Here is a 288358-nt window from a genome sequence, read left to right on the forward strand (position 1 = left end):
TCAACCGGGGTAGTAACCAGCACAGGTATGTAAACATTAACCCATACAGACGTAAGAGTGATTGTGGGCTACCAGCACTGATAATGTTTGTCACACAGGACCAACCATCATGGCCCTGTTTATAGTTACTGACTGTGATCCTGTTATATCGGTTTAACAAATCATGTTTTATTCTCACTGTGTGCTCAATGTTTTCTTACCTGTTGACCATTTTTTACAGTCTGATTATCCATTGAAAAAAAAAAAAGAAATCAGTTGCTGAGAAACATCCCTGTTTTATATTGTGATTTCAGAAAAGCACAAAGCTTCTGTGCTTTTATACGTCTCTGCTTTGGGTGATACAGTCAAAAAAGTTGAGTATCTCAGATAGGAATTATCTGTAAAGTGGGTAAGATGCATCTTTCCCTCCTCCCTTATGACCAACTCACAGGTGTGCCTCTGAGCTTTGAGTAATATTTACATTTAAAAGCAGCATCCTTTTTGTGAACTTATCTAAAATAAATAAGTATACTTATTTATCTATAGATTAAATAAATAAACCCACAGATTTATGCCAATACGCAGTCTAGACCACTAAACACACCGCATATATGTTTGGATGTGTTATATATTTGACACAGGTGCTTGAAATTATGTTCACTAAGAGTGTTTTAATTTGACAGTTGGGGAGGGAAATTTGAACTTTTTGAGTTTAAATACTAACACAAATATCTTATTTTTATTACTTTGTGGGCTCCAACATGCCCATTTAATATCAAACAGGAAATCAAATTCCCCTGCATCTCATTAAAAGTTATTGAAACATCAGATATAAACAGTTCTTTAAAGTAATAATACATTTTTTTTCTTTTTAGTTGTAGTTAACACATATGAATTCTGTATGACTCCAGGCATGAGTTTTTGTTTTCTCTTACTTTGAACTTAAAATTTTTGATTAATTGGTTACATGTGGAAATGTTTGCTGGCTATAAACAGATTGTCACTTAAGGTAATTACATGAGAGAAAAAAAAAGAGTCCTAAATTAGTGCACAAATAACCCTAATTTTTCGAACGGAAGTTTCATTGCAACTTCCGGTATAAACTATTTAAAATAAAAGCCCAAATCCTCAAACATTTTCATCCCGCACTAGTCTTGTACAAACTATATGCATGCATATAAACAAATGTTTCGGCTGAAAATTATGGAAACGGAGGAAAAATGTCTTGTATCGATACAAGTAGGGACTCATGTGCAAAACGAGATTTGTATTCGTGTTAATACAATTAAAAATTGAAGAACCTACTAAAACCATTTTACGGTTTAACTGTCACCTGCAGGTCACGCTGTTCTATGTAACTTCCTGATATTCTGCAGTTTTGACAGATTTCAACAGTCACCCGCCCCATCCGGGAAGAGAAACACATAAAGCAACCAATAGAAGCACAAGTATTTGTTAACAGGCCCCGCCTTTGCCTGACAGACACCCATTTTAGCCTATCAGCGTACTTGCTGCTGCTCCTCCCACCCGGAGACGGATTTCCGACCCAAGTGTAGCAAAATAGCCTGTACTTTGTTTACGTCCCGCTGGTTAGCTGACAGCTGTCGTAGCGCTTTGCCCACACAAACACACGCGTGTGCATTCCTCTAGTGGTTACTTGCAGCTTTACAAACTTTAAACAGAGGTTCCTGGATGTCGTGGATGGGATGTTTCGCTGAATGAGGGAGACCCGCTAGATGCCAACAGGAGGATGAACTCCATCACCGGTCGGGTCCTTTCCATCCCCGCCGCCTCTGTCACCAATTCTGGAGCTTCTTCCTCCCGAGCCCTGCATGTGGAGCTCACATCCCAGCAGGTAAATCCAAGGTCCTACAGCGTGTGTTAAGAAACTGCTGTCAGTGAACTCAGGGAAACGCATACTCAGTCGCTCCGAAGTGTCAAGAACTAGTTTAGAGCGGTAGCTCAACACGACAGGCCCGTCAGTTAGGCTAGTTGGCTAACAGCTGCTAGCTTACCTTTAGCTAGCTTACTGGGAATCGAAGGAGCTGAACTGGAACCCGTCAACTAATCAAGCTGGAGTAAGGCGTATTTGGGTGCAGTCTGCTAGTTTGCTGCCTTTTCTCTGTATAAGTACATCTGAATGTTTGTGTGTGAAGCTACTGTGCTAATGCTAAGTGGCAACTTTGCGATGTTGGTGAGCATGACAGTTCAGCTGAGTGTAAACGGTAGCATAGTGATAAATGTTGAGACGTATTTTCATCTTAACTGTTATTTGGACATAGTCTACAAAGTAGACGATTTTAAGTTATGCCCAGCTAAGTGACACCGAGGCTTTAAAATACAAAGTCCATTAGTTCATTCATTCATTCAGAAAGACAATGTTGCAGTTGCAGCTCATTCATTGGGGAAACCAATACCAATATGTAGTTTTGTTTCAGTCCAAGTTCATTCAAACAACAGGCATGTTTTTTAGTGAGAAGCAGGCTGCCCATGCTCCCAATTCGTTTGATATTTTTACAAGACTGACAGTCATATTATGATTCTATTTCATCCAATCTGCAAATAGCATCCAGACTCGTTCCTCTCTTACAACTCCTTTAAAATAAGTTTCTACTGTAGAGAACCTGTACGGTTTGTTGCTCCACAAATAAAGCATAGGTGTGGCAACATATTAGCTTAAGAAAACTGTCAAACTGTAGGTGCACCTCACCCAGAGCTGCATGAATGAATTGCAATTTCTTCACCAGCACAAAGTTTTTGTGCAATGGGCACATCACCAAGACCACCTTAACTGCAGTGCATGGAAGAAAACATTTTATGTACATATACCAATCAGATGGAGTTCTGATAACATGGGTCAGGCGTTCATACCAGGTCTGAACAGCCTGAGAAATATGTGATGTCTTACAGCACATTAGCTCTTAGTCACAGTTCCTATGTCTGTCAGTGGGTCTTTGTGTTCAACACATCACATGTGTTTGCAACATGTTTCTCCTGCATCCAAAGCTAATCCCTCAAAGATGTTTTGTTTCCACCACTGAATTGAGGGTTGCTAATAGCTAGCTTAGCACCATATGACCACAGCAAAATGGTGTGAAAGCATGGTCTTCATATCTAGGCCTCTATCCATTAGGTAGAGTATTCTTACGCTGAGGGGGAAACATTCCTCTTTCACTGAAGCTCATATTTCTTTTTAATGCTTCTACATTCAGGCCAAAGACATGTTTATTGTAAAAGCACATATAGTACCGTTATGATAAAAGGCAAGCAACTGTGCAGCTATAAGTCACACCATTAAACCTATAAACTAGCAGTAAAAGAGGACCTCAGGGTGAAAACAAACAGCACTTCTGCTATTTGATGGTATTTTTAGTTCAGAATGACAACTTTACAAGTGCAGTTAGTATTCAAAAACACCAAACAACAGAAGCAGAGAGTATTAAGGAAATAATGCTTTCATATGCACATTATGGTATTTGTTTTGTGCCGGATTTCATTATGCTCAAAAGAGTTATCTGTGTTGTAATTTTTTTCACACCATGCTTGTCTGATCTCTTGCACAAGCAGCAACATCCTTTCACAAAGCTTTCATGCTGAGTCTTGCGGACTCGTTGGCGTTCACAGTGAGGGTGTCACTGACATAGCGTTAAGTTCAGACTTCATCATCTCTTTAGCCTTTTCAGTCAGACTAAGCATTGTGCATGTGAATAGAGTACGAAACAGCTCCCATTGTTGGTCCTGTACTTTCATTTGTCCTCACACTCTGCTATACAGCGTTTACTTGTTGATCCAATGTGATTAGGGCTGCAGCTATCGAATATTTTAGAATTCGAGTACTCTACTGGAAATCCCATCGATTAATCGAGTAATCAGATAAAATACATTTTTGTTTAGTTAAAGAGCAGTTATTTTTTAAATGAAAATTTTCCTCTTTAAGAAATAGAATTTTCTGAAACAGCATGTCAATAAGAGCACTTGCTTTGGTCGCTCCTAAATTTGTAAACACACTTTGACACATTTTTTGTGCCTTGTACATCTCATCAAATGTTGCAGACCCAAATGGCACCTGTTTCGTAGACTGGCCCATTTGTCTCCAAACTCCAGAAAAGAAGCTAGATTTGTTGCTAGTTGCTATTTTATATAAGTGGTAGCTTGAGGGGTCTGAAAACTCTCTTAATATGGCCTCAGCTCTATTTGAAATACCACTCTTTGATCTTTTTAAAAATCAAACGATTCCTCGAGGCGGAGAAAATTACTTGAGTATTTTTTGTAATCGAGTACCTCGAATCATTCGAGGAATCGTTTCAGCTCTAAATGTTATCCAACCTGGCACACTGTATGAGCATGGTCAGAAGCTTGTAGCACTGAACAAGCATGGTATCTAGGGTCCTAAAGTATCAGTAGACCAAAATTAAAAACACCTGAGGCATCATTTCATTGAAATGTTTTCAGTTCGGTGTGTCTGGGTTTAAAATATCTTCTTCTGATCCTCTACAGAACAGTACGCTCTGTACTGAGGACAAAGCACTGCACCTCTTAGCAGGCCGCTCATCAATGAGTGGTCACTATATTAACAGACATTTTAAAAAGAAATGGAAAAACAAGGTTCCAAATTCATTCATTGCAGGTGGAGAAACTCTTCTGCTGATTAAACTCTGAGAGCAGATGCGGGGATGCAGATTATGTCTCAGCCTCAGGTGCTTGGTTCTATGCTTACCTGCCAGAACGAAAACTATTTTTGTAGCCCTAGTTTGACGCAGATTTACCGTGTCACCTGACATGTGCCTCCTCCCAAACGTAACCACGCGTCTAAACACTTGTCCTGCTAAGTATGGTCGTATTACGTGTCGAGAATCACCGTAAGTTGCATCTCCTGTGACGTCTCCTCTCTATCCTTTCTGATTGTTGCTGTATGATAAATTGTATCAGCATTGAGAACACAAACCCTTAAAATTGCTGGGGAAAAAAAGCACACAAAGAAATGCAGCAGGACCTTAAACGGATAATCTGATAATCATACGGACGATACTGTTTTGGAGAAGCAATGCAGAGTTGACCATGGAGAAGACTGCCTGTAGCATGTAAAGTATGATGGCTGAGCTGAAACTGGCTGGGCCTAGAATTAAGGGATATTGGCCAAAATTGTCAGATGTTCTGTAACCAAGTCAACAAGTCACATGTGTTCAGTAAGAGTCTGAGTACCTTTGCTTTGCTTATCAGTATAAAGTTGGTGTGTGATACAAAAAAGGGATATATTGATATCTCATTTGAGAAAGCAACTATATGGGAAGTGAGTGAATTTTCCTCTCTAAAGTCAGTGTCTATACTTGTACTTCTACTCTAGATTTTTTGTATCTGCCTCAAAATTTTGTTGTCTAATGCTGGTCAATGTGTATTCAACTCCTGCCTTGATATAACAGCTCCTGTGGCGTCTTTTGGGTTAATGTATTACCAAGAAGCACATGTAGAGTAAAGAACTGTGTGAGAGTGTGTTTATCTAAGACAGCCATGACATTGTGACACCCATGGTTTGGGAGAGTTCATATAAAAACTGTTCTATTTGCTTGACTACGATACTTTTTTTTAAAAAACTCCTTTTGCTCAACACTTTCAACAATCAAAACTCTTTTTAAAAGTGCTGATTGTACCCATATATTTTGTCATAACTTCATATTAACCTCAACTGCCTGTTTGTTTCATTCAGTCCTCTGAAGAAATATGTATCAATAAAGATGGATTACATGTTATAGTTAGTGAGCAAGAGACCAGAAAAATCACATTCATAATTTTCAGCTTTGTTTGACTTTTTTTTAAAAGTTTCTTAAGATGTGTGATGTTAAAATTTCAAACTGGAGCAGAAGGCTTGTGACTAGTTAATCACTCAGCCACATGAGACTTTGGTTCACGTTATGACGGTCAGCTATTAGTGGTCCTAACTTTGGTCTTTGGCTGAGCTTCTGCTCTCTGATAGTGTCTAATGTTGACCTAGTTTTACACAGGAGAACTCGACCTATACTACAGCAGCTTTCACATCACAAGTGTCCTTAAACCCGTTTCTCTTCGCCTGTGGTCCACGTTGGCTCCGGACAGAACGGGCATGTTAAAGGGAGAGGGATTAGGAGTCCCTTACAGAACAATCAGCATTTTTGTTTGAGGCCCTTAATCTTATAGGGCATCCCATGACTTAGATTTAACTGCAGTATGGCTGCGGGACAGAAGCCAGGCCTGCTGCTCAAGAAAGAAGCTGTGTTCTGAAGTGTTGGCCTGAAAAGAGAAACTCTCCACCCAGCCCAGGGTTTCAAAACACACGCTACTTCTCAAAGCAGGTTCAAATTAATGCTCGGGCCATGAAGATAAAAACTTTCACTTGATTGTTTTTGAATTCACTGTGAAACATATAGGTTAAGGGTGAGCAGCACAGCAAAAATATTCTATTGTAAATTTTTTTATGGCAGGATCATGATCTAAATATTTCAGCAACTGATTTTTGTGTTTTTCTTTAGACAATTTTGCAAGTTAATTGCCAAACTAGCCAAACTAAAATCCCCTGAGATATGAATAATTTAGGCCACAGTAAGGGTAAGGAAAATCCAAATTAGGTTGTGTATCAGTTAAATATTGCCAACAGTGTAAAGACAAGATTTGTTCTAACAAAAAAGCTTAATTTTTCAAGAGCAAAGATGTGGTCATTTTATATTCAGTGATAGCAGTGTGTTTCAAAAGGTGTGTTTGCAAAATAGTTGTAAATGTTTGGGAATTGAGGAAACCAGTTTCTGGGTTTTAAAAGCGAAATTTTGCTCCAGTCTTGCCTAGTTTAAGTTTTAACCCATTAAAAAAATGTAGTGTCCTTTGGCATTTTTTTTAACTTCACAGTGTATTAAACATGTTTGGGATGGCAGGTTGGACCTGTAAGCACTCTTGTTGAAGCACTAGGACTCTTCTACTCCAAAACCTTGCTATAGTAGTATGTCAGTGTTGTTTAAAAGGCTTTATCTAGATGGTAGCATCTGTTGCTCTAAACTTGTCCCTACTGTTCAACTTTACCTTCCTAGATTTGCAAGCTACACATACCATGAGCATTCATGATTCCTCACACCATCAGGTCATCCTGAAGTTGCTCAGGCTCATAGAAGCTGCTGGCATTTTCATTTCATTTGCTCAAACATTAGGCAGTTAAAACCTGTTTTTCAGGATGAAGAGATGAATTGTGATGGCATTAGAAGCTCTTTTGTGGCCATGTGGTGATTTCCACTACAGAGTCACATCTGTTTTAAATATATTGAGTACAGTGCAGCCTGTGGACCTGAAGTTCACAGAAATCCAGTATTGTTTTTTTAGCCTTGTCCTCTTTGAACAGAGATTTCTACAGATTCTCTGAATCTTTTGAAGTTGGTATATACTGTGAATGATGACAACTCTAAATTATTTGCAATTTTAAGCTGAGGCACATTAGTCTGACACTGTTTATTTTCTCACAGTTTCTCTCAGTGGTAAACCTCTTTTCATCTTTACTTCAAAGGGACCGAGCCTTGTGAAGTATCTTTTTTATGTATGATTGTAACATGTACCTAACCCCTTACTAATTAACCTAATTAGGAAGATGTTCCACCTGATGTTTTTTTTTTAAGTATAGCACAAATTCTCAGCATTTTGTCATCATATCATATTCTCATCAGTTTTCAATCATGTTGCTGGCATTGAATTAGAAATGAGCAAAATTTTTCTTAACAGAAAATGAAGATTCAACACCCTTTGTCTTGTCTTTAGTTTTTACTTAAATCAAACAGAATCTTTCAAAGGATAGACTGAAACAATAGATGGTTGTCCCACTTTATGTGCAGCTGGATGATGCAGTAGATTCATTGGATGTGGCAGTTTGTTTCGCCCAAGGTCTGCATATGAGCTTTGGGTCTGTATTCAGATTGATGTTAACATGTTCCTGTGTGGGAGCTTGGGACTAAAACAGTTAGAATGTGCTGAAGATCTCTGGAATGTCAGATTGTAGATATGCTATGTTATGTTACGATATGTTTTGTAATGTTATGTTATTTATTTATTTATTTATCAATCATTTTAATATAGTAAACAAGCTATAGCTGAGTCACTTATTTAGGCCTGTCACGATAACAAATTTTGCTAGACGATAGTTTTCCAAAATATTACTGCCGATAAACGATATTATTGTCAATATTATTTTGGGTTTTTTTTCCATTTTTTTCATTGATGTAATTATGATAAATGGGATAATAAAGTGAGTACACCATATCAAAAGCAAGAAACTTTAATTTCTTAAGAGTATTTAACTGTAATTAAAAGGTCAGAATCTTTTAAATAAAAAAATAAATAAATAAAAAATCTAATAAATTTAACAAACAAGAAAGAGAAAAAAAATACAAAGAAGAAGAAATGGACTCTTTTTTTAGAAAAAAAAAAAGACATGTCAATGAAATAATTAATACTAATCAAAAACAACAAAACATAGACCCTGTCTCTAAAAAAAACGAAACTCCAAAAAACCCCCACTATTTTCAAACAAATGCGACATATCAGCTCGTTGGTGTTCATGAGCTCACACTTCGTTCATTCTGATAAAAAAACTAAATATTCCCACACTGGGACTGTGGCAGGCGGCTTAAGAACCGTATCTTTGGTGCCATCACTCATATTAGCATGTGTTTCCTCCATACCCCTCAGGACGCTCGCTTCAGCTCTCTCCGTGTGCGCGCGCGAGCAGCCCTGTCGCAAAAGATGCCAAAGATCGCATTTTTGACAGATGCTCACTCCGCTATAAATCCGCTAAATCCGTTATAGAACCTGTGCACCCCGATGTTAGGAAAGATAGACGTAGTGAGCCATCTTCTCATTCAGCCTCTTTGGTCGAAAGAGAGGAGGAAAACAAACATGTATGCACGTGTCAGTTTATCGAGGCTGGCAAACTTACAGAGGACGTTTTTATTTATCGTTCGGTGAATTGACTTATTGATTATCATGACAGGCCTACACTTATTACATAAATAACCAAGCATAATGAGCACACATCATGACCTAAATTTTTTTGAGACTTGTGGTTTGGTTAAGCCTGTTGTCTCAGTTGGGAAGTTGGAGGTTTGATCTCAGGTGCTGTTGTCCACATTCTGCCGTGTGCTTGGACATGACACCTCGAGCAGTGTGTGAACAGGATTAGATAATACTGAAGGCCTCTTTCCTGACCAGCCTCTGCCATCAGTGTATGACTGTTGTGTGAATGAGTAGGTGAATGTGACGCCTAACTTAGTCATCAAATATAGACACTCAATATCTTAATACTGTCTAGTTACCAATGAAACAACAAAATGATGATCGGCAGTGGGCTTTGCTTTGGTTCTGAGGTGTTTCCACAGCAGAGTAAGCATAAAGCTGTAAACAATGCTAATGGTATCATTTATTTAATTCTAACCCATTAGGTAGATGTGTATCTGACATTTGATTCCCTTGTAATAGATTTTGTATTGACCAGTACACACGCTCAGAAAAGGTGATCAATGCCAAAAAAGATAAAAATATTTTAAGGCATCTGCTTTAAATTATGACATTATTTTACTCCAATTTGTAAAAATAATTGATTAAGTAAGAGCTTAAAATATCTTAGAAGTATTACTGAGGAAATCAAGTGTATTGATATTTTCCTCAGTCCTTTCTACCAACTCCTTCTGTGGCTGCTGAGTCACATGTCGATAACGGTGTCGTTTCTATAATTAGCTCGTTGAGATTTCTAGACTGTGTTGAAAATCATTTTCAAGCTTAAAATTTCTCATGTGACTGTCATGACTGAGCATGCCTGGAGAGTTAGCTGGCTGCTTATTTCCACCATGAAGATGTCACGCCTTTATTCATTTGAGCTGCTGGCTTGTAGACTTCCACAGCTGGTTTTCTTTCTCTGCCCTTAAAACAACACTTTAAGGCTGTTTATACATCAGATGAATGATTCAATACTATGCTGTTCTCTGTAGTAATCTCTACACATGTCCTGGGACTCTGTTGTGATTCTTCAGAATGACCTATTATGTGTATTTGCCAGCAGCCATCACATGTTCACAATGAAACCCAATACAGCAGCTCTGATGTCAGTTATTTGTTCTCACCCTCTCCTCTCTTTCTCTCTGTCTTTTTCTGTTCTCCCCTCTGACAAATAGAGACGGTTGCGTCATCTCCGGAGCATCGCAGCCAGAAACATTGTCAACAAGAATGGTTCTCCACTGCTGGACACTTACTTCACCCTCCACCTCTGTGTAGGTGACCGGATATCTAGAGGTCAGTGTTGATGCCCTCTCTGCACACATCCTCAGCCATGTCACTCCTCTGGAGCTGATGCTGTGTGACAGCACTTGGTCTGATTGAAAGAAAAGGAAACAGTCCAAATTCACAGAGAAACAACAACAGAGAGAAACAGGAACATCGTCCTGCTTTTAAACCGTCAACAGTGTGATGACAGTTCATCTTTCTCAAAGAAACAGCCTTTTGGTGACATCATGAAGACTTTGTTTACGTTCCCACGCATTTGTGTTTTGGCCCTCTCAGTCTTAACTATTAACATTGCTTATGACAGTAAACATCCTGCTAATATTTCTGTTAACACGCAGTCAAACAAACTTCAATTAACTCCAACCCTGCACACTATTAAACTAGTAAATATTTTCATCATACAGAGCTGACAGCAAACAGGCTTGAGGCCATGTGTCTCAAACTGCAGTAAAGCTCAGAGACTTGTTTTCTAAATGTTGTACACACGTACAAAGAGTGCTCCGTGAATCTGAATTACATTACAGGCCTCAATAAGATCTGCAACATTTTCAAAGGAAGCCCAGGGGTTCACAGACAGAACATTCTGTTCACAAGATCTGCTCCATCACACTGCACATTGTGCTGTGTTTTCTGTAATTATGTGTGCTGCACTCCCTAAACCTGTGGTTCTAAACTGGAGTGTTGTGACACAAAAGTAGGTTACGGACCCCTCGTCAGAGGTAGGGCTGCATGATATGGCCTAAAATCAATATCTCAATATTTCTAAGTTATATCTTGATACATAATGTACACTCACCGGCCACTTTATTGGGTCCACCTTGATAGTACCAGGTTAGACCCCTTTTTTCCTTCAGAACTGCCTTAATCCTTCGTGGCATAGTTTCAACAAGGTACTGGAAACATTCCTCAGAGAGTTTAGTCCATATTGACATGATAGCATCACACAGTTGCTGCAGATTTGTCGGCTGAACATCCATGATGAGAATCTCCTGTTCCACCACATCCCAAAGGTGCTCTATTGGATTGAGATCTGGGGACTGTGGAGGACATTTGAGGACAGTGAACTCATTGTCATGTTGAAGAAACCAGTCTGATATGATTCCAGCTTTATGACATGGAGCGTTATCCTGCTGGAAGTAGCATCAGAAGATGGGTACACTGTGCTCATAAAGGGATGGACATGGTCAGCAACAATACTCAGGTAGGCTGTGGACTTTAAACCATGCTCAGTTGGTACTAAGGGGCCCAAAGTGAGCCAAGAAAATATCCCCCACACCATTACACCACCAGCAGCAGCCTGAACCGTTGATACAAGGCAGGATGGATCCATGCTTTCATGTTGTTGTCACCAAATTCTGACCCTACCATCTGAATGTGGAGCAGAAATCCAGACTCATCAGACCAGGCAACGTTTTTCCAATCTCCTATTGTCCAGTTTTGGTGTTGCTGTGTGAATTGTAGCCTCAGTTTCCTGTTCTTAGCTGACAGGAGGGTCACCCGGTGTGGTCTTCTGCCGCTGTAGCCCATCTGCCTCAAGGATGGACGTGTTGTGTGATCAGAGATGCTCTTCTGCAGACATCAGTTGTAACCAGTGGTTATTTGAGTTACTGTTGCCTTTCTATCAGCTCCAATCAGTCTGTCCATTCTCCTCTGACCTCTGGCATCAACAAGACATTTTGTCCCACAGAACTGCCGCTCAGTGGATATTTTCTCTTTTTGGGACCATTCTCTGTAAACCCTAGAGATGGTTGTGGGTTAAAATCCCAGTAGATCAGCGGTTTCTGAAATACTCAGACCAGCCTGTCTGGCACCAACAACCATGCCACGTTCAAAGTCACTTAAACCACCTTTCTTCCCCAATCTTATGCTCGATTTGAACTGCAGCAGATCGTCTTGACCGTATCTACATGCCTCAATGCATCGAGTTGCTGCCATGTGATTGGCTGACAAAAAAATGTGCGTTGATGAGCAGTTGGGCAGGTGTGCCTAATAAAGTAGCCGGTTAGTGTACGTCTCGATATTCTAATTTCTACTCTAAATCGCTACTACTTATGTCAAGTTCAACCCTTTGATGCATAAAATGACATTAGTACAAAGATTTAAGTAGACCCTATAGTTGGATTTTTGAAATTTGCACTTACAAACTCCAAAACCTGTGACTGATGAGACATGCAAGCAACTTCCCTCCTGTCCTAATACAAAAAAAAAAAAACACACATATCTGCAGGAGAGTTTTCTGAGTGCGCTGCTTGCTGTGACAGGAGCACCAGCAGAAAGTGAAGGAAGTGAAACCGGAAGGAGAATTACAAACCAACGACTTAAAACATTTACTTGACAATTTGTACTCGATGGTCACAATGTAGTCATTTCATACATCTCACATGCAACAGCTTGCAAAATGTTGAGAATATTTGATAGGGTTGCCTGGGCCAAAAAAAGCCTGTGCTTTTATTTTGAAGGTTTTTTTTAATGCAGTGGAGCGCTATCTGTAATAATGCCCTGAAATGCTGATTAAGACCTACAAAGTGTTATTTCTTTCTTTCAATGAGTGTCTTTGGGATTAACCATGAAACTAATGTATGTAAATTAAGGCTGAAACGATTCCTCGAATGATTCGAGGTACTCAATTACAAAAAATACTCGAGTAATTTTCACTGCCTCAAGGAATCGTTTAATTTTAAAAAAGATCAAAGAGTGGTATTTCAAATAGAGCTGAGGCCATATTAAGAGAGTTTTCAGACCCCATCAAGCTACCTCTTATACAAAGTAGCAACTATCAACAAATCTAGCTTCTTTTCTGGAGTTTGGAGACTAATGGGTCATTCTATGAAACGGGTGCCATTTGGGTCAGCAACATTTGATGAGATGTACAAGGCACAAAAAATGTGTCAAAGTGTGTTTACAAATTTTGGAGCTACCAAAGCAAGTGCTCTTATTGACATGCTGTAATCAGAAAAATCTATTTCTTAAAGAGAAAAATTTTCATTTGAAAAATAACTGCTCTTTAACTAAACAAAAATGTATTTTATCTGACTACTCGATCAATCGACGGGATTTTCAGTAGAATACTCGAATACTAAAATATTCGATTGCTGCAGCCCTAATGTAAATATAAGACACCGCTGCAGAGCAACTTCACTGAAAATAAAATTGTCATTTTTTTTTAAATATTGCAAAACCTGTTTCATTAACAACCAACTGCTAAGGTTTTGTGTATTTTGGGTGGCAGAAATTTGGTTAAACTAACAAATTAAAGATGAACATAATTTCTGTGAATTCTATCTCTTGGTAGAAGCAACCCAGCTCCTGTGCTGTGTCTTTATCCCTCATCTAATCAACCTCCTCTTCTTCTTTTTTTTTCTTTTTCAGACTTTTACAAGAGTGAAGTCATACGGGATTCACTGGTGAGTAAACCTTATTAAATCTTCCCTCCCTCTGCCTTTTGGGAAGTGTTGAGGATGTTATCATTGTCACCACTCTGCTGATGCTGTGTCAGTACACATGTCACTGTGGGTTGTGCGTTGTGAAATGAAGGAACACAAGCTTCCTCCATTTTGAAGCTGAAGTCTGCAACACTTATACTTACAGAATGTCTGCCACTCACACACTGACCCCCACCTGTGCTCGTTGTTGTTGCGCTGTAATCTTTCTTTAACTGGTTTTCAGCATTAAATGTACGTTAAAGTCTGCATCAGTCAATGAAAACCAGCATGTGTAAAATGTGATCACCATGCTCTTGTTACCCAGCCATCTCTTGCTTTGTCAGCATCACTTAGTGATGAGAGTGACTCCGCTGAATGAATACCGCCAGTTGACTCTTAGGCTGCCGTTTCTCTTATTAGCGTGGCTGATGCAGCTCAGCACAAAGCTACAGAAGCAGCCAAGGATAGCAAGCCATTACTGTCTGGCTTTGTGCCAAGTCATGAGCTGACATAAGCTGCTTTCCAGGCACATTGTTCAGAACCCCGGGCAGACAGTCTCTGTAATGCTCCGCAGGAGTCATGACTCCTGTCATTTCTCAGCTTGACTTTCTTCTGTTGAATTTTACATCCTATTGCTGACTTAAGCTCTTTAGTTTCTGTCTTCTTCCTGTCATCATTTGTCCAGGAAAACGTTTCCTGTCGCTCTTCCTGTTTTTGTATGATTGTAGCTCTTTGCTTCCGCTACCGAGTCCTTCTGGAGCGCACTTCTGCTTTTGACATTCCCTCCCTGCGTGTCCTTGGATGTGACCCACAGAGCATGAGATTTTCCCTCTGATGGGGGGAAATGGTACATAATTGAATGATGCAAATGGCTGCAGTGCTTTGCAGATCCAGTCCTCTGCGCTGACAGTCTTGGAGTTAAAGGACAGAGAATAAACCAGAACAAGGATCAGGTTTTGAGGTTGATGTAAACCAGGATGATTCAATTATGATACAGTGGATAGAGATCATGTTATGACATTAAGTTTGACTGACTTTCATTGAAATTGTGCATGCAGAGAAAAAAAAAAAACATTTGACATGTCTGTCATCAACAGCCCTTCAGCTCCCTTTTGCTATGTTTAATCATCACATTAAACAAGTTGATCTCTCAGCTATGAATTCCTCTTTATACATTCTGTTTTGGCTAATCCTAATGTGTGTGTATGTGTTTTAGAATCCAACCTGGCGGAGTCTGGACTTTGGCATGCTGCCGGACCTTCTGGATACCTCAGTGTCTTGCTTCGTGGTGAGGATCTGGGGAGGACAGGAGGAACAGTACCAGCTCCTCATAGAATGGAAGGTCAATCTGGATGGCCTCAGATACACAGGACAGCAGGTCAGTAACTGCACACAGAGAAATAATGATTATCTACTTGGTCTGTATGACATAAAGACTATAAAAAAAGATGAAGCAACCTGAGGGAAATCTCTCTGAGGCGTCAGATTTGGTGTTTTTTTGGTGAGAGGTGACATAAAAACTGGTGTCACTTAAAACCTTTTTTAAAATCAATTAATACTATTAATACTAATAACATGTTTTTTCTATGTAGAATAATGAGTCCATAACTGACCACAATTAATTTTTGTAACAATAAAATTCAACCTTCAACATACTGAATAATCAGTGCTAACTATTCACTAAGAGCTGGGTCTGAGACCTTCTGACTCATTCTACCCCTGAGGACAAAGAGAAGGGTCAGATTAAGGGCCTCAGTGTTTCCTGATCAGATGAGTCTTCAGACATCACATTAAAGTGATACTCTGGGATGGAACAAGTTGGGTCCTATCGCAAGGTTTCGGGCAGAAATTACCCCTACAGCAGTGATTTTGTGCAGCAGAAGCCCAGGACGCTCGCACCAAACACCCCCTCCCTGCTCCTCTGCCGGTTTCCTCTGCATTCAGACGGGGCCATATTTTACTTGACCAAAAACACAAATAAATGGACTCCCACCAAAAAAATCTGATATGGGTCTGCATTCACGCTTTATTTAGAGAATTTTCAGCGCGTTACTTTCACACAAAAAACACTGCTAAATAAGGCTGTAGTTCTCATCATGTTGTAAAATGGTGCTACCTCTGCTGCAGAGCCACAGCTGGCTACGAGGCGCTCGCCGTTTAGTGTATCAGTCCGCACGCGCGGCGTGTCAGATATAAACAAACGCAGGTAGTCTGCCAGGACGAAGAGACACGATGAGAACTAGAGCCTTATTTAGCGGTGTTTTTGTGTGAAAGTAACGTGCTGAAAATTCTCTAGATAAAGCATGAATGCAGATTTTTTCAGTGGGGGTCCGTTTATTTGTGTTTTTGGTCAAGTAAAATATGGCCCCGTCTGAGTGCAGAGGAAACCGGCAGAGGAGCAGGGAGGGGGTGTTTGGTGCGAGCGCTCTGGGCTTCTGCTGCACAAAAACACTGCTGTAGGGGTAATTTCTGCCCTAAACCTTGTGATAGGACCCAACTTGTTCCATCCTGGAGCATCACTTTCAAGTAGAAAGGGACTCTGTAAATCGTATAGAGTTGGGTTATTCATGCCACCATTTGGGAACAACAGAGGAGAAGAGTCTGGCTTGTGATTTGGAGCTGCACTGGGCTGGGAGCACCACACATGTTAAAGGCACTTTCTCAGCTTCTGTGGCTTCACTTTTGAAAACAAAATACTTTTTCCTCAGCACATATCATCTCTTTTTAACATCTTATAATGTGTGTGTTTTTTGTGTCCTACATGTTTTACACAGATGTTTTGAAGTAATTTCAAGCAACACTTTTTTGATTTCAATACAACTTGACACAAAGATACAAAATCTGGTGATCTCAGTTTTAAAAAACATCCGCCTGTCGCTGGCTTTAGTGATAAATCATCCTGTAAGTCCATTAGAGCAGCAGTTACACATATTGTGAGTCATAGCTGTGGTTAATGATAAAATTTGCTCAATTACACAAGACTGTCAGTTACTTAATGTGGTCAGAAGAGGCCTGTCATTATGTCTTTAATGAATTACAGAAAACAAGATAAAAAACTTCTGATTATGTTTCATGTTGCTGTTGAAGTGTTGTTTTCAGTGCCTGTTGAGGTGATAGTATGTTGATTTGAGTTGTTCTTACATATATTTACACATTTGTTCTGTTACCCTGCTGTTGGCCAGGAAAACAACATTTCCCCTTTTCCATTTATGTAGAAACATCTGGACACTAACAGAATCTTTAGCTTTGGCATCTTAAACAAATGAATATGTTGTGCAGCAGATGTTCTTTTAACCAGATCCATGCTTCATTCAGCTTGCTTTATTAGTGAAATGGGATGCATTCCATTTCTAGACTTCCCTCCTCGCTAAATGTGTGATCCTAAAAGGGTACAGAGTGGCTGAATGTGACTTCATTTCACATCAGTTTGTAATTTGTTTCATGTGTCAAGTCTCTCCATTTTGAAATTGTTCTAAATCTAATCATAAAAAACACAAGAGCTACAGTAACTATTAAATACTTAAACTTTTATAGGTTCTGCTCTCCTTTTTAGTGGTCGGCATAACAGATTAGCTTTAGGAGCAATGTCCAACACATTGCAAGATTTGACTAAAGGATGTCCTGGAGCAACACATTTCTTGGAATTCACTTTGCTAAAATCATACTCTGATTGATTGCCTTTTCTAAAGGAGAAAAAACACTCAGAAAAAGTCACATTTGAGTGTATTTATTCAACACAGGAGCACTAATGTAAACACGTCTGCAGATAAATGACAACCTTTGGTTCTAGCTGAAGGTTAATGTTCACATCCCTGTGCTGTTGATGCAGTGTTCCTGTTGAGTGGCTTTATGCCAGTTTAACCAGACATTACCTACATACAACTTAAATTCCTCTTTCTGGGTCAAAATACTGACACCATGTAGCGCAGGTGACATCTGTGGTCTGTGCCTGTTTAGATTCGGGTTGTAAAGCAATATAGCATGGCTATATTCATTTTTACCCAATGCTACAATGCAAATACTGAAATCTTTGCAAGCCTTTGTTTTTTTTTTTCAATAAATAAGGTCTTATAAGACTATGAGTAGGGATGGGTACCTTTCACATTTGAAACAATACGGTACCCATACCCGGTACTTGGCAATTGATACCGGTACTCAACGGCCCCAATTTTTGGTACTTTTTTGTGTTTCTGTGGTAAAAAATATCAATTTGTTTCGATGACAAAATATTTTTTTTCAACCTAAAAATTATTTGTCAATATTTAATCTTGCAAAGCTGTGTTTATGTCCAGCATAGGGAGTGGAAAACTGTCTACTTTTCCACTCCTTCCCAGTCACAAGGATGCATTTAGGTACCTAAACATGGTACCTTTTGATTTTAAATGAATCGGTATTCAATACTTTTGACAGAATTCAGTCGGTACCTATAAAAAAACCTAATTCAGTACCCATCCCTGACTATGAGTCTAGTCTTCTAGTCTCCATCTCAAGCCTACCTTCATAAAAACTTATTTTACAGATACTAGTTCTGACTAGTGAGGCTAACAAAGTGAAATCATTTAGTGGAGTTAATATGCACATTCTCAGCTTTGATGGAGAAAAGAGTCAAGATTTCGTAATCTGGTCTTTGTTTACATTTTAGATTTATGTCAGCGTAGGTAATGTGGAGTTATTGCCTGTTATATTGTGAAGCTATTAACGGGGTTAATGATTTTGAAATAAGAACAAATGATCTGAAGCACATGCTGCGTCATTTCAGTGTTCTGACCAATTAATACACAGCTTTGAAACCGTGCTTATATGAGACGTCTGCAGCGTGAGGAATGAGCATGTGGTTCTGACTGTGAATTAGTCCCGTATGTTCAGCATTTAGTGTTTGAAGAATTAATGAACTCTTCTAAGCTCTGTGTTTTGCACATTGACTCCCTGTTCTGAGAAACAGACCAATGAAAATTTGAAATGTAGTAAAAGACTGAGGGTTACTGCCATTCCTTCACTGTGAGGCAATTTTTCAAAGCTCTTAAACAGATAGAAGTGTCTCATGCACATCCAGACTCCTGCTGTCCTTTGTTCTCTGTCTCTGCAATGATTCTCTGCTGCATGCTGCTCTGTCCACAGATTCGATCCAGAAACCCAAATGAGATCATCTTTGGTTTGAATGATGGCTACTATGCAGCTGACTTTGATCATAAGGTATGGCCGACAGCCCGTTTTTCTGAGCATCTGCATCATAACTGAACATCCACTCCTAATCTCATTAGCTTTATTTTCAACACTGTTTGGCTTCTGCTCTCAAACTCTGACATGTGGCTGTTTCAGGATCAGTCGGAGCGGAAGAAAAACAGTCTGCTTCAGGTCGACCAGAGTTCAGTCAGGAACTCCTACAGTGTTTTCTCCTTGCTCAGGTAAGGTTCATTCCATTTCACTGTATTACAACCATTTGTTACAGCATTAGGTCCCAACTTTCAGCGAAATCCAAATTATATTTGTAACCTTTTTTTTTTTTAAATCAGAATCAGAATCAGAATTGCTTTTATTTGCCAAGTATCTCAAAAAAACAAGGAAGTTTACCCCAGTTAACCACACTCTCTCTGTACAATTATTATAAATACACAAAAAATGTTACAAAAATAGAAAAAAATAGAGCTTAAGTAGTAAGAAAAAATAATAAGTCAAGTCAAAGTTTATTTATAGAGCACGTTTAAAAACAACCTCGGTTGACCAAAGTGCTTTACAGGGGTACAAAACAATCTCTCATACACTTTATATTAAGGAGCCAAATATGCATAAAAACAGACATAAAATAAGATAAGGATAAAAACAATAAAAGAAGAGTAAAAGATAGGAAAGGGAATAAAATGTAAGGGATAAAAGATACAAAGATAAAAAAAATAAAAAGAGATAAAAAAACAAGATTACTCATTTAGTTGGGATTGAGCGCCAAAGAATAGAGATGGGTTTTCAGTCGTGTTTTAAAGTGCTCAGTTGACTGCAGCTCTAACCTGGATAGGTAGGCTGTTCCACAGCTTTGGTGCCACCACTGCAATAAAATAAAATAAAATAATATAATATAATATAATATAATATAATATAATATAATATAATATAATATAATATAATATAATATAATATAATATAATATAATATAATATAATATAATATAATATAATATAATAATAATAATAATAATAATAATAATAATAAGGACCTTTATACAGATGAAAATAAGAAATAAACATAGGTTGAAACAAAATGAAAAACTGAAATAGTGCACTGAAAAAAGAAGTCAAAGAACTGTGCAATATGCAAAAAAAAAAAAAAAGAAAAAAATATATTTAGAGTTTTGACAAACTTTAACCCCCTAACTAGTCTTTGTTTTAGTAGATATTTTGCTACATAAGTACATCACTGTCGTTTGCTGGTTTTGTTTCAAGTATTTGTGTACCAGCAGATGGCGCCACAGGAAAGGTAACATTTTGACCTCTTGTCAGAAAAGCTCTACTAGCCTTCAGCTTTATATAATCACACAGGCTTTAAACTTACATAATTTCTAAGCCTCAGAGGTAAAAGTATATGTAACATTTTCAGCTGCCTATCCCAAAAAGACAGACTTGAGTGAATTAATTTTCCTTTTTGTGATCAGGATGAAAGTAGTGATAATGTTGCCTTTGAAAATGATATCTGCAGTTCAGTTTCCCACCACAGGAAGGAGACAGAGATTTGCTAGGTGAGATGTTGGTCAGAAGGGGACCCTGGTACAGTAATCAGGAGCTTGAGATGACACATTGCAGGTCTGGCATCTGTTTACAAACACAGGCTTACTGTAAAACATTTAAATTTAAATGTGGTCAAATGCAAACACTGCTTTCAGAATAATCAGGGCTTCCCCCGAGGGAAACCCACTGTAAACTGGAGCCCCGTTCCAAAACACCGTGCCGGTAATTGCACCCAGTTTGCGCTAAATACATGTACATCTGGAAGGCTGAAGTTAGACACTTCCAAAATAAGATAAGAATCCTGTTATTACCATGGCTTCCACTTACATTTTCCGACTGTGAGACTCAAATGGGGGAGCAGAAATGCGTCACAGGGCTTTGCAGTGTCAAGGAAAAGGACGCGTGCCAAAGCTCAACTTAAGCAGTGCTCCCTCATTTAGATGTGGTCACCGTTTACGTTGATATTAGGGGATACCGTTTCCTCCCGCTGGCTTGAAGGGATAAAATCCCAGTTTGGATCATAACTTTTATGACCACTGCTCTTACTTCTTCTATTATAGAAGCTTTTCCTCCACATCCTCTCCGTCTATCCACAGGCAGTGGGACTCTGCAGAGTTTAACACAGTTACATTGATCCCCCTTCTTCACACACGCTTCTCACCCCCGAGTCTTTCCTTGGCTCGGTAGACCCATATGCACATGGTTTATGATTATGTACTGCAGAATGATTCATCAGATACTGTACACTCCAACAGGGATTATCCTCCAGCCCCCCACTCCGCCTCTGACCCGCTGAGCTTTGCTTTTTTCAAAGTGCATTAGGTTTTGGAAGTGTTCAGGTAGAGAGACTCTTTTATAGTCGGCCCACTCAAGTAGATGCATAAAGTTTTACATTACAGATCACAAACCTTGTTTATAAGCTGCTGATGCGCAATACTGTGACTTTTTAATTCTGCAGTTGAGAGATCAAAAGTGTCGTCTTTTTGTTTTTTAATGTCATCAGAGCCTCCCTTCCAGAGATTTCAGTCTGAGTGTCAATTACAAGTGAAAAATGTCCAGAGCTGACACCAGAGAGTATCATAAATTCTCACCCAACTTTCTCCCACTCTGTCTTGGCTCAGTGCAAAGCGTCTCTCTTCTTGCTTTAATGGAAATGGATGAGCACCGCTTCACAAAGAACGCGCTGCTCTTCTTGATAAATGACGGTAATTTGTCAGCAGATTCACAGCCTGCTTTTTTCAGCCGGCTGACAACAAGCTAACGTGTGAGGAACATGGTGATGTGTCCTTGCAAACACTCCACCTCTCAGATGGAGAGATGAAGAGGGGGGAGCACACATCATCAATCAGCGGTCTTGAGTCTTCTCGGCTTAGAGAGAGGCTGAGCCACTTCTCGAGTGGAGTGGAGCGGAGCTGGGCCTCCTGTCTGCTCTGAAAGACGACAGTGAAGAAGATGAACCAGCTGTCCTCAGCTGTTTTTATTTCTTTGTGTACACTAATACAGTTTCAGATGTTCCTCAGCCTCATCACTGGGGTCCTTTGTCCTGCCAGGAAAAAGTTTGATGAGCTGTGGGCCATGTTGGTCTGTAGGATATTAACAGAAAGAGGAGACTGGTTCACTGTGTCCAATGGTTGAAAGACACTTTTTTTTCTCCTAATGCGTCACATTGAAGTGGTGTTTGAGAGGAAGTACTTGAGCTGCCCCCTGGCTGTCACTCAACTCTCTGTAAGCAGATAGCTACAGCGCTTTGCTGTAGATGTAAGACAGTGATTCTACATGTTGTGGGATTGAAATCTGTTGTTCCTAAACAACCTTTTCTGTGGTTGGGAACAAAACAAAAACAGCCTGCTGACTTCTCTCCTCATTCCGTGTGGACTTGCGTTATCTCCTAAGCAAAGTTATGAAATGCTACGTGCTAGTGCTTTCCATCAGAGCATCCACACAGTCGACGTTTGGCACTGTGGTACGGATCAGGGGTTCTCCAACATTTCAGCACGCAATCCACAGAATAGCAGTAGTTCAGTCAAAAACAGACCAAAACAAACATTGCAAAGCCTAACATACGAGAAAATTAGGCCTCCCACATGCACACATTGCTGTGTTTCCTAAATTAATCTGCTGCCACTGATACCACTGTTATCCTGGTTTACATTTTTAACGTTATGGATAAGATATGCATTTCGTAAATAGTTTTTGATTTTGGAAGGCTTTATGTGACCCCCCCCGTCAGTCTTTCTTTGGAAACCACTGGTCTAGATAACCTATCCACTAGGGCTAGGACGATATCCTATTCTCGTGATTTGATTCTATTACGATTTTTGAGGGGCCAATCAATATGAATTGCGATTTTTTGATATTTACAATTGTTTTGATTTTTTTCTTTTTTTTCTTTTTTAACATCAGACCATGTGAAAAAGTTAAATGATAATAATAATGTTTACAGACTATGACAGGAGCCACATTTTCCCATAAAATGCACATCATGTGAGTCAGAGATAACATTTCACCCTCTTCTGGAGAAAAGTGGTAACTTTTTTCCAATCCAGTTTTTGAACAAAGACTGAAATGAAGAATATGAATTTGGGGGAAAAAAAAAGACAAAGAATCCAGATTTTGATATTGTTAAACAAAAAATCCAGACATATTGATTTTCTAATATTTTTCCTACCCCTTCTATCCACATGGTGATGTGTCACCTCTAGACTCAGTTTACACAGTTGTCATGTATATCATATATCCAAGTACATCTTAAACATTAAGATGTACCTTCTTTCAGTAGATTTTGCAGTCACTCACTATGCTTTGACTGTACTGAGGACATTATCCTAAGATCTGTTTTTTTTTTTAGCTCATTATGTGCAAAGCAGATGTTACAAGGCATGAATTAGTTTTCTTCTTGCAATTTCTTGCAGACTCATTGTTTCATATCAAATCCATCTAAATTTCCTCTGTTATTCCCATCGCTATTTAATATGCATGCCTGAAGATGCATTAATATCAATGATAACAAAATAGCAGCGACTTTATCTCAGTCCATAGAGAGCTTGTTTGGAGTGCAAGGGACCCGGGTTCGATACCCACTCTCGACAAAGAGTTTCTGTCATTTGGGGGCTGCACGGTGGTGCAACAGTTAGTGCTGCAGCCTCACAGCAAGAAGGTCAACGGCTCGACTCCCAGCTTGTCCGTGTGGAGTCTGCATCTCTCCCTGTGCATTAATTTAACACTTTAAATTGTCTATAGGTGTGAGTGTGTGTGTGCGTGAATAGTTGTCTATCTCAGTGTCAGCCCTGTGATTGACTGGTGACCAGTCCAGGATGTACCTCGCCTCTCACTCACTGGCAGCTGGAATAGGCTCCACACACCCACAACCCTGATTAGGATAAGCGGTTAGGAAAATGAATCAATGAATAAATGATTACAAGATAGGTGTGTAAAAAATGAAGACTGCAACTCTGTGACAAAAATGACGGACTGACTTTTACAACTTTTCAAAAATGTTTGGTTTATATTCACACTAAAGATCTGCAAAAATGATGACTTTTTTATTTTTTATTTTTTTAATTTTTTCTTCTCAAATACAGCCTAAAGCAAGCATGGTCAAAAAAAGACAGTAAATTGAAATCTAGCTTCATTTGTAAACCAAATACTTTGTTCCAACATCTCAACAAAATGTAAAATCTTGCTGCTGGAATTCAAACAAGATCCTTCAAAATAAAAGTCTTCAACGCACTCATATCTCTCCAAATGCACAAAACGCTGTTTAAAGTACTGAGCTACAACCTCACACTGCTGTAGTGACAATAAAACCCTGAGAGCTGGAGTTTCTAATGTAATGTAACAGTGGCTCATGTGACACATGGTACACATCATTCTTGGGGCGCAGCATTCACAGTTCAGCTCTGTGACACGCTGATTAAATCAGCCTCCTAAAGCCCAAAGGGGAAACTATTTTTCCCCGTCTTTGATCAGAGCCATATGTTGCCTCCATTTCCTGATTTGCTTTTATATGTTCCTGTGTGGAGTATTCCTGTATGAACAGTAGATGTAAACAGAAGCAGTGTGCAGAGATGGGGGAGCTCAGTGGGGGGTCCCTCATGCCCCAGAGACTGCCCCAGAGGTGATAATGCTTTCCTGTAGGAAGCTCTGCTCACCTGCTGGTGGACGACCAGAGAGCTGACACTCTTTCTTTGGACAGGTTGTGAAACAGTAAGTTATGAGATCTCATCCAGCAGCACAGGAACCAAATGCACTCTAGATACTAAGCCTTAGACTCTGTTATATCAGAGTATTTAATCCTTTTTTTTTTCAAAAATTGGAAAAAAAAAGGATTAGTACAAGGTTTTTGTACTGCTTCTTCCTACCTAATACTTGAGCAAGCCTATCATCCTTTGGCTTACTGCACAATAAAAATAAAGTAACTAAGACAATACAACATGATCCTGGAGCAAGCAGAGTTTGTGAACTCTTTTGAGGCTAAAAATGTCTCCTCTGAACATCCCTTTGGCTTCTCTGCATCCCTGTTGTAATTTTAAAGCCAACTCAGCTTATAGAAACTCAGTCGGACCTCACAAAACGAAAACATCATCCCAGAGCAGGAGAGGTGTTCACGCTGGCTTACTAAAGAAACTCCAGCAGTCTTATCTCTAATTCCACGGAGATGGAGACAATGGTGAAGTGAGGTGAAAGGAGAGTGGTTGAATGTTTTGACATTCTTTGGCAGTGAGATACAGACAGAATGCAGCCGTGCTGCTTGTTGTGATTTTCCTCCTGTTCTTCTGTCTGTTTTGTCCCCAGCAGAGTTGTGATAGTGGGACATTATCCCCACTTTTTTTGTCACAAAACTTCCTAGAGTTTTGTTTTGAAAGGCCTAATTGGCTGCCCTGTTCACCCTTTAGTGTTTGAAAAATGGTTGAAGGAAATGAATTCAGTAAAGTCATTAGTCCTTGAGCTCACTTCCTCTGACCTAGGTTTGTTTGACAAGTGCTTTGGGTCCACTTGCACGTTATGAGCAGCTGGGTGACGGCACGGCGACAGAATGTTCAATAGATTTACAATACAGCTTTGGGAAGGGGAAGCAGCTATTGTGTATGACTGCTGAGTTTGAACGAGGCCACTAATTTACCAGATTTAAATGAGTACGTCGAAAATGAGGGCACCGTCTGAGCATTTCATTTTATCTGGCATCTCTTTCCATTGTTCACTGTCACACAAACAGAGGGTTTGTAGTTGAGGTTCTGTCAGAAACAGAAGTCTTCACAGCAAACAACAAAGACCGATTGTTTCCCCTGTTGTTGCTGACCCCATGAGGTCCTGCATGTGGCATACTTGAGGTTTCACTCCCAGGCTTCGTTGATAACTGATGTTTACACACATCATTGATCTGGTTAGAAGTTTGCAACTTTGAGCCAGAGGTGTCCAAACTTTTTTCAGTTGATTTTATGAAAATGACCAAGATCAAGCAGGTCTTACTGGCATTTTAATCAAATGGAAAGTAACATATATGAATGTTCTGTATGTCCGCAATTTCTTTAAGTAGTTTTTGTCAAAATCAGTCATTAAGTGTGGCCAGACTAACATGTGTCATCATAACAGACTTTTGAAATCAAACCCCGCATGCCCCTGAATTTTCTCTTTGTACCAGATGATCAGTGATCAGTTTTCTGCATTGTTACATGCTACGTAAACATCAGCTGACTCTGCTTCTTCTCAAGGAAACTTTTCTCCATTAGGGGGCAACATGGGAAAATTTGACAGGATTTTTTAAGACAGGATCAGAATTTGAATTTTATCAGAATTGTTTTTCATGATATTTAAAAAAAAACAAACAAACCCATATATTTCTATATCTTTCACGCTGAACTATTTTCTGCACCATTTCATAACTTTAAATTAGTCTTGTGTCCTCAAATGTGTTTTTTGAGCTCTGGATGCTCATGAAGCACATGTCATGTTATGACACTATTACATCTGCTGTAATAGTTCTTGAGTTTCTGCAGAATCTACAGAGCTTTAGCTTTATAAAAGTAGCCTATGCACAGTCCAAATGTAGTTTAGTGAGACTTCAGCAGATATACTTTGATTTGGTTTGTGCACTTGGTTTAGTCAACTTTTTTAATAAGGCCTTTACTGGGCTCCAGAAGTCTGTTTTGGTAAATGTGAACAGTTTCAAACTGCTGGATCAGCTTTGTCAGCTTTGTTTGGGATCTATGCGATGCCATCTATAAGGTGTGCTGCTTTTTGATTTGGTGTTCAATATTTTTATTGAAGTTTGGATAATATACAAAAAGATACAACAGGATTGGAGGGAAAAGGAAAACCCCCCAACCCCTCCCGGAACCAAACTCCCCCTTCTCACTGTCACAGAAAGAAACAAAAGTCTATAGGACACAAATACACATAAGTATTATTATAAGTATTATTATAGGTATTATTATTGTAGGAATCTGCGAGAAAATTAAAATAAAGAGGAAAAAAAAACATTCATTCTGGTACCTTTGTTGATGGTTTCTTTAAGAAAGTCAAGAAAGGGGCCCACACCTGATGAAACTTTCTTTCAGAGCCACTTATTACATATCTGATTTTTTCAAGCTGAAGGTTATTCAGCACTTCTTCAACCCAGTGTGATTTTGGACCTTAGTGGCTAGCTAACAAAGTTAAGAAGGCAATGAGTTTCCGACCTCCAGCAGGTAATCTTGGTTCCTCAGCAGCAATCCCAAAAAGTATTAAAGGTCCAATATTCTGCTCCTTTTCTGCAGTTTAATATGGATCATTGATGTCTTCATGAAATGGTAGTAACATGTTTTGGTCCAAAAAGCCAATAAATCAAGCACAGCAGTATTGTTTCCAGGCTCTCATAGCCCCTCTGTTCAGAACGCTCTGATTTAGTGGGCGTGACCTTCATATGTAAATGAGCCACCGCTGATACCGCCCCGCTCTTCTGCGTCACTGAGAGCGGCACCTCGAGCCCCGAGTGCATAATGTTTAGAAAACGGCGAAGCTCGTTTACCACAACATTACAGGCTAAAACAACAGGCTGACCGCAGCTAAAGTTAGCATCCTGAAGCTTCGGCATTCTCCTCTCCTCTCCTCGGGGGAGAAGGTTCGGGGTATCTGCTCCGGTGGACCAATCAGGTCAGACTAGCTCCTGATTGGTCAAAAAAGGGAATCGCTGACGTCGGCAAATCCCCAAAATTCCAACAGCTGGTTTTAGGTCAGAATTTTACATTTACAAGCACTACTAAGTACAGGTTTTGTCATTAAATATCACATTTTGTGGGCTGGGAGGAAAGCCAAAGACCCACAAATTTCACTAGAAGACTAAATAAAGTGATTTTTGCATAACATGGGACCTTTAAGATCGGATTCAAGGTTATTGTGACACCAAGCATATCCGAAAGCGCTTCACAAATATCTTCCCAATAGTGCTGTATTTAGGGGCAGAGCCAGAACACGTGTATCAGAGTGGCCTCTGCCCATTTACATCAGTCGCACATTGGGTCAATATGAGAAAAGATTCTAGCCAACTTTGATTTGGGGAGATAAGTACAGTGAATTACTTTTAACTGAATCAGAGAGTGCCTTGCACACATTGAAGATGTATGAATTTTCCTCAATACCCCAGCCCAGCCCAGTCCTCCTCACTGATATTAATTTAAAGATTGTGCTCATTAGTTACATTGTTGATTTTGTATTCTTGTAATTTGTGTTGAATTTTAACAGAATTATGAACAATAGGGTTATTAAGTTTTGAGTTTTGACATAGTGGAAGTGATGCGTGCTGCTTATTAATTTAGTCAAAAGTCTGACATATACAGGCAAAAACAGTGGTAGGTGGGGCAGGACACACCTCTGTGTTTGGCCCAAACACCATACGTGTTGATGATGTGTTTTGGGCCACATTAAGATTTTTTCTTTTTCTCAAATTTATGAACATTAAATTGAGTGACTGATCACTTGCCTGTGACTCAGGCTCCCCTTAATACTTCTCAGCTATTTCCAAGTGTTTATTCATCTACGGTTGGGCAGATTTTGTGTCTTCCCAAGCGTGTGAAAACTTCCTCATGTGCACAAACAGTACAAAAGCATCCTGGACTGACTCAGTGAGACAGTCTTTTTATTTTCTAATACAGGAGGATCAGTCAGGGGTAACTGGTGAGAACTAAGGCATTTAGAGCTGTCCCCTCATGACTGGATCACCCAGGATGTGTGTTAATTTTGGGTGTAAACAGGGCACAAATGTCTCTCAGAAGAAAAGCAGAATTCTCCCTCGTGTTTTCTTTCTATCCCAGATCTTTCTGGCTTATCTTTATGAGCCAAATGAGAAATCTGCATCTGTAGATTCCTTCTCAGCCCTGTCTGCATGATTGCAGATGCTGGATCACAACCCACCATGTAAACTTTGGCAAATATTTATTCCGAGATAATCAGTAAATGTAAATGAACAGAAAACAGGAGAACAGTGTCTGCCATGTCTATAGGCTGCTATGTTTGAAGCCTTCAGAGAGCACTAACTGTTATGTTGTTTCAAGGCTGGGAAGTCTTCACTTTACCTGTTTGTTTTTACCGGATTGTAAATTTAACATCTCAGCCTTAGTGTTTTTTTTTCTATACCTTTAAGCCCTCATTTAAGATTTCCTACAAGATGCCTTTTGTTTATCAAACAGTCTGGAAGTTTCATCTGACACCCCTGCAGGATCCAGTGCCACAGTCAAAAGAGCAAGCGTTTTTGTTTTCCTGATGTTTATCTGCATGAAGGGTTGAGTGCACATGCTCAGTCATAACTTCCTGTGAAGCCCCTGTGGCAGAGTTGTCAGTTACCGCTCATGCCTCTGAAAAGGAAAGCTGCCACGGCTCGTGAGAAGCTTTCTGGACAGTTGCCCAGGGATTAAAGCTGCTGCCTCAATGAGGGTGCACGGTGAGCACCCCTATGCCCTCTGCCGGCCTATAAGTCGTGATAGATACTGATGGGCAGGCGTTAGGCCAAGAGTCAGGCAATGATAAGAGGCAGACATGCGTGAAAAGAAGAGAGGAGATAACTCTTCTCACCTTGGGGGGAACTGCCATATCAGATTCTGCCATCACAATCACCTAAACAGATGAAGCTGTCAAAACACATCTGCCCTGATGTCCTTAAAGTCGATCTCCCACTGCTATCGCCGTCACCTCAGACAGATTAAATAATGTGGGCAGAAGATATGAAGTGATTTTCTGGCAGGACTCCTCCCTCCAGCTCCTCTCACGCTGTCATAGATACATTTTTTCTCCCAGGTCGGTTTCCAGAAAGAGGCAATAACATGCGGAGGGGTCTGTGTGAGTTTCATAACAAAAACGGCCCTGTAGGATTTGTAAAATGACCCCACCAAGCTGGGAGCCTGTTAGAAAGAGCCTCTTACGCTAAACCCACTTAAGAGGCAATTTCACGAAGGCTGACAGAAAGCACATACCTCAGGGAAACCCTATTCACATCACCTTGATGACCTAAACCACAGGGTTACACCGTGTCTGGACCACATGAGTATCAGACAGGTTTTTTCTCTCTTGTGTCTCAAACAGCAGACACACTCTCTTTTACATATCTGTCGCTCTCTGCACCAGTCTGGATCAGGGGCCAGTCTGGGCTGAGTCCTCCACAGCATCCTGAATCATTTATCAACGCTGTAGCAGGTTTTGTAGAAAAAGAGGAAAAGTTAGAAACGATCAAGCATTTGCACTTACATCATAGTTTATACTCACCAAAAAAGCAATCAGAGGTGGTTGACGATTTACCCCCTCTGAACTACAGCTGGCTGGTATGTCGCCCAAAGCGTTCTGGTCACAAGAGCTGAGCTTTTTCACAGTTTTCTCTTTCATCATGCCAAAATCACCCACACAAGCTAAACAATGATAAACTGGTGTGAGGAAAAAACTGTGATAGATTTTTACAAAGAGGCCTACAGCATCATTTTTCTACTTTGGGGTCAACCATAATAACAGATCAGGGGGAAACTGCCCTGAAAGTTGAGCTGCTCCTTTGCTGCTGAAGACTTTAATGCTCATTTAAAAGACTTAAAGCCTGTGTGGACAGGTGCCTCAATAGTGTTCCCTCTAGGTTTGTAGCCTTGAGGGGCAAGGGTAGCAGCAGGGGTTTAAAAAGATGGGCATTGTGGTGGTGTGCTCTGGAACCACTGAAAAGAGTTTTTTTTAAACATTTCTTGTAGTTGTTGCGGCATTATTTCTCCCAACTCTCTGTCTGTTATACAAAGTTGTTAATGTGTAAGCGCACACATGTTTGTGTGTCTGTGCATCAGGGTGGAACTTTGCAGTGTAAGGTACAGAGAACAGACAAGTGAACCTGAACATGCAACAATGTGGAGAGCGAAATGACACCCCCTTATGTCAATAAGGTAAATAATAGGGATGGTAATTGAAAACCGGTTCCTGTTGAGAATCAATAAGAACTGTTCCAATCCATCGATATCATTAGTCTTTGTGCTTAACAATTCCCTTATCAATTCTTTACATTGTGCCGGGGCCGCCGGGCCTTACGTCGACTAGTCTGCTGGAGCTATCTTAGCTTAGCAGTTAGATAACGTTTCCCAAGAAAACTCTGATTCAGGATTTTCAGCTTGAAGTTTTACTGAAGAACTGACTTCATACAGAAATGTACATTACTCCCAGGAGATTCATATTCAGTACATTTGAAACAGTATAAATCACCTTATTTAACAAAATAAAACCGCGCAAGTTTTATGCTAAAATATATGGGAAACTGCATTGATGTGCTAGCAGTTAGCATACATCAGTATAACTTCAGCTTCAGAATCAAATTCCAACTTTCATCACAGAAACATATCACATCAACTCTTTGTAAAAAATACTGAGAATTTCAAATGTCAAAAGCTAACAGGCAATTGAAAGGCTCATGGCTGACTTCATAACTACGGAAAGCTTCCAAACAACTAAAACCATTGCTGTAACCACTTTGAGACACTAGATGGCATACTTGAATTATTAATATATTATAACACAGTACTTCAATGTCACATTGTCTGCAATTTTTTTACCTGTTTCTGTATAGTTATGCCCAGAAATATCCAGACTCAGGGACCAATTACATTTCATTCACTTACAGTATAAACTCAATTAAATGTTGTTGACACAGAAAACCTGTAAAGCTACTTTTTGTACCAAGAAAATTCACAACAGGAATTGATAAGGGAATCAATTAAGAATCAGATCGATAAGCAGAATTAATAAGGGCATTGGTATTGACAAAATCTTATCAATTCCCATCCCTAGTAAATAACATAGGGCTATTCAGTCTGTTGGGTATGGGCCTGTGTGCATGTTCAGTCATTAAACTAATGCGACCGTGTGTCGTAACGTTCTGGTATGGAACGTCTGGCTGCAGCGTTTGCCACATACACGTCTGCAAATAAAAGTCCAGTTATCTAAATACACCATGAAAGCAACACAGGTGCTTCAGGGGAACCTCCTGGAAAACTCCATCAAAAAATTCAAACTGCGCATATCTACCACTCATAAATCGCAATAAACCTGAGTAAATCAGGTAAACAAAGAGAAAGAGAAAGTTTGGCAATCAGTAAATGTGTGTGGTGTTTCTGACACACATCTTAGAAGGACCCAGACGTATAAAAGCAAAGAGTGAATCAAACTTTGAAAACTGAAGGCATCGGTTTGAGACAGACTAATGTCATGTGTGGTGGACTTTAGTGAGAAGTGTATAATTTCAACACCAGCTTGACACCAGCCTGTTGTCTGGAGTCCACCTTCTGTAACTTATTATCACCATGTGAGGTTATTGTTTGTTGATGAGGTTTTGGAGCCTCTCAGAGTGTGTTTAGGGGATTTTTCTTTTTTAACTGCTGCACTGAAGAAACTCTCTGATTAATGGTCTAAATTACAGGCTGTCACAGACTTTGTGTAATGATGGTGTTGAGCCTTATTTCAGTGGTGACAGTGAATTTGTGTTTGGTTTATGGCCTTCATGCTTGTGGTTGTCATGAATTAGTCTGCTCTCTGTTGGTCATTTTTATTTTCTGGAAGTGATGCCTCCAGGTCTGTCTCAGGACTCCTGATCCAGAACTCTGGGCTGTTTATTAGAAAATTATGGTGATTGGCCATATTTAGCCATATTTCATGGTTTGTGGAGGACTTGCCTATTTGTCTCTAATAAACAAAAGAGTTACTATTAAGGATCTTCTCAGTATTGTTTTAGCCCTTTTGTTTAGTGTTAAAACTCTTTGTGACCTGTCATTTAGAGGGCCCAGCTGTTGGAAAAATGAACATCAGAAAAATGAGACGGGGAGGGATAACAAACACACTACACAATGACTGTGCCTCATGGGAAAATAATGATCAGTCCCTGTAAACATCCAAGTTTAAATCAAATCAATAACTGCTGCAGTCATAACACAGTCAATTTAGTGGTCTCTGGGCAGCACCGTTTCGAAATATGGTTGCTCCTGTGGTTAAAGACAATAATCGGGTTGTGTGACTCTGTTTTCCTTCTCCTGCAGGCTTCACACTGCGCAGAGGGCAATCAAGCAGACACAAGTGACGGTGCAGAAGATTGGGAAGGAGATCGAGGAGAAGCTGAGGACGACGGCGACCTGCACGGAGCGGGTGAGCTGATGTGCACGCTAGCAGTGTTTACACACTTAGTCAGACTGCGTGGGTGTGACCTAATTCAGGGCAATTATTTGTTCAAATCAAGTATGTGGTCTCAATATTATAAAATGTGGTGTCAATAGAATTATTTTACTGTGTTTGACTGGGTCAAAACCTCCTCCAATTTAGATCATAAGCATCCCTGTGTCATTCGTTCAACTGTTATTCAATTGTGAATAAAAAAAAAAAAACATTGAAAATCGGTTTGTTTTTCCTTTTTTTCGTTTTCTAAATGAAAACAAACAAATAAAAATCTGTTCGTTTTTCAAAAGTCCGTTCAATTAAGGAAAGTTGAATTATGGGCCATGGGCTGATTCAGATTTTCTTATATAATTTCCTCTATTATCGTGACCCTGAAGTTGTAGCTTCTCCGTCAAGAGAGCGTAGATGAAGCCGGTTTAATGGTTGTTGTGATGGACAGCTACGTTTTATTCAAAGACGCCAAACGAGTGACTCTTAAAGATGATGACACGACAACGGAAAAAATCGGCAGGATCTTCAAGTACATTCATTTTCTTCTTGAATACTCCTCACATTTCTCGTTAAGTTGTGGAACATGTACTTTTTGTGTACTTTGTGTACTATAGATGTAAATGAACATATCCATAGCCCAATGTAGGGATGTCCCAATATTACATTTTCACTTCCAATATGATACCGATACTGCAGCATTGAGTATTGGCCAATACCGATATTAATCCGATATGATATCACCATTGAAACATACTTTTATTACTTATTTTGTAGTATGTCATGTTAGAAGAGGCTTGATTCAGTGATTTCATTCAAACAAAGAACAGTAGTCAGCAACAGTAGGTATGAGGAAAAACTGACCCATTTATTATTAACCAATGGGTAACAGGAATTTTAACATTAAAAATAAAAAATACTACTTATTGAATAAAATAAAGAATAAATTAGAAGACCCAGAAAATAACCTAAATACATCAAATAAAAACAGCAAGAGCGGAGTCTGGAATGGACTGCTTATATCTGAGATTGTAGATGCTTTCCGATACAATACCGATATTTGTGTTTTTGCTGATATCGGACCGATATCCGATATTAATATCAGACTGGAACACCTCTAGCCCAATGTACTGAGGGTGCTGCAGCACCCCCTGGTCCTACAACTTAGTGAGAAACATACAGGGTATTTCAGAAGAAAATGAACGTACTTAAAAGATCCTAATGGTTTTTACGGTTGTCATGTCATCCTCTTTTAAGAATCCCTTGTTTGGCTCCTTGGAATAAAACATAGTTGTCCATCATCACACGCACAACTACCATCAAACTGGCTTTATTTACGCTCTCTTGGCAGAGAAGCTACAACATCCAGGTTACTGTAATAGGATGAAGGAAATTAAATAACAAAATCAGAATCAGCCCATGACCTGTAGTTCAACTTCTCTTCATTTGATCAAAATTTTCCAACAGATTTTCATTTGTGTGTTTTCATTTTGAAAAGAAAAAAAGAAAAAACAGTTTTTCAATGTTTTGTTTTTTGATTGATAATTGAATATCGATTGAACGACTGATACACAGATTCATAAGCATCAAATATGTTTGATATTATGTATACAAACATCACTTTTAATGCAATGAAAACAGGATTTACATGTGCATTTTTTGGCTCCTGATGTATTCTGTAGAATAAAATTGGCACCCCAGAAATCGTAAAAAGATCGAATCAGAAGAAAAGCACATCATCTGGGTCTACTGTGGATATTTGACACTTGATATTTTACCTGTTTAAAAAAAGCTTTGTAAAGTAGCTCTTTTTATTTTTTATTTATAATTCTGCTTTTCTTTTGGAGCATTTCTCCACTCTGTGCTTTCTTCTCATTTTTGAATGTGACCCCTCTCAGTATGTACACACTATTTACAGTAGCAGACAGTTGTTGTGTCAGCAAATGTTATCCCAGGATTATCCAAAAATTAGCTGAATTTCAGGCTTTGTGGAAATAAATAAATGTGAGGAGCTTTTCATTAACACCACAGAGCAGTAACTGCAGCGCTGAGCAACAACAGACCCGTAAGTTTCCACGTTCATTAAAAACATCAATATACTGTAGTGTAAGGGAAACTTAGCAGGGTTTACAGGAGTGTTTCACCAAAATCCTCCATGTAATGGTAATGTAAAGTAATGTGAGATGTAATTATACCCTTTGGGCAGCTATTTAAGCTCTATCTTTCTGTTTTGATGGCTCAACTGAGAAGTGGAGAAGGAGCAGTATCCCTTATAGATAACACTGACAGAAAAGCCTCTGTTTATGTTTCCACCTCCTGTCATATCCTCGGCTCGGATCCACAGGGAAGCAAGAAAGCATATTTAACATTTTTGGAATTGGCAGCCACACAGCTGTGAAAACTGAGCGCTGATCCCAGGTTTGTGGTGTTTATTGTAAACACTCACTTCAAACGCATCCTGTCTCCTGCTTTGTTACAAAAGCAAGGCAGTGACACTTCACTGTTTTCATCCTGCAGGTAGAAGAGCCTCAGGGAAAGCTACTTCTGGTCACAGGATTACATACCATACGTGCTGGGATAGATTTTAAGCAGCTGGGATATTTTACCTTTTCATGGTGTTTCAAATCAAGCAAATGCACAGGCTTATGTGCAGATACTAAATTTAAAGCTCAGAATTTATCTCTGGGCAGCTGTTACAGCTGTTGCTCTCCATCCTGCTCTCCAGCCGCTTTTGATGCAGCTTATTTTTTTGTTCCTTTCCCCCAAACCTTCTCCTGACCTATTAGAGCAGCTCACTGCTTCAGCCTTCCCACAAAAACATCCAGGCTCCATTCTTCACCACAAAGGATCTCTTTCAAAAACTCGTCTGTGATATTTCCCCCTCACTGAAACATTCTTTAAAAGCCTTTTCAGAACCCCCATCAGCCAATAAATCACATAATCCTCGTCCTCTACCTTTCTGTAAAAGCCGGCGGTGGGAGTGAGTGCAGCTTTGTGTGGCTCTTCTAAGGGTTTCCCTCTCTGGAGAGCTCTGTTTTCTCCTTCTGTTGTCGTCATCCTGAGCCTGGATCAAAGAGGGGACAGAGTGGAGGCCACCAACCTCATTGCAGGGGCCCTTTCACCCTCTCACCCACACTCCACCATTAATCTGTGCTCTTATAACAGCCCCCACCCCTCCACCACCACCACCACCACCACGCCTGCTGCTTATTTACTCAGCTGACCCCTGTGTTTGATGTTCACAAGGAGGCAGACGGGCCCTGCTGTTGTGTTACAGTCGCACACACACTGACACGGCTGTGACCCACTTGTGGACTGTGCCGCTCAGTGAAAGTGTAGGAGTCTGGCTGTTCGTGCCAAAGCCTGTGGTGGTTAACATGAAGGCATCAGGGTGCGACACATCGGAGGGATGGAGGCTCTATCAGCGCGACTGATACCCCGCTCTGTTTTCTCCGCTGAATCCTCTGAAGTCTTCAACAAGGAGCATATCTGTGTTTCCTCTGATCCAGGCCTGATCACTATCAAAGAGTGTGTGTGTGTGTGTGTGTGTGTGTGAGTGTGTGAGATGCCACAGCCTCTCTGTTTGCAAACTACAGGATAAAAAACAGGGATGAGTCTTTGTTATTCTGCCAACGAGCTTGCCTCAGGGCTTTAACACATGAGAAAGAAGTCGTATCATGTGGGTTTGTGCAAAATGTTGGAAATATCAACACGTTTAACGAAAGCAACAGTGCAGCTGGTTTTTAGAAAAGCTTCAGTACAGTTACATCAATTCACCTTTGTTTTATTTTACTGACTCAAAGTTATTTGATTTAATTTAACTCTGCTCACATGTCCTGCCATTGGTGACCTTTAAAACAGTAGCCACGTTTACATGGACCCAAATATTCCACTTGCATTCAGTTTATTTGCTCAAATGGAAAGAATTTAACCTTTGTATAGACCTCATTCTGAAAGAAAAGTGCCAATCCAAATGGACATTTAATCGGTTTCACAGGGGTGGACTATTCCTTTCTCCAAACCGATTGAAGTATCATGTATCCACTCAAATGGAAAGTTGTCAGGGTGCGTTCTTTCAGCGCATGTTCAGATATGACGTACAACTAGAGACGTCCCTCAACTTTAAAAATTGCGGCGAGCCGTCAGCACTGGAGGAAAGTTTGCTTTTGATCCAAACGTTGAAGAATCGAACATAATTTCAAGACTGGACGGACACTCGCACTACGGAGTATTGCAACACTGTGATAAAAAAAAAACTGTTGTCCTCTGTCTTTGATAAATCACGTGATGTTTACGTTTTTCTGCGCATGCTCCATTGACTATTCTGTTTGATTATAGCGGCACATGTAGACCAGAGATTGGAATATTCCTTTCCATGTATACTATTGTTTTCAGAAAGGTCATTCAGAAAGATTTCATTCGGAAAGACGAAAAACTCCTCATGCAAACGTGGCTAGTGTCAGCATCTTGAGTTAAGTGACATTTTTCCCCTTCACAATCTTTAATCCTGTTTATTGACAGTAAGGGGTCATACACTTGATACAAGAATAAACACATTTTGACTTCAACTACAATAAAATGATATGAGAAAAAATATATATTTAGGCTCTAAAAATTCCTTCTTTATATGATTTAAAACTAAAAAAATATATATTTTTCTCACACTGGTGTTAGAGTAAACCTTCATTTCAACCTCTCTGAAATGCTTCATTTTAGCTGCTGTCTCTTTAAGGCTCCCCACTCCACAAACCCCTTTTCCTCTGATTGGCCAGCCATCTAGAGGTCTGCCAGGGGCAGAGCTTTGTGCAATTTTTTACAATTTTGAAGTAAAATTGAGGTTTAATTGCCCTTTTTTAAACATTTTTTGAGGTGCCAATTCAATTTAAATTGTGGTTCTTCAATATTTCAGAATTTTGCAATTTTGAGTTCACATTTTTAACATCAGACCATGTATAAAAGTCAAATGAGGATGATGATGTTCACAGACTATAAGTTTTCCTATAGAAAGCACATCACATTTCGCCCTCTGCTGAAGAAAAGCAGTAATTTTTTCCCAACACATCTAATTGACAAAGACTAAAATAAAGGATTTAAATTTGATCAAAGAAAAAAAACCAACATTTTTTTTTTACAAAGAATCACAATATAAAAATTGTATAACAAAAAATTCTATGATTTATTTAAATCATTTATCATATTTTAAATTGTATCATAAAATACTTATGTTTATCGTTTTTTTCTCCCATGTCTACAAAGTGGACACTAGCTGCATTTCCATTACACTTAGAATTTTGCAAATGTAAATATTGCATTAAAGATTGGTATTGGAAACACCAAAATTAAAAAAAAAACCGAAACTATCAAATTTTGATAGTTTTCATGCTCTCAAGAGGTGGTTTTTCATATCTTTTGATATTGAAGTTTATCACAAAAGTGTAATGGAAACACTTTTTTCACAGCGGTTTCGCGGTTTCTGCAGCCTGCCTCTAGAGGACCCTTAAGGAACTGCAGTTAACAGCTCTTCAGCATGAGCTTCATAGTTGAAGCCTGGGTGTTATGTCTTCCGTCAGCCCAGCATGAACATCAGGGTTGAATTTTTGGTTTCTTGGACCGAAGCTCACCCTGTCATATTTCTCTGTTATCTGCTTTTTCTCCCTGTTTTATCTTTTTTAACCAACTCATATTATACTTATCTCTTTCAGTCTGGTCCCTGAATGTCGCCTCCTAAGTCTCTCTCTGCATGTTTGGGGTCATTGATCTGTTCATCACAGCCTGTCATTTTTCATTCTGTACTTCTGTTATCCTCCGATCTCTCCCTTCATCTTCTGTAACCGACATCCACATCCATCAGTGCATGAAGGCCTGGAGCTGTTCCTCATTAGACTGTTAGCCCTCTGCACACTCCCCACTCTTACAAATAGAGACATGAGGCCTGATGAAGGGATGCCCCGCAGAGAGGGCAACATGTTGACGAATGGCCTGTGCTCTGATGCTGCTGCTGCTGGTCAGAAAACATGACAGAGATGGAGAGGAGGATTGTGGGTACAGAGACAGCCACTTGGAATGAGTGGGATTCATTGTAGTCCCAAACTTGGCTCTGTGCATGTGGATACGTGCAAACCCATATGCGTGCCCGGGTCACAGCCTTTTTTGGATTATTTTACCACTTGTGTTAAAACACACTCAGATATACAGATTGTCTTCAGGAGACAACCCTGATTTTACCAGAGTGTATAAAACCTATGTGTTATACACTTCATTGTTAAGAGCGTTTGATTCTATGATTGACACTTAAACTCGAAAAGCACTCAGAGAGCGCAGACCCCCACCAAGCATATTGTGATTGTCACCAACACTCTAGTCCTACTTTAATATTATACTCCCTTTCAGCAGACTGTCTGCTACAATTTGGTGTTAGTTGCAGGTTTGTATGATAATTTGTTTTCTGACAGTGTTGAAAATTATGATGACCCAGTACATGTTTCATATTCCGGATCTTAGTATCCAGAATATTGCCAGGATCTGGATCGTACTTTTACATCTGTCAGAAATGATGGTGATCTTGTTTTGTATTGTTTTGCAAACCAATCCGACCATTTATCATGGAGTTATATACACATATGGTGAAAACGGCCCTATCTCACAATGATAAAGAATCCTTTAAAAAAAGTCCTGGATCCAGACAGTGATCCAGATCACCTCCAAATTTAATCACTTCTTCCTAGGGATAGGTACCTTTCACATTTAAAACGATATGGTACCGATACCCAGTAACTGGTAATCGGTACCAGTACTTAACAGTACCAACTTTTGGTACTTTTTTATGTTTATGTGGTAAAACATACCAGTTTGTTTAATAATAAGGTGTAAAGTTTTTTCAATTTAACATATTTATTCTTCATTATACAACCTTGCAATGCTGTGTTCATGTCCAGTATGGAAAATCGCCTACTTTTCCACTCCCTCATAGTCACAAGGATGCGTTTCGGTACCTTAAAATGGTACTTTTTGATTTTACATGAATTGGTACTTGATACTTTTGACGGAATTCTGTCGGTACCTATAAAAGTACCTAATTCGGTACCCATCCCTGCGTCTTCCTTATCCCATTTTGAAAATTACCTGAAATTTTCATCAAGATCTGTTTGTTACTTTTTGAGTAGTGTTGTTCACAGACAAACAGACAAACTCTCCCAAAAACATAACCTCCTTGGCAGAGGTAATAATTTTGTAGTTTGCAACATAAGATGCACCCAGCTGACACATTTCAAGACAGATTTGAACCATGGCCGATCATCTCAGTCATCTAAGCATTGTGGCTTAGGGTGTGTATATTTTGTCTTTACATTGAAGGGCAACTCCGGTTTTTTGACATGCGGTTTTTTGGATCGTGCAGCTCGGAGTCCTTCAGAAGTTATTTAGATCCAACCGATTTTAGCCGCACTTAGCGGGGGCCACGGCAAGGGAGCTCCAGAGCGGGACATGATCTCTGCAAACTGGCTGATTTGGGCTATATTTTTTCATCCATTTCATACAAAATCTTGTACGAAGACATTATTCTAGTCTCAAGGAAATTTTCAAGCAATTTTTTCTTGTTCCATTGGCAGATTTTTTTACTGGTTACAAGCGATTCAAACCTCATTTTTGTACTTTGATAACTTGAAACAAGACATTTTTCTGGATTGATTAGTTGAAAGTGGCTCATATCGAGTATAATAAGACAATTTTTACTTAAAAAAAGACAAAAACACTTGATAAGATTTCAGTTTTTTGCAGTGTACAGGTTGTTTCACTCCAATAGTTGGCACATAAATAATTTGAAAATTTTACAAAATGAGCCCCTTTTTTAAGAAATTTAAGGGCTTTCCATTACATGAAAATAAAACTATTTTCTTTGACATTCAGGGATAAAGTCATGACGAGAACTTCATCTCTAAAACTTCTCATCTCTTCATCTGATTTCTTGTGTTTTTCAGGCTTCAAACTTTAGACAGCTGCCGTGGCTCACAGTCTAGCCCACAAAGCTGGATGAGGAAGTTTGTCTTTGGACTAGATGTTCAAAGTTTTGTTTATTTATGTGAGAATAGAAGAATAACATTTCTGATACCAGAGTAGAGCTGCCTGGCCCTCTGAAATACCAAACTGTTGAAGCTCAGTCTGCACCCGGCGTCGGGCCCTCCGCCTCATCTCCCTCATCTTATCAGAGCTTGCATGCTAACAGCCATAACTTTATACCAGTTAAGTCCCTGCTAGCCATTCCCATGACTCAGGGTCATTACTAAACCTTTTCACCTGTAAGGCTGATCTCAGGGCTCAGTGGGATGTTTTGAGAAGCCAAATCATTCTCTGTCTTCCTTGTCATTAGTTGTTGATAGTGGAGTAGAGATACATTAAATCAGTGCGACATGGGATCAGCCCAGACAACGCAGCTTGTTTTTCAGGGAGTTGGTTGGATTTTAAGGGTCTTTATAAAGAGAAATAAACAGGGAAAAATTGCTGTGACCACATATTAAATGTTTTTTCTTCACTTTCCTTCTGTTTTCTCTGTATACCATTCTCCCCTGTTTGCTTGGAGCAGAAAAAAGAGCGAGAGTGCATGCAGCTGCGTATAGCCGTGCTGAGGAGCGAGCTGCAGAGGCAGAGGAAGGCGCTCGGCAGGGAGATTGACCTACGGCAGAAGGAGCAGGCTCAGCTGCAGAAGAAAGGTAACAGAAATGAGTGCATGAACTGTACCTGAACAATCCAGACTGTTCAGACTGCCACACATGATGAAGAGGATACACAGAGTAGAGCTGTGTGTCGCTGCTGTAACACCACACGACATATAACTGATACAGCCCCAGTTTCCAAAGTTGTTTTAGAGCCTCATTAAAACCTTCAGAGTCTGTCTCAGGAGACCGTCTCTACAGGTAATCCAAGTAAGCCACCACACCCATGTTAAAGTATTTCTGAATGTTTTCTTCTGTGTTTCTGTTTCACTGGATCAGGGAACGCAAAGACAGCTTCATTAGAGAACAGTTTACACAGATTAGGTTATAACTGACAGTAATTTGTCATCAAATTTAAAAGATTTACTATGACAGGTAAAAAAAGAAGTGTTGTCAATTAGATGACAACTCGAGGTAAACTTACTAGAGCGCTACATACGTTTTTTTACGTCCCTCTGGCTCCCGTGTTTCTGCCTTACATGATTTCAAACAAAAAAGCAGCAATTTCTAAAAAAACCTTAATTCTTCCTCTGTATGAAGCACTTCTTTTTAGTTGCTGTCTCTCTAAAGGTCTTTGCGCACTAGAGGTGTCCCAGTCCGATATTGATATTGGATATCGGTCCGATATCAGTAAAAAAACAAATATCAGTATCGTATCGGAATGCATCTCTAATCTCCGATATAAGCAGTCCATTCCAGACTCCGCTCCTGCTGTTTTTATTTGATTTAGCCAGGTTTTTTTCTGGGTCTTCTGATTTATTCTTTATTTTATTCAATTACTAGTATATTCTTATGTTTAATGTTAAAATTTCAGTTACCCATTGGTTAATAATAAATGGGTCAGTTTTTCCTCATACCTACTGTTGCTGACTACTGTTCTTTGTTTGAATAATATCACTTAATCAAGCCTTTTCTAACATGACAGACATACTACAAAATAAGTAATAAAAGTATGCATGTTTAATGCTGATATTGTATCGGATTAATATCGGTATCGGCCAATACTCAATGCTGCAGTATGGGTATCGTATCGGAGGTGAAAATGTAATATCGGGACATCCCTATTGCACACTGAGTTTTTTTTTTGGATGGATTTTTTTGGATCTGTAATCTGAAAAAAGAAAAAAACAAGCCACACGCAGACACCTTGCACATTGAATCCGATGTGTTCATTTTGTATACAGTGGGAAAATAAGAAAAAAATGGAATCATCGAGCAGTGATCAAGCGATTGATCCTGAGCAGCAGCTGTCAGTATGTTTGAGGTATGCGCGCCACAGGCTGACATTTTTTCAGCAATCCCATGGAACACAGAATTCCTGTGGAGTTTCCTCGGTTTAGGAGTCAACTTTACTATTAAACACAGGATTGGGACGGTACAGGATTAAAAGTTAGCGGGAGCAGATGAGAGCAAGAGCAGACGGGAGCGGGAACCAATGAGGAAGGTGAAATCTAATTTGTGACATGCGCTGTCGTTTTGTAGCTTATTTCCAATAGGCCTACACTGTAATGCATGTGAAAAGAACTTCACTTCCCAGAAGCCAACAATAAACTTGTAAAGAAATGGGAGACAAAACAAATCAAATCCATTGTGTTGCCTAAAAATTAAAAGAATAGGAAAAAATGAATTGGGACGAGACAGGATTTTTTTCTGTGGGAGTGGGATGGGACCACTCCCGTGTCACTCTCTAATGCGCTGGCTTACACACACAGGCACAGGCACACAGACACCGTCACACACATATACACAAGTGTTTATTCATCATCTAAACATCAGCTACAATCTGTAGAGAATATATGTCAGAAAATGTGAGAATGTGATGTTGCGAGTGACCTACAGCGTCTCTAAATAGTCAAAATACCCTGGAAATGAGAAGGGCAGAAGTGAAAAAAACGCAAAAAAAATCCGAAAAAAAAATAACAATGGATGAAAGTTTTAGAGTAAGTGTGCAAATATGATTGACATAACATGGGATGAAATTCATTTTTTAATGTGCCTAAGTTACAGATGAAAAAAACGGACTCAGTGTGCAAAGGGCTCTGTCCCCTCTCTACAAAACCCCCTTTACTCTGATCCGCCAGCCCTCCAAGAATTCATAAACCAGATCTTGTGCTATTTTCAAAGGCACTCTTCAACTGTTTAAAATATGGGAAAGCATAAAACCCACTTCTTAAAGGAAGGTTGAATGGATTGTCTGTTTGATTTTGAGCAGTATCATAGGAGTATGTCTTTTCAGAATGGGGGCCAAATAAGGTTTATCAGTTTGTTGTTGCACTCCTTTTGTCTCAGTGTGGAAGACAAAATGTTGCCTCACCAGTGTCTCTACACTGCAAAAACTGAAGTCTTATCAAATGTTTTTCTCTTATTTTAAGTAAGAATTGTCTTGTTATACTTGATATAGGGCTGAACGATTTTGGAAAATAATCTAATTGCGATTTTTTTAGACCAATATTGCGACTGCCGTTTAGCATATGATTTTTTGGGGGGGACATTTATCTTCTGCATTGTTCACTTAACACAAGTTTTAAGTCATTTTATAGTATGAATAACCAACAAAAGATATTGATAGTATTTAAACAAGTTTTTTTTGCATTTCTTCATTGAAAAAGAAAAAGGTACACTGTGAAATTTGCTGACCTCCAGTTGTCAGTAAGAGTAACAAACCATCCAGAAAAAATTACCAAGGAGTGTGGCTCTACGATCTACTGGATGGATCTTTGTAGCCCACAGGGTTTTTTTTTTGCCAGAAAAAAACAGCGTTTTGACTTTTGCTGCTTTTAAGGGAGAACAAGTACAAGTTACTATATTCCCTCCAGGTCTGTTTACATTAAACTTTTTTTTTTTCTTCTAATTGCAGCCTTTGTGATTTAAAAATTGCATTCTATTACATTGCGATGTCGGTTTAAAATTGATTAATTGTTCAGCCCTAATTTGATATGAGCCCATTCATCTGGTCAGTCCGGAAAAATGTCTGATTTCAAGTTATTTAAAGACTAAAATGAGGTCTGAATACCCTGTAACAAGTAAAAAAAAAATCTGCCAATGAAACGGGAAAATTTGCTCAAAAGTTTGCTTAAAACTACAATATTGTCTTAATACAAGTAACTTTTCTCTTGTTCAATTGTCAGTGGACCTCATATTAGTCTTTAAATAACCTGAAATCAGAAAATTTTTTGGACTGCTCAGATGAATGTGGCTTGTATTAAATCTAAGAAGACATTTTCTACTGAAAATAAGAGAAAAACACTTGATAAGATAGGGAATCAGAAGCATTATTCAGCTCTGGGGAACTTGTTTGCGATGTTATTTTGTCTTCTCTGACTCTGGCTGTGACCACGGTCACACCCAAACTGTTGCTCCAGGCTGTCAGGAAATTATGCAGTGCGGTCTTCAGAGTGCTTTTTTTTACCTATTGGTGACTTTTCCAAAATATGTAGGTGAAATTTATGAAAAAAAATGACAGACACAGGCTTGGGCTTGGGCAAAATAAAACAGTTTTTTTTTCAACATACAGTGAGAGATCTGAATCAGCTAAGAAGAACTTTTAGCCGAGAACTTCAGCTTTCTGCTGACCAGAAGGTGGGGCCCTGTCCTGAACCTACAGCATAGCATAGCTGGATCAGTAATAATTATCAAGTTGTCTTCACATGCATGCAGACATACACAAAGTCACAAAAGATTGGCACTCAGAGGATTTCAGGAGAACTTTCCTTTGTGCTGCAAGTTCTATAAAAAAAAGCTGTTAATCCTCCGCCTCTTTACCTGTCACCACTCCGTCTGCAACCAAAAGAACTCACTGCTCTCTCTGCACCTCATTGATGTCTTTTTTTCCAGACTGGACAAGTGCTTATTAAGACACAGAAAAAGAAACCTTGAGCTGCTAAAAAAAGAAAAGGTATTGTAGGAGAAATTGAAATTCTGCAGCTGAATGGGTCTGCGCTGAAATCTTGTTGTCTTTTCCCACACTCCAAACTCCAAAGCAAAAAGCCACACGCTGATGAGCTCTGCTCTGCTTTCAGCTTGTTGTTTAACTTTTTCAATCAGCCTGCTCGCTCCCATTTGTTTCCCTGTCGGAAAAACGCTGCATTAATTACAGACAGAATAATCCCAGAGACAGGTGTTTACAGTATTTCATACAGCAGCTGATTCTGTGTCTGATTTTATTTAGATTGGCTCCAAAACCTGTTTGTTTCATCTGATCTCGTCTTTCATCCTTCTCTTTCTGGAGACACGTGATTTGATCCTTTGTGGCCTCTTTTTCACTGCTTCTCTCTGAAGACACTTTTGGCTCATCTCTCAAAACGTGGCACAAATCTGAAGCAGAATTTGTCCTGTTGTCCAAAAATCAGACAAGCTGGTGGCAGAGGACTGATGATTTATGTTTCCAGATGATTGTGATGGAGATTCAATTAGAAGCAAGTGTTTCATTTGTTGAATTTTCACACATTCCTCCTCTTATTAAAGACAGGTTTCCATGGAGGTTTCATTGACAGTTTTATGAACAAAATGTGTCAGAACATCGCAGTGCAGTCCTTCCCACAGGACACGCTGTATGGACTCTCCATTCCTTCTCACGATCGTTTCACAGGTCCAGAGTGTTGGAAAGTATAGAAAAGTCTGAAATTTGATTCAGCTAATTTCAACTTAAAGACGAATACATTCAAAACCTTGAAATACATTCATGCTTCCAGACTTGTCTCTGGTTTCTTGTCTTTGCAACTGTATACACACAAAATCAACAGTTTCCAAAATGCTCCATCCTGCAGACTAACTCAGGTCTTTGTATTATAAATAAAGAGCTTAGCTGCAATTATTCCGTCTTTGAGGGCTCTTATGAGTCCGTCAGTTCTCTTACACTTTGTACAACTTTGTCTAAACATTTTTGTTTTCTGTGGTGATGCAGTTACGGAAAGAGTAAACTGAAATCTTCCTTGATTGCAGCATTTGTTGAGTTTCCATGAATACACTGAACAAACAAAGTTTTAAAGAGGCAAATCAAACACTTTGCCTTGAGGTGTGTGTTCTTTTGTAGGTTTAATACTCTCCTTCTGGTGTCCATGTCGTAGTTTTACATGATGTTTAGCTGAAATAGATTTATATCAATTCAACCTCTATTTGAAACTCTTAATTTTAGCTGCTGTCTCTTTAAGACTCCCTGCTCCACAAACCCCCTGTCCTCTGATTGGCCAGCCTTGTAGATCTGTCAGAGACAGGGCTATGGGTAGACCTTGGTGTTTGAGGCCTGCCACTTCAACTTGACATGAACCAGTGAAGAGATCATTTTGTAATGACCTCAGGATTTCAGCAAGTCTCATGGAGATCTTGTGCTATTTTTAGAAAAGCCATTTTGATCCATCCCCAGACAGATTCAGTTTTTTCTACAATATATGAAAAAATAGAAGTTTTAAAATCTGCACATTTATTTTGAACATCCAGCATTGTTACTTTATATCCATGTTTGAAATATGGGAAAGAATAGTACCCCTCTTTAAGCTCATGAGTCACATAATAACCATTTCCCACTCATTGCTATTGCCTCCCTCAGTTAGCAGATGAAAATTGACATTTTCAAGGCAACGTTTCCCCTTTTCATCATTTGAGACCGGTATAATTTTCACATTTATTACTAAGAACCGGATACTGAAAATTTCCAAAATCTTCACTTTGGCAAGAGTTTTCAAGACACATTGTTCTTAGTGACGTAAGGCTGCGGTTTCATGTGGATAACAGGTGTAAACGTATAACATAAGATAAGATAAGATAAGATAAACTTTATTGTCCCCGGAGGGAAATTTGCCATGGACAAAGTGCAGTGCTGCTCACATCTGATGCACATTCGCTCATGCATACATTCATACCAACAACAGAATACAATTTAAAAATACAATCCCATGCCTGTTGTAAATAAATAAGTAACTGAGTAAAAGCTGTGTTTGCTGTGGCATGCCACCAGTGACACAACATTTGAATAAATACAAACAAACCGGTACAGTGTTAAAATCAATGCCAATAAAAAGAGATTGGTGGGAGAAAGAATAAGAACCCCCTTCTGCTCATGCACTTGACTATTGTGTTATGTCACCGCTGATTGTTTATTAAGTAAAGTTATGGAGGTGGGAGGAAGGAGAGTTTGAAGCGATTACTCACGCTCTACTGGCTCTGAACCGTCTTCCAGAGGGCAGTAGCTCATATTCTGAGTGAAGAACATGAGAAGGGTATAAGAATGTATGCGGTTTCTCAAATACCAAGCTACATGTGGACGTGGCCTTAGGTTTGATGAATTAGCTTAGATTCTACCATGATGCAATTCTGCTGTGCTGTTTCCATAGGCTGTGAAAAAATGGACATTATCTTGCTCGGGTCAAAGTGAGGTCGACACTAAAACTACTCCCCTTGGTGGCTGGCTGCAATATAGGTCAAAAAATCGGACTCTCCAATCATTCCAGATGGGCTGTGGTCAAACTTTAAAAAATTAATACACCTCATAGAAATGTTTCTCACATCCGATTGTTGTGGTGGTTTGAAGATATTATTTAGCTGCCTTGTATTCAGATTCTCTTTTTTTCTGAAAAGTTTCATATTCATTAGTTTTAAGAGGGTAAAAACAAGGTTTTACGTCACATTTAACGATGATTGACAGCTGCTGTTCTCGTGTATTATTTCGGGCATGGTGAAATATGTTGGGAGGTAGAGTCAAGAAGTGATTAGACTCTCAGAAGAAAAAAAAAATATTATTTTCCTCACCCGGCTCCGCTCATATTCTCCCAGAATCCCTCACAGTCTCTATTGTGCAGACTTTGGCTGCACAACTGCTACCAATGGCTGCGCCTGTGATGGGGAAATTTTGGCAGATCTAGAAACACTTAAAAAACATCTAGGTGTTTAACTCTGAGCTGTTACTGGAGATCTGAAACAATCTATCAAGAGGAAGTTTTGAGTTTGAGTATTTAGATATATGTATGGAATGTATGAAAAAAATGTGTTAAACCTAGTCTTTATGATCCCACCTGTACTTGTTTGTGTGGTCCCCTCACCTTTCACACAGCCACGAGGTCCATTAGCAAACTTTTTTTTTTATCAACTTGTTATTCCCAGGAAACTGAGGGGCCCAGACAGCCCAAACATGGCTCTGCAGGTGTGAGGGTCTGCATGTGAGCCAGGTGATAAATAAGAGATGAAAGTTTGGCATTCTTGTAATGTTACAGTCATCGTAAGTTGTTCAGACTCTTTGAGCTTTGTTCTGTTCATGTTGGCGTGCTCCTCCTCGTCACCTTGGGCTGTGTTTTCTATAATACTCGCAGAGGAACTTCAGCACTCAGTGTCTTTCTGACGACAGGTTAACAACTAGCTGCTCAATGCCCGCTGATTTACAGTGAAATCATAGCTGAGTGTAGACTTGTTGTTTTCACTGCTCCCACTAAGACACCCACACTCACACTAAGTCATCTGCATCATCCTCTTGTAATTCATTACAGGTGACACATGACCACTTTTTCTGCTCCACAGCTATGTTTGAAAATAAAATTCCTTCCTTCCTGCCCCCTGGATTAATGGGTTTGGTTTTTGGTGGGGTCACACTCTTGTCACAATTTCCTCCCTTCTAATTTTCCTTCCACCTTGAGCAGAGGGCATAAATCAGCCCCATGAACAGCGTTTATTGTACTAAGGAGCGGTAGTTATTCTCACGCTCAGTAACACAGTGAGGACTCCTGACCAATAAATGTCAGTGGCCGGGTTTTTTAAATGTAAAGAACAGAGTTCAGGGAAGGTATGGTGTGTGTGGAGGTATTTGTCACCTCACAGGAAAGGTCTCATATTGAAGCTATCACCATTAAAGCTCATTTAGCACCAGCGGCGGCCCAGCTTTGGCACTTTCACATCCTCCAGTTGGCAGCCATCTTGACTGAGGATGAGGGTTGACAGGAACTTAAGTCCAGTCTGTGTAACAACACACAAAGACAGATTTTCCTGCTTTTCTTTTGTCAAGGACATTCCAGCTCCCTCCTCTGTACTTAAAGAGGGGGGGATTGATTCTTTTTTAGGCTTTTTCTGTCCCTCTTTTCTGTCGTAACTTTACATGATTTGCAGCAAAATAATAATAAAAAAATTCTCAAGTTTTTTTCAAACTGGTGTTTCAGAAAACCTTTGTTTTAGCCTCGGTTTGAAAAGCCTAGTTTTAGTTTTTGTGTCTTTAAGGAGGCTCCACACACCTCTCTCCCTCTGATTGGCCAGTCCTTTAGGAGAGAAGAGCTATGGGGAAACGTTGGTGTTTGAGGCCCACACCTCCAACATATCATCAACCAGTTAGGAGGTCATTATGAGATAAAACCATGATTCCATCAAGTCTTGTAAAGATCTCATTAGGACCCTGTGTGTGTGTGTGTGTGTCTGTGTGTGTGTGTGTGTGTGTGTGTGTGTGTGTGTGTGTGTGTGTGTGTGTGTGTGTGTGTGTGTTTTCTTTTTAGATTGAAGTGTTTTGATCGTTTTTCTGATTCAAGGATTTCTACAACATGATATATGTAGTGATTTAAAAATCTTCAGTGAGCACATCCAGCGTTGTTACTTTACATCCATGATTGAAATATTGGAGAGCACATTCCCCCTCTTGAAAATCAGTTAAAAAAAAACCCTCAAATGTACGGTGATGTATTGCAATCACTGCCAAAAAAATGGAAAAGTGTTTTTGTCTTATTTTCACTTGAAAATTTCCTTTCAGAATTAAAAAAAGCCAAATTCTTCTGACTACTCCAGAAAAATGTATTTATTTGGATTATTTAAAGATTAAAATGAGATCTGAGTTACTTGAAACAAGTAAAAAAATCTGCCAATGGATCAAGAAAAACTTACTAGAAAATTTGCTTAAACAAGAATAATGTCTTAATAAAAGTAACTTTTCTCTTGTTCTGTTGGTAGATTTTTTTTTTCTCAAGCAATTCAGACCTTGTTTTAGTCTCAAAATAACTTGAAACAAGACATTTTTTCTGGAGTAGTCTGGTGAATTCAGTTTGTTTTAAGTGAAATGAGGACTATTTTCTGTTTTTTTTTTTCCAGTGTTAACTCAAAAATAAAAAAAACAATCCTCATGTTTTTGCGAGATAGTATCTCATAAAAAAAGTTTTTAATTGATTTTTGATTTTCCTGATTTTATTTAATGAGATACTGTCTTATAAAAACATAAAACATTTATTTTTGATTTTCCCATTATTTTAATGGGATATGATCTTACAAAAACAGGAATCTGAAAAGTAAAGGAATTCCTGAAAATGTTGAATCATCGTCTTGATGTAGAAAGGTGTCTCGGCTGTTAAACCTTATTTGGTTTAATTTCTCTCTTGGTTTGAAACATTGGGAGATACTTGAGTATTTAAGAAGTATAGATGGTATTGTTATTGGTTTGTCCTCTTTGTAAAGACACCTAAGGAATATGCAGTTGTTCAGACAACTGCTGAAAGTAGGATTGCACGATCACAACTTTCTGGCCGATCACTGATCTTTAAAAAGCCCAACCTGCGGTACCGATCTGGGCTGATACCAATTTTGTTTTTATAACTGACAGCATACACTTTCAATGTTCCAATCTTATTTTGTTTAAAATTATTGGACAATACCTGTGAAACAGAAAAATCTTTATGTTTTAACTTTAACAACCAATAAAGTGTCCTGAGTTTTAGGTCTCAGAGCAAAAAGCAACAATGGCTGGCTGTCACACCTTCCCGGAAGTAAATAAGATCAGTTTTATATCTCTGATCACAGATCCCCCAAAAATAAGGAAATCAGCACAGATCGATCAGTGCATGTCTACCTGAAAGTACTGGAAAAGTACTGGTTTGTAGCGCTCCTGAAGACGATTTCAGTACCTCAGTTGCACTACATGGGGATCCAGTACTTTCAGCAGTTGCCTGCTTGTTTCTTGACTACCAATGTAGCCAGCTTGAATGCACTTCAGGTCATCTCATATCCATACAGCCTGCTGTATTAGTCCAGCTAATCCTTTACACTTCAACAACTGATCGAGAAGAGGATTAAAGACTCCTTTTCATTTCAGATTCCTGATTTTATGAGATAGTATCTCATAAAAACAGGAAAATAAAAATTTGATATTGTCTGTTTTCACAATAAAGAATCTCATAGAAACAGGAAATTCAAAAATGAATAAAAATTCCTGTTTGATGAGAGTCTATCTTGTAAAAACAGGAGGATTTGTTTTTATACGCCACTGTACAAATGGTGTCATCTTAGTTATTGTCAGAAATGTGTTGAAACAATGTAAACTTAGAACACCCAACTCAACCTGAGAGGAGACATCTGTCAACTTTTGCTCTGGCTTGATTCAATTTGGAAATCATAGAAACAGAGATTTTTCTCACCCTAGACAAGGAGATCCTCTTTCTTCCCGCCAAAACTCTGCCATGTAGACTTGCCGACAGTTTGTCAGTAACTCACTTAGAGAGCCTGCGTCAGTGTTGGCTGTGGAAACAGATGCTGCTGGTAACTTGACAAGCGGAGCAGCAGGCCACCTCAACAGTCAGACTGCATTAAACTGAAACGTTATTAAGCTTTATTTTTTATTTTATTTTTTTCAAGCTTTATAAAACTATGCCACATTTTGGACTCTCCAGTCACGCTTACCTTCAAAAAAACAAAAAAGATAATGTTTCATCACTCTGACAGTCAGTGTTTTGCTGTGGTGTTTGGCTTAGTTGTCTGTCCATGCCTTGATAAAAACTGGAACATCTCGTGGGGATGAAAGGATGCCCAGATGGATTGATAGGAGTGTTATGGAATAGCTGGGCATTACATGAAAGCAGGAGTGCTGCACAGGGCCTGTGTTAAAGTCTGTTTTAAACCATCACTCACAGCAGAGATGGGCCTTCTCATCTGTCCCGCTCCATCTTTCTTCTCTGCTAATCTGATGGAGATACATCTGAGTGCCTTCATTCTCCCCTCGCTCTCTGTGTCAAGAGATCTGCCTCTGCCCCCATGGTGTATTTTGAAGCAGCCTGGATTTAAGGGGAAATATGTGATTTAAAAGTCTGTGAGCCGTCTCATCACCTGTATGATTACATCTCAATCCATCAAAACAATTCCTTCCCAGTTCTGCCATCCCGTTATATATAAAGAGGGCTCTGTGTTTTTCTGCTGCTGTTTTGGGTCAGTTACCTCTCTAACACTCAGTCAATATTCTTGAGGATTTTCTTGTCCATTTTCAGCAGAAGAATGCAGAATAACCCTGGTGAAGGTTTATCTGGAATTGAAGTGCATTGCAGTGTTGAAAGAACAGTGTAATCCTCAAACTATGCACTGTCAGGTCTCTGGGTTCACATCCTTCTACCCAGTAACTGGCTTTGAAAATAAAGCATTCTAATAGTATTATCAAAGTTGCATACAAAAGCAGACATAGGATGCAATTCAACAGCAGGAATTAACTGTTTTTTAAGCAGCAGAATAGAAAAGACTCAGCTTTTTATTTGAGGATTACTCTGGTAATTTCAAATTGATCTTTTGATAATAAAAGTCTCAAGATGTGTCTACCTCTGCAGATTCTGAAGATACTATGTCAGGGGTGGGCAACCTTTTCTATGGCTCGAGCCACTTTAAAATACACTTATGCTCAAAGTTAGGAATGCACGATATTGGATTTTTGCCGATATCCGATATGCCGATATATCGAAACCCCTTTTGGCCGATACCGATACCGATAATCACATGTTTGTTTGTTTTTTTCACTGTAAAGAAAGCTAAATCTATCCTGTACTGGCATTTATATGTTACTCTTATTGTGACGGTCTTATTTGTTTAAGAAACACACATAAAACAAGACAAAAAACATTTGATTTTACCATAGATAAGAAATGTATTATTTTTTCAAACTCAAGACATTCAGTATTGAAATAGAGAAAAATAATTTCTTTAGATCACATGAACTTTAAATGTACAATGCATTGTTAAACATAACCAAGTTGCATTTGATTATTTTAGAGCTACTGTAACAACCTGGTGACAGACACAGAGCTCTGCAGTGCAAACAAATGAGGAGCTACATTTTATTTAAGGAGCTTATTTTTCAGATGGAAAATAATAATAATGATAGTAATGATAATAATATGGGCTGTGCATATCGGCGGAAATGTTCATATCTGTCGATACTGATAAACGTGTTTTTAAGCTTTTATCAGCCGATACCGATATTGTGCCGATAATATCGTGCATCCCTACTCAAAGTGACGGTACTTACTTCTTTCTTGAAATCGTCAACAGTTGATTGGAAAGTCTCCTTGAATGGTTAACTGAGGTTGGATAAAGATATAACATTTAATTACACACTCGCAGACGCCGCTGGTGTATCAGTGTAAAGTGTGACCCTGTTAACTGGTTTCTCTCGGCTGTTAATCACAAGTGGCAACCTCCAGTCCAAGAATATGCGACAACGCTGAAGTGCTAAAATCTGCCGTTTCTCAAGTGTCCACTTGAGGCTGGCTCTGGAAGTACCGGAAGTACCTATTTACAGCCTGGTTCAAAAAACATCTCCTGTCTGAGTCGCTGATTTTATTGTCAGCACACGCTGTACAGGGGTGAATTTTTTTCTAACTTGGCCGTCCAGAGGATATTAAGATAACAGGTGCCCTGTATCTGTACACGAAGCCCTTGCCACTACCAATATGGCCACTATAGCCGATGTGCTTCATTTTCCATTTCAGGAACAGACGGGTGACGTCAGGGAGACTACGTCCATGTTTTACACAGTCTATGATTAATCACTGCTACCGTTGGCCAAAAGTCACTAGTTAGCATGGTCGCTATTAACTCCAAAACACCAGTTGCTCTGTGATGATTAAAACTTGACAGAAGTTGCCTCTATTGTGTAGTATTGTTTGTGATAACTGACCACAAGTCAACCATACATTTTGATTCTAACAGGTTGAATTTAGTGTTTAAAAACACTAACTTGTCTGAATGAATGGAGCTAAATGCTACTTCTGCAGTCTAGATGTGTGCGTATGTAACAATTCTTTTAGATTTTTGGGTGAATCATGATAGTCTAACCTACACTATCTGGCTTTAGAGCTGTAGATAGGTTGCAAGTTGTGAAGCTGCATTGGATGGCTTTAAATCAACTTTATAGTCCAAAACAGTGGGATAAAGAAATGACACACTGATTATGCAAATGTTGTAATAAGAGAAAGAAAAATATCCTGTTTTAGAGCAGCTAAAGGTGACAGTACAATGTTAAAACAATTCATCCTTAAGCTTGTGTCTTCTGGACAGTCAGAGATCTATGCAGGAGAGAAATATGCAGCTTACATGTGGTTTGGTTCATGTGAAACATTCACTCCCTGACCTATTTACTCAAGGCGTGGATCAAATGAAAAAACCTGCTGCTAAATAAAAACCATCGGACACTCGCCGGTTGAGTATGTTATTAAGAAAATAAATCCCAACTTATTTTTGGATTGAATTGTTTTTCTCAGGCAAGTGTGCATTGTTAAGTCAGGCTTTGTTTATAAAAAGCATGTGGGGCCATAAATCATGTTTCTGCTAGAACCACATGGGACGCTGACAGATAAGAGAAAATATTCTGTTCAGACCCCGAATTACACTTTGAGTCTTTCCGGCTTTATGCAACACTGGCCTATTGTGAGCTTGCCAGTGCTGCAGTTGCACAACTTGCACAAGCTGTATCATCACTGTCACTTATCCGTCTGATTTTATTTATTTGCCCAGCTCTGTATTTACGGCGTCTGACATATCCTGTAATTTGCATACATATGTTGTCTGGTTTTATGTGGTGTCAGGAGGAAATGGTTTTGACCTCATCAAAAGAAGTTTGATCTTGCTTATGTTTGTGAGTGGATGGCAGCCAGCCTGACACAAGCCCACCTGGCTGCTGAGAGGTGGCAGAGGAGAACACACACCTGATAATTTACCTCTTCTTTCTGTCTCTGCCAGAGGAAGCGTTCTCTGCTCAACACGAGAATCTGAAGGAGGAGAAAGAATCCTTAACCAAGCTGCAGAAGGAATGCACCGCCAAGAGGTAAATACGTGTGAACCTGTAATTAACTATCACTTTATTTCTGCACAGAAAAACATTTTTTTGGAAGCATTCACTCCCCGTCAGTCAAAGCTTACTGAATGATAAGAGGTCAAATGTGATGAGACAACAACCTGCTGCCGGCCTCCCACCTTGCTCCTTCAAAACAAAAGGATGTTTTTACACTCCCTGCTTCTTCTTATGCATGTGTTTAACAGAGTTTTCACATTGTGTTTAAAATCACATTGGCCTCTGTTTGCTTTGGCGTGGGGGGATACAAGCGCAGCGGGTGTCGACCCCAGGATCTACTGTGTTTGTGAGAGAGGTACCTGGCAGACACAGAGGGTAAACCAGAGGCCCTATATGGCCAGCAACAGAGCCTTGAACAGGAAATTAACAAAGACATGTGTACGTCTGCCTAACACCCATTCCTTGGAAATATTTGTGTTCATAAAATCTTTTCATGGAAACGTCCGAACAATTTATCTTGACTTTGTGGGGAACATTTTTGTAGTTACACAAAAATAATTTTTGGTCCAAAAAGAGTCAGTCAAGAAAAATTTAGTTCTAGTTTCATAAGTTGTAACAGCAGAGAGCACAATTTATCTGTAGAGTGTGGGAAGCACGAATGACTGTGGTTAACTGCGGTTATAAACTTCTGCACCAGGGGGCTACAAGGGAGACAGACATGATGGTTGGAAAATTAACCGACAACTGAGGTAGAGTTATGTTGACAGCATAGACTGAAAAAAAAATGGATGTCATCTTGCTTGGCTCAAAGTGAGGTCACCACAAAAACTGCTCCCCCTGGTGGCTGGCTGCAGTATAGGTAAAAAAAAATCAGTCTCCCCAACCATTCCAGATGGGCTGTGGTCAATCTCTAAAAAATTAATACACCTCGTAGAAATGTTTCTCACGTCTGATTGTTGCGGTGATTTGGAGGTAGAATTTGACTGCCTTGTAGTCAGGTCCTCTTTTTTTCTGAAACGTTTTGTTTTTATTAGTTATAAGAGGTTAAAAACGAGGCTGAACGTCGCGTTTAGCGATGATTGACAGCTGCTGTTCTTGTGTACTTTTTGGGGGGCCCTTGTAAAATATGTCTGAAGGTAGAGCCAAGAAGTGATAAGACTCTGGAAAGAAAAAATAAATATAATATATCAAAAATAAAAAATAAAATTTTTGTCAGCCGGCTCCACTCAGATTCTCTCTGAGCTCCTCATAGCTTTTACTGCGCAGACTTTAGCTGCACAACAGCTGCCAATGGCAGTGCCTGTGACGGAGGTATTTTGGTTTCAAAACTGTACAATGGCCATAAAAATTTGGTTTTACAAAGAGTGATATCTTACAATGGCCAGCCTTATGGGTCGTCTTATAAGGGGGGTGAATCCATATTGGGTCAGTCATTCATCATCATTTCCTCCCTGGATTATGTGTTTTTACTTTTTTCACACTATTTAAATACTGATACAGTATTCAATTTATTTGCAAATATGATATTTTATTTGAATATAGTAGTGTTTTAAAAACACAGAAAACTTGAATTGAAAGTTGAAAAAAAATCAGTGAAAATTTTAGTCTTTGCTTTTGTTTTGTCGTACTGAGTAACTGAGCTGATGTCACCAAGAATTTGAGTTGATACCTTCTGCAGAGGCTGGGACACTGGTTCTTAATGGGATTGCTTGCTTTAATTTCTCTCTTCAGAGCCATTCAATCCATATATGACCAACAAAAAGTACCCCACTCAAAAATAAAGACTGTCTGTTTTATGATTGTTTTTGACCAAAAGATTTACTCTTTAAGAAAAAACAGTATTTGGTCTTCAAAGAAGCCTTTTCTTTTTTAAATTCAGTCATTCAGTCATGAAAGAGGGGAGGGGCGCTCAAACCAGAGTTGTCTATTCTGTCCAATCCTGTCTTTCTTTAACTAATTTAAAATAACATTGGAGGAGGGAAAAAAAGATAAAAGCATACAACACAGCAGTGGTGTAAATGAACAAAGTTTCAGTACCTAGTACTAAAGTAAGTTTTGGAAGGATCTGTACTTAACTTGAGTTTTTATATTCATTGCAGCTTTCACTTTTACTTTTGCTATATTGAAAATAAAAAATGTCACTGTTACTCCACTGCATTTACAATTTCACAGCCGTTACTCATTACAAAATACATGTGAATATAATTGTCTCATCATTTATGGATCATCATGACTGTGTGTTCGAATAACTGGCACTCTCGTATAGTGCTGCACGATTTGGGGAAAAGGTGCAATTTGCGATTAGGTGGACAATATTGCGATTGCGATTGTGCTTGCGATTTAATAAAAAGAAGTTGTGTCATGATGAGTCTACAGACTTGCTTGGTTATCATGGAGAAAAATCTAAATTGCATGTGCTGACATTGCGATTGCGATTGCGATTGCGATTGCGATTGCGATAATCGTGCAGCCCTACTCTCGTATCAACTACTCATCTCAGCAGCACCACACACAGCCTGAGAATATTCCTCAGTGTCTACAGCAGGGATGTCAAACTCGTGCCATAGAGGGCCAAGAGGCTGCAGGTTTTCATTCCAACCAAAATCTCCACCACCTTATTCCACTGATTACCCCACCTTCAAGCAGAGAGCAGGGACTAATCAGTTAAATCAGCTGGTGGAGTTGTTGGTTGGAAAGAAAACCTGCAGCCTCTTGGCCCTCCATGGCACGAGTTTGACATCCCTGCTGTAGACACTGAGGAATATTCTCAGGCTGTGTGCGGTGCTGCTGAGATGACATCCCTGGTCTACAGTGTGATGATAGCAACCTCATCCACTGATGACAGCAGAGACACTGCCACACCACCACCACTTTTCTAGTTTAGCTTCAGCTGAAGATGAACATCTGTTGGGATTAAAGGTGCATCCTACAGGCTGAACCTCCTATGTTTTCTGAAAAACAAAAAAATATTGGTGTTCCAAAACTCACCATGATACCTAAAAAAAGGGAGCAAGAGGAGAGGGAGGAAGAGGGGAAGGAAGCAAGAGACAAAGGAGGGCTAGAGGGAGGGAGGAGGGAGAATAAAGCTTGATTTCAAGTTAGATATAGTTACTTTTGCTCTAGTATGGTTTTAAAGTATTTTTTACAACACAACAAAACAGTACCTTTAAAAAGATAAATAAATAACAAGAATTTTTTTATATCCGTAAAAAGTCATCCTGAGCTTTTTCTCATAAGCCTGTTGAAGGCCTCGACCTCCATGCTAGGTACCAGGGGATGAACTAAATATAAACTCAAAGCAGAAGAGAGATTCCAGCTCTCTCTTTAAAGAAAGTTAACACGCCTTTATTCTGATGGCACGATCTTAAAAGCTAAATTTCCATATTTTCAGCACTCTGAATGCAGATCCTCGTTTAGCACCTACTCAACTCACCAAATTACCTGCAAATTAACTGCTACCATCCTTTCAGCTTCTCTCCATAATAAAGGGTTATATGTTGGCTGACAGCAGCTGCCAGACATCCAGAGGAGAATCCAGGAAAAACCTGATCGGGGCCAGGAAATTATTCCTGATGAAATGCCCAGTTAGAAGTAAAATCTCCCATTTTTATGAACTCTTGTTTGGATCATAGGAGCGAGGTGTTATTTATTGAGCTTTGGGAAGTTGCTGTAAGCTGACTGGAGGTGCTTGAAGGCAGATTTTGTTACCTGCAGACTGAGCCTTGATACCTGTTTCTGCTTCTTTGTGCTAAGCTAAGCAAACTAGTCGTTGGGTCTTGCCTTTAAAATACACACATGCTTGAAGGGTGATGAATTTTCTCATCTGCTTGAAGCCAGGAACTGAAAGAAGCTTTGTTCTTAAATGTTCAACTTTTCCTTTGAGGAGATGTGGAAGATGATACAGATATAGTTCTACTTAAATTGTATTCTGATTCATTTTTTCTAATGTTTCAATTTTAAATCACGTCAACATTTATCCAACATATTTTGTAGCTTTACTGTGTATTAGAACAGAGGATGCTTAAGGAATATCTAGATATACACTTTAGAATGTTCACTTCCTGTGACCAACCAATCAGATAAGGTGAACCCTGCTGGACAGATGAGTCATTTTGGATCAAAGGAACATTACACATCAATCTGTTCCTCGAGTCACTCAAAAAAAGCCTGAGACTGAGCCCCAGCTCACAGTCAGTGAAGGGAAATGATAAGAGACTGCTCACCACAGGAAAACCAAAAAGGAAATCCAAGTGAAAGTCGAGGAGCGTAGATGGGAGAATGCATCACATTCAATAACCATTTTTTCCCTTACAATCCCTTTTCATCTGCATGAAATGATGGGCTGTTAGCCACAAGTAATGCTGTAAGTGTTATCCAGGACACCCAAAGAGAAAATCAGTCTCTCACACACACCATTTATACAGGGGGAGGGGATTATATGTGTGGTCATATAGGCGAAGTTACAGAAGTAACTGTGCATAAATCCTGGCAGAGTCATGCAGTACTTAACCTTTTACACACAAGACTCAAATATTTTCTGCTCCAGGAATTTTAAAGGTGTAAGAGATTCAGAGAGTGATTTTTTAATACACTTTTCTTCCCCATTTCAGTCTTTTTCTCGCCTGCACTCACCTCAAGCTTTAAAATGCTGCTGTAAATAACATTAAAGAGGGAATGTTATTCACAGCTAACACTAAAGATCCAAAAAAACATGAGCAAGAAAGCTCTCGTTACAGTTCAAAAACACAGCCACATCTTAGCCATTTTTACACACTTGCACACTTATATAGGTACATTTATGTACATTACATACACAGCTTTCAAAGCTAGCTTATGGAATTTGGGCTAAGTCTTTCTCCCTGGACCCACGTTCCCTCATATTTCATCATCAGTCTACATAACTGAAATCCCTCTTTTATCCTTTGTCTTTTACATTTACAACATCTTAAGTTTGTTTGACCTACATTGTCTCCTCTGTAGTATCCTCCCTGCTCTTCTTCCAGAGGCTCCTCTGCCTCACTGCTCCCTGTGTCCTGCAGCTTTGTCTCTTCTCGCCTGGTCAGTAACAATGTCACTCTTGTGTTTGGTTTTGTCTCCCCAGAGAGCAGTTCCTTAAGTCCAATGCCCAGCTCACCTTCCGCTGTCGTCAGCTCCTCTCTGAGCTCTCCTACATCTACCCCATCGATGTGGTGAGTCGTACCTCACCTGCTACAACACACAGCAGCAAGGAATCACCTGCTTCAAAAACAGGGCTTTGATAAAGTTAAAGCATTACATGTTTGTTCTAAATCCAAAGACTGCTCTTGATCCAAAAATACTATTTTGACTGCACTCTATAAAGCTGGGCCCCCTTTGGAGATGTTTCATCCAGTTCGTACATTATATCCTGTTTCGGCTAGATGCAGGATCTCTTTTGCCCACCACGGTCCTACAAAAATAGCAGCAAAGATAGTCATTTAAAGAGGAGTATTACAGTGTCCCATATTTTAAACATGAATATAAAGTAGCACCAGATCTTCACAAAATCCTCAGAAGACTTTCTGAGATGATGAGGTCACTGCATGAGGGTCTCCTAACTGGTTCATGACACTGACCAATCAGAGGGAGGGGGTTTGTGGAGCTGAGATCCTTAAAGAGACAGTGGGTAAAGTGAAGTGTTTCAGACTGAGGCTGAAACAAGAGTTTTCCAAAACAGCCATGTTAGAAAAATAAAAAAGAAATAATTATTTTTTAGCCGTAAATCATGTAATGTATCAATAGTAATCATGTATCAATCATAATCATGTAATAGCAGCTATTTTGCACTTTACACTGTTTTGCACTGACTGAAAGGCTTTTGCAACTTTGTTTTACTTGTTGCAACGACAAATAAAGTGCTGTTCTATTCTATTCTATTCTATTCTATTCTATTCTATTCTATTCTATTCTAAAGCTACTATGGGGATACCAGATGGACATGTTAAAGCTTAAAAGAAGCACAATATCCCATCACTAATGTCATCTTTTAGTCCATGCAGATCTATTGATTTTTATTTTAAACCTTGCTCTGTTCATGAACCAGACTGCAAATGTTTGCTTCCCAAAACTTAGTTTCAGGAAACATAAAGGTTCTTCCTTAACTCATATATCAACAGTGAAGTTTGGTTTGGTCGGTGTCTGCTTGGTGTCTCTAACATGAAACCTGCTTTTTCAATTCACAGGCCAATCAGTCCGATTTTGTCATCTGTGGAGTGAAACTGCCAAACTCTGAAGACTTTCAAGGTAATTCATGCGCATACATGTGTACTTTTAATGATCACAGGAGCAGAAGCTGTTGTAAATCATGCTGAACAAATGTTTTGGCCTAACTTTAATCTGTGTTGTTATGTGTAATTGTCTGGTGATGGAGAGCAATTGAGCATTTTAGTACTTGAAGGAGGATGATCTCATACATTCAGTATGTATGATATCATCGCTTTGGTTGTTATAGAAAGTAATCTGTCTGCTGTTCTAAGATGTTAGAGTCTATCACGTGCGTAGATGTCATTTTAGTACATAAAGACATAATAACATAATTATATCATCAATAGGGAGTGAATGGTTTAAGTAGCAGGGAGAGGTCGGCTGTCTTCATACCTCTGGTTCTGCTGTATGATTAAAATCACAATAATAGATGCTCTTAACAGAATATGTGGTCCCACATTCTGTGGTTTAGATAATCATTAACTCACACCAAAAACAGCTGTTCACTAAAGTTGATGGGCACACATGCACGTATCTCAGCGGGTGTGTTTTTGTTGAGTGTTTCAGCTCTTATTTTAAGTATCTTCCCGGAACAGAGGGACTCGAACAAAGTGAACAGTGATATTTGTTTTTGTGTGGCTGTAATCCATGGAAACGACAGAGGAAGAAGACGCCACACTGATAGAAAGCCGATGATAGAAAAACAAAAAAATTAGTGAGGCTATTGCTTTCCAAACATTAAAACATAAAATTATATAAAATCAGGGATTAAACTTGATATTTAACCATGCAAACAGAAGTGCTTGATCTGTTTGCCACACTTAGTTGTCATAAGACTTCTGAGGTGACAAAGCCAGTATAACAACAGTAACAGTGGCAGCAGATTAATTTAGGAAATACAATATGTACACATAGGTAGTTAGATTTTCTGCTGATCAGCTACATTAAATAGTTCAGGATTTTTTTTTTGTCTTTTTTTGAATTGGATTTATTTTAAGAATAACGAGTTAAAAAGTTTGGTAACCCCAGGTGTACAGAACCGAGAGGTAGCTCCTATTTTCAGTATTTATTTTTTCATCTACTTCTTTTTGTCTAGAGGGATGAAGGAGCACCAAAAAGACAGGCTTTAAACTTTGCAGTTTACCTCTCAACTTAACCCCTCTGTCTGCTCTTTTCTACAGAAAACAGAATGAAATGAAGAAGTCCTCTTCTCTCTGAAGGAAACACATGATTTAATCCATAAAATCTGTGAATTTTGTATTTCAAGTAGTTCAGCACTATTCCTCTTCATTTGACAGAAAAAAAACAGTTATCCATGATGCAAATTCATTTGTAAGCGCTTTTCTTCTTCATCTCCTCCTTTCTAAAACAAGTGGTAGATATGATGCTGATAAACAGTCTCTTCTCCCCTAATGAGCGCCATGATGAGGAGAAAAGAGACTTCTGAAAGAGCTGATTCTAACTTAAGATCATTGGTCCGCCCAACTCCTGTATCAAAAACAGCCCTCAGGTATCTGTTTGCTTGAGTTTTGCTCTGTGGTTGATACAATGGCTGTATAAACAGGGTATAAGTCTTGACAAAGTGCTAACTTCAGACCTCTGCCCTATGCTGCATGTCATCTCCTATTCTCTCCTCTCTACACTTCCTGTGCCTCCTCAGCTCTTATCACAGCTTTCTTGCTAATGAAGGATAAAACATTGCTAGTCAGCAGTTTGTCAACCATCTTGGTGTAGATATTAACCGTGAACACTGTGTGGATTTTTGTGTAGCAACAGTAGGGATGTGATGATACACTCAACTCATGATTCCATACGATTTCCGATGTTGGGTTAATGATTAATTCATTCATTGTCTCATGATTTTTTTTTAACAGAATGAGCATTTGTTATATATAAAATATGCAAGACACAAACCATGCAGTGAATGAAAAACTTAAACAAAAAAAACACACAGATAAATATATATTTAAACGTAGAAAAAGTAAAATATATATTTTATTTTATAAAAAAAAAAAAAAAAGATTCACTTTTTAAATCTCTGAGGCAGGGTGAACTGTGCAAAACAAAGTTTGTCCTTTTCTTAGAAGTGTAAATTGAATTTTATTTTATCTTGAATAACGAAAAAATACATTTGAAAAAAAGACTTTTTAAACAAATTTCACTTCAAAATAACTGAGTGAATAAGAAAAATATACAAAATATCTTTAAATAAACAATCTCAGGTCTGCATGTGTTTCTAGCTTACAATTATTTATATACATATTTTTTGTTGTTTATTTTAAGGAAAAACAATCCTCTGCTGTTTAATTAGGGCATCGCAATTTATTTTTTATCTCAGTTGATTTGAATTGTCACACATTGGTATCGATTTCTGACTGTGATGCTATGAATTGTTACACCCCTAACAGACAGAAACAACTTTCATGCCTGTGTTCCTTGACACAGCAGCGTGACGTGTTCGTTTACATTTTTTATGTTAGCCAGTTGTGGAGAACTCTTTCAGACTTGTGTCTTAGTGGTAAATTGAGGAACTCATGCTAACTTCTGTAGACTGAGTGTATCCACGGACCAAAAAGAGAAGTCGGAGAAGAATTCGGACTCTGAGACACAGTGTGAGGAATGTTTGGACTCTTAGACTTGCAAAGTGTGTAAAATACTTTTTGCTTTTATTTTTGGGCTTTGTTTTTTTGTTGGCTGTTGATATTCGAGTACTTTACTGACCCCACATATTTAAATGTTTTTTCCCCAAGAGCACTTAATAAAGTTCCAACATTCAGACACAGCTGTTGAGAAACTGTTATGAAAACCACATGATTTAATATCAGAGCTACAGAATGTCTGAAAAGGTTTTGTCAGCACTTCAAGCCACAAAGTTCTGGTTGTTATGTTGGTGTGAAGAGTCAGAGTCAAGGTCAAACAGTGCGTCTCTTGATAAACGGTATTTGCGGGCTCAGTGAGGGTAATTTGATGACTTCATGACCGTTCAGATGAATGAAGTTATTGAATGGTCAGCTTTGTTGTGGAGCACTCCTCTGACACCGCTGTCATCCCGACATTCTCCACCTCCTCCCCCCTTCCATCACAGCTGGTGGGACCCCCGCAGGCCTCTGAAGCCATAATTCAAAATACGGCCCCCCATCTCCCCACTGTCCCACTCCACCTGTTAGCGTCTTTTAAGAGTGCAGGGCAGTGACAGACAGCACATTTGTGTTTGCAGTGATCTCTTGTTCCCATAAGGTGGAGGCCTGTTTCTGCTTCTGCCCCACAGACCTGCGCTGGTGGACGCGCGGCAGTGAGTAAAAGCACTGAGCACTGAGCATGTGCACTGGAGTCATTTAAAGGCATTAACAGAAACATCCTAATGCACTGACCTCTAACTCCACCATCATGGGCAGGTCACCTCTGGTTTGGAAATGTCGCGAGATGACATGATGCTTTCTAGATGGCTGCTAATATTAACCTGAAACGTAAAAGGTGTGACTAGGATACAACAAAGTGTGTCCATTAACACTATTTGGGATACTCATGTTCACAAATAGGCCAAGAACTTGCCTGTACTCCCACAAATATCATCAGCCTGTCATAACTTAACAACTTGGAATTAATAACCCCCAGTTGAGCTCTATTTTTTTATTGATTAAGAAAGTCTGAGGAATATTTTTTTATCAGTGTCAGGAGACATCTTTTTTATTTATTTATTTTTTTTTAAATTGTGATAAATCAACATTTAAACAATCATAACTCAAACTAGCAGAGCATCCATAAATGAGCTAATGCTAGCGTCCACTCACCTTGCAGCCCCTTGCATCACGTTGTGTCAACTGGAGATGTAAATTACCTTTGTTTTTTTTGTGTGACATTCATGTGTTCAGTGAAGCTTTGACTCAGGTTACCCTCTCTGCATGTATAGAGCAGTACATCACTGTTTTCTTGATATCTCTTGCCTGTGTTGTTTCCTTTCTTGCTGCTTGAAAACTGTGGCAGCTTGTGGCAGCTTTAATTTGTCCACAGTAAAGACCTGAACCATCTTTTATTAAGGCCTAGTTTGTTGTCGACAGCCTGACTCACAAAAGTATTATGCAGCTGCTCCAGAAAGCTTCTGTATCACTCGTGTTATATATCAGTGTCTGTCACAGCAGGGTTTTGGCTTCAGTTTTTTACGATGGAGGGGATGGAGGCATTCTACAACGCCAATATGCTGTGCACATAAAATGACCCTTATATTTGGTAAATAGTCACTGGGCCAGCACTTACATAGCACTTTATTAGTCTGTTTAACCACTAAAAGTGTTTTCACACTTCTAGTCTTTTTCATTCACACACTAAGAGAGACCTCTATTGTAGGAAACCATCAGTTTTAGCTAACACATTCATACCCATCCACACAATTTGGGATTCTGTTTCTTGCTCAAGGACACTTCAACGTCTCTATTCAATGACTATCACTGAGTCACAGAGTTAGATCTTCAAGTCACATCTTTTTTTTTTTTTTCAAATCATATTCTTGTGATGTGCTACATGGTGCCGCAACGGTCAGCAAGAAGGTCAGCGGTTTGATTCCCAGCTTGGCTGTAGGGCCTTTCTGTCTGCCTTTCAGCATGCGTGGGTTCTCTCCGGGTTCTCCACAGTCCAAAAACATGCTCACCAGGTTCATTGATCACTCTAAACTGTCCGTAGGTGTGAGTGTGTGTGTGAAAGATTGTCTGTCTATGTGTCAGCCCTGTGATTGAACGGCGACCAGTCCAGGGTGTACCCTGCCTCTCGCCCAATGACAGCTGGGATAGGCTCCAGCGACCTGCGACCCTGAACAGGATAAGCGGTATAGAAAATGAATGAATGAATATTCTTGTGACGAAAATTCACCGTCTTGTGGAGTGCACACAGGCTTTCCAAGCTGTGCTGAGCATCTCTATGAGTTGGTTTACTGTGAGTATTTAATCCTTTTAGACCTAAGATGCCTACGAGAAACACCCTTAGAAACCTGAGCTAAAGTTGTGCACAATCTCTGAAAACCTGAAGGTTTTCTGGAAAAAGTTTCAGAATTTTCAAAGTTCACCAAAACCCTTTATATCTCAGCTTCTGGAGCAGATAGAAACACTAAATAAAAACTAGGGCTGGGCAACGATTAAAACTTTTAATCGTAATTAATCGCATGATTTCCCTGATTAATCATAATTAATCACATTGTGAAAGTGCCATAACATCTGTCATGCAAACACTAAATCAGTACTTGCTATACAGTAATAGTTAAATCACATATTTAGTGCAAATCAAATTTACAAAATGTAAATACAAAATTAAAGCTTATTGCCACTGTCAGGGCATTAAAGTGATACTCCGGGATGGAACAAGTTGGGTCCTATCACAAGGTTTAGGGCAGAAATTACCCCTACAGCAGTGTTTTTGTGCAGCAGAAGCCCAGAGCGCACGCACCAAACACCCCCTCCCTGCTCATCAGTCGGTTTCCTCTGCACTCAGACGGGGCCATATTTTACTTGACCAAAAACGCAAATAAACGGACTCCCACTGAAAAACTCTATCGGTCTGCATTCACGCTTTATTTAGAGAATTTTCAGCGCGTTGCTTTCACACGAAAACACCGCTAAATAAGGCTCTAGTTCTCATCGTGTCTCTTCGTCCTGGCAGACTACCTGCGTTTCTTTATATCTGGCACGCCGCGCATGGACTGATACACTAAGTGGCGAGCGCCTCTAAAGGGCAACTCCGTTTTTTTGACACTTGGACCTTATTTATAGGTGTGTGCATGCTCATATACTCACTCAAACATCTTGCAGCTCGGAGTCCTTCAGAAGTTATTTAGATCCAGCTGATTTTAGCCGCACTTAGCGGGGGGCCACAGCAAGGGAGCTTCAGCGCGGGACATAATCTCTGCAAAATCGCTCATTTCGGCTATATTTTTTCATCCATCGCTATCCATTGTTATCACAAACACACTCCTCCACTGTCCACAAGTGCACCACCAGTTCGCATTGAGTCGTGGACGTGCTCCTGTTTGTTGTTCTCGAGCCAGCTCTTCGTCTCTCTCCCTCTGCATCCTTCTTTCATGGAGCTCCTCGTCCGTGTACTCAGGCCCAAACCGGTGAGGACAACCGTCAAACTCGAGGTCATAGTCTGAAGACGGTAGACGAGCTGACTTTATGATAACACTGGCAATGGATGAAAAAATAAAGCCGAAATGCCCCTCTTCTCCATGCTTGTTGTGGTTACTCATCGTGTTTTTCCGCCAATTTCACTTCCGGTCAGTGACAGACATTTACAAAATAAAAGCATGTGAGCAACATGCGCTAATGTGCGATACAATATTTAACGGCGTTAATGGATTGACGGGTTAACGTGAAAATAACGCGTTAACTTGCCCAGCACTAATAAAAACCATTTGATAGTTTAGACCTCTGCCTTTAAAAAAAAAACAAAAAACTGCATGTCATCCCCTTCATGTGTATTTCAGCAAATCACAGCAACATTTAATAGTCACTTGTTTTGGAAATGATGACACCATATGAAATGACCTGCACATCTGCATCTGGTCTTGAAGTGATTCACGCTTTTATATGGCATCTGGTCTTAAAATACATATGTGTAAATGTTGTATCCAGTCTAAATGGGTTAATGAGCCATTATGCATTAATTTTGGAAAATAATCCTCTGCCCATGCAATGAACACTGGCACCAACAATTACATGCAGTTAGGGTGAAATTTGTACCATCTGCTGAGAATTGATGGTATCTGTGACTCATATTCAAAAAGGATGTCACACTTAAAACTTCCCAGAGATCAGGATGGCAGCTCAACATCTGGATGATCTAAAACGGATGCAGAGATGAGAGTTCTGTAGAGATTAATTATTTTTACAAATAAGGAGTGAAATCCATCTAAGATTGCTAAATCTCAAATCTTGTACACTTTACACATCTATGTGGAAACCTGCTGGGTTGTTTTAGATTCGATGCAGAGCAAAGATGCTAACAGCTGATCTCAAAGATCTGTCTCAAAACGAAAGCAAACTGCACTGAGCTACTAATCTTCCGATGAATGGGTTTGTACTTGACCATCATTCGTATGAGTTACTTGTGAATTACACTTTCAGATGGAATAGATGACCGGATGCACAGTCTTTGGTGCCAACAGCTTCAATCCTCTTCTGGGGAATTCTCACCAGATTCTTTCAGAGATAAAACCCATGTGCTCTCAGCTCACGACACATTTGCGTGTTAGTTTCTAATAGAAACTTTGAGAGGAAGAGATGGAGATTCACATGTTATCCCTCTTCATTTCAGCCCATCTCTGACCCTGCTCTTGTTGGTGTGAGGTCTGCACCAGAGATCATGTCAGATCAAGTCCAGAACCACCTGAAATGTGTTGAAGTCAGTTTAAAAAGGCCCACAGGCGAGGATGTCCTCCATCAGGGAGACCAGGGTCAGGGTCAGTTGGAGTCTTAAGCCTTCTGAAGGCCAAAGTGGGTCAGGGTGGCCCTCTCTTAAAGACCCTTCATTGTCAGCTCTGTCAGTCTCAGTTTGCACCCTGAGGTGTCACTTTAGTTTCATGTCCTTTACTTGACCCTGCACTCCTGTCACTGAGCTTCAGGAGTCTCTAAAATCAGGAAGCTGTTTACTCCAGATGTGTTGGTTGCTGTAGCCCTAACACAGAACGCCTGCTCTGCATCATTATCCTTTCTGCGTTTCCTAACTTGAAGAGCACGTTATGAACCAAACATTCTGCTCCTCACAGTCTATTATTTCAAAGCATGAAGACGAAAACCACGCTGGTTCTGTGCCGTAGCCTCGAGCAGCTTCCTGCTGCTGCTCCAGAATGTGAAACCACTTTCTAACTTGTCTTGAAACTATTTCTGGGGATGGTTTTCTGTTTCTCTGCCCGTCAGAAATCTTCACAGAGCCATCCTTAAACATCTTTGGCCTAGCAGGGGACAGCGAGATGTGATGCGTGAACATTCTGTATCACTTTCCAAACACTTTCCCACATGAATGCTGGAGCTCGTCTTCCTGCGAGGACTCAGTTTCAGAGCTGAGTCTGGGTCGATGTTTGTTGGTGTTTGTTGTGATTTACAGGATGTGGACATGTTTATGTAAGCTGAAGTTATTTTTCCATGTAATAAACTCGACATTTCAAACAGAACACACACTCTGGCTGTGTGCTTTGAAGTTGTTGATGTAATCAAATACTCACTCTTTGTCCAGTGAAATGCTGCTGGTCTGAACTTGATTTGCATCCCATCATGGGCTCGGTGGCTTCGGCTTGTTGATGTGGATCACCTTTAAAGCCCAGGATGAATTAACAAGTCCAACATTTCCTGTCTGCTCTGTAAAAGTCTACCTCAAATGTGATTACTGGACCCTGTCTCTTATTTTTTGTCCTGCAGCAAAAGATGACGGGAGCGTGGCAGTCGCCCTGGGTTACACATCGCACCTGGTCCTGATGATCTCGTGCTTCCTGCAGGTCCCTCTGAGATATCCTGTGATCCACAAGGGTTCACGCTCATCCATCAAAGACACCATCACCGACAGACTCACTGAGAAGGAAAGAGAGTAAGTAGATACAAACTTCTGAGAAGTTGTTGAATGTTTGGCATGGTTACGTGTCGCTTCTAACGTATTTTGAAGTTCATCCGTTTTTGCACACTGTAAAAAACTAAAATCTTATTGAGTGTTTTGACTTATTTTCAGTAAAAATTGTCTTATTATGCTTGATATGAGCCACATTCAACTGATTAGTACAAAAAATGTCTTGTTTCAAGTTATGTAAAGACAAAAATGAGGACTAAATTGTTTGTATCAAGTAAAAAAATCGGCAAATGAAATAAGTAAAATTTGCTAGAAAATTTGCTTGAAACTAGAATAATGTCTAAATTCAAACAACTTTCCTCTCGTATTGGCATATTTTTTAACTAGTTACAAGCAATTCAGGCCTCATTTTTGTCTTTAAATAACTTTGAACAAGACATTTTTCTGGGCGGGTCAGGTGAATGTGGCTCATATTGAGTCTGAAAAGACATTTTCTACTGAAAATACAACAAAAACACTTGATAAGATTTCAGTTTTTTTGAAGTGCACCATATAATTCCTCTGCTGTTGACCGCAATGCTATTGACGTGTTCTTTTGAAGTATAAAATCAGCTGATTGTCTTTTATTGTTCATGTTAAGATTAATTTTTCACTCAGACCTGTATGGTTTAGATGATGTTACAGTGGCAGAAATTGCAGCAGAAAAGTGTCAATATTTGCACTGCGTCACTTAATATCAGACTTGTAGTGGCAAATCCTGCCATGTGTTTTAAAAGCCACCTGAATGAGAGGAGCCAGCTGTTGTCCTGAGGCGTGTCCACTTTTCAACTTTTTCAAAAATAAGTCCAGTACTCACAAATCTGGTCCATGATCCATTAGGGCTGGGCGATTATGGTAAAAATAAGAATCCCGATTATTTTAAGTGGTATTGAAATCACAAATAATATACACAATTATTCATTTATTCAAAAATTTCAGTACTGATTTAAACACAACTTTAAAGAACCAGCAAGTGGCACATACAGTATTATTGATACGCATAAGTCACACACACTTGCTGTGGCTGCACATGGAACACAGACGAGCTATGAAGCACAGGAACTAGCATACATATACACTGTGTGGCATGTTAATTGTTTTTCTTCGATTATATTGTTTTTATGATTGTCAGATGGCAAAATTGAAATCACGATTAAAATCCGATTAATTGTCCAGCCCTATGATCCATTTATTTTACAGATGCAAGATACATTTTTGTGATTCATTTCTTAGGATTCTCATCTCACAAAAATCCAACATAAAAAAAGCTTTTCCATCTCATGGTCACAAAAATGTTCGGCATAAGCTCCCCTCACCCTGCATGAAACAAAAGACTGGCCCCCTTACCTGCACTGACTGCCCTAATAAACAAAACTCCACCCCTGATCAAGCACTTCAAACGATCCAATTAACATAAACTACCTACTTAGTTTTTTTAAAGTTAATACATTTAAATGAATTTAGTACCCAGAATAAATCATATGAACCTAAAACTGTAATTAATTTGCTCTGCAAGAACATTTTAACTCATTCACTACCAGCCGTTTTAATGCATTTTGACCTATCTTTTAAGACCCACATAATATTGAGTTCTATGACTCTGTAAACACAGAAAACCAAAATATGGAGTAGACTCTCTTCTTTCATCAGAAAAAAAAAGGATAGTCTCTACCTTTTTCTGTTGTTTAGCGGGCAACATTCCGCACTAAAATGACGTCTATATACGTCAATGGCAGTGAAAGAGTGAAATGGCCTCTACAAGACTGTTCGAAGGTGTGGCGCGCTGAAGACATCAAATCACATGCTACAACCACAGTTCACTCAGATTTTGCTTGACTCTAAAAAACATAAAATCCTTAAAAATAGAATAGAATAGAATAGAATAGAATAGAATAGAATAGAATATTGTCCACCAAAATGGAAAACTGTCTTTGGCTCACCAACACAGGAAACTGACAGCACTAAGATACAAAAGAATGTCACACATAAAAACAAATATGACACACAATATAAAGGTTGAGGTAAAACAAGATCTAGTTAAATAAATTAATGAAACACAGTATTAAAACAGTTAAGGTCATTTTGTGGATTTGTCATTTAGCCCTATGTAAGATGGTGGTAGCATTTTGGCCAGAGGAACTCTATAGCGCCTCCCAGACCTCAGAGGCTCAAACTGACAGCACAGGGGATGGGAGCTGTCTGCCAGGATTCTCTGGGCTTTCCTTCTCATCCTGTCAGTGTAAGTGTCAGCCAGAGGCCTCTGGTGTTGTCCCACAATTTCACCAGCCATTTTTACTGCTTTGTTTAGCTTGCCCTTACACTTGCAGCTCAAGTGACCAAACCAAACACAAAGATGAAAAGACAAGATGCTCTCAATGTGAGTTGAGTACACAAGCTGTAGAATCTGCAGACTGACTCCAAGACAGTTTAACTTTCTGAGAAGACCAAGTCGCTGTGAGCATTTCTTAAAAATAAAATCTGTGTTGTCAGAGAAGCTCAAGTGACGGTTGAGAACTGTCCCAAGATATGTAAAAGTTTCTACATTTTCAGTGAGCTGACCACCAAGTAAAATTGGCCGTATCATCAGTTTTTGCTGTGTGTGAAAAAATAGCGCCTTTGTTTTAGACACATTGATTTCAAGTTGGCTCTCAAGACACCAAGCTTCAAGGGCCTTAGTGTGGGCAAGATAGGAGGCCTCACCAGAAGAATTAAGTATAAAAACATGGCTGCCTCTATTTCTCCAGCATCATATTATTTTAGTTGATTTACAATCTATTCAGGATTGAAAACATAATCTAGGACAAAGAAAAAGCAAATCATAAACTAATATTTCAACCTAACCTCAGGCGTTTTGTCTGGTATGAATCATACAGGCCATGTAATCACAGCAAAGGCCCATTTAATAAAATGGTTATTTGTTTTTGTTTTGGTCCTATTGCTACGCAACAAACTGATTTAGAGATTGTCTTGTGCTATGATAATTTGAAGCTTTGGAGAAACTTGCTCAGGTTTGCTTCTGAACAGATACTGACAAACCACACATGCTATAATCATCAGTGATACAAACAGCTAAGGTGCAAGAGAACATGTGTGGGTGCGGTAGAAACTTGTAAACAGCTTGTTTGAAAATGTCATGAAATACTTTTAAAGGGAAAAGCAGGCATTCAAAATCCCACATGCAATAACAAAAACACCAAGTTAGTTAAGAACATACACGACAAAAACTAAATGTTTCAAGTGTTTTTGTCTTACTTTTCAGTAAGTAATGTCTTGTTAGACTTGATATGAGCCACATTCACCTCACTAGTCCAGGAAAAAGTCCTATTACAAGTTAGTTTAAGACAAAAATGAGGTCTGAATTGCTTGTAACAAGTACGAAAAATCTGCCAATGAGATTAGGGAAAAATTGTTTGTATTAAGACTTAATCCAAAACTTGACAAGCACATATTTCCTATCCCATTAGCAGATTTATTAACTTATTACAAGCAATTCAGACTTTGTTTTTTTCTTTAAATAACTTGAAACAATGCATTTTTCTTTGGCTTCTGTCAAGTATAATAAGACTTTTTTTTTTACTAAAGATAAGACAAAAACACTTGATGAGATTCCATTTTTTTGCATTCTATCTGTAAGTTTTTCAGTTATGTTCCACATTAAAAAAATGATGCTGAGGAATATTTTGTTTTATCCACATTTCCTCTAAATTATAGATTTTCTTTCACAGGATAACTCTGCCATGTTTGATAAAAAAAAATGGACCAAAGGGGTTTACTGTCAGAGCACTTGGAAACAAAAAAAGTGAAAATCTGTCAGTTAAAGCAGCGCATCCTGCATACGGAGAGAATTTAGACTTGATTTAACTTTGCTGATGTATCCACATTGCTTGGTTGACATCCTCATTGACTCAGACTGCACTCCAACAAAATTTTTTCCCTAATTTGTTCCTTTTAAATCTTGCAGTCTTGATTTCACTGGTTTCCATTATGAGTACACGTGCACTTCAAATGTTTTTATTTTTGTAGAAAATATGTCAGACCTAGCCTCATCAAACATCATTCTTTCTTTTCGGCTCATGTTTTGGAACATTTGCATAGTTGCATTCATTGAAAATTCATGTCAGAAAAGTCTTGTTAGCAACACAGAAAAAAAAACATAGCCTGCAAACTGTTAGAGTTAATCTAAAGAGACAATGAGAATAAATAGAAGAGCACTAATCAGCTCTTTCAGCTGGGGCTAATTTTCAGTTGCAGCCCAGATTAAAAAAAACAAAACCTTTCACTATTGTTCAAATGTAACAACGTTAACATGAAAGCACAAAAGTAACAGGAAAGTGTTCGACATAACAATGGTAATTTATTGACTGTCACGAAACCATTAGAGCCTCATCAAGTGAAATGGTGCTGACAAAATAAGACCATATGTTCACAGCAGTTCATAAACTGTCCGTCTTGTTATACAATTTTTAATCCTAAAGGCTCCGTGTTTAATACATCAAGAAGTGATTAGGTCAGGATCACATGACGAGTTTTCTGCTGTCATCCATATGGAGGCAGTGTGTAAACAGCCAAAGGGGTCCTCAAATCTTCAGAAACAAACATTTAGATGATTGTTGACGAAATTCCTACACATTAAAATCTGTCTGGATATAATACCTGCATCACGTAGTTAATGAATATTTCTCTTTCTTCACAACAATGCGGGGGCAGTTCATCGCCTACATTAGCATATCTGCTCAGTCTGTGAAAGCCAACACTATAGAGGATCATTATGCTCCTGACTGAGTTTCTTCTCTAGCAAGCTTAAATCATAAACAGATTTCTTTAAACTGTGGAAGGAAAGGCAGATTGGAAAACATTAGGCGTGTTTTATTAATTGTCCCCTGTGCTGTGTTATGATCATAAAGAGTGGTAGGAATTCCTTCCCAACATCAAATCAAACCTGACAGACTAAAGCAGGTGTAAACCATAAACTGTAGAAAAATTGACGTTCGCTTGCTGGGTTCAAAGTGAAGTCTCCACAAAAACTGCTCCCCCTGGTGACTGATTGCTGTATAGGTTAAAAAATCTGGCTTTACAGTCATTTCAGATGGGCTGTGGTCAAACTTTAAAAAATAAAAACACCTCGCAGTAACGTTTCTCTCGTCCAATTGTTGCGGTGATTCAAAGATATCATTTGGCTGCCTTGTATTCAAATCCTCTTTTTTCTGAAAAGTTTCATTTTCATTAGTTATAAGAGGTTAAAAACAAGGTTTTGCTTCACATTTAACGATGATTTACATCTGCCATTCTTGTGCGTTTCTTTCGGGGATTGTAAAATATGTCGGGAGGTAGAGTCAAGAAGTGATTAGATTCTCGAAAGAAAAAAAATATTGATATTTTTGTCACCCGGCTCCACTCAGATTCTCCCAGAATTTGAAAATACCCACATGCATGTTGACAGGCCTCCGTGTGTGAAAGGGTGATCAATCTGTGTAAAAGCCCTTTAACGATTTGAAGACTAGAAAAACAATTTGTAACAGGTATTCATTTACCATCTACCTTTACATTATGTGGTAAAAAAGTCCTTCAGAGACCATGCAGATTCTCAGCTACCTGCTTTTTGGTGTGTAGAACACATTGTTGTAAATTGAAATACCTCTTATCATGTGCCTCCTTTTATTTCCAAACTGATTTTTGAAATGACTCAGGGGGCATTAAAGTTCACTGAACCAGCAAGCTTTGAAATGTGAAGTAGGACCAACCACAGAGATAAGCTTCATTTCTGGAAAGTGGCCAGCTCATCTATCCAACCTCTCTGGAGACAGTCATGTCTGCTGCACAACGTACAACAAATCTATTATAATCTCATCCATCACTTGTCTGACATCTCATGAAGAGGCTGTCAAAATACAAATGTCCTTAAACCAATCAAAGAGTTCTTACAGGTCAAATATGCATTATCTCAATAAGATCCTCCAAGGACTTCAAACAATGAATGTGTCCATGCACTGTTGCAGAAATGAGCAAGAAACAGTACATTTCCATATGCTCTACCTTCCTACCTACCTACCTACCAACATATTCCGATAAAAAATGATAGGTTAAGTTTTCAGATTTATTTTCTTTAACGGCAGCTTGTAATCCAACTCTCAGGATTAAATTTTCCATGGTTCGATCGCAGATCAACGCTCAGGAATATCACATAATACAGACTAAACAACAGTTGGCAGACCTGCATTCTCACAGAAGCACAGCCTCTGAAACTAAATAAAAAAATTGTTGAAGTTCTGTCTCTTAAACAGAGTTAATTTAAGAACATAAACTTTTGTTTTGCAGAGTGAGGCTCTATCTAAAGGCCTTTGCTACTCCAAAAGATGTCTTTGTGATCTTTGTCTTTGTAGTTTTTATGTCTTTTACGGTAAAGAACCAGGGGCTAGGACACCAACACAATCAGCGTTGAAAGTTTTGGTACGTGACATGTCAACAACGAGCGTTTTGATTGGTCAGATACGTACTCGTCACAAGTGAAACTTTGGAAAAATTGACCTACTTAGAAAAAATAAAAGCCGTAATTTTGCTCAGCAACGTTGCTGCTGTGAGAGCTTACACTAAAAAAAAACAGTAGATTAAAAAAGATAAATAAATAATCACTGCAGTGGTGTGGAGTCTGATGCAAAGAGACAGCTCAATGATGAGCATAATAATGCAGAGGACTCACTCCTGTAGCCCCATGTAGCTCATGTAGCCTTTTTTTGTTGCAGTTATGCAATCCCTTTTGAAAAACATACCCAGGTGTCCGGAGAGTCTCAGACTGCGCTTTCCTCAGACTGTTAATCACAGTACCCATTCAGCGCCAGCTTATTTATGACACCCCAGAGCTGTGAATGCTTTTCTTCGTAACTTCATAGTATCGTATAATTTCTGCTTAACTGAAAAGTTTTTATGATTGTAAAAACTTTGTTGACACAGAGAGAAGAAAATGATAAACTAAAAATCTAACCTCCCCTGGGGCTTTGTCTGGCACATTTATGTAGGTCATGAACCGTAATTGGACTGTTATTACAGCAGGGCCCATGTAATGAAATTATCATTTGTATTTGTTATGCCTCTGTTGCTATGCAACAAGCCAGGTTTCAGAAAACCCCTGCTGCGTTATGATTATAGCACTTTGGACACACATACGCCGGTATGCACCTGAAATATGGTATCACATTCCACACATGTAAGACCACCTTTAGTAAGAGTCAGAGAGAGTGATGAAGAGGATTCTGCTGTAATCAGCAGTGTTCGCTGTAGACCTGGATGTGGGTGAGTGTAATTGGCCCCTTTAGAGTAAAAAGTTTGAACAGGTTCAAAGCAACAAAAACTAGAGCACAAGAATGAAAGTGTGGTCTTGCTTGCACTTGTCAGTTATTCTCAGTCCTAAAGTTCTGCTTTTGTTGTGCATGAACATGTTTATGTCTGCAGAATATTTCTGTCCTATTTGTAAAGGTCATTAGTTTGGCATTTTGACCTACAGACAGAATTGAGGCAGTACTTATAAAAGTATGTAATCTGGTACCCATCCCTAGTTGATACTAGTTTAAAAAGGTAAATTACAGTCCTCCAGTAAAGTGCATTCTTGCTAAAGAACAGCTAGCACATCAAGCTAACATATCAGTGTATTCACATCATTTTGTTTCTGAAGAACCACTCGCTATAGGGTTGTTTATTTCAGTAATAAATGTCTGGAACTTTCTACAAGAATTTCACTTTCTTGCAGCTTCGTTGGAAAAGTGAACAAATTAAAGATGCTATAAAGATGATTTGTTTTAATTGCACTCCCACGCCACCTTATGGCCCGGAGTCTCTGCACACTGTCGTAATTTACTTACTACTACTACTACTAATTTACTTATAGTGAAGTGTGTGTTTGTTTTGGAATTAAATGGAGATTAGATCGAAACAAATTTTCTTTGTTCAAGACAAGTTTTTACTGGATACGACATGCCGAGGTAAGGGACTTGTCAGTACAGTTATGTAGGCATGGTTTGAAACGTAATAGGCTAGTTAGCCTTTAGCTTGGGCTGTATCACGCTCCCGCTTAGTTTTCCTCTGCTCTTCTGCCCTTTTACGAGACTCGGTATCGAGCCATCCATAATTTTTCCCCAACTAAAATACCCGAAAGTGTTTTACTCTCAACACTTATTAATCATAGATTAGAAATTCGAACTTGAATTTGTCATGCATACAAGAGTTAGAAAAGTTTCTGTGTGTTTATTTTTTTGTTTTACCATGAGACTCTGTCTTTCAGTTTACCATCACTGCGATGCACTACGTTTTGTGACGGGTTCAGCTGCTTGACTTGTGAGCAGATTCACTACTTATCAACAAACACTCAGAGGGAAACCTCTATAACGCAGTGTTGTCACACTCAGCCTGCCCAGCTCTGCTATACACTGGATAGACCCTCGATCTCCATCTGTGTCTGTGTATTAGAGTAACTTCAATGAGCACCCATGAGCACCCAGACCTGCAGCATAGACAACAATATCTTTGGATTCACGGATCATTGACACTTTCTAACCCTTTGAAATCCAATTCTGTCCCATCACCCCTGGTGTGATGTGAAACATTTAACTCTGAGCAGTCTGCTGTGATTTAAATTGGCTGTAAAAAGAGAAAGTTAGGGGTCATTTGAAACCTGGAGAAGGCTTGTTATATCAAATTACTGAAATTGTTAAGAGAGAAGATGCAGGCCACATGCTGACGTAAAATCGGGTCATTATAACTGAAGCTGAGACCAGACCATAAAGCCTCATCGCTGTTGTAGGCATGCACAGGAGACATTAGCAGCAGGATTTAGATTCAGGGAGATTTTGTTATCAAATAAGGACGATTAGGTTTTATAGTTTATCAACAGCTTGTGCAATGGTTGATGCTCTTTGTGCAGAACACTCTGTCCCAAACACACAACTGCTTATATCTGGTGGAGGCACAAGGGATTAATGTGTCAGTAGGCGCTGACACTTTAAGATCCACATATGTCACACTCAGAAGACAAACAGCTGGGAGAAAATGTGAGAAAAAAGAAGACATTATCAGACATAATGATTTAAATGCCTCTCCTTATGTCATGGCAACAGCTGTGGAAGCAGGCCAGGGGGTCAAGACTGAATTTTGCTCCAACAATGCAGACTGTATACACCACATCTTCAGCTAATACAGACACCCTTTTAGTGTGTCTTACAGACGCAAAGATCAGGAATCAGACTTCACTCAGGTGTCCCAAAGTGAGGCCGAACTCTTCAGAAAACTTTCACCCCCACCCCTCTGCAAATGTTTATGACCCCTGAGGCCCTGGCAGGCTGCAGACACGCAGAAAAATGATGTGTGGGCAGACGGAAAGCAACCAGCCGAGCTCTAAAGTGTACAAGAAGTGGTGATTAAAGTGTCGGAAAGAGGCACCCGGTGGTGATAAGTGAGGTGGCATGGGATCAGTTTCTCAAAGCGTGGTCCGATTAGTGAGCAGTCTGTCAGTTATAATAGCACGCACAGAAAAACCGCATGGTGCTTGTTGTTCCTTTCTGTTGCCTTGTCGCACTGCTGGCTCCGGCTGAATGGTGTTTGTCCTGACCCTTGTTTTCATGATATTCTGCTCTGACGTTCTCATTAAACACAGATAAGCATGTGTTTGAAGAACTTTGTGTTGAATTTCGCTTTGTGGGTCACACAGTGTTCATTTCAGTCTGTTTCATAACCTGTGGAGACCTCCTCACAAGGGCTTTAACATCCAGCTATTATTTCATGAAATATGATCTGAAGAATCCAACAAGAAGTGTTAGAAATGGAGTCAAGACTGAAAATTGTAAATGAAAAATGTGTCGGATCCCTGATCTTAAACCTCTCACGGTTGTTTTTCAGAGCACAGGCTGCAGGTGAAGTGTAAAAACATGTGTCTTCGGCCCTGTGTGAAGAATCTGAATGTATTTCATCTTTAAGTTGGCTAAAGCCGTTTTATTCCCTTGCACATCAGGGCAGACTAATGCCTGCTTTATATCACACAGTCTGATAGTTTGCCAGTCTGGGCATATGCAGGTCTGAACCGTGTTACCCTGCAGCACTTTGGCTCAGGACAGGCTTTGATATTGGCCATAGAAGAAAGGTGTAGAATATGAATGGTGTGTTTGGCACTTATTTATGTTATTTAGCCGTTTGTGGGATTACAGAATCACCCTCCTCCCTGTGGGAGATATTCTCTGAAGCGGACTCCCGACGACATGTTGCGCCCACGTTCAGCCCTGTAGAAAGTCCAGTTCCAGCGTTTCTGATTGCATGTGGGAGAACTGTAGAGATGTGATCCAGATGTCCAGTGTCTGATTGAGACCAGAGCCCAGCCATTAAAGCACCAAGCTGCCTCAGATAGTCGTCCTCCCTCAGTATTAAGAAACACACCGTTTTTCTTCATCTCCAGTCAGAGGAAAAATGGATATCAGAGGGATTTACACATCGCAGCTTGGTTTAAACGCTGAAGGAGCTGTGGGCAGTGAATGGAAGTGCCAGCAGAGGGAGGGCAGCTTTAGATGTGTGCAACCTGCGAGGTCAGAGAAAAGAGGTTATTGTTCCGGGGCTTCAGCAGTTTCATGTCTCTTAACGTGTACCATGTGCTCAGGAGGAGAGGGGGGCTGCACCCAGAGCGCTGTGAGGCTGCAGGGCAGGCTAAACATCCTGCTGTAACACACACAACTACACACACACACAAGCACACACACACAAGTGCAGCTTGGTGGTTTAGTGTTCCACTTAAAGTAGTTAAGCATAAAAACTAAAAGATCAAATTCCCCCAATTACATGCATTAAGAGAGTCTCTTTCCTAAACTAAGCATCCAGTTGTGGGGATGAATTGGCTCTCCTACAGAGGCTCAGAGTAAGAAGTGTTTATGTCTTTTTTTTAAGGTAAAAATTGTCTTGTCAGACCTGAAATGAGCCACATTCAGCTCAAAAATCCAAGAGATTTGTTACTTTAAAGATGCTATGAGGAGGATCTGTTTCAATTGCACTCCCACGCCACCTTGTGGCCCGGAGTTTTTGCACACTGTCGTAAATTACTTTGAGTGAGGCGTGTGTTTGTTTTGGAATCAAATGGAGATTGGTTCGAAAAAATGTTCTTTGTTCAAGACAACTTTTTGCTGGATACAATGTGCTGAGGTAAGGTATTTATCAGTGAGATTACGTAGTGCTGGTTGAAACGTGACATCACGCTAACGTTGTAGCAGCGGGCTATATGGTAGCGACATCGGCAGCCCGGTGTTCCGACATATCTGTAGGCTAACTTGACGTGAGCTATGTCCTGTCAGTCATCTACCAATCAGAGCTAACGTAACCTCACCCTTCATTTTATTGATAGACTCTCAAGTTTGAACAGACCGCTGCAGAATAACTGCTGACTGTGGGTTGGAATGAACATTATCACAAACAGATTAGCCCCTGTGTTATAGAGTGATACAGCCAGAGCTAAAGGCTAATTAGCCTGTAGCTCGGGCTGCCTCACTCTCCAGTTTAGCTTTTTTCTGCTCTTCTGTCCTTTTTTTTCTGACAGTTAGGCTCCTGTGTCCACCATCACTACAAAATTAATCACAGAAATTGTTTTCAGCAGAGAAAAACACAGATCTCTGTGCTTCATCTCGTCTCACTACAAAACATAGTCAGCCGGTGTTGTGTTGTTCTAGAGGCCTAGACCTAGACGTGCTCAACTAAGTAAATCAATCCGGTCCTGGACGACCCGAACTAGCAGCTAAGAAATAGCAGTTTAAAATAACCTGTAACCATTAATATTGGCACTGATAATCTCATTTTGAAGTGTGGATTACTATCAGTCATATATCTAGAAGGGAGACTTTTTCAAGATCACTTTTAAACTCCTCACAGCCCCTTTAAGATAGTAAAACACAAAAACAACTCCTGAAGTGTATTTAGGGAGTCAATAAAATATGACAATTTAGTAAGAAAAATGTGTAACAAGTGTCTTGAAATAAGAATGATTTAATACAAGATACTGCACAAGTTAGTTTCCCTTACCTTATCGGCATTTTATTTAACCTGTGTGACATTTCAGCATTGGTTAGATGCTATTTTTTACTATTTTTCTTGCTACTGCAAACTCCTGCTCTCATTGAATGTAGTGTTAGGCAGAGTTTAAACAATGTTCCAGTGTTTTCAATGTTTTATTAGATATTATGAAAGTTTGCACGTTTTGGGCTTTCATTCCAGGATGGATTGTTTTATCTCAGCAGTGGGAGACGCACATGTTTGGTTGTGGATCAGTTGCTTCATTTTTCCATCAGAGAGCTGAAGGAGATCATCAACTTTGGAGCCAAAGTTCTTAAATCAAACTCTTTAAATAACTTGTTTTTTAACTCTGATGTCAACTTCAAAAGCATCATGGGACTGGACTGACTGTTTACTTGTCTTCTGAAATATTCTGAATAATCAGTCATGGACAATAACAGGGGTAGTGTGTTTATTATAGCTCTAAAGACGTCAAAGAGTCTCTTCTGAGCTGACAGGTTAGTTGAATATGTAGCCCTTCATCTCGGAGTCCTGCTGGTGCACAGACTGCTCTTTAGTCCATACTTCATTAAAAAAATAATAAGAAGCATCTGTGCTGAACGGCTATCAAACATCTGAGCTGCAACTGACATGGTGTATATTTCCAGTAAACTGGATATTTTCAACTCGCAACCCCAATCTAAAAGTGTTTTTATGATCAAGCCAGGCATCAAAGCTTCAACAGCCCTTAAGAGCTTCTCTTTAGAATATCACCTGTTTGATAAAATGCTAATAAAGCACAAAAACAGCACACATTCTCACCTGATTTTGAAGTTTTCTGGTGATAAACACTAAAAGAAAAGTATTTACCTAATTTCTATGATATTAAAAAACTGCACACGAACCTGAAATATTCAGCAGAAATAAACAGACCATGCGCAGGCAGAGCAGGTGTTAAAGCATGTTATTAAGACGGGTGCGAACTTGACTCAAGACTTTCATCTTTATTCTTCTGTTCCTGCGGCTTTGAACGAAACCTGACAACCAACGCTAACACTGAAGGAGATAATTATACTCACCTACATCCATGTCTATTAGTAACACTGCTGATTATAGCACAATCTTCCTCATCACGCCCCTTCACTCTTACTGAAGGTGGTCTCGCACGTGTGGAATGTCAGGTGCATACCTGAGCATGTGTCCAGAGTGCTATAATCATAACGCAGCAGTGGTTTGGACATGTTGCACAGTAACAGGAGCACAACAAATACAAATAATAATTTCTTTATATCAGCCGTTCTTTGGTGTAAGTGTCTACATAATTCATGACCCACATAAATTTGCCAGACAATGCCTTGGGTGAGGCTAGATTTTTAGTTTATATTTTTCCTCCCCTTATAATTTAGAGTTCTAGATAATTATCAGTTTAACAAAACTTTGTTAAAAAGAAAAACTTTCTTGGCATGGCAACACCTGATCTGTCTTATCACAAACTGGTCCTGATGTGAAGTAAGATAAAAACACATAATGATGCATCAACAAGTCCTGAACTGCACACCAGTCTAGCAGAACTATTAGAACATTATTATACAACCAAAGAAAAACAGCGGTGTAACTAGAAAAGCACGGAGAGAGTGCAGACCTCTGCTAAGCATATTGTGATTGTCACCAACACTTAAGTCCTACTTTAATGTTATACTCCCTTTCAGCAGACTGTCTGCTACAATTTGGTGTTAGTTGCAGGTTTGTGCGATAATTTGTTTCCTGACAGTGTTGAAAATTATGATGACCCAGTACATATTTCATATTCTGGACCTTAGTATCTATAATATTTCCAGGATCTGGATCATAGTTTTACCTCTGTCAGAAATTATGGTGACCTTGTCTTATATTGTTTTGCAAAGCAATCTGAGCATTTGTCGTGGAGTTATATACACATATGGTGAAAACGGCCCTATCTCACACTGATAAAGAATCCTTAAAAGAAAATCCTGGATCCAGACCGTGATCCAGAGCACCTCCAATATTTAATCACTTCTTTCTTATCCTGTTTTAAGGATTTCCAGAACATTTCATCAAGATCCGTTTGTTACTTTTTGAGTTATGCTGTTCACAGACAAACAGACAATCTCTCCCCAAAAACATAACCTCCTTGGCGGGGGTAATAAGTGAAAATCACCTTGTCGAGTGCCAAACAGATTTAAAAACAAACCCTCTCAGTTTAAGACAACAAGTGACTAGCAGAGAGTGAGTTTCAGTGAAGTAGTCATGGGCTTTGGGTCTGTACACCACAATCAGCACTTTCCTGAAGACAGTCTGGCCTTTCATATATTTATTATTTATTAATTTTTATTACTATAAAGTAAGGATTTGGATTTTCACTTGAACCCTTTTTAGCAGACACATAACTTACCTGATCTGCCCGACCTCCATACATAACTTTTAAAAGAGCTCATGAAACAGTGGACTCACTGTAAAGGAGGCTCAACAATTAAGAAACAACTGCATTTCGTTCCAGTGTTAGTATAGCACAGCTGATGCAAAAATCCCTATAGCACATTTAGCTTTTATGTTGATATAACATAGCCAATGCTAATGTTTGTGAATTCAGAATGAAAAATATGTTGTCGGTGTCACGTTCAGTTACTGGAATGATCAATGTAATAATAATAATTGAAAACTTAAAAAAAAAAATGGCCTATTTAGACTTTTGTATTGGAAATCACGTTATAACTCTCTACCAGTTGTCTCTATGCATACACACCATAAGAAACTACCTCACTTCTGAGCCTGACAGTGGAGGTGTCATTGTGGAGGTCAGAGGTAGGGGCCTAACTGCGTCAGTCTGGAGCCTGTCACTATCATAGACTGGGCTCAACTACTGTACATTCAGCTAGCAGACACTACTAGATGCATACATTGCTGAGTCCAAAGGAAGCCTTCATGCAGGAACAAAGATTAAACATTTTTTCCCTCAGGGGTACCCAGAAGCACATTTTTCCGCATGCCAGTATGACTTGAATTGCAGATTTTATGGTTAACTCGCCTGAGGGGATTTCATCTTATTTTGTCTTGTTTTACTCAAAAAAAACTTTTTTTCAATCTGATAAATCACTGATGAGCTGATAAATATTTTTTATAACTCTCTCATGTGGTTGAAAAAGATTAAAATCACGGCAAATATTAACCATGCATTATCATATGAGCACTGCCGTCACGAGAGCACTTGTGTGATATGAGTTTAATAAGCCGTGGATTCATTGGCTGAACTCTAAAAAGTGGAGTTTCAGGGAGCAGCTCCTCTGGTTATATAAAAAAAAGAAGTCTGACTGATTGGAAGCAGATGAGGAAATGACCCGACTCTTCTGCTAATTTATTACCTCAGTAAACATTTTGCTAATGAGTTTATGATCTCAATCCCCAGTTCAGAGTCTCCTCCACTACATCATGGTGTTTATATAGTAAATTATGATCCCATTTAGACTACAATAGAGGATAAACAATGATAAAGGGACAGCCATGTGTGGTGTCTTACTCATGTAAATACAGTCACCAGTGTTTCCCACAAAATTATGAGGCACCTGTGGTGGAAGTGGGGGGTCGGGGCTATGACTTTGAAAATTTTTATTCTATTTATATTAAATCATACAGTATTAATGAATCCATTTGTTTTGTTGTTGGATTAGTCTCTATGTTTTTTGTGCTTTGTCCTTTATTTTCTTTTAACATGGAAACCTCATTTGAATGAAAAGACAGTGATAGGGTGACAAAAGTGTACTTGAGCTAAAAAAAATCACCATGGGGGCAGGTCTGGCAAGATGCTTAACTTGAGGTTTTATAATTTTTCTTAAACAAGCAAAAGAATGGCGTCTCAGTGGTTTCATACATTTCCTTTTAAGAGTCTATTCTAATACCAGCCATAAAAATAGCAACAAGCAGCAAGCTGTACATTCTTGAACATTTTTCAGAATAACACTAATGTTGACCTGAAACTGCACTGAGGTTGGTTTAATAATTCTTAATATGTGTGTAATGTTTTGGTTTGTAAGGAAGAATGATGCTCTGCTTTGGTTTATGAGGTTTGGTTCGTGGATCCTCTGTTAGTCAGATTGAGCCCCTTCTCCTTCATCTCTACTTGTGATGAAAACAAAGGAGGAAAACAAAGGGAAAGTAGAAATGAGAGCATTGGGGTTTCAACCAGGGGTCCAAAAACTCCTGGACATTCTTAAAAGCTGTGATGAAAACCGGCTATGACAGAGAGAGGAACCGCCACATCACTCAGGAGACGCTTTAACAGCAGAGACCAGGATGGTGAAACGGTTAAGCAGAGGTCTTTAGTGCAGCAGCGGTCATTAAAATAGCATTGGGTGACAGATGCTCAGTGTAATCATTTCTCAGATATTGAAAATTACAGCTCCCTGTGATTTATAAAGTAACCACTGCCATTAGGGCTCTGACAGTTTTAAGGCAGGTGTTTTTTTACAAAGCAGGCGCAGATGATTTATGGTCCCTCGCTGTTTAGATTTTCACATTAAAGACATTGTGAAATTCTCAGGCAGCCCCCCTCCTCCCCCTAACAATAAACCAGTGATGTTAGGACCAACAGAGCCCGCTCTTTAACATGCTGTTGTGCACATTCACAGTATTAATTAAGATGTGTAAACAGCCAAGCCAACACATGTGGAGCCCTCAGCCTGTGTGTACATTACAGCTGGTCACTGGGACCCTCCTCTGTATCCATAAAGAACAGTAAAGCTGAGCTCGACCACCCACCTGCTCTACTGTGCTCTCCTTATATCCTGCTACAGTTAATACAAAGAGTCCATGAGGAAACAAAGGGAGGTCTGATATACTCAAACTTATATAAATATACATACGCTGTGAAGTCTGCAGAGGAAGCACCCGCTGACCTAGTTTCCTTCTTAAACAGACTTTAATAATTTCATTTGTAAAAGTTCGAGTTAATTCATAAATACAGATGTATAAATACAGATTTATACAATACAGCACAGCAAGTTCTTGGAATGAGAAAAAGATACAGAAAAGATACAGAAAACCCAAAACAACCCCCTTCCTCTTTCCCTTGAACCCCTGTCTGCTGCCGGAAATTTATAGCACTGTGCTTGCAAACCAAATTCTGGAGTTTAAGGGGAAATCAATCTGGATTAGAGCTTCGCAAACCCTGAAAAGAGAATAACAAAGAGATAAACAACAACAAAAATCATAGTAAAACAGGAGTACAATGAAATGATCCACTGTGTGTCTGTGTGAACAGTAGAGAAGAAACAGAAAAAAGTTAAAAAGAATGGAAGGAAAATAAGGACCAAATGGTGAAGAAGTTAGGAAGAAGGCAAACACACACAACAATGATAGAAAAAGATGTAGACTAAGATTTAAAAAAAAAAAAAATAACGGACAAAAAAAAAGGACAAACTGCCAGCCTAACACTAAATAATCATTGCAGAGTTCATACCTGAGCTTAAAGAGGGGTATGTGGCTTAGTTTTTAGAATTTATACTGGCCAGCCATAGCTGACGCATTGAAACATCCCAGGCTTTAAATATTTAAACTTCATTATAAAGAAAAATCAATATTTCTGCTTTTGTTTAATGCCATTTTATGTAGTATCTGTAAAAGATTCATATCTAGGTAATTTGTACAGCCTGAAGCTTAGAAATGTTAAACCAGCCATTACACTGTAAACCTGAATAATATGAGTTTACTTAAAAAAGAAACGTGAACCGCTTACCTTAGAAAATAAATAGGTAAATGGATAAGTAATGAAATAAGTTTATTTAACTAAACATCTTAAATAGTTAAGATTATTATGGAAAATTATTCTACTGAATGTCTTTAATCAAATAAACCTGATGCCTATTTTTTACTAATTAAGTAATGTTAAAACTGTTTCATATCACTGTAAAACATAAGCCGACCTTACTTAAAACTGAAAGATGTGACATCAATAAATTTGTCTTATGAATTAAGTAAATGTAATAATTCCAAATTAAGGCATAGCTGAACAACCAAACTAAACAACATTTTAAAGAACAGCTGGGTCTCGTATCCACAGCGTTCCCCTCCTCAAAAATCAGCTTCTATTCCAGAAATTTGGTAACCATGAGTGAGGAGGGAAGGCAGCATGTATGAGACCCTGCTGTACATTGAAATATGTTCTTCAGGGGGCACAGGTTGTCTGTGCCCCACAGCACTGACTGGGGGACTGTGCCCCATGGCACAGGGTCTTGTATGTACGCACTTTTGCCTAATGTTAAATATATTAATAAATTAATTTTTTGACTGGACTATCATGCTATTTAGGCCAATTTTAAAAATGTTAAAAGTCATATTTTTACTTGACAGAGACAGCCAGTCCACACCACATAGAGCATGGACAGCTGAATGATGCCACATGGAGCACAGACAGCTTGTCCATGTTATGACCGTAGACTGTATAAAACATGGACGTAGCATCCGCAACGTCACCCGTTTGTTCCTGAAACCAATCTGCAGATGCAGCCATACTAATTGCAACGCCTGTTGTGAGTTTTGTTTCTAACAGCTACAGTGCGCCCGCCAGCCACTGGACCTGAGCTGTGCCTCTGATTGGACAATCAAATGATCCTAATAACTTCTGAACCGCAGAGTTAGAAAAACATTCACTCACTGTACAGTGTGTGCTTATAGTGAAATCAGTGTTTCAGACCCAAGATTTTTTTTGAACCAGGCTGTAAATATGCTTTTTAATGCAGTAAAAGTCTTTTTTTTAAAGCTGGTTGTGTACATGACTGCTGGTCTTTCTGCAGCCAGCCTCAAGCAGATTCTCAATGAACAGCAACTTTTAGCACTTCTGCAGAAGCTTAATTTTTACAAACCGGATGTTGCCCCTTGGTTGTGATGCAGAGACAAACAGTCCGTGTCATGTGGAGCACAGAGAATCTGTGCCACTGCTGCATGTCTAGAAGTACAGCAGGGTCTCATTTTAAGTTGTGCTAACTTAAACAGTAACAAAAGATAAATCTACTCAGGAATTGTCAGTTTCATACTCAGACATTTGAGCAAATTGAACTTGCTAACAAATTTTAAGTTTTCATAGTTTAATCCAATTGAGTAATTTGAACTTATGGGTTTACAGTGTACAGGCAAACTTTATTCTAACAGGGTTATGCAACAAAGCTCTTCTCAAGTGAAATGGATGAATGCTCTTCTTTTCCCTGTTTTTTTTTTTTTAATTCAGCTCCTTTTAACATGACCTTAGACATACCAGTCTTCAGAGACTGCCTGTTGGGGCCCTTTCTTAAAGAGTTATCAAAAAAACAGAGCTCGTGTTATAAACCTCCAGAAACCTCTGTCAGCTTTAAACGGCATGTTTGGATGAAGCGAACTGGACACACAAAGCTTTAACTGGAGTCTCTGACTCTCAGAAAGCTCATGTTTTCTCTTCCCGTCCATTTAACCAGAGGCTATAAAAGATGTCATGTGCTGCTGACACCTGCTAGGAGGCCCCACGGTGCAGTCCAGGCAGACGGTGCAGACAGCGGTGGTGGTGGATCACTCAAAGATGAAAGAAAAAAACTAACACTGCTATTTGAAGAGCCTTCAACAGGAATCAAAATAAGAACGAAGAGTGTTTTTTAAAAGGAAATGGACAGGAAGATAGAGCAAAGAATCTGCTATCCTTCTCTCATCATGTTGCTGGATGTTTATTGGTTGTTTCCTCTTTTTAACAGTGGTCCCTCCTATGTGTTTAGTGGTTTTCTGTGTCTAGACCCTGCAGTTAAAGAGCTGGCAGGCCGGGGGCACACACATCCTCACTTGTAAAGACAGACATGGGACTTTCCTGTAAGATGCAGCTTTTGTCTTTTTACAATGTGAGGCCTCCACTATTATTTAATACATATTTGTGTTTGCAAACTCAGCCAACGCTTGCACGTTAACTCAGCTGCGGTAAGATAGCTTTGCTGAAGAAATGAAATAGAGCAGTTTTTACGAGAGGGTTGAGAGGAGTGACAGATTTACTCCTGCTGTCGTCCCTCTTTCATCTTTCTGTCCGGTGCACGCAGAGTTGAATATTAGCTAAATAGAAGCAGACTGCGTGTTTCAGTGATCAGACTGTTTGATGGATGCTAGGCTGAGCGGTTGTGATGATTACAGTTTCTGTCATATTCACTTTTGTGTGTCAGTTATGCAAACACGAGTCTTCAACCGAGCAGCCACTGAGAGGAGCTGGAGAAACGGCTTGATTGAGGAAAGGAAAGACATCAGAGCAGGAACCTTTAGAAAGAGATGATTTTATTTGAGTTATATGTACAACAAAATTAAACACAACAACCAACAAAAGAGGGTCGGTGCACACATGCGCTCACCTAAGAACGTCGCATAAACAAAGTGTTACATGCAGCAAAGAAGCAGAGTGAGAGTCTAAACAGTCTCAAGTGTTTGTGTGAATCTTTTGTTTGCAACTGTTTATTCTCAACTCTCCATCCTCATGCACGGACAGACTGATGTGGGCTCGCTGATGGTCCTCCAGGACTGTAATTTATTCCATCCTGTTTCACATAGAGGACTTCTTCAGTTTCTGCTGTCACTGGCTGAGAGATTAAAAATGGCGTTCAGTCTCCTCGTTCCCTGTCGTCCACTATTTCTCCCCCAGACACAGAGGTCTCAGATTTTTACTGCCGAAGTAGATAAATAGAGGCTACCTTCCTAGAGGACAAAAGTAGGAGGAACACCAAAATAAAAAATACAGTCTCTGTTTTGTATTGGCATAACCTATTATTTTCTTTGTCTTGTTAAATTAGTGTGACTTTGAAATCTGAGACATTGGTAGTTAAATGTCATCTTGTTATCTTGGTAAGCTAATTCTGAATGCTCGAGAACAGACAAAGGATAGTTGGAAAATAAACTAAAGCTGTCACTTAACACTTACACTTTGCTGGTCAGGAAGTATCCAGCTAAGAATTTTATTTGCCTGTGTGTGTGTTTTTTTTTTATTTATTTATTTATTTATTTATTTATTTTTTTTTTTTTTAACTCTATAATATGCCACATGGCCATAACATAATGACCACCTACCTAATATTGTGTAGGCCCTCCTTGCATTGGGCTCCGGTAGAAACAGCTTTGTCTCCGCCTGACCTCTAAAAGTAGTCTTATTCAACGGTGAAAGGTGAAGGTGTTGTAAATATGTATAAAACAAATAGCTGTACAGGACGCTGGTATGGCCATAACTCATTGGCTGCCAGCCATTGTCAGAGCATTTTAAACAGGGATGCACGATATTATCGGCACAATATTGGCACAAAAGCTTAAAAAAACGTTTATCGGTATCGGCAGATATGAAAATTTCCTGCTGATAAGGTGCTATCCAGTTAGGATTATTATTATTTTCCATCTGAAAAATAAGCTCCTTAAATAAAATGTAGCACTTCATTTATTTGCACTGCAGAGCTCTGTGTCTGTCACCAGGTTGTTACAGTAGCTCTAATATAATCAAATGCAACTTGGTTATGTTTAAAAATGCATTGTACATTTAAAGTTCATGTGATCTAAAGAAATTATTTTTCTGTATTTCAATACTGAATGTCTTGAGTTTGAAAAAATAATACATTTCTTATTTATGGTAAAATCAAATGTTTTTTGTCTTGTTTTATGTGTGTTTCTTAAACAAATAAGACTGTCACAACAAGAGTAACAAATAAATTCCAGTACAGGATAGACTTAGCTTTCTTTACACTGAAAAAAAACAAACAAACTTGTGATTATCGGTATCGGTATTGGCCAAAGGGGTTTCGGCATAGCGGATATCGGAAAAAAATCCAAAATCGTGCATCCCTAATTTTAAATGATCTTTCAAGACCCACAACATATTGGGTTTTATGACTCTGTAAACACTAAAACTAGTGAAAGAAGAATGAACTCTCCTCTTTCATGTCTCTCTTCCTTTTTTTTTATTCTATGCATACTTTTTTAATCAGCTTGTCTCAAAAGCTTCATCCTTTGATCCTCTCCATGATCTCCATTGTCTTTTCTCATGATCCCCACACTCTGTCACTCCAAACTACTGCGCCATGTCTTTGTCATCTCGTATCTTCCACTCATATCTGTGCTGATCCCTCATAGGAAGAGAGCACTGCTGCCATCCACAGTATTTTACAAGCCTAATGTTGATTGACAAGCTCCATCAGACCCCACCTCCCCCTGATGAAAAACATAACTGACTTCTGTTGATACAGCCAATGGCTGTAATCAATTTAACGTCTATAGACATTAATGGCAGCCAGTGGGTTAAGCGGCACCTTGTGAGGTTAGCCCTCAAAATGTTGGCCTGGGTTCGAATTCGACTCATGGCCCCTTTTTGGTGTCACAACCATAGACTGTAAAAAACATGGACGTAGCCTCCGCGATGTCACCTGTCTGTTCATGAAACCGTAAAATGTAGTTAATCCACGGATGCAGCCATATTCGCCTTCATGGCGGCTGTGAGTTTCCTTTCAAACAGTTACAGGGCGCCCGCCAGCCACGTGACCTGAGCTGTGCCTCTAATTGGACAATCAAACGATCCTAATAACTTCCAAACCGTGGGGTTGGGAAAAAATTCACTAACCTTACAGTGTGTGCTGATAGTGAAATCAGCGATTTAGACCCAAGCTGATTTTTGAACCAGGCTTTTTAATTCCATAAAGTCTGTTTTTCTGCCTGGATGTGAACGTGACTTCCGGTCTTTCTGCAGCCAGCCTCAATAAACATTATCTATAAGCATTTCCACATAGGGTTCATTTTTTTAAACGGGATGTTGCCCGTTGGACACTCCTCACTCTCACCCTGTTTCCTGCTCTTATCTACTGTCCTGTCCTCTCTAATTTAAGACATTAAAGGTCTGAGCAATGACTTTGGCTAAACAAAAACCTGTGCAAAGAGTAAGTTCTAGTTTTAAAGCAGTTTTTTTACTGCATAAAACAAGAAAATCACGTAATGACAGCAACATTAGGAAAATGTATTTGTGTTGAAATGAAGCTACTGTTTTACTGACAGAAAGAAATGGAAAACGAAGAAAAGATTCAACAGAACACTTTCCAGGGGAAGAACAATATAATTTATTTAATTTCCAAATTGCTTTAGGCTTTGTACTTTTTTGTGAGTTGAATTAACTGACGGATGCATGTAACCAACTCACAATGGGAAGTTGTCATAGACGTAAATAACACACTAATGGGGAAGTTTTGTGCTGTACCCTTTCACAAAGTTTCTTTTATCCAACCAAAGTATTTTCTTCTGGTTTTTGGAGGTACTTCGCCCTCTATCTCTTGACGCTCTAACATGCTGTTGTGCACATTCATAGTTTTATATTTAAGATGTGTTAACAGTCAAGCCAAAAACAAAGATGTTTTGTTGTGTTCATTAAAAAAGTGTAAAAACCTTTAAAGATAGATTCTGTGGGATGAATGTCAGCAGATAAAATGTTCTACAAAATATGATCTGTTTATGGTGACAGTTTTGATTCTGAGAGATTGACAGAGTCATTGAGTGAGACACAAAAATCACAACAAAGAATTCACACTGTAAAAAACCATCAACAAAACTGAAGACGGAGAAATCAGTGAAAACCTTAGAGTGGACAGGGCTGGAGTCCCCGGTCTCATATAGAGAAAATGTTTTCATTACAAATCTTTAAAGCTCCTGCTTAAAATGGTGTGTGAGTCAGATGAGGTACTATGATAAAAAAAATAGAAGTACTAACTCCATCCTCCTCTGTTTTGGTGCTTCCCCCCTGCTGGTGTATTATAACATTTTAAACTTCACTGGACGTCCCCCTGGAGGAATTCCTGGTGTTTGGTGAACCGGGGTCTCTTCAGTGTGATTTCAGCCACAGCAGACAGCGGTCATTAATCACTTCGCTGTGATCAAGCCTGTGTGTGTGTAGATATGTTGTGTGCGTGTGTAGATATGTTGTGTGTGTGTTTCTTTGGACACGGTCATGTTTTCCTTCTCACGCGTGTTCATCAGCAAACAAATCCTATCTGCTCATGGGGAAGTGATATTGGGAATGCCAGGGGTGTGAGGGGAATGCCTGCTCTGTTGTTCTTCCCCTCTCTGTTAGTTATTTCCTATTGGTGGGATAGACCTCTGGCATGCCGCTCTCGCCATGGGGCCCTCGCTGTGAGCCATAAAGGACTAATAAGTTGATGGCTGTGTGGCCTTAAGGCGGCAGCATCACGTCGGTCCTCACAACATCCTGATGATATTTAGTCCAGGGTCAAAGGGATCTCCAGCTGTCAGTAGTTTACTCCACTATTTGAGAGTGTGGTGCAGTCCAAGTGAAAGAGGTGTTTACAATGAGTGAGTTAACCTCACACAGATGCCCTGGCTATGAGTGAGTTTTCAAAGTTTCCCTGTTAGGTCAGAAAACATGGCAAGAACTATGAAAAGGATACTTTTTTTAGTAAAGATCTGTTTTGTAAGCTCAAATTTGAAACAGTATTACAACACTCACAGGTTGTGGAGTGGTCACAACAGAAACCTGACTAAACCAGGCAGCCCACTGGTTTAACTTAGAGTTTATTTATATCAAAATGTATTAAATATTAAAGAGAGGTATTGTGCTATTTTAAGCTAATGTCCTGCAGAGGTGTGAAAAAATATCGAAGCAGCAACATACCTTGACCTGTGATAAAATATTGATATTTCAACTTTTACCAATATTTCTGTTCAAAAAAAAAAGAGAAAATTCATATTTTAGGTGAGTTGGAAGTACAATTCATCTTCCGCACCTCCAATACAGTAGATGGCACCGAAGAGCTACTCCATTTTATGTTGCCCATAAACTTTATAATAAATATAATCTCAAAGAATTTTCAAAATATTTTATTTCTAAACTTGATGACATGGGTTTTGATGTCATAAACATCAATGTTTTCTCTGTATTCTTGGGTCAGTTAGTTTAAAATCGCTTTAAGTTACAAGTTTACTTTTTGCAGTGTAGTAGACTGATAAAACAATAACTAGCCATGTTTTGAGCAATATTAGATCTTTTTGAGTAACATTGGTTACACCAAGTGACATTAATCAGTTCCACCAACGGACCACGTCTTTCATCAAGTAATTTTTTTTGCAACATTAGTTTAATGTCACAGTATTTTAAGTGACAAACTTGACACACTTTATGTTTTCAAGTTAAGTGTTTGTATGAAACACAGCATCTTACTTTATTTATTTCAAAAACAATAAAATGGAAAAGTTGTTTTCAATAATAGTTAACTGTGTAGAACATTGCAGTATATCACAATATTGTGGTATCGTGATATTATCGTATTGTGACCCAAGTAAACCAAGTACCCAAGTGCCAATACACACGCCTAATGTTCTGTCCCTGAACCAGTTTAGAGATTACAACATGATGACCCCATCATTACATCAAGCCTGGTGAAGATCTAGATTAAGATCTCTATTACATGTGTAATACATCTGTTTTTAGAATGGACTGTTTTGAGTAGCTACAATTTTGTTTTAGCAATGAAGATAAAATCAAAACAGAGTGGAGTACTTATCTTTCCTTCAAATGTTGTACTTGCAAAGGAGAGTCTCACAACAACAACTTTTACAGACAGTTGGAAATAGAGTCTCTAAAGTGCAGTGGGTGCCACCCTTATTTAAAGCTAATCTAACATCATTATTCTAAACTAGCATCACTTTATTGGATTCTTCACATCTGTTTGGTTATTTGTCTTATAATCATTGGCTCCAAAAATCTGCACTTCTAACACACACATTTCTTCAGCTACACCCTAATGAGTCCACAACAGACTTCCCTTTATTTCATTAATCAGCCTGAGAAGGAGTTGCCCTTGAAGTCTAGCAGATAGCAGTACTTTCCTCTCCAGTTGGCACAATTATTCAGAGCAAAGGTGCATAGGAAACAGAATTTTTCCACAGTATTACAGATTCAGGGATTTCTACAACACAGGGTGTCCGCAGGGTCTTAAAAAGTATTAAAAGGTTGATAAATCAACTGTGGGAAAAGTAAGGCCCGTAAAAAGTATTAAAAGGTCTTAATTATGGTTTTAAGAGGTATTGAATTTTAACGGTGTTCATGCTTTAAATCCTGAAGTAATCATAGATATTTCTTTTCCTTCTTGCAACTGTCCCCTGATTGTACCATTAAGCATTCGACCAGTGAAGTTGTCAGCTATTGGAGCTTGGCAAAATGGACATGCAAGATTTCTGACAATGAACCATGCAAGTTCATCTAGATAGCCTCAATGCCAATGGTGGGCACAAGAAGCTGGTGGAAAGCATATCACACAGTCTCAGGCACATTTCCTAAATTCTGATTATGGTGAAATAAGTTCTTGTTTTTTCAGCTAGTTGGCCTTGAATAATTACTGTTACTTGTTATATGGGAACAATAATGGGATTGTCAATAAACCTGCCAGTAGTTTAGTTTATTCTTTCAAGCTTTATTCCTTCATAACTAAGCACATTTAATTAATAATAATTAATTTAATTCAAACCACAACTGTTAAAGAGGGGTTGCTACCAACAGCTCAAAATTGAGATGAGGTCTTAAAACTTCTTGAAAGGTTTTTAAAGAAGTCTTAAAAAGGTATTGAAATTAACCTCTGGGTTTCAGCATATACCTTGATAACAGTAGCCACGTATACATGGACCCAAATATTCTGCTTGTATTCTGTTTATTTGCTCAAACGGAAAGAATTTAACCTTTGTATACACCTCATTCCGAAAGAAAAGGGCCAATCCGAATGGACATTTAATTGGTTTCACAGGGGTGGACTATTCCTTTACCCAAACCAATCGAAGTATCATGTATCCACTCAAACGGAAAGTTGTCAGGGTGCGTTCTTTCACCGCATGCTCAAATATGACGTAAGAGGCAACTAGAGACGTTCCTCAATTTTAAAAATGGCGGCGAGCAGACAGCAATGGAGGAAAGTTTGTTTTTGGTCCAAACTTTGAAGAACTGAACATAATTTCAAGACTGGACGGACACTCGCACTACTGAGTATTGCAATACCGTGATGAAAAAAAACCAAAAAAAAACAAAACTGTTGTCCTCCATCTTTGATGAACCACATGATGTTTACGCTTTTCTGCGCATGCCCCATTGAGTATTCCGTTTGATTACAGCGGTGCATGCCAGAGATTGGAATATTCCTTTCCATGTTTACTATTGTTTTACTATAAGTCTTTCAGAAAGATTCCATTTGGAAAGACAAAAAACTCCTCATGTAAACGTGGCTAGTGATTTAAAAAATCTGTATTTTTAGTGTTTAAGTATGTTAAACATGTAGTATATTGGTGTTTCAAACACAATGAAGTATAATACCCCCTCTGTAATAAACTAAAAACAAAAAATCTTCATACATTATTTTGTTTTATGATTTCACTGGAGGCCAACAGTCAATTAACATCTCCTCCTCAACAAAACAAAGAGACCAAATCCTGCTACCAAGCTTCTGTGAACAGGGTAATGCCATTTTTTTTTAAATAGCCACCTGGCTTTGGTAGAGGGTTGGAGTTCACTTTGGCTGTCATCTTTTGTGATATGTTCTCATTTCACGCAAGATATTCTCTCCTTACAGGGAGATCAACCTAATCTTTGCTTTTAAGCACACACAAAGTTGAAGTTTTTCCTGGTATGTGAGCAAAAAAACGCTTACTTTCAGTATTTTGTATGTGTTTAATACAAGCATTTTGATAAGTCCACGTTAAGTGCAGACATTTCCAATGTTAGTCACCATCGGGAATTAAAGTTTTATCTCTACCGTTTATGAGCATCGTTTTATTTCCTGACCTGTGGGTTTTGTAATTTTGAAATGTAATGTTCTACTTTCAGAAACAAGGATTTGTTCCTACCTTTGATAAATCTGGATCTGTTTTCTGAAGCCTCCCAATAGAAATCAGGATAGAAAAGTATATAAACACATGATTATTATGTGTTGGTTACAGGACATGTTGTGTTGGACTTTGTGAAGTTACAACATAACAATACAGACAGCAGACACATGGATGCTGTTATGAACATGTATACAGGGATATGAACAACCAGGTTTTCCATGTTTCATGTAAACACCACATCCAAAATATTATCAAAAGCAGGATAAGACTGAAAACTGGGGTAAGAATGAGCATGTAAACACACTGTGTTAGCGCTGGATCTGAATGATGTCCGGATGTTTAAGACACTCAGGCAAGACAGAATAATCCTTTGAGGGATGGCTACAGCTAGCATGCTAATGTAGGATATTCATCATAGATTCGTTCAGTTTAAATTTTAAGAAGTGAGAAATCACTATATGTAATTAATTGTAATTAGCCTTCAAAATGCCACAAATATGTAAATGGATAGATGAACTTGCATGTGAATGTGCTGTTAGCATGATGACATCTGACAGTAGTGTCCAGTGAAGTGATGTTTCCTTTGCTGTAGGCACCTATAGGTCATACTGAGAGGGAGTGAAGAGCCCCGTATCTCCTCTCACACAGGATTAACAGAAGACCATGACCCAATCCCTTCAGCAGCACACACACACACACACACACACACACACACACACACACACACACACACACACACACACACACACATGCACACACATGCATACACATTGAAAAGACCGGATGCACACAGTCACAAGAGCCTTAAACGTGTCCTCTTATCGTGTGCACACGGCTCTGGTTCATCCCCTGCTTCTTTCAGTGCTCTATGACAACAGAGGCGTCTGTCTCATGAAATTGGTCACAAGTCTAAACCAGTTTAAGATTTTTTATTGTAGGATTAGACTTGGTTTTACATTATCCTTGAAGATATGTTCTATTTCCAGGTAAGGGCTACACTAAGCATTTCATTCAGTTGACCACAGTCTTTTTTTCTGTGTGCATAAGGTTATCAGCTGTGTGTGCATGAGGCTATCATGCCTCTGCTAAGTCTGCATAGCTCTTTTACTACACTGACGCCTGTTTTGCATCTCCTCCAAAATGAAAATTCCTTTTGGCAGAATTATATTTCCTGCATTTGCAGCATTTCTGGATTCCCTGTACATTGAGTCATTTCTGTAACATCTGTGGCAAAATGTATCAGCCTTTATTTTACATAATACACTTACTGTTACCATATTACTCTGTGCACTAACAAGTAAAAAAAGGAGCTGGACTGGCTAGCATAGTTATCACACTGCCTGAAAAACATTTTGGCGGTGTCCAGCTGTTTGTTGGATAAACTTTCCCATCTGTGTTGGTCTTAGTGTAAGACATTTCTGCTTATTGTGTCTGGAAAATGTGATCATGTCACATTTGAGCTTTAGACTTTCACATCCTTATATTTGTTCACAACATTTTATGGACCCACAAACCTGTGAAGCTAGTGTGTTCCTCGTGACTGAGGCCTTCTGTCACTTACAACAACAGCACCAGTAGGATGGAAGATGGAGTGACACAGTGATCATCTGGAACAAAGGGAGTCAAAAGCAGACTGAGTTATTCAACAGCTGACACGTGGCTGTAATCTGAAGCAATCCTTCAACAGAGGAAAGCATACTCTTTAGATTGCACCAATCTCAGAAGCCCCATCCTTTGATCCTCTCCATGATCGCCATCATCCTTTCTCACAATCACGGCTCTAATCAGTCATTTTCAATCACAATCACTATTCTCTCCAAACCACCGCAACACATTCTCTCTCCAAGTTTGAGCTGCCTGAATTTTTCTGACTTGCAGTGTCTTCCTAAGTCTCTTTCATCTCACATCTTCTCATATCTATGCTGATCTCTCATCCTAAGAGAGCACCTCTCTCACCTACAGTAGTGTACGAGCCTGATATTAATTGACAAGCTCCCTCAGACCCCGCCGACTCTCATTGAAAAACATAATTGACTTCTATTGACACGGTCAAAGGTTGTGATCGAATTGACATAAACAGGGATTATCAGTCAGCGGAAGCAGCATTTAGCTCCATTCATTCAGACCAGTTAGTGTTTTTTAAACACTAAATTTAATCTGTCATCAACATAAGAATGTACGGTTGTCCTGTGGTCATTTTTTAGAAATGATCCTATACAACAGAGGCAATGTCTATCAAGTTTTGACCATCCCAGAGCAACAGGTGTCTTAGAGTTTATAGCAACCATGCTAGCTGGTGACTTTCAGCCAACAGTATCAGTGATCAACGGCTGAGAGACACCAGTTAACAGGGTCACACTTCACACTGAAACACCAGCAACATCTGCGGGTAAATAATTAACTCTGAACGTAGTTTTCTGGTTCTTTTATTATGAACTGGGTCTCAGACTCAGCAGTCTGTGCTCTTTTTGGTCTGGGAGGGTTTCTGATTTATTGACACATGTTTACGTCCTGGTCTGTCACAGTCTGGTAAGTATCCACGGATAATGCAGTCATGAGCATCGAGTCACAGTTGTGTGTTTAAATTGCTCTCTGGGGTATACACCAGATTTCTCCACTAAAAATGTCTGTCCACCTAATATCTGTCCACTTGCTGATCTCTTTTGTCCACTCACTGCTATTTCACAAACCCGGGAGCCGTTTACCATCCCTATGAGTGATGATATTTAGTTTAAAAATGTGATTTCTGGAGGTTAACTCCTCCACATCGGTTGACACACCATTATACTCCGCAGTGCTTCTGCACCAAAGTTGCGTGCACATCCGGCATTGTTGATAAACAAATTATCCCTCTATAGACATCAATGGCAGCCAATGAGTTAAGGTATCATGTAGCAGAGGTATTTAAATAGATTCATGAAAAATGGAGTTATGAAGCATACCGTTTGAAGATGACAATCATTGGTCCTTGAGGTCAACAAGACTCCAGAAAAATGATCCCAACCATATATTTATTATACATATTATACATCATGTATTATTTTGAACCAGATGAATAACTGTTATAAACCAGTGTTAGCTGCAGCTCAGGTAACAGCCCCATAAACCGTAGAAAGTCTCAGAAGTACAGATTTTACCAGGAAACATATTTTTTTTTCTTTCATTCAGGGTTGTTTTTTTTCTGGCTTTTATTGCAGAGTCAATTTATTTATTTATTTTTCTGTGAATGAAAATACCTTCAACTGATATGAAGAAATTCTATATCTAAAACCCAAAAGTTAAAGTCAGCTTTTTGTCCTCTCTCTGGAGGCTTTAATAATCTGCTTTCGTATCGGTTTCTTCGGATGTTGCTTTTACACAACCCCATAAGTGTCTTGTGGGTCTCCTTTTAAAAAACCCAAGTCCTCACTCTGTTTACTGGAGTAATAAACATTACGTCTCTTTGGTCAAACAGCTGAAATTTGTGTTTCATTGCCCATTTTTACAGACCTGCCCCAGATTCACATGAAAACTGTCACATCAAAGACCTACAGCTCATTGGAATGAGATGGTGCATTTTATTATTGTTACTGTAAAACTAAGAGCTGTTTATTTGTCTCACTGCATGGATGCTCTGGCTGTTTGTGGAGGCCTGTGACAGTGCTTGGCCTTGGTAACAATGTTTACTCCAGTTCTGTTTTCACAAAGAGCAGATGTTTATTTTCTGTGTCTTGAAGCAGTGAAAATCCTCTCGGATGAAAATATTTTCCCCTCTCTCTTCTGAGGAAGGTTTCAGTGTTTGAGGGGGGGTTAAAGTGGGATTAGGTTAAGGTTACTCTAAAGGTTAAGATGAGGCATTTAAAGATGGAGTGGAGATAAAGGTGAGATTTGGATGAAGATAACAGCCGACTCCTCCAGCAGTTGTGTGTTTGTCAGACTCAGTATGTGGGGCCTGTCTCCCACAGTCCTGCATCCTCCTGAGTGGGGGCTCAGCCGCCATAAGCACATAATGACAGGATGGGATGAGTCCGGCCTTAAACTTGTGGTATTAAAGACATTTTTCCTGCTGTGGATGTGAGCAGAAACCCCTCCACACCTGACCCCGACACCCAGTAATATCCCCCTGCTCAGTCCAGACTGAGACATCTGACTGGCAGCAGTGGGACTTTCCCACCCTGCTGAAAGGAAAAGCTCTCTTTGTTCCTGCTCAGGGGCGGATGGTCAGACTGTTTGGACGCCTATCCTCCTGTTTGATATTTCAGTTTTAACACCTACAGAGGTGGCATCTGTGGGATGGGATCACAGACCCAGACTGGGCTTCTTCAGCCGTCTGCAAGTGTTAGCAACTATATACGCTTCTGGCTATGAGAGCGGCCCCTTTCTTTTATGGGAAAGATACATTTCTTGTTTCAGAGCCAAAAAGCAACAGCTGACTGAATCCCTCAAAGTAAAATTAATAAGAAATGAGCTGTTGTTTTAATCCCACCAGCCTTCATTGACATTTTCACACGAATGGGGCCATAGCATGAATGCAGTATGTATACAGCTTGAATGTGCTTTGTCTGCTTGAATATTCTTGGAGTGCTTGTGAGTGTAAATTGGAGGAATCTTATGGTTTTCCTGCACCCTGGATCCTGGACTACAGATCAGATGGGATTAATACCTACTCTAAGTAACACCTTGTTTGTCTTTTCTCCTGTCCTTCACAGATTCCCTTTGTACCCCAGAGGAGAGCGCTTTCACTTTGAATACGGTGTTTACTTACTCAACAAGAACATTGCCCAGGTAAGACCTGAAAACACACAAATGACGTACGGCTGATTTTTGACTGTTTTGGTTTTTGTTCAACGGCCCTGACAGGGTGAGCAGGACCCTAATTCAAAGCAGAGGGGCCCTTTCTCCCGCTATAAGAATTCTAGTTTGCATAACCCCTGTTTACTGTATTATCCCACTTCTTACATTGACAAAATAGTGATTTCAATGCGATTTAGTGACTTTGGAAATGATCTGTGATTCTACACTTCTGCAATTTCTTTTAGCTCCAAAGCGACACACAACACAAGCAAGAATTTAGACTTGGAAAAGAAAAGTGTTTTTACTAGTAGAATTACAAACAAAAAGGCCAAAAAAAAAAGTCGCCACCTGATTTAACTAAGCAAATAGGTACGAGCCTCCTATTGGATAGTTACTGCATGGGCTACTATCTTTTAGCTGGCACAAGAAGTTATTCAACCCCAACTGGTGGAATGAGTTGCTTCTCATTTCTTAAACAACCATGTGGAAAGACACATCCTGGGGTCGTGGAAAAGATGTTTGTCTATTTTGAGAAGGGTCAAATCATTGGCATGAATCAAGCAGAGAAAACATCCACTAATCAGAGAGGCTAACTGGAAAGAAAGGCTTCAGTTTGCTACGACGCATAAAGATTGGACTCTGGAAGAAGGTCATGTGGTCTGATGAGTCCAGATTGACCCTGTTCCAGAGTGATGGGCCATCAGGGTAAGAAGAGAGGCAGATGAAGTGATCACCCGTCATGCCTAGTGCCTACTGTCCAAGCCTGTGGGGGCAGTGCTATGATCTGGGGTTGCTGCAGTTGGTCAGGTCTAGGTTCAAAGAATGAGGTCAGTTGACTACCTGAATATACTGAATGACCAGGTTATTCCATCAATGGAGGTTTTCTTTCCTGATGGCACGGCCATATTCCAAGATGAGAATGCCAGGGTTCATCAAGCTCAAGTTGTAAAAGAATGGTTCAGGGAGCATGAGACATCATTTTCACACATGGATTGGCCCCCACAGAGTCCAGACCTTAACGCCATTGAGAATCTTTGGGATGAGCTGGAGAAGGCTTTGTGCAGCAATCAGACTCTACCATCATCATTGAAAGATCTGGGCGAAACATTAATGCAACACTGGATGGAAATAAATCTTGTGACATGGCAGAAGCTTATCAAAGGTGGCAACTTTTTTTTTTTTGGACAGGCAGTGTATTTTTCTGGAATTTACCATTAGATTTGATTATTAAGCTTTAAAAAAATAGTATACTTCATGAAATACTTGTTCCAGAGTATTATTGGAGTACATAACTAGACTTTTATTTTTGTGAACATTTTCAAAATGTGTCTTGTTTGAGTGTTCAGCATGCACAGCTCTTCAGTCTACTCTCACATCTGTTTTTACCACAGTGTCAACAGGCAGACGTGAAATGTGAAGGGTGATTTGATGTGACATGTGATCAGGTTGTCCCTTGTCTAACTTTGGCTTTCAAACGTTACTGTTGTTGTTGGGTTCTGACCAATCAGAGTCAACTTTTGAACACAACCAGACTGTATCGGGTGTAATGGTTCAGGTGTTTGGGAAGTCTGGATTAGTATCCTTCCCGTATGTGTGCCGTTGTATTTCCTGCTCCACAGATGTTTATATCTGGAGGCATGCTCACAAAAGAGCTGACCTTAGATCCACTGCGTGTTTGGCATGACTGTGTTTTTTTTTTTAACATGGCACAGGTGAGTAAGATATCTGTCATACAGCAGCTTGGCTTTGACCACCCTGCATTTCTTCTTGAATTAAAACTCTTCATCACTCTTCCTTTTTGCTTAAACTCTTCTTAACCTAAACACTTCAGGGGCCGTTGACCCTCTTGACCTCTCTGTGCTTATTAAAGTGCACCTAATGTGTTGACCTGGGTTCCTCCCTCCAGTCATCCCTCACACATTTAGCACTGACTTTTAACAATTTACATTCCATTCCCTGTTTTTCCTCCTCGTCCGGGCGGGAATGAAGGGCCTCTCTCCTGAATGAGACAGAGTCATTAGCAGGAGCAGGTGGCTGACTTCAAACTACTGCACTTTGGGAGGTTTTTGTTCTACTTGCAGACCACAAGCTGCTGGGACAAAATCAAAGTCTGACATCTCCCCACCAGAGTCCCCAGCTGAAAAATCTATTCTGATAGTGTAGCATTGCAAACCAAAAGTAATGATAGTTTGTGTCGCTGGTTGTGTTTTTGAAAAAAAATAAAGAAATATAGTCTCCTTTGTTTTTTCCACAATAGTTTATTTGTAATAAATTTAAAACTGACCAATCAAGGTCAGGGCTTTAATGTACAGTTCAACCCCATGCCCACTTTTCATCACTGTTTCCACTCTTTTTTTTCATCAAGTTAAGTCAGTCTGATGATTATAGACTGATTCCATATACTTCCCCTCAGACAGAGCACTAGAGGTAGGATTTTCTTAAAAAAGAGATGAGCATGCAGCGGACACTGTTTGAACATGGAGAAAATGTAAGATGGTGAAACATTCAGAAAAATTTTGCAGATACTTATTTCTATGTGTCTTTATTTATGGATATGTCCACTACGTGTCCTGATCTAATGCGCCAAACTTTCAGCGCTTCTTCATCTCAGTGGATTTTGCTGAAATTCAACTTACATAACCCCACCCATGATCTTTTTTTAATGAAATCCACATATCATGATCTGAGCTCTCTGAGATTTCTGTGTCATGAATGTCAGTCATGCGGTGCCATCACATGTTGCGCTGCATGCTCACTCTTGCTGAAAGTTAAATCATGGAGGCAACTCCAGGAGTTTTCTCCATCATCAGTCAGTGATATTTTTATATTTTCTGTCTAAAAGCTTCTTTGATCATGAAGACATAGCTTTCTTAATAGAGTTTAAGTCTCTAAAAATGAATCTGGTCCACAGTGGGTGAAAAATGAGATCCTGACAGCAGGACGTCCGTGCCAGTCCATGAAACCAATGCAGAAAGGTTCAAACTTCAGGTTTATGAAGGCAGATGTGGAGATCAGCTGTAACACAGGTGGCCGAATATGAGGAGTTCATGATAACTTTTTAAGAAAAATATGTAGAATGATAAATTGATATGACAGCAAACTTTTTTCAATCAATATGAATATGTAAAACATGTGTCTGTGAGCAGACAGAGCATGGTAAACTCATTCTGACCCATGTTCATAGAAATAACACATTTTACACTCAACAGCTGGGGATGTTATTTTGTGTGGGCAGGGATGATGAATATCAACATATTTAACTTGATATGGATAGATTTTAAGTTTTCATTCAGCAAAAATAAACAGAACACCTGCCTGTAAGTCTGACAGATTAAACTTGAAGGTGGGTGGATGAAATATTTTTGACCACATTTTTTTGGCACTCTCTATTCTAAATAAGTGTTCATCAACTTAATCGAATAACAGGATGAAAGATACAACAGAGATGATTGTACAGAAAAGAATGAAAGAAACTGTTTTCCTTGGAGCGCTGTTTGCTCAGGATATTGGAGAAACTGACATTCAACGAGTGAAAAATAGCTTCAGTGGTTTTCAACGTTTTTATGACCTTTACTTAAAAATAAGACATCTTCAACTTATTTTCTTAAATTTAACGTATGAATCTTTCTCTCATTTCATTGTATACAAGAAATCTTATCAAATGGAGTTAACTTTTAGAGTTTACACGTGATATTTTCAAACCTATTCTCAAAGCAACACCAACAGATTTCAATTATTTTTTAAGAGATGTTACTTCTCCCTGGAATATCATAATAAATACCTTATGATACCACAGTGTTGGCAGACCTGGGGACAAACCTCCTTTTTCTCATTTTCACTGAAGCCAACATCCTCCACTTTTAACAGCTCGGTAGAGCATCACTATTTTTACAGGATGAAATTTCAGCTTTCGTTCAAAGCCTCGTCTTATGCTTTCCATGTGTGTCTGACTCCCCGCACGTTAAGGATGAGTTATCAGGTCGACTTTAAAACAATATAAGGATGCCACATGAGTAGTGCAATGCCACATGATTGTGATAAAGTGCCATTGTTTCAAAAGTGAAGTGGTAAACGTGTCAAGGCTGATAAAATTGAAAACACAGCTTTGGCTTATCACTGTACAATGTATTGAGACGTTTGTGAGCTGGATCTCTCAGTTTCTTTAAGTTTAGCGTCACATTTGGACAAGTTTTAGGGGCACGGGCATAAAAGATAAAGCATGACATGTTTTTATTGCTGCAAAGCATGTTTTCTACACCAGGTTCCTCATTGTGGTTTGTGTATTTTCCCCCTTTGTTTCATAATGACCTCCTTTGGTAAAGCCAGGTGTGTTACTCTGCCAGTGCACAGCATGTTAGATGGGATGTCTGACTCTGTGACACAGAGCAGAGGTCTCATTTCACAGCGCACCCACCTGATTGGCTGATAGGCTGTCTGACAAGAGCCTGGGTGGGAGACATTAGCTACCCATCTCTTATTAAATTGCCTGGTGAGGCTGTTTGAAAGTGATACAGGGACGCTGGCGGAGGATCAGGGCCACAGCAGGTCGACCCCGCTTTGATGTGGCAGGGGGAGAAGTTTGCTTTTATTAGGCCTCGTGTCATGAGGCCAGGGGCAGAGCTGTGGAGGCACCACGGGGCTCCCTGGATGGCAGGTGTTAACACTCCTATGATGCCATTTCAAGTTATATTCCTTGAGAAAATGAAGTCAAAGTCACTGTAAATGATGAGATCTACTAGATTCATGTACATAAAAGTGAGAATCTGAAACTTTTAGAAATTAGTTTAAGTCCTTATTGGAAAAAGTATCTGTAAGCTTTACCAGTAGTTGGTTTAAGTCGAGTGTGGTTTCACATGGATATTTATTACAGAGTGAAGCCTGCAGTCCAGTCACAGGGAAAGCCGCACAGCAGTTATTCAGCTGTTTATACTCAGTGTTAGCACCATGCAGGAGCCAACTATTGTCAGGCACAAATTAGCCAGTGTTGTTTGCAGAGTTCCATCTGCCAGGGGGTTAAGTGCACACTAACATTGGTGTTGATGTTCACCGCTAACTAGAAGTGGATACAAACGTGTTTTATAATTCTCAACTCAGAGACAACTTTTGGATGGAAAGACTTCTTATTCTGACTCAGAGGGTTGAAACATCCTTCTGCTGTTTGCTACATGTGCCAATGCTGTGATGATGAACCAGGTCAATGTCACTCAAAATATGGTCGACAATGCCAACAAACACTAACCGGCTACTTTGTTAGGCACACCTGTCCAACTGCTCATTAACATAAATTTCAAACCAGCCAATCACATGGCAGCAACTCAGTGCATTTAGGCATGTAGACATGGTCAAGATGATGTGCTGCATTTCAGTTCTGAGTATTTCAGAAACTGCTGATCTACTGGGATTTTAACCCACAACCATCTCTAGGGTTTACAGAGAATGGTCCCAAAAAGAGAAAATATCCAGTGAGCCGCAGTTCTGTGGGTCAAAATGTCTTGTTGATGCCAGAGGTCAGAGGAGAATGGACAGACTGGTTGAAGCTGATAGAAAGGAAACAGCAACTCAAATACCCACTGGTTACAACCGAGGTCTGCAGAAGAGCATCTCTGAACACACAATACGTCCAACCTTGAGGCAGATGGGCTACAGCAGCAGAAGACCACACCGGGTGACCCTCCTGTCAGCTAAGAACAGGAAACTGAGGCTACAATTCACACAGCAACACCAAAACAGGACAATAGAAGATTGGAAAAACGTTGACTGGTCTGATGAGTCTGGATTTCTGCTCCACTTTCAGATGGTAGGGTCAGAATTTGGCATCAACAACATGAAAGCATGGATCCATCCTGCCTTGTATCAATGGTTCAGGCTGCTGCTGCTGGTGTAATGGTGTGGGGGATATTTTCTTGGCTCACTTTGGGCCCCTTAGTGCCAACTGAGCATGGTTTAAAGTCCACAGCCTACCTGAGTATTGTTGCTGACCGTGTCCATCCCTTTATGAGCACAGTGTACCCATCTTCTGATGCTACTTCCAGCAGGATAACGCTCCATGTCATAAAGCTGGAATCATCTCAGACTGGTTTCTTCAACATGACAATGAGTTCACTGTACTCAAATGTCCTCCACAGTCCCCAGATCTCAATCCAATAGAGCACCTTTGGGATGTGGTGGAACGGGAGATTCTCATCATGGATGTTCAGCCGACAAATCTGCAGCACCTGTGTGATGCTATCATGTCAATATGGACTAAACTCTCTGAGGAATGTTTCCAGTACCTTTTTAAATCTCTGCCACCAAGGATTAAGGCAGTTCTGAAGGCAAAAATGGTCCAACCCGGTACTAGCAAGGTGGACCTAATAAAGTGACCAGTGAGTGTATTGTTGACATAATGTAAACAGAAAAAAGCTCTTTACCTTATTTTAATAAGACTTAATAATAGATCAGCAAGGGTCTCTTGCATCGTTGTCTATATGCATGTTACTGTTCACAGCCACATTATCTGAGCCTTTAGGAAAAGCTTAAAGGAATGTGTGTGCTTAAACAAAGCCATTCCCTTCAGCTCCTTTTTATTTCTTGTGCAACCAGTAAATGTTGCAAAATCTGCCGCACTTTAGTGAGCAGTTAAGGTTTAAGTGGAAACATTGAGTTTCTCTGAAAACGCATTTTTTTAAATCTTTGGTCCTAAAAAAAAAAAAAGAGTTACAAAAGTCATTGTTTTCTCTCAGCTTTTCTGTTAAATGAATGGCATCTGGCTGCTGCTTTACTTTGAATTAGCTGGCCACAGGTATGTAACTGGGCCTGAAGTACCATCCACAGGGGTGCAGAAATGTTAAATGTGCCATTCCTCCATTCACAGAGACAAATTAGCCAAGTTAGTGTAGCTGACTCTAAAGGAAAACCAGCAGCTTTCTGTCTGGAGGCATGCCACATGTTGCTCTTACCTACTCCCTGTGTTATCCACTAGTGGACGTTGTTGTGAAACAGGCATGTGGGGATGATTAAGTGACAACCAATGCTACAGAAAATCTCTATTGCTTTTTGAGGAAGAAGGGGGAGGCGGACACAATTAGTTCTCAGTCACTGAGCTCGGTGTATCATGTTTTGTAAGCCCCAGGCGCAGGAAACCCAGTATTGGGAATTAAAACACAGCTAATCTGTTGTGGCCCAACAAGGTCACTTCTGGGTTCACCTTCATTTCTGTCTACTGGGGAAAGTCGCCTGCAGTCTCCCATCCTCTAACTCCCTTGGAAGCTTAACAGCCTGAACTGCAGGCAGAGTGCCATTCTGGTGGTCAGGATCATACGTCAGAGCGCCTGTGGCCTTTAAGAGTGGCAACTGTGGCTCCATAAAACACGGCTATGACTCATTGGGGAGCCTACTGTGTTTTGTGGTTAGTGGAGGTGGCAGCAAGTGGAATAGGAGCTGGTTGGCTTGAGGTTTTCTCGGTGAAGTTATTTGGAAAGATGGTAGGCACTCCAGCAAGAGTTACGATCACTAGAAATGAGGGTTGTCAAATGATTGTTTCTATCAACTGTGACTAATCACTAAGTTCAAACAGTTACTCATGATGAATTACATTAAAATCACAGGTTTAACATCCCAGTCATTTGCAAAACAGTTTGGGGTCCACATTAGCAATGTAAAGGAGTCTTACCAATTTCTCAAATTAGAAATCAAATGGGTGCAAACAGCTGTCACCCACTGAGCAAGCTGTGTGGTTAACTTCTTTGATATACTGTCATGTGCTCTGCTGACACCAGTCTAAAAAGCTGCACCTGTATGCTTCACTTGTAATACAAGCTCAAGCTGGAGTCATTTTATTATATTAAATTCCTTTTGAAAGAACATGCACATTGCTTTTGGCCCTACACTGAGCTATCTTTGGGTAGTCCATAGTGGTTTGTGCCCTTTAGAAGCCCAGTTACATCCTTATTCCCATCATGGAGAAAAAAGGAAGAGAAAGACACTGTGACAGCTGAACAACAGTTGGCCAGAAGAGACAAAACAAAGGTTGGAGGTTTAAAAAAAGCTGGGTTTTAATTAAGGGCCTAAAATGTCTCATAGTTAACCTTTTAAAGCCAGCATCCCTACTTAGAATTGATGATAATGGTGATCAGCCCAGCTTTTCCAGCTTTTCCACTATTAACTGAATTGAAACCGACATTGCAATGTAAGATAATGCAATTTTCAAATCGCAAAGGCTGCAGTTAAAAACAAATAAATAAATAAAGTGCATTGACTTCAGTTTGTGTTTTGTTACTGATGAGAGATCAGTAAATTTTTTATACAATTCATATTTAAATGTATGTTCACACAGTGTTTCTTTTTCATTTTATAAAAGTGCATTCCACAGGTCGACATATTTCAGTGTTTCAGCCAGAGATTTGGTCTTATTTACACTTCTGCTCTTAATTTTGTGCGAGATCCATACACGAGAGGATTCATATTTATTTTTCATATTATTGTTCATACCAGGCCTGTAGTTCTGCAGTGCTTTGTTCCTTTCTCTAATTTTATTTAAGGTAATTAATGATAATTTTATTACAGGTCTATAAGGCTTGAAGTTAAACCAATCAGTCAATATTCTACTGTGGTTGTAACAGTTAAATCAAGACATGTTATTTGTATCAATTCATGCTTCAATTAATCTCATTTTATCATTACATGTAGACCTGGCATACAGGAAAAAGCTGTTTATATGTCAACAGTATCCTTTGTTGTGTTGGTCGCATGCTTAATCACAATATTGGTCCATCCTGTAATCCACTGATGGAACGCTGCAGTAATCCCGACGTCAAACTGAAATTCTTAAGCTTTTTAAATTTACTGTTAAATATGTTCCAAACCCAATCCATGGTCCAAAGCTTTGGGGTTGTGGGAAAAAAAAGATGAGGAGGTCACACATAAAAGAAGCCAAAAAGCTACAAAGACAGGGTAAGAAGCTCATACATTTCCTGTGTGTTACACTTTAAGAGAGTAAAGCTACTACTCCATTGTGTGGAAAGAAGCAGGATGGGGTGGTTCAGCAATCTTTTTTAGGTGGTATTTTGGGAGTTCAATTTGGAAGTTTTCTGAAATGGTTGCAAAACCTCTCTGAGTTGTACCCAGAACATGTTATGATACAACAGATCTCATTTTGCCTTGGTATGCTTCTGAGTCTCTAAAGGTAGGGTTTTTTCTGCACCTTGGTAGAAGATTGACGGATAGATGGACAACCCAATGGCTACGCTTGAGTAACTCATTCTTACCCACAACCAATCAAATCACACTAAGATGTTGTAGCAGTCTTCTTATTTTGATCAAAATGCAATGTTGCATTGATTGTAGTCCAGATTCAGAGAATGTTCCTGATTACATGGTTCACTGTAATCCACAGGGCAGTAAGCCCTGTTGCAAATTGTCAAAACATTGTTTTCACTCATTTCAACCGTACAAGGAGACCTTTTTGGTTTGGACACAATACAAGCAGGGAAATTTTTCTTTTCCTCCACTGACACCACTGAAACCGAAGTTAAACATGAGTGTAATTATGAAAATGAGCCGTCTGGAAAGCAGTCTCTGTTTGCTGTCTGTAAAAAAACAAGGACGTGGAAATGTACTGTACTTGTTATTAAATATGTGGACAGAGAGCAAACTCGTTCACCTCCACTTCTGTCCACTCTTTTCATCTGTGTTAAGTCCACATTTTCAAAGCCTCTTCAGCAGCTCTTCACCTCTGTGATAAAGCTGCTGACCTCAGTCCAGAGACACACAACATGGTCTTGGCCTGGCCCTTTGCGGCCATTAGCTCATGTAATTGTGCTTGGATAAAAACCATATGACCCAAGACTTAACATGCAAAAGGGGAACATTACGCAGTTCCCTTCCACCTCATGACCATATTCTACCCTGAGTTGTCAAAGCTGATGAAAATCACCAATGAAACTATCTCCACCAATCACCTCATTTCGTCTGCTCCACAAGGAGGAGGAAGATGGGCCGTGGACGACAACTCCTTTGTCTGTGAAGTTTTGTTGGATGCGCTACAGTGAAACAATGAATCTTTTTCTTTTCTTTTCTTTTTCATGAGCTCAGCTTTTTCCACGGTTGACATTCCTTGAAGCACTTTTGTGTTTGCTCTTGGTTGATCCACAAGCTCTTAAGCCACAAGCAGCTGTATACAGTGAGGCTGCACAATGTATCGTTTCAGTATGGCTAAGGCCATATGTCTATGTGCAATATTCATATCGCAGGGGTATGCAACATATACAATATGTTTGTTCTAGAAATGTCTCTAAACATTACTTTTCATTGAAAAAATGTCTTTTTAGACTAAATATAAGCCACATTCACCTAAATAGTCCAGAAAAATGTTTTATTTCAAGTTTTTTAAAGACTAAAATAAGGTCTGAATTGTTTGTAAAAAGTGAAAAAAAATCTACCAATGGAACAAGAGAAAAGTTACTTGTATTAAGACATTATTCTTGGCAGATTTTTTAGAACTTTTTACAAGCAATTCAGAACTCATTCTTGTCTTGAAATAACTTGAAACAAGACATTTTTCTGGACCAACCAGTTGAATGTGGCTCATATTGAGTACAATTTCACAATTTTTACTTAAAATTAGACAAAAACACTTGACAAGATTTCATTTTTTAGGGATGTTCAAAACCACTTTTTTCAGACCTATACCAGTATGAGTACTCCTTGAGTACTCACCGATCCGAGTACCGATACTACTAGTACTTTTAATACTTAAAATTTCAATTAACAGTGACAGATCATTTTGATCAAAGACAGCTCAGTCACTCTGACATTAAGTACAAATAAAACACAAACAACTCTCTCTGAGTTTAGAATTTTTTGACAAAAAACACAATATATATATATCGAAAGTGTAGAATGAAACTAACAACTGCCATAGTTGAAGTGTTTTTAAAGTAAACTACAGTGCGAAATAAAGCAGATAAAGAATTAACTCTCCCTGGTTTATTCATGTTGTCTGAACAGGATCTGGCGCACATTTGGTGTGGTGTTAAACACAGCAATTAGCAGCAACTAGTGGCAAGGAGGAGATTTTATTGGACTAGAGTATCTACTGCTGGTACCTGTAGCCTTCATGAGTACCGATACCTTGAAAAAGGGCTGGAATCAGCCCGATACCGATACCTGGTATTGGTACTCGCCCATCCCTAAATATTTTGCAGTGACAAAATGGCAAAACGCGGGAGGGGGGCAAATTTGTGAGTCACTGTGCGTAGAAAGTCTGACCTGATGTGAGAATAGTCACTTGCAGGAAAAATTATAGATCATTATCAATAATTGACCGATATCAACATGATGAAGACTCTTTGCTAACATAAATAGCGTTCAGAGGCAGAGAGTCTTTTATCATCCTTTCAGGGAAAAGTCAGCTGAACAGAGTGAGGCACTTAACTTTAGAAAATAATGTTTTATATATATATATATACCGCAGGAAACTAAACTATCAAAATAACATTTTTTCCCAATGTATCTGTCTATCTTCAAGCCAAGATATGAGATTATTTCAATTTTGTAGATCAATTTATTTGTTAATAAGATTACTTTTATTTTTTTTCCTTCAAATTTTACAGTTTTTGTCACACACAAAAAGATCTAATGATATAGTAGCAGTGATAGCTATAAGGCTGCAGTTCCCGTATCCTGAGATGGCTTTTGAGTATATTTTGCTATCCGTGCTGAGAGGGTCCATCTATCAGACCTTTAAAGAATGCACTTTGGAGACACAGGTACAGTTATATTGTCATATCTGCTTTATTTATTACCAGACTTTCACCCTTTATTGTTTGAATTCCATATGATCAGAATAAAACCTAGAGCACTAGCCCATTTCTCCACGGGATCTCTTCTCAGAATTTCAACACTTGAAGCCTGAACTATTCCAGGTTTCCTTCAGAAGCAAGTCGGCCTTTGGTTCTCCATCCAGCTGAGGCTTGTGGTCCGTGACTCACTGCTTGTTGCGTTCCAGAAAGAAGAAAAACAAAGGATAACAGACAATTACATATCCACTGTCCCCCCTTCATCAACAGCCGTCATTCTTCTATCCAGCCGCCTCTGCAGAAACCTCATCCCAACAAACAAACTCCCAAATGTTCAGAAATCATATTGCAACCCACTCTACGCTGTTTGTTTATCTGAACTCTAGACCATGGAGTCCTCAAGCTCGGCCACCATCGCTCCCTTAAGACTGACAGAGCCTGGAAGCAATCAGGCCGTTTCAACCGCCTGCTGCCACTCATTGTCTTCATCCTTCCATAGCAGCCACATCCGTTTTACATTTCACAGGGATTGATACGATAAAACTCACTATGGGCAGGAGGGGCACAGGAATGTGTAGCGCCAAGTTAACATAAAATACCTCACCCTCACCCTTCACAGGAGAAAGGGAAGAAGAAATAAGGCACTGAGGTACTTCTCTCTTAAGCCAAGCCATAAATGTGTCTGTTTTTCCTTAAACACTGAAGAAAAGCCTCAGACTGTATTCTCTGAGCGTCATTTCCCACATGCTGTACAAATGCTGGATAATCATCCCCTTACATATAATAGAGGATAAGTTAAAGACCCTGCGTCTGACAATGTGTTTTGAGTTTGAACTCCATTAAGGTGCCACTTTTAACAACATGTCTCTCCACTGCTGACAGCAAAAAGAGCTTCATTAGGGCTCTTTATTTGTCCCATTTAAACCAGGGAATTATTTTTGGCAGTTCATAAGTGGGTTAAACTGAGAGTTGTATTGTAAGATTGTTAACAGCCTGACAGGAGCAGAGACAGTTAGCTGAAGGCTGTCTGCTCCCCCCTCCTATGACTGATGCTAAGTGGAAAGAGAAGAGAGAAATGCCTGTTTACATGGTGCTTGATGGACAGGATGACTAAATCTGTCAATTTTATGTAGATGAGGCCTTAGTGTTTTTAGTTTTCTTTTGATTGAACACTGCCTTTAAAACTAATAGATTGCTTCCTTTAAAGCTAATAATAATCAACTTCAGATGTTAAATCTGCAGACGCCCTGTTGCTGCAGTGTTGCTTTCAGTCAAACTTTAATGAGCTTGAGCTCAGAAAGTGTTTCTTGATCATTTTTGTGATCTGATTTCCTCTGTGCATGTATTTATGAATACAAAGATTAACTTTGTTCACAGATGATGATTTTCTTTCTTTCTGTCTTTCTTTCTTTCTTTCTTTCTTTCTTTCTTTCTTTCTTTCTTTCGTTCTTTCTTTCGTTCTTTCTTTCGTTCTTTCTTTCTTTCTTTCTTTCTTTCTTTCTTTCTTTCTTTCTTTCTTTCCATGGAGTGATATCCCTTGGGGAGTCCTGTCTTTTTCTCATGCGTCACCACCTAAGGGCCCAGCTGGCCAAGGCTGATATTTAGCATTGTCTGTTTGGCACAGAGATTTCTACAGATTCTAGTTTGTACTGTTGGTACTGTATAATGATAATAATAACTGTATATGTATAGCTCTTTCAAAAACAGATTTTTACACAGTGCTTATACAAAAAGTCAGGATATAAAACAAGACGTAACACAAGCTTCAGCACAAAGAAAATCAAAACAAAAACATGAAAACATGGATTTATCTGGTATTGGGTATCACTCCAATACAGGCCCTTAAAGATAGAATAGAATAGAATAGAATAGAAAATACTTTATTTATCCCCGAGGGGAAATTCAGGAGTCACCGCAGCATTTAAGAAAACAAAAGTAAGAAAGAGTATAGAAAGTGCAAAAAGGTCCATAAGAAATTAGATGACGACTTCCCGTCCACCACTCGTCCACCACTCTCCAGCCCAGTCAGTCTCCACCTCCACAGGGTCCAGGACTGAGCCTCCCCAGCAGTCTGTTCAGTCTCTGTCTCCTGGATCCTGTCTGCTCACAGTAGGCGAAGCTCCTCCGATGTGTCGCCGGCGTCCGATGTCAGCTCCGTCAGCCACGTCCGTGAACAGCATGATGCCGCTGGGTTAGCACGGCTAGCTCATCCATCCCCCGGGGCTAGGTCCCACGTTCCCAACAACGATGGATGGAAGGACAGGTCCACGTTGTCATCTCCCAGCTCACACCCGAGAACCGGCACGTCGTCCTCACCTCCTCCTCCTCAGCTCGTGAGAAATCATCAAGCCCTACACTAGTTAGCACTGACATGCTACAGGCTGCTAACAGCTGAGTTCGCATGTAAACAATGTAGCCATGGTTACATGTAGGATCTCCAGACAAACACAGGAGAAAAGTAGTCAAAAATATCGCCGAAGCCACAAAAGGTTTGGTGTCCGTGACCAACAATGAACCATACAAAGTAATGATCCACTCCAAATACAAAGATTACGAAAAAGAGACGAAAAAAATTACAAGAAACGGAAAAAGACGAGAGAGCTGCTGCAACAGGCAGCTACTTGGGTAGCGCCTAGCAACAGAAAGATGGATTGAATATCAGTGGGAAGGGGTGGATCCATGGTGCTGATTCTGACAACCAGCTCTATTCCTTTAGTTTACTGATGCTACTTGATTTTTAAAGTTGCCTATGATGCACTCTTTGTTTTTTTTGTTGCATTACCAGTCTACAAGGTATAAAAGTTTACAACTGAATAATAATTTTGGTGTGTTCTGAAGCTTTGTTTTTACTAGACTGCTGATAAACATTTCAATATTTTATAGTTCACATAATTTTCAACTTCAGTAATTTCATATACTCACTTTTTGCCTTTTACCCCAAAAATAACCAGTCTTATCCCACAGTATGGCATGCAGGTTATTATTTAACACTGGTATCCCATCAGTATTGGTATTAGTTGATACACAAAGCCCAGGTATCGATATCAGAATGGGTCCAAAAACATCGGATCTTTACATTCCTCGATAGGACAGTGGACAGTACAGGAAACTGGGACACAGATCAGGGGAGTTACATGTGTGAAAGGGGCCTTGGACTGGAAGTGAACCTTAGCTGTCTGCTATATTGGCACACAACTTAACATTTTTATTTTTAATGAAACAATTAAATTGATCAAATTATTCATGTTGTCTGTGTATTTTCAGTTCAAATAGAGTTTTTATAGTAAAAGTTTTGTATTCAATGACATTTTACATTGGGACTAAACTTTTTTTAAGAACCAAGGGTTATGGATAAAATATTTAAATAAACAAGTTAACCTTGTTCAATGCTGTAGTATGTTTTGTTTCAGCTTGTTTACCTCCTATCCACTCTTAGCATCTGCTGTTTTTACTATATGCTTTTGCACTACAGTTATATTCAAATAGAGAGATATAAATGTCTGGGAGGTTGTCAATAATCGTTCAACTTAAACATGGATGTGTGAGCAAAAACAGCTGAGTTACATCATTCCCCATCAAATTAATGTGGTTACGGTGTACATTCAGTTATGATAAAGGACCAAAAGTGGACAATCATCAGATTTCACTTTCAATCTGTAAATAGTGTGAAATATTTATTTAACACAAACCTGGCTGAAGGACTTGAACCTCTTCAGCAACAAGTCCATTCTCTGTGTTACAGACTTCATCCAGCCATCCTAATGCTGCCTTCTCACTGACTAATAATCATTGCTTCTTTGACTACGCTGATTTATATCTGAAACCTAGATCGGGTGTAACTTATTTTTTGTGTGTCTTGCCCTCGATCATACAAGAGCTGTGTGATAAGAAATCTGACCAGCTTTCCTGAGCTGTTACATGAGGAATTTCTCCTGGGACACACGAAAAAAAAAAAAAAAAGATAAAAACAGATTTTCTTTGACAGGAACTGGGTGTTGGAAAAACAAAAAAGCTCCCAGTGGTTTCACTCTCCTGTGGCGCTTCTTGTTCAAGCTATCTATTAACCCAACCCAGACCTTAACATCCACCTCTCTGTGCCCGTGGCTTCTCACAGCCCTGCTGTGTGGTCCCTGTTTTCCATCACAGTCTTCTGTTTGTAGCTACAGCCTGCGTCTATACCACTTACCAGCCTGAATGAGTTGTCGGTGGAACCCTTTTTACGAGCTTGAGTAGGGGAACCCTTTTTTCCATACACAGATATTTACCGAAAACTGCTGCACAAGGGGGATTGTGGGAAGGTGTGTGTGATGTGCTGTGTTTGCAGAGTGTTAAGCCCCTGCAGGTTCTGTTTCTGATCAGAGGGAACAATGGGGGTAATGGATGTTCCAGTCCTCATCAGTACAATGCAGAGAGAGTGGTCTTTGTCGTCTTTCAGCGCACCGTCAGCCAGAAGTTGTGATTTATGAACAACCAAGACCACAGTTGTAAGTGTATGTCACTGTTCTGTGGTTGCCAGTTTGGGTGTGTGTATGCAGTGAGGCAGTCAGCGCGCTACGATTATGCCCGGGCTGCAGTGTTTTATGGGAATTCCTCTGGACAGCCACCTATGACTTTATGAAACACTTAAATTCATCTAATTGAATTTCCACATTTCGTGGTGGGTAGTTCCAGGTTTGCCCATCACCGCAAAAGAGGCACCAGAGGTGCTTGTTCCACCAAATTTAAGGGTTAAAGTAAATGTTAATCCTGCGTATGTGTGAATGTGTGTTTAAGAAAGAGAGGGTGTCAGTGCTCAGGGGAGTTTTATGTTTCCAGCTTTGTTTTTGTTTTCCTTTGCCGCTTATTTAGGTTTAGTGTCTTGAGGCTGCCAAATTAGCCTGAATTTATGTTATTTCCAAAGGCAGATGAAGGGAATATGTCATGTGATTGAGAATATCCAGTTTTGCATGTATGAATAATTTCATAGCATCTTAAAGTAGAGAAAATGAAAAGGCCCAAATCCAGAGAGGATTCATGTGATATTAAACATTGTAAAGATGGGTTTCTAGGGATATATGTTTGTTTTTTTCTTATAACTTTTTTTCTTAAAAGTTTTGTTTTCATTAGATATACGAGGTTAAAAACAAGGCTTTACGTAACGTTTAACCATGATTGACAGCTGCCCTTCACATTTATTTTTTTCGGGGATTGTAAAATATGTTGGGAGGTAGAGTCGAGAAGTGATCAGACTCTCAAAAGAAAAAAAAACGATGATTATCTTTGTCACCCAGCTCCACTCAGATTCTCTCAGAATCCCTCACAGTCTCTATTGCGCAGACTCTGGGTGCACAACTGCTACAATGGCTGCGACTGTGACGGGGGCTTCAAAACTGTACAATGATAAATGCTGGAGCCACACTGTCCACTTTATATACAGTCTACGTGTGATGCCTGTGGCCAACAGAGTGTGCTTCAAGGCTTCATACATAAAAAAATTCTCCTTGCAGCTTGTTTGCAATTTGTGTTCATTGAACACAGTAAACAGCCTTTTTTGTTTGTTTCACCTGCAGTTAGGACAATTTGATTTTAGTTTTCTGTAAATGTGATGCAACGTTGAAGCTGATAGTAAAAATGTCCTGCAGGGTGCTACTTTTCAAGAATGTGTAAATAAATCTTTGCAACCTCAGTTTAATGCCATGTTTCATTTGCCTCTGTGCATTGTAGTTTATGATCCGATCAGTCATGTAAAGTTAATCATGATTACCGTCTTGCCACAGGTCAGACTGTGGATTTTTACTGGCAGATTTTTCTGAAACCCTCGGGTTTTCTGTGATTCTGGGTGTTGGAAAGTGTTGGCTGCTCTGCTCCATCATTTATTTAATGGTGCGTCTGCAGTTTCCAGCTGGTTGGAATTTGTAGCTGAGGCCTGTTTGTTTGGAGCTGGCTCTTCTTTTGTCGACATACTATAACACTGTGCTGCAGCACCGAGTCCTTTCTGAAGTTCCTTCAGTTGTAGATCAGTTTCTTTTCTTTCTGCCCCTCCTCCACGCCTGTGTTTTGTGGTGTTATCTTTAAATGTTGGTTTAGTTTAAGCACGCTAAGATAAAAGGAAAGAGAAAACCTCATTTACCCGTCAAGGAAGTACTTCTTCCCCTTGAGGTCATATTTGTTGCTTTGATCATACTTATGTCATTTTGTGTGAAATATCTGCTTGTTTTGGATTTGTTCTGATTTTCTCTTGGTAAACTAAGAAAGGGGAAACTGGACCAAGGCACACAAACAAAAGAATCCCCTCTCCCTGTGGGCTGTTTTTGGCTGACCAAGCTTGGCTTCTCGGGCCCCTCTAACCAGTCATAGGAATGAAGAGGGCAGGGTCCAAGTATATTTTATGTCAGCAAGTTTGGAAAAACTAGTTTTTCTTGTTAATTCATCAAACCTTGGGTGCTGTCACAGGGGTGTTTGGGAGTGGAGGTATTCAGTCATGAGGCCGCACAGCGGCTCAGTGACATTAAACAGCGCTTAGGATAAAACAATGCTGGCCCCATCTGGTCAGTATTTGAAAAAATATCTGGGTGAGTCGACTGTACTTTCCTGCTTCCATGTGGATTTCATTACAGCCCTTTGACTCCGGCCAATCTGCAGCTTTTTCATCTGAACTAACAGAGCAGCCCTGGACCTCTGGGCTTCTTCCAGTCACACTTATCACAGAGTAAAGAGAGTCAACATCTTCCCCCACTAATTTGGTTTTGTCAGGTTAATCTCAGCATTAGTCTTTTTTTTGTGAACGTCAGTCGCTCCAACACTCCTCTCCATCACATACAGTCTCACCTCATTAAGGGTAGTGTCTCCCTATCACCCCTGATGTCAGCCTCCATTACTCACCCAGGGGGGAGAGGTTTGAGGTGGGGTGGGGTGTCCTCACTGTCATGTCTTCATATTTTGCCATTCAGCCACAGCTTTCCCTTTATTAATGAAGCGTCCGTGATGAGCCAAGGCCTGGTGTCCCAGGGGCCAAATAATGGTTTTACAGTTGTTGGAGAGAAGGGGCTAAGTGGCTCATGAAAGTGATTGTTAAATAAACACCAGCTCCGGTTTAAGGAGGAGGAGGGGACTAAGTTCTTTTTTCCTCTACCTTTTAAAATAATTAGTTAAAGCTTTTGTTTTCTTTTTCTTAAAGTTAACTGTGAGACAGAGGATGCATTTTATGATACCTGAGTGGGCCAGTATTAGGGCTGGGAAAATATGCTTTTCTCTCAATTTGATTCTGTTATGATTTTTGGGGTGCTGATTTGATTTAATTTTGTTTTATTCTCGCAACTCTTTGGTATTTCTGATTTTTGTGGGGTTTTTTCTTTCTTTTTTCTTTTTTCTTTTTTTTTCTTTTTTTTTTTCAACGCCAGACCAAGTGCAAAGCTGAATTGTGATGATGTCTACAAGCTATATATGGAGCCATATTTCCCAAAAAAATGCACATTACCGGAGTCAGTTTTTAGTAAAAATATTAAAGGGATCTGACATCTCAACTTTTTTCCAGCCTGGCTTATAAACAAAGACTAAAATGAAGGGCCTAATTAAAAAAATAAATTGAACAAAACAATAAAAAATCACAATTAAAATTGATAAACCAAAAATCCTGAAGCTACAATGCAACGGTCTTTTCTCTCACCCCCAGCCAATATTATTCAAAAGGGAAAGATTTTTTTTAAAACTGTGGTACAATTCCCAAGGATATAGTGTTTTATTATATTTTTATGATTTAAAGCTCATAAAATCCCTATTTTTTAAACTGGTGTTTTAGAAAACCCTTATTTCAGTCTCTGTTTGAAACACTTTATTTTAATGCCTGTCTCTTTAAGGCTTCCAGTTCCACAAACCCCCTGACTTGGGAAAGGGACTCTCACCACAGACAGTCATTCCTAAAACTCAAGTGAGTCACCAACCTTGAGCCAGCAGCAGCTCAGCTCACAGCCCCTCCTAACCTCCTGTGTCTGACAATGAGTGAATCAATGAATTAAACCGTTTCATAAAGTATCTTTGACTGGAGATAATGACCACATGGCATTGTTCTGGGAAGGAGCAGTACTTTGCTCATGACTATGATATTTCTCTGGTTTCTCAGACGCAGTGTAACCAAACAAAGAGCAAGTGTAAATACTGTTATGTAGACTACACCTGGGTCGACTCAAATGATTGTTTCAGATGTCAGCCAGGACACAGTCCAAAAAGTTATAACGTACACAAAGTCAAAGATAAAGATCTGCTTAAAAACAGCTTTAGAAACAATAAAAGTTTAACCAGATTTAATCCAGTCAATTGTAGAAAGATGTTTTAAATCAAACTGCCAATCAGGTCAGGTCTGGTTTCCCATGAGCTCACATCTTATGATCACATCAAGTTTGATTGCATCTCAACACTTTTGTTTGTTGTCGTGCACCGTGTTGTTACACACCCCATCATGACGTCTCTGCAGTTTCAGTGGACAAACTTTTTCCAATACTGTTGTTGTCGCCATGGAAACTGACCCATTTTTACTTTTCAAACAAGTCTCAGCCAAGTCGTTGGCTCGTGCTTTTGGGGCAATTACGACGCTGTCCACAGAAACTACACCCTGCCTTCGCTAAATGTGGTTCCAGCTACAAATATAAACACAAATGTGGACGTTAGATTATGTCACTGAAGGGACCAGGTTTTTATGAGATTGGAGCCTTAGTCTCATAATCGTTAAAACGGGTCAGAAAGAATGAGCTATGGCACCAGGCTATTCCTATGAGATGGAAAAAAAGATTTTTGAGTCACGCTGAGAAATCTGAAGAGTTCACCTCTTTGTACATCTTCTGCCTGCCAACACCAGACACTTTTCAGTGCTACCAATTTATCCAAAAAGCCCATTGATTCTTCTTTGTTACATATCTATAATTTTTAGTGAAAGTTTTATTTAATCTAATAAATGATGTCTCCTGTATTTGAAGTGGTCTTATTCTTTGTTGTTTTGTTATTTCTCTTTGAGTAATAGTGGTCAGTTAATATAATTTGACTGTGGTGAGGGAGTTGTATTGACCTGTATTTCACTTTAACCTTCGATTCAATTCTCTGGTGGCCTTATTCCAGCTCATTAGAGAGTTAGAAACCACACACTAAACCTCACACTTTCTTACTCATGCTGAATTAATGGAACAGTCCACATAGTTGGCCACCAAAAGTGTGGAGAGGAAAAAAAATGACCACACAATAGCTATTTGTTTCTTGTTCATCAGTCAGCCTCATGCTGCTCTCTTCAAGCTTTAATCCCATGAGCATTAGTTTAAATATTTGGGGGGGGTGAATTTTTGGTTTATTTATTGTAAAAGCTTGCACCTGACTTTACAGAGGATTTAGACATACTGATGTCTTCAAAGCACAGTGATTCAGTCCAAATTTAAATATCTTAGAGTGTTGTTTGATTAAAGTATAATGGAGTGCGTCTTTATGACTGTTGCACATGACCGTTAACAGATTGTTAAAGGGGCTGTGAGGAGTTTGAAAGTGAGCTTGAAAAAGTCTCCCTTCTAGATATATGCATGATCGTAATTCACACTTTAAAATGAGATTATCAGCGCCAATATTGCTGGTTACAGATTATTTTAAATTGCTGCTTTTTAGCCTCCAGTTTGGGTCGTCCAGGACTGGATTTATCTACAGCACATCTAGGTCTCTATGTCTAAGTTTAGTAGTGAGAAGCTAAAAACGATTCCTGTGACTAATGTTGTAGTGATGGTGGACACTGGAGCCTAACTGTCAGACAGAAAAAGGACAGAAGAGCAGAAGAAAGATCAACAGGAGAGTGATACGGCCCGAGCTAAAGGCTAATTAGCCTTTAGCTCGGGCTGTATCACTCAATAACACAGGGGCTAAACTGTTTGTGATAATGAAGAGTGAGGTTATGTTAGCTCTGATTGGTAGATGACTGGCAGGACATAGCTAACCAGGATTTACTAAAATTACATGTTACAGACATGACTTAGAGCTCCAGGCTGCCAGCTGCGCTAAATATAAACAGCTACTTAACTACATACAAACTGACATTGTTTACTTGTTGTCATGTTAACCTACAGATATGTTGGAGCTCAGGGCTAACATATAGCCGGCTGCTACAAGGTTTGCTTGATGTCAAGTTTCAAATTGTATCGCTACATAACTACTGATAAATACCTTACCTCTGCGTGTTGTTTCCAGTAAAAAGTTGTCTTGAACAAAGAAAATTTGTTTGGATCCATTTAATTCCAAAACAAACACACACCTCCCGCCAGAAGTCATTTACGACAGTGTGTGTGAGACTTTGGGCCACAAGGTGGCGAGGGAGAGCAATCAAAACAGATTCTTCTCACAGCATCTTTAAAATGCAACAAATGAATCTAAAATCAAACTGTAGGCATGACTCAGAATCTGTTCACTACTACTGCTGGTTTTAGTCCAAAGTTGAATAGGTTGACATCAGGACAGCACAGTTTGAATACATTAAGATTTATCTAGTAATGAGTAAAGGTCCACATGAGATAAAGTAAGAGATAAAGTAAGAGATAAAAGGTTGAATAAAGGTAAAATGAAACTCTGTGTTCCCTGCCATCTGCATTGTACGGCCAAGTCTAGTCCCTGATTTCAATCAGACATTCTTTATGAGGAAATCTTTTCTGTATTGGGCTGTGACTGTTTCAATTCTGAACTCTACGGCCAATTCAAAGTGCAAAAAAACATCTGTAACACTGTGCAGGGTCACACTTGAACAAAGCCAGATGACCAGAGAATGCTTCAGGCACTCCAAAGTAAACCGGACTCAGCTGATATTCTTCCTATACCTTGGCAGGTCTCTACTGGACATTTAAAAGCAATGAACAAGAAAGACGAAAGGTTTATATTTTAAACCTCTATTGAGAAATACTCTTCATCCCAAATTTTGTTCACAGAACATATGCACTGAATTTACTCTGTAATTTATTTACGGTCAAATTTGTGACTCAGAGTTTGTGTAGGAGGAAAGGAAGTTTGTCTTTTATCCAAGCTGAGTCATTCAAGCAGGGATTACTTACCCAAAGGATAAAGTCATTTACCGTAGAGCCCTCATGGTCAGTGAGGGGTTCTGCTCTCTGTACCACAGCCCTGCTGTTGATCTCTCTGTACCTCATTTCATACTTTGTGAATATATATCCAGCAATCTTTACTGGCAACATTGCCAAATGTGGCATTACTTGAATTCAGTCTTGGAATTTGAAATAGTAACCAAACAATTACACATCATCATCCTAGCTAATCTGCCTCAGAACTAAGAGCTAGTTCAACAAATCAGTGTATGAAGGCTGAGTCTGGTCAAACTTACACATATCCACTCAACCGAGGCAATGTGTAACCAGCACAAGAATGTGGACAGTTACCTTCAAAAAGGACTAAATGCAGGTAGTGCAGGCTCTGCTAACGATAGCTACACACATCAGACCATTTGGACATTATTTACCTCAAGACTTCCACGTTTAACCATGACAAAGAGGATAATACACTAAACATGGATATGAAGTAACAATGTTGGATATTCATAGCTGCATATTTAAGACTAAAGATAGCATGAGATTTGCTTGGGATCTTCACGAGACTTACTGAAACAATGAAGTCATTCTAGACAGAACTTCTAACTGGTTCATGACACGTTGGAGGTGTGGGCCTCAAACACAGAGGTCTGCCCAAAACTCTGCCCTGAAGGGGCCTCCAGAGGGCTGGCCAATCCTTGGGTGGGGGGTTTGTGGAGCAAGGGGCCTTAAAGAGACAGCAGCTAAAAAGAAGTGTTTCAGACAGAGGCTGAAAAAGGTTTTTTTTTCTTTTTCAAACCTTTTTAACATTCAGAGAAGCAGGACATGAGTTACTTCAGAAAATCTTGTTTTTATAGTTGTAAATCAAAAGTCTGAGGACCATTTTGTTGTAATTTCACAAAGTTATATGGCCATGACTGTATATTTTATGCTCTGACACATTACAAACTACAACAGTTTTGTATTATGAAGAATTTGATTACAAAAAAGTACCACCAATGATCTTGAAAGGGATGCCTTGAGTTAGGCCTACAAATGTAAAGTTTTACATGTTTTCTTTGTTTTGTTTTAGTCTATCAAGAGAACAATGCCATTGAAAATGGATCATTGGACAATCTCCCCTTTCCCTCAGGCAAAAACTGAGAAAAAAATACTACATGTAGGAACATCTACCATCTGAAAATGATTGTGGTGCCTCTTGTTTAATCTTGGCTTGCTTATGCCTTGGTTTCAATAACATTGCTATGCTCTGTCAAACATTTTCAATATTCAAATATATCCATTCTCTTATATCTAATAGAGAGACTGTTGGAAACAGACACGTATGCTAACTGGTTAAGGCATACAAAGTGAAATTTCAAGTTTATGAAAAAAGGCCTGTTTTGATAGGATTGGACTGAAGTGCTATCAAAAAGGACCAAAATAAAGTTTAATTTTGCCAACTTTTTCCCGTAGTTTCAAAAACTTAGTACAATAATCTCATAAAGAGTTCCTTTTGAAGAATAATGCGGCCTTTTCTTTGCCAGCGGCTCTTGGAAAGCTGACTGCGATCTCAGATCTCTTCGGTGAGAGCTGAAGCAGAGTTGATCCGTGGGCTTAGAACTAGGATGCCTGCTAATACTTAATATGTTCACAACCTGATCCTGATGGCTCACTGTGGCTTATACACGGATACACACAAAAACAAGACTGTACAGTATGCGCTGTATGCTTAAACGCACTGTCAATAAACTTGCATATATCGCATGTGATAGACATGGCTAAATCCTCCACCATGTGTACATACCAAAGACCTCTCACGTCTAATTTATACTTTTATCCATACTAACCTAAATTCCTACGCAGAGAAGTTTGATGCTGCATATTTTATCCTCGTAGAAAAGCAGCAGGATCTGGCTGGAAATCCCTTTGAACTCTGTGAAATATTGAAAGTCTGAGCTTTAATCTCCAGCTCTCTGGTTACTGTTTTGATAGGGCATGTAGCTGGCCAGTGTGCACTACTGTAGACCAGACGTAGTCATTTTATTGTCATCAAGGTTGTACTCATACTTGACAGACTGTTGCTATAAAATAAGCTGAAAGAGGATTATACCAGTTTGTGCCAGATGCAAATGTTTGCTCTTTTTATGAGGTGAGAAAAACTGCGAACAAGTAAAGTGAATTCTGGAGCTGTTATTATTAATTCTTCACTCACACTTTTGACTTGTTAAAATAGACGTGGTGAAGTACCTCTCAACAGCCGTAATTACAAAAGCAATACAGCCTGATGTCAGTAACTGAGACAGCTGAAGAGGTCTGTACACAGTTTGGCAGCCCAGGCTTTCTCTGTGACCCCAGGTCCTGTGGTAATATTAATAGAAAACCTGAGTCGTAAAGCCTTCCACAAAATAAAGAGGAAGCTAAAAGAAAATAATATGTCCATTCACGAGTAGTGGAAAGGAGTGAAACTGTGGGCAGCATGAAGCCAGGATAGACACCTGCCCACAAACCGTATATTCATCTTCCTCACTGGCCTACTATTTTTCGAGGGCACTTTTGGAAACATTACAAACCTATAAAAAAAGATTTCCCCTGTAAAATACCACAGCGCTTTTATTTCAAATAATAAAACGGGTGTGATCAGGCTGAGGCTGGAGGTAAAATTCGATTTAATGACTAAATTTGACTGCTTTGTTCCAGAGCCAAATTACAGCCAGGGTGGTGTTTGACGTGTCTACGATGAATGTTTACACACAGTCATGTAAGTTTCTCTGCTAATGAGATGACAGTAGGGCTTCAGCTTACAAGTATTCAAATAATCAATTTAATAAATATAAATTTTATGTAAGCACTGCTAAGAAAAAGAAACCAAAGAAACCAAAGTGCACATGTTGTCACATTAACCAAAGGTATCTGGATTTCATTTGATAAATTAAACATGAGAATAAATGAACATTATTTCAGCAGTGATTAGGCATTTGTACATGCACTGCTACAATTTGTTAATATGTGGAAGTGATACCTTTAAAAAAATACAATCTGTATTCAACCAAGGCACTTGACGCCATCTCTAACCTATAGGAAATGATTTCAAACCCCACCGGTGTATCAGTTCAGCCTAGGGATGGGTACCTTTCACATTTGAAACGATACGGTTCTGATGCTCAGTACCTGGCAATCGGTACCGGTACTTAGCGGTACCAATTTTTGGTACTTTTTTGTGTTCCTGTGGTAAAAAAATATCAATTTGTTAACTAATATATTAATATTTAATATATACTTTTCAATTTAACATAGTCATTCTTCAGTATACAACCTTGCAATGCTGTGTTCATTGCCAGCATGGAATATCAACTACTCTTTCAGTCCCTCACAATCACAAGGATGCATTTAGGTACCTAAACATGGTACCTTTTTTACGTGAATCGGTGCCCATTACTTTTAACAGAACCTGGTCGGTTCCTTTAAAAGTATCTTATTTGGTAGCCATCCCTAGCTAGCCTTTCTTTGAATCACCAACGTGAACATTGGTATCATAGAGTGCATTTAATTGCATTCAGTTGATTCCTAATCAACATACTGATAAAAATTGCAGGACATTAGTAATAGGAAAAAAAAAAAAAACTGAAAGAAAATGCGAAATAATAGAAGCTTATGCATGGTGTAAAAAATAGTATTCATCACAACTTATTATTATGGCTCTGTAATTTATCTTAACAACAAAAGTTATTCCTAACAGTGGATTAATTGTGTGGTTCCATGAGCAGGGATTCTAATAGTGCTTTTTCCCTCAAATCTTAACAATATTTAAAAAAAAAAAAAGCGCCTTTCTAAAATACTAGAACACATCTGACATCTAGCCCAAAATTGGCCAAAATTATTGGATTCAGTAGTTACATTTTGTCCATAAATCAGTTTCAGGCCATTGCTTCAACAGCTGCAGCTGTAGACTTCTGATCTGTTCTGACAACATCCCTTTTTTTATTTCCCGCCTCTCACTGATTCCCGTCTACATTCCTTTCAACATTGGCCATCCTAAACTATTACGACCCTACAAAAGCTCTGAGTGCTTTGAAGATGTTTCTACACAGGAGTGAATTAACATATTATCCTGCAAGTACCTCATCCTGGCTCCAGGAGTCCTTGTGAGAGCTGCCATGGAGGATTGATGATGGTCCTGCATGCCAATACTGCTAACAGGAAGTTGACCTCAGTGTTGTGACTTTACAAACAGGGTCGGCCTGTGTGAGTGTTGGGTTACATGACTACTCTAGCTTGGCTTCGGTGCTAAAGAGGAGAGGGTCATTAGCCCAGGGGGCCGGAGACACCCTCATGGAAGGAGACTTTTCCAATAGATGTCACTGTAGCACACAGCACCCGCTGGCCTCAACAGCTGACCGGCTCATGCACAGACTAAATACCCAGTAGATGAAGGGATTTCATTAGGACTGCAGGCGTGACGTTACCCACCTCTGACACTCCCCGCAGTGATTGGGGTCAGAGCAAACTAACACTGGTCTCTTGTCACCGGTGGTCTCCCTAACTGAATTTCCTCTTCATCTCACACAGCCTCTCCCTAATTATGTAAATCTGTTGACTTGAATTTGGCGGGAACACGATACCCTGCAAAGTGTAACAACAAGTAATGCAACGGAAGAATCTGGTTTGAGTTATGAGCTGCTTTTGAGCTGAAGTGAGGCAACAGAGAATACAACACACCTGTATTACATTACCCCGGTGTGGAGGAGAGAGGGAGGAAAAGGAGCGGAGCTGAAGGATGTTAAATGAAGTGGAAGAACTCTGAGTATTCAATATTAAAAAGTGCTTTATTACACGCCTGTTTGAAATGGCAACGGAGACAGGAAGTGCAGAGAATATTACATTTCATCCTGTTCAGGAAGTGCTTGAACGTATAGTTTGAACCAGTCAAATGGTTCCCATGCACACAAGAGTGATAGTTTTACTTTAGTTTTTAAACTTCTTACAGTGATAAGACTGCTGCTGAGGTCAATAACCTGTAGTCACACACAATAACACAAGCATATTCCTCTACAACAGTCATTTTACATCTCCCCCATTGGAAGGCTTTATTTCTACCTTATAAAGAATATGATCCATCACCCAGCCTCTCGAGGTATCTTGTGTCAGAGTTGCATACACCTCATGAACCATGAACACCATTTATATGTTTTTGAACTAAAAAAATCTCAGAAAAACGTAATAAAACCGAACAAAAACTGACTTTCTGCAATGCATTTAAATGGATGTCTGGGCAGAGTATGTCTCAGTTTATGGGAATTGCTTTTCACACTGAGATTGGCTCATTGGATATGAGGGCAGGACTAAGCCATAGGTCAATTGTCCTTGGCAGTGATATGAGACCTGACAGCTGTGTTCACACATGCACAAACTCCTGACTTTTGTTGGGTTGGCCTCATTTGTGAATGCAACCAACGTTTTTATCAAGACTGTACCCTGAATTTTTCCGGCTAACCCCTTATAAAAGTTCAGATATGAGGTCAAAGTAAGCAAATGGGAGAGCGCAAAATGGAATATGTACAAAAAAATCACCTCAAGCAAGTGAATGGTTTTGAAGATCTAAGTACCTAGAATCCTTTTCAAGATGAGAACAGAGGAAGAATTGGTTCTCCTGCCTGCTTACAATAAGCTCTGATATGAATGCATAGTAGTTTGGATATTTTTGCTTTGACCAGCATCATATTACACTCTGGCTGACAGTGTGCTTTTAATGTTGTTCTCTGCCTCCAGAGTTCCCCAGGGAAGATGCTTTGCCATGAGGAATATTTGGGAAAATGGCAGCTTTGTAAATTTAGGAATTGTGTGTCTGAAAATTTCTAGATATTTTCTGGTAGGTGTAGAGGCTACAGGGACTTGAAAGAAGCTGAGTTCTCTTCAGTCCTACCTTAACAATGTACAGATATCGCTTACACTGTAAAGCTTTCTCAATTAAGATTCAATGGCTTTAGCTCTACACTGTAGACTTTTATAGTCCATGCATTTCATCTGGGACAAAGTGGACTCACAACCCCAGTGCAAGAGCCTCCATCATATCCCCCAGAACATTTTTGAGAATAAACTCAACAATTAAGGTACTAATGTCCTGCTGTGTCGATTCATCTTTTCTCCTTCAGTATTTGGTTCCTTGAGAGCAAAGGTCTGCTACCATGTGGCTCTTTGACTCCTTTGCTGTGGCTCCTTGTAGCTTACAAAAAATATTATTGAAATAAAGATTTTTTTCCATACCAAGGGTATTGATGATTAAAGACATTGACACCTATTATAATCATGCTTTAACATTAATTTGAACTAAATATGCATCACCTCTTGCAACAAAGCTTTATTTTATTTTTTAAATTAAATTCTTTTTTTTTTTACATCTTTTTCAAAAAAGAAAAAAAAAATCTTTCAGATTATGCTTTTTTTAATTTTGAAAATTTCAAAATTTGTTGAATTTCTGCAATCTTTTTAAATATTTAAAATAAACGTTTTAAAAATATTTTGTTATCATAATATAATGACTAGTTTATAATATAATTTTATAATTCATTAAGTTTTTGGCATTGAAAAAAAGTAGAATTATTTACAATTACAACTTTTGATTTTGTTTTGCAAATTTTTTAAATTTTGGCAACTTTTTGAAATTTCATATGAAATTAATGATTTTACTTTTTTTTTCTTTTATTTTTTATGTGCTAATTTATGAAAAATAGAAAACTAAAACATCACATGTTCAATTTTATTAACACAAAAAACTTTTCGTTTAATCATTCACTAGATTTTTACCACTGTGAATATACAGTACATTTAGTGACTCTCAAATGACTTTAATCCTGGTGGGCTGAGGCAATAAGGCTTTTATGAAAGTAATGATTGCAGACCCCTTTTTTAGAGCCCTGTGAGTGAAAAGCTGTTCCTTCATTAGGCCACTGCTCAGTATCGCGTTGGAGCACATCTATTTTAGGACAGTGGTTTCTGCCCATAAATAGAGTCTAGATTTAATGTGAACAAATATAAATGGTGAGAAATGAAACAACAATTTTAGTCCATAAATGTATCATGGAAAAATAAAGAAGTACATTTTGAAACGATACAAAGCGGTCGTCAAATGTGGGAAGATATTTTCTGTGGTGAGCAAACGCCTGGGGTGTTTATGAATTCTGCTTCCCAGCATGGCTGAATGAGCGGATGATGATCAGTGTGGCAAAAATTCATGGCCAGAAACCCGCCTAACTTCACTGGAACTGGGGCTCTGACTTGAGCCAGACTCAAGCAATTTTTCAGTCTTGAACTGTATATTCATTGAGACACATGAAAGGCCGCAGTGATTAATCAAGTGGGATTTCGTTTTTGGTGCGCCAGACTTTCATTTCACCATGTCAGGTCTGAACAATGATCCCTCGATACGAGGCAGCATTCTTACCATCCAAACAGCTGTTATCAAACAAGAATAGCTTCATATGCACATCAGATGGAAAAAGACGGGAACATATTTTCCTGCAAAACATCCTCACAGTCATTTTTTCCACTTCCTGTTACAGCATCCATCTGCAGGCATTTGGTCTCGGCCACTCTGTGCGGATCCTGGTGAACATTTCTCTGTAATTCATTTAGTGGATGAGTGAAGGCTGCACAGTGAAAGGGTTCACGATGTGCCCACGATAAGCCAGATGGGTGGAATCATAGCATGGCACTGTAGAGAACATAATCAACCATTTCAAATCCTGCAGTGAGCTAGAAAGGGAGGGAGGGCATCCTGTTCTGAATAAATCAAATAAAATGTTCAAAAGCAGAGGGAAAAATAAATCAAGTAAAAAATGCTGATAAGAGCAGAAAATACTATCAAACATATTTTACTTCTTAGTCTTTGAAATGTACAATATCAGCCGCACAGACTGCTTCATCTGTCACTCTTTGGGTTTACTGTGAGGCAAGAAATCAGAAACTGCACTCAAACAATACTCTGCTTATTGTAAGGTAAAGTAAATATATACTGTAAAACACAAGAACTTACAAGTCTGGCTTTGCAGCTTGGCCACAAAAATAACGAGAGTGCTGTAATTAATCTGAACAAGTCAAACTGTATATTAAAATGTCAAAACAATAGATCAGACATAAATGTTCAGCGTATGTAAATAGAGCGTTTTAACATTTACACCATACCAGCCCCTGAGGTGAATTAGTTTTTTATTCCCTCAAAGCTCGACTCGAAAATTTGGCAGCAGCACAGCTGTTGGCAAACAAGGAAAAAAGGGTTTCAAACAAAAGATCCCAACAGTACGAGCGGCTTCCAAAGCCATAAACAAAAACTGTATGCAGATTGAAGTGCCACTGTGTGAGATGCTCTGAGACATAATGGGAGCATTACAAAAAAAAAACAAAGAGCTGCATAAACAGATTTAATGACCTCTGTAACGAGAAGAGGACAACTTCACCTGCTGCTATGAGAAAAGTTGGCACTCACAGTTTAATATGATGGAGTCATCTGCAGGCAGTTTCTAAGCTGCGCTGAACAAAACATGAACTCTGTGTGGGGTGTGTGGTTTTGAAGCTCCAGCCAAACAGCTCCAGAGGACACAACAGATGCCCAAAAGCCGCTCTCACAAGCCAAGACGAAATGGGTTATTGGACATTTTATTGCAAGTCTCATTTGAAATTAGCTGTACTAGATCCATTTAGAAAGGGCCCATGTGTGGTACCACCCGCATCACTACAATGAGATGTGAATGCACTGAAACCAGGCTCCAAACATCAAAGTCTAACACAGTTTCTATATATTGCTGGATCCAATAATGTAATGTGTCAGATTTTTGTTAAAACATTTGGAAGAATTTTGCTGAGTTGCATTAACTGGTGGTTGTTTTTTTTTTTTTTAAAAAAAAACAAACCAGTTAAATACGCAATAGAGCTGACATAGCTCTGATTGCTGCAGTTCTGTGTCCTTAGAGTCAGTGGGGTTACAACTGTTCAAGAAGCTGGGTTAAGAAAAGACAAAAAATAATGAGCACTAAAGATGATAAAATGTATTTGGTCCCTTTAAGACTTAGTTGAATGAGATCTTACTCATTACTTAATGGCACAGTTTTGGCAGCATCTCTGCATCAGTGTCATTTGTCATGGCCAGAAGTTGTTACTTGGTTTTTAGTGGAAAAGAAACTTTTCTTATCTGGGTCAACAAAGTACTTATCTGACTGAAACTAAAGTTTTCACCTTCACTTACTCAAGACTGAATGAATGGTGTCAGAATATGTTCATGATTAATATTAGAAAAAAAAACAAGTTAATGACAAACTTGGAATCTATTAAAAGACCGTCACTTTCAATCCCCTATTTATTATGTCATCCAAAGTTTGATTAGGTTAAACTCTTCATGTCATGACTAATTTTTTACAGCAATGAAAGAAATATTAATCATTCCATTATCTCTCCACGCTCAATCTAGTGTAATGAATGTGCAAATTTGTGAGAGTGGATTCCAACTGATACCCTGACACACCGTATTTCCCCTCACACAACTTAAAAACACATTATTAACTGCTATTAGGACTTGAGGCTGACTCACTGATAAACAGAAATGTGATGGAGAAAACTTGTTGCCGGCTTGTGCACATCTCTGGAGGGAGAGCAAGCTGCCAGCAAAGAATTGGGATAACTCAGAGCAATCAGTTTTCCCATTAAAACCAGCAGCTGTGTCCACTATGGGAAAAAGCAGCAGCCATCCTGACTCCAATGCTCTGGAAAGCACAAGTAGCACCATGTTGTAAAACAGCAGCCACATGAGAACTTCGTCTTTACCTAAATCGTAATAAACCATATTGGTATGGACGATAGAAGCATGAGTGAGAATCTTGGAAATTCAGAGTCCAGCTCTGCCCCACTGCCATATGGGGTTCCTCAGGGGTCGATTTTAGGGCCCCTGCTTTTCTCCTTGTACTTACTGCCTCTGAGCTCCATTCTGAGAAAGCATGGCATCTCTTTTCACTGCTACGCTGAGGATAGCCAGAGATATGTGCCACTGCAAACAATAATGCTTTCTCTCTCACATCTCTTCCAGCATGTCTTGAAGACATCAAGGCCTGGATGTCTTTAAATTTTTGAAACCTCCCATATCTTGCTCCTTTTCTGCAGTTTAATATGGATCATTGATGTCTTCATGAAATGGTAGTAACATGTTTTGGTCCAAAAAGCCAATAAATCAAGCACAGCAGCATTGTTCCCAGGCTCTCATAGCCCCTCTGTTCAGAACGGTCTGATTTAGTGGGCGTGACCTTCATATGTAAATGAGCCACTGCTGATACTGCCCCACTCTTCGGCTTCACTGAGAGCAGCACCATGTAACCATGACTACTGAGCTCCCAGTGCACAATGTTTAGAAAACAGCAAAGCTCGTTTACCGTAACACTACAGGCTAAAACAACAGGCTAACCGCAGTTAAAGTTAGCATCCTGAAGCCAACACAGAGACAGGGGGACACTGAGGAAAAGCTCTTACATCTGCTCCACAGCACACAGCATTTAAAATACTCACATTTCCAGGGTCTGAAGTTTGTTGGCGGATGGTTGGTAATGCGCCTGGATTCAGGACCAGTCTATTCGCTAGCCCTCTGTTGTAATGTCCAAAGTCAGCCGTGACGTGACTAACACACACATGCACAGTTTTACTGAGTGTAACTGGCACATTTTCTTTAATAAATGAACTCTAGCCACTTAGTCTTGTCTTCCTCTGAGATGGGAAGCTTGTGCATGGAACTATGTGGCTGTTTACAGCCAAAAACAGAGCAGTGATGGGTCTTGAACTTTGGCATTCTCCTCCCCACTGCTGGAGAGATTTCTCTCCAGCAGCAGGGAGAGGAGTGGATGGGGAGGGGGTTCGGGGGTTCGGGGGTTCGGGGGAATCTGCTCAGGTGGACCAATCAAGTAAGACTTGCTCCTGATTGGTCAATCAATCAGTGAATGGTCAATCGCTGACGTCGACAAATCCCCAAGAATCCAAAATCCAATCCAGTCCATTTTAAGATTCTTTTATTTGTTTTTTAATCTTTAAATGGTCTGGCTCCGCTGTACCTCTCTGGGCTCTTTCACCTCCACGCTCCTTCACGGTGCCTCAGGTCAGCTGATCTGCTGATCATGGAGGTACAGAGAGCAAAACTAAAGCTCAGAGGGGACAGAGCTTTTTCTGTAGCTGCTCCAAAATTGTGGAACAAGCTCCAACAGACCTTCCTTTGCTTTTAACCCAGTTTGAGATTCTGCTCTTATTTGTTTTATGGTTTGTTTTTAGTACCTAGTAATTGTTTTATTGTTTTTAAATTGTTTTTAAGAACAATGAAACAGTTATTTTAGCACCTGCTGCACCTTTGTTTTAATGATTTTTTTTTTTTAATTTACCTATTTATTCCTGCACCCTCTTTAAGTACAGCACTTTTTTTCAGCTGTGGTTGTTTTTAAAGTGCTCTATAAATAAAGTTGAGTTATCTGTTTTATTGTAACATGCATTGTGACCCATATCATGAGTCTAAATCTGCACGCTCACTTTTCTGGAAGAGTCCAACAACACAGCACAGTTAACAGTTGAGTGCAGAAACTGAGAGTTTAAATGACAACAAGCAGATCATTAGAAAGACCAACTCATCACTGTCCCTGTGATCGATGAAATAAGCCAAAGACCAAGGCCTGTTGTATTTCAGACAGCGAGTGTTTGTTTTAGCTGCGGCTAAGTTTGGCATTTTAATGCAGAAATTAAGTGGACTTTGGAGGCAGATTCATGCGTCCACTCCAGGAACTCCATCTTCTAAACTTCCAGATTGGCCTGAGTCTTCAGTCCAAGAGTCTGACAGACCACTTAGTCTGGCATATGGGTCGCTCAAACAGTGTTAGCTTTGGCCTCATAATGAACAGCACAGCCTGCAGACATTATAGCATTTCCTGGCACGATCAGTCCAAATTGTAAATGTTCCATAACAATATAACAAATTAATCCAAACGATTGTTCCCTAATTTGTTGCAGGATATTTTTCTACCTCACGCTATCATGAATCTCTCAGAATATTGTTTATTTTTACAGCTAATTTTTTTATTCCCTGACATGTTAGCTGTTCGTGAATAAGTCGACTTGAACAGTGGAGGCGAAGCTCTGAAATATTGCCTATGACAGCTGATCTCCCAAAGCTCCAGCTCTCAACATATGAGGTCTGCTCATGGAGACTGATGTCTGCGTTATCCTCACAGTCTCTGCTGAAGTATCCCATCCACAGTTTGACCAGAGGGATGGTGGGTGGAGGAACACCTGGTTAGGCCGTCTGTAACAAGCTGTCATATAAGCTAATGAGCCTCCTGATTATTTTCCCTGGAGACGACCCAAAACCGCTGTACGCTGTAAAACAACCACTTCTATTTTTACCCCAGTGGACAAAACCTGCTGATTATGATTCACTGGATAATTGTCAGTGATCATGCATGGGATACTTCAGGGTTTCATTCAGACTTTGACCTCTTGATACATGAAACGTACGCTCTTGATGAAAATACCCCAGGTTTTCTTCTACTGATGGTGAAAGACCACTTATCAATGCTAATCATGAGCTTCAGGTGAACCGTTGAGATGTCTGCGTTGACAAGCGGAAACTCCAGTAACCTCCTGCTATGTAGGGCCAGGAAGGGGGAAGTGTACCTTTTTACCTATAGGCCACCCTCCTACACCTCATCATCAGCAATCAGCCTCAAAATATCTCCACAGCCCACTCACGTCGTGGTCTGATCTGAGGATGATTACTACTGACAAACTCAAGGGAGCAGTAATACGTGGCATGAGCCAGGTTGTGTTTGTTTAGCCGCTGTTCAGAGCTCAGTGCAAACAAGTGAGCTGTGCCAAGCGAGGGGTGGCATGAACTGTAAACGGACTGACTCTCAGCGGGCCTGGCTGGTTTGAGTGTTTATGTGCGGTCATGGCTTCAGTTTACTGGCAAGCTGGGGATGTATACACTGCTGCATTCTTTAGGATGTAACACGTCTGAGGGATGCTTCGGGATGAGTTTACCAAGGGCAGATTGATAAAGCTATAATTATTATTTATAAAACTACCTATCTGAGGATTGTTCCATTAACTTAAACTGTACTAAGAGGATGAGGTGTGTAGGTCAGTGAGGGAAGGAAAGATGTGTGAAATGCGTTGTGTGATGTGAAATAAACTATAAAGACAACCAAAGCCAGCTGAAGTAAACCGTGGTGTCATGTGGAGCATCAGAAAGAGGATGTGAGACAGAGCAAAGGCTGACTGCCATTTTTTTAATAGATCTTGGAGACTGCCCAGGTTCACACTGGGCTTGGCGATATATTGATGTGTTAATTATATCGATATATTTCTTCCGGGCAATATAAAAACTGCTCTATTGTGTTTGTATCGATATAGTTGATTTTGCGTATTATTCAGCAGTACATTTCTTCACATGGTCCGCGAGTTCGCTCCTAATTCTTCTCTCCCTTTCTGTGTCTGTATTTCTCACACAGCATTGTTGCTCTGCCTCCTTAGCTCTGTGACGTTACAAACAGCTCTCCTCCCCCTGCCCTCCTCTCACTCCGCGACAACACAAGACAGATTCAGCTACAGTTGAAAAGTTAGTCAAAGATAAATGATGGCTCGATAATTTGGAGATGGATTAGATTCAGTGTATCAGATGAGCAGCATGAAAAAGTTTATTTTATTACTGACAAAAACCTGTTTCCTGAGTTCAGTCAGGTGTTTAGTGCTGGATGAAACAGTAATAGCTGCTTCTGAGCAGAGTGTCGAAAGTTCCAGCAAGATTTAAAAAAAACAACAGAACAAGCACAACACTCCTTTCCTATTGGTCCAAAGTGCATCACCTCAGCCAATCAGAAAAATTATACAGTCGCTAGGAGAGAGGGGAAGTTTTGGGAGTCACAACATGGGCAAAAGTGAGTTTTAATCTTTTTGTGACCTGAAATGTGTTTGGCTTACATAGTTGTTGTTAGAGTGTTGAGTGTGTAGTGTAGTTTTTGTGTTTTGTGTGTCAGAGCAATGAGGCGATTCATGGCAATTTTGTATAATCTTGTTGACATTTGATGGTTTTGTAAATAGTTGTACAAAAATGCCTGGCAATTTCCTGCTTTAATGCAAAAAGTTGATAGTATTGTTTGCTAATTTGTACATTAGCATTTGAAATTTACCATTTACATTTGCATTATAAATTATAAGAATGAATGGCTGCACATGTTTGTGGTTTCTTCATCGAAAAAAATTAGACTTTCCGACTGATTTTTTTCTAACAAATTTAGGTCCAATGTGTTCATACATCAAAATGTATACATAATTAATATGAATAATCCTAATAATTAATACACATATCGAGTGTTGCTTTTCTGGTTCAATTGTAAACATCTAAGCAACATCCCAAGGCTAAGTCAGATATTAAGATGTATATCAAGATATATATTGTATATCGTGACATGGCCTTAGAATATTGAGATATGGATAAAATGTCATATCGCCCACACGCAAACACAAACAGATCTAGAAAAGTGAAACAAAAGACCTGCCTTGTCAGTAAGAGTAAATTTGAAGAGATTTTGTTTCCATTATTTAGAGAGGAAATGACAGTGGATAGAGGGAACGTGGTCAGAGTGGAAAGTTACACACGGTAAAGAGGCCACAAGTTGGCCTTGAGCCAGCGGGAATGTGCTAACAGGGATCCCAATGAAGAAATACATCCTGTGACGCCTGATTTACTGATTTACTCATCATAAACTTAGTACCACTAATGGCGAGAGGCGGGGCACACCTTGGAGTGGTCACCAGTCATTTACAGAGACAGAAAACCTCTCGGGCATACACTCACACCTATGGGCAATTTAGAATCACCAATTAATCTAATGGGCATGTTTTTTTTTTTTTGGACCGGAGTACCCAGAGGAAACCACCACATGTACAGGGACAACATGCAAACTTCACTCAAAAAGGCCAAACCCTGGTACCTAGTGACCTTTGTGCTGTGAGGTAACGGCACTAACCCTCAAAGTGGCATAAGTGATTTTCCCATCCTTGCACTCATACTCACTGATTATCCATGCGGCCAAATCCAAAACCCAGAGTGTGTTTCTTGAATGTGTAAACAGGGAAGGGAGTATCCAAACACAGAGGTGTGAGCACCACCGAGGAGACGCGGTGAGATCTGTTTCCTTATGTCACCATGTAAAGGACGCCCCCCTGCACCCCCTCCCTTCCTCCACCTCTCACCTTTCAGCCATCCTCAATGGGCCGAGGAAATTTCTCACCACGATCTGGTTTAGCCCCATTACAAAGAAGCCCGTGGCCAGCCGGCATGCTCTCTTCTATACGCAAAACACTCAAGCACGCAAAGGCGTCCAGCAGCATTCATCACACTGATGTATGAAAGGGAAACCAGCAATGACAAGCCGTCTCCAGTGGTCTGATTCTGAGCAATTTGTATGATCTGGTTTGGACTTGTTGACATTGAAACACTCATGGTTTCCCATTGCTGGGTTTGTATAAAGTTCCTCCCGACAGAAACTTTATTGCTCTGTGAATTGTTTCTCAGTCATGCTCTAATTTTCCTTCCTGTTGTTCGCGACAGAAATCAATTTATCATGTTTTTATTTTTACATCATGCCACATACAACACATCGCCTCTGAAGACTTATTTCTGTTTATGTATCTGAGTACAAACCCTTGACTTGTTTGTTATACTTCTTATCATAGCTTTCATGAAGTCAGCAACTGAAAATGACACCCGTGTTCGTGCCATTAAAATGCCTTACACAACATCTCCTTTCCAACTCTCCTTGCTCCTTTAACTTCCTCCCAAATGACACTGCCAAGTCATTTATATTTTTCCTGTGTGTTATAAGAGCGCAGAAAAGAAGGGGAGGGTGGTAAATGACGGGTTTTCCAGGATGTATGCCTCCTCAGGCCATGAAGGCCACAAGCAGCTCACTTATATGCACATACATTGCACTCTGAGGAGACACTAACAGCAGCTTCCACCAGGGAGGACCAGACTGCTTTATGAATATTGATTGGGTCTTGTGGGGTGTGCTCGGGGTCAGCTGTTGGCCTGCAGTGTTCAGTCATCCAAGCTGTCTGAAAAGGTTAAACATATCTCTTTACAAAGACAGTCTAAAGCAGCAACTCTGGTGGCCCTTCAAACATTTATTTGTTGTCAAGTGAAACTGAATTTGGATTAAGTTTTGACCTTTTTGTGTTTGTCAGGTCCATTTTTTCTCAAAACCAATCCCAATCTCTGAACCGCCATCTTCAACAGTTTGATACCTGTTATGCCCCGTCTAGGGGAGGCCAGAACACAACATGATGACCCATTTCCCCCAAGTCCCAAGCAGCCACGAAAATCAAAACGAGTTTAAGGTGAAACAATTTTAAGTATTTATTTACAAAAAAAAAATCAACCCAAAATATTTTCCAACAACGACATTAACTCAGAAACAACTCAAGGAATGGCAAAGGATAATTATAGAAATTAGGACAACTAAATTACAAACTAACTTAAGATAAAATTACCAGAAAATAAGAGTAACCAAACTAAGACTTTAAACAAAGGACCATTTGGCGGGGCACCGCGTGGCGTGGCACCGCGTGGCGTGGCACCGCGTGACGTGGCACCGCGTGGCGTGGCACCGCGTGACGTGGCACCGCGTGGCGTGGCACCGCGTGGCGTGGTGGTGGGGAGAGGAGGGAGATGGGATTCCCCTGCCTGCCTTGCTGACGTCATCGGTCGCCTTTTATCGTTGCCCAGCCAATCCGATCCCGATGATCAGCCAATCAGAACAAAGGCAGGCCTACCTGCAGACACTCACAGCAGGCACGCTTTCAACACACACACACACACACACACACACACACACACACACACACACACACACACACACACACACACACACTACAGCCGTGCTGGATGACAAACAAAGGAACAAACAAAAAAACTAAACACATTACGACCTCGGTCGCAACAATACCAAAGAAGAAAGTAGCAGCCGTTTACTGCTCACACTGTATGAACAACAGCTTGATTGCTGACATTTTTGGCAACCTTGCTACAGTTAAACTCTTAATTAAATAAATAACTGGGAGACACAGTGGGAGGATGTGACAGTCATTTATAGCTTCAAAATGAAAAAAATAAACCAGGCAGAAATAAATATCCTATATATGGACAAATAGCACTGGAGCAGCTCAGCCCTCAAGTTAAGCCCAAATTAACAATGCTAAAGCTAATTTTAGACTTGTGATCATTCACATTGGAGCAGCTTCTGGTAGGCTTAGCTTATATTTGCACTCTCTGTACAGCACTTCCATCTCACTAGCTGTAGCTCTTGGACAGAGGTGTCTAAAGGATGGCCCTTGGATATCTGATTGGCCACCCAAGGTGCCACCTCAAAATCCACAGCTATGATTGGCTATTTGCCCTGTTGGAGGCAGGACTTGTGTTAATAACAACTATTTGGACTGTGTTGCAACAGGCTGCCTGTAGGTGTCCTTACATTTAAATGTAGCACATTTCCCCATGCTGTTACTTAAAATTTCAAAATGTATTCCACACTGACACTTCGCAGGACAGGTGTGGAGGAAAACAATCAGGCCTTGCAAGGAAAATCCAGCATGCTGTCTGTCGGTCAAAACACATTAATGGCACTGTTTGCTGAAAGACTTCTGCTGGTTTCAGCATTTTTGTAAAAACTTTAACTTTTTATTCCAGCCAAACACTGCCTTAATGTGTATTTTAAAGAATCAGTTGACAGGGATATAGGAAAACAATGTCTGAAACACTGTTTTTTGTAAATCCAACCACCAGTCAAGATTAACTCACTCACTTAACATTGCGGAGTGCTGCAGTAATCACAACAAGACCAGGAGAATTGTTGAATATTACATAAAATTAAGGACAGTTGGCCTCAACATTGATTCTTAAAAGCTACCAAAGAACATTGACATGTGGCCAGGAATCGTATCCTTGCTGGTGTTTAAATATAGCTAGTGTCAAATACTTATACAACACAGCTACAACTGCTTTGTGCTGGAGTACTCCCTTATTTGGAAAACTGGGTTAGCTTCGGTTTAAGTTAGTTTACAAATCATGTCAAGCACAACGTTCATAATCACACAAATAAAGAAAAAAAAACGTTTCGGTCATGATAAACGTAGCTGAATGAAATATGCTAACATTTAGCAATTTTGCAATACACACAATGGGGACTGCAAATCCAGCTATCGTTGCCTGGATTATTTCTTTAAATTGCAGGGATCCATCAGTTTCTCTTTTCTTTGTCTTTCAGTAGCCTGTCAAAAAAATAGTTTAGATGGCTTTTCAAACTTGGTCATTCAATCAATCAAACTGTTTTTTTCCCATTTTTTTATATCGTTTTTAAGTCAAGACAATATTCAAGCCAACGCTGCCACTCATCTGCCTTTTTTTGCTACTCTGTGGGCGAAACCACAGTGGCTTCCACTTGCTGTAATGTCACATGCATACCGTTTATAAATGATACATTTGCAGGTTTGTGCATGTTGCACATACTCTAAGCCATCCCAGTATAAGTCAGTTTCTTAAGTGGGCCACCTGAGTCTAAAATTCTGGACACACCCCTGCTCTTAGCTCCTCTCTTCGCACAGTCTAAGCCGGGACCAGGAGGGACTGTAATGAATAACTGACTCAGTATTATTCTGAATTGATTTCCACCCCCAACTGGCATGTGATGACCCATGATACATTCACAGAAAAAAACAGTCTCCTGTGGCAGGATCTCCAAACTTGCAGCATAGGCTGCTGTTACAAAGTGGTTAAAGTTTATTTCTGGGTTTAAAAAAAGGGGAATTCTTGGACTTCTGCACTCCCCTATTACTGATCCAATATTTATGGCTTTATTGGAAGTATTTCATACTGTGGTTTCGGAACAGCTATGGTTGCATCATGAAGTTTGTTGGTTCAGTTGCATTCTTCATCGAAATCTAAAACATTCACACATGTTCTTCAGGGGAAGAATCCTCCAGCTTTTTAATCCCCCACAAACAGCTCTGGAGTAAGTAATGAAGTGTGCCCAGAGCAAGTCAGTGATGTCACACATCACTCTTCTGTCTTCACCCATATCCAGTTTCTGTGCCGCTGCACGCTTTGCTGGATCTCTTCACAGCATTAAACACAATAGGAGGCGCACATATGGATGCACACTCATGCTCTTTCCCTTTCACACACTCTCAGACACACAGGCATGTAATTTGACATAGGGCTCCTGTCAGACATGCAGTGTGGTTTTTACACTCATGTCAGAGTTCAGGCAAAGCAGTGAGACTTGAAACGGCCTGTTGTGTTTTGTAACCAATAATCAAAGGCAGTCTTTTTGAAAAAAAAAAACACTGATTTCCGCTGCTTAAGACATGATATTTATTATTTGTTCATATCTCAGTCACGATTTCTGACTCATACTTTTAGACTTGGAGATTTTCATGAGATTTTTCTTCAAGCATCTGGACTGAGCAAGAGTAACCCCCCAGCCTGATGTTTCTCTGCTGACTCTTCTAAACTTGTGGTGTTATTGATCTTGGACTTCTCTTTCAAAGTCAGCTCTGGTGAGCAGGCTCTGTGGACAGCACAGCACCATCAGACCCTGGTGTTTACGCTGAGCAATGAATAGATCTCCATGCTGTCATTTGTGGTTTTTGGACTGTTCCATTAACAGCTGGTTTTTGAGGTGACACACCTTCTGCTCTCCTTTGATAAAACCCTCCTCTGATATGTCCAGGCTGTTGTCTCTACAGCTGACGAGCACTGTTAAAAGTCAGAACATACTCATGCACCAACACTGTAGTTCTGGTACACACACGTATGAACACTCTGGTACATGTTACACACATACCACGCAGTTCATACCGTAGAGTTCACACATTATTCTGGCAGCTGTTCAGTCAGAATCAGATTTAACCGTTTCATGTTGAGCGGAGATTTGACACGCATGCACATGTGGTCTGTGTGAACTCCTCTTCTGGTCATTAATCAAGCTTACGAGAGTCACTGCTTACCACAGCAGGTTATAAATATGGCTAATGATAAGAGCTATCAGCATAAAAACCCTGGAGTCCTCCCATTATGTCAGTCAAATTTCTGCACTCTTGCTTTTTAGATCTGAATGATAAATTCTTGATCAAATACAAACACCTGATGTCTGGTTAATGCTGATACTAAGCACAGAGGAGACACCAGTGTTTAATACATATTATATGTATTTCTCCCTTCAAGGATGAGGCTTAGAATCAGGCTTATTGTAAAACTTTAACAAAATTTGACATATATACTACTATAAATGAACTAGATATGGTGTTGTTGACCCTTGTCCGACAGTCCTACTCAACCTTTCTTTGACGTCACTTATACCATGGCATTAAATATTTCGAAAGAAATTGTTTTTTAAGCAGTATGAAAAGTCTTAAAATGACCAGCACTGTCGTCAGTGTCATACTACCGTAAAGCTTTCCCTCCCAAAGCGCGACCTGTGGTGTAGCTTGGGGCTCCACAGGAAACTTTAGGAAACTTGTGTTAAACCAGTGTCAGGGTTCAGGATATTATTTCAGAGGATTTGGTTGGTTGACTTTTGTGGCTCTTGAAAAACAAAAAAAAAATCAAAGCATGTTTTAATGCTTTTCAGTGAGTAAAGGAAATTTTGTTGTGCTTTTCAATGTGACAAAGTAAACTGCTTAATTTCGTCTGAATGTTGTTAGTTTAAACTTTTCTTTGGTGCGTAGCTTGATTGGGGTTGTTTATATTGTAAAGCTGACAACAGAAGTTGTTGGCTCATGGTTTGCCTCCCACATCAGATGTTGACTCTGTCCTTCAAAACCAACAGACTAACCTGATGACACATGATGTAGTTGATCCGTTGATCCATAATTTAGCCCTACACAAGGGCAGTGTTACAATATACTTATCACACTACAAAGGTCATGATACGTTGTTTTTTTTTTAACTTGATTTTTGCCAAAGACCATGCCCTACACAAAATTCAAAACCACTGTTCTCTAGCAGCAAAAAATAGAAAAGGCTTAGTAAGGAAGGTCCTAGATTATGTTCTGGCAAGAAATTCCAAGAATTTGATCCAAATCATTATTAGAGGCTTTTTGGCTGAGTAATGACTTCTGACTGCAAATACAATGTATTTTTAACAGTATTGAATTACAGGTCAACAAACTACATAATCCTTTTTTTGAATGTTTATTACCTCTACCATCATTGCCAACCAATCAGAATTAACCCCTGTTATTCAGTTGTTATGCCTGAGAACCAAAAACTCTGTTTCCGGACGTAAACATGAATCTATGAAAGTGGAGTTTTCCAAAATCTTGACTTTGGCCATAGTTTTGAGAAAACATGATTTTTAATAACGTGAAACTGCAGTTTCATGTGACAGGCCTAAACATATAAAAATATGTGCTATTTCCCAGATACTAGGCTACCTGTGGACTTGGCCTCAGTTTCATCCACACAAAAAAGAATGAAACATTATTTGGATAAATCTTGCAAAGCTTCAAGCTGATTGGCCATTTCTGATCAGAGATTGACAGGACCAGTCAGTGTCATTATTAGCTGAAAGGGTAATTACCTCCGCCAAGGAGGTTATGTTTATTAATTTAAAAGGATCAAAACATGGTGGTTCAGAGTGAAATCTGAGCCTTTTACAAACTTAACACAGCAACATGAGAGATTCATGTTGAACAGGAAATGTTGCACTTTGATTAGTTTGGGCATTAATGCATCTTTTGATGTGTGCTGTTTTTGCTCAACATCTGAATGCGGATAACACACTCACTGTTTAGGGCTGAGGACACCCCAACTCTTAGAGGATTTTACACCAATTACCAGGACAGAACAGGTACTGGTGTGTTTGAAGGGCTGCAGAGTCCCCAAAAACCATCTCCTCATGAATTGTAAAATAAAACTCTCCAAAGGAAAGTTCTGCAGTGTGGCCTTCACTTCCTGAGGCTGAAGGAAATACTGCTTCCATATTTTTTCATCATGTCACTCATTCAGAGAGTGCTCGTATGAAGAAACACTTTGAAGAAGCACTTTGTCATCCTGGGTGAGTGGAGTGTCAGCGTCCTCTGTGCTTCATCTCTTCTCCAGAAGTGTATGTGTAAAAATCACGAGTGGTTGCTGGGTTCCCATGTGGAAACAAAACAGATGTCGGCTGCTGCAGGCATTGTGTGTGACAGAGGGGCCTCAGAGATATATATGCTGGATGTGCGGCATGATGCTCCTCAGCTGTTCGGTGATGTAGGTTAAATAAACTCTGCAGGACATGAGTCGGCTTGCTGAGCCATCGCTCAACACTGAGACGAGAATTTTCTGGCACGAAAGCTGAAATTTCAAGGTGGCTTTGCTGATATTACCCCTGGACTTGATTCCATCATAATGAATTAAATAAAGTAGAAGGGCGGGAACACTGAAGGCTACATTTGGAGGCAGGTCTACTGCAAGGAGTGGGAGACATCATGGGAGAGTGTAATGGAGATTCTAATGTGCTCTCTTTGCCCCATTTGGTCCAGATGTTCGAGCGGGGAGTTTGCTTTCCCTTACCACCCGCATCTCATCCCCTGTCTTTCCACACACTTTACATATTAGTGCACACGCCTGTTATCGGGGAAGGATGCCCATTGTGTGTCCAGATGAGTAATAGTCTGAAGGGGAGGGTAGAAACATGTCATGGCGAAAGAATGCAGACTTCAGACCTCTCTTCTAGGTGGTATGTCTTCTACTTTGAACAAAAAACCAAACATGGAGAGTGAGCATACGCGTCCAGTTCATGGTGTTTTCCCACCACACACTATGTTCTGGACTGTAGATTGTATGTGTGTAGATGGTCAGTTGTTTGAGGTTATAAATACACCATGTGTTGTCTTTTCTTGCAGCTGAGATATCAACATGGCTTGACCACCCCGGACCTGCAGCAGACTCTACCAAACTTGAAGAACTTCCTGGAACATGGCCTGCTGGTTCGATGGTAAGACTCAGACACACACTGTACTCCTGAGGTACTTCTCTCTGAGGTCACTGAGACCAATGTTGAAGGGAAATAGATGGTACCACTATTTTTCAGACCAATACCAGTATGAGTACTCCCTCCTGAGCAAACACTGATACCCAGTACTGATACCACGTGTACTTTTGACAACTGAAATCAATTAATATTGACAGATAATTTCTAACAAAGACAGCACAGTCACTCTGCCATTCAGTTTAAAATAAAACACAAAAAATTCCCTTCAAGTTCATTTGTTAGTAATAAATTTACAAAAGTGCAAAAACACAACTAACAAAAGTCTTTTTTTGTTTTGTTTTTTCCAAATGAACTGAAGTGCAAAATAAAAAAGTTTGACTGTTAACTCTACCTGGTTCATTCAAATTGTCCGAGCAGGACCTGGCACACATTTGCTGTGGTGTCAGCAATGTAGCGCCAACTACTGACGAGAAGGATTTAACACAAGATTTGTTTGCTTTGAGTATCAGCTGCTGGTATCGGCAGCCTTTACTAGTACCAATACCTCAAAGTAAGGCTGGTATCGGTACTCGCCCATCCCTAGTTATAACAATGTATTTCCTTAAATTTATTATGAATATACTATTCAAAAAGATAAAAAATAAGAAAAACACAATATAAATTCATACTTTAAAAACATTTTGTGATGAGTATTTTTCTCTTGTAGCTCAGTCTCATCACTGTGATTGCAGCACTTCTCTCTATCTCATGAACACTTTGATGTACACAGAAAAAAATCATGCAACCACAGCACATGTAACCTAAAGCTTTAAGGGAAAAGAAAACGGAAAACTTAAGACATGAAGGCCAAAAGACAAGAATTAATTGAATAACTAAAGAAATTGGTCAGCAATATTATTTTCCTTCTATATGTTTCCATATTATGGCCGAATAATTTTACACACTTTCAGTATGAATGTCACATAAACACATGTTGTCCCACCTCCAGTTTTTCTGTTTTGTTCCTGTTCTACTTTTAAAACCTATCTGGGCTGGTAACTCCTTTAGTGCCTGATAATAGAAAACCTAACTCATGGGGCCATTGATGTCTATAGATGTCAATTTGATTACAACCCGAGCACTTCCTGGGTCTATAGAAGTCAACAGTGTTTTTCAGTGGGGAGAAACGGTGTCTGGCGGAGCTTTCAATCCGTACCAGGATTTTAAACTACTGTAGGTGAGAGTGGTGCTCTCTTTGGATGAGAGAACAACATAGATATGAGAAGAAGATACCAGATGGCATAGTGAGACACTGCAAGTCCGAAAAGTTGAGGCAGCTCACGCTCCAACTGAGAATGTGTCGCGGTAGTTCAGAGAGAAAGGGTGGCACCATCGTGAGAAAAGATGACAGAGATCATGAAAAGGATCAATGGATGGAGTGCTCAAGACAAGCGCAGTATAAAAAAGTATGTTTTCTCTGTTTGTTTGTTTTTTATCAAAAACAGGAAGAGAGTCATGAAAGAGGAGAATCTACTCTTCTTTTGGTAATTTTGGTGTTTACATAGTCATAGAAAACAATATCCTGTGGGTCTTGAAAGATTGTTCGAGATGCTCTGAAAATGACTGGCAGCCAATGAGTTAAGTACTGCTACTTCTGCCTCTACTTCTTCTTCTTCTACTTTTTTATGCCTAAAGTTATGACCCCACTAGACTGATAATAACTGGTCTTTTACAAAAACAGTGGGAGGAATAATAGTTTGATTGTACTGATTTATGCCTCGGTTGGTGGCTTGTTCATTATCTGAAATACATTTACTTATTTGTCAGTGAGTAGGCATCTATGGTTTTTGGCTTGTTCCCAGGGAGATTACAGCAGACACCACTAAGAAAAGGGCTTTTTTTCAGTTAACTGGTATGCATGGTTCACCAGCCGCTCCACACTGGAGATTTGGCTGAGCGAGTGGTGACACCACAGTGGCTCTGTCTGTTATTTAAAGTCTCCGGTCCAACACAGCCCAGTATTCACTAAAAGGTAAGCTTGAGCTTTACCTCTCCAACCCAGGGGCTATACTTGAAGGTGTATCACTCCTGCACATAATCATCAAACACAACATTTAAAAAAGGAAACAGTGTTAGATGAGATTTGCAGCAGCCACTCTGTCCCACTGAAGTGGAATGCTTAGATCCCTGCGTCTCTCCTTCAGCGGTCTTATGGCCTGTGAGTAACCCTTTACTGCGGCTGTGTCAGACTTCAGCTTCACTGCCCCATATAAAAAGAAAGCTGTCTTTGATCTCCTTCTCTCCCAGGGTCAGCAAAGGGGAAAATGTGTATTACACACATTAATTGAATAATCTTTTGTTTTGAAAGGTAAGAAGCCATGAAAAGCCCGAGCCCTGAAATCTTCCCTCCTCCCCCCCTGCTTTAATGGGAAGTGGAAGGGCCCAGAGATAGATTAGATGAAAGCTTGGGCCTGCTAACCCTGGAGCTAAATGTGTGTACGTGAATGTGTGTGTGTGGAGGTTGTGTAAGAATTGTGACCAATGTTGAGTTACTTGCTCCTGCTGCACTCCTTTGCATGAATGAGACCATGGGGACAGGACAAAACCTTCCCTGTGCTCTTCCAGAAATCATCAATTTCAATCATCAATCATATTTTATTATATTACTGTTAGTCTAAAACTATTTATCAATAAAGCATACAACTTGTCGCAACATTCCAACCTGTGACCATACCTTTGATTCAGGTGGTCCAGATTTTTGGCTCCGCTGCTTTCATAGCAAGGACTGTCACTTTTTTGATTTTGGCCTTGTACAAATGTAGTCAGGTATTTAAAAAAAAACAATGAATATCCCCTCTCATTTGTTTTTTAAAAACACTTCCATTCACACGCACCGTTCAAACCGGCCAAAAGATGTGCCTCAAAGTGAAACCCTTGCCAGCCAATCAGAATTAACCGCTCTGTTTCCAGTTGTATATATGAAACCATGAAAGTGAGTTTTCCAAAATATTCACTTTAGGTACGCGGCTTCGTGTGGCCATTGCCTCAGTTTCATCCGCACAAATATGTGGGGATATGGAATGGCTAGATTTCTCGTCTGTCATTATGTGGATCCATCTTGCAAAGCTTCCAGCTGATTGGCTTGTTTCTGATCAGAAATTGACAGGAGCAGCCATTTTTAGCTCCTCCAAGGAGGTTATGTTTTGGGAGAGTTTGTCTGCCTGTGTGAAGTAAGTAATATTTGGAGGTGATCCGGATCACCGTCTGGATCCAGGATTTTTTCAAAGGATTCTTTATCATTGTGAGATACGGCCGTTTTTACTATATGTGTACATAACTCCACAATAAATGGTTGGATTGCTTTGCAAAACAACACAAGACAAGGTCTCCATTATTTCTGACAGATGTAAAAGTACCATCCAGATCCTGGAAATATTCTGGATACTAAGATCTGGAATATGAAATATGTGCTGGGTCATCATAATTTTCAACACTGTCAGGAAACAAATTATCATACAAACCTGCAACTAACACCAAATTGTAGCATACAGTCTGCTGAAAGGAAGTATAACATTAAAGTAGGACTTAAGTGCTTTTCTAGTTAGCATATTGTGTAGTTTTGTTGTGGCATAAGCAAGAAGTGACTGCAGGTCTGTAATGTGCACATTTTCTTTGCAAAACCCTCAAAAACCATGAGTTGATATGAAAACTTCTGCCTGTCAAGTTGGCATTACATATTCCCCTCCTTGGCGGAGTAGAGCACACCTGGTGTTTTAAATATTTTGTTGCTCTGATTGGTCTGTAATGAATCTGACAGCCAACCCAAGAGCTTTTTTAAGGAACTGCATTTCCAAAATGCCATCTGTCAGGTGTTTCCTGGATTGGTGTGCAATATACTCCACACCATGGATATGTTAAACAGTCTACCTGGTGTATCTGGTTAGCGGCTGCATTTGTATGCTAAGTGTGTGGTAGCTCAAAGTCAGAGTACTTTGATGATCTTTGAACTGTGTTTGACACATAGTACACAGTATGTCTGCTTGTCAATGAGTCACCTGGGTGCTTTCGAATGAAATGAGCAATTTCATATTTCATGGCAGCAGGAAGACACTGCAGCCATTATACTACTCTGAATTCCTGAATCCAAAGCCATACTGAGAGAAGCAAACCATTTGTCCTTCAGATCTTCTGCACTGATACAGCGGATGAAATTAAATCAGAATCAGAATCACAATTAAGTTTTATTGCCAAGTACATTTGCACATCCAAGAAATTTGACTTGGTGTGTTGTTGCTAACACTTAACAAGAAAATAATGAAAATGCATATAGAATATTAAAAAAAGTTGAGATATAAGATATACAGATGTGCAAAAATATAAAGACAAAAATAGTAGTGACAAAATAAAATAAAATAAAATAATAAAATATATAAATGGGAATATTTACAGAAAAATGAAATAATAATAATTATAATGAGAAAGAGAGGTTAGATGGTGAGGCTGGAGCTGTGCAATTTAAAGTTCAATGGGCGTTAATGTTACGCAAAAATCCAAGATCTGTTACGAAATCCAACTGTTTCAAAAGAAAGAAAGCAGTAACAGGTTTCACACTCAGAGAGCCTGCATACTGCACTTTCTGACCTAACTTAAAGCTCTGGCATCAATAAGGATGTAAGTGTTTTGCAATGCCCTGTAATAAGAAGGATATGCATTGATTTGGCTTCACACACTGTTGCACCATTTCTTCCCCTATCAGTTCCAGTCTGCCATTCTCTGCTTTGAGTGACCTGGATCCAGATACAGTTTCCAGCACTTGGATCCAGCTTATGAAATATGGATGTATTAAAAAAAACTACATGGCAGCTGCATGTAATTACCATGTAGACTGTGAAAAAGAGGCTAATCTGCTTCCTCTTCCATGCCACCTCTCCTCCACGCACCCAAACAGGGATGATGTGATGAAGGATATGACCGAGGGCGATGTTTCCAGAAATGATTTTGAAATGCATGCTCCCTCCAAGAAGAACTAATTCAGCATGGATCCAGCCTGCAAGGAGAGCCAAACCCACACAGTGGGAGCACATGTTCAGTATGAAGTTTAAACAGACATGATGCAAAAGCAGAGTGCATGTAAGACCATAAAATACTGCAGTGCCAAGGAAATATTCTTCAGCGACTATAAGGACTCATCTAGCATGCTGATAAAATCTTTATACATTTCCAAACAGTGCTGCCTCAGAAACACATCATAGCATGTCATCATATATACAATCCAGCCTTTGTGAAAAATGGCCTGTATGCTTTTTTTTTTTTTTCAACTTCAATGAAGGATACAAAGCAGTGGAAGAATGGTGAATCTATTACCAGGAGGCAGACAGAGACAGTACCAGAGAGCCACTCTTTGTAAACTCCACAGTCTGCGGAGATCAAAGCAAACGCGTTCAACATGCTCCCATTTGCCGCTCCACATCCGCTGTGGGCCTGGCAGAAGTTCACATGGCCCCGATCCTGCACCGGTGCCTGGAAGCAGTGCTTCATTCACAAGAGGAGGCAATCAAGGTGTGGCAATCAAGGCAGGTCGGAGAGGTTCAGGGCTGCAGCTGCAGGATGTGAACATCCCCAAAGAACCAAAGAGAGCAAAAAGTTAGCAAAACCACTGTAGCCCCCTTGTGTATCATGATGTGAACATATTTAGACAGCTGTAGTCTCAAAACAGAAAGATGGAAGGATATCATCTAACTGATAAAAAAATTAGGAGGTATGTTTGGCTTGTCAGGTAGCTAGTGGGTTTAAAATGTGGAGATTTTGAATATTTCTTTATCCCGACTGTCTGATGTTCTGGGAAAAAAGAAATGACTCTCCAAACACTGAATAATTCAAATAATTTGGAGTTATTGATACAATTTAGTAGGGGTGGAGAAAAAATTGAAAATTGATATATTAGGATTTTTGTTTGACAATATCAAAATCAGGATTCCTTGTCAAAAAATCCTTTTGTTTTCTTGCTTTCTTTATTTCAGTTTTTGTTTGTAAAATGGATTTGAAAAAAGTTACCAATTTTTTTCAGGAGAGGGTGAAATGTTTCTCCCCGACTCATGTGATGTGCATTTTATGGGAAAATATGGCTCCTGATATAGTGTGTAGACATGATCATCATCATTTAACTTTTTCCCGTGGTCTAGTGTCAAAGAAGCATACTAAAAATCGTAAATATTGAAGAATCGCAACTTAGATTGAATCAGCACTCCAAAAATCATTAAAAAATCACTGTGCGAGAATAGCATATCATCCCAGCCCTACAGTTTAGTCTTCTTTGTTCCTCCAGTTGGCCTTAAAGCAAAAATGATGAGCCTTTCTAACAGTGTTAGTTACAAAGTGTTGTACCTTTTTCTAACACAATATCAATGTTTCACTGTCCAAGAAGATGGTTATTGTAAAATACCAGTATGGTGCAATGGCCCCTGGGTCAGACTACTTTTTGGAAATCATGTGATTTCATTATAGACTAGGGATGGGTACCGAATAAAGTACTTTATGGGTACCGATTGAATTCTGTGAAAAGTATTGGGTACAGATACATCTAAAACCAAAAGGTACCATGTTTAGGTACCTGAATGCATCCCTGTGACTGTGAGAGAGTGGAAAAGTAGGTGATTTTCCCTGCTGGACATGAACACAGCATTGCATGGTTATATATTGAAGAATAAATGTGTTAAATTGAAAAATATATATATATATATTATTATAATTCAACAATTTGATATTTTTTATGACATAAACATTAAAAAAGTACCGGAAATTGGTGCTGTTGAGTACTAGTACCGTAGCCAGGTTCTGGACATTGGTTACGTATAGTTTCAAATGTGAGAGGTACTCATCCCTACTATGGACCATATAAATATGGTCAAAACGTCTGTGATGTCACCCATTGGTTTCTGATACAGAGTTTTGAAACCTATCGTTGTCAGGGGCCATACTGGAAATCCTAAAATCAATCTAGATTTGTTAGAGTTTGGATGAGGAAAAGAGAAAATTCACCTCTCACAGTGTGTGTGTCAAAAGAGAGGTACTCAGACCCAAACCATTTTTTAGACCCCCTGTAAATATGTTAATATTTGTTGTTTTTATAAAAAATCACCTTTATTGGGTTGGTGCCTGTGGTTTTTTGTGTTTTTTTACTGCCAGTCTCAAGTGGCATCTCAAGAACAGCACTTACACAGAGGCGTCATATCTTTACACTGAGGCTTGCTGCTTGGTTTTTGGTCGTATATTTCAACAAAGTCAGACCATGATCTCAAGTGTTGAGTATTTGGTCCTTGTATGGCTTCATTTATGCATAGACTGTGATCACAAATGCCCAGTAGGAGTAATGTATAATTATTGTAATTATTGACATTAAATCCTAATGTTCAACAAAGTGGAGTTGTTAAAGCTAACACAAGGAATGTGTTTGTCTGGGAAACATCAAACCAGTGGTTGGCAGATCACTAAGAAGGCAGGCAAGAAGTTTATGTAAGGTAATTCAGTTCACTTCATTCAGTTTGAGTATCTGCTCAGCTCACTACAAACCTCTGCCAGAGTGAAACCAAAAAGGACCATGTACTATCCAGAACCTTTGCCACTGGAAAACCACAAGAAGAATAGATCCAAGCAAATCCAGCGAAGTGCTGTGTAGAGGAAATGAAGCACATAAATGCTGCCCTGTTGTATCAAAAAGAAATTTAGTTTTCACCTTGAAGTTTCACAGGGATTTCCCTCCACCACATCAAATGACAGCGTGGAGCTTGTCTGCCCACGTTTGATTTGACCAAAAGTCAAAGAACCTCAGCATGGTTTGGATATGAGTGGGATTATGCAGAGAAGCCTGTCAGGTGATTGGACGGTGGAAAAGTCTGGCTTTGTGAATTCCTGACTCGGCCCGAAACATGCCAGGTTTGACATCAGCGGTGGAAAGAGGGAGAGCAGGCAGAAAGTGTTGGAAGAGAGACGACTATTTCTGGATCAGCATGTCAAGTTTTCTGCTTGATGATTTAGGCAGAGGCTTCTCAGCAGCAGTTACAGTTTGCACTGAAGCTGTTGTGTGGCAGTGAAAGAGAGACTGGGGCCCAGTGAAACTAAAAAGACTTACTGTAGGTGGGCAGCTCTGGGCTTCCAGTGAAGTGTACCTATCAATACACAGCTGCATATGGTCCATCAGGGATGAGCAACAGACCTTTTTCCCATCAGGATGGTTGAGCTACTGTCATGAATTCACTCTGCTCATCGTAAATGCCTTGGATCTAGACCAAGCTGCTCGGGAGTTTGAAATCTTTGCCCTTTGAGATTAAGCCCCTTCCCTTTTAGAAGTTTACATTCAGAGGTTTATTATGGAAAGGCTGAGTAGTTTTTCTGTTTACTTTCTGTGCTACTATGAGCGTTCATAAAGTTATGTCATTGATGCTATTATTGTAGCCTCAGTGTGAATTAAAGCAGCATGAGCCATTAAATCAGAGAGCATCCAACATTTATAAAAACACATATTTAAGAGAAGGAATGTAAGAGAGATGCCAAATGACATTTTTAAGTGCACAATAACAACTACTGAACAGGAGCGTGGGGCTGGGAGAATTAATGTCATGTCTGTGGGATGCCTGGCAAGTTATCAGAGGAGGGATGTGATGTCTGCCTAAATTTAAAGAGCCAAAACTTTTCAGCTACAGCCACATGAAAAACATTCACTTAAGGTTACACTTGGATTCGTGATAATATTTTCTAGGGATGTTCGATACCACTTTTTTTGCACACCAATACCAGTACGAGTACTCCTTCTTGAGTACTCACCATTACCGAGTAACAATACTACTACTACTTTTGATACATAAAATTTCAGTTAACGGTGACACATCATTTTGATCAAAGACAGCACAGTCACTCTGCCATTAAGTCCAAATAAAACACAAAAAACTCTCTGAGTTTAGAATTTTATTTGATAAATATAAAAATGTATGTACATCAGTGCACAATAAAACCAAACAACTGTCAGAGTTGAAGTATTTTTTAAAGTAAACTAAAGTGTGAAATGAAACAGTTTAACTGTTAACTCTCCCTGTTTCATTCACGTTGTTTGAACAGGGCCTAACGCACATTTGCAGTGGTGTTAAACCGCAGCAACTAGTGGCGAGGAGGACTTGCTCAACATAAGATTTTCTTGCCTAGAGTATCGGCTGCTGGTATCAGCAGCCTTCACGTGTACCTATACCATGAAAAAAGGCTGGTATCTGTACTTGCCCATCCCTAGTATTTTCATTCTAAAGTTAGACTACTCAAGAGTAATGCTCACCTGGTACAGCACATTTGCTCTGTACGTGTGATATTTGCTGTCCCAGAGTGTCCAGCTCATTATATGAGTTAAAGTTTAAACAGATTAAAACATAAATGGATAACAGAGCTGGATTAGCCATATGAGGGCTACCAAAGTTTTTGCAGTTCATCCAAAAGTGTTAAGCAAGTTTCATGGCAACTAGACTGTTAATGGAAAATTTTTCTTGCATTAGGCAAGGACAGCGAAACTGGATTTTTTTTTTGTTGTTGTTAATGTTTTTTGTTTTTTTTGAACATTTGAGTTAAGGGAATTAAAAAAGAAAATGTAAACAAGTATCACCAAAAATCTCCTGAAATGAACTGCTATCATAACCAACCATAAAGTTAAAGCATAATGTTGTTGATGTTAAGTTCAGCAGATTTTTCTTTAGTTCTCTTGATGTATCACAATTGATGTAATAGAAACGTACTGTATCAGTCAGAACTCTGGGCTTGTTTGTGGCACCAGAGAGTAAGACTCTTTAAGATAAAGAGTCCATCTTCTGGGCATAGTGACTAAAAGTCCCATAGTTGTTTCTATATTTGAGTTTTGACCAAAATGACCAATTTGAAAAATAGTTCTGGTGAGGGGGAGTGGGACACCATCTTGGACTGGGAAGGGGTTAAAGGTATCTCAAAGGAATAGCCTCTGAAGTCGCAAGCAACTGAAAGGAAGGAGGAAAAGAGGTGGCAGTAGCTCAGTCCATAGGGACTTGGATTTGTAGCCAGAGGGTTGCTGGTTCAAGTCTCGGCATGGAATTGGTTAGCATAATTTGCTGAGCACTGAGTCCTTGAACAAGGTGCCACAACCCTCCAATTGCTCAATGTTGTATGTAGCTTTGGACAAAAGCGTCTGCTAAGTAAATTGTAATGTTATGAAAGACAAATGATATTAAGTAGCAAACAAACAGGCCTCTTAAACAAAAACTAAACCTGACCAGCTGAACTAAAAGAAAACTCTCTGTTTAAACTTTGTGTAAAAAATGCCCAAGGGCCTTTAAGGGTAAACAGAAAATGCTTAAGTGATGATGAGCCCGGTCACAATCTTTGAAAAATCTGAAACTGTTATCGAGCTCTAAAGGAAAGTAAGATTCTGATTTCAGCACACACAAACTGAGAACAGAAGACACAGAAAACTTCTCACTACCTCTGGAGGTGAGACAATGAGTCAGCACAGAGCACTGGACTCATAGAGTATCTATAAGCTCCCCCCTTGCTGCATATCAAGAGCATCAGGCAAACACCTGACTCTGCTCTGAGCTGAGCCCTCCACCAAACACAGCGAGTGGCCAAAAATGAGTTCCCCTCGCAAAAACAGACATTTTCAACCTCTGAATTTCTTCCGACCTCTTTTTCCTAAAGCTGTTTGAGGACGTGTCATAAGAATGACTCACGCACAGAAAGGAAATTTCAGAAACAGGAGTGGGATAAATGTTTATAAAGAAAAATCTCACGCAATGCCCCAAGAATTTTTGCAGAATACACAATTAGTTCATGCATGGTAAGTGTTTTCTGTTCCTACAACACAGTTTGAGATACAGTTACTGAATACCTCTCAGGAAAGTTTTTTTAAAGAGACCTGTCTGCAGCATAAAGCTCACACTGGCCGTACACATAAAGTGTGAAGGCTTGATTTAAATGCCTAGCCTTGGTATAACACCATGGAGACAAAGTGTTGACTGCCTGGAGCTACCAAATCCCTCATTACAGGAAAGCCCGGTGATGACAGTGTGGTTTTAATGCTAGTGTCAATAACACTTATGTGCGTGGTGTTGTTTGCCAGACTGAATGGGTCATGGGATCATGTGAGAGAACCAGACGAAGAGAAGAATCAAAGAAATTGGCGGATGTTAATCCAACTCAAAGCCGTCTAATCAGCCAATGCGTGAGGACAGAACTCATCAAAGTTGCGGACGCTCATTAGTTTTTTATAAATGATGCATGGAAACCTTCAAATCTTCACTGAGTAGCAGTTATCTCCGGTTTCCAAGCCTGTGTTTTGTTTCAAAAGCTGAAGCACATTTTCCCCTGAATTAAATGATAATTGACTTCTCGTGACATCTGTCTTTCCTCCTCTCTACCAGACTAGGATTTGAATTTTTGGACCGGCTTCCAAAGAGTGCATGATGGCTCCATTTGGAAAGTCACAGATACGTGTTTTAGATGGCAAATCATTAAACTGCTTTTATTCCATATGTACGTTCATCTCTCCAGAAAATTAGGTGCTAAGGAGCACGTTGTTTCAGTTTTTCCTGAAAGAGCTCTCCTGCAGAAGTGGCCAAAGTGCTCGTTAGGTGTGCGGGGTGAAGTCAGTAGGTTTATATGATGTGTTTTGATGGATGTTTCTGGCCAAGTTAAGCACACTTCACCTCTCACATACCGGACTCTCTGCCTTTATGTCAGAGTATCTTTAGGAAAGACACGTGACCCATATGACTGGCTGTACCAGTCATATGAAAAAAAACTGTTTACCTTTTACGTTGAGTGACAGTAGTTATAGGTTTGTTCCTCCAGACGGTTAAATACTCAACCTCAGATCAAGGATGGTTCTCATTTACTGTATCGCTGGCACTTTGAAGTTTGACGTGTCCCTCTAAACTTAGACAGGCTCCTCTGCTCTGCTCAGCTCTGTGTCCTGTCTATGAACCCTCTACAGACCACCTGTGTTGGGTGCCTGCATGGGTCAAGGTCAGGGCTATTTTTACGATCTGTCATGGGTTTGGTGGTGAAACCGTCCATCAGACAGAAAGTCAGCACACACCAGATGCAAGTGTCAACCAGTTTTATCATGGGGTACACCGAGGTGTCGCTGTTAAAGGAAGACTTCCTCTGGAAGTGCAAAGGCACGGGGAAGCGTTTAGACGGACAGCAAGACAGGCAGGGATTTGTCCTCAGCTCTTTAACCAACACACATGGATGACTGGTGAGCATGTGGAGGCCCTTCTCCACCTTTGACCCCAACCTTACAGTGCCTCAGCCTCTGAGAAAGCAGAGGGGTCACATTAAGGGGGCTGCTAAGCAGTCTGGTGATGGTGGCTATCGGAAGAACCAGTGAGGCCCCCATTTAAGTAAATTTATGGCTTCAGCTCTTGGTTTGGGCTCGGTGTCCAGAATCCTGAATCTGTTATCTGTTATGGAGAAAAATGTCTGACATACTTGGGTGGACGCCTGCTGCGTGCTTCCAGTCAGAGGAACATGAATGTAGTCTCAGAGGCTGCACAAATGTTTTCTGAGTGTTGTAAGGTGGGTGATTTACAAAGGGCTGCAGCTGTCTTTCTCCTGGATCAGTTCTTTGGGTGGAGAAGCCATGTTACAACCAATGGAGGACAGTGTTCAAAGGAGACTCCGCGACCTCTCAGGAAATCCTGATCTCTTGTGTTGGCTGTAGGAGCTGATGCTGACCTGTTGAGGTGTGTTCACACTAAACCCAAGAGATTGTCTCGTCCACTTAAGTCAAATTAAAAGAGAATTTACAAATGAGTATGACTTTGGAGGATTTTTTTGAAAATAATATTGTTGTCTTTTAAAATGTTGTTTGCTTGTCTTGTTTTGCAGAGCGACCTGACAGAGCATGAATTCCTACTTTTAATACACGAGCGTTATGATGTAGGTATTTCTGCATCCATTCAACTGCTTTTTCTCTGCAACTAAACTGGGTTTAGTTGGGTCTGTTTAGAATTCATGGCTCTGCAGTAATCTACTCTGCAGCAGACATACATTCAATCAGCTGGACTCAGTGAAAAAAACACTGAGAAAAGATCCAAAGAAAACGGGTCAGCCTCTGGTAGCTGGAGCTAGCAGTAACATAATTCAGAGTAAGTCCTTGGAGAGGGGTTAAAGTAGGGGATTATGGGTTTTTATTACAGTTGTTATGAACTCTAAAAGTTTTCCGACCTACCTGGAAGGGTGATATTTCTGCTTTAACAAAACCAAATCAACAGATTCATCAATTGGGAGGTGTAACACATTCTTTTTATGCTGTGATTTTTATTCATGTCTGACTCATTCAGCATCCGTCTCTCTGCTTGTTCCTCACAGTGACCGACACAACGTTTCCAGCTCCATCCCAGTGCCGACCAAGTCCCAGCTTGTCGTCACCGCTGCCTCAGATATCGGCTACCCCTGCCACACCAGCTCCCCAGACAGAGGCCTGAGGAAGAGGGCGAGCTCAGAGGCCGACAAGCACAACCACAAACCATCTCCTCCACCCAGCTACAACACCGCTATGGCTCAACAGCAGCCCCCAGCTAATCTGGCGCCTCCCTCCCCTTCACCCCAACACCTGTCCACCTCCCTCGATGCTGGCATGGCCTCACTTAGCCTGACAGAGGCGACAGAGGCCGACGAGGGGGAGCAGAAGGAGGAGGAGGAGGGTGGGGAGGCAGCGGTGGAGGTGGAGAGCACCGACAGGAAGGTTGAAGTAGAAAAAGAAGAGGCTGAGGAGCAGCTGTCCAGCAGCACTGCTGCACCCAACTCTTCCTCAGTGCAGAACTCTGGTGAGGAAACAGCCGCCTCCAGTCAGCACACAGGAACCATGAACGGCTCCTTGGTAGCAGGACAGGCTCCTGTTAGCATGGTCCCAGAGCTGCGCTGCTCTGTGGAGCAGGCCGAGGAGATCATGGGCACAGAGGCGACGGGTTTAGGCCTGGGGATGGGGTTAGGGGTGGCAGACGAGGCCCGGCTGGAGGACTACCGCTGCATCCCTGTGGACCATGCAGTAGCTGTAGAGTGTGATGAACAGGTGCTGGGGGAGCTGGACGTCGCCGGCTTTGAGGAGTTCTCTAGACGCATCTATGCACTAAACGAGAACATGTCCAGCTTTCGCCGACCGCGCAAGAACTCTGATAAGTGAGGAGGAGGAAGGCAGGGGATGAAACTTGCACAGGGGTTTGGATATTAAAGGCAGGGACATAAAATGAAGAGGACTGGAGTGGTTACCACTCCCTCATTGCATCATCTGAAACCATCGGAGCGGTTCTGGAAAAATGACCAATTTGCACTTATTGTAAACATTTCCATCAAGATCTTTTAAATAAACTCAGTCAGGAGTGCAAGTATTGGGACAGTGAGCTTAAGTTATTCACGACGCCATCATCAACATACTTTAAACAACAATAACACATTTAAACATCCTACTTTTCTTCAAAAACAGTTTCAGCGTAGAGAAACTAAGCAGAAATATTTCCCACTGATCTCAAACTGTTAGACCACCACACATGAAAATAACAACATATCAGGAACCTCAGGGCCTAAAGAGAGGTGTGTGCCAGATGGAGCCCTGTAAAAACCTCACATAATCTCATGTATGGTCTTATGTTGTGTAATAGGTAAGAAAATACACCCGTCAGCCATAACACAGAGCACCTGTGCAGCCTAATAGAGCACATTATGTGGGGAGGTCCTCCAAATAAGCGAACAGCTCCATTAATAACATGGAAGATGCTAAACATCAAAAAGACCTTTCAGTAAAACCCCTGCTGCACACGACCACCCCACACACCATACACTGTTGTGTTGTGTTTCTGACAGTTTCAGCTAATCCTGAAAATGCAGAAGCTAAATAGAGGTAGAGTTAAGTTGTTGAATTCAAAAAGATTGTACAGTCAGTCATAATGTTATTGCCAACTGATTGATTTCAATGCAAAGACAAGACAAAGACTGATGCAGTGAGAAGATCCAGAAAATGTTGTGCCAGAACCCGCAGCTTGGTGAGGATTACCTGGTAGTTTTAACATCCGTCACCAGTAGGATTCTAGGTCACATTAATCACTGTTATACCTGATTAAATCCTACGGTAAAATGGTGAACAGCTTCCACTTTTAGCAAAAGCTCAACTAATGACATCTAATTCTAAACATTTTAGGCATGTACCGTTCATGCTTTCTGATTTAACATCCACATTTGTGTAAACTTAAACAGGATCCACTCTGTTGCGTTTACTTTATTAGAAGAACACAAAAGATTAGCACAGTGGCAGTTACAAAGCAGTTTGACACATGGTAGTAGCCTCCAGCCTTGACTAAGTGGAAGTTATAAAAACTGCAACTCTTCAAGTTTTCACTTGGGAATTGCTCCAAAAGCCCCAGATCCCCCATAAACCCCTGAGAGTCTGGAGGTTTGAAGCCCCTGTGAGGCCTTTTTGTCCAGCGATGAAGTTGACTGAAACTAAAAAATTAAACCTCTTTATTGCATGAACTTAAGAAACTAAAATCTAACAAAATGTTTCGTCTCATTTTTGTACAATTTGTCTGTATGAGCCACATTCACCCAAAAATTCCTAAAAAAAAGTTATACCAATTCATAACAAGACAAAAAATGATGGGTTAATTGCTTAAAAAATCTGCATATAGGATATGGAAAATGTACTTGTTTAGTTTCTTGTATCAAACCATTATAAGAAAATTGCTCTTACCCTGTATCCAGATTTTTTTACTTTAGCAAGCAATTCATGCAACAATTTTTTTAAATATCTTGAATTAAAAGGTTTTCTGGTCTTGTCAGGTGAAACTGTCTCATAATTAGACCAAAAAAAAAAAAAAAATTACCACAAATTAGACATAAACACTTGCTATGATTAATGAAAAGACTGATCATTTCAACACACACACATCCCACCTGAATCAACTTTCTGAAGATTTTCCTTGGAAAATATCCATCTGGTAGATATGGTTGACTAATTAATGGATTAATGGACAATGAATGGTTGAATAAGAAAGGATCAGCAAAAAGAAAAGGTGTACTGATTTGGCCACAGGGGGCACCAAAGTTACCACAAACTGAAACTCCCTCACAGGAGCTTTACCGCTGCATCCAAACTAAGATCCCAGAACAGATTTTCCTCAGGTTGTTAGGGCAGAGAAATGTGGGTTCAGTTTGCTCCAGACTCCTGTGGTCTGAGCCTGAACTATAAACTTTACGACAGAGGTCAGATCAAAATGATTTAGTTCAAACACTTCGAGCTGTCCCACTACTTCCACCTGTGACCGTTTATTCAAACGTTCTTCTCAAGCTTTCATCCTGGGTGCATGATGTCAGGTGTGTGCAGGTGGGAGGCTATGATGTGTGTATGTGTGAGTGTGTGAGTGTGTGGTTGTCAAGGCTTCACATTGGCATGTATCCATTTTTGCAGTTTGATGGTGTGGTCCCACCAATGACCTTTGACCTTTGGGATCCCTCTAACACAAAGCGAGGTGGGAGCTGTGGTCCAATCAGAGACTTCCTGACAGTGACACTCTGCATCTCCTCTCCGGCCTCTCAGCGGCTTGAGTCGTTCGTTTTCTCCTTCAGGTCTTAAGATGAGGGTCCTACAGAGCACATGGCAGGGATACTGTGCAATTGTTTTTCTGTCCACCTCCATGTCCTCTTTGTTCAGAGTTTATTTTCCCTTTAATGCATCTCATCAACGTTAACTCAGATGCTAATGTATCGTCCGCTGATTCTCTGTTTCAGTAGACTGAACTTTAATCCAGTGTCTGTATTCTGTTGAATGTCTCACTCAGGCTCCACTCTAAGTGTTACTAGCAGGCTTCTCGATCAGTGGTTTCTGTCGCGTGTCTCCATGTCCTCAATGCTTTCTTGCACTGGTATTCGATTAATGCATTATTTATGTCTCTTAATAATTGTTGTGTGCTTTGATTCTAAGGAAATCAATGTTTAGATTTATTTCCCATCCACTTGCTCATTATTCTTGTCAGATGTTAGACTGATCTCATGACCAGTGTCTGGGTCCAGCTGCTTCGCATCGTCCCGCGTGACAAAGATGGACTTTCCACCGGCAGCCCACTTCCCTTTTCAGATCCAGCACTGTGTTTGCTGACTGTTGAGAAGTATTGTATTTAAAACATGAACCATGTTAGATCATTTCCATAAACTGCTCTACAGTTCAGTAAGTGACCATGTACATATACTTTTGTATGGAGGGTTTCTTTTTTGTTATTAAAGACTTGCAGTCCAACGGCATGGATGTATGTAGCCCCTTTAAGACTGGTCTGCCTGTTTGTAATGGTGTGGGATGGACGAAGTTACAACAATGGAAACATCACAAAGATTATTGATACAATGGTTTCAAAATGTTGTGAGGATGGCAAAATCCCAATTTATGCCAAAAGGATAAATAAAGTCAGAGGTATGTAGTGAGTGGGTTGTTATGACAGATTGTAATCTTGACAGGGTGAGCAAAACCGCAACTATCTCATCCTTTTTTCACAGACCAGTTAATCTAAAATTCAATGTATAGGCCACACTTTTAACAAATATATCTTAAAGTACCAAGAAGAAAAATATGACAAATAAAATGCAATGCAACTGTTAAAAGTATTTTATCCTGAGAACAAAGCTTGAAGACAAAAGTTACCTCTTCACTGCACAAAGCCTGCTGATACATACTCAGGTATTTGAGTCTAGCTGCATCACTTTTTGATGCTTTCCTCTCTCATGAGGTCTTGGTCTAAGCTTGCAGAGCAGATGGACCTGCCTGATTCAGTTTTTGAAATCCTGCAGATCCATCTTGCCAGGCTCCACTGACAAACGAATTCACTCAGCTAAATTCTGACCGGCCCAATCAGGGGAGAGAGGTGGGAGCAGCGGAAGTGATGAGCAGACGTGACGTCAGCAGACTTTTGTACTCGTCACCGTTCCTTTGATTCTTAATTTAACTTAACAAAGATGGCAGCAGTCGCCTAATGCTATTACCAGAGCTGTTTCTCATGAAGTTCTCCTGTAGTTGTTCATCTATTGTTTCTCAGCAGCAGCGCACATAAGCTACATCACACCATGGCTTGATGTGGATTGGTCTGTGGTGAGTGTGTCAATCAGAATGGTCGTCCAATCACCAGCTGCAGATCTTTTTTGAAGGTCCCGCATCTAAAACCAAATCAGAAGAGCTGCTACCCAGATGGACTTGTGAAATATTTCTGTGGTGGATATATGAAACTGTCCGTCTGGCGTGCCAGGTTTGTCTTGGTCATGCATTTAAAGACAAAAATGGCAGACTCTTGAGTTAAAAAGAAAAAAAACCTTGTGGAGTTCTGGTTTGCTTTTCAGGTTCTTCAATTTAATCTAGAAGGAACCAGTTAAGAGGTGGTGGGAACTTTGACCAATAGGCTGTGCCTGACTCTCATGGCTGAAATACACCAGATGTATTTGCAGTTTGTCCCCGCTCCATCACTGCACCTGTTCAGATAGGTTTCCACTCAAGTCAATCAGTCAGTTTACACTAGATCTGCTCCGCTGCTGTGCATCTGAGAGGCTGGTCCAACAAATTGTAGACATCCTATTTTGCTTGAGGCCAGAGCTGTGATGCATAAACACAGCGTAGGGAAGATCGAGCAGGACAGGAAGTCGTGACCAGAAACTACCTAGAAACATTCAGTGACTTTCAAAATAAAACAAACTGTCTTAAAAACAGATTGTATTTAGCTTGACTACAGGAACAAACCAACATAAATGAGAAAAGCCAGACCAGGAGTTGAAAGGTTTGAGCCCAACAAGAGTGAAGGGAAAATTTATCGCTGGGTGGAACATGGAAACTCTTCTGTTTTGCAACTCCAGCTCTGTCAGACATGCGGTGTGAGTTGACGAATGCAGTCATCATGCAATGGGGCCGAACCCAACTGCCTACGTATCCGACATATTTGAGGTGTTACGGGAAGCTGGCAGGTGTGTTAACGGCTTGTACGACAATGAGCTACACATCTGCATAGGAACTGCAAGTTGCTGAACACAATAGAAGTTTTGATATAGAGACATACTTTAATATTTTTCCTGCTGGGAGCATCCCCAAAAACAAAATGTGTTTAATTTACCAATTTAAACCTCAGTCCACTCTAGGGTCGTCAGTAAATTAATTTAAAAGATTTTTTTTTTTTTCTTTCCCATTGAAATTGGTTTGTCACACTCACAGTGCGAGCTGTGTTATGTGCTGTAAAGCCTATTCAAAAAGAGAACATTTATTTGCTACTAATTTTAAAGTTTACATTGATACAGAGAAGGACCACAGTCATATGTGTTCTGTTTCACTGTCAGTTTATGAGATTCTGTTTATTCAGTTTTATCCCAAACTGTGCTCTGTTCAGTTTCCATGTGTCATCCTTAATTCTTCTTTGCCTTAAAATCCGGCTGCTTATGTCACTTTGCTTGGATTTCCCAACATAACCATGCCAGTGTCAGATGAACTGGGACTTCATCCTGCACACTGATTTAAAAACAATGAATAACAGATCATTGTGCTGAAATCTTATTATGTAACGTTCAATAAAAATCAAGGAGTTAACACAGCTGCCTGGTGAAACAATGTGAGATTAACAAGATTAACAAGATAGCTGCTGTGTTACATGGAGATGCAGAATCAAAACTCACATTTGTAAAAACTCTGAGAATTTCTTTTTAAGCCGAAACAGAACCAAACTTTGCACAGAACAGGCCCGACTGATTAAAAACTCATCCGTCTCATCTGCTGCAAAGTCGTTGCGTGATCTTTTATATTTGGTGATCAAAAGCAAAATCGTAGCGTGTGAGCGAATCAACCTGATTACTTCCTGGCCTCCGTCGTTCTGCCTTCCATGCTGTTTGAGTCCTGGGTTGTTGTGAGCTCTTGTTTGATTAGGAGCAACAGAACAACATCTGCACCAAAGGCTCTGCTAATAGCAGAAATCCATCTTCAGTGAGCTCAAACAGACATGTGACAGGTCGGCCTTAAGCTGTTCTCTTCTGTTGAGTTTCTCCAGGGAAGAACATGTTCAGAGCTGGTTCAACTTGGGAAGCCTCTATCAGGGGTCTGCAGCCTTTACTTTTATAAGAGTTGTTTTACCTTGGTTCACCTAGACTAATATGTTTCTGGAGCCACAAAATCTACTCTATCCTCTCAACAAAGAAAATAATGTGTATAAAATCTAGGGATGGGTACCTTTCACATTTGAAACAATATGGTACCAATACCCGGTACCTGGCAAACCTTGTACGGGTACTCAACAGTACCAGTTTTTGGTACTTTTCTGTGTTTATGTGGTAAGAAATATCAATTTGTTTAAGAATGAAATATATATATATATTTCAATCAAACATATTTATTCTTCAATATATATTACCTTGCAATGCTGTGTTCATGTCCAGCATGGAAGATCACCTACTCTTCTACTCCCACACAGTCACAAGGATGCATTTAGGTACCTAAACATGGTACCTTTTGATGTTACATGAGTCAGTACCTGGTACTTTTGACAGAATGCGGTCGGTACCTATAAAAGTACCTGATTCAGTCCCATCCCTACTAAAGTACTGTACATAGTTAAAATCTAGTGAATAATTGTCTAAGGAAGAGGGTTTTTTTGAATTTATGGAATTTTACTTTTTTTTATATAAAGTTTTTTTTATTATTATTTTTATTATTATTATTATTATTATTATTTGAATAAATTTGCAAAAGTAGATAAAAAAATGTTTTTAAAATTTGCAAAAATTTAAGAAATGAAATTTCTTTTTTTTTTTATTATTTTAATTTTTTTTAAAAATTTACGTTTCTAATTGTTTTTAAGTAATTAAATAAATTTGATAAAATTAAAAAAAATATCAAAGAATACTGAATTTGGTAACATTTATAGTAATATCACTCAACTCGTTTTTCATTGTTACCTAATGTCTTACCATATATCAAGCATGTTATTTAATCTATTAATTATTAGTTTGATTTATTCAGTTAAATGAATTCACTTCCACAGAATTAAAATCTGTGTTGCCTTTGTTTGTTTTTTTAATTCTAGGTGTGTCTTTTTGTTGATTTACTTATCTTACCAGGAGTCTAAAACTTGAGGTGCATAGAAAGTTGGGAAGCTGTTGACATTATACAGTATGAGGTGAAGTAGAGAGGTGGAAGGCTTTATAGCAAGATGTGATGCATATTTAGCTCAACAAAATGTTGATGCAGGATTTTGTTTAGTGCCAATGTCTTTAATCATCAATATCCTCTGTAAGAAAACAAAAATTCTTTATTTTAGAAATATTTATTTTAAAGCTACAAGGAGCCACTGCAAAGGAGTCAAAGAGCCGCGGGTTGCAGACCCTGGACTGATAAGAAGCAACTCATTACTCATTTTTAACTGCAGTTAGGATTTTTGACTTACGAAGCTCAAAGATGTAAAAAAAAAAAAAAAAGAAAAAAACTGATCAGTACTGTAGGTGAAACATCTCCAACATGCCAGCGCTGACCCTCTCTGCAGGGGTTGATATCTTCTCCTCTGTGTCAGTCCAGCAGCAGCTAAGCAGTCGAGCTGACCAGGATCCCCAGTGAGTAATACATTTATAATGAACAACTACCTTAAACAACCTCATGGAAAAAAACAACAACTATCCCTTTAATGTCTGCAGCTCTCCTCCTGACCTCCTGCTTCTCCTCTGACAGCCATGCTGAGGTGCTGAAGCAGAGGAAGTGGAGGAGTAACTAAACCCGTTAATGATCGCTCTATTCCAAGAAGTGGAAGCTTTTCATGCAATCCAAAGCCTGAACGCAGCCAAACAAAATGACAGCGGCCGTTATTAATGTGCTGTTGTTTGGTCTTACACTGTTTTCATTCTTTGATGAATGAAAATGTTTCACACCAGCTTGGCCCTAAAGAGAAAAGGTCTAATCAGGTGAGGATTCGTCTAAAAGCACCTGCCTGGTGTGAAATACACCCTGTGCTCATCTCTCTTAAATATTTCATTCAACACTTTCTTTTTCTCATCAGTCATTCAGGGACAGAGGGACGCTGCAGGTGCAGACTTTCCAGGATCCCTAACACATCTGTCACGTATCAACTCTTTCATGCTTCATGGGTTTTTATCCCAATAAAAACTGAAATATTTCATTCAAGCTCAGTTTAATCCTGTCAGATAAGACCTTTTGTTGTTGGCTAGGTCTTTGTTTAGGTTTTAGACTCATGCAACACCTTATATCCCTGATTTTTACCATGGGAAATAAACAGAATGGATGAATAATATCTGTATTTTACACCCCGGTCCAAAAGTGTCCCCCAACTAGCAGCTCAGAGGACATTTTTTTGGACCACTTTAAGTTTACTTCACTCAACTTTTTTTTGTCCATCATTTATTTATTAATTTTCAAGTAGAAAATACAATCAATTACAGAATGTCTGATTTTAAACCATACTATTGGGAATCACATCTCATACAGAAAATGGCAAGGTAGTAGGTATGTCAATGGGGCAACATTGTGCAACCAAACAGGAGAGAAGGAGACAAAAAATGAACAAAATCAAACAAAAACAACAGAAAAAAAGTCACAATTACCATACTGTACATCCCACATGCTATTAAAATATGTGATTTATGTTAAGTGAAGTAGAAGTAGAGAGAGTTGTTCAGCCAACAGGGTCAGTATCTAGTTGGAGGGAACTGATGTGCTCTATAAAAGGTAACCATATTTGGTTGGTCCAAAACATGTCTGCAAGACTTGCTGGTCCTGTATGACATTTCTTACGGTTAAGACCAATACCATTAATTTGCATTGTAAAACTCTGTGACGGGCACAAATAGAGTATGAACACGTCTTTGAGCTGGCTGCCAAACCTCAGAGCTTATCTCTATGTTGAGATCCTCAGACCAAAGTATTCGCAGTTTGTTGGAGGCTGAAGGTTTGCACTCAAAAAGGATTCAAAAAGGATATTATACAACTTAGGGATTTTATCCTTGAGGACAGGATTGATTGTCAAAATAGTGTCAACCAAAGTATTTGGGGGGATAGCAAGGAAATCAGGGGAGTTGTTGCGTAAAGAGTTTCAGGCTTACAAATATTTCAAGAAGTGGGTCCTTGGCAGGTTAAATATACCAGATAACTGGTCAAATGAAGCAAAGGTTCCATTATTGTAAAGATGCTTCACAGAGAAAATCCCATAGTCTCCCCCAGCTGTGAATGATTGGTCCGAAAAAGAGGGAGAGAACAAAGGGTTAGCATGTAGAGGGGTTAAAGGTCCCATATTATACTTCTTTTCTGCAGTTTAATATGCATCATTGATGTCTTCATGAAATGGTCGTAACATTTTTTGGTTCAAAAAGCCAATAAAACAAGCACAGCAACATTGTTTCCAGGCTCTCATAGCCCCTCTGTTCAGAACAGTCAGATTTAGTGGGCGTGACCTTCATAAGTAAATGAGCCACCGCTGATACTGCCCTGCTCTTCCACGTCACTGAGAGCGGCGCCACAAGCTCCAAGTGCACAATGTTTAGAAAACAGCGAAGCTCATTTACTGTAACATTACAGGCTAAAACAACAGGCTAACCGCAGCTACAGTTAGCATCCTGAAGCTAACACAGAGACAGGGGGGGACACTGAGGAAAAGCTCTTACATCTGCTCCACAGCACACAGCATTTAAAATACTCACATTTCCAGGGTCTGAGGTTTGTTGGTGGATGGTTGGTAATGCGCCTGGATTCAGGACCAGTCTATTCGCTAGCCCTCTGTTGTACTGTCCAAAGTTGGAAAAGCAGTCGGCCGTGAAGTGACTAGCACACACATGCACAGTTTTACTGATTGTAGCTGGAACATTTCCTTGATAAATGAACTCTGACCACTTAGTTTTGTCTTCTTCCGAGATGGGAAGCTTGTGCATGGAACTATGTGGCTGTTTACAGCCCAAAACAAAGCAGTGATGGCTGCTGGAGTGGGCGGGGAGGGGGTTTGGGGGTTTGGGGGGGTAAATATCACATTTTGTGGGCTGGGAGGAAAGCCAAGGACCCACAACTTTCACTTAAAGACTTAATAAAGTGATTTTTGCACAATATGGGACTTTTAAGAGAGGTGTTGTTGGAAGGCCAAAGTGACGCCTAAGCTGAGTCCAGATTTTTACTAAAATGTTGGTGTAACCTGATGACTGGGTTGTTAGGGGTTGACACAAAAAGGACAATAGTGAAAATGAACCACATGAGGATCTTTCAATCTGAAACCATAATGAGGGTTGGTTAATACCATTAGACCAGTACAGTTTTGTTCGGGTATTTGCAGCCCAATAATACAGTAGAAAGTCTGGCTAGGCTAGACCACCAGCATCTTTGTTTCATTGTATGATTTTTTTTTTTAATTTTGGGAGTTTGTTTACTTCATATAAACTGGAAAATCAGGCTTTCTAATGATTGAAAAAAAGTTTTGGGGATGAAAACTGGTAGGCATTGAAACAGATGTAAAAATTTAGGGAGCACATTCATCTTGATGCGGTTGATCCTTCTACTTCACTCAACTTAATAAGGGATCTTTCTTCTTCAGATTCTCAGGAACACCTTCTTTCTTTCCCTCTGAAATGCTTTGAGCTGAATCAGGTTAACCCTCCTTAACCTAATTTGTTCTGACAGTGTCAGCACAACAGACCCTACACATATGCACACATGTGACCAACTTTAAAGTGGCTTCAGCACTTGAAATAAGCCCTTTTCAAACGACATGAGCTTTTCTGAATTCCTCTACTTCATTAAGTACTTAAGTGAATAAAACCCAACTGCTCTGGGGTTGTTACTGCGTCACTTTGTTGTCAATTTGTTCCCGTTAAGAGGTAGGGAAGTAGCAAATGTTAGAAAACTGAGCCTTTTTTTTTTCAAATCTGGTCTCAAGTTTAACCTACTTCTCACAGTAATAGAGCTTTAAGGGTCACCTGTTAGGCTTTTCATCGTGGTTTCCAGCAGGAATCTCAGTAATGCACATGTTTGCTGAGTCTGTCTTTTAGTATTTTGTGTTTCCAGATTCACATGAAGCAGTTTCCTGCCCCTCAATCCTATAAGCCCCTCGTGTCACTCTGCAGACCGTCTGCTCTCACAGCTAAGCCCCTCCAGGTGCCTAAAGGCCTCAGCGCTCGGCCCTCTGGGAACAACATTTCATCCAGCCAGAGACGGGACGCGCCTGTGGCATCGGACGAGCTCTGAGCGTAACAAGCACAGGTGCGCTGATCAGAGCTTTGATATTTTACAGGTTATTATTGTAGTTTAAAGTTTATGAGAGGAAGAAGTGAGGCTCTGAGAGTGAGAGTACGCAGGCCCAGCTTTCTTACTCACACAGACATCTTCATATTTAGGATCTGAGTGCTCGGTTTCAGGATTTCAGCGGGGCTGCAGTCTGCTGCGCTGCTCTTCATCACAGGCACCTCACAAAACACACACCAGCCAAACCAGCACTGCTGACTGGGAGCCAGACCTCTGAGATCCAGGCTGTGACGTACGAACAGGGCCTGACCGATATATCAGTAAGCTGGTTTTATACCACGGATAGCTCTGACCCAGATCGGAATCAGTGAGTGCTGATACAGAGAGTTTCATCACCAGGACTTAAACTCTGAACATCACTCTGCTGCAGATGTTCTCAATATGTTCAACAAATGTTAGAGCAGGCAGACTTCTGCTTTATTCAAGCTAATGAAGACAAAAAGCATCTGAGAGCAGATCTTTGTTCCAGCTGATCATATTCTCACTGCAGCAATCTACCAAGCAACTCTACGAGCATGTCGGCCTCGTTTCATCACTTCCTGACTGATCAGCAGCTCAAACACAATCTACAGGAAAATACCAAGAGAAACAAAATATTTTTTGTCATTGTCTTACTTTTGATTGCTCTCCACTTACAGTCAGCTAACATTAGCCGTAACCCATCTCTTAGCCATCACTGAAACTCGCGTCTCTCCACTGGCTTCCAGTTTGTTTTAGAATTGATTTTAAACTTTTGTTGTTTGTTGTTTAATGCCATTCACAGCCTGGCTCCTCTAAATTTGTCAGAGATTTAAGCAGCCATAGTCTTTTTCCTTGTAGCTTTGACAGTAGTCTCCGATGATTTACAGCTAAAAAATTACATTGAAGTTAAGAATAACTCATGAATCTGAAACCTTCCTCCACTGTAGCTGGGATTTCTCTATTTCACTTGACAAATTATGAAACATGGCCAAATGTTTTTGACCCCATATCTGACCCGGGGAGTTTAGAAAGTGGACGAAAAAATCCCAGCAGATAAAGAACAAGGAAGTGTTGTGATCCTTACGCCCTTATTAGGAGATTCACCAACTGGTGATGTCACAGTTGGAGTAAATCTTGAGCGAATCTCACTAAGTTCTCCTTGGCGCTGCCCAAGTAGCTGCCTGTTGCAGCAGCTCTCTCGTCTTTGTCCGTTTCTTGTGGTTTTTTCGTCTCTTTTTCGTCGTCTTTGTATTTGGAGGGGATCATCACTTTGTATGGTTCATTGTCGGTCACGGACACCAAACTTTTTGTGGCTTCGGCAATATTTTTCACTACTTTTCTCCTGTGTTTGTCTGGAGATCCTACATGTAACCATGGCTGCATTGTTTACATGTGAACTCAGCTGTTAGCAGCCTGTAGCTTGTCAGTGCTAACTACTGTAGGGCTTGATGATTTCCCTCGAGCTGAGGAGGAGGAGGTGAGGATGACGTGCTGGTTCTCGGGTGTGAGCTGGGAGGTGACGAAGTGGACCTGTCCTTCCATCCATCGTTGTTGGGAACGTGGGATCTATCTCCGGTGGGATGGACGAGCTAGCCATGCTATCCCAGCGGCATCGTGCTGTTCACGGACGTGGCTGACGGAGCTGACAGCGGATGCCGGCGCCACATAGGAGGAGCTTCGCCTGCTGTGAGCAGACAGGATGCAGGAGACAGAGACTGAACAGACTTCTGGGGAGGCTCAGTCCTGGACCCTGTGGAGGTGGAGACTGAGTGGGCTGGAGATCGGTGGACGAGTGGTGGACGGGATGTCATCATCTAATTTCTTATGGACCTTTTTGCACTTTCTATACTCTTCCTTACTTTTGTTTTCTTAAATGCTGCAGGGACTCCTGAATTTCCCCTCGGGGATAAATAAAGTATTTTCTATTCTATTCTATTCTATTCTATTCTATTCTATTCTATTCTATTCTATTCTATTCTATTCTATTTAACATCTTCAACAAGATTTTGGGAGCAGCCCTTGACCAACTCTGACTCAAACACGTTAGTCCCCTCAACTCAAAACTTTCCCCACATTTACTACTGACATCTATAACTTTAACTTCTTTGTTAGCAACTTATAAACCCCTCCCCCAGACGTTAATGTTCTATAGAAGGTTGTTAAATTGAAGTCTTAGTTATATAGTAAGGAAACAGCACCACCAAACCGCCCACTGCCACAGGAGCCCGAGCACAGGCCACCAAGGTTATAATAGTTTTGGATTTGTCATTATAGTTTAGTTTTAGTTAGTTTTGACATTTTATTTTCCATTACAGTTTAGTTTTAATTAGTTTTAGAGCGGGCATTCTATTTTTTATTTAGTTTTGATTTTTGCAGCAAGGCTTACTTTTAGTTTAGTTTTACTTTAGTTTTAGTTTTTTCATACCTTACAAACCAGGTGCAGGATTCAAAAAGGCCAGAGTAAATATTTTGTCATATTGTTTATTTTCAAGTCCAGCATAGTGCTAACTGCTCAGTTAATGCTGATACCGAAATGTTAGCTGCTGCCTTAAACACAAGAAAATAATATAAACTTAGTATAAAAAATATAAACATAAATTATATAAAATAATGTTGACATAAATTACATAAAAATAATATTAACATAAATTATAAAAAGAAACAATATAATATGAGCTTCAATAAATAAAAACTTGGACTCTGTAACAGTTAAACTATTACAGATGCTCTGATTTATTGCTCCTCTACGTTTCGTTGCAGCACAGAGCACAGCCAGTCAGTGCAGTAAACAAGCTCGTCCCTATGCGCCGCTATGATGGTGCTGCACTAACAACTGCCTAAAACTGTCTAAAATTGGTTGGGAAAATGTGTCAGATTAATTTAAATCCTAAAGGCTATTAATATTGTCAAAAACTAAAACTAAGGGAATTTTGTCTATCATTTTAGTTTCAGTTAGTTTTGTGAACACAAGATTCAGTTTTAGTTTACTTATCGTTTTTGTTTTCTTTTCTAGTTTTTATTAGTTTGAGTTAACTGCAATGTATTTTAATTTTTAGTTTTCGTTTTTAGTTTAGTTTTAGTTAACTATTACAACCTTGCAGGCCACAGAGGAGGGGCGTAGCAGACACCACCCTCCACCAGGGACCTATATGACAGGCCCCTGCAACCACAGCCAACCACAACTTCCAGTGCAGGGGGCTCCCCAGAGGAAATACTGGGGGGAGCTAAAAATAATAAAAGGATAAAAACATGTAAAGACTAAAATTTGAATAAGATAGAACTAAAAACTAATGAAGATGGATATGAGTAGACATGAAATAAGAAACCAAGGCCTCTAAAAGAAATGGAGATAAGAAAAATAAACACTAACCAAAAATAAACACTAACCAAAGGCTAAGCTAAAATAATTTTTGAGTCGAACAGACTCAGGAAAACTTTCTCACCCGTCAGATCCTCCTGTCCCTGTCCGTCCAGCAATAAGAGGAGAATCCATCTCTCAAACTTCATGTGTTAGATTAACATAGCACAAAGAGAGGAGGAGTCCGTCAACACCTCATTAAAAGAGCGGCCATATCGTCTGACACGCCGACAGTCCCGGGTCAAAGTCATCCACTGTACCCTTGTCCCCTCTTTGTCTGTGTGTAACTCTACCCTGCTGTCATTACCTGGGCTCAGATCTTGTGTCCTGATGACTGTGGGTGTCACTGATGCTCTGTAATCCTGTCACTTATTGTACGTTTATTTTTGGAAGCCCTTGAACAAACGGGAAAGAAACAGACGTCAGGATATAACGGCTGGATGACAGGGAAACCTGCTGATGAATGACAAGCCTTGACATCACTTCCCCCTGGGATAAAACCAGAGGAGAGGAGGAGACAAGCTCTGGTATAGTCGTCCTCCCTCTGAGGAATCCTGCATAGTAAGACATGTTGGGCTTATTTGATTAACATATTCATCTTTTACGTGTTTGTCCTGGACAGAAAAAAATTAATTACTACAGTTTGAAAGATTTTAAAAATAAATGTTGCACTCGTAGATCACTGTTGCTTTCGTCACATTGAGCTGTGGGCAGTGATGACATTTTGTTTCTGTTGGTTTTGATCCTTGTGGCTCCTCTTTTCATAGGACCAGCTCTGCGCCTGTTCAGCTGTTTCCCTTCGTTCCCTCTTTCTGTCAGCAGCAGATCACGCTCAGGGTATGAATCAAACTATGACCATGAACCTCTGCTGGCACAGAGAAGAGATCTTTGCAGCAGACTTTCTTTCTTGGTTGGCACTTAAAGCAAGGACAACACCACTACTCAGAATGCATTGGGGTGACTTTTCCTAAGCATGGATAATGATGGCATCAGTGTCAACATATTGATTTAGAAAACAGAAATATTAGTATATAGGTCGTCTGATTTTCTACAAATCAGCTGAATTAAGTTTTTTAGATCTTTTTTTTTTTCTGTTCTTTTTTGTCTGTTTTTGGATTGGTCGATCAGTTTACTCCTACAGCAGGGAGTAGCCAGTCTTTGGCACAGCTACTTTTGAGAGTTACAGTCTGAGAAGTTTGGAAAACCCTGCGCCAGAAGATTTTGAGCCAGATTAAGGGTCTGATTTGTCTCTCCACACTACAAAAAAATGTTATCTTATCAAGTGGTTTTTTTTTTTTTTTCAGTAGAAAATGTCTTTTTAGACTTAATATGAGCCACATTTACCTGATCAGTCCAGAAAAATGTCTTGCTTCAAGTTTAAAGGCAAAAAAAAGAGCTCTGAATTGCTTGTAACAAGTAAAAAAAAAATCTGCCAATGGAACAGGAGAGAAGTTGCTTGTATTACATTATTATTCTAGTTTAGACATCATTTTAGTTTTCAACACATTTTTGAGCAAAATTTTCTAATTCCAGTGGCAGATTTTTTTTACTTGTTGCAAGCAATTTAGCCCTCATTTTGTCTTTAAACAACTTGAAAAAAGACATTTTTCTGGACTGACCAAATGAATGTGGCTCATATCAAGTATAACAAGACAATTTTTACTTAAAATAACTCAAAAGCCTTTGACAAGATTACAGTTGTTGCCGTGCAGCAATCAGGAGACTGGACCTGATTCAGAACTCATTTTAACTGATCATTTATCCAAATATCTAGCTGGGGAGGCTTCCTTGATCTTGAATTGTAAATATTAGACCCTAAACCTAACCCTAAGAAAGTAATTTACTTGTTGCATTGTTTACCCAAATTCTTTTCTTTGTTTTTGTTTTTGTTTTGTTGCTGAGCGTCAGGACAACTGGCTGAACAGATCGATAAAAATTGCTCTGAAATGGTCTTAAAAGTATGTTTTTCCATGTTTTTGAAAAAAATTAAGGTCTAAAAGCCATCTGGCGTGTGGCCAGGTGATGCCTGGTTTGGTTGGTTCAAACTTGCTTGTCCAGTATATCCCACTGATGCTTGCATGGATTAAGATTTGGCTGCTCGTGGTAACCTTCATTTGTTTGGATCACTTTGTTACTTAATTGCTAGGCTCCGCGCAAGTACCAGCCTGCTGTGGCAGCTCTCTCTTCTTTGACCGTTTCTTGTAATTTTTTGTCTCTTTTTTGTCATTTTTGCATTTGGAGTGGATCATTACTTTGTATGGTTCATTTGTTGGTCATGGACACCAAACTGGTTTTGTCTTCAATGATATTATTTACTACTTTTTCTCCTGTGTTTGTCTGGAGATCCTACATGTAACCATGGCTGCATTGTTTACATGTGAACTCAGCTGTTAGCAGCCTGTAGCATGTCAATGCTAACTGGTGCAAGGCCTGATGTTCCCCACAAGGTGAGGAGAAGGAGGTGAGGACGACGTGCTGGTTCTCAGGTGTGAGCTAAGAAGTGACGACATCGACCTGTCCTTCGTTCTTATTGGAAACGTAAGATCTATCTCCAATAACATGGACGAGCTAGCCATGCTAACCCAGCAACAGAGGGAATTCCAGAGGGCAGAGTTGCAGCATGCTAGGATACAGGATCCAGGAGAAAGAGACTGAACAGACTGCTGAAGAAGCTCAGTCCTGGACCCTGTGGAGGTGGAGGCTGGCTGAACAGGACAATGATGGACAAGCTGTCAGCATCTATTTTCTTAATGGAGCTTTTTGCACTTTCTACACACTTTATTACTTTTGTTTTTCTTGATTGCTGCTGTGACTCCTGAATTTTCCCTCAGGGATAAATAAAGTATTTTCTATTCTAGTTGTTTGAGTTGTTCATATCTTCACACTTGACTAATTTTTCTGCCTTCTACACCTGCGGTGTGAAGACAAAACGTTTGGTGACAGAATAAAGAGATAATCAACAATATTTCCGATATTAACAATTGGAGATCATGATGTATTGGGCAATCTGAACAGCAGGACTCAACGATGATGTTTCTGATAGCATCCAGCTCACAGCTGCTTACAGTATTTAAACAGGTTGACTCTGTGTTTCACTAAACACTCGGTGCTAAAACATGAAGTCTCCACATTCACTGCTCAGAGGAATCAGGAGTCAGATATCAGCTTTGGCCGGCGTTCAGCTCTGTGGTCTAAAGTCAACACAAAGTCACAAAGTACTTTCTCTTTCATTAGTGAGCTGAGACCTCATTCTGCGGCTCCAACCCTTTATAGGTGGATTATAGTCATAATACAGTACCAGGGGGGACTACATTACAGGCTGTGAGGGAGCTCAGCTGCTCTGGTGTCCCGTCACGGCGCTCAGACCAGACCCTGGTGGATCCACTCACCTCGACCTGCGCTGGTCCGGCTCTCCTGGTCCACACTGGACTCAGCTGTTCAAACCATCTCAGGAAGAGAACAATGTGCCCTGGATGAGATCCCAGTCACCTCTGCGGCGTTTCAGCAGCAGACCTGGCCTCTCCCTATCACTCACGCTCTGTTTTCCCTTTTTGAAAAACACAATCCTTTCCCAGCCTTTCAGCAGACTTTTATTAGGCTGACTTATTCTCAGCACATGCTTCAGTTGCATGGGGTAATGAAATGCAGCGGTGTCCGGCTGATTTCACTCCAGCAATATCAATATTAGGCTTGGAGAGGAGTGTGTGCTGAAATCTGGGTTAAAAAATAATATCACACTGACCATGACTGTTTTATTATCGACCTTGTGAAATGAAAACCAATAGCTGAGGCCTGATGTCATCGTGCTGTGTGCGAGGACATCGTGGCTCTCCATAATTACCTTTAGAAAGCTTGCATGATGTAATTGACACCTGACGCACTCTCAAAGACAGGAATACACCTCGATCGCACAAAAGCCTTGAACAACTTTCCCCCTCCAGCGAACGGTGAATCACAGAGAGACGTATCACAGCACGGAGCGAGGGATTAGATTCTCACCAAGTGATTGTTTCTGCTTGTGTGCAGTGGGCATTGTGCTATATTTGGTGTTTTGAAGTTCATGTACTGTACACGGATAACATCATGTTGTCTCCTCTCTGGTTTCTAGGACTCCCCTGCTCTCTCTGCCTTTGGGTGATTTATGGCGCCGATCATGTGACTCAAACACATGACGGCGTCCTGCTGCGCTGCAGAGATAGAAGAGAGGGAAAGAAATACCACTGCTGTCTGCTTCTTGTTTGCAGAAATTGAACAATTATTGGAGGATTGTTTCCGCATGTTTTTGCTATTCTCCGAGTCAGAGTCCCACCACACCCGTTAATAACGTCCTGTTTGTAACACCCAGTTTCTGCAGGGTCTGCTGTGGATACCGCAGTGAAGAGGGTTATTTTTCTCCATGGCATTTCGCAATGAGAGATATTTCTTTAGGATTAGTAGTTTGAATTGTTCTTGCTGGTTTGACTCTTAAAGTACAGAGGCTGTGTGCGGCCCAGGTTTGGATCCAACCCTCAGCCCTTTGCGCGTCCTTCCTCTCTGCAGTTTTCCTGGCATAAAAAGTACAGAGTCCATCTGAACATCTTGATTCATCAAAATGATTCTCATTTCCTTTTTTGCAGCATTAAGGTCCCAACTACATGTGCTCAACTGGTCTTATCCGTCTGAGAGCACTGCAGCAAAGCAACACGTGCATGTTGCACCCTTGTATAGCGCTAAACCAAAGAGGTGCTGAGGAAGTAATGCATGCTTTAACACCTACATAGGTGTTATGACTAGATTGTCTTTACATGGTGGCATCAACCCTTTTGCAGCAGGGTAAATCCTTAGCCTTTGAGCCAGTGGCCTAGTTGGCAAAGTCGGGCCTAAAACCACAAACACTGAAAAATTGAAATTTTCACCCCTTTCACACAAAAATATTTGACAAAAACAGAACTTCTCTAACTTATTTTTCCACACAAAATGACCTATTAAGAAAAGTTAGAGGAAGAACATTTACCCACCGTATGTATATTAGTTTCTCTGAATAGCTTTTTGGTGAACAGTGTCTATTTTTAAAGAGCTTAAAAAAGAAAGTTGGATTGGATTGGATACGTCATAAAGAAAAAAAAAAACTTCTCGTTTTCTTTTGATGAGAATAAATTATCAGGATATTGAATTTTGTTAGGTCCAAGACTAAGCTCCTTTTTTAGTGTCTCCATCCAGCCTCTCCTGGATGTCCTCCATTGAATCTGCAGAGACAGTGGAGGATTGTGAAAGCCTGCACAGTTGTGCATCAGCAAGTTCAAGGAAAATAGGAAGATGGAACCCTGCTGGAATGTCAGCATGATATTAACTTAGGAATTGAATCTTCTAAACAGAAATGTTTGTGATCAACAAATTTGAAGATTTTAAACTGAAATTTTGTGATCAGGAAAGATTGTATAGAATGGGTGGAGGTACAGTCTGCAGAATTTTCCTCAAGAATAAAATGTCAACTTTTACAACTGCTCATTCATCACTTCTGGGCCTCTTTACATGTGTGTCAGTGTCTGTGTTTGCCTTGAACCCTCTCCTCTGCCTGTATGTTGATGCTTTGGTTGTATCAGGTCACAAGTGTGGTTACATCAGCCAATCACAGCGTGCCCTGTGCACAGGTGACCTTGCATATTGATCAGCAAGTGGAAAGAGCTATCCCAAGCAGCTACAATAGTGGACGTAGCATGGAGAAAGAAAAACAGCAGAAAAGATGAAACAAAACGGCAAACAGATAAAGCCTTTTACTAAACCAGGGTGAAGCTTGGCTCAACTTTCACTCACTTTCAGGCACAGCTCAGAATGAAGAGTGATGCAAATTGGGATGTGCCGTGTGTGATGTGTGATTAACTTGTGCTAGCATGTCAAGTCAGGTGTACAGCTCCCATGTAGAAAAGCGATGCTACAGGTGGTTGCTGGGCTAGTGTGTGTGGTCAAATAACTTTGCTTGGAGGTTGTGGGTGTGCGCTGCTGCTGGCACTGAGCCAAGGAGGGGAAGCCCAGTTTGAATGTTGTGTTTACTAACAAGTAATGAAAATTCCTGCAGACCCTACCTCTAATGTTAAGCTGCTCCAATGAATCTTTAGAAGTTTTTTTTTTGTTTTATTTATTTATTTATTTATTTATTTATTTATTTATTTATTTATTTATTTATTTATTTATTTTTTAAAAAGAAAAGAAAAAAAAGAAGAAGAAGTTTTTCTTTTTTTTTTACTTTCTTTTGCAAGTTGGTAATCTGTTTTTGGTGCAAAGTGAAGAAAATTAAACTCTGGGAAAAACACTACCAACAGATTGCTTGATTTCTCTGTAACAGCTGAGATCCAAGTGGAGGTCAAACTTTAAACAGTGCATGTGGTAAAACATCTTCAACTGCTCTCACACTGAAGGAGCTCTGGTTAAGGAAATTATGAATTTAGAATATTCAAGCTTCGAACTTTGGAGTACTTAAATAGATGCCTATAAACTCTAAAGAAGATGCTTACTGTTTCTGCAGCATCTTCAGATTTTTTTAAGCTCCTTCATCTGTGTTTTAATCATTTCTGAAGCTTGGTTCAAACAAGAGCCTCACACAGGTGTTGGTGTCAGATTTAAATGTCAGTGTGTGTCTTTCTTAAAACATATTTAGACTGTTTTAGTTTGCCTTTATTCTGTGTTGATGATGCTTAAAGAGATATGAAGACAGTGATGTACATTTACAGAGCATCTTAGTGCCTCATCATGAGATTTAATCAAATGTAGCGATTCCAGTTATACCATACTAAAAACCATCAAACTGACTGAAGTCACAGCAGTTGTAATAGGTGTAGGATTAAAGAGATTTTTCAGTGACGTTTTTCTTTGTGTTGTCACTAATGTGCTGTAAAATCTTTATGTGATGTCCTGCATATGGACCAAAAACTCTGCTCTGCCTCAAACTCAGACTGGAGCCACATCAGAGCGGTCCTGGTCCCGTGGTAATGGGACACACATGGTCACTGTCACTGATAATCACTGAAATACCTCCATTTTCTCAGGAAATCTTCAAGGTTGTTGAATCGTTTCAATGTCCTCCTCACTAATTACGGCGTCATGTGTGTAATCGTCTCATTTCACACTTCACAGGTTCACGCGGGCCCTTGGATCCCAGCGGCGATTACACACATGTGATGCTCATTGTCTCTCTGAGCGACCGCTAAAGATCGAGAGAGAGGAAGTGAAAGTGGGGAGAGGAATGAAGAGTGTTTGTGTGAAGGAGAGCCTCTCCAGTGTTCGGTAGCAGAGGTGAAATTCTCAAGGAGGGGCTGTGGATCTTTCTTCTAACATCCACCCATCAGGTAGGACCCTCCTCTAAAGCTGCCCGCCTGCTTCACGGGATAAAAGCCTCTGTAAAAAAAAAAAAAGGAAGAATTTCCTCCTGGCTGCAGCGCTGGCTCTGATCTGCCAGGAAACACTGACCGATTCACCCAGAAGAGAGCTGCTGAATCCTTTTGTTTCCACATTTTCATCGCCAACTCGCAATCACATTCTCACTTCTGAGGTATTAAAGCGAGCTCATGGACAGTGTTATCAGAGCGCCTCCACTTCCAAACACTCAGTGCTGGTTAGAAAGCATCTGGCGGTCAAAGTTTCAGCAAAGCCGTTCATCAGCATGTCACATTACTTTCTGACAAATCTGCTCTGGTATTCTTCTCCGTGTTTCCACATAAAGCTCTGGCAGCTTTAAAGGAAGCGTCATTTTGGGGCAGCTCCCAGTATTTCACCTCGGCCTGAAAACTCCTTCAAGAGTTCACGGAGCCACTGAGGAGCATTAAAAGCTGAAACTTTATCTACAGGGCTGAGCATTTAACACTCGCACTGTTATTTTCACAGCACTAAAGGAGAGGAACATATTTAAAACCAGTTTAAAGAGCTTTATTGTGCATTTCCTCACTGCTCCCATTCTTACACTGAAGATCTTTGCTGTTAGAAACTGAGTGGAGGAAAAACGACATGAATTTCGTGAACTTTTTGTGCAACTGTCCTCCTGATTTTTTCTTTTTTTTCTCAGAAATTCAGAAAGCTCAGACAGCTTTACTGCTAGTTATACCCAGAGGAAAGAGGCTGCACAAACTGTTGAGCTTGACTGGAAACAGAACCAGGACCTCATTGTGTGACCACTATTTAAAAAGCTTATTAAAACTGAATTTGATGGTTTGCAAACAGACTGTATGAAATATGGGTGCAATCTCCAGAACGTCACCTGTCTGTTCCTGAAATAGTGAAATGAAGTCAATCCGCAGACACAGGCATCTTGGATATGATGCAGGCTTTGAGAGTCCTTTCTTACGGTGGCCCTGAAAGCTCACAGCGCTGCAACTTAAGAAAGCACATGCAACAACACAAAACGCATAACTTCCTCACAAGAGAATCATTGTTAATCCATTCAACATGTTATATCTCTCCTACACCACACAACAGTGGTGTGAAGAAGGCTGAAAGAGCTGTCATTCTGTCTTTTAAAGGTCATTACGTACGATCACACGTAACCTCCTCGGCGCGTAAAAAAACAAGCCATACTTAAAAACTTCAATAACTATGAAGATTAATTTTGGGTGATTTGATGACAAACATTCAGCTGTGACTGAAAATCCCTGGCAACAACAAGCGTGTCGACAGATGTGCATCACATTAAGTGTCCTCTGGAAACACTTCTGTTGTGTTGTAGTGTATTAGCAGTGCGTTTTTCTAATGTGTTGTGTTGTGGTGCTTGCAGCGCATTTTCCAAATGCAGCACACGTGTTGTCCAATTGATGAAGATGTTTTCTTAATTTGCTTGTGTTTTGTGTTTTTGCATGCACTTTCTTAAGTTGCAGCACCGTGAGCTTTCATGGCCACTGTACTTTCTAACTGCCAAAAGGCGCCTGTCAGACATGTGAGCTGAGCTGTGTCTATCCTGGCGTCTACCGACATGCCCGAAACTAGGGATGGGAATTTACAGTAATATCTGTATTCAAATTTTCTAAATATGTAATGAAAGAATATTTGAATACTCACAGATTAGTTTTGTATTTATTTTAACCGTTAACTAAAATAGGGTCCATTGGACCCCGACCTCCTGGACCGAAATTTAAGTTATTGTGCACGTCTTTTCCACTCTGGTACATGTTGTACCCACCCTGAGGCAGTGGCTTGTACTGCGGCTCAACAAACGCCATCAGATCTCTAAAGCCTTCCACCTTCCACAAAACTTAATGGGAGCACACCTCCTGTAATTAGCAAGCTGATGTTCTCCACTTTGGTTTCATCACATCGACATGCTAGCAGGGCAGGCAACTGGGGTCATTCAAGACTGCCCGTCTCAGCTGTTTTCTCCTTGAGCCTTTAAACTGCACATATCTGTCACTGCACATTGACTTCGTCATGTACTTTCGAAGGACTTATCATTCTCCTGCCTAATAGCTTCAGTTAGGCAAAGAGAAAACCCTGGGGCTCACATGTAAAGCTGTGTGGGTTTAAGTTATGTCGCCACAAGCAGCGCTTGCACAGGTGTGCAAGTAACAAAATGTTACTGGAATAATGGGGTTAAAAGGGAGTACACGATTACTCGTACCAATCCCTACCTGAAACACCTCCCCAGGGAGGTGCCTGGGAGGCATCCTCATGAGATGCCCAAACCACCTCATCTGGCTCCTCTTGATGAGGACGAGCAGTGGCTCTACTCCAAGCCTCTCCTGAGCTCCTGTCTGAGCTCTGAACCTGCTTGTATAGAGGGATAATTTGTTTATCAATAACTTGGGTACAGAAGCACTGCCGAGTATAATGGTGAGTCAACTGACGTGGAGAAACTAACCACCAAAAAACAGATTTTTAAACAGAGTGGACAGAAGAGATCAGAAAGTGGACAGATATTAGGTGGACAGATGTTTTTAGAGGAGAAATCCGGCGTGTACCCAGAGAGTAATTTAAACACACAACTGTCACTCGATGCTCATGACTGCATTTTTCACTTACCAGACTGTGACAAACCAGGACGTAAACGTGTGTCAATAAATCAGAAACCCTGCCAAACTAAAAAAAGCACACAGACTGCTGAGTCTGAGACCAGGTTTATAATAAAGAACCAGAAAACTACGTCCAGAGTTAATTATTCACCTGCAGACGTCTCTGGTGTTTCAGTGTAAAGTGTGACCCTGTTAACTGGTGACTCTCAGCTGTTAAACACTGATACTGTCAGCTGAGAGTCAACAGTTAGCATGGTCGCTCTTAACTCCATAACACCTGTTGCTCTGTGACGGTCAAAACTTGATAGACGTTGCCTCTGTTGTACAGTATCGTTTCAAAAAACTGACCACAGAACAACCGTTCATTTTTATGCTGATAACAGGTTGAATTTAGTGTTTAAAAAACGGCAACTCATCTGAATGAATGGAGACAAACGCTGCTTCTGTGGTCAAGATGCGTCTTTAAGATAACGTAGACTGATAATCTCTCTATATTTGATCTTGTTGTGTTAGTCAGTACCCACAGCTCATGGCTGTAGGTGAGGGTTTGAATGCAGATTAACGTATAAACTGAGGGCCTTACCATTTCGCTCAGCCTGCATTTCCTTCACAATACTCCACTGTAAAAGTAATGGGTGAGTAACTGAGTGTTTGCATTGTAATATTGGTAACATCCAACTACAGCAATTGGCGTTAAAACACCTAAATACCGAGTTCCACTGTTATAAATGGAAAGAAAGGAGAAGAAGAACAGTATTATAGAGAAAGTAAGACAGGACAGACTGATCCACTGCATTCTGATATTTGTTGATGAGCCAGGAGAGCATCCAGCTACGTTTAGCATCCAGCTATGTTTAGCATCCTCCAGATTTTTGTCTTTTTTAAATACTGCATACTTTATGTTGGCCAAATCAGTAGGTACTGCTAGTGTAACAAGAAGCTAACGTTAACCCCTGGTGATAAAATCTTAAGGAATTGTGCAAGTGCAAAGAATTGTAGTTTCTTTGGTGTCCACTTGAGGCCGCATACAAAAGTAGAGGAATCCCCATTAATGTCCATGTTAACATGTCCTTGACTGTAGTGCCAATTAGAAGAATGAACAGCCTATGGTTGAGAGGATTGTAAATTAAAAAATTGATTTATCAAAGGTGTAGTAGGTTGACTGTGATCAATACAGTGATCAAAAGTGAGGCTGAGTCAGCGTTTCCAACGCAGCGACCGCCATCACTGGGCTTCATGCTGCTGCTTCAGAAACCAAAAGCTGACGTCGCTGAGACTGCGTCCATGTTTTCGTGCAGTCCATGGTGATTACACCACCATGACATGTTTGGATTACTTCTCTGAGAGCAGAACTACAGCTGAATGGAGTCAAACTGCTCTATTTAAGGGCATGCATGAGAATAACGTAATGTCCGTCATGCATCGTTCTCCATCAGCCACATGTGGTCTGGCTCAGGCTAATAAGCTGCTAATTGATGCCACCGCTTGACTCGGCCCCGAGTTGGCTGCTCCACATCCAGCCTGGCATCGCCCTCGCCCCTCATTTGTCAAATTTGAGATGCATTCAGACGGCTTGTTTTCGCCCTCTTAAAATTTAACTGCACTTTTAATGAAAGCATTAAAATCTTGGAGCCAATTTGAATTCTATATAAATGTCACTCAGCTGGCCACAGACCGTTTATTTAACGCTCATCGAGAGGAGGGCACACGCTACATTCTGCACTGAAGGAGCTGGCACTGAGTGAAGTTCATAACAATAAATCTCAGAGTGGATTTGCAGACAATAAAATAATGTCGTGCTTCATGACTGCAGGAGTGTGTTGGAGTGTAGAGTGGTGTGATGTTATTTAGTGACTGCTTTAGCATCAATTCATCAGCACAGGAAAGCCTCTGCTTCACATCATACACACATTTTATGAGCTCATCGCCTCAAACATGAGCGGTATCTGCTGTCAGATTACATGTTACTCTGATAAATCTGATAAATACCTGAGAGATGCTCCACATCTGTGCGCTGTGAGGAAACCTTTTTAATAAAATTCTCCTTGAATCAGGCGTGGAAAGATTTCAGTCACCACCGAGCAGAGACTGAAGAAGAGCCATCTGTTTTAATTCTGTTTTACAGATATTAGTAATGAGATTTTGATCAAAACTTTCCATAATCCTGAAACTCTGATGACAGCGCTCTGCTTCCTGTCCAGTCTGAAAGTGAACACTGACTAACATGTGTTATATATTAGTACACAGCGTATTAAAATGAAACAGGAACCGTCCGCTCACGAAAGCCTACAGACTGCAGGCTGAGGGAATCTCTTCAAACAAAAGAGTCAGACTTTGTGGGATGGTGAAGTATGTTGTGGATTTCTTTAGCTGAAGGGAGGGACAGACCTGTTGGTTTGAGGATTGAAATTAACAACCATAAATCTACAAAAACAAATTGCACTGAAAAGGATGAACTTTTCATGTAGACTTCGTAAAGATAAACTGTCTTTACACTATGTACTTGTTTTTGTTAAAAAATTAAAGATGCTATGAGGAGGAACTGTTTTAACTGCACTCCCTCGCCACCTTCTGGCATGAAGTCTCCACACACTGTCGTAAATTACTTTAAGTGAGGTGTGTGTTTTGTTTTGGAATTAAATGGAGATCTGATCAAAAAAAAATGTCTTTGTTAAAATCAATTTTTTACTGGATACAATGTGTCGGGGTAAGGTATTTATCCGTTCAGTTATGCAGCGCTACAGTTTGAGGTGTGACATCAAGTCGGCCATATGTAGCGCTGTCAGCAGCCCGATGCTCCAACGTATCTGTAGGCTAACGTGACAACAAGTAAACACTGTCAGTTTGTAAGTAGTTTAGTAGCTGTTTATATTTAGTGCATCTTGCAGCCTGGTGCTCTAAGACATGTCTGTAATGTGTAAAGTTAGTAAATCCTGGTTAGCCATGTCCTGTCAGTGATCTACCAAGCAGAGCTAACGTAACTTCAGTCTTCATTTTATTAATAGACTCTCAAGTTTGAACAGACCACTGCAGAATAACTGCTGACTGTGGGTTGGAATGAACATCATCACAAACAGTTTAGCCCCAGTGTTAGAGTGATACAGCACAAGCTAAAGGATAATAAGCCTTTAGCTTGTGCTGTATCACTCTCCCGTTTATCTTTCTTCTGCACTTCTGTCCTTCTAATGCCTGACAGTTAGGCTCCTGTGTCCACCATCACTACAAAATTAATCATAGAAATTATTTTTAGCAGAGGAAAAAAAATAGATGTCTGTGTTTTATATTTTCTCTCTACTAAACTTCGTCAGTCGGCATGGTGTTGTCAAAGAGACCTGACGTGCTGTAAACAAGTGGCAACCTCCGGTCTAAGAATATGAGACAATGCTGTAGTGCTAAAATCTGCTGTTTCTCGAGTGTCTACCTTAGGCTGGCTCCAGAAGTCACATACACACTGAGCCTAAAAAAAGCTGTTTTTACAGCAGAAATTCACCTATTTACAGCCTGGTTCAAAAAACATCTCCTGTCTGAGTTGCTAATTTTACCATCAGCATACACTGTGCGGGGGGTGAATTTTTTTCTAACTCGGCGGTTCAGAGGATATTAAGATCGCAAGCTAGCCCAATCAGAGGCACAGCTCAGGGTCACATGACCGACAGGCGCTCTATAGCTCTAAAAAAAAAAAAACCTGTAACCAGCAATATTAGTGCTGATAATCTCATTGAAAAGTGTGGATTACAATTAGGCATATAGCAAAATGGGAGACTTTTTCAAGATCACTTTCAAACTCCTTACAACCCCCTGTTAATACCGTAATAAAAACCATTGAACCCAGAGTATAAACTGTGAATGGACCTTCTACTTTTGGTGATGAGATTTCTACAGCAATTAACAGAGTCCACATCAAGTAGCTCTGTGGGGTTTGCAACCCTGTGAGCGACTGATAGAAAGAGGAACTCAGCCTACAGTTAAGTTAGTGACACGTCCGATGATTTTAAGCCACATTCAGGGCCTGATTTGTGTGATCATGATTATCAAACATAGTTACCTCCGCCAAGGAGGTTATGTTTTTGGGAGAGTTTGTCTGTTTGTCTGTGAACAACATAACTCACAAAATAACAAATGGATCTTCAGGAGATTTTCAGGAAATGTTCAAGATGGGATAAGGAAGAAGTGATTAAATATTGGAAGTGATCTGGATCACCGTCTGGATCCAGGATTTTTTTTAACGTATTCTTTATCATTGTGTGATAGGGCCGTTTTCACCATATGTGTATATAACTCCACCATAAATGGTCTGATTGCTTTGCAAAACAATACAAGACAAGGTCACTATAATTTCTGACAGATGTAAAAGTACGATCCAGATCCTGCCAATATTCTGGATACTAAGATCTGGAATATGAAATATGAACTGGGTCATCATAATTTTCAACACTGTCAGGCAACAAATTAGCAGACAGTCTGCTGAAAGGGAGTATAACATTAAAGTAGGACTAAAGTGTTGGTGAACATCACAGTATGCTTGGTGGAGGTCTGCGCTCTCTGAGTGCTTTTCGAGTTTTTATTTTTGTTTCTGAATCAGGGCTGCCAACTGACATCTTCCTAAATGTAGTTTGATCCCACAGGCTTTTGAAATATGGTTTTGAGTACAGTCTTCCATGATTTTGGAATGGGTCACATCCAAAAGTCATTGAGTGTAGCTGGCCTTAAGGCTGGCACACATTACAGGATTCCTCAAACCTTTGCACATTTAGAGACGAAACACTTGATAACAAACAACAGATCATATTCTGTTTACCAGGGTCTACATGAAACCATGACACCAGAGTTTTCCAAAATCTTTACTTTGGTCAGAGTCTTCAAAAAAATTGTTTCTAATGACGTAAAGCTGCTATTTCGTGTGAATGTCAGGCATACACGTGCAAAAATATATGCTGTTTCCCAAATACCTGGCCTGACATCCATCCTACAGCAGCAGCAGCCATGAGACTTAGGAAACAGTATCTTCTGAAAGATGGTCTGGACTTATGAAAGTACCAGCCATTGGTGTGAGAAACTTGGATTTTCCCGCTGTCACTGAACGTAACGCTGACCCTCACATCGCTGTGACTGAAGTCACGCAGGCTGCTGATCCTCTCGAGGGTCAGTCCCTTCGCTCAACACTTTGAGATATTCAGTTTCTGAGAAATCCAGAATTTGTGGACCTTAATTAATTTCTATTTTCATTTCACTTTTATTCATCCATCTGAGCCAAGATACTCAGCACAGTTTGGGCCTATTAATTAAATCACAAGCGGGAAGTGTTTTCACAGTTCATGTTTCTCCTGTTCCTGTAAAATCACCACATCCTAATGATTTCCTCTCGTACTCAGAGCTCTGTTTCAAGGTTTGCTTTATTTGCTGGCTTTGGAAGAGTTTCATTGATTTTCACAGCTCACGGAGAAACACAAAAAGTACATTTCAACCCGGAGCACCTGAGGGAGACGGACTCAGACTGAGAAAGCAACAACCTTGGATCTAATTGTTTCAATATCTGAGGGAAGAAAAGGGATTTGTTCAGCTCTGAGTAGAGTTTGGACAGAATTATGGTTTACGGATGAGAAATTTTCATTGGCATCAAAGGTTTCTGTTCCTTCAGTACGAACTGGGTTGAAATGGAGCTGTTTTGTTGTTTTTTTTTTTTCTTTTTTTATATTTTTAAATCTAGAATAAAGTATACAAGCTAACATGAGCCTTATGGCAGAGGAAGTTTAACTTTTTTTAATTTTTCTTAAATAAAAATATGTTGCCTTATCCTCTAATAAACACTAATTGCTGAAGGATGTTATCATCCTTGTTCCTGATGAGTCTGCAAAATGCGCATTTTAAAAGAAGCAGCAAAGACTGTGCCTGGGATCTTCTCTGTTACCTGGCTCTATAGTCTTGATGCTGATGAGTCAAAAGCAATGTCAGAGACAACCTGATTACAATCTCGATTCAATCTGAAGAAAGGAGTCCAGCATATTCCCCCTCTGCCTGTTGACACTGTGGTAAAAACATTAGTGTCTGTCTCAGGCTGGTATTCAGACTGAAGAATTAATGACCATTCATTTATTTCATTTGTTTGTTTATCAAACAGGTTAAGGACATCAAAAACAAAACAAAAACAGAACAGAGATAAATATGATGTACAATGTGTTTAAACAACAACAAAAAAACAACAACAACAAAACAAAAACAAAAAATTAAAGAAGCAATTCTAATACCAAAGATCTTTATACCTTGTTCAAAAGGGTGTCGGATGAAGTCAGAATCTTTTCTAGTCCTACCCCATTTTTTTAATTAGTTTTGTTATGAGTGCAGATGTGAGAACAGCCTGAAGAGCTTCTGAAACTCAAAAATCTTTGATAGAGACAAGAGGAACAACCTCCTGTCCTGCAATCCAGACACACAAGAGCAGGGCTGGGACTCTGTAAACTGCTGGTCTCTACAAAGTAACTGAACTAAAAGCTTTTGAGATAATGAAAACAGTTGTTTACATGCAGTCAGTATTTGGGTTAAGGTCAATATTTCAGTTTCTTTAGTATAAAGATATGAAGCCTATGCAGAAGTGTTCAAAACTGCAGTTTTTAGAGATCCCAAATGAAGCTGGCTGCAAAAACTTCATAAACCACATTCACAAAACTAAATTTCTTTATAAGTCATAAAACCCACCTCTTCACCTTATCACACTCTGAGGTCAGCTTTTTCAAACTGCCACTGTCTGTGGTGGACTATAGAACTCTATCAGACAAATATGAGGCCTGTAAGAGCTTAAAAGCTCTGATTGTCTCATAACAGATAAGTCAAATGGGTGCATTGACCATAAACTGCGTTTCCCATAATACCAACCCATTATGTCCCCCGCGAAGTAGCGGCATCCCGCCAATAGACTGCACTGTTTTCACATCAGTGCCATTTTCTGAAGTAGCACAAACTGAGAAATAAAACAAAGATCCCAAAATGTCCATGAAGAGAAACGGTGCAGATGAAGGCTGTTTCAAGAAAGATGGGAAGGCAAATATATGTTTGTTCTTCAAGGAGAAAAACCTGAAGGCCTTTTGTGCTATGAGGCCGTGGCCGTTGTCAAAGAGTACAAATCTATGTTGGCATTCTGACACCAAGTATGCCAAAGTGAGCCTTCAAGGAAAACAACAAATAGAGAAAGCTATAGCTTCATGATGGCTGAAGAAATTGCCCGCACTGCAAAGTCTTTTTCAGAGGGGGCATTTTTGAAGCAGTTGTAATTTAACATTACATTTAGTTACATTTTATACTGTCTTACAGTTACATCTGGCCCTTTAAGGGCAACCATAACGCTGATATGGCCCTCAGTGTAAATGAGTTTGACACCCCTTTATTAGACAGTTTACATATGTCACGCTCCCCCTTACCAATCTACTTTAGTGGTGGCCCTTGTCTCATGTCATCAGGTTTAAAGGTAAAACAACACCAAACCTCTGACATAAAGAAAAGCTGAGGACAGAGCTGTGGAGGTAAATATTCCTGCAGAAGTCCAGAGTTCATTGTCGTTTCATTTCATTGTCCAGAGAAAAAGCAGCAGGGGACGACTCACCTCTGTGCGCTGCAGGACTGAGAGATACCGAAGATCGTTCCTCCCTGCAGCCATCAGAGTGTGTAATTCTTTAATCGGAAGATGAGCCCAAACAACATAAATTTCCCCTCTAGGATCAAAAAGTATATTGTATCTTTTACCTTTATCTTTAGTTACTTTGTCTAATGTTTGGTTCGTCTCGGTATGGCGCACATTTTGTGGCATTTGCACTGACTAATCCCAGGACAGATCCCCAAATAACTGAGACGGGCCATCCCACTTTTTGGTACCCTTCCGCACTGGTGCCAGACTGAACTGATCCGCTCTCAGAAGGTGGAGCTACAACACTGGAGACTGTTGATTGGTCGAAAGAATCGTCACTTATCCGACAGCGGCTGCATTTTTCCTGGAGGCACACAGACTTCTCTGAAACAAAGCTTGATTGTTCTTTGTATCAAAGAGCTACATGCAAATCACAGAGAGGACGAAATGCTGGATGTCTATTATTGTTGCTCTTTGTTTACTATGTTGCGTTTTTCTTCTTCGTTAGCTTTATTAGTGGGATAAACTGTGTCGCACTGCTACAGCGTCACGCTATTGTTTAACAGCTGTGGCTTTCGGCATCCGGCTTACACGCAGCCCACCACGAGAGGGCACAGTTTGCTGTGGAGACGCAAATGGGATCAGGCTTAACTGTACCAAACCGTGCCAAACCATACTGAACCGAATCGGACTGCTTGGTGGAAACACGGCTTTAGTCTTAGCCGTATAATAAATCACTTTTAATTTAGAAAAGTATCTTTGATTTATTATCTTGAGTCAGCTTGTTTGTTTCTTTAGTTAATATCTGGGTACGAGCCCACTCTATGTCACCCATAGTTTGTGCACCATGACCACCCTTACTCAATATTCCTCACTGGATTTATCTGAGTCAATGGATTCAGAGTATTTTTAGTCCATAAAAGAAAAGTAGACACATTATCAGATTTAACTTATTTCCATTGTTATTATCTATTTATTATGCAATAAAATTCCTGATTGAGTCTTAAGAGTAACATCTTTGACACCACAGAGATAAAATGTCTTTAATTATCTTTATCTGCCATCTGTGTAACCAGCACAAAACAATCTCTTTGCTCTTGTACATCGTAGGATTTTGCATGCAGGATTTGATTTATCAGGACTGATTTGCGTGGTGCGTATAATCGGGACTGCCGGTCAGAGCGCTCAGCATGGTTTCAGTTACCTCTTCATGTCTGATGAATGCAGCCAGTGGCCTGACTGCCAGGAAGTCAGATGGATAGCGCTGTAAGCCTGCTTAGTGAGACCTGCATCCTTGTTTTTCCTGATAAAGAGGCCAGTGTTCTTATCAATCTGCACGTTTTCAGGCCTGCGCTGGAGACAAACTCCACATACTCCCCTATTGTGTGATACGAGGAGGATTATTTTTGCTCCAGGCATCCCGTGTTATTCTAGAGGGCCTCCTGGTCTACTTTTTCACCGGGGGGAAGAAACATGGCAGGTCTGTGTTTTGAAGACCCCTCCACAAATCTGCTCCAGGACTCCAGCTCTGCAGCCGCACTGACAAACAGCGGTAACCGCGCTGACCTTCTCAGACCTGCTTACCCTGGAGAGGAACCCAAACAAATGTTGTTATTCAGACCTAATAATACTCTCAGAAATATGAGGGAGGCAGGTCTGCGTCAGGAGTGTGACAGTGTTTGGACTGTTCTAACATAACAGACAGATTCACTAAAAGTCATTTTCTCTGGTGAAAACGTGAACAAGAGTGAAACTGTGATCCAAAATCCCCCAACAACTCCTGAAACCAGAAAAAGACACCCAAAAGAAAATTTCTGTGTTCATCTTTTGTATTCCCGTGTTCAATAATGTGATTTATCGGAAATTTGTGATTTTATTTTTTTCATCTGACAACAGTCCCCCAAGAAAACTTTGTTTAAAATCAACTGCTTTCATTTTGTTGACACCAAATTCTGAGCCTACCATCTGAATGTGGAGCAGAAATCCAGACTCATCAGACCAGGCAACTTTTTTCCAATCTTCTATTGTCCAGTTTTGGTGTTGCTGTGTGAATTGTAGCCTCAGTTTCCTGTTCTTAGCTGACAGGAGGGTCACCTGGTGTGGTCTTCTGCTGCTGTAGCCCATCTGCCTCAAGGTTGGACGTGTTGTGTGATCAGAGATGCTCTTCTGCAGACCTCGGTTGTAATCAGTCGTTATTTGAGCTACTGTTGCCTTTCTATCAGCTCCAACCAGTCTGTCCATTCTCCTCTGACCTCTGGCATCAACAAGACATTTTGGCCCACAGAACTGCTGCTCACTGGATATTTTCTCTTTTTGGGACCATTCTCTGTAAACCCTAGAGATGGTTGTGGGTTAAAATCCCAGTAGATCAGCAGTTTCTGAAATACTCAGACCAGCCTGTCTGGCACCAACAACCATGCCATGTTCAAAGTCCCTTAAATCACCTTTCTTCTCCATTCTGATGCTCGGTTTAAACTGCAGCAGATCGTCTTGACCATGTCTACATGCCTAAATGCACTGAGTTGCTGCAATGTGATTGGCTGATTAGAAGTTTGTATTAATGAGCAGTTGTACAGGTGTGCCTGATAAAGTGGACGGTGAGTGTATGTTGTCATGAAATATTTTCTACCGCTACTCTTGACTTGATTGTGACAACAAAGAATTTGTATTATTGAAGTTTCTGATGAAAAACTTTAAATTGGAAAAAAAAAAAAAAAGAAACATGCTTCTGACCCACATGATTGTTCTCATTTCCTTCTGCACAAAGGATTAAACTGAAGGTTGGTTATCCTGTGTAGAAGCCAGAACAATAAAAAACAACAAGTGACTCTAATGAAGTTCATTGTGAACGTGAATGTTTCCTTGTGCAAATAGCTGTTTTTATTTTCTTCCTCCAAAAGTCTCTCATAGCAGTGACAGTGTCTTTATTTCCGTCTCACATTTGTAAAAAGAGCTCTGGATCATTCCTCTGTTTCCTCTGTCACACCTGTACCTCATCTGAAGCCTTTGAACTGGATCCCCAGCCTCTCTATCATGAAACGGTGGAAACAATACACCATTAACATTAGTGTTATTACCGGTCTAATGCTGGAATCAGACACACCATCAAAGTCTTTGGTAACATGAAGACTGACATGTTAGACCGTATCATGGTGACTAAGCTTAAAAACACACTCATGTCTTTTTACGGTGTTATTACTGTACGTCAAAGCTTCACTCAGACGTCTGGTAGTGTTACTGTAATCTGTGCAATCATTCAGCTCTCAGGGGAAAATGACTGTATTTTCTGTAGATTACTCTGATCTAGAGATCTGCATTTGTTCTTTGGTGTTAGTTGTTTTTGGCTCTGTTCGAATGAGGAATTGTTTTAAAAACACAAAGCCTGCAAAACAACCAGATGTTTGATGCAGAATACATATCTTTAAAGGATTTCTAAAAAGTTTTTTGAGACTCTGTGGATGTTGGGTCAAAACAGTTCAAAATACTGACCTTTAGGTCCTGACTGACTTTTGTGAATGAACAACTTTAATCAGAACCTGCACTGCAGCAAATTTTTTATCAGAGATATGTGTTGCCATATTCTACAAAAGCTCTCCTTGCAGTTTTTGTATTAGCTTATCAAAGCTAGCATGCTAATGGGCCATGGTCCAATTGACTTTATTATTTTACACAGTGCATTTCATATAACACAAATGCTCGAGTGCAATGCAGGTCAATACACAGATACTGTAAAGCCCATAAGTAAAACTTGTATAGTTGTTCAATACAATTGTTTAAATATCTGTAGCTAAACCAAGTGGCAACTTCTGGTCTCAAAATATGGAGATGTGCTCAAGCCCATGTTCTCATGTAGCCGGGTATATAGGAAACCTGTCATCTACGCAAAATCGCAGTTCTGCGTCACCAAAACCAATGTCTCTAAAAGCTTTGGCCAAAGTAAAGATTTTGGAAAACTCCGGCTTCATGGTTTTCTGTGTACGCCGGGAAAGGGAGTCACAGCTGAATGTGACAGGGGTTTATTCTGATTGCCTGACTGGTTTCACATCTGAAAAACACTACCATGTCTGGAGTCGCACTTATCAGCCGATTTGCCTCGTGCGTGTGGATGAAACTGCAGAAACACTAGAAACCACAAACACAGCAAGCTAAAAAGAGCAGACCTTTACAGCAAATATCAACATGTTTACAGCCTGGTTTTAGTCTGGATAGTTCCTTTATTTGCACACATTGTACAGGAAGGGGATTGTTTTTGCTGTATAACTTGTAGCTTTCAGTAGTGTTATTAGTGCTCATTTGAAATTACAGAATGTTATGAAAAAAGCAAAGCTAACTGTTAGCACACTGACTGGCTCTGGATGAGAAGATAAGAGAAGATAAACATTAACAACTGTTTCATCCAAGACTAATTCATTTACTACATATTTACTATTCAGCTAACTAACTAACTAACTAACTAAGGTGATGAGCCAGGATTGGTGAACACAATCCTACATGTGAAGGTTCTCAGTAATCCAAGTTACGATAATCCACGTTGACTTTAAGCTTCCTTTCCAACAGCTACAGGGTGCCAGTCAGTCACATGAGCTGAGGTGTGTCTCTGATTGGACAATCAGACAATCCTAATAGCTTCTAAACTGCCGAGTTAGAAAAAAATTCACCTCCCGTACAGTGTGTTGATAGCAAAATCAACATTTCAGACCAAGCCATTTTTTTTAACCAGGCTGTAAATATGCTTTTTAATGTCATTAAGTCTTTTTTTTTTTTTTTTCATGTGACTTGGTGTGCATATAGTTTCCAGTCTTTCTGCAGCCAGTCCCATGCAGATTTTCAATGAACAGCAACTTTCAGCACTAACGGATAGGCTTTATTTTGCCCCTGGGTCTAATGACTGGATCAGTTGCACCAACTCCCGGCCAGCAGCTAGGAACATGGACCAGAGCTCAGAACAGCATCACTCTCAGTGAGAGGCTTTAAACAGACGACTAAAGGAAAAAAAAAAATTAAATAAATAAAAAAAATTGTGGAGTTAAGTGATAAAAGTTGAACCAGGGGGTTAACGTGTTAACCTCTGATGGAAAAATGTGCATTTAACATCATACCTAATGAGAATCATCTCTCTTTGGGAGCCAGTCTCTAGTGGCCATTCAGGGAACTGCAGTGTGTAGCACTGAAAAATCAGCCAGCCCCAGTGGTCTTCGCTCTTTCTAAGCACACAGCTTCCTGATTTCCTGTTGTCCCACTGAACGACTCCATGGCCAGACCGCTCAGTTATCACCAGCAACATGAAGGAAAGGACGAGATAAGCTGTGCAGGAGACAATATTATACTTCTGTAGAAACAATGGTTGAATACTGTCGGGAGCTTCCTCCACAATATTAGCCTTAGCCAAAGAAAAGCAGACTGGCTGGGAGCATGCTCTGCAGAGCGGATGAGGAGCACCCGGAGAGGCAGCATGTGTCAGAGAGAGGTACATATAACAGCCAGAGAGAGCGCACAGGAAAAACATGGGTTGCCTGTGGCTAACCCGAAGGTGTACTTTTCAGTTATAAATGGCAGAATCAGAAATAGAGCACAGCGTGCCGTGCAGCTGCTACAAAGCTGGTATTCAGGTGTGATGGCCCAAAGTTCATGCTACACTCACTGATGTATCTGCAGAGGACTTTCAGCTTGAAATTCACCGTTATTCCTCTTGAGAAGACTCTTTTACCAGCAACAGGAAAGCGTTTTGCTGTGCTGAGTTGGATAAATGTCACTTTTAATTTATATCATTAAAGCACCACTTTCCTCGTCTGCAGTGCAGCCTCTCATAAAGTCGCCTAAATAAAGATTGATGCATTTAATCAAATGTTCCTCAGACTTCGCCTTACCAGTGACTCTGTCCTTGTTGTCTTAACCATAAGCGTCCAAAGAAGCTGACATGGGAAACAGAGGAGCAAGGGGCACAGCCGTTTCAATCTATCAAGAGCACATTAAAGAAAGTGTACACTGATTAACGGCGCAGTCACATACAAGTCACACATGTGCCATAAAACAACACGGAGCCACATTAAAGTCTGATTAGAGCGTAATGAGGAGAGCTGTTGGAGTGGATGCAGTACTCGATGGTTTCCTTTAGTTTCTGCTCAGCGCTGAGGGTTCATGCTCCAGTAGCAGCATGATAAATGTACTGTACACACAGGCTGCAGAAACATCAGCAAACGTGCTTATTTTCATAAAGGTAACTCATTTTAGATTAAAGGAACGCTTTGTTCCTTCTCAGCTTTGTTTCCATATGTCACAGTTAGTGCACAGACGTCTCAGGTTCTCCTGAGGTATCACTCCCTCCAGCTGCAGCTCCACCTTCACTTCCTCCATGCTCCACATGTTCTCACATCAGTGGATGGCAAAGTAATTACACTAAATTTGTTCTATTTAAATTCGCTCGTAGCTCGTGGAAATGCAACAGAGAGGCTCGGGTTGCTGTTTTGGCTTCAGAAGCTGGGTTAGTCGGGCCAGTGGAGACGCAGCCAACAGGAGCTGCTTCCTCATCGAGGAGAGAATAACAGAGATCCTTCACTGTAATACAGGATAATAAGTTCTACGACAGGGACTGCTGGAAATATTTTATAACTGAATGAAGCTGGAAGTGAGTTTTTTTTTTAACTGATGTGATGGATAGGTCACTGCATTTCAGCCAGTGTTCAGTAATATAAAGATAAATATAACTGTAATGTTTGCTTATGAAAACATATATGTTTAAAACTTCCTTACACACTACTTAAAAACAGCAGAAAAAATAAGAGCAAGTCATGTCTTGCCTTGTATGAAGTACAGAGTGGAAATAGAGGGCTTAAAGGGATAGTTCAGTTTTTTTGAAGTGGGGTTGTAGTGGTCATTGAAGTGGTTGTTGTTCATGGATGTTTCCTCTGTATTCCTTTCAGTCGCCATCTGTAGCAGCTCTTCTTCTGTGTGCTCCGGTTCATACAGGTATCCTTTTGGTTCCAAAGTGAATGAAACTTCATCGTCGCTGTCATAGTCACTCATTTTGAATTTCCTACGCTGCCTCACAATCCTAAGAGTACAAACAAAAGAATTACGATACTTGATCAAACTTACACGAGGCTACAACCAGCGCTCGAAGCATAGCTTGTTTACATTCCCTACAGCTGAAAGGAGGAGGGGGGACGGAGCGCACTAGCGCTACGCGGAAGGATACATGACCAGTTAGTTAGGTCCGGGTAAATGTTTATATTTCCGAAGACTTAATGCACTTTAAAAATATTTTATGTATTGTACTCTTAAACTGTGGTATTACTTTTTGATTTTAGTTCTTGTAGGCAGAGAAAATAGCCTTTGAATTTGGTACCGTCTCTCCCTGTTAGCGACTATTTCCTCGTCACCAGCGATTACAGTTTGTGTCTTACTGAGGGAGAGGAGACAACTTTCTACTGTATCTAATGTCCTTAGTGGTCACATAGAGCTCATACAACCCCACTTAAAAAAAAAAACTGAACTGTCCCTTTAAGGGTTCAAGTTTTCAGATTTTTCTAGTTTTCAGATTACCTGTGGAAACCTGACAGAAATGCAAGGTTAGTCAGCCAGAGCTTTGTTTGTGAACTAGAGTGTACATCAGATGGAATTATGGACTATTTAGATAACAGACAGAGCTAACTTCAACAAAGTCTTGCATTAACTTGCACCACATACACCACCAGATACATCTCAGGATCAGTTAGGTTTCTATTTAAGCCAATGTGTTACCCACACTGGATCCATTTCATTGCAGTCTAGCTTCGTCCCTGCTCCAGTAAGTCAGAGCCAGTTGTAGCTGATGCGCAGGCTTCCTTTTTTTTGCTAGATGCCTGAGCTATTGCAGGTCACTTTTCAAAAAGCAAAAATTGAGTAGGACAGGAAGTCGTGCATGGAAACCACCTAAGAACACCTAGTGACTTGCAAAATAAAACAAAACGTGTCTAAACCAGATCATACTTGAGTCAACAGGTTTGAAGTTTACAGCCCAACGTGAACGAGGCTAGATTCATCACTTCGGTGGGAATGAAGAAAACTCCTCAGCCTCCAAACTCAAGCTGTCTGATGGTCCTGCACCTTGCTGGATTAAACACAGGGTTGGTGTGAGTTGATGTACGCAGTCAACACTCCACAGAGCAAAGTGGACCAGACACACATCTGGTGTATTTCAAACAATAGGCTGGCAACACATTTGACAGTTTTAAGACAGATTCAGGGCCTGATCAGCCTCCTGCAGTAATCAGTGATGCGACCTGAGCTTAAAATCAACTGATGATTTGTCCAAATAATCCAAGTGTGTGGTCTCAATAAGAGTTTCTGAACTGCTCCCAGTCATGTCTGAGACTCGCTGATCTGGAATTTTAAAAATTAAACAATAATGTTCAAAATTTAAGATTCCTGGTTTGACTGCCTCCAACAAGATATTACATTAACGAATGAGAAGAGCCGACTGGGAAGTCATCAACCAGATGATACAGATCATGAGGATGGCAGCAAAGGGGAACAGACTAAAACCCAGAGTTAAGCAGCCAATCAAGAAAGAAGACAAGCTTGAGAATCATTTAGTGAAATTATTTTAACACACCAGAACGTTGATCACTCTCCATTTCTATTCATCTTCTAAAGTCTCACTGAACACCTGAGCTTTCCACAGAGCTGGTGCTACTGCTAGCTCCAGGCTAGTGCCTGGGTTAGCACCAGTTCTTTGTCTGTCCACTGACAAAGCAACAGCCCCAGGTGCTAAAAACTTGTAAACTAGAGAGAAGCACAGACTGTGTCAGGAGCCGAAGGTAGAGTTACCATGACGATCGATCGGCAGTGGAAAATAGACATTTTAAAAAAGAAAAGCTGCTGATCAAGTCGACTGTTATTTTGTTCTCATTCAAAACTTCCAGATTTTATGTTAATGGTGTATTGGAACATACAGGTAACAGCCAGCCATAACCATGCCAAGAAAACAACTCTACTCTGTGTAACTCTTGTACAAACTGGTCCCACAACTCTGAGCAGAAAACACACACAACACACAGCTGCTGGCTGCTGAAAGCTCATCGCTGGTGATGCATTCACTTGAGTTTTGTAATTCTCAAACACACAATAACTCATCTTAACAGCAACTCATCCCTGTTATCTAACACTAACATCCATAGACCAAGTTACAGTATGCAGTGATGTATTGGCGTTTCATGGTGAAACAATGACGTGGCTCCAACTTTGCTCCTTGCTGATGGAAAACTGAACCGGTTTTTGGGAAGAACGTGATTAAAACAAACTAAGCTCTCTGACAAGCACCAAACAAGCACCTGGTTCTTTTAAAGGAAAGGGGGTGTGAGAGATCTTGTGTCCAAAAACCGTTGCCCAGAATGTTAAGTGTGTGATTAGGTGGTCTTGTGGAATCATGTAGTGTGTGTGGTCCAAGGATTGTCCAGTTAAAATCTGTCTGAACTGTCTTCAGTGTGTGGTCTCCCATTATTTTAGAATTGGTTAAGATCTTCAAGGCGTCTTTGTGTGTGTGAAATGAAGTAACAGGACATAGCTGATGGACCACCGTTAATAACAGAAAGACAGGAATGATAGGTTTGGAGTTGTCAGTAGAAGAACAAATTTTCTCTGAACTTCTAATCTAATGTAATAGCAGGCTGACTCCAAAACTAGATCTGTGAATGGAAAGGAAAAGTAAGGGAGCTGAACCTTTAATGACGGAGTCAACATCATCAGGAGTGAATATCTCGCATTGCTAAACTTCAGCATTAGGTGAATTAACAACAGTTTTCATAAGTTATGAGTTTGGTCTGGATCAAGGGTCTGCAACCTGCAGCTCTGGAGCCTCATGAAGCTTTTTCCTGAAAGAAAATACAGATTTTGACTCTGTGTGGATGGATTCACTTAACTGTAAACATGATGAATTAATAAACATGCTTTATTTGTGGCAAGACATTAGAAGACAACAAAACAATTATAAGTTAGTGAAATTATCAATTTATGTTATACATTCAAGTATTCTTTAAAACATTTTTGACATTTTGCAATTTTTTGTTTTTTCCCCATTTTTTCAAATTTTAGTTGATTTGAATTTCAAAGGTTCGTGAATTTTTTGCAACCTTTTCTATTTCATTTGTTTTCAAATTTTAATATATTTTTTAAATGATTTTTTTTATTTAAAATATTTTGAAATTCTCGCAAATTTATTAAATTTAAATTTGAAACATTGATTCTTTTTTGCATTTTTAAAAAAATATTTGTTTTGAATTTTTGACATTTATTCATTCATTAATTTTTTGATTGATTTTTATTTTTTATATTTTTTGCAAATTTATAAAATGATGAAAAACTAAGACATCATATCCGCAAAATAATTCATAAATTTAAAAAACTTCTTGTTTGGATAAATATTCAATACCTTTTAACATACTTAGAATATTATAAACTTTGTAGTCGTTATTGCAAAAATAAAGAAGATTTTGTTGCTCCAGGATGACTTCAATCCATGTGAGCTGTGGCAAAACAGCTCCTATGAAAGTAAAGGTTGCAGACCCCTGGTCTAGATAAAGTCTGCAGATACTTTGGGTGAAGAAAAGATTTTAATTTCTCCCCCTATTGACTGGTCAAATGAAAGCATCTTTTCCCGACCATATCAGTAGAAGGTAATTAGTATACATTAAGCACTGCAGAAAGTAACATGCATTAATGAGGGAGCAAGTAAGTAAAAGCTTGTGTATGTTGGTGTCAGCAGTGTCTTGGTTATCTGGTGTGTGCCAGTTCTGCCCCTGTTTAATCAAACTGAGTACACACAGCAGCTTCAATAGAGCAGATGGTTATTTTACCCTTTTGGTTAAAGCACTGACACATTCTTTCGATGAATCCTCCTCTTAAACGTTCATAGATTAGAAGTCTTATCTTACTTTGCCTCCTCAAGGGTTTCCCCAGCTCATGTCTCAGTGGTACAGAAAATTAAAATTCAAGGCCGAGGACAGCAGCATGTGTCCCGTAGATCATCTCAGTAAAGAGGATCTTCTTACAGACTGACGGCTGGAGAAACACTTCACACTCTGGATTTAAGCTCTTAATACAGACACACTTGGTCAAATATCTGCTCTGCATATGTTAAATGTGACCTCACGCCATCTTCCTACAAACTCAGCCATCATTTAAAAGTTTTGGATGCAGCTTGTGGAGCTCATGGGGAGTTTGGATCTCCCGGAACAATAAATATAGAAATATTTTCAGACTTCAAAGAAGGTTTGGATGTGAAATCAGATGTCTGACTCAACTTTAAAGCAGGGTTGGAGAAGCCTTCAGGACCCCAGCTTTGTAACAGTACCTCAAATTCGATCTGTGTGTGTGTGTGTGTGTGTGTGTGTGTGTGTGTGTGTGTGTGTGCGTGTGTGTGTGTATGTATGTTTTTTTTTTTTTTTTTTTTTTAAACTCAGAGTCTTGTGTAATGTGGAATAATCTGTTGTGCCAAATTTTTATCACAGAGATCAAACCTTTGTGAAAGCTGCGCTGACGTTAGGCTGTCAGTAGCTCCACAGACGAGATAAAAGCTTCCATATCTGGTGTCACGCTGAGTCATCCATCAGCTGAGGTAACTTATTTGTTGTTTGTGCGCTGAATGGGGCTCTGAGAGGTCGAGGAGAGGGAGAGGGTGGTGTGTGGATTCCTGAGAGAGCAGGAGCGGCCTGCTGCAGATGAGATGGATGAGATAGAGTTTGGAGTGCAGGCAGAGTCAAAGAGAGGAGAGGTGGGGGTGGGGCAGGGCTGAGGGGAGTGGGGGTCCTAAAAGCCCAGAGGGCCGCTGCATTGATCAAGAGATGTCTCCTTTAGTCCAAATATCTCCTATCTGACTAATATTGACTTTGTCAGATTTAAATCTCTGTCTTCTGATGTTTGAGGCCTCAGCCACGTCAACTTTGACCCCATTTCCTGCTACGTTTTATTGAAGGCATATGTGGCGACATTATCATAAATGGAAGAACTTCCTTATAGGAAATAATGCAGCGTCTCTTACAGGTCAAAGCTAATTTAGTTAGCATGAAGACACTGGACTTTTGTAAAGATGTGAATCAGGTGTTCTGAACTTTTACCTGTTTCTGCAGTGAAACCTGAATCTCGTATTAGGAAACAAACACATTAAGCACACTAACTGGACTGACCAAACCAGAGAAGCCCTCAGAACCATTCAGGAAGAGTTGGACGGTGGCTTTATTTACATACAAACAAAACTCTGAAAAGCTTCCTGTAATCTGGAGATTTGGCTGCTTCTGCATTCACAAACTCTCCACTAATCTTACCTTTTTTTCAGATGGATCAGTTGAATTGTAAGCACGTAAGGCCACTTTCACACATAGCCAGGTATCTGGGAAACTGCATATTTTTTATACGTTTAGGCCTATCATCCACACTAAACGTAGTTTTACGCCACTAAAGACAATGTTTTCTGAAAACTCTAGCCAAAGTTGGGATTTTGGAAAACTCCAGATTCATGGTTTCATGTATACGCCCGGAAACTCTGGGTTTTGTCCTGAAACGTCACAGCTGAATAACGGGGCTTCATTCTGATTGGCTGACACCATAGACCATATAAAACATGGACAGTCTCCTCAAGGTTACCCATCTGTTTCTGAGACAGATTTTTGAAGCAGATCAGCTATTGCATCCATGTTGGAAGTGACAGGCTTCGAGTACAGCTATAGGGTGCAGTTTGGTCACGTGACCCTGAGCTGTGCCTCTGATTGGGCGAGCTCATGACCTTAATATCCTCTGAACTGCCGAGTTAGAAGAAAAATCACCCCCTCGTGCAGTGTGTGCTGATAGTAAAGTCAGCGACTCAGACAGGAACCATTTTTTGAACCAGGCTGTAAAAAAGGTTAATTTCTGCTTTGAAAATTGCTTTTTTGGCTTGGTGTGTATGTGACTTCCAGCACTTCCGGACACTTAAGAAACAGCAGATTTTAGCACTTCACATTATCTCATATTCTTGAAACGGAGGTTAATGCTTGGCTGGCACCAGTTTCATGTCTGAAAAACACTGCCATGTTTGGGTTTGGCATGCTTTGAGCCACACTTATCAGCAGATTTGTCCAGTAACCCATGGATGAAAGAATTTTTAAAAACCAAAAATGGTATTTGTTTTTTACAATACCCAGCTACATCTTTACAAGGCCTCAGACAGGTGGGAGTAAAAATGTTTCTGTCATTACAAACCTCATCCAGTGATAACTAACATGATCTCTAAAAACACTTAACGTTGAGGAAGAGATAAGCAAACACATCCTTCTGTTTGCACAAAGCATTGATATGGATGCAAAAACTGTGCTTGACCCACCAGCAAGTTAAAACACTGAACATTGTCCATCCTCCTTTGACTCCTCTTTAGTCAACAACACCACATGCTGAGAGACATGTGCAGACAAGCAGCTTTAGAAAGTTGAGGTGGGCAATGAACTGGAAAATTTTATGAATTCATAAGTAAAAGAGACTGCTCCTTGTTCTGCTGGAGAAATGATGGAGGATCGCTGACTTACACCATGGCAATTTGCAACAATATTCTTGATCCTCAATCACGTGTTGTTAGTTTTCATCATTATCCCATACACATGCTTGTGATATAATGTTCTATGTCAGGGATATTGTACAGTAAACAGGCCACGTCTGGATTTTAATCTGCATTAGTTTAAGTTTATAAGCATTACCTCACCTATAATCTGTCAGCACCCACAAAAACACATTAATGAAACATTGATTTAAAGAAGAAAAATACAGCTGAAAACAGTCCCTCTTACACTTTCATAGCAAAGATCTGTTATCAGTCTCCTTGCGGCATTAAGATATCCATCAGTTAGCTCTGATCAAGCTAACCTGGATTTGAGCAGTCTGTACGTTTACTCAAAGCTTAAAAAATCAGACTATGGGCTCAGTCAGCACGAAACTGGACTGTTAAAATGCATGTAAACAGCTTAGTCAGACCTTATTAAGACCTCCTTCTCTGGCTGTAAGAAACAGCTTTTTTTCTTAACCCTTCAGATTTGAAACATTTACTCTATTTTTAAAAAATCTATTTCTATATCAAACACTGGAAATAAGTATTTTTGCCACAGTGTTAACATGTAGAAGTTAAATGTATCACAGTCCTTTCTGCAGATTGATTCAACATGATGATTTGAGCAGGTTGTCCCTGACATTTCTCTTGCTCTTGAGAAATTGATTTCTTTTTTAAAAAAAATATTTCAACCAATCAGGATCAAGTATTTAACATCACCAGGTAAAAATAAAGAATAGAAACTGTCCTCCTCTAAGAAAAGTGTTGTGTTGGAAAAAAATGAAAAACTTTCTGGTTCCCTCGACCCCTGATCTGTTTTTGCTAAGTATGAATGGGTTGTATACTATGTGGTCTGTATTTGATGTTTGGCTCAATGTGAACCACCAGCTCTTGTACAGTTGAGGACCTTAAGCCAGAGCAGGAAGAGGAGGGATCTATTTATTTGTTGCAGGGAAGTATCGCGTTACAGGTGAACAAATACACACAGAGTCCAGATGGTGAGCAGAGAGGAACAATGGGGTCAGACTGCTCTACATGAACTGAATGGATATAACCATGAAATGATGAATAAGTCCTGGATGATCGCTGAGGCAGTGTTGTGTGATTGACGGACTGACCACATGTCAGATCCTGACATTTTCTGAGGGTGGGAAATTTCTTGACCACATATGCAGATGTTCAGTTTTTCCCTCGTCTGTTCCATGAGCAGTTTCACCCCTGCTCGACAGTGAAGTAGGAAAAGTTCTCTTTAAGCCATATGTGGACTGAAAGTCCCTTTAAGGACATTACACTGGCCGGCAAAGCTTAGCAGTGAGAAGAGCGTTGACCCAAGAAGAAACAAGATCAGTCCTTTTTCTGCTGAATATGATTTCTTGGATTAATTTTGTAATAATGTTGGACACTGTAGCTAAAGTTGTCAAAATTAAAAGATGCCAGAGCATGGGCTAAAACACGGGTTAATCTGTTTGTGATAATGTTCATTCCAACCCACAGTCAGCAGTTATTCTGCAGTGGTCTGTTCAAACTTGAGAGTCTATCAATAAAATGAAGAGTGAGGTTACGTTAGCTCTGCTTGGTGAGGTTGGAGCTGGTAGATGAGTGCATAACCAGGGTTCACCAACATTACATATCTCAGAGCACTGGGCTGGACAGTTGGTCTGCTCATCTTCTGGACACTAAACTACAGACTGGGTTTACAGAGTTTGCTTGTTGCCAAACAACAGTTTTACATAACTACAAATAAATACATCAGGCTGAAAAGTTCATAGCCTGACCAGGAAGGAGTTATGTCATAGTGATGAAACTCGCCATGCATTAAATTCAACATTTTCTGACACTTATTGCACGGAGTATATTTCAACACAGTCAATGTTTTTTTGGGTTGTTGCGATGGACATCCGAATCTTGGGTTATCTTTAAAGCTCTCTCTACCCCTCTTGAATTCAACTGCCCACTTTTTCACAGTCGATAAAGCTGGAGTATCATCCTCTTATGTAGTAACTTACCTCCTCCCCCCAGCCATATTTTCTGCAAAGTCAATATTTCCTTCCACTGCTGCGCGGATGACACCCAGATCTACCTTTCGTGTAATCCCAATTTCACACTCCCACCTCTCTCTCTCACCTCCTGCCTATCTGAAATGAAACACTGGTTCACCTCAAATTTCCGTAAATTAAACAGTGATAAATCTGAGCTCCTTTTAATTGGCACTAGATCCACACTTTCAAAAGTTGACAACTTCTCTCTCACAACTGACAGCTCCTTGGTTTTCCCCTCCCCTCAGGTTAAGAGTCTGAGTGTCATCCTCTACAGCACACTCTCTTTTCAATCTCACATAAATAACATCATCACCTTTAAGGCCGTCCACAACCTCGTCCCACCATATCTGTCTGACCTCCTCCACTTCACCACTCCAGCCTGCTCCCTCAGATCCTCCTCAGCACCATGGGGAGCAGGGCCTTCAGTCGCTCTGCTCCCCAGGTCTTGAACTCTTACCCACCAGACATTCAAAACCTGACCTCCCTGTCTCTTTTTAAATCCAGACCGAAACCCACCTGTTCCAATTTGCTTACTCCCTACCATGACTATTCCACCCTCATCCAGTTATCCATCACTGTTTGTTGTATTTTGCTGATTTTACAGTTGTATTGTTTACTGATTTTATAGTTGTTGTTTTATCCAGTAAACTGTCCTTGGGTGTTTGAAAGGTTCTTATAAATAAAATGTATTATTATTATTATTATTATTATTATTATTATTATTAGTAGTAGTAGTAGTATTATCATTATCATTATTATTATTATTATTAACTATGTCGGCCTAAATGTCCTTGGGTTAACCCCTTTCTCTGCAGATATTTGATAAAACCACGGTGCCGAATTTTATCCATATTCACCAAATGTCTCTGGTTCTACTTTTCAAAGTCCTCAAACACTAGATCAGCATCAGTTAATCTGAAAATAATCCATGTTGTAAGTGTCAGAAAATGTTGAATGTTCTCGTAAAGTTGTCTTGAACAAAGAAAAGTTAAAAAGAAGATCTGATCTCCATCCATTCATTTGCTTCCAAAACAAATGCACGCCTTGGCAAGAGTCATGTCCTCACAACAGTGGGTGCAAGTGCTCCTGGGAAACTGAGTCTTTATCCCTTTAAAGAACTACAGATTCCGGCCACATGTATCACCTCAATCAGTTTGAAACAGATGGCCGTCCTCTGCTGACAGAACTTGTAACTGATATTCTGCAGATAGCACTGTGTCCCCTGAGATGTTAACTCTGTGGTTTTCTGGAATTTAAATTGCATAGCTGTATTTGATACCCAGAGGTGAACAAACTTGCATGGTAACCACAGCCACCTGATCAAGATTTCTGGTCATGTAAAGACCAGACATCGTAACAAAGTACATTACTTTGTTACGATGTCTGGCTGCATGACTTCACCTCCTGCACAAACTTGTATCTGTACGTCTGTGATCTGATTAAAGTGTTTTACAACATGCTGAACTGAAGAAAGACCCTCTTTTCTGCCAAGAGCAGTCCACTGTTTGGCAGACTAAACCATAAGGTATGCTTTCAACCAAGCTTATTGTCAAAGTGAATCATAGGAGTCTGAGTTGTGTTTGAAATAAATATGAGACATTGATTTATTCTGCATCAAAATGCTACAAAAGACTGACCTTATAGCTTGTGCTCATTATTTTATAAAAGATTCAGATCAAAGGAAAAAATGTTGACCTTAAATATTTGAGCAAGTACAATATGATTTATTTACCACCATGTTTGGGGATTCAGGCCTGCACAGGTGAGTTTCTGTGCAATAAACTTTGGATACCTCCACGAATGAGAGCTTTAAGCAGCTCTGTCCTGATAATCTCAAAATATGCAGTCAATGTATTATTTGTTATTGTTCGTAGAGCTTTAATACTTTTCTACAACACACCAATAAAACTCATGTTTGGATTTGGAGTCCATATCCAGGTGAAGGATCCAAAAATGACTCGCTGTAATTGTCAAGAAACAATCATCCACTCACTGTTTGACCTGGACTCATCTGAGACTGAGGCCAAAACACACATTACACCAGAGCCAGAAGAAGATGAGAGGATAAATATAAAGCTACAGGCAGAAGATCAGATGAGGAAAAGACTGGAAACAAGTGCAAACAGTCTATCTGTGTTACTGCAAACATTTAAACAACATACATTTGTTTTTTCTCATTTGTTTCAAACATCTGATGATGATGGTATTGTCTTTTTCCTCTGCCATGACCAAGCGGTAACTTGCGGTTTAAGAACATACACACACACCAAGCCAGAAAAGGACTTCCTCACAGCAGAAATTAACCTATTTACAGCCTGGTTCAAAAAATGTCTCCTGTCTGAGTCGCTAATTTCACTACTGGCACACACTGTATGGGGGTGTATTTTTTTCTAACTCGGCTGTTTAGAAGATATTAAGATCGCGAGCTCCCCCAATCAGGGGCACAGCTTACAGACTGACGGGCACCCTACAGCTGTACCCAGAGCCCCCATCACTTCCAATATGGACGCAATAGCCGATCTGCTTCAAAAATCTGTTTCAGAAACAGTCGGGTGACATCAGGGAGACTACATCAATTAAATAAACTGTCTGTGGGCACGACTCAGTAACATGGCCTCTGTATGTCACAGAACTGAATGTTCTGGACACAGGTCTTCTAAAAAGCATTATTACTTTTTGTTAGGTATGGTAGTTTGAGGCATTTATCAACAGTAAGAGTAGTAACTACAGGGGTTCCTGGTCAGCTGGAGAACTGACAGAAGATATATAATCAGCTGCTGTAGACAAGACCAGTGCTACAGCTTCATTTAGCTAATTTTAACCCACTCCAACCCAAATACCAGTTTTAGTGTAAACAAATGTTTGATTTAGAATTTTCAAGTGCTTATGTCGTTGTGGTCATTTCCCTGCAGTTCACTTATCAGCCATTGAAGTTGATCCGTACAAGTTAATTTTGACCACTGAGCTGATTTATCAGAAGTTCTTGCATTGTTGTGTCTCAGTTTGACATACCTTCAAGCACCAAATGGCACAGTCATAAATGTGGCTTTTTTCCAGTTTAGTCCTAGCTTTTCTCATTTAATAGTTCACTGCACAAAACCTGAAATCTTACCAAGTGTTTTTGTCTTATTTTCGGTAATAATGTCTTTTCAGTTGGGCAAGGGAAATGTGCTTGTCAGGATTAGCATGATGTCTCAATACATGTACATTTTTTTTTAACCCCATGGCCGATTTTTTATTTTTTTTTACCTAATAAGACATTTTTTTGGACTTGTGATGTAAATGTGGCTCACATTAAGTCTAAAATGACATTTTTTACTGAAATAAGACAAAAACACTGAAACCTGTACTCAAGCAGGATTGGCCCCCCTCAGTGCCATTCCCCTGTAGGCCAGTGCAGCGAGCATACTGCTTCAATATGAACCAGGCTTAGCATGGTTGTCCGTGTACATACATGATCATGTCATAATGCAACGCCATCATGAACCGTATGTTTAGGGATGCATGGTCTCATCAGAGTCAGCACAGTGGAGAACGAGGACACTGGATGACTTTATTTACTTTTTGGCTGATGATGAGTTGTTTTAGTCCAACAGCTCTCTCATGCCCCTGAATTGATTCAGTGATGCAAAGCAGCAATCTTTGGTGAGCAGCTGTAGCAAACATATGTTGTGGATTTCACACCATGTTCTTGTTGCGTATCTGTGCTTGTGCTTGTGCTGAAGCACACCTCTATAAAGAGTGCCAAAGCCAAGGAAGTTTACTGTGGCTGAAGACGATACAGTGTGGCCACACTGGCCAAAAGAAGTATAGTTCAAAGTTGAAGCGTGCTGAGGCACATTACAGATGAGCAGTGTGACTATGCCCTGACAGACAGTTGTAAGTGCCCTACAAGTGAAACTGTAGCTGGGTAACTAAGTTACTAAGTAAAAATACTTTGCTACCTTACTTCAGTAAAAATCTGTACTTTACTTAAGTAATTATTTTTTAGCTGACTTTATACTTCTACTCCTTACATTTTCAGGCAAATATCTGCACTTTCTACTCCGCATGTTTTAAAATAGCCGCTACTCCTGTTTCATTCCAGCTTGTTATCATTCAAAAAGACACACACCAAAAAAGTAATAACCTCTCCTAAAATCACTGAAATCGCGTCATCCAGAAAGAGTGAATTTGATTGTGGATGGAAGAGATGTATAGACGTAAAACAATTCCAACACCCTGTTGGGTTGTGTGGAATTCATCCCACCTGCACATGACACAAACCACACCACACTTCAGCATGTATGTATGTAGCATAGTATGAAGATGTCTGTGGCAGAGACTCAGGAGGGGGGATGAACTATATGAACTATGGGCCTCTGTGGTATTTCCCCCCTTTAAGTTACTTTACTTTTATACTTTAAGTAGTTTTGAAACCGATATTTTTACACTTCTACTTAAGTAAAAGGCTTGAGTTGATAAGTCAACTTCTACAAAAGTCTTTTTAAACCCTAGTATCTATACTTCTACTTTAGTAATGAATGTGAATACTTTTGACACCTCTGGTAGGTTTTTATAAAACTAAGCTAGTGAGCTGCAGACTTTTATGCTTTATTTTAAGAATTGAAACGTAACATTTTTAATCTACAGCCTCTGAGTGTCTCTTCCGATCTGATGAGGACGCTCCTTCAAACACACTGAGAGTAATGCTGTAACATCATCCTGCTGCTCGGTGCGTGTAAAGACATCTGTTACCTGCACTCCCTGACCTGTCTGTCCTGCAGCCACGGATGCTGTATCTGCTGTAAGAGCAACAATAGACAACATGTCACCGTAATCCCTTCCACAATGCAACTAAGAATAGAAGCCAAGTGGATACAGGAGAAGGGGGAGAACAATGGCGAGGGAGGCTGAAAGCACGCTTTGAATGGAGACAAAGGTTTTTTTTAAAACCTCGACAAGGCTTTCACTTCCTGTTCACTAACCTCTGCTGCTCACCTTAATGGCTCTTACAGATCTGTAGCCTCCAGCCACGAGCAGATCTGATGACCGAACAGCGGCCTGTTCTCTGTGTTAGCACTTTGTCAGTTGTTGGCGCTCATCGGTGATGTGAAGTTCATGAACGATTCGACTCTTTTTACCAAGTCTTTTTAGTCTTCACTAGTCTGAGAAGAAAAGACTGAAAAGACAGAGAAACAGATGATTATTGCACAACTTCAACTACTTCCAAGGACCATGGATGGGAAAAAGAAGCCTAAGAAGAGTTAAAACTCCAACAACACTTGTAGAAAAGAGAACAACTCATTTTGAACAGTATTTCTTTGACCCTAAAGCTGAAACACATGAGTCTTGAATAACTTTTTTGTCTTCACTGCAAGTTTTGCTGGAGTTTTGCCCCCTTTTTTAAGAAGTACCAAGACTGGACATAGCATCAAAAGTATGCTAGGGAATCCCCAGTGTGATATTTTTAACATGATAGCAGTTGAACATCAAATATCTTAACAATTATTTGAGTTTTTACCTTCATATCAAATGTATGCAAATAAATGGACAGTTTTTTATACTTGATTTTAAAATGGTTATTTTTCTTTAAACTCTGTTTTTGTATCTCTTGTTATTTGAAGAGTAAACAAACATTTCCTCACACCAGGTAACCCAACAGTTTGTAGAAATTTCACCTAGTAACTGGCAGGAAAACTCTGGATGTGGTTGAAGTGAGGAATATGTCTGTTTTTGTTTACACAGGCAGTACACTATAAAATTTTAGGAAGATCTGGGCAGTTTTTTTGCATGTGTGAAGATTATAGCTTACAGCTTAAGTTTTTTTTAATCTCCTTGTTGCTCTAAATAAAACCTGATCTAAGATTAAAAATCTGTAGTTTTAACAAATAATTAAATCTGGGCGGATTTCAGAGGAGTTAAAAAAAAAGAAGAAAAAGAAAAAAGTTCCGGATATTAAAAAAAGCTTAATTAGACATGAATTAGACAGGAATTAGGCACCAATTGATACCTCTGGGAAGGTCTGACAGCCAGCCTTTGTTGCTTTTTGCTCTGAGACCTAAAACTTGGGACACTTTATTGGTTAAGTTAAAACATAAAGATTTTAATGTTTCACAGGTATTGTTTTGTGTTTAAAAAAAAAAAAAATAATAATAATAATAATAAGATTGGGACACTGAAGGTATATGCTGTCAGTTATAAAAAGTAAAAAATAAAAATCAGCATCAGCCCAAATCAGTATCAGCAGGTCAAGCTTTTTAAGGATCGGTGATCGGTGACTGGTGATTGGCCAGAAAATTGTGATCGGTGCACCCCTACGTATAATATGGATATGAGTCAAATGATCCGATCTCTAAACCCGATGTGAATTCCCACCACTTTCCCTGGATGGTTGTTAGCGTGACAGCCTGCCAGCTGTTGGTACGAGAGTTGAAGCGTCCCGCTCTTAAACCAACACAAAGAGCCCTTAAGGTTCACTGCAAAAACTGATACACACTCCACGACTGCAGACTTGGCTGATTGTAGGGTCAGAAATTATTTCTGACCCCTCTGGACCCTCAACAAATGACTCCCCAGACGTGAGGGGCAGCAGTCATATCCGATGTGCTGCTCTGTCCATGCGAGACACATGTGCTACAACTTAAGTCTGAGGAATAAATCATCCTGTATGAGGGGAATAAGGAGGATTTCACATTAACCCCTGAATGCCTTGTACTCACATGGGATCCCCCTCTGGCTACAGGGATAAATAACATCCAGGGAGCCCTATAAACTCTTACACAGCCGGGGATTTATCCTCCTCTGCTGAATGGTAACAAGATCAGCCCTTTTCCAAGTGTGTGAATGTCAAATGACGTCAGTGCAAAAGGGACAACAATGCAAACCACAAGAGCCTGTGGTGTAACACCATGCTACCTGTCACATCCTTCAGGGGGGGACTCCCTTCAGCAGCTAATAGAGATAAATCAGTGAAGGTGGCAGCTCGGAGGTGTCAAATGCTAGAAAAAACACAAGAGCAAGAAAAATGACGAGGGAACGGGAGTGGGCAATGTGCAGGGTCAGAATTCACCCATAGGTGCAATGTGGTAAAGCTATGAGCCTCTCTTTTCCTGGTGCCCAGGATGTGTTTGAGCAGAAGATAGATGTGGCCCCTGCTTTTAATACCATGCAGTATATATGCTGTGGCTGCATAAAGGCAGGGGGCATGTGAAGGAGCCTGCATGCCTCCCTCTAATGCTTTTCCATCTGCTGCTGTAACTTTAACTGTGTCCCATCAACCACAGCGCTCAGCAGCCCGTCACTACAGAGGGAGCAACCTTTAAGAGCTGTCACAGCGTACACAGAGCTCAGTGTGCAACTGTAACCTCCTCTCAGCGTCCGTCTGTCACTGTGTCAGACAGCTACAAAGACACTGTGTGAGTAAAACTGTCCGAAGTGCTCTGAAACAGACAGATAAAGAGGGAGGAAGAGGAGCTGCAGGAGGGGAGAGTAAAGGGATAAACTTAAAAGGAAAAAACAATGAGGATATAAAAGAAAGGCAGCTGCATTACATTTTAAAAACAGGAAACTCACAAAGCTCTGTGTGGATAAAAGAGGTCACAACGACGCATAGTAAAGGAAACATTATCGACATACTATCAGTGAGTAAAGTAAAGAGATAAACAGGTTTTTAAAGCTTCTGTGAGGAAGTTTTAGTTCAGTGCTTATGATTAATCTTCCAACAATGGCTGTTTCTTCAGTGAGCTGTAACTGTACCTGTGTGACACCTTATAAGATAAGATAGCATGCATTCATTAAACAGCTTTATAGAAATAACCACTCTTGTCTCTCATTGGTTTGTTTGTAATTGAGGGTCACAGTGACTGCTGTTGTTGTCCGGTTCGCACATGGCAGTTTAAACTGCCCCAATGAGAGTGTAATGTATGAAGCGGACAACGATGCCAGCGTTTCCATTGAAAACTCAACAACACAACAACAGTGACCAAAGCATTTCAGAAAAGTCCATCTGGAGGCTGTTTTCAAAAATTTTCGATCAGCCATAATGCTGTTTCAGTGTAAACAAGAGCCAAAAACACAACAATACCTTGGCATTTCATGCTAAAACCATTGTTGTGTAAATAGCCCTTTAGTCAGACTAAAGCTTAAATGGATTGCTTTACATCAGATCCTGCTACAAGGACTGGACACAGACACTGGACTACGCGAAGTTTTTGTCGTGTTTTCTGGCCATCTCTGTCTTGTCAGACACAGATGCAGGAGCACACTAAAATACACACAGAACCAGTGGACACACACACACAGTGTCTGATAAATAGGAACAATTTAAGAAAAGCTTATTGAGCCCAAGAGCAGCTCCACATTTCCACTGAGGACACCAAAGTTTAGTGTGATGGGTGACATAAAATGACCAGGGAAGAAAAAAAAAAAAGAACAAAAGGACAAAAGAAATAAGGAAAGAAGGAGAAAGAGTGAAAACGGTTAGAAAATTAGGGAGAGAAAAAAAGCAAAAGGGTTAGGAAAAAGACACTGAAAGAGACAGAAAGAAAGAAAAAAAGAAGTAAAAGGAAGAAAAAAGAACGAACAGAAAGAACAAAAGGCAGAAAGGAAAGAAAAAAGAACAGGAGGAAATAAATGGAAAGAAAGAAAGAAAGAAAGAAAGAAAGAATGAAGGACAAAAGCAGAGAAAGCAGGTCAAAGACAGAGCAAAATGCATAACAAATGACACCATGAAAGAAAGAAATTGTGGGTAAAAGAAAAGAAAGAAATAAAATATATAGAACAGAAAGAGAGACTGAATAAAAGTAAAAAAAATAAAATAAAATGAATGAGAGAAAGAAACAAAAATAAATTGGCTGATTTATAAGGAGCAAACTGATTAAAAAATGTGGAATAAAGGGTCAAGAAGCAAAACAAGGCTCAGGCTTAAAGAGGAGGATGAGGAGTAGTAGAAAAAACGGGAATACTGTCTGAAATACAGCAAATGGTGAAGGAGGGTCAATAGTGAAGAATAGAGCTGAGAAAATTTAGAGGAAAGTAGAAAAAAAGCTGAGCAAATACTTGAAAAAAGGAGGAAAAAGAAGGTGAAAAAGAAGGTAAATAAGAAGGGAAGGAAACACAGGAAGGAAAAAAAAAACATTTAATGAAATTAAGATTGTTAATAAATAGGAAGTCTAAATTCCTTCCACTGTGTCCAGGTAACGTTTCAGTGCTAACTGCAGCTCTGCTGAACTTCCCTGATTTAATCTCCCTCTGATCGTCTGAAAACCTGCAAACATGTCCGTCTCCCCTCTGTGACTTAGTCTGGCTCGAGTGCTTCCTCCTGGAGAAGAACCCTCATCTTCCTCCCTCTTGTTTGAGGCGGGCGGGTGAGCACAGCCGCTCACACTAACAGCTTCTGGCATCTCCAGACAGGAATTCATTCTTGCCTCTGTGATCGCAGCGGGCTGGGATTTCTACACGGAGGGAGCTACAAAGAAGCATGTTATTATTATCTTTGTGGACGCAGAGCTGTGGGCCTCCACATCCCAGATGCCTGTGAGCAGCAGGTCAGGGCTGAGCACGCACTGTCTTCTTTTTTCACTCTGGAGCACCTCAGCGCTGAACTGCTCAGAGAGTGAAATCACAGCGAATCAGATCATGGAGAAGTTTCAGCAGAGCTTTCCACTCAGGATCTACAAACATTTCCCTGAGAACTTCAGGACATCCAAACACCTTTTACACAACTTTTAAATGAGCTGGAAATCATCTGTGTCTGTGCAGGTAAAACACATGTAACATACATGTTAGGAGTGTTTTCTACGCAATGGAAACATAATCCAGACAACTGTTCTGAGCAGTGAGGAGTATAAAGCAGACAAACTTCACTCATCATGATCACTGTCATCACTCCGCCTCCTCACTCACAGAACGTTCCAGACTCTTACCTGCCAGAGCTTCAGAAGTCCAGCCCAGGACTCTTTGACTGTTACACCGGATTTCCACCAGATCTGTCTCTGCTCTTTTGTGATTTGGCTCCATGCTCCGTCACCTGTCAACACCCACAGGCTGCTCTGTCAGGACACAGCACAGGTCCAGTCTGCAGGACAACTTGAGCCATGTATAGTGTAAGGAAGCTGTCAAAAAGGACGTATGCGTAATTAATGATTAGTCAAAAAAGACGTATGCGTAATTAATGATCCGTCAAAAAAGACGTATGCGTAATTAATGATTCGTCAAAAAGACGTATGTGTAATCAATGATTCGTATTTTTAATTTCAAAAATTTCTGTGTCAATAAAGTTATTTCACACAAAAATCTGCTGTCATATACGTAAGTCTGTGAAACTGGGTTCAGGTTACAGTTGTTTTTATACGAATGCAAAGTCTTATGAATACAACTCAACTTTCTACAACTACGAATTCTTCCCTACGAATACGAATCCAAGCCTACGAGTACGAATCCAAGATTACGAGTACGAATCGAAAAAGTGCTGAAATGACTTCACTGAGGTCACAGGTCGCAGGAAAAGCAATCGATCTCCCCCAACCGCGCAGACCCAAGCCACAGAGGTAAACATGGAGCAGAATACGGACGGAGACAGCCTCCTGGGTGCCTCCAGCTCCAGAGAAACACAACAGGTAACGTTTATCATAACGTTTGATTGTATATAATATGTTACATAAAATATAGGTATTTTAGAGTCACAAACGTATTGCTTTAACGAGCAAGCTAAGACTCTTCTTCTCTGGAAGAGATTGCGGAGCGGGAGACGTGGATCATTCAGCCCAGAGAGGTTACTGTGGAGAAAAGGGAGTTTGTACTCTCCATGTAACAACTAAAAAGTCATTTATTGCATATCTCCGTTCTGACTGTTAAACCGCCACCTTTGTTTATTGAAACAATCCGCAATCTCTTGCAGACAAGCCGAGTCTTTAGCTTGCTGGTTAAAGCAATGAGTTTGTGACTCTAAAATACCTAGATTTACAATCTAAACGTTATGATAAACGTTACCTGTTGTGTTTCTCTGGAGCTGGAGGCACCAGGGAGGCTGTCTCCATCTGTATTCCGCTCCATGTTTACCTCTGTGGCTTGGGCATGAGCGGTTAGAGGAGGTCGATTGCTTTTCCTGCGACCTGTGACCTCAGTGATGTCATTTCAGTACTTTTCGATTCGTACTCGTAGGCTTGGATTCGTGTCGTAGGGAAAAATTGGTAGACGTAGAAAGTTGAGTTGTATTCATAAGACTTTGCACTCATATAAAAACAACTGTAACCTGAACCCAGTTTCACAGACTTAAGTATATGACAGCAGATTTTTGTGTGAAATAACTTTAATGACAGAATTTTTTTAAATTAAGAATACAAATCATTAATTACGCATTCATCTTTTTGACAGCTTCCTTACACCATAGCCATGTGACATAGGGTTACCCACAACAGTGATGACCATCTCCTCATCGATGTTATCTAGACGGTTTGTGAAATATGACACAGCGTCAAGACAGAATGTTTAATTCTGGAAATCTACTGGATGTCTTGATGTCTTTTTGGTACTTGACTTCCTGTCCAGGCCAATCTGTCCTCCTTCAAAAATACAAGTCTTCTGGATTTGCTCCAGAGGGATCTGACTTGCTAGATCTGAAACGTAGCTGGAACAGAGCAGACCAGTGCTGTGAAGAAGCAGAGACAGACCTGACAGACAGCGCTCCCGTCTAAACAACAATATTTATTACAAAGACCCTTTGTTGACTTTGACTTAGGACTTGAATTTAAAGTTAGGTGACAGTTTGGTGACTGAACATCAATTATGGCTATGTTTACATGCAGTCAAAATTCCGGTTAAGGTCAATATCCCGTTTTACATGTGTTAGCAAACAGAGTTCTTCATGTGTACATGGTATCCTGATCATAACAGCAATGCAAGAGTAACATCTAGATGCACAGAAAACGTCATGACGCAATGCCCGTCATCTCTTCTTAGTCTTGCTGTATCCATAGCAACAACAACAACAGCAGCAGCACGGTGGACTTCCTGTTCTCAAAAGACCAAGATTCCTTGCGAACAGAACATTCGCAGAACCCAAATGAATGTTCCTTTGGATGGGAGTATCCTGATAGGTGTATACATGACTGTATGTTCGGGTTGGAATAGGAGTAACCCAGGGGTGTTGTTCAGGTGTTTAAAAAACGGAAAAAGGGTTGTTGATGTTAACATGGCCCTTCCGCAACCAGGTTATTGCTAGTGTTCCGAATATGAAAGGTTCACTGACTTCATGTGAGCGCACTGACTGTTTCTGTGTCATCTGCACATTGGTTCGCTCCAGTGGCGGCTGTTGGTCAGTCCAGGAGGGGAAGCTCTTTTTTTTCGGCCTACATCATAAATTTGTTTATTTATTTAAACCTAAATTCTACCCTTTGTGTCAGCTTGTTATCAGCTGGAGCTGCTACATGAGACTATGACAGGCCGTTAGTGTGAGTGACAGGGGGAGAAGCTCCACAGCTGTAGCTGTAGCTGCTTATTGGTGAAAAAAGAGAGAATCTTTAAACACAACACTTGTTGTTTTGAATAAAGGTAAACGCGCTGGGGATCGATAAAGCCTCTGGATCAGTCCAGAACAACTGAATGTAAAACTGAGAAGATGCTCAGGTGGAGGGTTATACTTCAAGATCACTGACTGGCTCATTTCACTGTCAAATCAAAAAGGGATTTGGCCTCAGACAGATCATCCAATCATCATGCAGAAGCCCAGCGTCCAGGCCAGCCCACTGTCTCATAGACCCCCAGAGACGCTGAGCGTCCGATGGGCGGGACAAAGCCCAGCGTTTATCCAATGACCGTCCAGTTTCCACAGTGGAACAACCCACTCTACGCTTCCCCGCTGAGGTCAGAAGACACCCAGCGTCAGACTGTGTTAAAGCGCTGAGACGCTGTGGGGATGAATGAGAAGGAGGTGGAGCCAGTTACCTGTGATAGGAGCTGATTCTGAACAAAAGATGAAGGAATTCTAGCGCACATTTTGTCAATAAAATGTACACACAGCAGAACATATCACCACTTTTTTGGGGACATTTTAGGGGAAGCTGAGCTTCCCTTGCAGTCTTAGAGCAATCACCACTGGTTCATTCAGAGGAAAAAACGACGGTAGGAACTGTTTGGCTGTTTGCATTCACATATGCAGCACACCTGGACCATGACAGGAAATGTTCAGGAGTGCGGTGCATGTGTGAAAGAGACTTGAGTGTGAAGGACCAGTTATCCAAGACCTGAAGCTCTCCCATGTGGACCTGAAGTCTCTTTATATAGTGAACACTTTATACCATAACACCAGAAAAGTCCGTGATTAGAGCCCCCAGATGAGAAGACCCCATATCACCTCAACCAGTTCTCCTGTTTTTGTGTGCCTGCACTTGTGTATGTGGTATGTATTATAATACATAGATGTAGTTATAGTGATGTCAGCCATTGGTTTCGGAGCCAGTGAAGTCTCCCTGTTGGAAATACTAACTCAGCTTCACCTCCTTTGACCTAGCATGTAGAGAAGAGGTCAAGTTGAGTTTGTCTGGAGCCTCCTGACAAACAGCCACAGTACAACCTGTCAGTCAAGTCAGCCGTTACTTTAATGCCTTCAATGAGAAATAAAAGTTCACCTCATTTACCGTGTGTTCCCAGAAATGAGTTACTGCAGCCATGCTGAAGAAGACACTGGAGAACTGAAAGCATTATCTTTATTTTTTCTGAGACAGAGGAGGAGGAGGAGGAGGAGGAGGCTGCATCTTGATGTACAGACACTATAAAATAAGGACTTGTACCAGAAAGATAAAGGTGCTTTAAGGATCCATCGCATATCTGTAATACTTTCCAAAAGTACAGAGGGCGGACTGGACAGATTTACAGATTGTAAACACTTTGAATTCTAAGCTCTTCATTTTAGGGTTCAATCTCCTCAACTGGAAATAAAAAAGAGCTCACATTTAGAGTGGGAGTCTTCACTTGTTGTTGGTGGTGCTGGTGCTTCTGATTACTTTTAGATGATCTTTGCAGGGACTACTACAAACATAAAGTTAATTCCGCTTCAAATTGAGGTAAAGTTATGCTGAGTTAAGGCCTTTGAGAATCAGATGTTGGCTTTGTGTATAATTTGAAAGAGGTTCATTTATTACATTTTTACATATTGGGGTGTCATTATATAATGTGGCGTTGCAAGGCCTTAAGTATGTAATGTCTGTATTGTTTGACTCTTAAAAACAAACATTTAATAAGAGGGTCAGATAAGTGGTCTCAAACTCATGACCGGCTACACCATGTTGTCCATCACTTGATTTCAATTTATAGTGAGATTCAAACCCCTGCGTCAATGGCCTGGTCCGCTGTTAGGATCAGGGAAGAAATATCTGATTTCAGAACTGACCCTGAACGCAAAACATTTGTCCCACTGCGGACATCCTCACACAGTTGTTGAAGATGTCTCTTTCAAAGCCCAGAAGGAAGGCTGAGGTCAGGCACAGAGTGTTTGAGGGGAAGTGGAAGAAAAATGATTTCTGTGGAGTTCACACCTGCCACACCTGTCATACTTGTCTCAAATGCAAAAAGGAAGTTGCCATCCTTAAGAAGTGTAACCTCATGTGACATTATTCAACTAAACATGCAGAGCAGTATGCAAAGTAACAAGCTGCAAAGCTAAAAAAAAAAAAAAAAAAAAAGCTGTCAAAAAATATTTTCCAGAGAGCTAAAAAGGAGGCAAAGGGTTAGGGTTAGAGACAGTAGGCATAGGATAATGACTAGAGTTAGGGTAAGGGATACAGTTAATAGGTCTAAACTTAGGGTTTGGCTTTGTAAGTCTTTAGGGTTAGTGTTCAGGCAAACCCTAACCTAACAGTAACAAGTACAGTTTATAGAACAGTTGAAAGTTTGAGACCTCTTTCGTAAAGTAATAGCATGATGAGTCTCTAATTCTGATATAAATAGGGTTAGGATTGGGGCTGATTAGAGTTAGAGGCAGGAGGTCTAGGGTTTGGGTTCATGGGTCATTAGGGTTATGGTTGTTAGGTCTAGGGTTAGGGTTAGGGTCTATATGTCTTTTGGGTTGGGGTTGGGGTTGGGGTTAGGGTCAGGCAAACCCTAACCTAACAGTGACAAGTACAGCTTTTTGAACAGTTAAACAGTTTGAGATTTTTTGTAGAGTAATATCATGATGTGGCTGATATTTTGACATACATGTTTAAAGGGTTCTCCAGTTTTTACTGTACATACGTTTTCACTCAGCAGTAGATCATCTGTGGCAAAGTCTTTTTCTCAAAATAACAAACCCATTGAGTTTAACAAATCCATTCATCATCCCCACTTCTTTTCCATGTCACAAGGGGCTGGAGACTGGCTGTTGGGCCCAAGGAAAGAAAGGTCACCAACCGGACACACACACACACACACACACACACACACACACACACACACACACACACACACACACACGCGCGCGCATGCGCGCGCGCGCACAAACCAACAGTAAGTTTAGAGAGACCAACCGGCCTGTTTCAGGTGGGAACCCACACATGCACAAAGAGAACGTACAAACGCCACATGGAAAGGCACCTGTCCAGCCAGGAGATTGAACCAGCAACCTTCTTGCTGTAAGTTAACAGCATAGACTGTATATAGAGTGGACAGTGTGGCTCCGCCATTTACCATTGTACAGTTTTAAAGCCAAAATTTCCCCTCCACAGGTGCAGCCATTGGCAGCAGTTGTGCAGCCAGAGTCTGCGCAGTAGAGACTCTGAGTGGAGCCGGGTGACAAAAATTATAATTATGATTTTCTTTTAAGAAACTAATCTCTTCTTGACTCTACCTCCCAATGTATTTAACAATCTCTAAAAAAAAATACATATGAACGGCATCTGTGAATCATCGTTAAATGTGACGAAAAGCCTCATCTTTAACCTTGTATAACTAGTGGAAACAAAGCTTTTCAGAAAAAAAGAGGACTTGAATTCAAGGCAGCCAAATAACATCCTCAAATCTCCACAACAATCGGATGTGAGAAACATTTTTACGAGTTGTATTCATTTTTTAAAGTTTCACCACAGCCCATCTGGAATGACTGGAGAGCCAGATTTTTTTTACCTATATTGCAGCCAGCCACCAGGGGGAGCAGTTTTTGTGGTTATCTCACTTAGAGCTGAGCAAGATGACTTCCATTTTTTTTACAGTCCATGGTTAACAGCACTAACCTCTCCCTGACTTCAGTGGACATGGACATGGGGAGAACTTGAAAGTTGCTGAATTAGCTTCTCCTTCGGTTCTCATGTCTGGCTGGGTAGTAGAGCTATTTCAGCACTTTCCATGTGAACCTGACCCACTCCACTGCTGGGAAACCAACAACCTGTAGTCATTTTCCCACAGATGAGACTAGGTCAGCCTGTTGGAGCTTTCTCCCATCTTTACTTCAGATTTTATTTAAATTCATTTATGAAAGTCAAAACTGAGTTTCTTTGGTGCTCCAGAAATAAGACCTTAAAGCTTCTCTGCAGGTTTTTCTGAAATGGGCTCATTCGGATTGTCTTGTTTTGGGGTCAATCTGTTCACAAACACAAGAACTTAACTTTTAACACTCTCCTTATCTTTAAATTTGAATGGGGTCATAATAATCCACATTGAGCAGACAGAGATTTTTTAATACACAGCCAGATTGAATGGACGCCCTCCTTGCATATGAGCTGTTCCACATTTACATCTGAGAATGAAAGCGTGGGATATAAACAGAGTTGCTGCGTACGAGGTGTGTGTGGCCTGGCTCGTTTTCACACCGCGCCCGGCCGTCACTGCCTGCTAAGCCTGGAAGGTGACCATGAACTAATAACAGCCTCATACAAACATACATGCTCGCACTCATCCCAGGTGGGTCACAGCTGTTGAATGAACCTCTCCAAGTTTGCTCTAAAAATACCAGCGTTGACATGAGCTGCAAAACAGAAAAGCAAATTAATGAAGCCCCTTCTGTCTTGATTTAGTGCTGAGCGGCCCAGCTGGAGGTTTCACATCCTGTGAGATTTCATTCAGAGGATACCTCAAGCTTTCCCTTTTTTTTCTCCTCCAACCATTTTTCATGAGTATTAGCTGACCTGCTCCTGTTGTGAGCAATAAGAAGAGCCTCCCCAGGTCTGTGGACCCCCTCTCTCAGCATCCTTTCAGCTGATATCTCATCCTCCAGAGAGCTCTCACTGGTTTTATGAACACCAGGAATGAGAGATTGAGATGGAGGGAGCAGGAATTAATGGTTTTCAGCCCTACCTTGAGAACAGCAGGGTTTTCCACAGTGGGAACACATGGTGGGCTTAGCTGTAATACACTGTAATGAGATCTGAGAGGGACCCTTGAGTGTGAAGGGGGCTGTCCACGCTGCAGGCTGCCTTTATGGGCTGCGAGAAAGACGAGATCAGGCTGGCACCGCAGGTCAACAAGTGGAAAGCATGTGTGGGTGGGTAGACGTGTGTGTGTGTGTGTCCACTTACACACTTATACAGTGTGTGGGAGGGCGGAACATCCCATTCTTAATTAAAACAGCATCACCTCCTCTTGGTTACAGGTGGGAAAATGTTAGCACTGTTTCAAACCGCTGGCTCTGTTTGAAACCCCGGCAAAGCAGCCTTTTATGTGCCACACACACACACTCACACACACACACACACCCTAAGTTATGCCAGGAACTTTTTATTGGAGGTTGATTGGATTGCTGGATTTTCCTTTTCCATCATATTTGTGATACAAGCAAGAAACAATGTATAGTGATCAGGTGGTTATGGAAATCAATTTCCCTAACAGACTGAGCAGACTGAGGATTAGAAATCACATCAGACAACATTTGACTTTGACAAAGCAGAGACAAGATAAAATGGGAGATAATCAGGAGAAAATGGGAGAACGGGTTAAAAAACAGGAGACTCCAGCAGGGATCAGGTGTGTCGGGCGGTAAGACCATCAGGGTGAGAGGAATGATTTCTTCTGCTGGCATTAAGGGAATTTTCTCAGCCTGTCAAGATTATCATTTATGTCATTCACCAAACATTACCCCTTAGACTTCAAGTGCTGAATAATTTCAGGCAGATACATTAACGATACAGTATATTGCTGTAAGGTTTGTTGGGAAAGGTCTGTCTCAGCTCAGTCTACCCCTTCAGCTGATACAGTATATTCTGATTAGGACATATTAACCCTCATTTATCATTTATCAAACTTGCGTGGGAACTGGTGAAGATTCTGGTGTAGAAACAAGCTTGTGGCAACGTCCACGTGTGATTTAAAAAATGTGCGTACCTGGGCCATTCAGGTGTACACCTGATCAGGTGTTGGCTGAAAACAACCTACAGTGATTTCAGGCTGATTTCCTGACAAAGGGACCAAGCTGATCCTGGGTAACACACCAACTGTGGCAATGTTCGGACCCAAGACGTAAAGGTGCACAGGTGGAAACCATAAGGAACGGGGGAGAGACTTGACTCCAAACTACAAGCATAAATGACATCATCAAAGACAAAGCTGAAATAAGAAGTGCAGACCTTAATAACTGACCAGACATTACACACTCTTAATAAGAACCTTATTCCTGAATTCATCCTACCAACACACACATAATGTTCAATAACACCAGCAGAACTTTTTTTTTTTTCTCTCAAATGTACGTTTTCCAACAGTGTAAACAGCCTGAAGAGGAATTTGCTGGGCTCTGGTAATTCCTGACACCACCTTGGTGTTGATAACAAATCGTCATTGCTTTAATGTTTTAACCAATCAGAATCAAAGATATAAAACAGCTAAAAGCATAATGAAAAACAACAAAAGGGCCAACACAAGTTTGAAGACCAATTGGACAATCACCATCTACAGAACCTTAAAGAAGCCTTAAAAAACTAGAAAAGCATTCAGAGCGTTCAGACCTCCACCAAGCATAATGTGATTGTCACCAACACTTTAGTCCTACTTTAATGTTATACTTCCTTCCAGCAGACTGTCTGCTACAATTTGGTGTAAGTTGCAGGTTTGTACAACAATTTGTTTCCTGACAGTGTTGAAAATTATGATGACCCAGTTCATATTTCAAATTCCAGATCTGTCATAAATTATGGTGACCTTGTCTTGTAATGCTTTGCAAAGCAATCTGACTATTAATCATGGAGTTATTTACATGTATGGTGAAAACGGCCCTATCTCACAATGATAAAGGATCCTTTAAAAGAGTCCTGGATCCAGACAGTGATCTGGATCACCTCCAAAATTTAATCAGTTATTTCTTATCCCATTTTGAACATTTCCTGAAAATTTCATCAAGATCCGTTTGTTACTTTTTGAGTTACGTTGTTCATAGACAAACAGACAAACTGTCCCACAAACATAACCTCCTTGGTGGAGGTAACCAGTTCTTTAAGGCATGTGCACCCTTTTTTTTCTTTTGCTATGTTCTTGAATCTGTTTCTTTGTTTGGATTTTACTGAAAGCATATTCCCAACTTTGCCTTTGATTTGGACTTATGTGTAGGTTCATAAATGTGAAGCTTGTTTCACAGTAGATTTGTTCATGAGGTTACTCACAGCTTCGTGTGGACGAATGAAGTCTATCGGAGGAAAATTTTCATATTACATCCAGAAATTTCTAACTGCCTGGATGGAAGTTCCATCAGTTTCTATTTTTTCCCTTTTCTCCAATTTTCTGAGGCCCCCCTAGTGCCTCCTGGTGGCTCCCACTTTGAAAACCACTAATGTAATCGAATGTGAACTGCTTTTGCTCTTGTTGAGTACTGTGCTGAGTTTGACACTGCATGGAGTGTTAAAAAGTTGTGTAGCCATTTTCGTGCCGTCGCAGAAACCATAATCCCGCTTTAAGACGTTCCCTTCAGTTGAGAGCATTGAGGCCGTTGCAGATTAGGTAGCACAGCTATATTTTTCAGCGTATAGTCACTTTGGAGGGGTTTGTTGGTGGGTCTCAGCCTTTTGTAGGAGGAGCTTTTGTCCTTGCTATCCTCTTCAAAACTTGCAAATGACACAAATGACATAGACATATGCATGTCAACACACAAACACACACAGCAACACTCCTTGATGGGGCTCACCGCTACATGCTGGGGGGTATTTACTCAGTTGTGGAAAGAGCTGGAACACACACATAAACACACACCCACTCGCAGGAACATTAAAGCCAGCAGCTCAGTGATAATTAGAGGTCATTCCAGTGACAGCTGACAGAGGGCATACCACAGCGCCACAGCTCGGGCAACCTGATCAAACATAATGCAGCCATCTCTCTGTGAATGTGGAGTATGCAGAAAAACGTCTCTAAACTAAGTGAGCGCTTTGCTGCTTGATGAATGGCTTTCTAAACGGGATCTCGAGAGAAACAAGTTCAGTGTGCTGTAAAATCTCCTGTCAATACTAAGCTTCATTTGGCGTGAGAGTTAACAGCAGAGAGATAAAGATGTCTCTATCTGCTGGTCTGGTTTGTGGGATGCTCAGGTTCAGATTTAACAAACTTCACTCATAGGGAGAAGTCCTGGTGCTTATTTAAACTGGCCCAAGTCCATTAAGTGTAGAAACATTTATCACATCTGCTCTGTAAGGAGGAGCAGTGGTGTTTGGATCCCATAAAGGAGAGTATAAATTTCTCTCAGACAAACAATGGAGCTTCTAAGTGGCGAGTCAGAGCCTGTAAAACGTGAATGCCTTTTCACCAGGTCATCCTTTGGCTCTGACTTTTACAGTCTTCTTCCTGCTCCAGATTTTCACAGCCAATTCATGTCTACTTCATTACACCTCCATTGTGCTCCCTGGTATTCAGACCTCACTGTGAGAAAAACGAACCACATCCCAGGCCTGTGGCCTAGTGTTTCTGCTGCACGCTGAGATAAGCAATATATAAACACTGAGTTAGAAAAATGATATGCTTATATACGAGAATTGCTCCAAAGAGAATATCCAGACATCTGTGTGAAACTGGATGCTCAATGATCGGCCACTACTTGCAAATAAAAAGGTAATATTTTAGACTTGACTTGCCGGTTGACAAACTGTAAACCTAATGTAGTTTGTCAGCCACTAGGGGGTCAGAAGAAACAAGCTATTAACTCAACACTGATCATTTACTTCTTAAAGTAATAGCTCCTGTGGATGCTCTTGGTTTGTGTTGATTTTTGCCAAACAAACAGATAAGGCAGAATCTCTGCTGATCCTGTCCGGATTTATGGGAAGCAGTAACTGTACAGAAAATCTAATGATATTTCTTAGCAGTCAAACAAACCCCCTCTGTGACAGGTAACCCCCTGTGTCCACAGCTAACAGCATGGTGATAATAGTAATGGATGTGCTTGGGTATGGAGTTCCAAAAGGACGGAGCAGCCATGGTAAAGGCTCTGTCACCCCAGGTTCGGTGCTTGGCCCTATGTGGCGGGGAAAGTAGGTTACCGTCAAAGAAGCGATGACTGCGGGGTGAGTTATGGAGGTGGAGCAGGTCAGTAAGATAGTGTAGGGCCAGGTAATGGAGGGCTTTGAACGTCAGTAGAAGGACTTTGAGCTGGATGTGGTAAGGAAAGAAGAGCCAGTGGAGGTTTTGAAGAACAGGAGTGACGTGATCAGGGAAGCAGGAGTGAGGAAATAGACTGGCAGCTGAATTCTGAACGCACTGGAGTTGACTGGAGAGAACTTTTGAGGAGGAACCATATAGAGGGATTATTTGTTTATCAACAATGCCAAATGCGCGTGCAACTTGGGTGCAGAAGCACTGCGGAGTATAATGGTGTGTTTGGAGTTAACCACCAAAAAGCATATTTTTTAATTAAATAGCACCATTTTTGGTAAAGGGCTTTCAGGTTTGTGAAATAGCAGTGAGTGGGCAGCAGAGATCAGGTGGACTGACGTTTTTAGCCGAGAAATACAGCATGTACCCAGAGATTTAAACACACAACTGTCACTCGATGCTCATGACTGAATTACCCGTGGACACTCAGCAGACTGTGACATATCAGGATGTAAACCAAAAAAAGTGCAGACTGCTGAGTCTGAGACCTGGTTCATAATAAGAGAAACAGAAAACTACGTCCAGGGTTAATTATTTACCCACAGATGTCGCTGGTGTTTCAGTGTAAAGTGTGACCCTGTTAACTGGTGACTCTCGGCCGTTAATCACTGATACTGTCGGCTGAGAGTCACCAGTTAGCATGGTCGCTATTAACTCCAAAACACTGGTTCTCTCTGACAGTCAAAACCTGATAGACGCTGCTTCTGTTGTATAGTATCGCTTCTAAAAACTGACCACAGAACAAACATACATTTTTATGATAACAGGTTGAATTTAGTGTTTGAAAAACGCTAACTCATTTGAGATAAACGCTGGTTCTGCGGTCAAGATGCGTGCGCATCTTTATGATAACGTAGAGAGATAATACCTCTATAAGATGCTATTGCAGTGATTTATTGTGGATAAAATAAGGGCATGTATGACGGTTTCGGCAGCAGAGAAGGAGACTAGAAGGCAGATATTGGGTATTATGGGATGACAGAAGGTGGTTTTGGAGATGTAATTAGCATGTTGTTTGAAGGTGAGGTTCGTGTCTGGAGTAAAGCCTAGAGTTTGGAGGTGGTATAGGTAGTGAGAGATTTTTTGGCTGATGATTAAAATGTCTGATTTATCACAGTTTAACTGAAGGAAGTCTTTATCTATCCAAGCTTTTATACCGATGAGACAGTTGGTCAGAGCAGACAGTGAGGAAGTGATGGATTAAGCAGAGATATAGATTTGGATATTGTCAGCATAGCAGTGTAATTGGAAACCATGGGTGTGTTACAGAGGGGGAGGATGTACAGAATGAAAAGAAGTGGACCAAGCACCTCACCCTTATTCTGCTTTATTGTGTGGGATAACTGTTCTTGTCTGCAGCAGCTGATAGCTTAGCTTAGGTGCTGGTTCTCTGGACAGTTTTACTGCAAAGGAGCCAAGCTGAACTCCTCAGATATTACACTACTGATGAGCAACTCACACAGACCTTTAAATGGCCGGTGATTTCACCATGAAGTGTCAGACTGAATCAAATTTCTTTTTAGCACCGCGCAATAGAGACTCATCAGAGGTTAATAGCTTGTGTCAGTGAGGAAAGTAGGACGTTTTCAGATACTTGGAGTGTTGTTATTCCATGTTATCACTTGTTCTGACCTCTGACTCACCAAACACAGTTCAGTTCATTCCATCTCCAAACAATTCAGTCATTGTCTCTTTAAGTGTGTTTATCACAATTGGTCACATCTGAACTTTAATTGCAACATGTCTTAAACCCTGAAGGTTTTGGAAACCTGTTGAATATTTCAGTAACACTCATGGCTGGTTCCTTCACATTGAAATGAAGCCAACTCAGATTGGAGTTGGACCTGGAAATATTAGCTATTGGTACCAGATGGTTTTTAGAGGTTCTGTAAGTTTAGGGTGTTAAAAAGTGGTTTTAATTTCACAATGTTTGATTTTATGGTGGGTGTTCAGAATGTGTGATAAGTTATTAATCTATCATTATCAATAAATGATGACGGAGGCACTGGTGTGGACTTTTTTTGAAGTGTGATTTTGGCAGGAAAGTCTCTGTGACTAAGCCATAAATTTTCCTCCTTGGGGGAATTCTGGTGTTTTTGCAGCTTGGCCCATATTTTCAAATCCAAATTACTCAAACCAAAATCAGCACAGAGTTTCTATATCAGAACGTCCTCTGTACAAGATTTAAAACCACTGTCTGGCAGTTTTATTGACAGAATCCCAGCTGACAATTCAGGACATCTTTTTGTAAACTGAAAACACTAGTTCCTTCAGTTACCTCCATCAAATGACAGATAGAAACAGTATTTTTATGACACGTGACTCAGGAGCTGCTTAATAGCTGAGTTTCTTGGTGACTGAATGTGACCTTAATGTTTTAAATGACAAAGTTCCAACAAAGTGTTAATGTTGTTGCAATGTTACAACCAACAATAAAAGTCGTTGTTAGATGAGCAATTCTCAGATCTTGCAAGTGAGGGCCTGTGTCCACTGACAGTATTCTTTTATACTTGTTGTTTTCATTACAAAACAAGTTCAGTACAGTGTTAGCAATGCAGTTGCAGCTGTTATCTTTTTTTTCTGCACTCACAGCTTTCTGAGCTGGAAATAATCCAAATTTTACACCCCTCTGCGCTGATCAATATCACTTCTTTCAAATGGATCTGGACAAATTATAATCCAAAATAATAATCCAAAAAACTGACCAGACTTTTTTTATTTTTATTTTCGAAGATTGCTCTTCCCAGTTCTGAGCTGCTGCTAATACCCGGACAGTTTTCCTCTTCATTGTTTTGTTTTTATTTGTAAGACTTTCTAAAATGACAGCAACAACAAGTTTCTTCCATAACCTCTTCCTTTCATTTTCCACTTCCTGTTTTATTGTGTTTACTTTTCTCTCTCTTTTCTTTCAGTTCCTGTCAAGTTCCTCCCTCACCACTGATCACTGGGTCCCTCCCTCATGTGTTTTACCTGTGTCTTATTTTGTGCACTTCCTGTTGGTATTTAGCCTTGGGTGTTCCTTTTACTTCCTGCCAGGTTATCACTAGTGAATTCCATGATTTTCCAGAGTTCTAGTTTTCTGATACCTATTGTATGACCAGTTTCTGATTCTTATCATTGTTCCTGCCTGCCTGCCGACTTTGTACCTCTGCTTTACTGAATCAGAATCAGAATTGCTTTAATTTGCCAAGTGTCTCAAGAATACTAGGAATTTGACTCTGGTTGACCACACTCTCTCTGTACATTTATTGTAAATACACACAAAAAAAAAAAAAGAAAAAAAAAAATAGAGCTTAGGTAGTAATAAGAAAAAATAAATAAATAAATTAATAATAATAATAATAATAATAATAATAATAATAATAATCAACTTTGTACAGAAAATAAAACAAATATATACATACTTGAGTCAACAATAAAATAAGAAATTAAAAATTACAATAGTGCACTGAACTGCATTTTGCAAAATAAAAACAAAAACAAAACATGATTGTGCAAAGATTGTGCAAAAATTACTGATTGGATTACTCATGTATTGAACCCTTTTCCGATTAAAGACTTTGTTTTGGGTCACTCTGACACCTGCATTTTAAGTCCTCTGTTTGAGCCCGTGACACCTTGCAACTGTAAACACCAGCAAGGAGTGCTCTGATACAAACACTCTGTCAGTGGAAACAGGCCCCAACGATAGCTGTTTTTGTCAGCAGAGACAGGGAGCTTTGAAGAGAGAAATACTAAGCTGCTGGTTCAAATGGGCATCGTTTTCACTAAAATCTCTCAGAGGATTCCTCCAAAAATTGTGTTACTTGTAAGCTTTATAACAATCGCACCAGTAATAAATAACGGAAAAGCCGTTTTATAAGTTAGTTTTTAGAGCTCTGGTGGTGGAAGAGGAAAAGATGTTTAACCCCAAGAACGTATAAAATGGTAGAATTGATCCAAAACAGGTTTCAGTCTGATAGAAAAGCACTACAGGGTCTGGTGAACACATAAAACCGCTCAACCCAGAAACACGATTTTGGATCACTTCACTCAAGTTGCAGAATCACGAGACCAAAAACCCTGGATGAGGTGGACCTCTCTGCCAAATCTTCACAACCTGTAAACTCTTTTCACCTCTATCCCACTTCTTGGCCAGACATTTTTCCACCTTTCTGCCTCTCTGCTGTTGAAAACAGTCCCTCTGAAGCTGTAAAAGACTTTTTTTTTTCTTCTTTTGTGTTTTCTTCTTTGGCAGAAATCTGTAACATACAGCACACAATTAGGGACAGTAGTGGCGTTGAATGGATACAAGGTCATGTCTGTGTGTGACCTGGAGCAGGTGGCTGAGATACAGACCAGACCTGAAGCTGAGCGAAGAGGGGGTGTGGTGTCCTCCTGCAGCCCCCAGTGGCTTCTGGGTAAAAAAGAAAAACTTTTGGTCTAGTTCAACCTGGTAATTAAGGCTGTCCTTGTGTCTCTGTAGCTATTTTAGTTTCACTACAGACAACAGGAACATCAAACTCTTCACTCCTCTGCATATTTTCAGCACAGCAAACAAATTCAGGAATAAACCAAGTAAAGCCCAAAGGTGAGGGTGGAAAAACACAAACTGTGACATCATTTCTCTTATTTACTGTTGTCTCAGTTCTCAGACTTGAAATCTGAAAGTGGACTTACTCACAGTACAAAATGTTTCAGCAGTTTGATTATCCCTAAATGACCTGACACCGACTGATGTTATAACACACTGTTCTTATTCTCTGCTCCTTTATGTACAAACGGTTTTTTTGTTGTATTTCTTGTATAAAACACAGAATCATGAGCCTCTTGGAAAGTCTTTAGGATGAACGGTGCCTACATCAGATTCACTTTGTTCAAACCAGCTTTACATCAACTAACTCCATATGCTAAATATAAGGATGTCTTAGTTTTTAGGAGACAAGCAGCCTACTAAAGAGGGGGAGTTATGCTTTTCCATATCTTAAGCGGGGATTTAAATCAACAGTGCTGGGTGTTCATACTAAACATGTGCAGGTTTTCAAACCTCTACATGTCCATAAGACCAGGGGCGGATTAATGCACAGGTTCACCTGAGCAGCTGAAACCTAGGGGCCCCACATCCTATTTGATCCCCACCTGATTCTCTATTAGCTCTTCAAAACAACAAGAAACATTTATCACTCTTTATTCAATTTAATTATTAACTTATTTCTATTTTATCAATTATTTTTTAATAAAACAAAAATATATCATTTACATTTTTATATTGACTGTTTATTGTCAAATTGCTGTTATTTTTGCATAATGTGTATGTATTTTCTTTTAAACAAAGTTTAAAAATAAGTTTTTCAATCTTTTTATGTTGACAGTGTTTACTGCCAATTTACTGCAAACAAAAATAAATATTTATACTCTTATCAAGAGGTCTGTCGTTTACACAATGTGGCAAGTCACCCATTGGGCTAGAGCATAGAGTGTAAAAAAAATTGATGTAATCTTGCTCGGCTTGAAGTGAGGTCGGCACAGAAACCACTCCCCCTGGTGGCTGGCTGCAGTATATGTCAAAAAAGTCCATCTCCCCAGTCATTCCAGATGGGCTATAGTCAAACTTTAAAAAAATCAATACTACTTGTAGAAATGTTTCTAACGTCTGATTGTTGTGGCAATTTGAAGATATCATTTGTTTGCCTTGTATTTAAGTCCTCTTTTTTCTGAAAAGTTTCGTTTTCATTGGTTATAAGAGTTTAAAAACAAGGTTTTACATCACGTTTAACAATAATTGACAGCTGTCGTTCTTGTGTATTTTTTTTTAAGGACTGTAAAATATGTCGGGAGGTAGAGTCAAGAAGTGATTAGACTCGCGAAAGAAAAAAAAAATATATATATTTTCGTCACCCGGCTTCACTCAGATTCTCCCAGAATCCCTCAGTCTCTACAGACTGACTCTGGCTGCAATTGCTGCCTATGACTGCCTGTGAAGGGGGAATTTTGGCTTCAAAACTGTACAATGGTAAACGGCGGAGCCACACTGTCCACTTTATATACAATCTATGGGCTAAAGCTTATTTCTATTACGAGACCTGGCAGCATCACCTGGAGCGTGTGCTTGTAGGATAGCATGAACTATGAAGAGGGGGGCCCCACAAAAAGAATAGCCCAGGAGCCCATGGCTGCCATAATCCTCCTCTGCATAAGATGTAGAAATACCTGAATCTGTAAACTAACCCAAATAGTCTGCTCTAAAAAATAGCATGGATTCTTCACACAGCTTGCTAAAATGATGAGGTCATCTCCTAACAAGGTCGAAACACATTGGAGGGTTGGGCCTCAAACACCAAGGTCTTCCCATAGATCTGTCCCTGGCAGGTCTCTGAGGGATGGGGTTTGAAAGGCTAAAGTAAGGATTTTCTAAAACACTACCGTGAGGGGAAAAGGGATTAAAAAAAAAAAAAAGTAAATCATTTAAGCAGCACCAGAGGGACAGTATAAAACCTAAACAAAAATACCCCTCTTTAAGGTGAACCAGCAGGACCTGTTTCCCCTTTGTCACTGGAGGTAATGGTGCAGAATAATGAGGCCCCTTGACAGCAGACACACCAAGAAGATATGGATTGTTTAACGTCAATGAGTCACCTGCAAGTTGTGATTCTTGGATTTTTTGAGGTGGCCGTAATAAATCAATAGTCTGAAACCAGCTTGCAGCCAAATTCTCTCTGATAGGTTTGTTTGCTTTGGTGGGTCACATAGAAGCAGTGGTTTCAGTTTCTCTCTGTTTTAATATGCCAGGAACTCCTCACAGGAGCATCAGGTTACTTTTTAGCATCTGCATGCAAAAACAAAGCTTTAGTATTTGATGACTCTGGCACGCAGAGGTCATACATGGTGGTCCAGGGAGTCTGTTATCCCCTCGTAGATTTTTCATGACTGAGTTTTTGATTTAGATTAAAGTACATGTTTAGCTTTGACAGTACAAAATGATCCCGTGTGCACACTACCTTCAACATTTTCCCATCAGCACAAATAATAACAGACATCTTTAAGCCTCTTTGACAGAAATGAGCCGGGGTCAGGAGCTCAGACGAGGCTGTGTTCCTGCTGCTTCAGTGTCCACACAAACCTGCAGGCTGCTCTCAGAGTCAGCAAGCTTTAAATCACCAGGGATTTCCGGGCTGAGCCGTGCTGTGTCCTCCCTCAGAGCAGACCATGTAGATTTGGACCTGGATGAATCAGTCTACTATTAATTACCCAGCACACAGGTCAGTGCTGCCATACGTGACCACTGACTGACAGACAGGCTCTAAAAACAGGCAGGCTTCTTCCTCAACATGACTGCTGCTCGTTCTTCTAAGTTGCATGTTGTTTTGACGAAACTAGTAGAAATACTTTTAATACTTCGCTTAGGTTGAAACTGAACTCACAATTTGAAGACCATACCTGCAGTTTGAGAGGGCACTGCGGTCTAGTACTTGGTCTAGGACTTCTAGTACTGACTTAGAAAGACTGATCCATGCATTTGCCTCCAGCAGGTTAGATTACTGTAACGGCCTGATCACTGGACTCTCGAAACGATCTGTAAGACAACTGCAGTACATCCAGAATACTGCTGCTCGAGTCCTGACCAGATCCAGGAAATACGATCATATTTGTCCAGTGCTCAGGTTTCTGCATTGGCTTTCAGTGGCTCAGAGAACAGACTTTAAAACAGGTCGGCTTGTGGACAAGTCTCTTCATGGTTTAGAGCCAAAGTACATCTTTAACATCTAGAACCATATGAACCAACTCGGTCTCTAAGAACCTCAGGGAGAGGTCTCCTGCTGGTGCCCAGAGTTATGACTAAACACAGTGAGGCTGCATTCCAGTTTTATGCCCCTGAAATCTGGGACAGTCTGAGTATTTTATCTGGACTCCTCTCTTTTAACTCAGTTAATCATTCTTAAAATTTTATGGTATGATTTTAGGCAATGACTTTGTTTTGCCGATTGTAATCTTATTTTATTTTATTTTAGCTGTAAAGCACATTGAATTGCCTTGTGTTTGAATTTTGCTCAACAAATAAACCTACCCTGCCTTGCCTTATTGCTGCTGCCCCACAACAAGACAGTTCCTGGTCCAGTCTCTGGGCTGAGCCGCCCCCTTTCTGTATCAAGTTTGCTTATGAGGATTTTCTCGACAGCTCATAGATGTGAGTGCATGACTGTCTTCTTATGTTAGCTCTGTGACTGGTCACCCTTCTAGGGTGAACCATAGACTGTATATAGAGTGGACAGTATGGCTCCGCCATTTACCATTGTAAGGTTTTGAAGCCAAAATTCCCTTTCCACAGGCGCAGGTATTGGTAGCTGTTGTGCAGCCAGAGTCTGCGCAGTGGAGACGATGAGGGATTCTGGGAGAATCTAAGTGGAGCCGAGTGACAAAAACAATATTTTTTTTTCTTTCAAAAGTCTAATCACTTGTTGACTCTACCCTCTGACATATTTTACACCCCCCCCCCCCCCCCCCCCCCCCAAAAAAAAATAAATAAATAAATAAATAAAATAAAATAAAATAATAAAAAAATACACAAGAGTGCCAGCTGTCAATGTTTGTTTAACGTGAGGTAAAACCCTGTTTTTAACCTGATATAACTAATGAAAATGAAACTTTTAGAAAAAAAGAGAACTTGAACACAAGGCAGCCAAATGATATCTTCAAATCACCTCAATAATCGGACGTGAGAAACATTTCTTTCAGGTGTATTAATTTTTTCAAGTCTGACCACAGCCAATATGGAATGACCGGGAAACCAGACTTTTTTCTACCTATGCTGCAGCCAGCCACCAGGGGGAGCAGTTTTTGTGGTGACCTCACTTGGAGCTGGGCAAGATGATATTCATTTTTTTTTTTTTTTTAATGGTCTATGGGGTGAACCCTGCCTCACACCCAATGACAACTGGGGGACAGCAGCACCCCACCACCCTGGTAGAGAAAGTGGTTGAAATAAAACTTTTCAAGCAGGTGTGTTACTTTATCTTTTAAAGGGGCTGTGAGGAGTTTAAAAGTGATCTTGATAAAGTCTCCCTTCTAGATAAATACCTGAAGGTAATCCACTTTAAAATGAGATTATCAACACCAATATGGGTTATTTTCAAAATGCTACTCCTTAGCTTGGCCCAATCAGGTCATGCAGGACTGGATTGATTTATGGCACATCTCAGTCTCTATGACAACACCATGCCAACTGACAAAGTTCAGTAGTGAGAAGAGAGAGCTGCGTTTTTTCTCTGCTAAATTTCTGTGATTGATTTTGTAGTGATGGTGGACACTGGAGCCTAACTGTCAGACAGAGTCTATCAATAAAATGAAGAGTGAGGTCACATAGGCAGATGTCTGACAAGACATAACCAAGATTCACTAGAGTTACACATTACAGACATTTCTTAAAGCAACGGGCAGCCAGTTGTGCTAAATATAGACGGCTACTAAACTACAGTACAAACTGACAAAGTTTGCTTGTTGTCACATTTCAAACAATAGCGCTACATAACTGTTGATTAACACCTTACCTTAGCACGTTGTAGCCAGTAAAAAGTCGTCATGAACAAAGTAAATTTGTTTCAAGCTGATCTCCGCTCATTTCCAAAACAAACACATGCCTTGTTAAAAGTCACGTCTTCACAACCGTATGCTTGAGACTCTGGGCCAGAAGGTGTCACTGCACTAAAGCTGAAACAGATCCTCCTCTCGGAATCTTCAAGTTAATAAACCATTTACTAATTCCTGATGATAGGATTCAGACTGCTAAAAATTAAACAACATACGTTTTTAATCTTCAACCTCAGTCTGTTTTCAGAGTAGAGAAATACCGAAAACAGTAAGCTGCACAGATGTGAGAGCAGCCTGAGGAGCTACTGGACCCCAAACATCTCTGATAGAAACAAGAGGAGCAACTTCCTGTCCTGCAATCCAGACAACAACAACAATAGAGAGTGTGAGAGACTCTTCAAGCTGCTGATCAAAACAAAGTCACTTTAACCACAAGAGGTATAGATAACAGGGGAAGTGTTGAAGGTTTTGTCATTTTCATACATAAAGGTTTGTAAACATCCAGCTCTGAGAAGGGGGGCTAAATTAGGATGGATTAGCATGACTGTTTCTCATCTTACCTCATCTGACGTCTGAAATCAAAGGAAGCCTTGAAGAATCTTGACATGGAAGTGTTACAGCCTTTGTGAGATGTTTTCCCCCTTTTTCTGCATAAATTCATTATTTTTTAATCAGTAAAACCATCTTTATATCAATACTTGGTGTCACCCAGTCAGAGGAAAGACTCCCATCCTACTCAGAATACATTGTTTCTTGCATATTTTAAACCATTAGACGAAAAGACGAAAACATGAGGCTCAATTTTTTGGCTTTCAGATGCTTGTTACTTTCATATTCCTTATGATAAACTCTTTTTAAATGCAAGTGTGTGTTGTCTCACTGAAGAAAGGATGGTGTGAAAAGGGGCCTTCAGTATCTTCCCGCCCTGCACTCTGTTCAGACTCTTGCTGCACCTCCAGTCTTCAAGGAGCTGATTTGACCGCCTGCTAAAAATAAAGCTGAATCAAACATATCAAACCGCAGCGTTTACAGCTTATCATGTGGCTATGAAGGAGTTGCTTGTTTTGAATTTCCAGCCTGGATTTAATGTAAGCTCATGTGATCACACAGAGTCTGGTGATTTTACAGGTATGCTTATGAAAATAACTGACTAAAAGGCACCCATGAAATTTGAACGGCAACAACGTCTTAGTGTTGTTGCTCCAAACCAGCACCGGGCCTGCTCTGGTTTTGTTTTTCCCACCCAGCAAGGCAAACAGAAGGCGTGTGGGACATCAAACAGCCGAGTCGCCCTCAGAGCACCCAGGGGCCAAACCATATCTGAGTTCAGGCCACCTTTCACTCTCACAAATCACCTCCTGATTTCATCCGTCTCAGCTTTTCTCCAGCCGGGCTGTCAGTCATTCTGTAGAAGAAGAAGAAGTGATGAATGTGGGGTTAATAAATCCTTAAAGCTGTAAAGGTATCAACCCTGAGAGCGCTGCGCACTGAGACGCAAATAAACTCAGATATCTGTTTGTTGACTCAGTTCAGGCCATGATTTGTATGCCTGCTTATGGTCAGCACAAGTCAAATATGAGGTCAGTATATTTTCAAACACCAGCCTCCATTTCAATAGCGCCTGAGCTATGACAGGGCTTTCCGCTGCACATTCAGCGCCCCGAGTCAAATAAACAAACAATCCCATCCCTTTCGCCTCAAGGTGCTCATCGCTGTACATATTTAGTGACGGGCGATTACGGTTTTAATAAGCATGAGAGCAGAAAGCCTGTTGGCCTCCCCGTGTCAAAACATTTATACAGCATGTAAAAAGGCCTGTGGTTTCCCCGGTGGTCGGGGAGAAAGAGCTGACTTTTATTTTAGTCCCCAGCCTCAGTCCTTCCACAGCAGCACAGTGAGAGCTTTTAAAGAGTCACACAGCTCCGTCACTCGTCTGCTCTCATAGGTGGGTGTGTGTGTGTGTGTGTGTGTGTGTGTGTGTGTGTGTGTGTGTGTGTGTGTGTGTGTGTGTGTGTGTGGAGGGATGATTCAAAGTCATGTGGGAGAGGATCAAACACCTGCACAATATCTCTCCTGTTTTCTGTCTTGATCACAGAAAGTCTAATTCAGGATGCAGATGAAGGTTTGTAAAGAGATGAACTGTGCTGAGTCTCATGTTTAAAAGCTGTGAAGCAAGAACAGAGCGTCGTACTGAAATTTCAACATAGTCAAACTTTTGTTTCCCAAGCTGGTTCAACAAGATAACTACAGAAGTGAGTGAAAAAACTATTAACTAAGGTGATTATTAACCATGTCTGTAGACTCAGGCTTTCATCCTCATGCTCTGTGTTGGGTATCAAAAGAAGGGGGTGTTTGATTGGCTTACATCAGGTGAACTACTTTAGAGGAGGAGAGGAACATGATGCTCATGATGAAATCACAACACGTCCTTTCACAGGTCGGTCCTTCAGATCAGTAACTGCTCAGAGAAACAGACCTTAGATAAAGCTGACACCTCTTTCCAACCACAGTCAGCTCAAATGTGAGCCCAAACCCAGATCAGAACAAGCCGTCCTGCAATCCGGGCACTTCATAGTGAACTCTTTGAGGTCACAGCAGGCTGTAACTAGATGTAGGGAGCATCCAAAAAGTGCGAAATAAAACAAAGATGGAACTCAAATAGTCAGGACCTTCAACCTGAACCTTTTGTTCCCATATCAGTGCTCTCCTGCTGGTTCGGCTTCAGCTTCAGTTACAGCACAGGAAGACATGAGCTGACTGGATTTGGAACTCATATCTTACTAATTTCTTTTTAACCCTCTCATTGAACACCCCCTGTAAAGGAAGTGTTTGCAGGATTTTCCTAAGAAATAAAAAGTCAACTTTTACATGAATATTCCTGGTCAGTTGTCTCCTATGGACCTCTTTGTATGTTTGTATCAGTGTCTGTGTCAGCCTCAACCCCCTCCTCTGCCTGCATGTCAGTGTTTGGTTGCATTAGGAAATTTCTGGGCGAAGAGTAGGTGATGTTACATAAGCCAATCACAGTGCGCCAAGTGCAATAGTGACTTTGCGTGTTCATGATAGCGAGCAGAAGAAGCTATTAAGAGCAGCTATGAAACATAAAGCTTTTCCCTACATGAGTCGAAGCTTGGCTCGACTTTCACTTGCTTTTTAAGCACTTGGAGAGCAGCTTTAGCCAAAAGGCGAGGCTACTTGTGTCAAATTTCAGTAATGAGATTGTGCTAATATGCTAAGTCGGGTGCACAGCTCCCTCTACAGGTGCCTGCTACAGGTGGTTGGTGGGCTAGTGAGTCTGTTCACTTGGTTGTGGTGGGAGGTTGTGTGTGCTGCCGCAGACTCTGATCCAAGGGGGAGGAGCCCAGTTTGAATTTGTGTTTGCTAACAAATCAAGGAAATTCCTGCAGACCCTAGCTTTAGAAAAAAAGAGGGAAAAAAAAGGAAAGAAAAGAAAAGAAAAGAACATTTAACTGAAGTAGATTTACAAACTTGTACTTTAACTTCTACTTTTTAAAATGTCATCGAACATAAAAAAGTAGGAGTATAATTTAATACTCTTATCACCCCTGATGATCAAAGCTTTAGATTTATTCTGTAGTCGTCTCTTGCAGCTCCCTGTGCAACAAAGGATGCTCAATCAGGCCTAAATTTGATGGGCTTCAATATCAGCTGCCTGTTTTAAAAACTTCAAAAACTCCAAACTTCCAAAGTCAGTGCCTTGCGAAAGTTAGCTGTTCTCAGAGCTGAGTTTTTTTCTCTTCCTAGAAATTAGCCTAGATTTTTTGAATTCTTTGCATGTTTTTAAAAAACTTCTCTTGCTCCAGTTTCTGTGTCCTCACTGACCTCTCAGATCCCCTTTCTGTCCAGATTTCATGAAAAGATGAAGATTGTCATACTAGGAGAGTGAAAAAGCTGATAGTTTGATGCAGTCCAAACCAAAGATTTGTAAAACAATATCTTTATTTTTAAGATTGAACAAAAAGCTCTTGCGTGCAATTTTTCTGTTTACTTGACAGAGAGATGAGTAGAAAGTGTTTGGAACAAACTAACTCAAAAGCCTTTTGTTGCTCAGCTAAATGTCAGCTGTTTACAACAAGCTGACTGTAACTAAATGAGATTATAGGGCCTCAGCGTGAGCGTGAAGTGTGTTTAGCAGCAGCTCATTTGTGGGTTTGATTTCAGTAATTATGGATGATTTTGTTTAAACAGTGATCCATCAAGATGCTGACAGAGTATGTTATATTTAGGAAGACGTGAGAAGATCTGGCAGCTGAATCACTTTATAATGAGAGCAAGAATCAGGAAGTGGCTCAGGCCTATGATACTAAACACTGAATCCATTCATGAGCTATTCTCCATCAAAATCTATTTAACATTATAATTCAGCAATTGATTTAATGCTTTGAAAACTCATTAAAGATTATTTTAAAAAGTCAGTTTCCTCTCAATGACTTAATCACTTTGTGTCACTTTTCATAAATCGCAGCACAGCAGCAAATTGTGCTCAATTTAATTTTAAAGAAGAGGAGATACAGTGGTGTTCGGCTTAATATTTGTCACTACTGTGTACTGTGTTAACCAAGTCACTGACGTAAGCGTAAATTAATAGGAGTACAAAATTAAGAGACAGTTACACAGCTTGCTTATCCATTTAGAATACTTTTGATCCACCTCCACTCCTGGTTTGTCATCTCCAAATAGCAGAACCTTTGGTGATATACTGTATACTCTCCCATTGTCTCCACCTCATCCTCCTTACAACAATATACCCTATCTTTTTAGATCATGTTAAAAATAAAGACTAAAACAGAGAAATATGGGAAATCACGGGTAAATCCTGAGTGACAAACATTTATTTTGTCTCTTTTTTCTTCGTCTTTTCTCTCCCTCTTTTCTTTGAATTAAATGAAATGAGAGAACCAGACATATACTCAGTATCAGATGTTAAAGCTGTTTATTGTTTAATTGTAAGATGTGCATCAAACTTCCAGCTGCCGTCAGGTTAACTTTCCATTATGACAAACGGCTTTAATCTGACATCAGATGTGACGGGACAGTTAATATAGATATAAATGTATATGCTGGTTCAGACGGTTACATTAAATAGTGATTGCTGTGATTGTTTATTGCATTAAAATGTGCATGACACCCTTGAAACCAGCTGCGGAGGGTGCGCTCCGCTTTGCGTCGAGGATAGACCAGGTTAAAGCTGGTGAGCCTACAGCGCACTTTCTGCACTGTTTTTGGCACGAAATTGTCACTGGGCCAATATGAATCTGCCAACACCTCCCACTGGTTGCGGTCACACCCATCTCTGCGCAGATGATCTACCAAATTGTCAAATTGGCAGCGCACGGCGGTGCGCCGCACGAAATTAACACAGCGCGGGGTGCGCCAGGCTTGCGCCCCCTGCGTTGCGCCACAAAATTAGAGCCCAAAGTGTTAACTTTAGGGACTTAGGGTCATAAGTGATTCAGGGAAACAGTTTTTAAGTTTTAATCATGATGCCGGATTTGTTAGATTGAACTTGTAGAAGTTGAAAGTTGCATAGAAAGAATCAAATGAAGTCTGTTAGATTTAAAGCTGACCTAAAACTCTGAACTTCATGTTTCCTTAAAAGTATTTTGCTTCCCCTTATTTTAAACATGAATATAAAGTAACAGTGCTAGATGTCAAGACTTAATGCATAAAATTTCAAACCTCTGCATATTCATATGTTGTAAAAATCCCTGAATCTGTCAATCCATTCTGAAAATAAAAAGCTAAAGATCTTTTCAAGACTCTCATTTGCTAAAACCACGTAAAGCTACCGTAGAGGTGCCAGAAGAACAGTATAAAGCCTAAAAAAGAAGAAACCCCCCTCTTTTATGATGTTTATTGCTGATGTTCTGATTTTTTTTTTTTTTTTTTTTTTTTTGTATATAAATAAAGTTCTTAAATTTTCCTCTCTGTTCATCTTTCTGTTTCTTTCTTTTAATCTCAGTGGGTGTGAATGTGCACAGATGAGGTTACTGACCTATACAGGCCAGTGAATGCTTCTTGTGCATGCTGTGAAAATTCATCACAGTCACACTTTTGCAGATATGCACAAAAAGCTTTTATAAAAGTTAATCATGTGGTGTTGGGATTTTTTTTTTTTAAATAGGCACACACAGTAAGAGACTGTCACAGTGTTTTACTCTGAAGTTTCATTTATACACCTTAACTCAGAATATGACTTGGAGTGAAACCAGTTGATGGCTATAAAATGCAACACTAAAGAAAGAGCTCTAAATTTTACAAAATGCAACTTTCTGAGCAGCTGCAACAAAATCAGGCTTTTTATTTTCGAATATTCACTTCAACCTTCAAAGTCTGAGTGACTGGCTTTTTGGAGATTTCACAACAGACAGTGAGAAATGAGCCGGTGGCCACTGTTTGAATCACCACCATGTGAGGTGTTCAACTCAAGGAAATGAACCAGAACAGATAAAGCCAAAGACGCCCCCTGATCTGGTCTGTTCAGTCTCCTTGTTTTGGAGGAACAGGATAAAAATTATCACCACATGGGCTTTATGGAGCTGTTTAATGTCTACAAAGGCAGAAATGTTTGATATTTAATACTCTGGCCTCCTTCAAAGAGCAGGCTCCTCACTTTTACGCATCCGTGATGTTCAGCTCTGAGGACAGTGGTTTATTGTCATTACCAGTGTCTATTTTCATTCAGTAAATTATTAACAGATTCAGCCGTAGCTTTGTAAGGCCCACAGGAAGATGTCAGGATCATAGAGCAGCAGAACCAAGGCTACAGAGAAGCTGAATTTACAACATGTGCTGGCAGACACTTTGGGTTCAAATCCAGAGCTTTGACCTAACTCATCATTTTACTCCAGAGATGAGTGTCCACCAACAGATGCCAGGCTGAACACTTTGGAGAGTGCTTTGGAGGTGTAGATTTTATCAACAGAGTCTTTGGCTGTGTCTGGTTAATATCAATCTGATATCAACCGTATTATGAGGAGAATCTTCCTGCACTGCTAAAGAAACAAAAAACTGTCCATGTGGGAAGGAACGGTAGGCGAAGAAGACAGGAAGGGAACATGGTCCACCATCAAACAACCCTGACTTCTGATGATGTTGATCTGATGCTGGTTCAGCTCCAGTTACAATCTCCCAACAGCGGTCTGATAACACGCAGATAACACACACAGTAGCCTGCTTTGTTTTGGGGCTTGACGTTCTCCACTGTGTTTAATAATGTCCCACAGGTTTTCAGCTGGATTTAGATCTGGTGATTGAGCTGGCCAGGGTTTGGTTCAGATGTCCAGACTTAAGCTAACCTTGCCTTGTGGCAAGGGGTATTGTCCTGTTGGGAAATCCAGTCATTGGAGTCAGGAAAGAGTTTTCCAGCTGATGGAAGGAGACAGTTTTTAAGAGTAGCCCTTTACATGACCTGGTTCATTCGACCTCCACACGGTTGCATTTGGCCTGTTTCACCGAAACCGAAACAACCCTTGATCATCACAGATCCACTCCTATGTTTTACTGTAGGGGTCAGACAATCAGGTTTGTAGGCTTCTTCAGGCCCCATCCTAACCAGTACGTTGACTGGGGTGGACATCAACTCACAACTAGATTCACTCACTGAAGAGAACTTTCGCTCAATCATCAACAGTCCAATCCTTGTGATCCCTAGCAAAGACTAACCGGACCTTCTTCTGCCTCTTCAGACCAGCTGTAAGAAGTCGGTCGAGAATGGTCTTTGCTTAACAAGTCACATTTCTTGCCTACTCATTTTAAGGTTCCTGGAGGTCTGACAATGATTCCTGACACAGGAACAGATGAGTACACGGTCATCTCATGGGGGAAAAAGACATTTCCCACCTCAGCCAGCTAGCAAGTTGGTAGCACCATGTTCCGCTCGCTTTTTCTTGGTGTAATGAATGGCTACCTTGGAGATCTTCAGTTCTTAGTCTACCTGTCTCTCACTCATGCCAATTTCCAGGAGTGCCAAAATGGCTGCCTGTGTGGCTTCACATGATTCTTTTGTTTCAGGCATTATGTGAGAACCAAAAACTTCTGAGATGAGCCACAGCTTGAATGTGAGTGGGAAACCAGAGTTGGCCTTTGCATGTGCAGCGCTGCTTATAACATGAAATGACCTCTTCTATACCCTGAGAAAACAACAAAGCTTAAGTGTGTGAAAGAGAACATAAGATATCATATAATCAGCTGTATTTTTTGTCCTATTTATTGTATTCTTCAGGTAATATACCTTTGATGGTAACAGACATTAAAATGGAAAAGAAATTCCACCCTGAGGAGATCAGAATGGTAGACTCTTTATCCTCTTTTAAATCTCTTTACACACACAATTTATAGATTTTATTGAAGATTTTATCTGAGACTGTTTCAATCATAAAAATGCTGCTTTGATTTTCTTTTTATTCTCTTTTCAACTTTTTTCTTCGACCGTATCATGGGCATGATTTTACTTACTTTATTCTTTGTTGTTTTCATTGTTTTAATCTTTTACTGTTTTTTTTTTATTTCTACTGATGTTTTCCTTTCCTTTATTTGGTGGTGGTTCTTAGCCTTTTATATGTTTCTATATTTTTTCTCACATTTCTCTTTTAACTCTTTTACTTCTTCTCTTGTTTTTTTTTTACTGTTTATTTTTATGATGTAAAGCACTTTGTAACTGCTGTGAAATGTGCTATTTAAATAAATTATTATTATTATTATTATCATTATTATTATTATTATTATTATTATTATTATTATTATAAATTTATTTAATTATTTATTTATTTATTTATTTTTATTCAAGAAGAAAAAGGGTTTTGAAATGTTTTTTTCCATGACTTTACTTGTTTTAAAGGGTTCATGGGGTTTAAATTATTTTTAATTCCACAAACAGAAAATGTTAAAGAGAGAACAGCTGATTGATCTTCCACAGGCATGCTAACATCTTTTAATTCAAAGGTACAAAGAGCAAAACATAAACCACAAAGTTTTGTCCACTGAGATATCCCCAGAGCAAACTTCAAATCCGTCAGCGTTAACATCTGTTTGACTGCACACAGCTTTTTGATTACTTCTGTTTTCATTCGTCAGCCTGACCACCGTCCACTTATATAAGTCTTTAAGTCCTTTCATATTTTGTGTTTTAAGTTAAGTTTAAGCTCTACGTCGTACTTCAATTTACACTTATCTTTAGGTTTAAAAAACATTTATCTTTTGCGCTGTTGTTAGTTAACTGCTGTCTGCCTTTGAATCTCCCCCTGAGACAAACAAAGTTTATGAATTGAACTGAATTAAATTTGTAAAGGTCTACAATTTGTAGAAATGTTTCTCAGCTGTTAAGACTACATGTGTTTTTCTAAAACACGATCAAAGCTTACAAAAATCTTGTTAGATATTTTCCTGTTTTTGTTGTCTGGACAGTTTAATTTTGTTTTGACAGTTAATATTTTTGTCTTTTTCACATTAGCTCACCGAAAGTTCTGTGAATAACTTCAGATGGGATGCAGCAGACATGTTGGACCACTTTCACGCTTTTTTATGATCACTTATTGCGTGAGTGATATTGTATCTCATTTCCAGCAATATGTGCTGCAGATTCTTTTATAATCCATCTTCAAAGAGCATGATGAAAAGCAGCAACAGAGCATCAACACGGCCTCAGTTTGTAGTTATCTGTTTCCTGTAGTTGAATAACACTTCAGGGAGGGCACGTCATGTTGAGAGCTTACTAACTACTTCTGAATGGGAGCAGATAATCCCATGCAGCTCCCTCACTTTGCTTCATATGGATCCATTGTAACGCTGCTTCTCTGCAGTGGCAGCAGGGGATGTTTTGCTGCTGCAGAGGCAGACAGGAGTGGCCACAAATGTAATCCCCAGTAGCTGAGGGCTCAGATAGAGTCTAAGCTGATAAGACTGTCTTAAGGCTAACGACAGGCCACAGCAGGTACCTGACCCATCCATTTCCCTGCAATAAAGCCTGACTTACAGCTCGGTCCCCCGAGGCTTCAAAGACAGAGGCGGCCTGAGTCAGGCCAGCCCTGCTGAGGGTCACAGCCGTGGAGAAGAAGCAAAGCTGCAAACTGTGGAAGATGTCTGCTCACTGTCTGCCTGCTCATCTGTCTCTCTGCTAATGACACCTGTGACATTTGCAGATCTGCCTGGTCTCGTGGCCTCAGAGGTGCTGAGGAGACATGAGCTGCTCCGGGGGTCGAGGAGCCAGGTCAGGAGGCTGTATTGATGTGGCTGCCCCCTGACCTCATGTCTCAGGAGGAGGGCGGGGTGCCATTCAGCTCCTGGCAGCATGTGTCCACAGCCTGACCTGAAACCCAAGTCCTGAAGTGGACAAAGGTCTTCATTAGGCAACTAACGGCTGGCCAGGCGCAGGCTGAGGTGGCTAATGATCCGAGAATTACTTTATTTGTCACATGCAAAACAGACACTCAGCACACGTTGGAGCCGTGCAAATTAAAAACCCCTTTTTTCACATTTCATGACAACAAAAACAGAACCATCGCAAAAGAATTTCATGCTACGGAACAGAAAGTGCTAACACATTACAAAGGCTCTAAACACTGGAAAGTGCACATGGGTGCCCACAGTCTGTACTGAATGTTTTTTTCATTACCTCCACCAAGGAGGTTATGTTTCTGTGAGAGTTTGTCTGTGAACAGATCTTGATGAAATTTTCAGGAAATGTTCAAAATAGGACAAGGAAGAAGTGTCTAAATTTTGGAGGTGATCCGGATCACTGTCTGGATCCAGGACGAAGGATTCTTTATCATTGTGAGATAGGGCTGTTTTCACCACATGTGTGTATAACTCCATGATTAATGGTTGGGTTGCTTTGTAAAACAATACAAGACAAGGTCACCATAATTTCTGACGGATGTAAAAGTACGATCCAGATCCTGGCAATATTCTGGATGCTAAGATCTGGAATATGAAATATGTACTGGGACATCATAATTTTCAACACTGTCAAGTAAGAAATTATTGCACAAACCTGCAACTAACACCAAATTGTAGCAGACAGTCTGCTGAAAGGAAGTATAACATTAAAGTAGGACTTAAGTGTTGGTGATAATCACAATATGCTTGGTGGAGGTCAGCGCTCCCTGAGTGCTTTTCTTGTTTATTTGTGTATTTATTTTTGGATATAAAATTATTAAAAGTGAGAAAAGGTGAGGAAGTGCAGGCTTCCTAATGTACACATAGTTGCATTTTTAAAAAACAAAAACAAAACAAAACTATTTAATAGCTCTTTTCTAAATGATAATTGTTTCGCTGAATTTCATTTTATCTTTGCATGGAGAACACTCCTACAGCCCTCCTCATTACATTAATTACAGACTCAACATTAATCCTCTCAGAGCAATTATTTGGCAACAATGTTGAGGAAAAACTTTCTTTTGACAAACATGAACCTAAAAGACAACCACCTGCTGTGGGACTTTTGACTTAAAAGGCATTATGAGGAGTTTTAGCAGATTCTGAAACAGCCTCACTGCCATCCTGATGCCTCTTCATCACGTACTCTGTGAAATGAAATTATCAGCCTTTAAACTGCCTTTTGATGCAGCAGGGTTTTTTTTTTAAACTTAGTTTTCTTTTGACATGTTGTTGTCCTCTTAGCTGATACTAGAGCAGTGTTTACGGAGAGACATTTTCTGTTAATGAGTGTTTTAGACAGTGAAACTCTAAAAAAGAAACTCTTTTTTGCAAACAAGGAAAAATGGTTATCAACTGGATTTTATGTTGATGCTGGTGTGTGAATGCTTCACTGCTCTTTGATGACTTAAGAGTTAAACCTGTTCATATTTATCTTATTCAAACACTTATAAAGACACTGGAGACCTCACTATGACACAAGAGCTCATGAAAACAGAAATTGCTGAGAATAACATGTATTCCACAAACTGCTTAAAAAACAGCAGTTTGATGGATGTTAAAGGACTTCCATAACCTCAGCCCAAAACCAACTTCTGCATCAAATACACAAAGTAAAAACTGGATTTGGAACACTGGTAGTCCCTGGTTTAAAGTGTGTCCCTGTTGACTTGTGACCCTCAGCCGACAACAATCACTGATACGTTCGGCTTAGCAGTTAGCAGTTAGCAGTTAGCAGTTAGCACAGTCACTCTTGACTCCAAAACACCAGTTGCTCTCTAGCCGGCAGAATTTGACAGCAGCTGACTTTATGGTGTAGTCTCATTTTTGGAAATTGAAAACAGAATAATTAGACAATTTTATGTTGCTTACAGTTTTAAACGAGCACTTAAACATGCTAACTTGTTTGAATGAACAGAGCTCATCTGTAGATTGCCCAAATTTCTGATGATGTGAATCCTAATTTCTAAGATAGTATATCAAAGAAACAGGAAAAACATTTTTTTAATTTTTTTTTTATGAGACAGTTATCTCTTAAAAACTGGATTTTTTTTTTCAAATGAATGCAGCGCACCGCTGCAATTAGCAGTTGGTGATGGAGACTATAATCTTGACAGGGTGAGACAAGATGCCAATTTGAAGGACTAAATGTAAACTATCCTGCTACTAACTGAAGATATAAGTGGCAACCTCCAGTCTAAAAAGAAGAGGCAATGAGTAAGTGCTAAAATCTTGTCAACTTGAGGTTAGCTCCAGGTATACGGTACACCACATACAGACGAAGCCAAAAAACAAAAATAAAGAAAGAAAAACAGTTTTCACATCAGAAATAAACACATTTACAGCCTGGTATAAAAAGTCTCCTGTCTGGATAGTTTATTTCTTTATCCACTTCTACTGTATATGGTTGATTTTTTCCTTTCCCAGCAGTTTATAAGTCCAGGTACCCAAAACCTTTACCTTGTACAGTAATGATGACTCTGGACTGAGATCCTCACACCTTCAGGCTGAGAAGCCTCCAGCTCACGCTTTTCTGCTCTACACTGACTGAGGACACGACACACATCCTTCATTTAACACCTGGAACAAAGTAAACACTCCTCACAGAGGGAAGAAAAAGGCAAAGCTGAAAGAAAACAAAAAACGTCAGACTCTGACTCTGACAAACCGGAGAGGAAATACCACAGTTTGATGAAGTGGCACCGGTCCTTCAGGATATTAGCCCGTCGTCAGAGGAGAAATGAGGAGAAGTCGGCCTCGTCTGTGAAGGGAAATCATTTTCTCCCATTTAAAGTCAACACTCTGGACTGACATTAGAAATAACACATTTTTCACTCTGGAACTCAGGCTGTCCCCTTGGGCAAAATACATCAGAAGGGATAAGATATACAAATATAATTTTCTTAAATACAGACAGATTAGGAGGGAAATGGGGCCAAGAAATGTTCAGGAGAGTCCTGATGGAGCAGATGTCTTGTTCATGATGAACTCATTTAAACTCACTGCAACATGGTGAAAAATCACTGGGTTAAAAACTAAAACTGTGTGAGTCAACGTGTCACTGACACAGAGAAGGTTCTGGAAAAAGCCTCCTGTTGGGCGTTTCACTCCGCTGCCACTTAAATTACACCACAACATGGATCACTTGGCTGTTGTTAAATGAAAGAATGGCTCCATGGGTGTGATGTTCTTCCTATTGTACAGTCTTTGTTGTACAATATTAAAATTTAAGTGTCGGTGCCAATAAGGTCAACATTTGTTACTCTTTGGGTTTTTATTTCAGTGTTTAAAACATTTGTGTTCTGCAGAAAATGTTTGCGTTACTGGGGGAAATAATTTATTGTCTATGACCAGGGTCTCCAAGCTTTTATAGGATGTCAGCTACTTTCAAACAATCAAACAAGCCACAAGCTACAACTTCTAGTCCCCTTATATATGTATTCATTTTTTTTGCTGGGTGCTTTTTTAGCACCTTATTATAGGCTTACTTTTAGTGAGATGTTTGACACTGCATGCTGTCCACCAGGGTTTTTTTGTATGCTGTGTATGATTCTGTGTATTACTGTGATGCACTCGTCCAGTTGGGCGTCAGTAAGAGGAGTTCAGACCTTTACTTGAAACAGTTCAAGTTAGAAAAGGCAGATTCACTAAGATATGTTGAGCTGAACATTGTAGCACACTTAATGGCTCCTGTGCAGACGACGGGGAACTCTTTTGGTTTCACAAGCTCCTATTCACAAGAGTCATTGCATCCTTAACAAAGCTTCCAAGCGATGCTTCAGTTGCAGCCTCTTCTTTCTTTGTTGATTTCATAAACAACGATGAAATCCTGCTTTCATCTCGCTAACCTTAGCTGACTGCAGGCTGCTGCCAGATGTAAAGTCACAGTCAAACTTCCTGTGAAGTGCGGTGAAGTGCCGCTGCATGTTACTTTTCTTCCTTGACTGCAATGCTAATCCCACAAATCAAGCTAACACACTCATCTCTTATACTCGTGAAGTAATCCAACTCCATCCATCTGGATGGAAACGGTTCACCCTCCGTTTTTACTCTTTGTTTTTTTGATGGACCCGGTTCACTCATTGTTTTTTCTCAAAGTGGAACACTAGCTTTAGCAACAGTAAAAAAAATCCAAAATCAAGAGGTGGTGGAGGGGAGGTTGGATAGATAGAGAGTGGAAGTAAGTAGAAAGAGTTTGAGTCAATCCTTTATATATTTTATTCCATGTTCTTCTATTATTTGTTTAACATTTTTCATTTGCTTGGCCAGCTACTTAGTGAGCGCCGGTGAGCTACAGGTAGCACATGTGCTACCTGTTGGAGACCCCTGGTCTCTATTGTTTTACATTTACAATTTTATTCTTGTAAATTTACAGCTTTGTTTCCTTATGTTCATGTATGACTCATCACTAAATACTATGGGTTTTTTTTTTATTGTCAGTAATTTACGCTATTGTTCTTATGTTGCACTTTAACCTGTCAATCCTTTCTGTGTCCGGACTGGATGAGGTTCCCTGTGTTGAATCAAATTAAGCTCCACTTAGGCTCCACTCCTGTGGCGCCCTTCCTTTAAGTTTCAGCTTTGCAACCATTTTTTTTTTCGGCACTAACAACTGAATGCTGTTTTAGGTTGAAGTACATCAATGGCAGATCCTGCAGCTGAATAGCTTGTAGCACCTTGTCACACTTACTAAGGTTTTTCCTTCTGTCGAAATACTTGCTTGTGTTGTACGTCGCATTGGACAAAAGCGTCTGCTAAATGTAGAACCTGTCTATTTACAAACTTATTATCAAACCTCTTTTCTTTCTGGTCTGACATGGCCCTGTACCTTTATATTCTAGATATTTTAAAGAGGGTTATAATGCTTTCCCATATTTTAAACACGGATATAGCAAAAGATCTTTTGCAATGATGAGGTCATCACATAAAAATCCCTTAACAGGTTCATGACACACTGGAGGGTTGGACCTCAAACACCAAGGTCTGCCCATAGCTCTTCCTCTGACAGGCCTCCAGAGGGAAGGGAGGTTTAAGCAGAGAAGAATCTTAAAGAGACAGTAGCTAAAAAGTTTTTTAGACTGAGGCTGATAAGGGTTTTCTAAAACACCAGTGTGAGAAAAAAAGTGATTATTTTGAGCTGTGGACAATGTAAGCTACTATGGGAGAGCTCGAGGGACAGTATGTATAAGTCCTAAACTAGGACCAGAGTCCCTCTTTAATGATGAACCTTGATGTGGGTTGCCAGGTTGGCTCAGTTGGCGAAGCATTGAGGTGCAGAGGCTGTGCAGTCCTCTTCAGACTGGTTGTGTGATGGACTTCCAGACCCAGCATGGTTTGAAGCATGGTGTCCTGTCTTATAAGAATGAGGGCAAAAAGCCTCCAAAAAGAAGATTAAAACGTTTTTCAGGAAATTTTCGACCATCCGGGTTTAACAGAGTTTGTTTACTGTTTTGGGCCAGACTGTAATATCTCCACACAGGAAGGACCAGGTAAAACAGAGTCAAATTATCCTACTGGACTTTTCTTCTGTGCACCAACACAAAAAAAGTTGGTTCTCATGTGTTATTGAAAAGGCTGTTTCTGATGCAGGCTTTAAAAGCATGTACCGTGTTTTATCGTTGCATAGCTCCTGTGTTCGTGCTGCCTTAACAGAGGAATGTGACGCTTTCATCTAAAATTTGGCTCGCCACGCAGACAGCTTTTTAATTTACAAAAACCAGATCCTGTTTCTCCATCAGCACTGAGGCAACATGCAATAACATGACGAAATTATAACGCTGAATTGCTTAGAAAAATAAACAAACTCCAGCATTACACAAATGTTCACCGGCAACGGATGCAGCTGAGACTGGAGTCCTCTCAGAGACTGACAGACTGATGCGACTCCATGCACAGACCCTCACTTTACCTGCAATGTGATTTACGACGCTTCATCTGGAGCGTACAATTAGGACCCGTAAATTTGCTTCAAAACACTGACTGCTTGTATCTGCGCTGTTTAGCTGCACGCCGAGCCTCAGGCTGCGGATCTGAACCCTCTGATGAGAGAAGCTCCCCTCCCTCCTAAGAAATACTGATAGCAAACAACCGCAGCAGGACGGCACAGCGACCTCCTGCCTCGACTATCAGGACGATCAGGTCACAACAGCTCGGGGGAAGAGTCACACTTGAGGATTGTGGGAATGTCCAGCAAACAAGCCTATTCAAACATCTGGTTACACATTCATGGGAAACAGCCCACTCATATTTTATAATCATGTTTGAGATTATGATTTCAGTTTATATTGGTTGATGTTCCTTCATAATTACTCTTGAGGGACCAGTTAAGCTCAGAAAAAGAAACAAAGAGATTATCTTAACTAAATTCAGGTGCCCCTCCCCTTTTCCCCAGACTGTTAGTACAAGATGGAGACTATTAGAGAGCGAAATGAAAGAAGCAGACAAAGAAACAGGGATAGATTTAATCCATTAAAGATAGCACAGCTAAGCTACAGATTAAAAACCCAGACACAGAGGCCTAAATTGGACCAGCTGGTTTTTGGCTCACCAGTTTGGCCAGCGGACAGCTCTGGACCGAGTTCAGCAGAGAGAAAATGAAACGCACATGAAGAACAATAGAAGATCAGAGATCCCTGAAATGTTTGGGCGTTCTGTCTGATGTGGTTAAACACCTGCTGGATCCAGTCGTGTGGCAGATGCTTACTGTTTCAATCTGTGCATCTCTGCGCGGTGAGTGAAGGCTCGCCGCCATGTGACCCTCGCTTCTGATCAGGGAAAGCTAAACAAATCACTCAGTCCTGGGTGTTCTGGCTCAAACGGACTCACAGCGCTCTGCTGATACGTCATGTAACAGATGGGAAGTCATAAGGAGGCTTCAAAACAAAAGTGAAGGCAAATTAGAGAAGTGTTTAAGCTGCACAGGCAAAAGATTTTACCGTTAATGCACACCTCATCAGTCTTATGAGCAGCGCTATGAACAAAACAGTGAACTAGTGGTTACAGGCTGTAGTTTCTGAAACTGTAAGAAAACATATAATCACACTGTGAGGAAAAGCAAACTGACAAAACTTGTTTGTTTATTTGTTAATTGTATTCAGTGTGAAGCCAAAATATTTGGAGCTCCCCCTAGTGACTGACTGCAGAATAGGTCAAAACCCCTAAACTAAACATATACGTCAAACAAGCTTCCCGTAAACATGCTTTTTGTCACCATAATAGATCTTTAAGGTGACTCATGCCGTATGTTTTTTTTTTCTTTTTCTTTCTTTTTTTTTTTAAATTATCATTAATTTTAAATAAATTTGTTGATTTGAAAAAAGGTGAGTTATTGACAACCACATTTACAGATGAGGATACTGCAGTACTCCTTACCAAATAGAGAGTGACACAGGAGTGGATTTTCACTCCTATCCCATCCCACTCCCACTGAAGAAAAATCCCGTCCCACTCCTGGTAAAATGACTCCCACTCCCATCTTGCTCCCATTTTCCCCATCTTTTAATTTTTAGGCAATACATTGAATTTGATTAGATCTTCTCTATATTCTTTTTAGATTACTGACTGCTTCTGGGAAATGTAGTTCTTTTCACTTGTGTTACAGTGTTGGCTAATTGGAAATAAACTACAAAATAGCAGCGCATGTCATATATTATGTTATACCTTCCTGATTGGTTCCGGCTCCCGTCTGCTCCCGTTAACTTTTTATCCTGTACCGTCCCAATCCCGTGATTAGTGAAGTTGACTCCCATCCTGCGAGAATCACACGGGAATCCTGTATCCCACAGGATTCCTGAAAAAGGTCAGCCTATAGTACAGTACCACATTAGCACAGTAGAAGGAAAAATGCTGAAGAAAAAGTAACAATGACACAAAACTCACTCATTGACTGGATTAAAATATTGATGTACACTGTGTGACCTCACTCACTTGTTCCTGATGCAGAGAAATTTAGCCAACTGTCGCCAGAGGCCATGTTGGTATTACTATTATTTTTACTACATTACTACTATTATATTATTACAAAGTCTTGACTGTCATATCTTCTAAACTGCTGAGTTTGAAAAGAATTAACCCCTCTACTGTGAGTGCTGATTGAGAAATGAGTTATCCAGAGCTGAGCGTTTTTTATAACCCTGCAGTAAATACACTTTTCAGTTCCATAAGAGCCCATTTTTTTTTGGGGGGGGGGGCTTGGTGTGTAAGTGGTTTTTGGTCTTTCTGCAGCCAGCCTCCAGCAGACCATCAATAAAATATGTCGTCAATAAACTAAACTATTTAGCACTTCCACACAGGCTACATTTTTTAAATGGGATTTTGCCTTTTGGACTCACAGAGCTTTACTCAGCCATTGGTGTCTGCCTCAGACCAACGAAACAATCTGTTCTGCTCTGGACTGTGCCAGCCTGAGGGACCTTAGAGCTTTCATCTGTGTTTTACATGTGTGTTTGACTTATCAGCATCAGTCCCGGGCACATCAACGGCAATACCAATAGACGGCACAAATTTGCGAAAATTTGGAGGCATCAAATTCAATCTCTGCAGCTATTCTCCTCCAAACAATGTTATTGTAATTGCTGTCTTTGAAGTTTTTATGTCTTTTGTAGTAAAGAACCGGGTGCTGGGACATGAACACACTCAATGTTAAATGTTTTGGTTTGTGACTTGTCAACAATGAGCATTTTGAATGGTCGGATGTGTACTCATCACAAGCAAAACTTTTGAAAAATCAACCTTGATCTGAAAAAAAAAAGCTGCAATTTTGCTCGGTGAAAGAATGTTGATGGTGTGAAAGCTTGTATTGAAAAACAGTGGGTTTGAAAAACAATAAAAAAATGTGCAAAGTATTTGCTGAAAAAATACATGCCTGGGATGCAGAGGGTTTAAAGCTGCCTATTCAGAGATCAGAGATGTTCAGACATGAATTTGTCAGTTTTTTATCTGTTTTCCGACAAATTTAAAAATTAGAATCTTTGCTAGTGCGTACTTCCTCTTCGGCATGTTCAAAAGAACAATTAAAAATAAAAATAAAGATAAAATAAAATAAAACGTTATGCACAGGACGAGCTTGATTCCTTCTGTTTTGATTCCATGAACCTGATAATAAGCTCAGACATTAAATTATAAACTTGGAACAAAGAAAAACAAAACCACTAAACTTGGGGGCCAGGGTTCAGGTCTGAGGCTGCGCATCGATCAGTGATCAGAGCCGATCACCTCAGCCTCTCTGTGCTGCAGAGGAATGTGAGGCAGAGTCCGTCAGTCCTGGCCTGTCTGACCTCTACACTCGCTCCAGAGGGACAGATGGACCCTGGCCTCGTAATCCCACCACAGGGAGCGACAGGGACAGCTCAGGCTGCTCAGCCTCAGCAAAGGCCCTGAACTCCCTGCAGGGGCGGACTCCAATAAAATGTCTTTGTTCCCTGGTGAGAGTTACGTCTCAGGGCCTCATCAATGAAGCGGTTTGAGGTTTCAGGAGAAACCAAACACCCTGTGGTCGTGCTCTAGAGGAGGGAGGAGAGGACAGGCAGATTTATTACAGAGCTCCGACTGAGCTTATCAAAGCAGACTGTGGAGACTTTTACTTTTCTTTTTTTACTATTGTTGATGTCATCCTCACTTTTTTGTGTGTTTTCATTTGTAGTGCAGTCGAGATAAAGTAAATTTGTTAAGCAATATTTTTTTTTGCAATGTCAAATAACTGTTGAACAAGTCCATGATATGTCCCTAAAACCAATCAACAAAATCAAGGCCTGTGTCCACCATAACTGTTTTTTTATTTTTTATTTTTGTTGATGTTTTTTTTTTTCCTTTTGGCAGTGCCTTTTATTTTTATAAAAACCAATGCAGCTGTTTGTTTGTTTTTCAGTGCCCAACATACCGAGCCCTAAAACGTTCTCAGCATCAGTTTTGTCTCTGTTCTCACAGCGCTCTGTCATAAAAAGTGCAGATCTTCAGAAAGACACAGTTCTGATGAGTGTTACCACTAAAAGGACTTCTGATCATTTTTGTTAACAACACTGGCAGAAGTTTGTTCAGAGGAGGAGCAAATCACACTTGTTTGGAGGATGGAGGTTGTATTTTCAGAGTCTAGAGTTGCTGCTGCTACAACACAATCAATCAGTTTGTTTGTTTTTCAAGTTTTCGTATGCAGATATGAGGCCTACAGAGTAATTAATGAGCAATACAGTGAGCAGAAGTGCAGCAGGACAACTGTCTTGAAACTAGCAACATCAAGTGTGAGACTGAGGTAATAAACATATAAAAAGCCTCTACCTTGCATCTCGAAACTGTCTAAACCACTGTAACAAAGTCTAAATACACATCCAGTGTGTTTTAAGACAGGGGTTCCCGAACTTAACTATGCCATGGCCCCCAAAACAGCATTTGCTTCTGACCACTTTGGAAACTGATAGCCAACGTTTCAAAATATGTTAAAAAAAAAGAAAAAAAAAAAAGAAAGAAAAAAAAAATGTCAACTTTAAAAATGTGTTTTTTTTTTTTTTTTTTGTTTTTTTTTTTTAACTTTTAGTTACTTTTCTTAAATCATTACATTTGTTTAGAACAGGAAAGTATTAATAAACAAAAGCCAGACCCACACAAGTAGGTTGTTGCAAAAAGGAGAAAGCATTTCATGGCTACATGATACTCTTTTCTGACCCAGTAGTTAGACAGAGGAAGACCCTCAAACATCAGTTTAATTGTTTAATAACAGGTGCAAAAGTTGCAGCTTTCACATGAAGTTAGGTACAGTCAAAAACTTGAGAATCAGATATTATGACACTTTATGTGCTGTATGTTCAGGACAGATGGTTATCAAAATAAAACATATAATGATAGAATAAGGTTTCAAAATGGTCTTTTTTTCCCTTCCCTCCAATTTTCTAAGCCCCTCCCCTTTAAGACCACTTTTTTAAGAGACAACAGGTAGGAAAAATCAACTTAAATTAAAAACTGAAACATTCTCATAAACATTGTTGATATTTTTATTTTCTGAGGCAGTGATGGGTTATTTATAAAACAGTGATTTTAGCTGTGTGTTACAGCTGTAGCCAAAGTGAATGTAATTCATACTAAAAAGGATGGCTGAAATGGCTAAAAATGTAAATTTAATTAAATAATGGAGGTTGTTAAAGATTGTTTTAAAATAAGGCACCAAGTAAATAAAGTACTGAAGCCGGAGTCTATGAATAATGTTTTTAATGCCTCTTTACTTGACCTCAGAGGTCACACAGAGTCTTCAAAGTTTTTACTGGATGTCAGCGCTCTCGTGCAAACCAAACCTGACACCAGCCGTAAAACAAGTCTGTGCTGTGAGCATGACTCACTGAGTCCCAGACGAGGATGACGAAGGTTTTCCTTCTTTATCTGGTTGCTGTGCAATTAAAAATCTTATCATTCCTCACGTGCAGAAACATTTTAATCCTCACACCTTAGCAGCACATTGTATGAGATCACGAGTCCACACACAGAAACGTGACTGAGGTAACGTCAGGTTTGTTTGTTTCTTCTTCCTTGGAGATAAAGGGTGAGTGTTTAATGCTGCATGAGAGGAATACGTGCTCATCAGTAGACCTGATTCAGAAAAAAAATCATTAGGAAAAAAAAAAAAACTCTTGTGCTGATGATATGACATCATTAAATTCACCAGGATGAGTGAAGCCTCCAGTCCTTTTCCTCTGTCAAAATGTTAAAAAGCTTTTATGTTACATCAGTCAGTCACAAATCAAAACCATGGATGTGAATCTGAAATGTTAAGATGTGCTCCTCACTTATTGTTTTAATTAATAAGTATGAAAGATGATGCTTTGACACAAGCAGCATGAAGTGTTTGACTAAATAATATGAAAAGTTTTCAGGAGATGTAAAGTTGTAATTTACGTTGAGCAGTTTATAAATTATAAATAATAAAACTGTAAATACATATTTTTTTTCTGTCTCTTAAAGTCTTAAAAAAAAAACAACAACAACAATATTCTTTTGTAAACATGTCCTAACAGTAAAATACTTGTTTTCCAGTGCTGGTAAAATGTAATGTGAGCTATTGCTTTGTTTAGTTTTAGAAGGAAGGATGAGGGCTAACAGCTGGAAATGTCTTCTTTCAGTACTGGATTTTATTCATTATGTCCTTTCAAATCTTTTAATCAATTAATTAGGCAGTCATATAAATATGACACACTATTCATAAAAAAATGTAACGCAAAGTTCTTTGCAGTATATCAAAAACAAACCCACATGCCCTTCAACCCCAGACTCCCCAGAGGAAACACTGAGATCAAAAAAACTCAAATATGATGCAGACTATAAAATAGTGAAGTAAGATATAAACAAATATGAAATAAGAAACCTAAGGGACTAAAAGAAATCGAGATAAGAAAAATAAACATTAACCTAAAGCCAAGCTAAAAAGGTGGGTCTTGAGCCTGTTCCTAAAAACATAAACTTTCACTATTTTCTCAGCTTTTAATGTTGTTTGCTTTTATAAAATTATGTCTTTTTTATTTAAAATGCCATTTTGAATTGGTTTGACCTATTTTTTAATTGTACAGTGACACAACATGGTATAATGCATCATCTTGAGATTTTTTTTTTTTTGAGAAAAAGGATGAGTGTTACCAGCATTAAGTTAAGGAAATGTACATAGTTTAAGAACCAATGGTGGAAGAAAGGGAAGCCTACATACAAGTAAAAAAAAATTCAATTTGATGAGAAATCCAAAATCCAAAAACAAAATAAGCATGATCTATTCATAACACAAGGTATTTTACCTGACAAGAAATATTAAAACAAGAATAAGTTGACCTTGGGTCTTTAAAGAAAAAGAAAACTAAAATAAGCAAACAAGAAAAAAATCAATTAAAAAAATAATAATTTTTTGAATTCTAATTTGGCAAATAAAGCCCAGGGATAAGTAAAAGATTTGGGTGAAAAAAAAAAAAGAAAAAAAAAAGACTCAAAATATTGTAACTAAAAACTGGCCTCAGGATGAGTAAATGTATCAGCAGAGGAGGTTTGGTTCAGTTTGTGTTTTTTTATACTTTTTTTCACGTTTTTGTGCCATTAAATAGGGTTTAAATTAGTTTTTAACTGATTTATTATGAGTAAATCTTAGATGAAGTAAATTAAGAGCTCTGCTGAACGTTGAAATAAATTTCATTTCGATGAGACGTTTGTTAATAGCCCCAGTTCAGCTTATTTCAACAGTTAACTTTAAGCTCCTCCAAATTACAGAGTCAAAAAAGATGAGTTCATGCTCCATTTACGATTATATGTAAAAAAAAAAAAAAAAAAAAAAAAAAAGAAGTTTTAACATGCCTGAATATAGGGGTTTAAATCAAAACGAATGTTAAATAATTTGCTGGAAACTTTGAACTCACACTCTCCTTCTGTAGCTCTTTAACAATGAAGAAAGTAAATATGACTGCATGGATTCTGATGATACTGAAATCATATTTATAACAGTAAAAAAAATCTTGATATGAAACTATTCACTGAAAATACCTGGTATCTACAGCCAGCTGAAGAAAAGTATTTCCCTCCTCTTGGTGATATTTATGATGTAGTAACATCAGGGAGTCTGTAATCATCACACTGTCTGAGATGAAGAGTGATTACAGAGGAACGTGACTGAGACGTAACTTTGAGGTGTTGTTTTGTTTGTTTCTGTTGCCGTGCAACCAAAGTATGGGCACCTATAGCTGAATGTAAAGAGGTATGTTTTATCAGCAGCACAGTGTGAGAGACGATCACAAACCTTTAAATTAACATTTCTTCTTTATGAAGCACCTCAGAACCGTGAGAAGAGGCTGATGTGAACACATGAATTATGATGATATTTACTCTGCGTCTATAAGTGCTGCGCGCTCTCCTGTAATAATCCTCTGCATGTCAAACCATCACTCTAAATCAGCATCCAAAGACGCTCCGGCTACACCCTCATGTGTTTGATTTCTATGGAAACTTGTTGTTGAAGCGACGCCTCTCTCTGCCTTATTTTGACATGTCGGGCTGAACAGCGGGAAAATGGCTGCACACACTGCCAGCCCCCATTTGTTAATGATTCTTCAGATGATTCTGTTTACGTCCCAGCGTGCGAGCGAGCCGAGGCCACCAACAGAACAATGGGGAGAGTAAATATTTGATCCGTCTTTCTTCTCTGCTGAGTCTAGCTGTCATTACGAATCCAGGGTGAGATGCAAAAGATTGCATGAGCGCGGAGGGTAATGACTCCGAAAACAGCTTGTGTGAGAGATGAAGTATGGTTTTAATAGAAGTATAAATGTTTATGACAGGATAAAAAACATCAAAGTCATGATTGAGACTTTGTTGATCTCTGCGGCCGCTATCAGAGACGGCTAATAATGTTTATGCAAGTTGACGACCAACTTTTCACTGTTGCATTTTTTTGGAGCAAACAAACACATCTTTTCGAAGGTTTGTCTGTCAACAGTGTGTCTCAACATCCACGTCTCATTTTTCAAGCTGTTTTCCACTGAAAGGAAGCACATTCAGAGTAACCAAGATGGCTGCAGATGCCAACCCACAAGCTGGGAGGAAGATTGTAGCTGAAAGCAGCAGTCAGCAGCAGCAGTTTCAGGCTAATCACAGAAACTAAAGGTCAGAAACAAAGAGTCTTTGTAGCTTTGATCCAAATCCTCCAATCATGTGATTTTAAGGTTTATTAATCACTTTAAATAATTTTTATTGCTCATGTGATTTGGAATTGATTTGTGATTTAGCTTATGAAACGTATTCATTGTTGTTTAACTCCTCTACAGCCACATTTTTATGTAGACCAAACAAAGCTGTTTCAGAGGAACGGTGCAGCTGAAACGCCTTAACAAGGACTTGTTTCAAAGGCACAGTTTTAGTGGAAATGTCCTCAAGTGGTCCCAAAAGTGCTCACACTACATCAATTCAAACCTTAAAGAGACAAATGTTTCTTCACTCGCCATTTAAGTTTATGACATGATTTAATTTTAAAGCCACATTGCCTCTGAGAATGTTACAACAAGAGCTGTGTGGCATTTTGACCAGAGTGTGAAAACTGAGTTTAAAGGCTTCTCCATATTTCAGCCCTGATATGGTGGATTTTCTTTATCACTGTGTCATTATAGAAAAGAAAGAAAGAAATTATACAAGGGAAATTAAAAGAGTCACAGTTCTGATGTTAAGTGGATGTGGTTTCATCTGGTAACACTTCAACAGGTGTTCACTGTCAGGCAGGAAAAAACCAAAACAGCCTGTACAGAGAGCAAAGGTATTAGCCAAACAGCAAATTCAAAACCAATCAACAGTCAAATCAATCAGATAAAGCTTTATATAAGAGTAGCTGGAAATCAGCTGTTAGTTTCTTAACATCAAACCATTCTCACTCTGTAACTTCCTCATCAAACTATTCACAATGGAGGGGACGAAGATGATGTTAAGGTGGTGAGGAAGACAGTAATGGGGATAAAACTCGTATTGATAACGTTTAAAGGGTTATGACAGAAACAACTCTGGAGGCAAGAAAAATAATGCTCAAGAAATTAAAAGTGATGATACAGGTGCTAAAGGATTGTGCTAAATGTGATGAAGGTGATGCTGAAGGGATTACAGAGGGTAAAATGGTGATTTAGATAACGCAGAAGGCTATGATACTGTTTAAATGTAGCCCAATTTCACTTTCGGCCACCCTCAGAAGTTGCCCAAATTAAATTCTTTAATTCTGGCTTCTCTCTTTTAACTTTAATTTTTTTTCTACTTTAGAAGGTGTCCCAAAATGAACAAGTGAGGGGCTGTTTAAACGACAACGCTTTTTGGTTGAAGCAACGTTTCAGCCAACCTAAAACACAAACTTTTAAAAATGGCCTCCAGAGTGGGATTTTTCTGAAACGCTGCAGACAACGTTGCCGTGTTAACAGTAAGCATCACACTCCGCTTTTTGCAAGCGCATACTACAGGACAACAGAACCATTGTTACGATTGTCGCGAACTACTGTGTTGTGCTTGTGCTGCTGAATCGACTCAATCTGCTGACTGTCTTTCAACAAAATGTGCATCTGTTGCTCCGCTTTTTCTCTCAGTATTCACCAATACACCAGATGATCGACTCAACTCTACTTTTGGTGGAGAGCTCCCAAAAGCTGCTTCTGGACAAGACAGTTATAGCACCATCTACAGGCCTGGCATGCTTACGACATCGTTTTCGGACCCTCGGCGTTTCTGTGCAAACGCGGATTTTTTTCGCTGCATTTAAGCTTTTCCAGATGAAACATTGCCATGAAAACAATTTCGGCAACAGTGGTCACATGTAAAGTCAAGATGAACATACTCACGTTTCAGCCTCAGGGTCAAAGCCTTTTTTAATTCAAGAAATCAAAATGGATTTATTTACTTGAACTCTGGTGCAGCTTCAATGTGACCTTCCATATCTGGGGAAGTCAACCCACTCTAAAAATAGTCACACTAATGGTGTGTACTCACAGGGAACATAACCAAATTTCAGCCTCTGAGGTCATAGTGTTGCATAAAAATTATAGAAAAGGGGGATTCCAGGCCTTAAATTTAATTTTCAGGCTTTTTACTTCATTCTCAGCTACTGTCTTCACTACAGAAAGTCCCCCAAAATGACCTCTTAAACTTGTTAGGATAAACTTTCATACTTCATATGGGAAGGTAGCGCTGGTCTAAAATTGATCTGAAGGGGTAAATTGGAGCTACTTTTAAAATGGGAAAAGTAGCTTAAATTTACCTCTTCATTGTTACAGTCCTTTGTATGAAAGCAGTAAATTGGGGGGGGGTTAACTATTTTTGAGGATAGTTAATATAATGAAGATGATGCCAAGGGTGTCAAACATGTTGTGCTTAAAGAATTATAGAGCAAGGTGAATATTGTAGAGAGGCTGCTGAAGGTGATAAACGTTATGGTAAAATCATTAATGGCAATTAAAGTGCAACAGAAAATGCTCAAAGCAATAAAGGTGACGCTAAGGGTGAGGAAGATGATGCTAAAGGTAAATAAAAGATAATGCGGTTGTCAGAGGAGATACCGCAGCTGGTGAAGATGATGCCAAAGAAAGAAGGATTATTCTGAGGGCAAATTATTCCTACTTGTTTAGAAGAAATATAGTATCAAGTGTACTATCTCTATTGTGGTTGGTTGCCAGGGAAAAAAAAAAAAAAAAGCAGAAATAAGTGAGGACTGCTTAGGTGCAGTGGTTTGGACAGTTTTATTAGAAAGGTAAAAATGTGAGTGCAACAATGAGAAAGCAGGTTGCAGTTTGCCCTCACATCAGTAATCCGACCATTAACTGTATATGATACGGCTTTGTAAGTGATAGGCCGGTGTCCCGAGCTGACACCTACACAAAAAGAACAAGAAAATACTTACACACAGTATTAGTACGTCCAGATGTGGCTCAAACATCCTCTTTACATACGCATGTTTCTGAGCAGCTCCTGGCGTCTCTCCGTTATACGTTCCCAGAAGTGTGGAGTTGTTTCCATGCCGATGTGGGGAACCAAATAACCACACGACAGATCAGATTACCGTCTTTGATGACAGCTCAATCTGTCACTTTTTTAACTCTAAAGAGTGAGGGGGCATGAAACAAACAACCGTTTTATAAATCACCATGTTTGTTCTGTTGAATGAATGAGCTTGATGACAGCTCATTTCCACTGCTTCAGTTTTTAAAATATTTTTATTTATTTATTTACTTAAATGTGAGGGTTATGTTAACTTCCGAATTTCCTCAGAAATAACTCATTCTTTACAGTTGTGTTACTTTATTTTTGAAACTTTGTCAGCCACATTAGATTCTAGGTATCACAAGGTGGACAGGGAAACGTTGGCGTTCAGTGGCATTCATGCAATGCTATGCAGAACATGGGCAAGCTGTAAACTGCTGTTCTGTTTCCTTTTTATCTTTAACCAACAGTATCTTATGCAAAATAAGAGGCACATGACTTTATGGTTTGGCTATTTTCATGACCAAATTATTTAAATACAGTGGGCTAAAAGATCTCACCTGTGTTCCTCTGTCCCACCAAACATTTTTATACTTTCCGGCAGTTCACGAATGATTGACCTTTTGATGTTCACACAAGGTGTCAGGTATGAGCACCTGTATGTTTTAAAAATAGCATATCCAAAATTGTTCAAGACAGGTTGGAGGGGCGGGCCTCAAGCACCAAGGTCTGGCCATATCTCTGCCCCCTGACAAGCCTCCAGGGGGCCAGCCAATCAGAGGGAAAAGGCCTGTGGAGCTGCTAATACAAAGTGTTTGAGGCCCCGTTTACATGGAGACTCCCGCAACGATTCTTCCTTTGCGTTTTCAAAAGCCACCCGCGTTTACATGAGGACTGCGTGAAAACGATCCGCGTTCATACAACTCCAGGAGGACAAGTCTCCTCTTTTGTTCTTTCTTTTTCTGCCGTTTTGTTGTGTGAGACGGTCGGCAATCCAACCATAACGCGCATTACCGCCACCTACTGGCTCAACTGGAAATGTGGCTGAGCGTGGAGCCTTCACCTGAAACTGCGAGTGCAGATGCGGTGACATCAGCGTTTCACCCTGAGACGCTCCGCTCTGTGTTTACACGAAGCTGGATGGAGGAGCGGATTGAGATCTTTCCGCTCTGGGGAGCGTTTTCAAAAGTTTGCGTTTTCACTGAAAACGCAACGTGGTCTCGTCTAAATGGAAGGCCAAAACGCAACGAAATGTTTGCGGAATCGACCGTTTTTGGCATCATGTAAATGGGGCCTCAGACAGAGGCTGAAATAAGAGTTTAATAAAAATGGAAGTGAAAGAAAAAATGAAATTTTATTGAGCTGCAAATGATGTAAAGCTACAATGGGGATAGGGGAACAGAATAAAGCCATTAAAAACCCCAAACCCCTCTTTATTTACCAAAAAATGTTCTTTCTTGCTGACGCTTTCTTGCTGTATTAAATGATAATACTTAAAGGTAGGGTCTGCAGGAATTTCTGTTACTTGTTAGTCAACACAACATTCAAACTGGGCTCCTCCTCCTTGGCTCAGTGCCAGCTGCAGCCCACACCCCCAGCCTCTGACTAAAGCTACGTAAACACATTCACTAACCCAGCAATCACCTGTAGCATTATGTTTCTTCATGGGAGAGACTGAAGAGCCGTGCACCTGACTTAGCATGTTAGCACAAGCTAATCACTGGTATTTGACACATACTTGCTCAGTTGAAGGCTAACTTGCACCTCACTTTGTCCTGAGCTGCTTGCCAAGTGATAGTCGAGCCAAGCTTCACCCTTGTTTAGGAAAAAAGCCTTATCTATTTGGCACTTTATTTCATTCTGGTTATGTTTTCCTTCCTCTAGGCTAGCTCCTTCCACTCACTACTATCAACACAGAAAGTCACTTGCACTGTAACTGGCTGAGGTAACCACACCTACTTTGGAAACGTCTTGAACAAACCAAAACATCAACATACACACAGAGGAGGGGGTTGAGGCAGACACAGATACTGACACACATGTACAGAGGTCCAGAAGTGACGATTGAGCAGGATTATACCAGTAATAGTTTACATTTATTTATTTGAAAATCCTGCAGATGTTACCTTTACCCTTGGTGAGTAATCATAAAATGGGCTTCCCAAATTAGTGTATGTCTTGTTGTTCTGACAGATTTTAATCATCAGTTTCCCTGGCAGCTCATTGATCTTAGAAATGGCATACATAAGAACATATAAGAACAGCATGTATCCATTATTTGCGTTCCTCACCCTTACATTGACCTCAGAGAGAAATGTATTAAAAAAGTGGCTTGAACATATTTCTACAAACCCAAACTTTGTCTTTTCAGCGAGGCTTTTATTTAAATCCCCAGCAGAGTAAAGAAAAAAGAAGTCCAGTGGGAAATAATTTCCTTTTTTAAAAGTTATGTTCACAACTGCTGGCAGGCGACAGGCAGGCAGAGAGCAACCTCTGGGATTAGAGCCTCTGTCAGCAAGAGAAAGGGCAGAGGGGCGCACAGGAAATGATCACGGCCCCATGGAGGCCAGTCAGAGCTGCGAGTCCAGCTGCTGAAAAACCAGGACCGAGGGAAACAAGGAAACTGCACAGTCAGTAGAGCATTCATGGAGGCTGAACACAAAGAGCAACAAGAGGAACGAGCAGACAGGTCAACTCAGAGACAGGAAAGAAACCAAAGAGTAAAAATAAACAGTAAAAAACAACAACTAAGTGAACTAAAAACACTATTTATCACCAGGTTAAGTTTGCTTTACTTTGTAGGAGTTCTCAGTTTTTCTGTACTTGAGCTTGTCTTGCATCACTACACCCTACCATCACAACATCTGACACTTAAAGAGATACGACAAGAACACACGGAAAAGATGATTCCTTGGCATGTGAATGTGTGCGTAACACACATAACAGACATACTGCAAATACAACTTAACAGGCGTAACACAGGAACTCTCAGAAACATGGATCAAAGTGAACCAGACAACACTGTGATCAAAGATATCTGAACAGATTGAGATCAGCAGTGTTTAACTGAACCCAGCTGATTTGCACATTGAAGTAATGTTAAACTTTGTGATTGTTTTGGGTTTTATTCAGAGTCAGGGGTATTTGGGTAAAGGACTCTGAACATTACAATTAAGCCTGGAAGACAAAACAGCCGAGTTCACAGTGCAATTTTTTTAGAGGCATAAATTGTTAAAAAAAATACAGATCACAAAAGTTAGTCAATATAATTTTCCAAATCTGTGTTCATGCTAAATAATGTGTTTCCACTTGATGACAGTTGTCGTTAATTTTCAATATAACACGTCAGGTCTTGACGCAGCTCAGATAACCTTTGTATCTTACTAATTCTTATTGATTCATTTTTTACACATACTTAGGATCATATCAAATGCACTCCCTCCCAGTATATTTAACAGAGGGTAAACTTATTGTATCTATAACTATAATATAACCTTTTAATAATCATTTAATGTGCTATATTAAAATTTACAATAACATATGGAAACACATGGAAACATTTTTTTATGTACATAATTGTAAAATAATGATAAATTCAATTCAGGCAGTGAAGGGTTAAACTACATTATTCACTTCAGAAAGTAACAACTCACAATGAATTCTTCAATCATTTTCTGTTTTTCTTATGTTCACTGTGATCGAGAGCATGAATGACTCTGATCAGTGAGTCACAGATTTGAAGGTTCTGTGTCACTGAAGTTGTCCAGACTCATAGGAAAATGTCTTGTATAAGACAAAACACTGGGGTAGGTGCAGTAAATGAATTTTGGTTGAAAACCAGCTGAAAGATACTGACTGACACTGATATAATAATCTGTAAGATTTTTTTTTCTTTTTTTTATAGAATAAAATACAAATTACAGTTTTATAAATGAAATAAACTGAATAACAGAAAAAATGTCTAACGTCAATAAATAGAGTGACAATTGTAAGGAAATCTTTCTGTAACATGCAGAAACCAGGAGCAGGACTAATGGAGAACATTCATTTGATGACACAGTGTCTGACTTGGAAAGAGGGAGATGTAGAAAGAAGAACATTCAGTAACAACAGCAACAACACAAAATAGTCACTAATACTTGAGAATGGACTTGTTTTAATAAACAATATACTAGGGCTACAACAACAAATCAATAAAAGTCGATAAAAGCGTCAAAGTTTTTTCTATAAACAATGCACTGTGCTGCGTCCTCACTGTATTAGTTTGTCTTTAGTTTATTTGTCTTCTTCTTTTTTGTTGGATTATTTAGCGGTTGGCAACTAGCTGAACGTGCATTAACGCCACCTACTGGACTGGAGTATAGATTACCTGGGCTGAGGGGCTGTGTGCGTCACATGTAAACAAATCAGCGTGGCCGAGGAGAAGCCGAGAGGGAAACCACGAATAATGGCAGAGCCGGAGCTGTTTGTCCAAAAACTTTAGAGTTTGGAAGTTTTTCACGCTGAGTAAAAGCACACAGCATGTTAATTGCAAAGTTATGCAAAAATGACCTTGCATGACACGGCAGTACGACTGCAATGATCCATCACTTGAAACACAAACATGTTGGGCCCATCGACAAGACGGGAGCTCAACAGCGAGGTGAGGAGCTACAACATCCCACATATACTCCTTTCATATGTTACGAAGTGCATGGTATGTCTTGAAGGGCTTGTTTAGTCTTTTTATTAAATCTGTGAAAACCACGAGGAGAAGATAAGATAAGATAAGATAAGATAATACTTTTTTGTCCGATTACTCGGAAATTTGTTATGCACAGCTCATGCAAACAACACACTGTCAATCACATTTTGAATAAAAGCAACACGTTAAAAACAAATGTCCAAGACAGTTAAGGAAGTGCAACTGTCCAGCAAAGGTCCCAATACAAGTACCCAAGAATGTCTATCATTGGTGTGTATGTGTTCATGTAATGAGCTGTGTGTGAAGCTGTCTCTCCTCTCCTCTGTTTGTTCCATAGGGATATAGAGTGAGGGACAAAAGAGAACTTGTACTTATTTTTCTTACAGTTTGGTACCCTCAAACGTCTCCCTGAAGGTTAAAGCTAATATTAGCTGATATAGGAGTTCATTAAACTAATGTTAGCATTAGCATTAGCTGCTACAAGTAGTGGTAGGGCAGAGGGGGTGAGCTGTTTGAACTGCAGGTGAAAAGATTGAGAACATATTTTTATTTATTTGCCTTTTTGGCCCACTAAGTTCTTAATCTGATGACATAACAATATATTTTCTATTATTTTGCCCAAACTGTTGATTCTTTAAGAGACAATACATTCTTGTCATTTGTTATACTGTATACATTTAGCATCTGATCAACTTAAACTATGTTCAAATATGCTGTTTCCTTGTAAATATCTTAAAATAAACAATAGTCATCAACTTAAATAATACTTTGGTTTTGCCAAATTTACTATGATGCATTCTCATCCTTTCTTCCCTTTGATTCATCTTATTATTGTAGATACAATCGTCAGAGAAATTGATAAACAAAGTAATTGTTGGTTTCAGCCCTACAATATATATAACTCTTTCATCTATCCACACAGGATACACACACTGATGTCAGCGTCCGTTAGTATTGGCTAACATATGGTCCACACACCGCTAACCAACAGCAGGAGCAGTTGGAGTTCAGCGTCTTGCTTAAGGACATTTCAGCATGTAACTGCGGGGGCTGAGATCAAACCTCTGACCGTCCTTTCAACTAAGAAATAATGACTCTTCCTCTGAGCCAGAGCCGGCCCTGAACCAGGAGGATTGTACTGCTCTGTAGTCGTTAATGGATGAAACAAAGAATCACCTACAGGGGTCTATCAGGATGTTCCTGAGCTGCTATACATTTCTGGTTCAGTCACTCACGCCCTGTGAAGTCACTGATTGAAAAACATTTCATCAAACCGGAACAGTGTGTGAAAAACAAATTTTAAAGAGTATGAAGTCTTACATCTAGCATGTGATGTGCGCAGACATGTAAAAATGCAGCCAATGTTTTTGATGTTTTTATGTTAACCATATCTCCTTTTTTTTTTGTCTTGTTTTTCTCTGAACTGATTTTGATTTATTTATTTTTGGTGTACACTGCAGCTGTGGCTTAGACCCGGGGCCTTTAGAGTTGTGTTGTCTCTGTGTGAGTTCTTTCATTTGCTTTATGTGTTTTATGATTTTTTTAAGTTACTTTAACACTGTTCTTTTGGGGGTTTTATGTTTTCCTTTTGTGCTCCTACTCAGTTATATTTCATTTGACAGTGCTTTAGTGAACTTTTGTTGTTTTGGAAATGTGCGGTGTAAATAAAATGGACGGGGCTGGATCGGCTCAGGATTGGTGGTCTCTCAATCAGACAGCTGGCAGCTGTGCTCGCTTTCTGTACGTGTCAACATGAACGCTCTCGGTGCCTCGGTCAGCTGTGTGTGAAAGGTTTTAGATTGTAAAGTTGAGTTTGCTTGAGTTAGCTGCGCACAAAAACAGTCAGCAGAAATGTTCTTCAAAGGGGATTCATCGACTTTGACACTGAACTTTCAAACTTTTGCTTCAGCAAACAGTGGAATCAAAGCTTCTACTTTTAGCCTTTTTTGTGCAAAAGTTTCTGTTTGTCTGCTCGAGTGAAGAATCCGTGTGCTTATGTAACCAAAGAGGTTTGTTCAGTAACCTTGTGTCTTGGCTGCACAGGGTCACGCAGGGGGGATCCGTGCATAGGTGCACATAAATCACACTGCTCAGAAACATTGCTCAAGCATGTGGAGGAGGAGGAAGTGCGCTGGTTTGATTCCTCGGCACGTCCCTCTGTGTAGAACCGAGGTGTTTTCTGACTCATTGAGCTTTTATGAGCAGCAGCAGCAGCTATAGAGGTGGTAATTGATTCTGGCAAGAGAGAGCTCCGCCTCACAGTTAGACCAACATCAGATTGTAAACAAGTGGAGCCAAGCTAATGCGGAATTTCTTTATTACCAACAGGATCAGCGCCAGCGCAGAAAGAAGGAGAGAAAACCAAGAGCTCTTTTGCATATTTATTTCACGCAGACTTGGTCCTCGTGACGAGCAAGCTGAACCCAAAACAGCCGCGAGGAAGCGTGCTATCATCTATCAAAATAAAGTCAGAAAACAAATAAACAAAGGCTCCTTCTGAGACCCCAAAGTGAAGACATGAAGTCAGGGCCAGCAGTGATTAAAGCAAGAATCCGGAGAGGTCTTTCATGTGGGGACCATCTCATGCCCCTCTCGGCTTCAAGGCCAAAACAGCTCCTTCCTTGTTAAGACGCAGACAGATAATTTCTTCCTCCACGCCCTCCAACCAACCAACCGGGCTAAAAGTGTCATTGCAAATAATTAGTTTCTCTTGTCCCAGCACCGCCACAGCTAAATACCTCAGTAACCCTGAGCTCGTCTGGCAGAGAGAAGGACCAATCTGAGAGCAATTGAGGTCTTGGCACGATACAGAGTCACGACCCAGCGAAGGTTTCTGACCTTCTCCTTCTCAGAATCTGTTTACCTTCAGCAGAAATCACCGACTCCCAGTTTGAGAAAAATTATTCCCTTCGCCAAGACTTCTTACGCACAGATGTTTGAATTAAAATCAACACAATGTAACAAGTAGATTCTGACAGAGGAGCACTGTAGAGGAAGAATTCAAAGAGAATGAAACTTTACTAAGCTCGACCATAGCAGGGCAGAATTGGGGCCTTTCTGAGGAAGCACAAATGATCTCCAGCCCTCCATTTGTCTGCCCCTTAATCAGCTTCTATTAGACCCATTTAAGTGGCATCTGCGCTCTGACCTTCACCTCAATAGAAACCAGACCATTAAAAGAGTGTGTACATGTGTGTGTGCAACTGAGAGGACCCAGAGTACGCTATTTCCATTCTTTCAAACACCTTTGTGTCAACGCTGGCCAAAAAATGCAGCCAAGAGGTATTAAATTTAATATGGGACGTCACTGTGCTGGAACAAAGGCGTACTCGTGAAGCTCTGCAGAGATGAATGATTCAGAGATTCATTCTTCCATCTTCTTCAAAGCCTCCTCAAAGACTGCAGCCAAAATAGAGCCGGACACACAGCTGCAGCTCATTCAGGGGCTGCGTTGATTTAATCTGTGCTAAACATGATCTAATTTAAAGCTAATATGGCCCTTGTGTGGTCGAAGTGCAGCATGGCTTCAGACAATCCAGACGATAAGAAAATGTGACCTTAAATGAAAAAAAAAAAGAGGTCTGGGAGCCTGAACAGGCCGCTCAGGAGAGTATCCTTACATTTATTTATTTTTTTATGAAAGCATGGGAGTATGTGATATTTACTTTTTTTCATTTTCAGTGCTCTCTTTGTGTTGAACATATACCTGCAAATTCTGTCCCAAAGGCTTTACAATGAGCACCGGGAATTGAGCAGAGCAATTCAACATCTTCCAGATACTCCTTGTCTAAAAACAGAGAGGCTTCTCTGCTCCGGGTGTAATCATTTTCCCCAAATCAGCATCATCACTAACCTCAGGAGTCCGTTAGGATCAATCTTTCTTTATCCAAAAGTAGACTTGCCAGGATTTATCCAGATGTGGACCTGACCTGCTCCCAATGCTGCCAGCCTCCGGCCGCCCTCTTCCATATGTTTTTGGACATGTCCAAAACTGGTAGAGTTTTGTTCCTCAATTTTTGATACATTCTCTTACATTTGCAACAAGGTGATAAGCCCTAACTCTGAAATCACCCTTTTTGTGTGTGTGATGCCTGCTGAGGTAGCGATATCTGTGACACAGTCAAATCTCATCACCTTTTCAGCCAGGCGTCTTTTTTCATGTAACTAGAAATCAGTGAGACAATCTATGCACAGGTGATGGGATGGGGATGTAATGGCACATTTGAAACCTGAAAAGCTGAAATACTCAATCAAGAGATCAGCCCAGAGGTTTTATGTTGTATGGCAGTCATTTCTGGACCACTTTAACTTTTCTGGCGAGAGACACAGAGACTATTAGTGTACTTGCAATCTCTGTATTTGGTTTGATTTTTTTTTCAGTATATATTTCATTTAGTGTGACGTTTCTGCGAGTCACGCGACATGAAGGACAGGGGTCACAGACAAGGAAACGAACAAAAAGAAAAATCTGCACCTTTATCAAACATAAATAAAGCCTTTGGGTTTCTAAAAGGTGGAGTGGAGGTATGACTCCCCACAACCACCCACTGAATCTACCAAAAGAGTAGACAAACTTAAATTAGGCTTTTAAACAAATAGTGGAGTTTGCCTGGTGGGGGGTTGACGTTAAATGAAAAAGTTGTCCTAAAACTTAAATAATCCCAACTCGTATATTGAACACACTGTCCTCAAACACGCACAACCACGCACCCCCTCACAATCACTCAACTCACACAAACCAAAAGAAAACCAACTGAAGGTGTTGGCTCTTTGGTGTCACACACCAAAATGACGGAAAGAGCCTCCTTTTAAAACCTACCTCCGCTGATTGAGCACCAGCTGTGTGCAGTGAGACCAGGTGAGCTGAGTGGGAGGCTCGTTAGGAGTGCTTGGGGACAGAAACTACCTCCATACGTTAGTATATTGTTGTTTTTATTTTCACTTTATATAAATGTGTCCTGCTGTTTTGCAGCCTTGTTGATTGTATTGTATGTTTGCAGTATAAAAAGCCCGTAAAAAAAATATTTGAATAATAGGATCGATCTCTCTGTAACGTTTGTACCAGAGGTCACATACGTTGTCAAGTATGTGACTTCCTGTACTTCCGGAGCCAGCCTTAAGCAGACAATCAAAAAACAGCAGATTTTACCACTTCAGCATTGTCTCATATTCTTAGACCAGAAGTTGCCACTTGGTTTAACATTGCCTATCTTTGTTGGGTAAAAAAAAAATGATAGCAATGTCTACCTCCGCAAAAATAATTCAACAAAGCCAAAGAGAGTGTGGAATGCATAGTGGCTGAGGCACAGTGCTACAATAATAGCTCCACCTGGCAGCCTGAGAGCTTGGGAGTCTAAGCTCAGGGCAAACTAACCTGCCTCTTACAAATGTTTTTTTTTTTTTTTTTTATTGGGGGGGGGGGCACTTACAGATCACTTGAGCAGGACTGTTGCAAAAATCACATGTACACAAACAGCCAAGTGGGGGGCCGCTTGTAACCAATGATTTGTGTGTATTTTCAGGTCTTGAAGAAAAAAACAGACTTCTCAGCTGTTTAAGACTATAGATTATTTGCAAATCAGTTTACACATTCATTGATTTGTGTACATACTTTTGCATTTGGGTATAAATTTGGGGATATTTTACACATTTGCAAATCAGTAGTCACATTTGTGGATCAGTTCTCTTTTGTGGATGCATTTACACACACACTGCAAAAAAGCACCTCGTCACTGCAACATTCCTATCAATTTTAGCTTACAGAGATTTGTTGTATATGACTGCCTCAGATCAATGTCTTCGACAGATCGACGCTGTGTATCAATGCCCATTACCAACTGTAGACCTTTGACCCATCATTGTGAAGTGTATTCTCAAGTGGGATGGTCTTCTTTGTCCACCAGGAGTCTGGGACATTGGTACACTTTCATTTATAAGGCCATCGTTGGACTACTGCCTTCCTACATTTGTAATCTGATCACTCAGAGATGTGTTTATTCTTATGGTTTGCGCTCAAATGAGCACTTACTGCTTTCAATTTCATGTGCCTGCACAGAACAGGGTAAAAGGGCATTTGTATACTCTGCTCCATCTGAATGAAACATGTTGCAAAAAGACTGGAAATTAACTGATCTTGTTTATATAAATGCATTTCAATTTCAATTTCAATTTAGTTTATTTGATAAGGAGGGACAATGTACATTCATACATACTTAAAAACATAAAATGTAATTGTATCCAAATCTAGCAACCAAGCTAATTTCCATTTGTAGTCCCCCCCAGCTAAAATATAAAAACAAACAGGTTTAAAAAAAAAAAAAAATAATAAAATACAAGTATAATATTTAAAGGGTTCTGTTCTTCTTGTTATTTAAATCCAGACTGAGAGCACTTCAGACAGCCTCCTCAAATTGTTTTTTGTAATATAAATTTTTGATTGTAAACCGCCATAATTTTACAGTGTTACTTTGCTGCCTCTTGCCCAGGACTCCCTTGAAAAAGAGGTTCTTAATCTCCTTGGGACCTTCCTGGTTAAATAAAGGTTAAATAAACAACTTTAAAAAAAAGAACTCTTATCAAGTGGTTTTGTCTTATTTTAAGTAAAATTGTCTTATTATACTTGACGTGAACCACATTTAACTTATCAGTCCAGAACAAGTCTTGTTTCAAGTTGTTTAAAGAAAAAAATGATCTGAATTGCTTAAAATAAGTTTAAAAAAAAAAAAAATCCACCGATTGAACAAGAAAAATTTACTTGAAAATTTTTTAAAAACTAGTATAATGTCTGAATACAAGTAACTTTTCTCTTGTTCCACTGGCAGATTTTTTTTTCAACTTGAAACAACATTTTTCTGGACTAGGTGAATTTGACTCATATGAAGTCTAAAAAGACATTTTCTACTTAAAATAAGACAAAAACACTTAATAAGAATTCAGTTTTTTTTTTGCAGTGTGCACAAATGATTTTACTATGATAGCTCCACAGAGATGACTTTGCTTTCTGAAACACTGAGCAGGTATTTTAGGACCAGTTTTGTAGAGTAAGTAATCCAGCCTGCCTGAGCTTCTCTATAGGTCTCTGTACAAAGAGTCAAAACAGACATCAACATATGATTGGATTAGCTGACATTCAGGGGAAGCCCTGGAAAAAGCACAAATATAGACCTCCACCCTGTCAGCACAGAGCTGGGAGTAGCCAGAGACAGATGATATGAGGGACACCCCCAGCCGGGGCTCCACCTGTCCCAGACGGTGACTGCTGAGCTGCGGTAATTGTTCCACGCTGGCATGAGAGCCCACAGGAAATCCCTGCAACAAAACGCCCGTCAGGCAGGAATGTTGGCACAGTGCTGCTACTCCAACCTCTCAGCCCGGGGCAGCACCGGCCCAGCTCGAGGGCCATGTGATGCAGAGAGGAATGCTGGAGGCTGACGTTGGGTCAGAGGGTGGAGGTGTGGGGCTGGATTTGGAGGACAGTGTCAGGGAACTGCCCAGGTTAGTGAGGGATTTTGTGGGTTTGGGGCCAGCAGCCGAGACCGTTGTGCTAATCTCATCTGGCAGGCTGAGGAGAAGTGTGAGGGCCTCTGTGCTGGAGAGGCCGTCCATCACTGTGAGGTGCTCTGTGCCTGCTCTGTCAAAGGCAGCGAGGTGGTCTGCTGCGACTCGGGGTAGAGCTACGAGTCAAGAAGAGCTCTGACAGTGCAACTGAGAGAAAGAGGAGAAAATCCCTTTATAGAAGATTAAACACGTTATAAATGAAGCCAGAAGTTTAAACTCAAAATCAATTCAAGACTTCAGCTTAGATTTTTCAGACAAACAGATTATGATAATTTTTAATTCAGATGTTGTGTGAGCTTCTGGAGTGGTGACGGCCATGACAGATGGGAGCGTCATATTTTACTAGAAAGAGGGGTTACATCTGTTGGACTCAAGTTTTCAGCGTCCATGTTCTTTGAGGTTGAGAAGCTGAAAATTTGTGGACCATAACTCAAGTTGATTTCAGTGTGGACACGTTTGATCCAAAGATTCATGGGTGAGTCATTGAGAGCAAAAGGCTCTGAACTTAAACTGATTCTTTTCTTCTTTCATACTTTCTGGAAGTGCTACATTTTCACATATGTGCAGATTACACTTATACTTATCATATCATACCTCTTACTAAACTCAAGGTAAGACCTATGGATATGAAAACACTTACAACTGGAAATCTTCTGCTTCCTAACCAAGGCTTCAGAACAGCAGCATGAGAAACAGATTAGACCCTACACATGTATTTTCTTACACATCAAATACCTATAGAATATGAGGTCTGACTTTTTTTTTACCACAAGCTGTGCGTGACAATGGGCGTTATGCACAGGCAAGCATGGCGTATTTCCGGTTAAATTTCAAAACTTACGGTTACTGTAAAGTAAACATCCAAAACTTTTTTTTGTTTTCATCAGTGTTGTGTTTTTTATGTTAATGTTTATATTGATGTCTTTAATTGTAGCTTAATTCTTATACGCGCTTAGGATGATGACGTGTAAATGTACAAAAGTGTCCATGCCCAACTCAGGATGACTGCTCCATTTCCTAAACCACTGCTTTGTGTTGTATGAGATATAAAAGATGTTGAATGTATTAAAAATGAATCTCTTGTTAGAGATTAATGTACATTTGTTTGTGTTCAGTAATGAATATTGAAATCCACCAGAAAACCAAAGTTATACTTATGTATGCTAACCTCTAGCATATCAATGCAGTTTCCCTTTGTAGGTTAACGTCAAGCTAGCGCTAGGTTTTTATATCATTTTGGTACATTAGGAGCTGCCAATGTACTTAAACAATATAAAAATCTGCATCTAGGTGTATCACATGGAGTGGATCATTACTTTGTATGGCTCAATTTTTGGTCATGGACACCAAACTTTTTGTGGCTTCAGTGATATTTTTACTACTTTTTCTCCAGTGTTTGTCTGGAGATCCTACATGTAACCATGGCTGCATTGTTTACATCTGAAATCAGCTGTTAGCAGCCTGTAGCATGCCAATGCTAACTGGTGCAAGGCCTGATGTCTTCCCACAAGGTGAGGAGAAGGAGGTGAAGATACCGTGCTGGTTCTCAGGTGTGAGCTAAGAAGTGACATCAACCTGTCCTTCCATCCATCGTTATTGGGAACGTAAGATCTATCTCCAATAAGATGGCTGAGCTAGCCATGCTAACCCAGCAACAGAGAGAATACCAGAGGGCAGAGTAGCATCATGCTATCCACAGACAAGGCTAACGGGGCAAACACCAGACACCAACACCACATTGGAAGAGCTTCACCTGCTGTGAGCAGACGGGATCCAGGAGACAGAGACTGAACAGACTGCTGAAGAAGCTCAGTCCTGGACCCTGTGGAGGTGGAGACTGGCTGAACTGGACAATGATGGACAAGCTGTCAGCATCTATTTTCTTATGGACCTTTTTGCACTTTCTGTACACTTTTTTACTTTTGTTTTCTTGATTGCTGCTGTGACTCCTCCTGAATTTCCACTTGGGATAAAAAGTATTTCCTATTCTATTCTATTCCATAACTACAAAAGCATGAAGTCAGAGGTAGGATTAAACTTACTTTTAAGTTTGATTAACTTAATATAGGATGGAGTTATAACTAAAACATGAAAGTAAGGCTTCCAGCTTTAGCTAGTTAGTGTTTGTGAATTATCTCTAAATCTGCAAATAAATACCCAGACAATTCTCCTTGTGCCATTAACATACACTTTAGGTGACTCCAGCAAACACCTGATTTATTTATTCTCTGTCACCATATCATCTACTTTCACTTTCTCATTTATTTATTTTTTTTAATTTTTTTTTTTTGGTAATCAGAAATCCCCAAACATCCTCACGCCAAAGCAGGATTGATGCGTGCATAGAGCCCATCAGTGGAAATGTAGAGGGTGGTGTTTTTGTTAGAGCAATACTGATACCACAGAAATGAAGACTATGGTGTATTCATGTCAGTCAGTCTTGAAATTTAAAAGCTCAATTTTTTTTTGTTTTTGTTTTGTAAAAGCACTACCTAAGTTTTCACAAAAGTATGAAGCCATTTACATAACTCATCGACTCTTTCTGGAGGTCCCTCGTTGAATAAAATGTTGGCTTTAATCCCGTTACCTCTGAGGACGTTAGGTCACAGGCAGTCATTCATCTCCTTTTGTCTCCATCCCTGTACATTTTTCCTGCACCTGCCTCCACATTGAGCATCTGCTTGATATAAATTAGATGGTTATAATAAAAGCTCCCTGCAATTTGACCTGCACCTGACATCATCATATATGGTTATGACAAACTGTAAATTAGATGAAGAGCAGCTAATTGAAATATTTTATTGTTATTTCACTTCATACAATCAATCTGTGACATTTTTGAAGCTGAGAAACTTCTTTATTTCATGGCCTTATTTTGGCAAAAACTCAAAGGTCAGAGCGTGGCTGCTGAATGCTACAACTCAGAGCAGAATTAACAATCCTCCCTCTCACAAAGCATTTGGTATTGAGACACCTTTATGTCTTACGGACCTCACTTTAAGTTTCATGAGCAGTAGAGAGCTGCGAGAGAGGTTAGCTCAGTCAACAAAACCAGCTTTTTTTTATTTAAGGGTTTTATCGAAAGACACATTTGGAGATTCGCCCCGGGCGTTGGACGCACTTGGCATGGCGTGTATGGAGCGTCCGGCGCGTTTGAGTTGAAAATATTGAACTTTCGACGCAAATTTGGGTGACGCTGTGCCGATGCTACCAGTCAGCGATGACATTCCCCCCGACGTCATTGATTTGGTGACGTGTGACGCTTCCACCACCTGCTCTGGCTCCATCCCCGCTGAAAGATGGAGGAAAAACTCATCTGAAAGTCGCTGAAGAGACAGGTTTTGAAGGTAAGTTCTACAAATATTTGTTTCCAGCTGGATTTGCCTGCAGGGGCTATCACTGAGTCCGACTGTGTTTTTTCTCAGTGGAGTTTTGTTGTAAAAGATGGAAGAGCCTCAGGGACACCTACCTGAAAGAGAGGAGGAAGGAGCAGGAAAAAGGAGCAGGGGCAGTGGCAGAGCCAGAGAAAAGATGGAAGTTCTCTGTGGTCCTCTCTTTCCTCGAACCCCTTTTTTTATCCCCAGGAGGATCTTTGCTCCTCAGCTTGTCAAAATAGTCCAGCCCTTGCCTTACACGGTGTCCGGTGTGGCATAAAGGTGACAGATCCCTTGTGTCAGCTGTACCCCGGCTCTGGTACAGGCTGCCCCTGTGTATCTGCTCAGCGGGGTCAGTTGAAGTTTTTTAAACTTTCTCTTGAGACTCATCTCTTCTCCCTGGCTTTTAATTGTGGTTGAATAGACATCTGATATAAATTTAATTACATTTTAATTTATTTATCTCCTTGTGTATTTTCTCCAATTATGTATCTTAGTATTCTAGCTTGTTATTTGTGCTGCTTTTAATCTGCACAACACTTTGGTCAACTTCTGTTGTTTTACATGTGCTCTGTAAATACAGTTTGAGTTAAGAGTTTTCTTGAAAGTCGCGAGGTCTGGAGAGAAACAGAAACAGAGAAACAGATGTTTTTATTAGTCCCTCATCTAAATGCAATGTTGTAACCTCCCCTCTTGATGCCATTGTTTTGTTTTTGGTGGTAATATATTCTTTTATTCTAGTATCAAACATTATTCTTATCTCAGACATGGTTACACTGAGTCAGCTGCAACGTGAGGCTGTTTTTTTCTCCTGTTCAAAGCTCCCCTGAACATCAAACCACGGCTTTTGAGGAAAGTAATTTATCTTTATTTATTGACATCTTAGGAGTACATGAAGCTGACACTGATCACAGATAAAAGGAGTGAATTCTTCTTCCCTAGAAAAATAAGCTGCTGACGCGGGTGTTTGTCATGATAATGAAAGCTGTCATAAAGAGTTTTAATGTGACAGGCCACACGTCCGTCACTGGAGTCCATGGTTGCTGCCGCTGAGCCAGCACAACTCTCTGGAACGAAGGCTGTGATGCAAATTCTTCAGGGATCAGACTCGTGCAGGAATGCGGCGCGATCCAGCCTCCGAGCCAAAGTCTGGTTTCATTGGAGGAATGGGAAAAAAGAGGAAACGATCCATCCAGCGTCCTGTCTCTTAGTTTGCTGGAGTTCAACGGTCTGATGGGAGGACGCAGGGAGAGCTGTGATAAGAAACACAACATGAACACACACACACACACACACACACACACACACACACTGAGAGACAGGAGTGATCAGATGTATGTGACCCTTTCTCCACAGCAGATGGTCGCTGTAAAGTCTTTGTTCCTGTAACTCTGGTGCTGACAGAGACAGAAAAAAGACTCTTTAAACATTGACTCACACTCAGATAAACTGTAAATCTGACTCCAGCGGCTGTTTGAGGACAGTCGATTCTATCTGAAAGTCATTGTGCTGAGAAACAGAGTGGAGGGTCACACAGGAGCACACAGAAATAAAGAAATCACAGGGGACAGTTCAAGACACAACAAAGTGTGTGGGTAATGCCTTTAGACAAATTCAGGTTAACCAGCTGCTATTATGGTGGCGTCTCTCGGCAACATCTGAAAGTCTAAAAACAAGCTGTTTGAAAAGATTTTCTATAACCCACTTCCAGAAATGTTGGGACTCAGTGCAAAATTTCAATAAGAACAGACTGTGGTGGTTTGCAAATCATTCAGCTTCACTCCACAAGCCAAGTACAAGACAGGAGGAGAGGATGCCAACCAACATCCAGGACGGCTGTGTTCAAAAATCTACCACACTCTGATTTCTGGACCTTCATAAACATTAATGTTCTGCAGTTTGAAAATGTATGTGATTCTTTTTCTCTTTTCATCATTCGTGGTCGAAAAACAGTTGTCTTTTCCTATTAAAAAAAAAAAGAAAGAAAAATAAAAAGAAAGACAAATGAGGTTATTTGATTGGATTTTGAAGTTGGTAGAAATGATGTATGTAATGAAACACAACTTTTCATTTTACTCAAACAATTCTTTTGGATGGTACAACCAAATAAAATCTTTATTTTTCAACAGTCTTTCATTTCTGCTTCTTAGTTGAATCTATGCCACATTTCTGAAGTGTTGGCCTACATAGAGCAATTCTCTGCAATACTTCACCTAAACACTATTTGTCAGTGTGAGTTATACAGTCGTTATATTACCAGTTTCTGGTACAATCAAGCAGCAACCTCGAGTCTAAAAATTTGAGACAATGTGGAAGTGCTAAGTCACTGTTCGTCGAGAATCTGCTTGAGGCTGGATCCAGAAGTACCAGAAGTCACAAACACACCAAGCCAAAAAAAGCTGATTTCAAAGCAGAAATTAACCTATTTACAGCCTGGTTCAAAAAACGTCTCCTGTCTGAGTCGCTTATTTTACTATCAGCACACACTGTACGGGGGGTGAATTCTTTTCTAACTCGGCTGTTCAGAGGATAGTAAGATCATGAGCTCGCCCAATCAGAGGTACAGCTCAGGGTCACATGACCGACAGGCGCCCTATAGCTGTACGCAAAGTCCTTGCCATTACCAATATGGCCGCTATAGCCAATGTGCTTCATTTATTTTCAGAAACAGACAGGTGACGTCAGGGAGACTATGTCCATGTTTTATACAGTCTATACTCCTGTCCGAATTTCTAATTTCACAATCAGCTCACATGGTACGATAGGTGCTTTTTTTTGTAACTCAGTTTTTCAGAAGATAATAGGTTCGCGAGTTCATTTAATCAAAGGCACAGCTCAGCTGGTGGCGCCCTATAGCTTTTAGTGAGGAGGCTCAAGGCCTCGCTTCTAACAGTTAGTACAAGGCAAAGTGGAGGGTCTTTAACCTTTTTGCAGTCAGCTACAGGGTGCACACCTGTTAGTAAAGTCAGCCATGCCCTTATATGAGCGAAACTTGTAAGTTTAAAAACTTTGAGAATGATGAATTAAAAAGGAATAAAAATCG

The 288358-nt window shown here is 40.0% G+C and overlaps 1 protein-coding gene across 1 annotated transcript; it reads left to right on the top strand.

The window, feature by feature from the left end:
* The first annotated feature begins 1519 nt into the window (after positions 1–1519).
* uvrag (UV radiation resistance associated gene) lies at positions 1520–163831 on the top strand. The gene is made up of 15 exons (XM_074673102.1): positions 1520–1834; positions 10152–10269; positions 13630–13664; positions 14899–15060; positions 18801–18875; positions 19002–19087; positions 32917–33022; positions 41616–41742; positions 55693–55777; positions 60846–60933; positions 61945–62005; positions 70366–70531; positions 103096–103171; positions 148926–149017; positions 162371–163831. Exons 1-15 carry the CDS (start codon positions 1730–1732, stop codon positions 163182–163184), a joined length of 2196 nt encoding a protein of 731 aa, XP_074529203.1. The 5' UTR covers positions 1520–1729; the 3' UTR covers positions 163185–163831.
* The last annotated feature ends 124527 nt before the right edge of the window (positions 163832–288358 follow it).

Source organism: Halichoeres trimaculatus, unplaced genomic scaffold (assembly GCF_033239565.1).
Source record: "Halichoeres trimaculatus isolate MK-OKI-2021-1 unplaced genomic scaffold, fHalTri1.1 fHalTri1_scaffold_6, whole genome shotgun sequence".
NCBI classification, from domain to species: Eukaryota; Metazoa; Chordata; class Actinopteri; order Labriformes; family Labridae; genus Halichoeres; species Halichoeres trimaculatus.

Bases quoted from the DNA above. Each gene is read 5' to 3' on its own strand.
- uvrag (XM_074673102.1), top strand. From the start codon at position 1,730: ATGAACTCCATCACCGGTCGGGTCCTTTCCATCCCCGCCGCCTCTGTC. The intron at 18,876-19,001 runs GTATGGCCGACA...TGGCTGTTTCAG, and splicing joins CAGCTGACTTTGATCATAAG to GATCAGTCGGAGCGGAAGAA. The intron at 33,023-41,615 runs GTGAGCTGATGT...TGCTTGGAGCAG, and splicing joins CGGCGACCTGCACGGAGCGG to AAAAAAGAGCGAGAGTGCAT.